This window comes from Trematomus bernacchii, unplaced genomic scaffold (assembly GCF_902827165.1).
Source record: "Trematomus bernacchii unplaced genomic scaffold, fTreBer1.1, whole genome shotgun sequence".
NCBI classification, from domain to species: Eukaryota; Metazoa; Chordata; class Actinopteri; order Perciformes; family Nototheniidae; genus Trematomus; species Trematomus bernacchii.
Window position 1 is genome coordinate 16,956,242 of NW_022987689.1, and position 264,073 is coordinate 17,220,314.

At 40.8% G+C, this 264,073-nt stretch overlaps 15 protein-coding genes and 2 long non-coding RNA genes across 30 annotated transcripts; 11 read left to right on the forward strand and 6 right to left on the reverse strand.

The window, feature by feature from the left end:
• The first annotated feature begins 2,596 nt into the window (after positions 1–2,596).
• cldn18 (claudin 18) lies at positions 2,597–8,665 on the forward strand. Its single transcript, XM_034138207.1, has 5 exons — positions 2,597–2,816; positions 6,433–6,597; positions 7,768–7,921; positions 8,005–8,118; positions 8,225–8,665. Exons 1-5 carry the CDS (start codon positions 2,597–2,599, stop codon positions 8,310–8,312), a joined length of 741 nt encoding a protein of 246 aa, XP_033994098.1. The 3' UTR covers positions 8,313–8,665.
• Positions 8,666–9,830: 1,165 nt separating this feature from the next.
• selenof (selenoprotein F) lies at positions 9,831–18,224 on the reverse strand. Its single transcript, XM_034137887.1, has 5 exons — positions 18,124–18,224; positions 14,439–14,606; positions 12,163–12,226; positions 11,279–11,328; positions 9,831–11,087 (listed from the first exon to the last, which is right to left on the reverse strand). The coding sequence occupies exons 1-5, from the start codon at positions 18,169–18,171 to the stop codon at positions 10,956–10,958; spliced, it is 462 nt and encodes a 153-aa protein (XP_033993778.1). The 5' UTR covers positions 18,172–18,224; the 3' UTR covers positions 9,831–10,955.
• A 472-nt stretch (positions 18,225–18,696) lies between these two features.
• On the forward strand, positions 18,697–58,114 carry hs2st1a (heparan sulfate 2-O-sulfotransferase 1a). The gene is made up of 8 exons (XM_034138164.1): positions 18,697–18,970; positions 19,083–19,257; positions 48,824–49,077; positions 51,310–51,395; positions 52,993–53,131; positions 53,257–53,354; positions 56,048–56,205; positions 57,448–58,114. The coding sequence occupies exons 2-8, from the start codon at positions 19,134–19,136 to the stop codon at positions 57,669–57,671; spliced, it is 1,083 nt and encodes a 360-aa protein (XP_033994055.1). The 5' UTR covers positions 18,697–18,970; positions 19,083–19,133; the 3' UTR covers positions 57,672–58,114.
• Positions 58,115–61,933: 3,819 nt separating this feature from the next.
• pkn2 (protein kinase N2) lies at positions 61,934–101,798 on the forward strand. The gene is made up of 23 exons (XM_034138278.1): positions 61,934–62,237; positions 72,526–72,690; positions 72,991–73,126; positions 80,879–81,030; positions 86,211–86,340; positions 86,454–86,599; positions 86,863–87,076; positions 87,816–88,001; positions 91,171–91,280; positions 91,386–91,529; positions 91,772–91,847; positions 92,120–92,276; positions 93,691–93,817; positions 94,444–94,580; positions 95,045–95,120; positions 95,437–95,528; positions 95,616–95,792; positions 96,814–96,876; positions 96,955–97,031; positions 98,114–98,256; positions 99,008–99,115; positions 99,248–99,328; positions 100,036–101,798. Exons 1-23 carry the CDS (start codon positions 62,217–62,219, stop codon positions 100,237–100,239), a joined length of 2,922 nt encoding a protein of 973 aa, XP_033994169.1. The 5' UTR covers positions 61,934–62,216; the 3' UTR covers positions 100,240–101,798.
• Positions 101,799–101,932: 134 nt separating this feature from the next.
• On the reverse strand, positions 101,933–111,461 carry gtf2b (general transcription factor IIB). The gene is made up of 7 exons (XM_034138279.1): positions 111,402–111,461; positions 109,878–109,990; positions 107,608–107,741; positions 105,234–105,380; positions 104,014–104,143; positions 103,024–103,305; positions 101,933–102,449 (listed from the first exon to the last, which is right to left on the reverse strand). The coding sequence occupies exons 1-7, from the start codon at positions 111,416–111,418 to the stop codon at positions 102,316–102,318; spliced, it is 957 nt and encodes a 318-aa protein (XP_033994170.1). The 5' UTR covers positions 111,419–111,461; the 3' UTR covers positions 101,933–102,315.
• Positions 111,462–119,489: 8,028 nt separating this feature from the next.
• On the forward strand, positions 119,490–129,240 carry lrrc8da (leucine rich repeat containing 8 VRAC subunit Da). The gene is made up of 2 exons (XM_034138280.1): positions 119,490–119,821; positions 126,309–129,240. Coding segments are annotated over exons 1-2 (2,529 nt in total). The 5' UTR covers positions 119,490–119,820; the 3' UTR covers positions 128,837–129,240.
• A 1,965-nt stretch (positions 129,241–131,205) lies between these two features.
• Positions 131,206–141,216, forward strand: LOC117488698. Of its 2 annotated transcripts, none has more exons than XM_034137736.1 (11): positions 131,206–132,254; positions 132,648–132,760; positions 133,527–133,572; positions 134,186–134,672; positions 135,178–135,250; positions 135,446–135,521; positions 137,251–137,404; positions 137,512–137,572; positions 137,678–137,808; positions 138,461–138,550; positions 140,859–141,216. In XM_034137736.1, exons 1-11 carry the CDS (start codon positions 132,157–132,159, stop codon positions 140,877–140,879), a joined length of 1,350 nt encoding a protein of 449 aa, XP_033993627.1. In that variant the 5' UTR covers positions 131,206–132,156; the 3' UTR covers positions 140,880–141,216. The 2 variants fall into 2 exon arrangements, with proteins under 2 accessions (XP_033993627.1, XP_033993626.1); XM_034137735.1 differs by having other exon boundaries at positions 131,207–132,254; positions 133,482–133,572.
• znf644a (zinc finger protein 644a) lies at positions 141,074–153,327 on the reverse strand. 2 transcript variants are annotated; one of them, XM_034137733.1, is made up of 6 exons: positions 153,216–153,327; positions 148,062–150,570; positions 146,989–147,564; positions 146,175–146,300; positions 143,540–143,642; positions 141,074–142,226 (listed from the first exon to the last, which is right to left on the reverse strand). In XM_034137733.1, exons 2-6 carry the CDS (start codon positions 150,565–150,567, stop codon positions 142,031–142,033), a joined length of 3,507 nt encoding a protein of 1,168 aa, XP_033993624.1. In that variant the 5' UTR covers positions 150,568–150,570; positions 153,216–153,327; the 3' UTR covers positions 141,074–142,030. The 2 variants fall into 2 exon arrangements, with proteins under 2 accessions (XP_033993624.1, XP_033993625.1); XM_034137734.1 differs by having other exon boundaries at positions 153,277–153,313.
• Positions 153,328–154,800: 1,473 nt separating this feature from the next.
• On the forward strand, positions 154,801–155,692 carry LOC117488437. Its single transcript, XR_004556531.1, has 3 exons — positions 154,801–154,878; positions 154,965–155,080; positions 155,564–155,692. It is a non-coding gene; the product is annotated as an uncharacterized LOC117488437 (long non-coding RNA).
• Positions 155,693–156,700: 1,008 nt separating this feature from the next.
• Positions 156,701–178,667, forward strand: hfm1 (helicase for meiosis 1). Its single transcript, XM_034137316.1, has 36 exons — positions 156,701–157,008; positions 158,263–158,304; positions 158,423–158,493; positions 158,580–158,712; positions 159,938–160,089; positions 160,194–160,271; positions 161,716–161,871; positions 163,444–163,644; positions 163,754–163,842; positions 163,951–163,994; positions 164,495–164,596; positions 166,915–167,060; positions 167,350–167,444; positions 168,565–168,698; positions 168,791–168,838; positions 169,047–169,127; positions 169,902–169,993; positions 170,162–170,268; positions 170,360–170,407; positions 170,896–170,993; positions 171,077–171,211; positions 171,296–171,381; positions 172,044–172,127; positions 172,299–172,456; positions 172,627–172,730; positions 173,285–173,458; positions 174,114–174,179; positions 174,270–174,394; positions 174,757–174,839; positions 175,018–175,130; positions 175,216–175,278; positions 176,630–176,923; positions 177,129–177,204; positions 177,381–177,396; positions 178,121–178,254; positions 178,369–178,667. Exons 1-36 carry the CDS (start codon positions 156,789–156,791, stop codon positions 178,421–178,423), a joined length of 3,903 nt encoding a protein of 1,300 aa, XP_033993207.1. The 5' UTR covers positions 156,701–156,788; the 3' UTR covers positions 178,424–178,667.
• A 1,613-nt stretch (positions 178,668–180,280) lies between these two features.
• On the forward strand, positions 180,281–188,524 carry cdc7 (cell division cycle 7 homolog (S. cerevisiae)). Of its 2 annotated transcripts, none has more exons than XM_034137324.1 (12): positions 180,281–180,631; positions 181,462–181,552; positions 182,140–182,226; positions 182,336–182,471; positions 183,530–183,623; positions 183,769–183,911; positions 184,857–185,196; positions 185,367–185,474; positions 185,642–185,817; positions 186,010–186,092; positions 186,828–186,977; positions 187,508–187,920. In XM_034137324.1, the coding sequence occupies exons 2-12, from the start codon at positions 181,462–181,464 to the stop codon at positions 187,918–187,920; spliced, it is 1,821 nt and encodes a 606-aa protein (XP_033993215.1). In that variant the 5' UTR covers positions 180,281–180,631. The 2 variants fall into 2 exon arrangements, with proteins under 2 accessions (XP_033993215.1, XP_033993213.1); XM_034137322.1 differs by having other exon boundaries at positions 180,283–180,631; positions 185,630–185,817; positions 187,508–188,524.
• Positions 188,525–189,098: 574 nt separating this feature from the next.
• glmna (glomulin, FKBP associated protein a) lies at positions 189,099–206,033 on the reverse strand. Of its 10 annotated transcripts, XM_034137318.1 has the most exons (19): positions 205,951–206,033; positions 205,539–205,636; positions 204,802–204,927; positions 204,597–204,710; positions 204,287–204,395; positions 202,185–202,473; positions 202,013–202,112; positions 200,822–201,003; positions 194,573–194,626; positions 193,419–193,449; positions 193,091–193,180; positions 192,967–193,008; positions 191,703–191,776; positions 191,537–191,621; positions 191,302–191,411; positions 190,522–190,585; positions 190,272–190,407; positions 189,527–189,597; positions 189,099–189,444 (listed from the first exon to the last, which is right to left on the reverse strand). In XM_034137318.1, exons 2-19 carry the CDS (start codon positions 205,575–205,577, stop codon positions 189,355–189,357), a joined length of 1,806 nt encoding a protein of 601 aa, XP_033993209.1. In that variant the 5' UTR covers positions 205,578–205,636; positions 205,951–206,033; the 3' UTR covers positions 189,099–189,354. The 10 variants fall into 10 exon arrangements, 3 of the variants coding, with proteins under 3 accessions (XP_033993209.1, XP_033993210.1, XP_033993208.1); XR_004556528.1 differs by lacking the exons at positions 189,099–189,444; positions 189,527–189,597; positions 190,272–190,407; ... (7 more) ...; positions 205,539–205,636; positions 205,951–206,033 and adding an exon at positions 197,776–199,808 and having other exon boundaries at positions 191,337–191,411; XR_004556526.1 differs by lacking the exons at positions 189,099–189,444; positions 189,527–189,597; positions 190,272–190,407; ... (9 more) ...; positions 205,539–205,636; positions 205,951–206,033 and adding exons at positions 194,906–197,366; positions 197,567–197,764 and having other exon boundaries at positions 191,730–191,776.
• LOC117488436 lies at positions 203,512–204,783 on the forward strand. The gene is made up of 3 exons (XR_004556530.1): positions 203,512–203,554; positions 204,297–204,393; positions 204,660–204,783. It is a non-coding gene; the product is annotated as an uncharacterized LOC117488436 (long non-coding RNA).
• Positions 206,020–222,622, forward strand: rpap2 (RNA polymerase II associated protein 2). Of its 2 annotated transcripts, none has more exons than XM_034137320.1 (12): positions 206,020–206,154; positions 206,790–206,835; positions 207,056–207,170; positions 210,077–210,175; positions 210,265–210,330; positions 210,424–210,512; positions 210,603–210,638; positions 211,015–212,038; positions 213,308–213,417; positions 213,933–214,013; positions 216,060–216,128; positions 221,786–222,622. In XM_034137320.1, the coding sequence occupies exons 1-12, from the start codon at positions 206,100–206,102 to the stop codon at positions 221,928–221,930; spliced, it is 1,935 nt and encodes a 644-aa protein (XP_033993211.1). In that variant the 5' UTR covers positions 206,020–206,099; the 3' UTR covers positions 221,931–222,622. The 2 variants fall into 2 exon arrangements, with proteins under 2 accessions (XP_033993211.1, XP_033993212.1); XM_034137321.1 differs by having other exon boundaries at positions 213,311–213,417.
• Positions 222,623–224,377: 1,755 nt separating this feature from the next.
• gfi1aa (growth factor independent 1A transcription repressor a) lies at positions 224,378–227,022 on the reverse strand. The gene is made up of 6 exons (XM_034137999.1): positions 226,802–227,022; positions 226,446–226,649; positions 225,548–225,936; positions 225,191–225,328; positions 224,843–225,008; positions 224,378–224,722 (listed from the first exon to the last, which is right to left on the reverse strand). The coding sequence occupies exons 1-6, from the start codon at positions 226,911–226,913 to the stop codon at positions 224,544–224,546; spliced, it is 1,188 nt and encodes a 395-aa protein (XP_033993890.1). The 5' UTR covers positions 226,914–227,022; the 3' UTR covers positions 224,378–224,543.
• Positions 227,023–236,274: 9,252 nt separating this feature from the next.
• Positions 236,275–241,484, forward strand: rpl5a (ribosomal protein L5a). The gene is made up of 8 exons (XM_034138000.1): positions 236,275–236,481; positions 236,834–236,903; positions 237,022–237,137; positions 237,220–237,354; positions 238,393–238,595; positions 239,234–239,411; positions 240,262–240,350; positions 241,323–241,484. The coding sequence occupies exons 1-8, from the start codon at positions 236,479–236,481 to the stop codon at positions 241,423–241,425; spliced, it is 897 nt and encodes a 298-aa protein (XP_033993891.1). The 5' UTR covers positions 236,275–236,478; the 3' UTR covers positions 241,426–241,484.
• A 1,480-nt stretch (positions 241,485–242,964) lies between these two features.
• dipk1aa (divergent protein kinase domain 1Aa) lies at positions 242,965–258,129 on the reverse strand. The gene is made up of 6 exons (XM_034138106.1): positions 257,632–258,129; positions 247,221–247,355; positions 246,842–246,949; positions 246,579–246,755; positions 246,366–246,497; positions 242,965–245,664 (listed from the first exon to the last, which is right to left on the reverse strand). Exons 1-6 carry the CDS (start codon positions 257,683–257,685, stop codon positions 244,981–244,983), a joined length of 1,290 nt encoding a protein of 429 aa, XP_033993997.1. The 5' UTR covers positions 257,686–258,129; the 3' UTR covers positions 242,965–244,980.
• Between the last annotated feature and the right edge of the window lie 5,944 nt (positions 258,130–264,073).

Consider the following 264,073-nt stretch of genomic DNA (forward strand, 5'->3'; position numbering starts at 1 on the left):
ATATGTTATTTTGTTACTCTTTTGAGAAATGCAACTTCAAAATAAAATTCACAGGCACACTTTCTATATAACTGATAACAAATCCACACTGCAGTCACTTCAATTAAAAGCTGATGAGAATGTATTGTTCTTTTTACCCAGGCATAAAAAACACTTCACTTCTAAATAATAATAATAATAATAATGAGACATTTAACTTGGAGGCACCTGTGAAAACAGCAACATATTATTATTCATAGGCTACATTAATTCATTTGGACAGTAACACTTGTTTGTACTTCGTCTGTATTTAGTTTTTCTTTTGAAAATAATAAATGGTAACAAAAAACATAAATGGATTTGGTTTTTACTTTTTCAGAAGTGTAAAGAATGTCTTAGCATTTTATATTAGCAGATGCATCAGATGCTGTTCAATGAACCAAATGTAGGGAAGTGAAATACTTTCATTGACATTTCCGTTTGTATTTTGGAGGATTCACATTGCTTTTTTGTTAGAAGTTCTACTGATTATCAATGTGTTATTTCTTTTATAAGATGTCATGTTTTGTCACATCAGTTGTGATAATAGGTTTGTTTTCATGTTCTGACCATGCAGCTCTTACTTCAACAGGCTGATTGATAACAACACGAAAGTCAAAATGATTTAAATATAATGCAAAAAAACAGAAGTCCATGGAGTCGACAAACATAACAAGGTTACATTTAGTCCCATCATGCTGTATGAGTTTCGTTGTGTGTTTGAGAGAGCGAGCTCTTGATAAGAGAAGAATAGAAACTTCTCTCCTCCCCGTGTTGTTGACAGAGTGATAAGGAGAGAAGTTGAATCATGGAAATCGTATGAGCTGCTGTTTGTTTTCTAAATGAATAAGAAGGAAGTCACAACACTGAAAGCACTGAGCTCAGTCTCTGTATGACCACTCATAATCCTCAGACTGTATCTGAAGAATTATCAAACTAAGGACCTGACCACGGATACATCAGTATGTTTGGGTCATCATTTCGATATTAAATATTACACAACAGTCCTTGTATGGGCATGTATTCGGATGTTGTATTCAATGGTTCTTATAGGATGAAATGTCACAAGTGACCTTGAGCAAAACACCAAAATCTTTACTAATTCACAGGCAGGATGCAGCTGAAGTACGTTAGAGTGAAAAAGGTTTACTTTACTGCTCTCTCTTTTCGTTTTAAAGACACACCCGAGACCTCAAATCATCTTCGTAATATCTATCAAACTATAGATCCTACACATCCACTGGACCTGGATTCTAAAAGTACAATATACACTTCTCGCTAGAAATCTAATCAAAAAGCATTTTAATGGCCAAACTATTCTACAATTTAGGATTTTCCAGAGAGGGTTATTTGTGAATATACGACCCTCCGCTAAACTTTAAAACGTGACTATAGGTCGTAATAAGCTGCTGAACAATCGACCTATTTGGAGGAGGACAGGCTGGTATTATCAGAAGTAGTTTTCATCATGCAGATGATCATCACTGTCGGAGTATTTGCATTATTGTATCATTATTACTGACGTTTCATGTAAGAGCCGCTTTTATGTGACTTTTTTAAAACTTTTGGTAGTTTTACTTGTTATAATGTGTTATATTTGATACATTCATTATGTTTTCCATGTAAAATCTTAATTTGAAAAGGAACTAAAGCTGGTAATGAGACATCCCAAAATAAAGAATTCATATGTTTCCTACATGTATAGGTGTCAATGAGTAAGTGCACATTTTATTCTCCATGGGGATACGGTACAAAAAAATTTTTATTTTAAAGTTATGGAAAAAAACAATATACAAATTATAATAAAATAAATAAGATCTACAAAATAATTCTTACAACAAGCTCTGTGAATTATCTTGAGTAATGATTTCTGGAAAGAGACACTGCTGTTGAGTTTTTCACATGTATTTTTTCCTACATTTGCCCCCCACAAGCCGGGTGCCATCCAGTTTCATTATAATGGAGCGAAGGCAGACATCATCTCTATGGTCAATATGTCTAACACTCTATAACACACACCTAAACAAAACAGATTGTCAAATATGTCTGCAAGTGAGAGTAAAAACATTTCATTTTGATTTGTGATTGAACTCTTTATTTAAATTAATGTAATGAAGTAAAAAGTACAATATTCCCCTGTAAAATGTTCTAAAATACTCAAATGTTTACTTAAATACAGAACTTGAGTTAATGTACGCACTCAGCTCTGCCTCATGCATGATATTGTTGTTTGTGAGTGTGTTGTCATGGTTGTTCCCTCTCTCTCAGTGTTGGCGGTTGACCTGTGATTCAGTTTCCTGTGTTTAAATTCAAACAGTAAGTTCTCATTTGGGTGCCAGGTGCTCCTATCACCACTGTGTCCACACCTCAGCACAGGGCCCAACCCATACTGCTGCATCACCCACTGAAACCCAGCCACCTCCACCCAGCACCACACTCTGCCCTCTCCATTCTCCGCCTGCACACCGCCGGCACCTCACGTTTACATTTGCAGCTCAAGTTTAAATCTTGATCTATTTAATCTGGGCTCAAAGCATCCTGCCAGTTTATTCCCTAACTTCTAAAGGAGGAGACAACGATGGCGCCTTCAGTTCTGCAGAATGGGGGGTTTATTCTGGGTTTGGTTGGAGCAGCAGCCCTCATCGCAGCGACCGCCATGAACAACTGGAGCGTGAAGGACAGGCAGGGGGACGTGGTGACGTCCGTCTACACCTACAAGGGTCTGTGGAAGGACTGTGAGACGACGTCCGCTGGGTTAACTGAGTGCCGTCCGCTCTACGGCCTGCTGGGATTCTCAGGTAGGAAGACTCTCAATTTTATATTTAATATGCAGAGATTCTCCAGGAAGTAACTGTTTGAATTAAAACTAGTTCAGTTCATTGCTTTTCTATTAATTAAACAAATGTGACAAAAAAAAGTCTCCTTTATCTGTCTTTTGAGGTAAATTAAAGCAGTTCCATTTCAACCTTTATAAAGGCTGCTGTGGCTCAGGGGGGAATTGGGTGTCTGCCAATCAGAGGGCCAGTGGTTTGATCCCCAGTCCATGCAGTCAACTTGCTGAAGTGCCTTTGAGCAAGATACTTAACCACCAAATTGCTCCCGTGTACGGCATTTCTACGGTTTTAAAGTGTATGTAAGTTGGTTTAGATAAAAGGGTCAGATAAATGACATGTAATGAAGTGAAGATGCTGATTGGAGGACCCGGGATCAAATCTGGCCTGGGACCATTTGCCGCATGTCACTCCCTCTGCCTCCCCCTTTCAACTCTCACTATAATAAGGGGTTCAAAAAAAGATGCAGAGCTTCCCTGATTCAAACTCCAATGCGTAACTCAGATAAAGGAAGTTGTTCCCAAACAGTCAAGAACTGGGATAATAGGGAAGTTCTCTGAATACGTTCAAGATCCTTAATATTAGAGGAAAAAAAAGGGAAAAAAAAGGCATTAGTTTTTGGATACCCCTATCGAACAAGTGTTTTTTTAGTCCTTTCACATGCCAAGTTTTCAAAAGGGCGTTACTAGTTTTGGACCCAAACAGTCAAGAGCTGGCGTAACAAGGAAGTTCCCTCACTACTTTCAAGATTGTAATATAAGAGGATCAAACCCCGTAAAAAGGCTTTTGTTTGTGGATATCCCTACCCGAGGTAGAACAAAGCACAACCATGTTTTTTGCAATGTAATATATGTCGTTTTTCAAAGGGCGTTATTAGTTTTTATCAAAGGGTTATTTGAGTCTGGTTCAGTTACAGAGTTTCCATGATGACACGTGTGAGCAACATAAAAGGCCATCTCTTCTCTCGTTGGGTCCACAGTGGGAAATTAGCCATTTTCTTCCCACCGACTAAATGGTTCACATTTTACAGACACATCTCAGGCCTGATATTAGTTTCTGGATAATGCCAATATTTTTCTGGTTTGTATTACTTCCTCTCTGTTTGTGCTAGAAGTGATCGAGTCAGTAGTGGAAGAAGTATTTATTAAAGTAAAAGTACTAATACCACACTATAAAAAATACTCTAAAAGTACGATAAAACACAATGAGGATCCTAGGATTCCAAAATTATTAGTTTTCCTCCACGGGCCAAACGGCTAGTAATTGATCAAATGTTACAGTCTCCCCAGCAGTGCTTTCTCCTAGGGTCAACGTTAATGCAAATCTATCAGCTACTCTTACTCTGTTGGATTTGAAACATGCAGAACTATTTTCTCTAAATAGGAGGTACAAGAAAGAAAAGAAGCACGATTTGGTGTCTCATATAAAAAAATATCCAAACATGAACATTGAAGCAAATGTCATGGTAAAGAAAATATATTGTCCCATCAACATCATCCTTAAAGGTCCCATGTTTTGGCCATTTCTACTAATCATAATTCCATTGTTGAGGTCTACTAGAATAGATTTACATTGTTCAATGTTCCAAACTCACATTGGTTTCTCATACAGCATCTCTGTATAGTATGTGTATTCACTCTCTGTCCTAAACGGCTTGTTGGAGCTCCTGCCCCCCCCCCTCCCTATGAGCCCAGTGTGCTCTGATTGGTCAGCTCGCCCACTCTGTTCTGATGAGTCTACCACCGTTACAGCTGAACATCAGAGTTTATGTTTTACAATGGCGTTTGTTAGCAACCAGAAAATGACACCAGTAATGACAAACAGATGAGAATGCTGCGTGGGGGGCGGACTCGTGAGCTCCGTAATGTCCCGCCAACATGGCACTTAGTCTATATCCAGCATCCAGGGAAACACAGCGGGAAATCCACCTCACACTGTCCGCTCCGGGGCGGACTCCTGAGCTGCTCGGGAGTCCACCCTGGCAGAGGGTGTGCCTATTGTTCTATAGCTGTGTGCCAATTGGTCCAGACTTAGTGACGTCAATAGGCCCCGGAAGAAAAAAATTGAAAAAGAAAAATCTCCAACGAGGCGTTCTGGGGCAGCATAGACAGGTCTTTTCTGTGTTAGAGTTTTACTCCCTACAGGGTGTACTTTGAGGGTTTGTGACTTTGCAGACCGTTTAGATGCAGAAAAAGCTACATAACACACAAGGGGACGGGTAATAACCAGAAAAGCTTATGATGGGACCTTTAAGGCTAGATTGTTAGGGGTAGAACAAGGAATGGAATGGTTTTCTAAAACTGATGAGCAGTTTTTTTCAGTTCAAGGAAGAAAATAATAGTCATTTTTCTTGCTAAGATGCTAAAAATATTAAAGGTGGGGTAGGTAAGTTTGAAAAACCGGCTCGAGATACACTTTTTGTTATATTCCATGGAATGCTCTTAACATCCCGATAGCAATGAATATCTTAAGTGCTTTGACAATAAATACATAAAAAATGTCATCTGTGGAAGCCGTAATACTGTAAAAAGCACGACCAATCATTTTAGCCGGCCCGGCTAAAATAACTGGATGGCCTACCTGCCTGTCAGCCTTCCATCTGTGCACAAACTTATCTCGTGCCCTCATTGGTCATGTGCGCGTTCGTGTGTGTTGGAGGAGGGGCTCTGTAAGGAAGTGGCAGATTTTCTCCGGCTGTGTATTTTCAAATTCTACGCACTCGAGCTGGTTTCTCAGAAATTACCTACCCCACCTTTAATCAAATTATTCTGAAAAGGGAAGCTGAAAGTAAAAGCCATCTCCTTATAGCTATTTCAAATGTAAAGGTCCCCTATTATACTATTTTTCAACAATATATTATAGGTCTCAGATATACAAAAAAAAGTGCCATATACCCCTCTGTTTCAAAAGTGCTGAATCTTTAAATGCTAATGAGCTGAGAAGTGATCGGTTTATAAAAAAACACAATGGTGCTCTAGGAGGATATTCAGGTGATAAGGTGGGGGGGGGGGGGGGGGTGTTACCTTGGTTGGTGATTGGCTAATGGTTACACAACCCAGAAAAACATTGTGACATCACAAAGTGGCCAAAATCTGTTCAGCTGATTTTCAGACCGGTTTTTATATAAATGGATCAGGACAAAAAGAGAGAATCTTTGTGCCGGAAACGTTCTGAATTCTTCACACAGCGGGGACACATTTTTTTTAAACTGGTGATATGTTAAAACACTTTTCTTCATTGTCCTCAAACTGTTGTTCCGGCATCCAGCCCGCTCCTATCAGTGTTTGCATTAGCACCGGTGCATTCTGGTCACTACAATGAGAGCCAGGCCGAGTCAACACAGTTATCAGAAACAGACCAAACAGCAAGCACTGTGGGAGAGGGCAGAATAAATACATCTGTCACCAACACAGACTACCAATGATTATGATTTACGTCTTACAATATGAGGTTTTAAATCCAAGGTCTAATTGTCAGCTGCATTTCTTTGTCTCTTTGTGATGCAGAATATTATGCAGTGTGGAGCTTTTGGTTGGAGTAAGAAGTATTAGACTTAACATGATATCTATTTCCTGTCCAATAGGAACCTTCCAGGCGGTGCGGGCCCTGATGATAGTGGGGGTGGTGCTGGGGGTCCTGGGGGCCGTGATATCAATGTTCTCTCTCACCTGCCTCTCGATGACCAGCATGGCCGACACCACCAAGGCCAAGATGAGCCTCACCGCCGGCATCATGTTCATCATCGGCGGTATGGCTACAAATAAAACAATATCAGAATGTTCCTTTAAAGTGTGTTTCTCAGAGGAATACTTCACCCGTAAATACATGATTTGTCTATCAGTTACTCACCCAGTGTTGCCTTTAGTTCTTGAAGACATTTTCTTGCATTTCTCCATGGTGAACGAAGAATCAAAATACAATTTAAAAAACCATAACGGGTTCTTGTGTTTAGAAGTCAATCAATCAATCAAAGTTTATTTATATAGCCCAATATCACACATTTTACATTTGTCTCAGTGGACTTTACAGTGTGTACAGAATATCAATACGACACCCTCTGTCCTTGGACCCTCACATCGGACAAGGAAACACTTCCAAAGAAAACCCCCAGGTAAAGGGGAAAATGGAAGAAACCTTGAGGAGAGCAACAGAGGAGGGGTCCCTCTCCCAGGACGGACAGACGTGCAATAGATGCTGTGTGTAAATTAAAAAGATAATACATTTGCAACATAGGTCGTCCAAAAGCTTGAAAATGTATGTGTCTAAAAATAAGAAGTTGAATCCAGGAGGATGTCAACAATCCTGTGGGAGCCATCAGAGAGGTAGTGAGGTGAGTCAGGCAGGACCACAGGGACAGGTTCGGCTAGGACTCAGGATCCACGACTCAGGATCCGCGACTCAGGATCCGCGACTCAGGATCCGCGACTCAGGATCCGCGACTCAGGATCCGCGACTCAGGATCCACGACTCAGGATCCACGACTCAGGATTCACGACTCACTCAAGTGTCACTTAACAGCACCAAAGGGCTCCAGAAGTTCTGAACCAAATGATCATGTCTTGCCGTGATACCGGGTTGCATGTAGTATATATATTTCCTTGTCCATCTTCTTTTTAATAAAAGAGCTGAGAACACTTTGTTTTAGTGTTAAAAAAACACTGTACTTGAGTATTTTTAAATGTGGTATTAGTGCTTTTATTTGTCTAAATACTTCATTAAGAGCGGTGGAGTATAATCCAAGACTGATTTATCCACTCATAGGCTCAATACTATAATAAATAATAGTAAGTGGTGAGCACATTGTGTATAAGTGAGGCTTTGAATTGGTCATTAGAGAGGGGAAGTCTTCCTTTAAGCCGACACATTAACAGTTTCTATGAAGTAAATGACTTCCTGTCCCTCCATGCTCTTCTCTCAGGTGTGTGTGGCATCGCAGGAGCCTCCATCTACGCCAATCAGATCGTGGCCAGCTTCAGGCTCTCCACCAACCACAACTACGGAGGCAACATGGAAGGAGGGATGGGTGGAGGGATGGGGGGAGGGATGGGGGGAGGAATGGGAGGGATTCCCAGGTATGATGATTATATTGCTTGTTTTTTCATATTATCCATATTATTCCCGTGCTAGACTAAGTTCATGTTGTTTGTCTCCACAGATACACATTTGGCCCCGCGCTGTTTATAGGCTGGATCGGAGGGGGCGTCCTGGTTATTGGGGGCATCCTGAAGTCCGTGGCCTTCAAGGGAATGGTGAAAGATGAAAAACCACAGTGAGTCCCCCACAGATTGATCATCTACAGGTGCCTTTTGAATACATTTGGTTTGAGTGTGTGCTTTTGCTTGGACAAACAACAACAATGTTCTCTTGTTCCTCAGTTACCCGGGGGTAGCTTACAAACCTCAGCCCCGCACCAAAAGCGATCTGCCGGATCACCATTCAGAGGGAGCCAAGAATTATGTGTAACTTCTACCCTTCAAGCACCAACATGTTATGTTTGCTGTTAGCTGTTTACATGCAGCATTGTTGTGGGATTTTATTTTTCTAGATGCCTTTTATGTGCATGAAAATATGTCTTGATTAGAGTCAATATGTCTTGTGTTGTAACAGCAGTTCAAAAGCCATCCCGCCAGTTCAAATTAAAATAATAAAACCATGAAAAAAAGGTATTTTTTAGGTGCTGGATACAAAACTCTATAGCAACAAGAAGTCTGCACACTCTTTGAAAAGCTTCCAGCTAATTTAATTGTGAAGATCTTTTGTAAGATTTTCACATCTTAAAAGTCATTTTCACAAGAATGTCTCCATGGTTTCTATATTTTTACAAATGCTGAATGTAATTGAAGACTTTTTTTACTTGAGTGTTGTTAAATCATTTGATTTGTATAATAATAAAAGACTAATTTGTGAATGATGTGGTTTGAATGATTGTATCCTATAAATGAAGTTCATTTACCTGATTATGAACTTGTAATTGATGTTTTATTTATTCAAGACCTATGTTCAATAAGAGTAACAGATCTAAAGACAGCATGCAGTTATTGATGATCAAAAAGCACTGTTCCTGTCAACATGCAGGAGCTACACTGCTGCCCTTTGCTTTACAGACTGCTAACTGTATACAAAATAACAGCAGAAGCTACAGATGGTAAATTGATGTACAATCTTTTTTAATAGATCAAGTATTTTCACTCTGAATCATATGTTTTTTTGGTTCCTCTCGATTTCAGAGAATAACCGATCAAGAAATGCAGGGCCAAGTACAAGCTTCTCATTTTAAAAAGGGAAACACATTTTACTCCCAAATATGTACCCCAGTCAATATGTATACAAATATGTTCATGTAGAATTTAACTTGTTAATATATATATATATATATATATATATACACTTATATCACGACATGCTTATAAGGGTTAAATCATTAGTTTGACCAACCCTCACAGGGTGTCCAGCTGTCCCAGCTGAGCTGCAGTACTGTGTCAGACCACTAGATGACAGCAGATTCATGTGTTTGATTTTAACTCAGATTGTGAGATCAACTGCACTGGATAGAAAACATGTGTTAACATATTTTTATTTTTCCATTTAGGGATGTCAAGATATAAGATTTATTCACGGATTGTGATTTTTTTTTAAAACCATCAAAATAAGTAGATTGCGGTGAACTTTCATTATTGGAATCATCCTAAATATACTTCCATAAAACTCAAAATCATGGTAGAGAAGTTCAAAATAGAGGCTGATGAATTATCATGCAAGATATAACGGGGGCTTTATGATAACCTGATGTTTTTCACTGAAAAGGACTTCAAAAATATCAAAATGTTTGTCACTCATCTTAAATAATGGCATATCTAAGTGCCATTGGAAGACTTTTAAGCATATTTTGATGATCATAAGGGAAGGACGATCAAATATTAAATGTTCATATAATTTCATGCTTGATTTCCACTATACAAAAAAAAGAATCTTTAGACAGAGATCCATCGGAGACTTTGTTTATTGTTGCATATTTAAACCTCACTCGCTCCAAAACAAGCATCAATATATGAGTCCAGTTTCTCTCCAGAGCAGAAGATGCTGAACACAACAAACATCAGAGCTCACATCCCAACACTGGTTTACTGTGAGCCCGTCACCAACGGGTGCTGCAGCAGAACATCTGCCACGGAGAGCAACTAGGATCAAATCGGACTACAAATCCCATCAGTCACAACGTTGAACCTTGTAAAAAAATAATCATACAAGAATATCAGACAGAAAGGGGGGGGGTGTAAACTCCCACAGACAGACAACTAAACACTAATATGCATTAGGTTTTTTTACTCTCTTTGATCCATGATCTATCTGTAATCTTCATTATTATTTGAGTGTGCCGCCCATCTGGGCTCTGTGATGAAGTCTTTCCTCACTGTCGCATAAGTTATTTGGTAGAATCCAGACATGAAATTCAGGATTTTCATACAAAAACAAAACAGTCATATAGTGATTTAACAACAAGCCAGAAGGGCAAGTTGTGTACAAATTGGTAAATAATTCAAGGGTCGGTTCACCCAAAGTATTAACATTAAAAAAAAATCTCAGTAGCCCATTGCAGTCTCTAGCCATGCAGATAGTTTTGGTTTCATGTGCTTTGAGATTTACGTCACAACCTAATATGTGAAAATGCAAGAGTGTCTTTGTTTGGGATACTCAAAATATGTTTTATATTTAATGTATGGAAGAGTCAGAATTCTGAGAAAAGTCAGATGGATTTTTTGCCCTTTTTAGAATTCTGACCGACTTTTGTTCAGAAATAAAAAATAAAAATACACATTTGGCCCTTGTCCTCTTCCATATAATTGGGATCACTCTTCAGAAGAAAACAGTTCAAATTAGAATGTTTGACAGTGTGTTCGGGGCTCTATCCACAATGACAAGGATCATTGTTGATGAATATTTGAAATGTAATTTCCAGTGCTGTGAACACTACAAACTGCATTTACCTGAGGCAGAGACTTAAATCTCAGGCACATAAAACTGAATATCTGCATGGCTACACACCACTGGAGGTATTTTCATTTGGGTGAATCGACCCTTTAGGTAAAGACTCAAAACTAAACGGTTCTATATCTGTTCTAATTTCTCACTGAGGAACTCCTCCACGCTGTCTGTGTTCCACTTGAGGATGCTGAGCTCTTCAGCCATGTTCCCGTTGTCGTCCAAAAGCTTTAGCACAGGATCCGAGCCTCTGACGTACTGCATTGTGGGAAACAAAAGGAGGACCGGTGTTAGGTTTGTACTAATGGAAAACATTCTTAGAAATAGGATATGATGGACATAATCGGATTTTCTCTTTGAAATTGCATTTTCTTTCCACTCAAATGAAGCGTAATGTGTGTTGTTGTGAGATTATGACATCATGCTGGTACACAATCCATCAGGCTTACCTTGATCTGAAGACCCTTGAACATCTTGGGCTTGTCACTCCTGACAAAAGCTGAGGAGATGAGAACAGAGAGACATGTGTCAGTCAATTAGCCTCTTCATTCTAGAACTGAGGTTTGTGATTAGCGACAACTGCTAACCCTCCTGGGAATGTGCCGTTAACAGCGGCAGAGACAGTTGAGAACACAGAAGGCTACAGCTGACGCAAACAAACGGCAGCCATATGGCACAGACTCCAGACAGACAACGTCGCCACCCCCCCCCCCCCCCCCACCACACTGAGGGGAGCGTCAGGGACTCCATCTATGAAACCTGACACCGCATTAACCAAACGTTACACCAAGCGGGGAGGTCTACTCCCAACACACAGGATCTCAAAACTTCAAAAGCCTGTTTGAAAACCGGACTGTCACAAACAGGATAGAACGGAATATACACAAGGGCAGATGGTGCGTTTAGGACCTCGGATGTTCCTTTTTCCACTATTGGAAAGATGCTTGAGTTGTTTTGTGTAGCCATGCAGATATGTTCGCGGAGCCAAATCCCTGGTGGTGGTCCTAATTGAATGCTTCAGAAGGTTACTATTAACAGAGTGAACTAAGAAGGAAGTACCTCAGTGGCTGCCATGATAAGAGCTGTTCAAAATGATAGAAAAGAGCCTCAGGGTTTCATTTGTTATCAGCTTTAGCTCAGGATACACTGGATAAATACTTTACTAAAGGAAAGGAGATAATAATTGATTGCAGACGCACCATTTGACGTTCTTTCGGGAGGTTAAGGCAAAAGTGGCCAGAAAATAGACACAAGATCAGATTTCTTTGACAATTCAGCTACTCATTGCCTCCTGGAATGGGAAATATCTAAAATGTCCTAGCGGAAGACTTACCTTGGACTTGGGGGAACCTCCCCAATTTTCATCCACACACCTCCAGGATGGCCCCAGGGTAGAGCTGTGTGCAGAAAGACACAACGTTAGACACACACACACACACACACACACACGGTGGCAGGTCGCCTGGCAGAGTAAATTTGATTCATAAAAAGGTGTCCAGGAGGCTCCTCGGGGGTCATTAAACTGTGAGGCTGTGCATATGGAGCAGGGCTGATGGATGGCCATTTGTGCAGCCTCACTTGTAATCAAAGCTCCAGCACCAATACACAATAAGTTAGAGGAAATTGGAATGTCACAGCAGTTTTCCAAGAGCATGGTCTGCTGGCCGTCTCAGGGAGGAGGGTGGTAAATGGCCTGGTTGGCCGGTCCACGCGGCAAATTAAATTACGCATGCAAAGCTCAGATCCTTCCTCTGTCTTTCTGTAAACAATCCAGCAGTGGTGAGATTTAATTTCCGTGCTTTTCATTTTAGCACGCATGGCAGATCTGAGACAAGTCACGACTGTGTTGAGAGCAGGAAACTGGGGGACAAATAATGGACCGCCGCTCTAACTGGGCCCTGTGGGAGGGTTTCAGGAAGGCTTTCCTATCTTAGAGAACGCTGAATTGTGACCCCCAGGGATGCTGAGGGGCTGCTATATGCCAGGTGCTCTGCAGAGAAGCTCACATTTGAAAAACTAGTAACTGAAATGCCATCCATGCTCAGTGAATCTCACTAATCGACAAGGCTGCGAGATACGCCATTTCTCAGAGGGTTTAATGACACGGCACTGATGTCTATTGCCAGACTGAAAGAATTCTTAAGGTGCATAATTGTTGCCGTCTGAGGATAAAATGTGCTTAGTGACACCGTCGTTTCTGCCGGTAACCCTTGGAGACGGCCGACTGCTCTTCTAAGTGACATTTTCCCCTCAAATGCTGAGGAGGAAGGGGAGTAATCTTTGGTGAAGTGTCTGTCTGAAACAGAGTTATCGTCAGGAGGTGTAATGAAGTGCGTGCTACACTTTCCCTAGGTGCTGTTGCTAGGATACCGCACACGCTCCTGGGGGCTTTGCTTAATCAAAGAAGAGTTACATTGTTTTTCCACCATCACTTGACTCCGTGTTTATCCGTCAGAGCCCAGCAGGTAGTCCTTTTTGAATTCGCTGTAATCATGAGCGTGCAGTAAAACCCCTCACCGGTTACTCTGAGGTTTTTACTGCTACACTTGATATTTCAACCCCAGTGGGGGTGTGAAGCTGGGGTGAAGGAGCTCTGACTCAGAGAAAAGGATTGAGACAGACAGAGTGTTTGTGTGGCAGCTCAGATCTGATGCACAGCGGCAAACAGTGTCAACAGACGCAGCGGCAGGAGGCCAACAACAGGTTGTTTTTAGTAGCAGTTCAAAGGCTGGGGGTTGGGATCCTGTCAAGAAATGTGTCACATTTTGACACAGGGGTCATGCCAATGTTACTACTGTTCACCGAGGAGACTGTGAAGCTCAGTAAATGACTCGAGACCAGGGCTGTCACAATCTCAGATTTTCACCAAATTCATGATGACATTATTGCCATTTTCATCCATAACAACATTTAAGAATAATAATGCTTCAAGTCCACATGTTGTCTGTTATACTGCAACTCAATTAAAATATATGAATCTGAGGAGGTGGAAACAGTGTATTTGACCATAACTGTACAAAAGTTGACAAGAAACCATTTGTGTGATAGTTTAAGAGGTGCTGGATTACTCTGCAATATTATCATATAATGGGTTTCTTTTTATTCAGATAATGTTTGCCTTTAAAAAGGGGCCCTATTCTGCTCATTTTCAGATTTATATTATTATGTAGTGTCTCTACTGGGACATGTCTCCCTGCTTTAATGTTCAAAAAGCTCTTTATTCTTCTCATACTGGCTGTGCTGCAGCACCTCTTTCCACCCTCTGTCTGAAACCAGAGCCCAGTCTGCTCTGATTGGTTAGCTTGACGACATCTCATATTTTATATTTAAATATCACGGTTAGCGCTAATACCGGTAAACTCAACACCCCAACTAGCAGAGAGTATACAGACCAGCTGAGGACATCAAAATGAAAAAACAACATGCTGACTGCAGTGGGACTCGAACTTGCTATCCTCTGATTCGAAGATCAGCGCCTTAATCCACTGCGCCACACGCCTTCCCACTGAAACTCCTTTTTTTTTTAACAAGGTCTTTGTAACGCGCTCCTCGCTGTGACTAAATCTAGCCAGCTAATTACTCCCCCCGGAGCGCTGTTCCCCCCTTTACCTTGCGCGCTTCCATCTGGGCCTCCTGCTGGCAGCACTGCCGGCAGTCGGGCTGGAGCGTGGTGAGGCTGAACTCCCCGAGCAGATCACAGGAGCTGCACAGCAGGTTGCTGGAGAACCCCAGCTCCCTGCACGCCTCAGACGACAGGTCAGCTCCGTAGGCCGACAGCTGGGGACAGGAAGGAGAGGATGAGCGTCACACAGAGAGGACAAAATACAAGGCCAAGTTTTAATAAGTACTTAATTTTTATAAGCAGATGTGAGAGGATTAAAAAAAGGGAGAGCTGCAGGCCAAAAACAGCTGTTTCCCTTTTAAAGAAATTGAGCGTTTTGACAAATATTCACTTTCTTGAACATACAGTACGTGTATAAATAATCTCTCAGTGGAAAGCGTTTGGTCACTTATGGCGCGTTTCCACTACAGCGCGGAGCACGGTTTAAGAGGGCTGTGACGTCAGCGGCCCGTCTTTGGTTGCGTTTCCACTTGGCCTAGTACCGGCCGGCGGGTCCTAATTCACAGTTTTTCTGGCCTCATAAAATCGCGGGTCTAGGGCCAGAGACAACGAGGCTGAGTCGGGCTGAGTATGCTAAACTAGAAAGAGCTTCGCTGGCAAGGGGGCTACAACTACAACAAGATGGACATATTTGACCGTGATTTAATTGTAATACACGTTTCAAAATGATGCCGAAGTAACAACATACTGATACCGGTTAGTAAAAACCATGAATTAATGCTTTGTCAAGTCTGCAGACAGACGGCAGGCGAAAAACCTTTTAAAATGCGTGTGTTCTAAATGGAGATTGGCTAAGCTAACGCAGTATATGCTCCGACCGTCCACACTCACAACAACGGCCTATACAGACATAAATAAAGCAGCGACTGTATTCGCCATGACACAGGCAGTCTGTGGTTTGTACTTGTTTAACTTTTGTCTAGTTTCTGAACATATATGAGGAGCTGTGAGCTGTGAGTGCTAACAGCTAACGGCTGTGTTGTTTTTCTGGGGTTCTCATTGAAGATGACGTCACGGCTCCGCCTACACTGCGTTACTATAGATACTACCCCAGTTCCTAAACTGTAATGGGAATGCGCCATAAAGTGAGCCAGTCCTAACGAGGCCGTGTAGTGGAAATGCGCCATTAGCGACACCTTTGTAGTGGGACTATTTATCCAGTGCACGAGAACGAGTTACTTTGCAGTGATCAAATCAATCAATCAAAGTTTATTTATACAGCCCAATATCACACATTTTACAATTGTCTCAGTGGACTTTACAGTCTGTACAGAATATGACACCCTCTGTCCTTGGACCCTTACATCGGAAAAGGAAAAACTTCCAAGGAAACCCCCCAGTTCATGGGGGAAAACATTGAAGATTGATCTTATAGTTACATCAGATGTTCCTAAAAGAATATTGATTGTTATTTAGCCTTTACTTATTGCACAGTAAGGAGATTGATGGAACTCTTCTTATATGCATAGTAATGAATATTATTATATTTTATTTCTGCTTATTACTACACCCTGAACCTTTAGTGATAACGCTTTGCAGCTAAATGCTGAGAGAGCTTTCTGGTAAGAATGTAGGTAAACGGGTTATTTCCGTTGATGTGTTCATCCTCTTTTGTGTAACAACAATCTAAACGGTTGTAACTAATATCCCTGTGCGTATTGAATAACAGAGGACTCAACTTATGTTGTGTTAGTCGGTATTTCCTTGAAAGGCATGTGTGGCGGCTCAATCCCCAGTTGCGTTTGAGTCGCCGAGAGGCTAAACTTGGCTATAAACTGTGACGCGTTTTCGAAGAGAAAGTCCATAGTGAAGCAAGATAGTTTTTGGGATATTTAAATCAAATCAAATCAAGGTTTATTTATAAAGCACATTTAAAAGCGATTTTTGGTCGGGCCAAAGTGCTGTACATGTAATAACTACAATCACATAAAAACACATTTCTATAATCACAATAAAAGACAATAAATTACAACAGATATTTTTTTTAAAAACACAGGGAAAAGTCAGGAGTCGTGCTCCGCTCTGACTAAAAGGCCAGGGAGAAGAAGTGTGTCTTAAGAGTAGATTTAAAAACCCCTAGGGTCTGGGTCGACCTCACATGGAGGGGCAGAGTGTTCCAGAGCCTCGGGCCAGCTGCTGCGAAGGCTCGGTGCCCTCGGGTTTTGAGCCTGGTCTTGGGCACTATCAGCAACAGCTGGTCAGCAGACCTTAAAGCTCTGGCTGGGGTGTAGCGCTGGAGGAGTTCAGCTATATAGGCCAGAGCCAGCCCATTTAGTGCTTTAAAAACAAATAAAAGGAGTTGAAAATCAATTCGGAACCGAATTGGAAGCCAGTGCAGTGAGGCCAGAATTGGGGTGATCTGGTCACGCTTTGTGTGGCCAGTGAGTAGACCTGCAGCTGCGTTTTGGACTAGCTGCAGGCGTTTAATTGACGCCTGGTCCATACCGACGTACAGAGCGTTGCAGTAGTCCAACCTCGAGGTAACAAAGGCATTAATAACCCTTTCCAGGTCCTCAAACGATACAAATTTAATAAACAAAATCATAACATAGTAACTATGGACAAAACGGTCAACAGAAAAAATGACAGCACAAGCTCACCCTCTGTCATCCGCACTCGACATGAAACAGGTGACTTAAATAGACAAACCACACCCATGTGACAATTACCGGAAGAGCTCAACAAACAAATAAAAGTGACGTAAACAAATAATAATAATACAAATAATGAACTTGGGCTAAGTAGCATTATGGCACCTACAGCATGCTAATTAAGACTACCAAGCAGCTGTTACATGATCCGTTTTCACTTTCAAGATGCTGGAAACCAGTTTCCTTTCAGGTTTGATTACCTGATATTTAAAAAAAATCCCCTTTTTAATAATGCTAACTTTATTTGTATAGCATCTTGCACATTTAAAACGAAGGTCAAGTATGAGAAAGTACCACCTTTTTTTGGTGGGCAGCTTTTGCCTCCTACATTTTAAGGGGAGGATCAATTAATGGATTGCCATAATCTTCCATAAAATAAGATCACAGAATAGCCTGTGATACTGTCCTTTTTTGGCATATTCCTATTTTTCCCACTTTTTAGTCGGAAACTAATAAATGCCAACTCACAAACAGACTTGTTTATGTATTCTGTGTAGTTTGAGGTTATGTTTAACAGGGTTTTTAATACATTAGGCTATATTTGCTGGGAAATAGTCCAACGTGATATTTATTTCGCATGAATAGATTTCTCTTTACAGTTCTGCAAAGCTTAAACTGGGAATCATATTGATGTTATAACTACTTGTATTAGGGACTAATTTTACTAAGCAGGGAGCAGATTCTGACCAGCATACGTACATTTAGAACACCGGAAGTGTGGTTTACAGCTGCCTTTCTCTTGTAAAAACCCACGTATCGTTACAGCAGCCGGGTAATACATGTATGGTTGATTAAAGTAAGTTAAAATAACAGTAAGCTGATAAATATGGAGACTAATGATGCTTAATTATCAGAATGAGATTTTGAGGATAGCCACGTCATTATGAAGCTCCGGGCTCAGCAGGATGCGCGGCTCACAAACTGAACATTACGTTACACAGTTGTCAGCTTTGATTACAAATTATATAACTACTTTCTTAAAGCGGCGACAACTGCACATGTTAAATGTTAATACACTAACCGTTTGTAAAAGCGACATAAGCCACAGGAGATACACCTCTCCCGACATTTTCGAGCCTTTTACTGCTTTGTTAGCATAAAGGAAAAGCTACACTAAGGACCCCTTCATTTACCGAAGGGCTGCCCATCGCGCCTGATAAACATGAGTCAAAGTGCATTACAAAAAAATACTAACATATACAAATCATTTAAACCAGAGCCAATAGACAATACAATGTACAATAAAAAGACAATAGATGCTTTAACAATACAATATAATACAACTACATAGAACAATAAGAATTACAAAAGTAATACGAAATATAACAATAAGAGGAATGTCTTCAATTACACCCAGAATTAAATGAAAACCTTTAGATTTTCCGTAAGAAGTATTATACGATCCTGCAAGTTTAATATTTTAAGAAATTGAATAATTTAAAAGAATATCAGGCATATTCTAAGGCCAACTCAGTATTTCTTCTTCGGCTGTGTTGTTCTCATGGGTAAAAAATAACTGCGACATCTGCTGTCCGCGTGCAGGTCAGTATGTGAAAACCGTCCAATCCGGTTTAAACGAGCGGAGACTGTCAGCCAATAGGAAGCCTCGGCTCTTTGGTGGACTGTTTACACACCCAATGGCCTGAGCGGTAGTGGTCTGGCCGCGGTGCGGTGGTGGACACACACTCCACGGGACGGGACAGCGCTACATGGGGAACTCAGGCGACAGCGGCTGGTACCACAGTGACACCCCGGAGATATCAATCCGCGATTTGGAGATATCTCTAGGGCGCTAGCCTACGACGCTCCGCTATTGGGAACCGACTTAATGAAATAAACAAGCCGAGCATGAACACATCGCATTTGAGGTAACGAGAGGATTTGAACACTGGGAGATATCCACAGTAGCAGGGAGAGAGGGCCATGCTCACACACTCAGCCGCTTTGTAATCACCGTCGTCGTTGTTTGTGTGTTTACAGTATCTCCTTCTCTGAGCAATGGACTGACCAATTCCCTCTCTGGATGATTTGATGGGGCTGCTCAGAGTCATGATGCCGCCCAAGTTGCAGCTCATCGCGTTGCTGGCGTTCGCAGTGGCCATGTTCTTCCTAGAAAACCAGATTCAGAAGCTGGAGGAGTCCCGCGGGAAGCTCGGTAAGTTCAAGGGGCTGCAGCCTCAATCCCATCCCGTCACAACACTCCAGCATCACCGCAGGCTGGGTGTGAGGTCTCCCTCTTGGGTCACTGTGTGTATACTGTGTGTATGAGCATCACCATTGTGCATTTGGGTCAGTGTGCTGAGAGAGCAGTTTGGACAATGGTACACAGTCATGACATGTTTAATGATCTAGGAGCTGTCCTGTTGAACTTTGCATGGTCATTTAGTAGAAATGGAATGCTACACATACTAGACTCGAGTATCTCTCATCCTTATGTGTAATGCAGTGTGAGATTGAGTGGGTGCTGCTACCTTCTGCCTGTTGCCCTGTGACAGTGTGTTTCGCATTCTTTTAATCTGACGATTTTTTTCTGGATGTGACCAATGGTTTGGTTTCTGCAATGTCAGAAAAACAGAAATTGCCACACAGCCCGAGATGAGGTCTTTGTATATCTTCTGTACAAGCAGCAGTCCAAAACCCGACATTATTTAAGTAAAAATATGTAAATACAATGAAAAGCAGCACATCCTGATAATTAAAAAAGCTTGAACTGGATGATCTTGATTATTTCTGTTTTAAAATAACCCCTTTTCAAATAAGTTGTACATCATTTCCTGTCATTGACATAAATTGATCAATCCAACAACCAACCAACAGTTCAGTTGAAAGTATAAGACATGCACAATTGAAGCTGGTGGTTCTGGGAATAAAATAAACCTCTTTCTGCTCAGAGTAAGTTTTAGTGATGAATACATTGCATGGGGACGCTACCCTGCTGCAAATCCTCTCCTGTCCCTTTACCAAACTCTCTCCTGTGATTAAAACGTGATTGTCACTGTGTTCAAATCTCATTGTGAGCTCCCATCAGGGGCTCCCTCCCAATAAAGATCTGGGACATTGCAGGATTTACTCTCTGGTGCCTCCACTGTGGGGATTTTCTAAGCAACAGCAGAGCGGTGCAGACAATCTGAAGCGAGCAGCCAGCGATCCTCAGGGGGTCAAACACCAATTCCTGTATCTTATGATGAGCTGGAGCCTGGCATGAAAAGAGGCAGCTAACAGGCTATTTTCACGGCAGACATTTTGCAGGAAGAGCTTAGGTATAATCAATAACATAAAAAAAAAATAGCTGCAGTGATTCCATGTAGGTGAGGCAAACCAAGGCCTTGAGTTGTGCGTGCTGCTTGCTCATTCAGATGGCTTACAGGGACACTTAATGGAACAGAGAAATCGTTAATTTTACTAGCAGCACCTGTGCCAGGACCATGTCTGCTGTGAAAGAACACCTATTACATTTTAACTGTTGTGTATTTTAAATTCCCTGCACACATTCAGGTGTCATTCTGAATAATTAGACTCAGCCACGATCATGAATTTAGGTTGATTAACTGGCACACAAATAATTGCAATTTATAAGGTTTTTCTTCTTTTTTTAAATAATTTGATACTACAATACCTACTGTTGTGTTTGCACATTCAACCTTAAAGGTGGGGTAGGTAAGTTTGAGAAACCGAAAAAAAAATCCCCTTTTTAATAATGCTAACTTTATTTGTATAGCATCTTGCACATTTAAAACGAAGGTCAAGTATGAGAAAGTACCACCTTTTTTTGGTGGGCCGCTTTTGCCTCCTACATTTTAAGGGGAGGATCAATTAATGGATTGCCATAATCTTCCATAAAATAAGATCACAGAATAGCCTTAAAGGTGGGGTAGGTAAGTTTGAGAAACCGGCTCGAGATACACTTTTTGTTATATTCCATGGAATGCTCTTAACATCCCGATAGCAATGAATATCTTAAGTGCTTTGACAAAAAATCCATAAAGAAATGTCATCTGTGGAAGCCGTAGTACTGTAAAAAGTACGACCAATCATTTTAGCCGGCCCGGCTAAAATAACTGGATGGCCTACCTGCCTGTCAGCCTTCCATCTGTGCACAAACTTATCTCGTGCCCTCATTGGTCATGTGCGCGTTCGTGTGTGTTGGAGGAGGGGCTCTGTAAGGAAGTGGCAGATTTTCTCCGGTTGTGTATTTTCAAATTCTAGCGATCTCGAGCCGGTTTCTCCAAAATGACCTACCCCACCTTTAATCCATATCATTTCATTGGCTACTCATCAACATGATGCCATCAATGACAAAATAGTGTTAATCTTCCAAATAGTTTGCTATGTAACAATGCTTGATTTCTTGCTTTTCTGCACACAACTGTTGAGTAGGGCCAATATGCCAAAAAAAGTGGTCTAAAAATATGAATTAACTTTGTTTGGATCTTGGAGAACTGGATTTATTTAGACAAATTATAACTGTACATTAACTTCTGCTGAGACTCTCGGCTATAAATCAATGGCACCTCTTTGTCATAATCTTGCTTTGTTACCAACAAATATGATCTCCAATGAGCTGAAACTGAAAAACCTCTCCAGCAGATTTATTTATTGTTTTTTTTCCTGATAAAGAGTGCTGCAGGGACGACATATAGTAGGCCGAGCTAGAGGCCAATAGGCGCTTTCACACCGGAGTACTTTTCCCAAAAATAGTTCCGATAGTTCCTGGGATTTTGCGTTCACACCAAAAAGTTCTGGAACTAGAACTTTTTTTCGGGAACCTTTTCACCCCTTTTCAGTCCCTGCTAGAGAGGTGGTACTTTCCTGGGGAGGAAAAGGTTCCAATTTATGATTGGTTGGGCGAATTGCAAACACAACTAAGTAAACAAAAAGATGAAAAGCAGTCACTACATTGTGCACATTTGGGACATTAAGGTACACCACTTATTACTGCTAGAGCAGCTGGTGGTAAGGACCTCAGACAACTTCAATTTAAAACAGGCTATAGGGACAAGTGCCATCAGTTTGAGGCTTGATTGAATAACATTAATTAAAAAATAAATCATACTATCAAAATACTACAACGAATGAAAATAATCTTGAGATAATTGAAACTGTGGTTTAAATAAGTTCTAATAGGCTATTGTTGTTTTTAGATTTAGAAACGAAAACATTTTTTAAATGTATTTCTGGCGTTGCTAATTACGACCTTACTACCCGCGAACGTTGCAAGCAAGCTAAATAAAGAAAACCTATAGAACACACTACATGAAAGGGAAAACCCCAAAAAGCATAACAGGGCCTCTTTAAACATGAATTAAATTGCCAGAAATTAAAAAGCTATCATTCACAATTCATTCCTCTGAGCTTCTCAAATTTGCCATTGCTGCTTTTCTTAGTTTCCCATGTTTGCTTTACTGCGGCTAACAGGTAGGTGAGTAGACGGACATTTCAGATGAGTCAAAGATGATGCTATGATGGGAAGTTTCCATTCCAGACAGCAAATAAAACAGTTAACCATCATCTTAATTGTATAAAGTATCCCAGCTGAATTTCCACATGTTGGAACAATCAGGAGTCCGGAGGGTAATGATGGCTATATTGGTCTGTGGCATGGTCTACTGCTGTTGTAAAGGGCTATACTTTACACGCTGGGAAAACACACACACTCTCCTGATGGTGAAAGAGAACCTGAGAGGCCTTTCCCCTCAAGGCCCACCACCACGAGAATCTGTTGACTTGGCACAAAGCGCTGATGGATGACTGGTCCGAGCAGACGTCTGTATACTGGAGCTCTGAATTATGTGCTGCATAGCCAAATAGTTGTGACTGAGGCTTTCACTGGCAGGATGCTGTCAGCATGCCAGAGCCGGTCACATTACCAGGTACGCCTGCTGGATGTCCATATGTGCAACAATTAAAGCCAGCGTCACAATCACAACAAGGACAGGTGTTGTCCAAACCCAAATCGCATCTCCATGAGTGATTTTTACGTGATTAAAAAACGAAAGAAGCTCTACATGCGCCATCCTGCATCCACATGATCACAATTGCCTCTGTGTGGGTGGGAATGACCAGTACGTTCTCCTCACAGCGTGGGTTCCTAGTATTACCTGACTCAGGTTGAATCATTCCCCCCATTAGAAACCTCCCGTAGGGCCGACAAGCTGTGATTTGCTTCCAAGCTAATCTTCGCCCCAAGTTTCCATGAGAAGTCTCCTGCATTACAATCATGCCGGGATGCAGTTTGGTTTCCTGCTGCGGACTTAATTCCTTTTTTTTAGCAGTCTTTCTCTCCTGCTGCACACCGGTTATTGGGTCAACAGTAACGCAGACTGATTTTGCAGGGATGGATTGGGCATAAATAACAACGTTTCTTTAGTAAAGAGCCTCAAATGAGGATTCAGGGTCCCTTTCTCCAAAGGGCAATCCAGGCAATTTTAGACGCTCACCTTGAAGAGTTGTACACTATTATTTTGAAGGCTGAGACTAACATTATTGCCTTTCCTGCCTAATGATACGTACATTTTAACTGTTGATTATATCTTCTCAACAGAGAGCGACACATTGATAAGTCTATACTTTTTAAAGGCCCTATAAGCAGATGCTTTTTTGGAAGGAATTGTCACTAAAAGTATGTAACGGTCTTGTTGATTAATCTCTACTTGCCAAAAGAAAACATGTATCTTTGGCAGGTAAAATGTCAATCAAATTTGATTAGAGAATAAATTGAACCGATCAGTAGAATCAATAATGACTGGTGGGTATCAATGAATTCACATAAAATCCTTTCAAAAATCAATTGTTTTTGGAGTGAAAAGCTCAAATCTAACTCACAGCTGTGGAGACCTCATATATGTTCAGATTAAGCAAAAGGAAAATGCTAAATACCAGTATTCATATTTTGATACCAACGTCGTACCTTTCGCTAGGTGTTCCTAACAACATTTTTTTAATGATTCCTGTTTTCTGCCTCAGGACATTTTCATTACACAGTTGATTGCATTATTATTTGTGTAACATCTGTCCTTGCTACATGCGGTTTATAGATTCAAGCCATGCTGAATTTATTTCCTCAGGGGAATTATTCCTAAACACAAAGAAAACCCTTCTTTTCATGTACGAATCCCAGCTGCTAAGCAACTTTTTACCCTTTATTATGCTTTAAAAAGCAGTCAATAACCAAACTTGTAGCCATTTGTGGCAGGTTAATTCTAGGAGACATCTATGGTATGTTGAGTGCTGCGTAAATAGAATCGTAGCAGATAAAACTGTCACCTTATTGCCCTTGTAACTGTAGCAAACAACCTCTTCACCTCTGGCCTGCAGGCCGTGTGAGGGTGTCAACCAGCAGGACAGATATTGAGAGACTGTGTTTCCCCTCTGGATCATCGCCTTTTATCTGCTGGCCGTTATTCAGCCTGATTAAAGGAATTCAATTTCCATCTGTTGCGTGGTGATATTCAGTTCCAGACACAAGCAGCTCTGTGATGTGCTCTTAGGGAGAAGAAGGATGCTGTTGAATGCAGAAGAGAGAAGGAGATACATGCGCTCGTTGTCAAAGTGACGCAAGACTTTTAAGCATTCATTTGTCACTGAGGCTTGTCGCCCCGGGGCCTGGGTATGAATTTGACTTTGATTGTCATGCCAGGCACTCTGAGCCTCGAGCCCACCCTCGCACTCCGCAGCCGAGGGACCGGGAGATCTGGTCAGGAATTTGATCTTGAAAGGACGTCGGACCTCACACTGCTCGGATTGGGTGGCTGTATACCTTCGCGCTCCCAAGCTGCACATCATTCTTCCTGTCACGAAAAGACCTTGAGCTGAAGTTGTGTTTTAAGATTTTTCTTTTATTGATGATGCAAGCGTCTACCTGACTTTTGCTCTCCTACGCACTTGTCAAATGTGTGTCAACAGGTTTCCCTGACTCGCTCAAAGGGCTGCAACACCAAACGGTTGCGTTCTTTTTGGAGCTAATTGGCGACACACCGGTACCACTCAACCTGACTGAGCCCTGGGACTTTTCTTCAACCTTGTTTGCAAACTTTAACTCCTTAATCCCCTTGAATAATGCACCGGTGAAGATGGCCGCATTGTCTTTTGGCTCCTCTCCAACTTTGCCCTTTTTCGTATTTTTTCAGTGTTTATTTACTTTTTGCCATCTGCTTTTAACATGGTTCACAACATGCAAGCCGACCGCACCAACTCTGCTATACAATATAGCAGAGAGGAACTTCTTCACATCCGAAACCTTGTGGACAATAGCCCACCGACAGACAATGGAGATCCGCCATGGCTACCTGTTGCTGTCCTACCTGAGAGACGCAAGAAGAAGACCAAGCGAGGGTCCCGCGCCGGGCTGCTGGTCAGACTGAGAAAACGAGGAAACCGACCCCCTCTTCCGAGTATTCTTCTGGCTAATGTTCAATCGATTGAAAATAAGCTAGATGAACTCAGAAATCGGATTTCCTTTCAACGGGACATTAAGAACTGTAACGTGTTCATTCTCACCGAGACTTGGCTAAACCCCGGCCGCTATCCCGGACTCCGCCATTGTTCCTGACGGATTCACTATTTTCCGCCAGGTCATCTGCTACATTGGGAAATGCATCGATGACGTGGTACCGAAGGTTTCTGTACAAACATTCCAGAATCAAAAGCCCTGGATAAACGGCAAGGTGCGTGGCAAGTTGAAAGCGCACACTATCGCGCACAGAGCTGGAGATTTGGAGGAGCTCAGGAAATCTAGGTATGAACTCCGGAGAGCAATCAGCAGCGCAAAGAGACAATACAAAGACAAGGTGGAATCTGACTTCAAAGGCTGTAACACCCGGAACATGTGGACGGGACTAAGGACAATGACTGACTACAAAGGAGCAGCGGGGGGTGCTGCGGGAGTGTCTGCGTGCGCATCTCTCCCAGATGAGCTGAACAGTTTTTTTGCACGATTTGAGAGCAGCCAGGCTGTGGAGGTACGGAAGGATCAGGAGCCCTGCCCTTTTGTTTTAAACAGGGCAGATGTGTGCAAATCCTTTAAAAGGGTTACCCCACACAAGGCTCCTGGACCTGATGGCCTCCCTGGCCGTGTTCTAAGGGTGTGTGCAGTTCATCTGGCAGAGGTGTTCACAGACATCTTCAACAGGTCCCTGCTGCAGTCTGTAGTCCCCACATGTTTCAAACACTCCACCATCGTTCCTGGACCCAAAAAGACAAAAATCACCAGCCTCAACGACTACCGCCCAGTAGCACTCACTTCCATCATAATGAAGTGCTTTGAGCGGTTAGTCAAAACCTTCATCACCTCCTCCCTCCCTGACTCTCTGGACCCCCTGCAGTTTGCCTACAGAGCAAACAGGTCCACAGACGACGCCATAGCCCTCACCATCCACACTGCCCTCTCACACCTAGACCAGAGGAACACATATGTGAGAATGCTGTTCATTGATTAAAGTTCAGCCTTCAATACCATTGTGCCCTCCAAGCTGGTCATCAAGCTCAGAGACCTCGGGCTCAACAGCGCCCTCTGTGACTGGATCCTGAACTTCCTGACGGGCAGACCCCAAGCAGTGCGGGTGGGAAACATGTACGTCTTTTATACATGAATATGTGTCCCCGGTGTGTCAGGGAACTCACCAAGTGTCAGAAAACACAACCCTCTCTCTTTTCCTCCATACCCAAATCTCTAAAAACGGGGCTGCAACGGATCTGATACAGACTGATACAGATTTGAAATATCTCTGACGTCAGAAACAAGGAGCTCCGCCTATATGGGCAACTCTCCACCTATCAGGGGAATGAGAGGTTGCCGTGGCATGGTAACAGCATGGTAACATGACGCTCGTGCCTCGCCCCCCTCCTTTGCAGGGCGGCGTGGTCAGCTGCAGCTCATTTGCCACAGAATCAGCCCTTGCAAAAACAGGGCTGGAATACAGCAAATAGAGCGAAATGAAGCATGGCTAAAATGCATGATCTGTTTGGTATTTTGAAAAAAAAACTTCACCGACATGTTTTATATAGGTATGGCCCTACAATATATTATTCAAATATAGCATGATAGGTCCACTTTAAACATTATTTATCTATTACCTAATATATCATATTTCAATGACTTGTATATAGACTCTTATTGCACTATTTCAGTATTTCACTTTTTTAAACTATTCTTCTTGTATTTACTATTTACTATTTACTTGCACTATATTTTTCTGTTTATCTGTGTTTTGTGTTGCACTGTTGGAGAAGCCTGTGACACCAAGATTTTCATCTACATAACTACACTGTAGCTATGTTCGTTGAACCTTGAACCTTAAATGACCAACATTCTTCTTCTTTAACTATGTTTATGTATTCACCATATACACCCAAGGCAAATTCCCTGTATGTGTTAACCCACTGGGCAATAAACCTGTTTCTGATTCTGATTCTTGTTATCCTGTATGTGGACATGGTACTCAGATTCCCTTTGACCTCTGCCTTTGACCCACATCGCTGTTTTTAGCTTCCCTGCGGGGTTTAAAGGGTGCATGAGTCATTTGCTTTCATTCTGCACGTTGGCATCTGTTCCCATAAGCAGCCGGTAGCGTCTATCGCCTGGACCTGTCTGCTCAGTCACTCTATGAAACATGCCATTTGAGCGGCTAATGGAGGGCAGCCCACAGCGGAGATAGGCGTAGGTGTCGGGAATGGATGTGTTGTGGGAGGAAGGGAGGCTGAGTGCTAATGGTCAAACTGGGCTTCTGCTGTATTGTTAGAAGCAGGCTTTGATTAGGGCCGAGGATTTATGGCCCCTGAGCGCGCACTTTGTCTGAGAGGGATTGTGTTCCCTGTAAAGTGGAACGCCAGCAAACTTCACGCTGGCTCCGGTTGCTGCTGCAGCAGGATGACAGACAGGCTAATCGGGGTGTTGGACGGTCTCACACCCTGGATGTAATTGGAGGCTGTTGTACAAGAACACCCCCCACCCATCACTCCCTTCAGACGGCCATCATCTTCACCCAAGACATGCTTTCTCCTCCTTGCGGTCTTGCGTCCGTCTTCATTTCTTCCCGTGTCACTGTTGGGCTGTGGTGTCAGACCACTCGACTCTGAGAAATGGCTTTCAAATAGCAAGTGTCACCAAAACACTGCAGGCCAGATTCTATTGAGTGAAGACGCGGGTACAAGTGGAGCTCTGACTGACGGCTGAAGAGTTATATATGAGCTGGAGTGATGAATGAGACGTGTGTCAGCAAACGGTCCTGCAGAGATAAAGGAGTGAACAATGGGCCTCATTTACCAAATGCTCTCTGAAGAAAAAATATATTCCTTAAACAATATCAAATCGTTTTCATGAAGATAGTGACATCTTTCACCAATGTTTTCTTATTAATGACCTAGGTAAGAACAGAATTGACCCACACTAGAGAACACTTGTGCACATGTGAGTGCTGATATGTTCAGCTCCACTACACTTACACATGTAGTATAAACAAGTAATACGTTTTCATTCTTTCTTTTATTGTGTTTTATATAATATACTTAAAGGTAGGGTAGGTAAGTTTGAGAAACCGGCTCGAGATCGCTAGAATTTGAAAATACACAACCGGAGAAAATCTGCCACTTCCTTATAGAGCCCCTCCTCCAACACACATGAACGCGCACATGACCAATGAGGGCACGAGATAAGTTTGTGCACAGATGGAAGGCTGACAGGCAGGTAGGCCATCCAGTTATTTTAGCCGGGCCGGCTAAAATGATTGGTCGTGCTTTTTACAGTATTACGGCTTCCACAGATGAAATGTTTTTATGGATTTTTTGTCAAAGCACTTAAGATATTCATTGCTATCGGGATGTTAAGAGCATTCCATGGAATATAACAAAAAGTGTATCTCGAGCCGGTTTCTCAAACTTACCTACCCTACCTTTAAGAGAAGAATGTCAAAACTAAGCTAAAATGTCATCTGTGGAAGCCGTAGTACTGTAATGGCGCATTTCCACTACACAGCCTCGCTCGGTATGGCTAGGCCTCGTTATGCCTTGTTAGGACGGGCTCACTTTATGCTGCGCTTCCATTACAGTTTAGGAACTGGGGTAGTATCTATAGTAACGCAGTGTAGGCGTGACGTCATCTTCAATGAGCACCCCAGAAAAACAACATCAGCCGTTAGCTGTTAGCACTCAAGCTCACAGCTCCTCATATCTGTTCAGAAACTAGACAAAAGCACAGACTGCCTGTGTCATGGCGAGTACAGTCGCTGGTTTATTTATGTCTGTATAGGCCGTTGTTGTGAGTGTGGACGGTCGGAGCATATATTGCGTTAGCTTAGCCGATCTCCATTTAGACAACGCGCATTTTAAAAGGTTTTTCGCCTGCCGTCTGTCTGCAGACTTGTCAAAGCATTAATTCATGGTTTTTACTAACCGGTATCAGTATGTTGTTCGGCATCATTTTGAAACGTGTATTACAATTAAATCACGGTCAAATATGTTCATCTTGTTGTAGTTGTAGCCCCCTTGCCAACAAATCCCCCTCTAGTTTAGCAAACTCAGCCCGACTCAGCCCTGTTTGTTGGTCCCGATAGAACCACGATTTTGTCGGGCCAGAAAAAAGGTGAAAAAGTAGCCCCGGGCCGGAACTAGGCATAGTGGAAACGCAACCAAAAAACGGGCCCGGCACGACACGGCACGCTTAAACCGCGCTCCGCGCCATGGTGGAAATGCGCCATAAAAAGCACGACCAATCATTTTAGCCGGCCTGGCTAAAATAACTGGATGGCCTACCTGCCTGTCAGCCTTCCATCTGTGCACAAACTTATCTCATGCCCTCATTGGTCATGTGCGTGTTCGTGTGTGTTGGAGGAGGGGCTCTGTAAGGAAGTGGCAGATTTTTTTCCGGCTGTGTATTTTCAAATTCTAGCGCATCCCAGCAAATTCGAGCTGGTTTCTCCAAAATTACCTACCCCACCTTTAATTTTTCTAGACGTTTTAATTACATTTCTGTGTGCACAAAGCCCTGTCGTCTCATATCCTTTCATGTGGAATGGTTATAAATCTATGAGAACAAAGTTATTCAGCTTAAAAACACAACAATTCTTGAACGCCTTGAACCTTGGGTAGACTTTTCTTTTCTTAGGACGTTTCCCAATAAACTAAATTAAGATAACCCTTATAAATACATGTATATACATTTCTAAACAAGATGTTGGTGAATGAGGCTCATTGTTCCCAAGTGCTTTGCTGATGTGACTTTTCCTTCCATGTGACGTCAGGAATAATCTGTTTTTCATTCTCCACACTCCATTGTAAGGGCAATAAAAACTACAAAATCAAATTAGACTCTCTGGGGCTCACACCTGGCCGTGCCTGGTTCAAGCCTGGTTTGACAGATAATGGGAGCCTGTGGGTAAAAACATGTGACGGCAGGTGTCTGTTTTCCTCTCTTCTTCCCTGTAGAGTGAGAAGATTTCTGTTTCTCTCCGACATTATTCAGCTCCTCTTTTGACAAGGGCAAAAACAGCAAGGAGCTAATAAACCTCTTGCATGATAATAACTTATTATGACATTACTCTCATCCAGCTCTTTCTGGATCAATAGTTGTAAACAGCTTCCTTTATGATATTCAAATCCCTCTTGTGTTTTACTAACCCCATCGGATGAGCACCTGGAAGGAGAATAACCGCTGCTGGCTTCAGAAATAAGGTGCTATCAAAGGAGGAGGGAGGGAGAAATAAAAGAGATGATTTAATTTTCATTGCGACACAGAAATATTTAAAGCCCCAGCTTAGGAAAATCAAAAGCCGCTCAATAAAAAGGAGGATTGAAGAAAACAAGCCTGCAGCATTTTTACAACCAGTTTCATCAGAGCACAGGGATAAAGGAGGAAAGAAAAGTATTCAAGACGTGCCCTTCTTCTTCCTCATCACCTGGCTCAACTTTCGTCTTCACCATGAACCCGAGTCTTCATCGTGTCTTCACCATGAGCCTGAGTCTTCATCATGAGCCTGAGTCTTCATCATGAGCCTGAGTCTTCATCATGAGCCTGAGTTTTCATCATGTCTTCATCATGAGCCTGAGTCTTCATCGTGAGCCTGAGTCTTCATCATGAGCCTGTGTCTTCACCATGAGCCTGATTCTTCATCGTGTCTTCACCATGAGCCTGAGTCTTCACCATGAGCCTGAGTCTTCACCATGAGCCTGATTCTTCATCATGTCTTCACCATGAGCCTGAGTCTTCATCATGTCTTCATCATGAGCCTGAGTCTTCATCATGTCTTCACCATGAGCCTGAGTCTTCATCATGTCTTCATCATGAGCCTGAGTCTTCATCATGTCTTCATCATGAGCCTGAGTCTTCATCATGTCTTCATCATGAGCCTGAGTCTTCATCATGTCTTCATCATGAGCCTGAGTCTTCACCATGAGCCTGATTCTTCATCGTGTCTTCACCATGAGCCTGAGTCTTCATCGTGTCTTCACCATGAGCCTGATTCTTCATCGTGTCTTCACCATGAGCCTGAGTCTTCATCGTGTCTTCACCATGAGCCTGATTCTTCATCGTGTCTTCACCATGTGGCTCCAAGGACTTTGATTGCACATTTTCAACTTATGCTCATATAAATATCTATTTAATATGGTTCAACTGTCACAAAAACCTAAATCCCTTCTGGGATTAATAAAGTACTTTTGATTGGATTTTCCTGTAACACCAGGCATCCCTAGGGACTAACAGTTAATCTGGTGCTACTAGACTGTTCCCCTGTGTCCTTGACAGACTTCTCCACCTCTTTCCTCTCAGTGTCTTCCTCCTTTTCTGTATCCTTTTGTCTCTTTTGCATGTGCCTCCTCCCTGTGTTGCTGAATGGTGTGAGCAGCATCGCCAAATGGCCCCAAATTCAACTTGAAGTTCATTAGACGGAATACAAATAGGTACACGGCAAACAGTTCTGTGTGTGTGTGCGCGCAGGACCTTATTAATGAAAAATCGGATGCTGAATATTCATCTCGCACACTCAGACCGTCCCCCGCCGACTGAGGATCAGTAGATTTATGTGTCTGCATCTCTTTCTCTGTGGTTTTCACATTTTTCTTCAAACACTTTCATTAATGCTACACAGAAAGAATGATTGATTAACAGTTTTCTTTATTTGACCAGTGTCTGTATCTATCCTGCTCTGCCTCTCACTAATACTAATGGCGCACCAATCCAATACACTGGATTAGTACAGCTGCACATTCTGACCTTATTAAACAGATTGGGTAACAGTCAGACATGATTTATTGAACAATAAACACTGGCTCTTTCTCACGGTTGCTATAAACTCATATAAACCCTTCTAAAGGAACATAATTAAAATGTGCACAAGCATCAAATTGTTTAATGTCTTTCCTCATTAGGGTTGAAACGAACAATTATTTTCTTCATTGATTAGTCCGCCATTTACTTTTGAGATGAATACATCAATTTGGCCCATTACATGTTGGAAAATAGTGAAACAGCCTTCAGCCGTTTAAAAGAGGCAATTTTTGCTTGTTTTTAAAAAATTGACGTTGATTGAGTGCTATATTTACACAGTTTTATTAACCTTATGAAACTGGTCGCTATGTAAGCATGACTGTAATATGGTTTAATGTAGTGTTATAGCCACCAGACATATTTTAAACACACAACTTTAATTGATTTTGTAGCATCTTATTAGACCAATAAAAACATAGAGATAACAACCTCTTTAACCAAAACCTACTCCCTACATTACCCACAATGCACCTAGGGCTACAACGGTTTGTTGGGGGATTCCATGTGTTATGTCTCCAGATGCTAGCCTCAAGAAGAACTGAGATGATAACAACATTTTGGTAATCTTAGTATTTTTTTTAACTCCACAAGCCAAGATTTGATATGCAATTACGTTTTTGATAAGTACAGGGGGCCGGAATGTTGAAGCCATTTTGCATTTCTATCTTATTGATATTTATAATGAAATATTATGAATGTCTTGTATATAATGTTTTATTATTTATATTAGGGGTCGACCGATTATCGGCCTGGCCGATTATCGAGGCCGATATTCCGCATTTTACAGATTATCGGTATCGGCCTTTTTTTTAATCAAATTGCCGATACAACTTTGGCTCTGATGCGGCCGTTTCTCTGGCTGCAGTCACCACTGTTCACGAGCAATGTCCCGCCCACAGCGCTATCTGATAGGCTATTACTGAAGTGTCAATCAACACTGAAGATTTTCCGGGCTGCAGCCAGCCAGAGAGGCAGGACCTTCTCAGATTACAGGCAGGTGCGAAGAACGCAGACACAGACAGAGGCAAGCAGCAGCAGTGAGCGGTGTTTCGAAGGTAAATCAGTTGAAAGCCGAAGTTCAATAAACATCCCAATCCCCTATCTTATGATCCAATTCTATCAGTTTCCCAGTTACAAAGGGACCGGGCGGGGGGGGTGGGTAGCGTCTCGCAGCGGAGAAACTGTGACGCGCTGGGACGACTGGGACTGTGACGGCTGCTAGTGGAGCCTCGCAGCAACTCTGCTTTCTGCACCACAATCTGGTGCTGCTGAATTGGGACTACTAAATGAGTGAGACTCAAATATCAGAAGTTCAGAACAAGTTTTTGTAGTTTTTGTTTTATTTTTACTTCATTTACTTTACTCAGGGTCACAGAGAGGAAACCAGTTTTAAGATGTTGAAAAGTTCATTAAACATAAAAAGGCATTTCAAAGAAGTTGTGTTATTCTACATTTTGACACCAAGATTTTCTGATTTTACTGCAAATGTATATCGGTTCCAAATATCGGTTATCGGTCTCCTTGATTACTAATAATCGGTATCGGTATCGGCCTTGAAAAAGCTATATCGGTCGATCCCTAATTTATATGTATTATTATAGTTTTATCAGTTCTAGCTTTTTCTGCTTTTGGAACTCTACTAATATCGATGGTCTTTTTCAAAGAGTACATTGTGCAAATTGGCATGGCAGGATTTAGAGACTATTCATAATTTACTACTGTTAACAGACATTAACCGGTGACAAATAAGTGAAGTTCCTCTTTTATTAGTCCTTCAAGCGTGGCGTAGAAAAAGACAACATATCAAACATCATTTTAGAGCCTTTGCATCTTTAAAGCAGCAGATTAGGGCTTATCATTTTACAGAGTTTAGGGGAAGGGGTTATATTCCAAGATCGAGTACCAACAATTTACGAGAAAAAAACGAAATAATCTGAGATTATTAAATCATGATCTAGTGATGATTTAAAAAAAGTTTTCTCATAAATTGGTTTTAATATCTAAGAATTGTTTTTCTTTAAAAGATATTTAATTATAATCTCAGAGAATATTCCTACTTTTGTTCCATGATATTGAACATTTTCCCTACCCTGGCTCTGTTAAAATAAATGTTTTAACCTAATAATCTAGCTTCTAATTATGGGGGCTGGATGGTAACCTAAAAGAGATTTAAGTGAGTAAATCAGGAAGACAGAAATATGAAAAAGTGAGGGGAATTGTTTGACCACCACAAGACAAGTGATGTGGATTCACTTCCTCATGTGACCGTATGCACCAAGGAACGATCCAAATCCACCCCCCCTCAGAATCCACAGAGAGAGTTGGGGCTGCTCTTCCTGCCACAGCGATCCTCTGGTGGCAAACACAGTACAGCATCCTCTCTGGATGCATGGCCTGCAGATACTAAATATAATGAGATGACAGAATGGAATCAGCGAAGCGGGAGATGAAAGACATGAGCAGATAAGAGATGAAGTGATAACAGTGGTGTCGTCGCAGAGATGTTCCGTATAACTAACGCTGTTCTTCTCACTCTGCAGCACGTTTCAGTGTGGGACACATCCTCTGCGGCGTTCACCTGTCCCTCCCACTCATCATTAAAACTATGAATAGCTGTCGTCTGCTCCGTCTTAATAGAGTGTGGAGTTCTCCCCGGACTCCCATACATGCATTATTAATTATCTGTTGAAGGGCCGAGAGGGAACATCGCAAATCTGGGTTGAAGCTTGCAACCAGATCCGCGCTGTTATGCAAACATTGTTTTTTGTTATATTAGGACATGGGGGTTCTGAGCAGAACTGAGAGATATTTCCGCATTAATTTATATATGCATACTCTTATTTTGAGCAAGTTTCTCACGGATTTGACTGCAGCGTTTATGAGGCTGTGAACATTTAGCGGTGATCCTGTCGGGATGGCATTTGATGACTCTGCTCTTGACATGAGTTACCCAGATATTTCTCCTCCCTTTGATGCGCAAATGCCACCAAAAATGTTGGCTAATCCCAAATGCTTAGTCATTGACAATCTGTGCCAAGATGAGATCTGTTCCAATCAATCTCCCCCCTCCCCTCCACCACCTATCAGATGCGCCATTACTTAACAAGGCAGGGGAATGATGGGATCTGCCATCTGTGTAAATTGCTCCATAATCTCTTCTGACTGGCCGTTTGTGATGAAGCAGACAGAACATGGCCTCTTTACTCTTTCTGTTTTCCCAGACATTATTGGCTCACCTGTCAGACAGCACTATGGGCTTCGATCGCCCGAGAGACATATCAGGGGAGAAAGTGGCAGGCTGAACCATGACGCTTATCATCTCCATCTATTTGGGATTGTTGTTGTTAGTGTCGGGACATGGCTTGCATTCAGATAGGAATTATAAATAGGCCACATGTGGCTGGAGATTATTTAGTGTTCCTTCGGGTTTAATCAAACAGCTTCTTTGTCATCTGTAGTTCATGAGCTCAATAGAGCATATAAACAGCTGCAAAGCTTTTACAGGTGTTTCACAAAACACCTTTACTTTTCACCTTAAGTATGCCACTTAAAGTGCACCTATCATGCTATTTTTAGGCAATAGCATAGGTCTCAGATATATATAAAAAACATGTCTATGAAGTGTTTTGCTCAAAATACCAAACCGATCACCCATTCTAGCCATGCCTCATATCCCTCTATTTCACTTCCTGTTTCAAAAGTGCTGATTTTGGGTATAAAGCTTTTTTTTTAAAAAGGAGGGGGCTGAGCTCATGCGGGACCCGGCAGCTACTGTCAAAACTAAATACTGCCGTGATGAAACGCCATATCATGGATTATCAAGGATTCTTTCTGAAACAGTATGGAGCTCAAAGGCTTTCTCTCTTGCCGGTTATACCACAAGGTGAGTTCCTTTTTATTTCCTGCTTCTTCACACACATGCTCTCCAGTACAGGTTAGCTCTGAGTGTTAGCGATGCTAATGTAAACACCGACCATATTACGTCCCAAAACAGTCGGGCATTGTTTCTGATAGCAATTTTCTGATAGTGCCGTGGGTCCACATTTCAGATATTACGTCATATCGGACGCAAATCTGGATCAGCTCCGTGGTACCCCCGTTTTTAGAGATTTGGGTACGGAGGAAAAGAGAGAGGGTTTTATTTTCTGACGCTGCGTGAGTTCCCTGACACACCGGGGACACATATTTATGTATGAAAGACATCAAAAAGTGCATTTTGCATGATAGGTCCCCTTTAAGACTTTATTTTACCTTTGCTTAGGGCCTAACGTAAATGTGTTGCACAAATCCCAAATGTTAAGGCATTAAGTGCATTTAGAAAGATTTTACAGGGGTGGCTGTCTCACAAAGTTTGCCTTTAGATGGTAAAAAAAATAAAATGGCAGAAGACAATAAAACGAAACTGGTCAGAGGAGAAAAGATTATACGTTTGGTATTTGATTTCTTTTTTGCAAACTAACAGTATATTCATGGGTTAAATGTTCATGTATTTTCTGTTAATAAATGTATCTTCGTATTCAAAGAGCGGTTGAATCCTGATTAATGCCTTCTCTCACCTTGGACACTTTTCGGCAAGTGCACTGCTATCTCATCCTACTCCTGTAAAACCGCAGGGCAATCATTAATATCTAGTGGCTTTAAGAACGTAGGCTGCATAAAATAGCATGATCCAAATCTCAGAGTAAAATCAATTGCTTGTTATAATTAAATGTATCTATTGGCACGTCCTCTTGTCGCAATATGTTTTCTTTGTCGCCCTAAATTCGGGCCATGTCATGCTTCAGAAGATTCAGAGGTGCATAATGTTATCTTTTTCCTTTGGTTGCTTTATTGCAACAGTTTAAATAACTTCAAGGGATTCCTTAAGTATAAGACCAAGACACAGACAAATACCTTAAATATGAGAAGACCTAAGGTTGATATATACAAAGGATATTAGTTTAAGGAAAGCTTGACTCTGTGTAAAACTTAAACTTGAGGCGTTTCGTGCGACAGACCACTTCTAGCCCCCAAAAAACAAGTCATTTCTAAAGTTTCGACATCCTCAATGACACTCAATGGAGTACTTATGGTCCCAAGACCCATACCCCAAACCACTTAACCACTAAACTGTCGGCACAGTGTTATCTGTCAGCACAGACAAGGCAAGGTTTTGTCTCTTCTCTATATATGAGGAATGCTTTGTCGGTATTCTCTGACAAAAACACTCTTGTTTTTAACGTGCTACTTTGTCAGGGAGGGGGGAGAAAAACCCCTTTCCAGGCTTTTTTCAGATTTTTTTTCACACGGATTGTTTTCAATAAGTTGAACTCTAAGGGCCAGACAGCAGCAGCATCTCTCAGGAAGACGCAGGTGGAAAATCCGGCTCATAACCTTAACAGCGCGCTACCCGCACCCCCACCACCAGCCCCCATCCCGTATTTTCCTCACCTTTCCTGCTCTAACTACCGTGAAAGTCATCTCCAGCCTGTTTTTATAGAGCCTCGCGAAGCAGCCGTGCCAAGTCCAGGGCAGGAAATATCACGTCACTGTGAAACGTGTTATTTACGAGAATCTGCAATGTAGCCAGACCCTTTATTTCACTAGCTCACCTCACTGGGTGCATCTGTTCATTTGAATTTCAACAGTGTACCCTTTCTGTGGCTTATATAATGCAGTCTGACTTTAATAAATTGTTCAGCGCCATTTCTGGCATTCCCATCAGACTCTCATCTTTTTATGATAAATCTAGAGGACAGACAAATAAGAACTCACAGTATCTTCCTGTAGAGAAAACATGACTGTGTTACTGTGCTTTACTGTTTGTGAGCAATAGTGATTTATTCAGTGACTGTCATTGTTGGATTACTAACGGGATCACCACAGGCCTCAAAAGTCCCAGTTTCACTTGATTCTTACCTATGAATCAATATATTTGTGTAAAAAAAATGAAAAGGTGCCATCTTGTTTCGTCCATCCAACATACCAGTAACAATAAAATCGAGAAAAGCGACAAATCCATAAATATGAGAAGCTGGATCAAGCAAATGGGACATTTTTGTTGGATTAAATAAAAGAGAGTCGGCAATTGACATTCATGTACCGTAACATAATGCTTGACACTGCTGCTGGAACAAAAACATTTCCCAATTATGGGATAAATGAAGTATATACTGTATCTATCTATCCTATAAGTTGTAGGTACAGTCTGCTGGGTGCACAGTATTTAAAGGGCCCATGTCATGGCCATTTCCACTGATCATAATTCCATTGTTGAGGTCTACTAGAATAGATTTATATTGTGCATTTTTCCAAACTCACATTGGTTTCTCATACAGCATCTCTGTAAACTACGTGTATTCACTGAATTTCACTCTCTGCCTTTAACGGCTCGTTGTAGCTCCAAAAGCTCCAGCCCCCACCCTCCCTGTGAGCACAGTGTGCTCTGATTGGTCGGGACGTTGTGAATCACGCTGAGCTCCGTGGAGGTGTTGTTTCCTTGTTTAGGATACACAGCCAAACACAGCCAAACTCATCCTGAGCACACACAAACTCACATCCGAAGTAAAAACAATAAGTGTGGCTTGATATTGAGTAAGAAAAAGGTTGATAAACGCTGTGAGAATGGGTCTGCAGAGAGAATTTCGCCGCGATCCCAACTGTCTGTTATCAGCCTGCAGCCAGGGAGGAGAAATCAGCACAGCAGAGCTGCCTGCCCATTAGAGTGTGTGTGTGAGGAAGTCCGTGGATTGGTCAATTTGGACTAATCAGCGGGGGCTTAACGTAACGACTCCGCGGATTGGTCCATTTCGTTCCGGGTACGGCATGATATCCGAAATGGAAGAATCAAATGGACAATGACGTATCTCCAACGAGGCGTTTTGGGGAGGTATTTTCTGTGTTAGAGTTTTACTCGCTACAGGGTGTACTTTGAGGGTTTTGACTCTGCACACCGTTTACATGCATAAAAACCTTCATAACACACAAGGGGACGGGTAATAACCGGAAAAGCATGACATGGGCCCTTTAATGTGAACTTGGAGGCAAAAGGATGCATTGCAATGGTACAGCTTACTTGGCGGTTTACACGGCCCACTGCTACATTTTTCTTTTACTTTCCACAAGTAGCTGGGATGCAAGACACGGGAGCTGGAGTGTTTTTTTGTTCGCAAACTGTAACTGTACTGTACATTTACGTCAACCAGACGACTGCTACTGGTAACCATCATTGGAAGTGGGACGTAAGCAGACATGAGCAGTCCCATTTGTCTCCGTCAGATGGCAAACCTTCGTTCACCAGACTAACTGAGAGGTGAAATGTACTTAACCAAAAAAGCTTTTCATGTGATCAATGTAAAGAAATCAAACGTGTTTGAATATATTGTTTCATTGATTTTATTTCCATAGCCAACGTAGCAAGTACCGTAGTTAAACAGGGGAGCTCCAAGACTGGGAGCCTTGATCAATAAATGTATATACAGCTTCAAAACACATATGCATCAGGAAATGTGTGTAATAAAGAAACGTTTTCTTTGCAGATTTCACTTTACGTAAGGCAACAAAAATATAGTTGGAGTGTAAAAAACGTGTCTCCAGACACCCTTGAACATAAGATGGAAAACAAGGATTATATTCACACAATAGTTAATATGTTAATTAAATGTCAGCCTTATTCACAGGGGGGGGTCGATGGGATCCCAACAGCAAACTTTGACCCTGGGCCCCCTAAATTGGTTTATCCGGCCATGCCCTGGCTGTTAGAGAAAGAAATTAGATTAGGTGGCCACATTTTCGTCAGTCCCAGTTTTCCTCAGACATACTCCTTGTCCCCCCCCCGTCTCTCCTTCTTTCTTCTCTCCCCCCCACCCTCGCCACCTCTCGTGTCTTCCCCAGCTGTACTGTGCAGGAACAGCAGAGTGAATGAGACCTTTCATTGAGTGTCAATGTCATACTTGTGTGTCAAAGCCTGTGGGAAAAATGCCTCGGCTTCCGCAATTAACCCGTTTAAAAAATAATCCTAGCTAAACAATTGCACATTACTTCAAATATATTTTCCAAAACAAATCCATTAAATACTCCATTTGGACTAAAAGCATTGGTGTGTAGTTTGGAGAAAGTGTTATGTTTCAGTGTGCGTGGTTTTGCATGTTCCTGCTCACATACTGAGCTTGTTTGAAAGCTCCAAAGGCGTTTTTGAATGTACCGTGCACCTTCACAATCACTTAATGAAAGCGCTCGTTTATCCGTCTCCTCTTTCAGGCCTCTGCAGCTGCCGGTGGCGTTGAAAAAGCTGCACACCAGATTACATTCCCCCTCACAGCGTGTTTCATATTGCTTCTCATCAATTAAATAACAACAGCATAGCAGGTTCTACTCTGTTAAATCAGGCCTGAGTCATCCCATTGGCCTGACTTTATTCCACTCCAGTCAACACATTTTAAAGGGGCCCTATAATGCAAATTTTCAAGTTCATATTTGTACTTAGTGTCTCTACTCTGACATGTTTCCATGCTTTAATGTTCAAAAAGCTCTTTATTTTTCTCATACTGCCTGTGCTGCAGCACCTCTTTTCACCCTCTGTCTGAAACCAGAGCCCAGTCTACTCTGATTGGTTAGCTGGCCGGCTCTGTTGTGATTGGTCAACCTCTTAGAGATGTCCCGCCCCATAGCCTATAACGTACATGTGTTGGAGCGCTAGCCAATAGATGCGTGATTCTTATGTAGTGATTTCACTATGTCGAAACTTTGGAGGGAACACAGGGCTTTTAGCTTTTGCACCATTTACATGCACAACAACCTATATAACACACTACAGGAAAGGGAAAACCCCAAAAAGCATATTAGGGCCCCTTTAAGACTCAATTGGAGTAGTTAGAAATTCGGACGCATACGGTTTATCAAATGTTCCTGAGTGCTGCAATGATGACATAACTGTCCCCCCAAACTTGGTTCTGCCAAACAGCAGCATGCATCCAAAACTCTATAGAGGCACCAGCAGCAGCAGACTAACTCCATTTTTATACAGCAGAAAACCTAGATCTCCTCCTTGTCATCCTTCATTGATTTTGCAATCCAGCGCCATCCGAGCAGAACCATACAAGCCGTGCAGCTCAGTCTGCCGCTGATAGCCAATCTCTATTACCCACCTATCCCAAGGCTTCGTTTGGAAGGGCTAACCCTCTCAGCAGGAGCACACGGAGGCAGAGAGCTCCGACTGGCGGATCGGAGCGATGATGGATTTATGTGCCTCTTGGAGAAAGGATCATCTTCTCTCCCTCACTTTTATTATCCCATCAGATCTGACGTGACGGCAATAATACATGACTGCCTGTCACATTTTTGCAGATCTGCCGGCGAATATGAATGATGATTTCAAATGCACGCGTCTAATCAGCCGCGAAATTGCTTCAGTAAATATGTTCTACTACCGGCGCTCTGTCTTCTTCCTGTCTCTCACTTTGAATGAAACTCCAAGTAATAGGCTTGTAGTTGTCACAATGTTTAAGACCCGTGTTGGCTTCACGGTTCCTAATTAGCTTTTAATGCACGGAGACGGGCTTGAGGACGGAAATGTGAAATGAGAGGAGGCCTGCTGTGTGGCCATAGTAATTCAGGCCTTTGTTCTCTAATTAAATGACCTCAGAAGGGAGCGCTAAGCTTAAGTTTGTGTGTGTGGCGCCCTCTGATATGAAGGTCTGTGCCAAGTGCATTCAGTCTCGCAATGAATAGGGCGTCTTCTACAAAGCCTAAGAAGCCCTCTCGGTGCCCGCTTCGCCTCCTTGTTGCTTGTTGGAAAATGTCCACAAAACACCATGTCTTTAACAAGTGGCCCCTTCGCATAGCTCAGGACGTTGTAGTTGGGGACACGGTAGCCCCTGGTTTTTTCTCACTCTGCCCCACCTCCTCTGAACATATCTGACACTGCCAGCCTTCCCTGCAAACTCTTTTCGATTCACAAAGGCTTACATTTTTGTCTCTATGCCACAGGAAAGTAAAATGAACTTTCTCCTGTAGATGGCACCATTTAAAAAAAAAAGTCAAATCACTCAATTAAACAATATCTCATTTACCTCTAATGATATCTAGCCATGTAACTAACTTTTGTCCAACTTGTCCATCCTGTTTATGAGTTATCTGGCCAATGCTCACCAGGATTTAGGAACGAGTCCTAAAACCCGGAAATGAGTTAGTATTTTCTTACTTTAGGTTTCCTCATCTTGAAGTCAATGCTTTTTTGCATGTGTTTTTGGTTAGAAGCCTAAAATAAGGTCTGTGATTAACACATTCTTAAGGGATTTTCACGTTTTGTTCTACAACATAAAATACATCCCCATGTGTCATAAAAAATGGTGGTTAACTAACAAGTGACTTAATGAACCAGGAAACGTCATCACGCCGAGTATGCTTTTAGGTACGTGGTGGTAACGCGCAGTCATGTGACCTCGATGTAGTTCATTTATGGCCTAGCATTAACTTTTTATTTCTGCCGATTGCGTTTACTCTTCAAAAACCATAAAGTAGTGTTAATATGTGGAGATTTTCCTTCTGAACAAGACGTGTTAAGTTTCATAAATGTGTTTTTGCAACAACACTTATTTTCTACAAATAACAAAATCCAATCAGGAAATCGAATTGCTTATTGTCGAAGGAGCCTTTGTGATGCTAACTTCCGGGTCGGCATACAAAAATACGTCATCACTGCACCACTCGATCTCGATATTTACTACACATCTGAAAAGTTTTGTGAGTGCATCCTACACAGTTGCAAAATCTGTCCACAGAAATATTAACTCCTGACAAAGTACTCAAAACCTATTGGCTAGTGGAGCAAAGTAGAGATCTTTAGGAGCACATTTCCCCATGCTGACATGCACATACTTGAGCTGAAAACAATAGCGGACACACACTGTCGCAGCTGGAAACAGTATATTTAAAATTCTCCAGTGAGATCTCTTCTCAGAAACAATGTCCTATTACTTCCTGATAAACTGCAGAGCTCGCTGACAGCTGAGTGTTTCTTTAATGGAAAGTAGTTCCAGTGAAACGGTTGACAGCGATGTCTGTGGATTATCCAGAGTAACAGGGACACTGTCTGGAAAAACACATTACTGGGGAATATTCTTTTTTTTTAAGTGTTGCTCACAGCAGGAGAAAAACCTGCAGAAAGTAAGCTCTGTGGAAAACAAAGGATTATGACACAAGTTTTGTTCAGCAAGAAATCTATTCGCAAACAATCACTATTTCAGGTAAAGGATAATGTGCCAAGGTGATGCCTTTATGTTGATGCAAGATCCCTTCGCTTTGTGTCAGGATCATTTTTCACTAATGACCGCCTTGCTGCACATTATCCCGGCTACCTACTAAATAAACCAATAAACCAACGACTTGATTGACAATATTGATACAAAAAAATGATTTAATTGATTTATAAATGATCGTATTGCTTCCGCTAAGAAAAAAATAGTCCTTCCACTGCATACCAACCTCCTTCCTTCTCTTGGACTCTTTACATGGGACAGTTTAGCCTTCATGAATCCAAAGAGTCGTGCTCTCCACAAATATAAAAATGAATATCCAAAAAGTATTCCATGGTGTTTTCTGACGGAGAAAATGAATGTTTGTTGTCCACAGCTGATGTCAAATGTATCAGACTTCTTTCTGCAGATTGATATGACTGCACAAAGTCACTTGATCATCCTTAGCAACGATCTGTTCTCCTTAGCAGCAGCCTGTTGGCGAGAATTAACAACCTCTGAAATGTCCAAATTGACCAATCAGAATGAGTATTCAACTAAGTTGTTTAATAAGGAACCACATTATGTCACCAATGTGATTGAAACTTCTGGAGCAATGGAGACGAAACTCAGAGAGACACAGGGAGAGCTGGAGCTTGGTTTCAAACACTGATGGTTTATTATGAAGTTAAGGCCGGAGAATTGACCAGACATGATGACATAGCGGTTGCCAAACCAATTCTGAAGATCTCTACCCCAGACCCATGTATTTAGCTAGTTCTGAGATAATAATCAACATTGTGCATAACAAGATAAAACAGGCAAAGCACTATACCACCTCTATCAGCTGACGCCAACAGGCAAGAATAAGGACACACAGGGTTCTTACGGTCATTAAAAACCTGGAAAAGTCATGGAAATTCAAAATGCTAATTCCAGGCCCTGGAAAAGTTATGGAAAACAATATTTTTCCCAAGGTTTTGGAAAAGTCATGGAAATGTAACTAAAGTTGCATCAAATATAATTTATATTTTAGCTAATCGCCAAAATAGTAATACTATAATGATAATAAATACTGTATCGTATAGTAATGAAACGTAAAATGGCATTTAACTGATGAGGTATTTTGATGGTGAGAGATTTTAGTTGCTTTAGCGTGTAGAAGCTAGTAAGCCAACTATTTGATTTGTTTTAGATAGGCACAACATGTTTCAGACCTTATTTTCCTGTTCCATGTTAAAATAAACCATTTTCAGTGGTACTGCTGAGAAAGAGTAATTTCTTTGGTCATGGAAAATTAGGTAAAGGTCATGGAAAAGTAATTGAAAATCATTGGTGAAAAAGTGTATGAACCCTGGACACAAAACACTGAGAGCACAGCAGCCAAGGTCGCAGGCCTGAGCTCACTGAGGGCAGTACAAAATGATAAACTGGACCAAGGTGTCGAATAATCGATTAATATTCGCCAGGGCTGTCCGATTTTCGATTTTGATCATGGTCAGTTTCTGGCATCCCTAGTATTGACCACAGGACTTATTTCGGGCATCTAAGCAAGACGAGATGAGGGAACCTGTTAAAAAATGCTGACCTACCTCTTTGGTTTATGATTGTTATGACTATAGTACAGAAAGAAACAATTAGAGCTATTATTTTCACTCGTAGTAAAAAGATAATTGTGAAAATATATTTGTAGGGTCTGTAAAGCAGACAGCTGGTAGTACGCAACAGACTAAAGGTACCTAATGTTCCTGACATGCATTATCGCAGGTTGAACTCCGGCTCTTTCGAATGCCACTGTCCTTCTTTGTCCCCCTCCACTGTACACCCATCATAAAAATAATCCTAAAAAGACATCTGAGCCTAGGCGATAAAGTTCCAGCATAGCAACTGTTATTGCTGTTGTTGTTGGCTGCTGCATGCTTCAGGAGGAGGCGTGCATGAATGTCTCCATTACAGTTGTTCTGCATGCTGACAGCCTTCAGCCGTCACAGCCACCTGGCACGTCTCCACGCCCACGAGCACTAGTGGGCGGAAGCGGCATGTCTCCGACCGTAACCAGACCCAGCTCGACGAGCGGGACATTAACAGCTGCTCAGCAGGGTGTAAGAGAGGGGGCAGCGGGAGCATTTCTGTGTGTGTTGAGAGCACATGCCCACGTGTGTCCAGCTCAGACGAAGGACAGGTTGTCGGATTCACAGTTGACATCTTAATTGGCCACCGGTGCCAGATGCCAGCTTCTTAAGCTGACCAGTCCAGTGTCTCAGCAGAAGCCAGACTCCAGCAAGGGCTCCAGCGAGGGATCCCACGGGTATTAGGTGCTCCAGCCTCCCTTCCTCTCTCACACACACACACTCACATACACACACCCTTTTTCTTCTCCCTCCATCCTCTCTGAGTCATTGTCAACACCAGTCACTCTGAGGCGAATTCAGACGTAGAAAAGCCTGTGGGTAACAAAGGCCTGGGCGTCTTTGTGCGGGATCTATTCAAAACCAGGTCTGGCTTTTCTGCCATTTCATCCATGTTTGGATTGAGATCCCTCCGCCCCCCTCATTTATAGTGTATTGTTGTCCTGTTAATGTCCTGTTAATGTCCAGTCAGCGATCAAATAACTGTAGCCTTACCGTCTAACTACCAACCCATGACCCTCACCTCCTCACCCTTTCACTCTCGTAACATGACGCTTTTCCCAGAAGAGGAAACAAGGTTGGATACATCTATTCAAGTGAAGCACAGGAACATGTACTTGGCCACATGATGGTACACTTATTGATTTTTTTGTTTGGCCCTGAAGATGTCAGAGTTTAAAAGGTAAAGTCACTTATTTGAAGAGGACATATTATACTCATTTCCAGGTTCATATTTGTATTTAGTTCCTCTAGAGTCTACTGGGACATGTCTCCATGCTTTAATATTCAAAAAGCTCTTTATTTTTCTCATCCTGCCTGTGCTGCAGCACCTCTTTTCACCCTCTGTCTGAAACCAGAGCCCAGACTGCTCTGATTGGTTAGCTGGCCGGCTCTGTTGTGATTGGTCAACCACTTAGAGATGACCCACTCCCTGGTACTCTTTTACTTGATTCAAAGTAGCAATACAACAGTGTAAAAATACCCTGTTACGTAAAAGTCCTGCATTCAAAGTATTACTAAAGTAACAATGTTTGATTAGCATGAAAATACACTTAAAGTACCAAAAGTACTTTTTATTTAGTAGGGCCAATTTCAGAATCGTATATATTTAAAATATATTAAATGATTGTATTACATTTATTAATGCATGCAATGTGTACATAACTTTTTATGTTTGCAGCTGGGTAGTTTAATATATAATACAGTTTAATTAAATCATTTATTAGTTGGTTTGTATTTTGTATTAATAAATGAAATCTGCAAAATCAGTAGTAACTAATGCAGTAAAAAAATTAAGCAGAGTTAAAAGTGCAACATTTTCCCACATAATGAAATGAAGTCAAAGTATATAAATGAACATAATGTGAAAAAACGTTTTACTTAAGTACGGTACTTGCGGAAATGTACTTGCTTACATTCCCCCACTGCTAAGGACCACCATTTTCTAAGCCCGCCTTCATTTGGATCTCAACTACACATTTGTGAAGATTCATTACTGCATGGACCATACATGTCAGAAACATCTTTACCCGGTGACATCCCGTCTGCGATCAAATAACTGTAGCCTTACGATCTAGCTACCGACCTCTGACCCTCGCCTCTTCACCCTTGACCCTGGTTACAGGACACCTTTCTCAGAAGAGAAACCAGGCTGGATATGTCAATTAGAGTCCGTCTAAAACACAGAGGCATGTACTCGGCCATATGAGGGTACATTTATTTGATCTAAAAAGGGAGCGCACAGACACTTCAGTCTGCGGTTAAATGAGGAGAGTGAGAGGGAAGGTAGGAGACTGATATTAAAGTGGAATCTGATTTAGCTAAGAGAGGTGGTATTGCAGCGTGAAATAGGCTGCTAACAAAATGATTAACTGATATTCCTGTATGACATTATTCTTAAACCTTGGTGTGAAGAAGGAAAGGGTTTTTTATGTTTGAATCAAATGGAAATCTCAGTTTAGTCTCTCACAACGCACTGCTACTTCTGACAAGGACGGAACAGTGTCTTTGTCAGGTTTCATTTAACCTGGAGATGTAGCAGAGATGTCAAATGGGAAACAGCTGAGTGCCATCAAAGCATATACTGTAGTAGTTTTGCGGTGTGTCAAATGTTGACCAGTATTTAAACATGGTGGTTGGAGGTGTTGGTGTTTTTGCTCCTGGTATTTTTCTTTCTTTCTGCCCATTTACACTTAAGACTGTTTACAAGTATGTCATTCTTTCTAGTCCTTTTAATAGCAGCTCCAGCACAGGGTTATTTGTGTCAACTAAAAGTAAATTATAATTTTGGTAAACAAAAACTCATAAAACTAAACTAAACTGAAACCTTATTGCCTGGTAAAAAAAAACGAATAATATACATTACATAAACGTACTCAAAACATACATTTATTACTTTTTGGGTTTTGCTACGATGTCTCACTACCGAAAAAAGTAGACGGCAAAGAATTTCTGTATACATTTGTGAAATTAAAACACAGAAACTTGACATTGGAGATGGCGTTATGTTGGAATTTCTTCACACAGATGCTAAATGAACATTTCTACACAGTTCTCCAACCATGTCTTTTGTATGTTAATGTAGCTGAATAGGTCCAAGTAAATATATCCTACCCGAAGAAACTACTCCGATTGAATATGTAAATCTAAACCTTTCCCAAATCCAAAAAAAAATTAAAACTAGCAAAAGCGCTAAAGTGAGATGTGTGATTGTTGTCTTGAAAAATCTAATACAAATATTTCTGAGGAACAAACTAGCAAAAACTAACTTAAACTAAACTAAAATCAAAAAGTCAGAATTAATAAAAATATCTAAACTGCTATAACCTTGCTCCAGATATCATATTTTATTTATTTAACATTTAAATCGTATATTGCTCCTGGTTTTTATTTGCACGATTGTGTCCCTGGCACTATTTTCTGTCTTTTTGCCATTTATGTTGCATTGTTGGAGGAGCTTGGGACTTCAGATTTCCTTAGCAACAACTAGCTCTTGTACATTTGACCAGAAAACCTTTGAATCTGGTATTAGGAAAATCTCTGAAGGACATTTGTGATGATTCCTTCTATCCTGAAGCATTAAAGCAAAACTCACCTGTATCCATCCTCCTCTCTCCCCTCCAGAACGAGCCATTGCCAGACACGAGGTGCGTGAGATCGAGCAGCGGCACACGCAGGACGGCGTGCGGGAGCGGGACTCTGCGGCCTCTTCGCCGTCGGAGGGCGAAGACGACCTCGTCATCATTTACAACCGCGTGCCCAAGACGGCCAGCACATCCTTCACCAACATCGCCTACGACCTGTGTGGGAAGAACCACTACCACGTCCTGCACATCAACACCACCAAGAACAACCCCGTCATGTCCATACAGGACCAGGTCAGAGACACGCCCCGCTGTAGGGAGGTCCTCAACTAACAACATTCTTACTCCACGAACAGTGGACAGATCTTTGTAATTTACGCTGGGGACATTACCTTACCTCTTGTTAAAACATTTCTGAAAAATAGCGTGCACAAAGAAATGAAATAAATGAGACACAGGTCATTTGCACAAAAGATCATGTCAAACCTCAATAACAGTTTGTCCGTAGACACTGTGTATGTATTCCTGGGGATCCAATTGGTGCAACTTGGTCATGTAACCGGTTAAGATGAGTAAACTTTGATTACAAACTAGGAAAGCAAACATCGTTCCCTCTTTTCAGTGCATTACTAGATTATTAAGCGTGGGGCCGCAAATATTATTTTTCTTTTGTCTGAAAAAAGTGTCTCCACCACACAAAACAAAGTGAAGCCCATGCAAATGTCTCGTTTACCAGAAATGAGCTCATTAATGTCTTTGAAATTAGTCATTCAGGAAGAACAAAAAGCATATAATCGACAAATCAACTCAAGAACTCTTATTTTACTAAGACCAAAACAACCATCGACTAAAAAGGAGCAGCTCTAGCAACAGGTTTCTTTAACATACTTTTTTATTATTTAAATTGATGTTGAGGTTTGCATTACAACGAATGTGGTCCAAGGGCCGGTTTGGAGTGCTTTATTGTGAACCACTTTTTAGTGTTCCCACTGCAGCAGCGCTGGCTCTTGACACAGTAAATGAAGACTAGAAGACTTGATTAGAAGACTTCTGTTTCAGAAGCAGTAGTGCCAAGATTGCAAAATGGCTAGACACACATCAAAACGTGGGGGAAAACATGAACCAGGCATACGTCTAACACAGGTGTGGGGAACCTTTTTCCTTTCAAGGGCCATTTCAATTTTTACAACATCCTCCGAGGGCCGTACAAATGATTGACCTCTGCTTAAAAATACTAAAATCACAGCCCATTCATTTTGCCTTTCTTTCATGCTGTGCAAAGAAAAAGCAACCTCTTAATCCAGATATCTTACCATGACTCGCGCATGCATTCACGTGCACGGTTGTGGCATGACCACCAAAACAGAAAGATATGGACACAAGATGTGTGCAGATTTTTTTTTTTTAAAGTTGAAGTTAAAGCATCAATCTGGTGCACTTTGAGAGCAACATTAGGAGATCTATGGATACATCTCTCAACACCCATATGAAACAGAACTGTAAGCAGATTTTATTTTTCTTTATGGATATTTTACAAATCACTCTCCTTTCAAACTGTATTCTTGTTTATTAAAAACAACTTTATTTTACTGTCATATAGTATTTTATACCTGTTTACTTTATTCTCTTGTTTTTTTATAACTATAATGATCATATAAAGATGTGCCTTTACCTCACTGGTTGTAGAAAAAGCTTCTTATATTCGTTAGCATAGCTAGCTAACCAGATGCTAATAACAACAAAGTTATTGACTGTATGATCAGTATGACAGATGAACAGATCGCCAATCGGCTTAAAACTAAAGACACAGCCACGCAAAAACTGCGGCATGTGTACGGCTCCTTATGGGTACTGCAGTTTGTGGAAGTGCCGGTCGGAGCGGCGTTCTGGTGCTCTCCGGCAGAACTACACCCCTGGCAGACGAGACATATACCACGTGATGACACGTTAGGCTCGTGTTGTGTTCAAGGACCCTTACCCGTGGCCAGGAAAAACAGGCACTCGCTTGTTTAATTTTTTTGCGGTCTAGATTTCTTAAATGTTTTTCTTTTTTGCGTGTGTTTATAAATTACCTCGAGGGCTGTACCAAATGGTCTCGCGGGCCATACCATTTGGTTCCCCACCCCTGGTCTAACATAACTTATTATTCCCCATACTTTGAATAACAACCAGTTTGCTGAATAATTGATCTGCCATACCTGTGCCTCGTTATTGTTCCATGACTTGGAATTTGATATATTGTTGGCTTTAAATCTTTTAATTGATAAGTCAGACTAGTTTTAGTGGCTAGGCAAACTTCATCCATGTAAGACAAGAGATACTTCACATTTTACAATCCATTATCTATGTTGTCAAAGGTGACGTCATGACTTGGCTCCTCCCACCTCTGGTCAGTGGAAAAGCAAACTGGTTCTTTAGTGGTTTGCAAGTTGGACCACCTGCGAACCAAACTAGCTGCAGCACAGAATTAGAACGGAACTCAAAATATATTTTATCCACTGCAATGACAATTTGTATTTGTTCCAGATGCGGTTTGTAAAGAATGTGACTGAGTGGAGAGAAATGAAGCCGGCCTTCTACCACGGACACGTCTCCTTCCTGGACTTCACAAAGTAAATACTTTATCTTGCAATATAACAACAACAGTTAAAAACAGTTAATCAACCCTGCTGTGGTTTTGTGTAGGGTCTCCCCCTTGTGGTCATTCACGTCTTTGCCCGTCTTTTATGGCTTTTTTTGTTCGTAAGGAATTTGAATTTATAAATCAGTCTACGATTGACAAAAAAAACTAAAATTACAACCAAGAAAAAAGGAAATGTAATCTGTTGACGGCATAACAGAGCTGAAAGAATGCGAGGATTAGAATACAACTGGTGCTCTTTTACCTGAAACCCATTCTACTTTGGGTTGATAAACTAAATTCATCTTTTCCAACATCTATTAAATATGTATGTCTTAAGTCTCCTAAAAAATATTAATTTCTCCATTAAGAAAAGGTTACGCCTCACATAAAACCAGTCTGCTAATGTCCTTGACTCCACCATTTTTGGAAATGACTTTTACTGGAGACCAGCGTTTTTCAAAAAAAAATGCTTTGATGCTTCCTACCCAGGTACTAGAACTGTACATGAGTGACTCGCCCCATGTTAGCTTGAATTCTGGGGGGGAATGTTGTCTTTTGCGTTCCCTTTACATACAACAAAGAATCAAAAAATCTTCATGAATGAAAGTAAATGGAAGCCATCTTTAACATCAAAACATCGTTTACAACCTCTCACACAACCCATGCAGTATGAACCACGTCTAATTTATTCGTATGTCATAAGCTAACTAGTTCCAATAACAAATGTATTTTGACTAAAACGGCACTATTTAAAACACTTAATAAAAGAGTCTCACACTGGCGCAGATGGCTACCCGTCTGGACGATTCCAAAGTGTACTCAGTAATGAGCCCATCACTTGATAAATGACACTTGGATAATAGTTCACAAGTTTGATACACTGCTGCTGTTAAATCCAACCCAATGTTACTTTAATTTATCAAATACGTCTCAGCTTTTTGACCCTTAACTCAGTGTGCGGGTACGCGAGAAAGGGTTTTACTTTTAAAGGGGCCCTATTGTGCCTTTTGGGGTTTTGCCTCTCCTGTAGTGTGTTATATTGTTTTGTTTGCATGTAAACGGTCGGAAAAGGCTAAAATCCCAAAACTCTGGTTTCAGACAGAGGGTGAAAAGAGGTGCTGCAGCACAGGCAGTATGAGAAAAATAAAGAGCTTTTTGAAGCATGGAAACATGTCACAGTTGAGGCACAAAATACAAATATGAACCTGAAAATGAAAACAATAGGGCCCCTTTAAGAATTTACCATAACACAGGGTGAGCAATGTACATAATCATTTCAACTTGTTCTATCTGATAGTTTCTGAATAGTGGCTAACCACAAAACATTCCCGGAGAACATGGGATTGATTTTTCTCTGTCTCACAGCCTCTCTAGCATGCTTCAGTTGGGCTAATTCACACTTTCACAGTGTCGTGTATAAATATCTGAATGTACAGTAGCACTGATCCTCCGACTTCAGCATGTTTTTTAAAAAAAAAATGGTGTTGAACTCTTTTAAATCTGCAAACTCTGGATCTTTATAAGTTAGCTTTATAGTTGGATCAGTCCTGTTGCATGTGTGTAATCCCTAATGTAAATGATTTCAGGTTTGGAGTGAAGAGGAAGCCCATCTACATAAACGTGATCCGGGACCCCATAGAGAGGCTGGTGTCGTATTACTACTTCCTGCGTTTTGGGGATGACTACAGGCCCGGCTTGAGGCGCAGGAAACAAGGAGACAAGAAGGTAAACATCCATCCATACTCTTATTGTTTTGTTTCAAAAGATTTACAACTTTCAATCGTTAATACTGACCAATTAAAATATCACGTTTTAATTTTTTGCGTGTTTTCTCTTGGTTTGTGCTTCAGACATTTGATGAATGTGTGTCAGCCGGCGGCTCAGACTGTGCCCCTGAGAAGCTCTGGCTGCAGATTCCCTTTTTCTGTGGTCACTACTCTGAATGCTGGTGAGTGTTCAAACATCAGTCTGAGTATAGTCTTGTTTTTAAAATGACAGAAATCATGCTTTTTTCTGATTGCAAGCAAGCTAAACCTTATTTCTATAGCACATTTCTAACCAGGTTTAAGCATCGTGTGCTGAACAACCTGTGAGAAACCACGTTAGTTGAGTCCAAAACATTTAATAAAATAAAAACAGTTGTAATATAATATACGGCATGTGAGTTAAACCAATAAAAGAAGCATGTGTCAAATAAAATAACAGTTTTATGTTCGATCAAATCCGATGATTCATGTTTCTACTTTTCTTCTCACTAGTGCACATCCATGGCTGAAAATAGTCCCTAACATAGCATTCTGTAAAAATGAAACTTTATTCTTGGTGTTTTGAAATTCCCTAAGTTTGAAGGACTGGCCAAGGAGTCATGTGCCACAGATAAGCCTGTAGACACCAGGGGTGTTTTTCTTTACTTGCACAACAATATAAATGTTCTTACTGTTGTTATTGTCATAATGCTTTCACACAGAACAAATAATACGCTAAGACAATGGTCATTTGAGTGAGTGGTAAAATGCTGACTAATACCCGGGTTTAGGGACTCATTCCTGCACCACTTCATAATACAACTTACAGTAGCTTAGGATATACAACAATTGACCTTTACTTACTTAGTTTTACCTAGAATTGAAAAGTCAAAATTTGCATCGCTGCCGGTTAAAATGGTTTTGATGAGAAATATTTGCAGGCAATGGTCACCTGAGGCAGATCAGATGCTGTATTAGTTTTCTTTCATTATGCAGCACATTAAACCTCATCGTCCTTCTCTATCACTTCTGCTCCCCTCATCCTCTCAAGGTCTCTGTAGCACTCTTAGCCTCCATCCTTCTCTCTCCATGATGATCTGTATCAATTTCGCTCTGCCCTCACTGATCCCTCTTAGCCTCTCTCATCTGTCCTTCACTCTGCCCTCTTACTTTTTACCATCCACACTCTTGACGCAGAGTACCAACTGAAGGTCTTAGGATTGACTTCAGTCTGGTGCACTAACCTACGGTGGCCGACCCGTGCAAACGCGCTACAACAACGCAAAATATACTGCACTTTCATAAACGATGCAAATCTAAAAACACAAATGTGCCAAAAACAAGCAAATGAAGAAACATCTTCACCAACTTTTAGAAAAAAATTCCAGAGCACTTGTTGCCTTTCGGGATTAGAAACTTGGCTAACTCGTGTTTTGTCAGTATATTTGATATGACTAGGTTCGCTACGTTAGCTAGCTTATGCCAATAAAAGTTTTTTTTTATTGGCATATTTTTAGGTAAGTATCCAGTGACAGTGATTGTTGGCCAACTTTGTAATGCCTGAACTTCACCAAGCGTTTCGGTCCCAGCTGTGTGCGTCACTTTGAAGTTTCCCCGTTTGCGTTGTGTTTTGAGCGTCTTGCAGTGTTTTGTATTTGCAGCTTTTGGTTTGTGCAGCTTAGTAACCGCTGCACATGATTCATCAAGTTGGTGAATGTTTCTAAATGCTGCGCATGTGTTATCAAGTGGGTGAAGATGTTTCTTCATTTGCGTTTTGGCACATTTGTGTTTTTATATATGCATCGTTTCTGAAGGTGGAGCACGGTTTCTTTAATGGAAGTGTTTTGGGCAATTGTAGCGTTTGCACCTGCCGGCCCCCGTTAAAGGCAGCAGAAAGCACCTTGGAAACATGCAATAAACACTAAAGATCAAAATGTCCTGTAATGCTGTGTTTAACTAGGCTCTGCCAAACAGTCACTTTATAGGTTTAAACAATGGACTTCCTTCCCTATCATTTCATTTCCTGACCAGGACAACACCTGCCGCAGATTCATTTATTTTCCACTCCTTCCTGTCTTTCTCCTCTGTCTTCTGCTCCTCTCACTTCATTATTTTTCCTCTCACTGTTTTTTCTTTCAGTTCACTAGGGCTGCACTGAATATTTGGAAACGTTGAAGCTTTATTCATAACTTTGACGATCAAATTCTTAATCAACATTCAAAATGGTTTTCAGTTCTTTTATTTTGCATCTCTATTTATTTTACACCAAGGCAAATTCCTTGTGTGTGTAAACCTACTTGGCAATAAACCTGATTCTGATAGTGTTTTAAGCTGGTATTTCTGCATAGGATATGACTACATTCATATTACAAATATTATACTGTTTGTAGAATAAGATTCAGTGCTGACTAAGATTTGTGTATGTAACCCTAACCCAAATGTAAATACAAATAAAAATACACTGCAAAATAATTCTTCAACCCATATATTTTTGCCGTTTAGCCTTTCAAAAACAACATTTTCACTGCAGTCCAAAAAGCTGTTTGCTCTCCTGCTTCCCGGACAAAAGGAACGACACACTGATTCATATTTTTGAAAGACATTTGATTTTAATCAAAAAGAAAAGGCTAACCCGTTTATTATGATATATCATTATCTTAAAATGATGGAATTTAAGAAATGTATTCTAAGCTGTTGATGTCACAAAATATCACAGACATTCAAAGCTTCATTTGAAATCCTCAATAGAAGCTTTGAATGTGAAAAAAAAGCATTCACTTTTTCCTCCCACGCTCTCTCTGTCCTTTACAAACCTTGTAATCATTTCAGCAGAATTGCCATTATTTCAGCAGAATACAAAGCATCTAACCACATACAAACAACATGATGTGTTCAGGAACGTGGGCAGCCAGTGGGCTCTGGAGCAGGCCAAGTACAACCTGGTGAACGAGTACCTGCTGGTGGGAGTCACAGAGGAGCTGGAGGACTTTGTGATGATGCTGGAGGCTGCGCTGCCACGCTTCTTCAAAGGAGCCACGGAGCTCTACAAAACAGGTGCCATGTCTGATAAAGACCTAAAAACATTCGCTATCATATAAGCATGTTTTTGTTTCCCTCCCCCAATATTATAATACTCTTAAGAGCTTACTCACATTGCAGTCCTAAAGTGTGCTGTGGTTGCATTTGTGCAGTCTGAATTGGCCCTCTGAGAATTGAATCGTGATCAATATGCACTCATGCCTCTTGCTGATGTAGTTACAGATTAGTTAGAGCGAGTGCAGCCAGAATGAATAATGGAGAGCACAGAGGAATTAATGTGACGGTGATATAGATGTGCTATGAAGTATGATGTTCGTCTTTTTTAGAAGCAGATACACTAAAGTACTCAAGTTAATCAGGGATTTATTATTGTATTCGTTGAAAGTCTAAATCTCTTGTTATGAAGTCATGACTTACATTTTGCAGAGTTAAAGGGGCCCTAGTGTAGGAGAGAAAGGAACACAGGGATTTTAGCCTTTGCAGACCATTTACATGCACTAAAACCTATAGAACACACTACAGGAAAGGGAAACCCCAAAAAGCAAGAAAGAGCCCCATTAAAGATGGGCCTTAAAAAATATATAGAACAGATTGGACAGGTTTGAAAGATCTGCCCTTGGATTGAGTTATTTTGTAACTTCACCTGCACTGAGCCATGCGTTTGAATTTAAGTGTAAATGCAAGATATAACTTGTCACTCAAAGTATCCTGTACCAGTTTTTTACCCCATTATCCAATCCTTGAATTTTGCATGTTTCAGCCCAATTTTAATATGAGCAGTTATGAGCAAAAACACGATGCTATGTCAGACTCCGGTTTTCTGTGGGTTAACAATGACACTCCTTGGTTGTAGATACTTTTGACACCTGTAAATAGAGCCAATGATTTTTTGAAACCTTTTTCAAAATCCTTTATTTGTCCTTGATCGGGGAACTCTACAGCTCTACAGCAGCAAAAGTACAGTGAGTTGAAAGGCAAAAGAAAAAAGAGTAGACTTGCGTATCAAATACAAAGATAAGCACACGTATAAGTACTACACGGTAAAAAATAAGTAGCAGAATTCAGAAAAAGTAAGGTAACATATAAAAGTACTGACTGAGGCCGGTAACACTAACACATTGTAAATACATTGTAAAAGTAACAAAGTGTTTTTTGCACATGAGCAGTGAAAGGGAAAAACTACTACAAAATAAAAGTAATGCTGAATGACTTGCACCTGCACCACTTTAATCCTCCTCTCCTCTGTAATCCTCACAGGGAAGAAATCCCACCTGAGGAAGACGAGCGAGAAGAAGCCGCCCACGAAGGAGTCCATCGCCAAGCTGCAGCAGTCGGCCATCTGGAAGATGGAGAACGATTTCTACGAATTTGCACTGGAGCAGTTCCAGTTTGTCCGGGCACATGCTGTCAGGGAAAAGGACGGGGAGCTCTACCTGCTGGCACAGAACTTCTTCTACGAGAAGATCTACCCCAAAAACTGAAGAGTAGACGGACACATGGCAGATGTGCGGCCTGAGATGAAAAAGGACACATAAAGACTACGTGTGGCTGTCTGTAGAACATTCTATTGACAGCTCTGACACGTCTGTGCCAGCCAACTGGACTCGTGTTTCATCAGCAGGTTTGTTTTCCCAGCAGCCTCCACTCCCCCTCATGTCAAAGGTGGTTTGACGCGTCCGGGGACGGCCTGTCCAGCTCCGAAACATTTTCATCGGCTCTGTAATGTTTGGTTGTGTTTGGTTGTGTTTTAACTCTTTGCTAAGGTTGTCTTTTGTATGTAAAGACGGTGACATTATCCATGCCTCACCACTACTACTAACTTAAAGAGATTTGAAGTGTACGACTACTGTGCTGTATTATTGGACTTGAATGAGAACGTTTGAGGTTTTTATGAAATAAAAATCCTGTGACCATGGACTATTTACTGGGACACATACGTATGTTTTATACTGTACTTGATGCTGGGTGTAAATGTTCAGAGGCCTTTCCTCCGTAATGAAGAATATTATCGAGTGTATAAAAACACCTAGGTGAAGATGCTGCTGCTGTAAATACTTACTACTTTTCTCAGTCCTATTCATCTACTGACAGTTTTTCCATGATATGAAATCAAAACTGTTAACCATATTAAAATTACAGTTTGTACATTTCTTTCAAATTCTAAATTTAAGACTGCATTTTCTTTTGTCATTTTCATTGTAGAACCAGTTAAACATCTGCATCCACTTTGGCTGCAACTACTTTCATTATTTTTTAATCTGCTGATTATTTTCATAATTTATCAATTCAATGTTTGTTCTATACAATTTCAAAACATAGTGAAGAATTTCCATCCCATTTTTTGTAAGTCCAAAGTGATGTCTCTAAATGTTTTGTTGGTCTTAAAGCCAAAGATATTCACATATGAAGCTGACCACAGCATTTTTGCATGAAAAATTACTTTCGGGATTCATTTTAATTATGACGATAGATGCCCATAATTCTTCTGCCAGTAGATTTAGCAATCAGTCGACTGGTGTGTTGTGATTGCTCCATTAGTGTCCATCTGTATGTTAGTCTGACTCTTTAATATGCTGACATTTTGGGAAATGTGTTTTTTTGTTTTGTTATAAAATGTGGAAGGCTACAGGCTTTATGCTAAGCTAACCCTGCTACAGCATCAATACTCTCATCTTACTCTTAAAGTTGGGGTATGTAATTTTGGAGAAACCAGCTCGAGTGCGCTAGAATTTGAAAATACATAACCGGAAAAAATCTGCCACTTCCTTACAGAGCCCCTCCTCCAACACACACAAACGCGCACATGACCAATGAGGGCACGAGATAAGTTTGTGCACAGATGGAAGGCTGACAGGCAGGTAGGCCATCCAGTTATTTTAGCCGGGCCGGCTAAAATGATTGGTCGTGCTTTTTACAGTACTACGGCTTCCACAGATGACATTTTTTATGTATTTATTGTCAAAGCATTTCATATATTCATTGCTATCGGGATGTTAAGAGCATTCCATGGAATATAACAAAAAGTGTTTCTGAAATAAATTCATAAATAGATGCAAGTTTCCACATATAATATGGTGGAACGGTTGGTACTTTATTTATTTATTTCTTCCCTGAAGTTTGGATTTATTGCTGTTTTAGTGAAAAAGATTAGGGCCACATGTGAAAAAAACCACATGGCTGTTTTCATTTAATTGCCATCCTAACAATATATACTAACACTGCCAGAGATGCAGGTGTGTTTTTTTAATTAAATATTTATAATTTTCACAGCAGTAGAGGTAAAGACAAATAAAGCTGCTGTGTAAATGGAAGCTGGATTGTTTCAGCGCTGGTATCCTGCAGAGGGAGATAAAGAGCTGCGCCGGCTTCCAGCTGTGTGTGTGTGTTCTTCACCATTTTCATTAGTCTTTTTAATTTCTGATATGGTGATTAAAATAAGTTAAATGTGGAGTCATACTTAATTACATTTCACAGAAGGATGCCAACCTGAGTGTATACATCCCACATGATTTTATTATGGAAGTCACTACAGAGTACTTTTTTCAGTACTTTGGAGCCTCAGTTAGAGTGTAGTAGCTGTCCAGAAGGACTCAACACTAACCAAAATCAGAGATTCACGCTGCTGTATGAAAAATGTGTATTGTACCTTTTAATTTTTTCCCCCACAACTTTCTTAATTGAAACTTATAAGTCAATCAAGGAACAACAGTTTGGTAATATATTAAAAAGCTTATTTCTGGACATGTAATTATGAATACATATATTTAGTAAAAAACTAATAATACAAATTGTTTAAAATAAATAAAGATATGAACAGAATTGAAATAAATGACTGTAAGGTCATGACTAGTTGGCTTTTACAGCCTCATTGTATATTATAATTCAAATGTTTAAATGTTTGCGACAGTGATGTCGTTTTTTATAGGCCAACGTTAGCTTTTTACTTCTTGCGATTGCAATTACACTTCAAATATTATAAAAATATTAATAGTATGTGGATTATCCTCCTGAAAAAAACATGTAAGTATCATAAACGTGTGTTTGCCACAGATTATATTTTTTTGCAATATTCCAAAATCCATTGGCTTTTCGTCAAGGGAGCCATTGCAATCCTAGTTTACGGGATCGGGCTACACAAATACGGCCTCGCTAAATCTTAATGTCACAGGATTTAGTGTAAAACGGGACGCCTCCTAGTGCATTAGGATTCCTCTTATTCTTACAACCTCGTGGGATAATACGTCCCTGCCCAATAAAACTCAGTAATCATCTCGTTCATCGCAGCAATAATCATTAGGTTTATTACAGGTCATAACACTCCCACAGATCAATATAATGTTCATTCAACTAACAGCCGGTGAAATACAGAATACACTGTATTCTGTATTTGTATTCTGTATACACACATCTGCCTTCATGTGTCTTTCTGATGAAGGCAGACATTAACCAACCATATAGAGCAGCATTACACCGTCCACATCATATCTGTTTTTTACCCCCACACCACTGCAACCATTAACTCTAGGTTGTGTATACTGCTGCTGGTCCATATTGATCCAATCATGAAAGACAAAAGCATCATGACCTCTGGGGAGTGTCACTGTGTGGGGATTTTAACAGGAGAACATCGTTCATAAGTCTGCCCAACAAGGCCTCTGCCATTTTTATGATGTGGACAATGCTGAGTTTATGAGTGAGGAACCTCACCAATAAATATTTGAGACATGAGCCCAGAGAGAGCCCAGTCTCTGAGACGTATGGCTTGTGATGACTGTGTCCCTGAAGGTTATGTAATGCAGCAGTAAGTCTTCTCACTGGGCTGTGACATGTCTGACCCAGCCCCACTGAGGAGGCTTCAGTGTTTGTCCTGTGGTTTCTTCACAGCAGCTCCTTCTCATCTATCTGGCTCAGCAACTCAAAGTAAACTGTGACTACTTAAGTGTTTAATAAAGCTGCTGTGGTTTGCATTGCACCTCTGGATGTCAGCAATTTGTGACAGCATCTGCATTATCCTTTGGATTTAAATAGTATTTGTTGATCAATATTAAATAGATGACTGTCTGAAGTTCTTTATGGAATTAAAGGAGTGCCATCAAAAGAAAACATCTTTAAAACAATAATACAAAAAATTGGAAATATAAAGAAAAAACAAATATGAATAAAATAATAAAAATCAATAAAATAATAAAATAACAACATGTTGGAATATAGAAATAAAAAGCCACATGGTTTTTCCCGATTACTTTAGTTTAGTTTTTATAAGGATAAGGAAAAAGAAAGGAATTAAATTAAATAATAACCCTAACCCTGAAAAACAATAATACATTTCATAAATATAGAATAAAAAAACTATTCAAAAGAAAATTAATTAATTATGTATCACTTATGATTGAGCACTTTTTTTTTATACATGTATCATCACTTTTCTACTCTATTTTTATTAAATTAAGGGATGTAAATACTTATTCTCCTTTCACCTCTAATGAAATGCACAAAACTAAGAACTTATTTTACATCTGCAATGCGTTTGTGCGTTTTTTTATTAATTTTGTTTACATTTCAACTCCAAAATGAATCATTCTGAGTTTCTGACCAAGTATCCCTGTTTTTCCATGTGTGTGTTTACCCCGGGATGAGTCTGTGAGCATGAGGTAAGGCCAGCCTGTAAGCAGTGTGGATCACGTGTGTAGCTGTCCGGGCTGGAGCAGCAGCGGCGGCACTGCAGCTCCTCTGGGCGGACTCTCCTCTCTAACCACCGCCTCTTTCTCCAACTGCACTGGGACAGATTTATGCCTCAGCTTTTTTTATTTATGAACACCAGTCCACCCTCCGCCTTCAGGACGGTGTGACCGCGTCAATGAAGTGTGAAGACGACATGGGAAGGACCGTGTACCCGAGATGACCGAGGATTTGGTCCGAATAATCTTTTTGTCGCCAGAGAGGGAAACTTAAAACAAGGCTTGTTTTTGGACTTCCACCTCCCCTCCTCTCTCCCCGTAGGATTTGATTCAAAGGCGAAAACCAAGATGGCCGCCGACTCCGTGCAGGTAGGAAAAGTTGACAACTGTTGCGAAAAGTGCGCAAACTTGCTCCAGAGGTTAGACTAAAAGCTAGATAACTGTTTTGTGTATCTAAAGTTGAGTCGCTGTGGGGCGGGAAAGTTGTGTTAAAGTGTAGGTCCTGTGCTAGCCCCTAAAGGGGTGTCTGGGAATTATCCATGGATTGAGGCCTGGGAAACAATTATCCCAAGTTACTTTTCCTGAAATATTAAAAGTTGTTAAACCGGTGCTTTTGTGCGGAAGCAGCTGTGTTAATTAACGCTATGGCAATTGTTGTAAACAGTGTTAATGTTGCTGTAGCGATGAGTTAAATAATGGTTGTCGGACGTTTACTAACAGCTATGTAGCCTGACGTTAGGTTAACCTGCGTTACTTTTAAGTTAAAACAGTTTCCTCCGTGTATTAGCAAAGTGTTAGGACCACCGGTAACGATATATTTTCAATTTTTAATAAGATGCAGCGTAGTACAGTTAAAATGTTCCAGCTTTTCTAAAGACAAAGTCTTCACTGTTTTCTTGAAGTAAAGTTTTTTCAAACACGTTACAGACTATGCATTTACTAATAAGCTTAGGCTACAGTGTAAAATAAGTCTGAACATCTCTATTTTAAAATGTTAATTTATTAAAACGGCATATTAGAATAACAGTCATGCCTCATATTCTATGACTCACTGTTTAATGTGGTTTCACTTGAGTGACGTCAGATTTGAAATAAGTCTTTCTGACACAAACATAGTCCAAAGCAACTGACATGACAACTCCTCCACAACTTGAGCTTGTCAAGTTTGGACTGCTGTCAAGCATTAGCTTTAGCAACAACCTCTAGTTACTGAATGCATATCAAAGCTAGAACCAGGCTCACACACTATTATTCATATTTGCAGGGAGTATTGGAGGGAAAGTAGTTGCAGTAGTTACAGCAGATATCTAACACAGCAAGCTAACACTTTAAAGAAGTATTAGTTTAAATCTATCTTATTATTTGTATTCTCTAGTAGTAATTACCTGTTGCCATATCAGTGAAGCCTTTACTAGGCCAGATTAATCATAAGGCTTATCATTCTAACTGGGTGTTTGCTCTAATCAAACTACTTCTTAGTAATAACCTGCCCGGAAAGCTTAAAACGACATTTGGCACATAAGCTAACTCGTTTTTACATTGAGGTAGAAGCTCAAATGTTGTTTAATGTGCACTTTCCCTACTAAATAAATACATACATGCTTTATTGGTGATATACATAGGTAAAACACCCTGATTGACAATATGTTCTGCTCTGGGTTGATGCAATTTAATTAATCACAGTAGACCATATAAAACTGAGTCTGATAACGGTAAGCTAATGGCAAAACAGATGTAGGCTAGTCCAGTGGTTCACAAACTTTAACACAAATGTAACCACTGACCCCACTTGATTTATATTACAGAAAGTGTATGATACCTGTGACCTTTTATAGTATAAACTCTATCATTGTGCTACGTTTTGATGGCGCTAAAGAGAAAATAAGTTATTCCCCTTTTTGATGGGGCCCACAAAACCACTGGGCTAAACCGCCTGTTTCATTACAGGGAAGGACATAAATGGAGAAAAGTGACTTTTATTTGGGATCTTATCACATTATTGATAAGGCTTAAAATAAAACAATGAGGGCTGGCTGATGATGGTTGGCAAAACTCTTAACACATGCTTTGATTTAGAGTTGATAAACGATGATGCATAATTATTTCTAACAATCATTAGTAACCTTCCAACAACAGTATACATTTTATACATATGTTTTATATCCCTTTAGGTGCAAACCACCTTTCTCAGCTGCCTCAGTGTTTGCACTTTTCGGATTATGTATGTTGCCAATGACGTAGGATGCATAACAATAACAGAAGCCCCTATGTTGTATTCCTAAACCAGGTACACTGTAGTGCATTCATTTTATATTAGGCGATTACGACCACGTGTAAGTCAGGCTTTCTAAAAGATATATCTATGTTTAGCAGAGGTGGACCGAGCTGGCTAAACTTTAAAATATATCACCACGGTGGTTTATATGGAGTGGAACCAGATCTACTCGGCAGAGCAACAGGTGCTTCAGCGCATTTGATCGCTTGTTCTCCTTTGTGACATTGAAGCGTGGACACACAATAAATCTACTTGCTGTCCAGCTCCGAAATTACCAATAACATGGACCAGAAGTGCAAGACATTACCTACAGTTTATCTTGACATGGGATATGTGTCAGGATTGTGTGAAGGCTGCATTTGTAGGATTTGCGTTTATTAGCCTGTGTTGCTTTTTCTGATTGCACCAGGCTGTTGCCAGTGCTCTGCAGCCAGCTGTGGGGTAAGCCTGCCGGGTGTCAGGTTGTAGGTCGAGATAGGCCTCATGGAGAAAATGGCAATGGCTTGGCTTTTTAAAGCGCAAGTCTGGATAGTGGCTTCAAATTTTCCATTGTCCTATTGTCTGAATGAAAGCTCTTGTTGTTGGACTTGGAGCTTTCAGGCTTAAGGAGCAAGTTAACCTGCTTACACTTGAGGCTCAGACCTAATATTTGCTTTTACCTCACAGTTTCCTTTCATGTCTCGGGCACTAAAAGAGCTCTTTAACAAGTTCAACATGTGTGGCTAACAGTTGCCCTACCTTTTGTACAGACAGTTTTTTTTAATTCAGTTTCTAAGTATAGCTTTACATTTTGTTTTTATTTTGTGTGGATTAACAGTCCATATTCTATCGTTCTAAAAAAAAATCAAACACATTTCATTATCCTAATATTGATCATAACATTACATTACATTACATGTCATTTGTTAGACGCTTTTATCCAAAGCGACTAACATACATTCAGTACTGTGGACAATCCCCACAGGAGCAATTTGGGGTGAAGTGTCTTGCCCAGGGACACAACGACATGCTGACTGCAGTGGGACTCGAACTTGCCACCCCCTGATTCGAAGTCCAGCACACTATCCACTGAGCCTCAAACATGTAGCTAAAATATTTAGTCTCTTCATCTGTTGTGAGCAAGCTTTGAACATTTCACAGAGCCGCTAGCAGAGCCACACTGACAGGAACAAGCGCCCTCCATCCATCACAAACTGTATGCATTGTGCTATGAGTGGAAAACATTTGCTTACAATTCCTGCTTCACTCGTCTTTGAACCTAATAAGTCTTGAGTTTGCATCATTTCCTTGACAAGGCAAGCGTTTGAGCAGCGAGAAATGATAAGGGACTTACAGGTAAAATAACTACTTGAGGAAGTATTGCAGTTAGAGAAACAAGAGGTGAAACCAATTGTGAAAATTAGCTTCTGCTGGGATATGGTTTCTTCTTTTTGATCTCGTATTAAAACGCAGACCTTGTGGGTGTACTAGCTGATTTATTTCCATCTTATCTGATTGACCTTTCATGGGTTTCCTTGCATTGTTGCGCAGTAAAATAGGCCCTTTAGGGTGTCCTCATGTTGTCCTCATACAGCGCTGGGCAAATAGGGCTACAGTGCAAACAAGTACTTGCAGAGCATAATTTGAAGTAGAGAGCTGCTTTTCCCTACACACACACACACACATTATTCTTCCACGTCCAGGAGTTGTGACCTCCATTTTACCTATGAGTCATCCAGGAGCCTCAGGACCGGAATATGTGCAAACTATAGTTTCCTCTGAAGTGAGCACCTATAGATGAAGGTGGGTGATTTCACATGAGAGTATGACTCTGTCCATGGAAATCCCTTATTTTTTTACTTTTTTTAACCAATCCCCACCTTAAATCTATCAGTCAGATGTAGGATTTACTCCAGGTAACTGTTGTCATCCTGACGCAGATTGTCTTTATAATTCTTGATGAGAGTTAAAAGATTATGACCTAAGTGATAGCAACATAAAATGAAACTTGGCCTCTGCTCTAGATGAAGTGAATGTAATCTATTTTTGAGATAGATCTGCCACAAAAAGTTGATTAATCGATTAGCCAATTGTACAGCTGGGCAATATATCATTATATATATCAATATTGTGATATGAGACTAGACATTATCCTTTGGGTGATCTGGCATTACTGTCGTCTTTTCATGGTTTTAAAGGCTGCATTTCAGTAAAGTGATGTTATTTGTTGGATTAAGAATCAGAAATCTTTTGTTTGTCCCACATCAGGGGGAATTTTACACTGTTAAATTAAAGAGACAGTGCAGATAAAAGGCAAAAATAAAATGAGTAGACATACATATTTAATAAAGAGGCAAGCACAAGTTAATAAAATAATAAATCAAATAAGTACACATTTGTGAGAAACAGCCGCATCATAATAAAAAAGTAAATAATAAAGTAAATATATAAAAGTAGCCAAGTAGCAGCCAGTTATAACATTAAAACATTGTGTATATTGCACAAAGCAGTGTTATCTTGTAGACATTATATCCAAATTACTTATTATACTATTAAAATATCTCATTGTGTAAATATTTTATAAAAGCACCACTAGTCAACCCTACAATATCATTGCTGTTAGGGATGCTCCGATCGCCAATTTTGGGGGCGATCGCCGGAATCAGTATCGGCCGATACCGATCGAGTGGGCGGGGCCTATGGGGATCTTCCATTTAAAGTGATGTTTAAAACTCAGTTAATGGGGCTCATTCACTGGCGCTTCCACAAACAACAACCAACATAATTATTACATTCAAATGAATTACATTATTCAAGTTTACATTAACTTTGGATAATAACACGGGAGAAATGAGCGGAAGCGCTCTCTTTTCCTCTCTCCCCCTCTCTCTCTCTCCTGACAGCCTGTCAGTATCGTGTCATGCAGCTCACTGATCCAGTAATGAGTGACCCGACAGTAGGGGTGTTGAAAATAATCGTTTCTACGATGCATTGCGATGCGGACGTGGACGATTCGGTATCGATGCAGTGACGGAAGATAATGGATTATAGCGTAGTAACGTTGCTTCCTGATTTTCCGGCCGCGGCTTTACTATAACGTTTTTTTTTCTGTGACTTTAATATCAAATCGGTCGGTGACGCAGAGATCAGGGAACAGACGTGACAGCGGCACAGCAACACCAAACACGGAGCAGTCTGCTTTATCCACCAACACAAGAACACCAGTCCAGAACCAACAGCAGAAGGACCCGCTCTGAATCACTCCGTGTCGTGATGTTAGCATAGCAACCAAAGCTAAACTGACTACTTGCTAAGCCGTTTTCTACAGGCACATTTTACCGGCGTATTTTTCATTATGATTCTACTTGTGATAGTCGGACATGACAACCTGTGCAGCCCATGTATTGATTCCATCCGATAGCTGCTATAATAAAAAACAAAACGTCTGCCTGCTCTCCACAATGATCAATAACAGCGAACGGATGGTCAAAGTAAGGTACAAATAAACAGAATCACACGAAGCCTGGTTAGTGTTGCCTGACTTTATAAAGTGTTTTTTTTTTTATAAGTGTGTGGTTGCCTTCTAGTCACTTTGCCCAGCGCTACTGCTTGTAGGCAGGCATGACGAGACTCTTCAGTCGACCCATGTTCAGGGGAGGTGGGTTTAGTTTCCTGCACGCCTCGACGTAAGTGAGACGTAAGCGACGCCGCGTCATAGCTCCGAAGCTCTTGCTTCTAGACCGACAATTTTTTGGAGCTGGAAGTGAACCGCATTCCCGAGCTATGAGGCGGCGCCGCTGCGGTGTGAACAGGAAAAAGCGCCGGTGTGAAAGGGGCATCAGTGTCCTTTTTTTTAACAGAAGACCGTTGCTAGAAGCTGCAGCTAGACTGCAGAAGCATTAGTTTTTTGTTTTTGAGGATGGAACAACTTCACACACAGATATAGGGAGGCTAGACCTATACAATTAATTAATTTTGGTTTATAAATTAATGTCAAGACATTTATGTTATTGATTTCTGAAGCACTTTCTAAATAATAAAAAGAGAGTTCTTATGTATTTACTGCATGTATTCATTGATGAAAAATAAGCCATGTGCAGTAATAGAGAAAATTGAGGATGCAACGCATTGGTATGAATCGTGATGCATCGGGATATCGAATTGAATCGAATCGTTGACAGGATAATCGTAATCGAATCGAATCGTGAGACCAGTGAAGATGCACAGCCCTACCCGACAGTGAAGAATAAATATATTTATAACTAGTTTAGCTTGTTCCAGAGGTAGATAAAATAGCTAAGTGTATTAGGTCTAACGCTTCGTGTGTGTTCTGCTCCGCTCACCGGTCCGTCACAGCGGGCAGAGATGCAGGATTTCTGCTTCACACACGTTGCATACCGCTATTTTATTGTCATTTTTGGACACCTTAAAATACTGCCAGACTGGTGAAGCCATTTTGGCGAGCTTGTTTTTCCGCGCACAGAGAAAAGTGTCATGTATTTTACGTCCTAATTTTACGTCATGCGATCGGCTCTCGCGATCGGCATTTTTAGAGAGCACCGATCGATCGGCAGCCGATCGGCGATATCAATAACCAGGTATTTAGGCAAAAAATATTGTGATGTATGACACCATATCGCACAGCCCTTGTCGATAGAAGAAACATAATAACCCATTATTTGAAACATCACTTAATTGTTAAAGTTATGTTTCGTACAAGAATGATAAAAAATGATGTATCTCGAATAGGGACATTTCATGCATTTCTCAGTTTGATATCATATTGACGTAAATATATCTTTGGACTTGGACTGACCAATAAAGACAATTAAATACATCACCTTGGAATTAGAATAATTGTGATGGCCTTTTTTCAATATTTTCGGATATTTACTGATTAAAACAAATTAAACATTGTGGATCATTTTGGTGGGAAAAAGCCAACGTTAGGCTATAAACAAACTACATCATGTCACCACCGCTAAGCTAAAGGTAGCTAATGTTTGGTAGTCTCATTTAGTCACTTGTTAGCAACCGCTGTTTTTATATTGAGTAAAAGCTTCAGACATTTACGAGTGGGGTATTAACTGACGTATTTAATGTTGTTGAACAAAATTTGAAAATGCTGACTCATTTGTGTTTAGGACACTTTCCTGTACCACTATATAGATTAAAGGCACCATGAGACTACATCATCCACCCTTGAACACCAGTCCTTACAGTTTATGAACCTTCCTACAGTTGTGGGGGGTGTTCTTTCACAGCTCCACTCCTTCACCACACAAGTTGCTTCCATGGGGGAGGCCACAATGGACAGCCAGTGTTGTGTTTTTAACTTGGGTTAATTTTAGACGTCTCCCTGGAGTGAGATTAGGTCTCATTCTGGGCTGCTCTGACCTCACAGAGTTAGGAGCTAAGAGGGATTTGGCTGCCGCTGCTCAGACGGTTTATCTTGCCTGTTGATGTCGACGGTCTGTGTGAGAAAGGGAGAGCACAATGGGAGAGCTGTAGAAAATTGGATACCAGCGGAGTGAATGAGTGCCGCTTTGCACTGAGCCTCTGCCAGCTATCGTATAGAGTGACATTTATGGCGTAGGATATTATTTCTCCTAAGAGAACTTCAGTGGACTTCATATAATGATAGTTAGTGCTGGTCAGCAGAGCATGGGAGGACGGGTTGGTTCAATTGATCTAGAGATGGACTTGGTTGAAAGCGATGATGTTCAGGTAAGGCAAAAGATGAGCTAATACTTTGTTCTTTCCCGTTTTCATCGTCTCTGCAGGGAGTTGTACTTTTAACAGTAGCCCGATAAATTGAAGGTAATTGCATTGAGCCTTAATGTTATTGCGTGTTAGGTTTGACTGCTTTCTTTAATAAGGAATGCAACTTATTGTGGTAGCCACATTTTTCAGGATTTGTTCTCTTGTTTTATTAATGGTGTAGGTTATTGTACTACACACTTAAACTGCAGGGCGGCTTTAGAGGCTTGCAACAAGTTCACCTTCATATTTTGTGTGTTGAGCTGGTAATGTTATCTGGAGTAACATTTGATTTGAGTGATAGCACTTTACACTGGAGACTTTTCCATAAGGTCATACTAATAGATATTAAATAACAACGCATATTCAAATCTGATTGAGCAATTATCCTTTCTATTTTTCTTTGTTATAGCCTGTTGGAGCTATGATGATTGATAGGTTGAATTGTTGTGGTTGTATAGTTTGTAATTTAACGTAATAGGAAGTAGATTGATGAGCTGTGTAATGACCTGGAATAAAGTGATTAACCACGGTCCGCTCAGATAATCCCTGATGTGTTCTATGATCAACAAGTTGAACGTAACTAGCGCACCACTGTATTCACCATGGACTCTAAAGCTGAAGCTATTCAGGAAATGACTGCTAATCCCTATTTGGTTAAGGTGAATGGTTTAAAGATGCAAGTAAATGTTGACTGACGGCAGCAGTGAAAATACTGCGATACAGGTTAACTGAAGTTCAAAACACACCACGACGCCGGGCTTACCTTTACAATACTCCGGCTGATAGTGTTGTGTCTCTACAGCTCTGAGTTGGTCAGAAGATAAAAGCCTCATCCCAATACCCCTCCTTGACTCCTCTCTTCCCCTCCTCCGGGACTTGACCCGGAAATCGATCAAGACACGCCATGTTGAAGGACGTCCCAATAGCTGAAATGCACACGGAGGAGTCGAGGAGGGGTGAGGGAGGAGACGAAAGGGAGGAGACGAAAGGGAGGATACACGAGAGCAGACTACGCGGAAGTGTTTTCACTACTCGCGTATAAAAGCCCCGCCCCCACCTTCACAGCTGGTCGATTTCAAGAGAGGAAAACGGAGAACTGGAAGAATGAGTGGAAAAGCGTCACATAAATGTCTAAGTGCTCACAGCTCCGTGGGAATTATTATGTGCAATTCATTTCTTAAGGTTATAGGCCTACTAACAATTTAAGTCATGTTCAATGATCTTGAACGTCACTAAAACATAGCTATTAAGAAAGCTATTTCATGAATGGCTAGATCTTGATAAATAAAAATAATTTGTATTGTTTTGTGTTAAGATATTCAGGAGTTACATTATTTAAAATGCACAGTCCTGAATGTGTGTTTGTGGTAAATGTGGGGATCTACAGGACACACATTTTCAGAGTAAAGGCTTTCACATTACTATAATTATATTTGTATTTAAATGTAGGCTACATTTTACACCAAAACGGAACACAAAAGCAGGACCAACCATCATACATTGAATTCCTTGACTAACAACAGAAAGATTCATCATTTAAATAAATATTTAACAACAAATGGGCCGGTTCTAAAGGTTATTCAGTTAAGCCCGATGAGAGGGGATACAGCTGTGCACATGTCATCATTAACAGACGTCGTTTAAAAGTGACGTTTGAGTGAACGAGGACATCCCAATTAATACCTGAGGACTCCTCTGTCCTCGCGTCTCCTCCTCGCATCTTACGGAGGCGGAGCTAAGACGCAAGGAAGGGACGCGAGTGAGGGAAAGGAGGAGTCGAGGAGGGGCATTAAGATGAGGCTAAAGAGTGGTGCACTGGTGACCTAATGTTCTTGGCCAACCCAGAAGTTATGATCACCAGGGTGCCCTCAACAAAAAGCAATGGGATTTTACCATTTGATTTTGGAAAATGTCAGTAAAATAAGCTCTGTTGCCAACACATACGTTTATGGAACTTCTTTTGTTCAGCGGGATCATTTCCACATATTAACACCACTCTTGTAATTCTTGAAGCGTAAATGCAATCTCCAGAAGTAGAAAGCTGATGCTACTTCATGATCACATGTCTTCAACAAGGCTGCAAAAAAAGGCAATCTTTTGAGAACTGTAACTACTAGCGTAAGCTTATATAGAAAAAGCGTAAAACATTTTTCCCACATTCTCCCTTGTCTTTATTGTAGAAAGCAACATTATATTAAGAACATTTTCCTTTTGTTTTTTTTAACTCTGGCCATTTGTAAAAGTTGTAAATGGAATCTAATTCTTGCTCACGCCAAGGATCAGATCACACATGCTTAAAAATGTTTTTGATTAGTATGATAAACTCAGTGACTACTGGAAAATAACTTTGTCTAGACCTCCCCCAGCTTTTATCGCTTTCTTACTGTTGTCATGACAAAACGGAAATGCATTAGTTTTTTAGGGCAATAGCTTCAGCTGTTTGGAGACATTGTAAGAGGGTGCCGCTTTGTCTTTAGTGTTGAAAGTCCATTTTTCTAATACTAGTCTACTTTTTGACTTTGACTGACCGTTGTATGTCCTCTTCTCCTTTTCCTCCTTTCTCCCGTTTACCCGTTCCTTTTCCTGCTGACCTCTAAATTACTTACTAAATCTCCTCTTCTTCTCTTTCTCCACCTTCAGGGGGATTCCAGGGGCCAGCTGGTGGCGGAGCGTCTAGGTCTGGGACACAACCTGGACCTGTCCGACACCATGGTTCAGCAGAAGCTGGACGAGATAAAGGAGCAGATTCGCCGCGAGATCCGCAAAGAGCTGAAGATCAAAGAAGGAGCCGAGAACCTGCGCAAGGTAACCTCTCTGAATATGGAACAACTTCTGAATACAGTGTAGCAGCATCTTGTTTTCTTTACTTTAAATATTATTTTGCAGTTTTAAAGTAAAGAAAAAGCCTTCTACTTTCAAGAGTGCATGTTACTGTTATTGAAACACAAACGGTCATTCAAAACACCAACTGGTTCATTAGCTAAACACCAGTTTTGTTCATAATAAAAATAGATGATTTCAAATGAGTGACGTGTCTCTTTGGGAATCTTTGCTGTAGATAAATTGTCCGATTTTCTCAAGCCTCCTGCTCTCTCCTCTCCTCAGGTCACCACAGACAAGAAGAGCCTGGCTTATGTCGACAACATGCTGAAGAAATCCAACAAGAAGGTAGAGGAGCTTCACCAGGAGCTGCAGGAGCTCAACGCCCACATCGTGGTCAAAGACCCCGAGGAACTGCTAGGTAACAGCAACAATGCAAAGAAGCGGATCCACAGAGGATTTAGTAAACATTAACCAGGAAGTAAAGGCCAATGCTCTACTATACTCGGCCTTCCTACAAATAAAGCATTGTTTTACAGAGCTGCAGCAATTACACAACTAATCATTTAGTTGATCAAAGGAAAATATCAAATGTTTTGATATTTTCCTTTGATCAACTAAATTATTAGACTAATTGTTTTGATAATCGCTTAATCTTCAAAGAATACATTTATTCAGGGACCTAGTAATTTTCCTTCAAAAAACAACATAACATTGTCAGTCTCTCAGACGTCCTGCTTTTCTCTAAGTTTTATATCAATCTGGATTTTTTGGGGGGGTTTTGGAATGACAAAACATTACATTCAAACATATGACCTTGGACTCTATGAAACTTTGATGTACACTTTCGAATTTCTTTCTTAAATATTTTGGGTCTGTTCGTTTGTCCAATCTCACACTCTACAATGACAGCGCTGTTTTTTAAAGAAACACAGCGTTCAATTTCTACATGAATTTACGAGTGTAAATACATGAAAGAAAAACGTAACTATAGATATTTATAATACAAACATGCGGTGCCACTTACTTATTAGTGTGAATGACTATGTTAGAGTTGATTATAATGAGACATGATTAACTGCAACAATAAGATGTTATAATTAAGCAATAGCTCACGACAGGCCGTGGTATATGGCCATTATATCACAGTTAAGGGGCGTGGTTCGGCCCGACGCGAAGCGGAGGGTCGACAACCCCCTTAGCTGTGATATAATGAGCATATATCACGGCCTGAAGTGAGCTATTGCTTTTATAAAACGGTTACCAAGTGTGGCAATATGAATGAAAAATACACACTCTAATTTAAATAGTTGTTATTATTAAATAATGATGTTCAAAATGAAATAGTCCCTCCGTTGCCTTCTGCACAAAACATAGTGCGAGGTGGTTGCTATGCAACAACACTAACAACAGCTAGCGAACATATTAGACAGAGAGCGTTGATCCATTATTTGGCTATTTATTTACATTAATTTGTATGTTGCCGTTTATTGTGCACCCACTGAAAAACTGTCCAGCATCAGTAGCATGGCTTACGTGGTTACTTGTATGGAGATAGGCACTGCTCAATCCACTCCTCCATAGTAAGACCCCCCCCCCCCCCCCGGAGGTCGAAGTTAATCTTAAATGTTTTTGCGGACCTTTTTGATTACAGATTTGAAAACATCGTTGCTTGCTTTAAAAGTAGCACAATTAATTATGTCAAACCTTGGAAAGTATCTAAATATCCCTGCCCTAATGCCAAAGGAACTGCACACTGAATATGTTTTGCAGTTTGATGTCTATGTCTGGACCGCTGTGTAAAAAGGAGGGTTTCTGCCCCGTTACTTCTCCGCTGTTTTCTTGTCCCAGTTTGAAAAGCAAACTGCAGGCAGTTTGCTTTTCAGCGCAACTGTATACAGTTTTTCTCAGACGCGGAGGGATACTGACTTGTTGTAAAAAGTAACTACAATTCTACCCGTGGTATACGCTCAGTATACCACGGCTAAGAACCAATCAGATTGCTTGATTTGACTTGTCCGTTTTATAATAAGTAGTCTAAAGCTATCGTTAAGATTTAGAGATATTGTAAGCTATAGCTCAGAGTGACTATTTATGAACACAGCCTTCATTTACCAAACAATTACAGTATAAGATGAATCTAGGAAATAATTGTCAGATCATAAGATTTAAAAAACAGTAGTTAGTTGCAGTTCTAGTTGTGCGGTTTTACATAAACTCCATATTCCTTGTATTTAAGCATTTAATTTCGGGGTAGGGTATATAGAGAACCGCAGTGACGCGTCCTAAAACCCGGAAGTAAACTTCTTCCGGTTCCTTCGACAAAAATGCAATGCAATTTCTCCATAGGATTTTGGAAAACATGTCTACCCTACTTTTATAATTTTCTAATCATAAATCTGATCGATAGATTTATGATTAGAAAATTATAAAAGTAGGGTAGACATGTGGAGATTATCCGGCTAAACAAAACGTGATCAGTCTCTTAAATGTGTGTCAACCACAGACCTTATTTCGAGCTATTTTCCAAAATCCTATGGAGAAATTGCATTGCATTTTTGTCGAAGGAACCGGAAGAAGTTTACTTCCGGGTTTTAGCACTGCGGTTCTCTATAATGGTCAGATGTAAGCTAATTTACTTGTTTCTTTTCTTACTTCCTTTTTTTTGATATTTTTGTTTTTTGTTGATATTTTCAAGCAAAAGGTTTGGGTTAATGTCATTGTTATTCCAGTTGTCCTTGGTTAGAGGGTTTTTACATCATAATTTATTTGCGATACTTTTGTAAAGAGATTAATTGTGACTCGTATATTTATCTGCCCAGGTGTAATGTCACAAAGTAGCAACCTCTCTTCCAAATATTATCATCATCTCTTTATCACACCCCCAAATATACTGGTACTCACAAATGCAGAACATCACTTTTGCCAGTGCTGTGTGGTGTCAACATGTATATGAACACACTGAGTGTTTGGAGGTGACTCACTCTCCAGAGGCTGACATTGTTGCATTCCACATTCCACCGACGGTTCCAATGAGCCGCCGATTGTTCCCCTCCGAGGCCGTTGAAAGCCTGCTCCTGTGCGTTTGTCCTCAACAATGGAATTTGGAGAGAGTTACCCACGGCATAATGTCGTTTTGTTACAGTAGTTGCCTTATGTGGCATTTGTTGGTGGTGAATTCAGGAAGAGAAGGAATGGTATTTGTCTCCCTGTTACCATCACATCCCCCCGGTTCAGTTGACATTAGGAAGTATGAGATGGGGGAGGGATGGGAGGTCATCTTGGTAAATGGTTATCTTAATTGGGAACAAATTTTGCCTGACTCTCAATCAGATGAACGAGGGCTTTCTTTTAAGTGACGCGACGCCAGAAGAATGTCGCTGGCTATCGCAAAATGATGGAGAGGGGCTGAGGGCAGCCCAGTGCTACGGTCACAAGACAACTTTTAGACAGCATTTAGCTCTCCAATCCCCAAGAGACGGCACTTGTTTCCTGAATTAGTAAGAAGTTGCTCTGCGAGAAGCCAGAATGTGTTTTTGTTCCAGGAGAGAAGTCGAGAGGGGCTCTGGTTATTCTCTGCAGCTCTGCTCAGGCCAGAAATGGGCCGAGTCGCTCTCAGGTGCTGTCGCTCTGTCGCTGAGCCACCAGTCAGGTCCCTCTTTCACATGTCATCCATTCATAAAGAGACAAGCCCCAAATAAAGTTTACTCTCTGAATCATATCCCTCATCATATCATGTGTCAAGTAGGAAAGCACTAATGTTCCAGGTTCTGCTTTTGTTGTTATTGTTAAGAGAGCATTGTTAGTAGGTGTGTGAATCACGGTGTCCTTGTTTGATTTGATTGCGATTCTTTACTATTACTATTTGGTTCAAAACTGCTTCCTGATTCAAAACTATTCCCAATTCAAAATGAATTCTGGATTCATTACAATAGGGGTGCTAATTTCACGATCTGCTTCAGTCAGCTGTGCACTAATAATCGCAGTGTGACACATTATAGGTGTACTAAAACGGGTTTTGAAAAAGTGATATCAACTGATGGCAATGATGCAAATCTAAGACAAAAGGTAACATTTATTCATTAATAAAAGTTTTTAGTATTTATTAATTCCAAGTGGCTTCAAGATTGACAAGTTGCATTACATGCTAGACCGCGCTAGACATGCCTACGAGAGCAATTTTGGGGTCAAGTATCTTGCTCTAGAAAAACTTCAAGATGACTGCAAAGATAGATTGTACTTAAAATAGAAGACTGTAATGGTGATCAAGGGCCTGTGTCCACATGACACATGATTCCATCAGTAGCAACCTCTAGACCAGTGGTTCCCAAACTTTTTGTGCCCAAGGCACACCAAAGGACAAGTAAAAATCTCAAGGCACACCTATTGTGCGAAATAGCCCTTATAACACGTGTTATCACTCGTATCATGTAAAATATCTGTAAATGTGCATAATTATTTACTAATGCCAAATAAAAGGTGACGAAGACAACTATATTACTCATGAAATATTTATTAACGAAATATTTCAGAAATTAATTTGAAACTTTATCAAATTAGGCTTCATCAAAGCACAGGGATGAAACGTATACCAATATAATCTGTGGACTCTCAGGGCTCGACATTATAAATGGCCCGCTGGCCCAGAAGCATTATTTAGACACCGCGGCCAGCATAACGTACTTTCAACTCGCCCCGTGAGCGGGAGCGTACTCCTTCACTACAGACTGTCTCTATCTATCTCTCTCTATCTATAACTATCTATCAATATATCTATCCATCTATCTCTCTCTCTCAATCTATCTCTCAATCTATAAGGAACCGCAGTAGACAAAAGGCGTTGCTATAGCAACACGTCATGTTTATATGAAAAGGGGTGGGGTCAATATGACCCGCTGGGCAGAAATAGGTATAAATGGCAATTTTTTGGGCGATTTCTTCAATCTGACTTCATATTGACAATTTTTAACAACATAGGGTGCTACATAACAAACTTTCAGGAAAAGTCACGGACTGGAAGACTTTAATATTTTATTGAAAAAAGTTACACAGTTCTAGTGTTGTCCTTCAGCCTTCAATGGGTCACGGTCTTATAATTCCCACCTGCAACTGCGTTAACAGCGAAATATGGGGTTCTGTGAGGATTTTTTTTTTTAAAGAATTGTTTTTAGGTATAGAGTTTGCCTCTGTATTATGAAATGAGTGCATACAAAGTACTGATATAGTAAATTAAAAAATAATTATTTTTGTGTAGTTGTATATTGCAATAATAACGTATGGTTGTCACAAAATCCCACGGCACACCCGGACTTGCAATAAAACAAAACTACAAAATATACAAGAATAGAAAGAAAAATAAAATAAAATAAAATATACATGTCGAAATAGAAAATATACATGCAGATATTATATATAGATATATATATCATTATATAATATATATAGATATATTATATATATATATTATATATATATTATAATTCATATATAATGATATATAGATATATATATATATATACTATATATAGTAAATATATAGATTATATAATTTTCTATTTCGACATGTATATTTTATATTTATATTTTATATTTTTTATATTTTATTTTATTTTTATTTTATATATATATATATATATATATATATATATATATGGAGTATAAATATTGAACAGATGAGAACCTCCCTTGAATCGATTCCTCCCCCACCCTGAACTGTAAGCATGTTTCTGGTTGTGATCAGAGCCAGATGGGTTAATCTGAGGGAGGGTTCCCCTTGTCAGCGCTCCAGCAGTGACATCAGCCTCGCTGCTATTCAGTAGCTTGGTGTCTTGTCCTGCAGCCAAGCGTGGGCCGAACCAAGCTGAGGAAGAGGGGGAGGAGTAGGGGCCGGGGTCCTTGAATTCTTGGCTCGATGTGACCTTGACCAAACCGCACCCCCCACGCAGAGAGGAAAGCCCTGAACGAAGACTGCATGACACGCAGAACTCTCACACGTGTGTTTCTCTGTGTCTTTTGCACAAGCAACTCCCTCACAATACTGCCTTGGTGTACAAACTCTTATTATGCAATTTGATGGAAGATCTGTTTTGCCCCAGGCCCCTTAGAAACTCCCACGTTGCTCCACAGGCTTCTCTACACATTTGTGGTTTGGATGGGACTCTACATGGGCTCTCTCGCTCTCTGTGTGTATGGTGTGTGGACGATTGCAGGCTAAAATCCCACCCTCCTCCCGCACAGAAACCTCAGAGGTGATGCTCCCTCAGCTTATTTAGGGTGATAAGATGAATCATGTAGACTTTCAGTTTAAAGAGTCACATGCTTCCTTTTTTTATCCCTCAGGTGTTCAAAGGACTTTTAGACACTGTTTTGTATCACTGCTGGTAGTTGTTATCTGTGTTTGGCAGCACCTTCCGGTATGAAGGATTTCCCTCACTGCTGTTACTTGAGGTAATCAGGCTCACCTTGATGAACTCCTTTTTGTTTTTGTCATGTGACCGTCACGTAACTTTAAAAATCTTAAAGACCACAAATGAGTCAAAGCTCCTTCCAGTTTTATACGCACTGGGCTATTATTTTAGCAGACATTGTTTGTTTTTCAGATGTGGCAACTCTTTGTACACTTGGCCCTTTCCATAGAAGTACTTTATGGCTGCGTTTCACTTCAGTTAAATGGAATCCTTGCGTCCCTCACTTGCGTCGTATCCCTGCGTTTAGTCCCTCCCACCAGGGAAGCATGGAGAGACGCAAGGAAACCACGAGAAGCAGGGAAATGAGTTTTAAGAGCAATGGGACGTCGTTTCCTCCAGAGCGTCACGTGAAGCGACGTCCGTTTGTGATGACGCCGCACAGCTGATCGTCTGACAGCAGCCAGATCAGTGCATGCGCTGCATCGTCCAATCGGTGAGCGATACACAGTAAGGGGGCGGGGCGAGTGTATGAGGATTTCACCGGAGGATGGTCTGGTAGTTCCTCGATTATCGCTCCTCCGTTATCGCTCCTCGATCCTCGGTCCTCCGGCACAAATAAGGCCACTGGGACGCTACTCAAGATGGCGCAGACAAATCAACTTCCGGTGATACCGAGACAGAGGAGCGAGGAAATTAAAAATATGAGAAGTGAAACGCACCCTATGACACCGTGAAACTGAACTTGCAAGTCAAGTCAGGAGAAGTCAGGCCGGTTTTTTTGCCCCCCTCACTTGAGTGTGAGAATGTGTTGCTCCGCGCTGCAGGGATCCGCCTGGGGAGGGGATTTCTCTGCACATTTTCGAGTCCAGACACGACCAAAAAAACACTAAACAGTGAGCTCATCGGCCAGAAGTGTGGTCCGGCTCCCTGGATAGATAGAGGACACTTGGTTTCACTTTGTGTATCTGCATGCTGTTTGAGAGAAGAAACTCAAAAGCTTGAATAGATATTGACCCAGTAGCAGTGTGTTGTCTCAGCTATTTTTAGGGTCTGGATAAAAAGCCATGTAAAAATCTAATGTTTATAAGTGTTTACCCCAAATATGCAGTTATGTCACTGCAGTATTGGTAGTTGTCTGCAAGTTCACACTTGCTTTTCTATTATCTTAGTTTTTTACAGTTGCTCAAGAAAAGAGAATGCCGCAGGGTTTCCCTCTGCGGTTAAAGTTAAAACAGACTGCAGGAGAGAGCCAATAACATGACAGAACATTAATTTGAATCGGCAGAGATTGCCTTTGTGTTTTATATCAAAGCCGAATATTAATGTGCTCTGTCTTCACCTTGGATTTGTTGTAATCATGTTCTTTTAAAAGACACGTCAGGTCCAATTCTGACTCTTGCCATTTATTGATCCAAAGCTCTGCTTTATGTTGGACTCCTGATGCAAAGCTTAGTCTGTTTAGTGTCAAGAGTGAGTCAATTGGAGTCTAGTGTTAACACACCTCATCAAATGATAAACAGCAGACCTTTCAGGATCAATTATTTGACTCCTAAAGTTTCTATTTGACGTGTTTTTGTAAACAAAGTCGATGATGCAGGGCTGTTTGGGTAACTTCAAAATGTCTGGCAGCCAAAAATAGCACATGAATACTGAGTAACTATTTACAGTCTGTGTTTATTTGTGACAAACTCCAGTAGCACATACAGAGATGGTTGTTTTCAAAAGGCCATAAGGTTATAACTTTTGTTTTTTCTGTGTTTACCCAGATTGCCCTCTGACCCCAGATACCCCTAACAGCGAGGCGAGGATGTGCAGCAGCAGCCGCCTGGCCGCCCTGAAAAGACAGAATGACATTGAGCTCAAGGTCAAACAGGGAGCTGAGAACATGATCCATATGTACTCCAACGGGCCCTCTAAGGTAAGAGTCATGCGGAGCGGGGGGAGGGTTCACCTGACATTCAGGTTCCAGCTGGTTCATGTCAGGCTGCCAAAAGCACACGCATCAGTTGAACTGTATGTTTTACATCATTTTCTGCCACTCTTAATTACACGACAACAAAAGACAGAATTTGGTGGTTTTGCGAAGTAGCATGGAATCGTAGGATGTTGTGATTTCAGGTATCTTCCCAAGCTTAAGACTCATCGGGGCTTCGTTTATGAGGTTTCCAGCTCGGTAGAAATCTTTGCTCAGCTTATTTCCTTTGACCTAAAACCACTAAGGAGTCAAAGCCATCAGGATGTAATGTATAGTTACAAAATGACCAAGATCAAAAAAAATGATGGTAAAAATATATGTGAAGTAAAAAAAAAATCCAAACCATCAAATCTGTTTCCTCAAACACCATAGTTAATGAATAGGTACAGATTATTAATCAACTGTGTGTGGGAGAGAAACTACAAAAAGTCCATGAAATATAATATTCACAAGTTTGGACGTGAATCTGTCACTTCCTGGTGTGTAAAGTCCTTAAATGCTTGTGTTTCTTGTCCTTTTCGACATCATTGAAGCGACTATGGTCCCGGATCTCAGCGTTAACTTACAATGTTATCCCAACCGAAACTAAGAAAATAAGACTAAAGTGATAATATACTATAATAATATTCTAAATGAGCTCTTGGCAGTTCAAGAGGAGAAGCCAAACCCATCATAACACTTGATAGCACCATAAGCCTTGATTTTAGTCACCGTCATCAGGCTGCAGAGTGTTTTCACATTCATAATCACCTATGCTGAATATTTATTTCAGTCTTTTTTAAATGTGCACCTTGGTCATTATCACATAAAAAAACTGTAGTCTGCAGGTGGCAGAACGATGCATGTGGGGTTTGCTTTTACAGCTTCTCTGTAGGGGAGCAGGAAACGTGAGAAGGCGCTGACACACACTGTGTGTCATATGCACCGCTGTTTGTTCACAAAGCTCTCTGTGGCTACTCTAATGCCCAGTGAGGAAAACTACCCTTTAGTTGGGAAGTGTGTGTGTGTGTGTGTGTGTGTGTGTGTTACGAGAACTGATAACAACAGCTGGAGCACTGGGAGCCGCTCCTCTTGGCTCCTGGTCCAGCTGTAGTAATTGAAGCCACTCTGTAGTAGACTCTTTAGCATAGTGTCAGGTTTCAGCAGGGAGTCTGGACTCTGCCAGTGATGTAATCCTGCTCGGCATCGTTTGTTTCTGGGACTGTCGGGGGTTATTTAATGGAACATGGATTGACAAGATTTCTTTGCTTGAGAATCCTTAAAATGAATACTTTGACAGTTTAGAAGATGGGCTTGTTTTCTTTCTTTGAGTGAGATGAGAAGATTGATACCACTCGTACAGGTTATGTGAAGCTAAAACTAGCAGCTGTTTGGCTTAGCGTAGCATAAAGATAGAAACAGACGGGTAAACCATGTTTTTGAAATGTGTTGAAAGATGGTCACCATTAATACAGATAACACCAGAACTCCAGTCACATCTTTATTTCCTTTTCTGATATTTATTTTATTTATTTAACTTTATATTGTCATTGTTGTTGTTTTTTATGTTGTATTTTTATTACAATTCTTTTTTTTTAATACACTGTTGTTTATTTGGTTAATATGTACCGTTATGTACAGTTGATGTATAATCAATGAATAGATGTTAAAAGATTTGTAGCACTTGAGTGAACGTATCCAAGGTAAATTCTCTAAGTATCTCCTACTGTCATTTGTATTATGTCTTTAAAAGACTAAAATAAGTTTTTAAAAAAACTGAGAAACAACTTGCATGGCTCCGTCCAAATGTAACAAAATCTGCATCATGCTCTCAAAAATGGCATAAAGGAAATTCGTGCTAATATTTTACGCCATCAAAATAATGAGAACACTTTTGCAAAGATTTCTTGATCAATACAACATTTAGAGAACTATGGGACGTCTAACTGAATGTCATTTATTTAGAATTTAACCAGACATGACTCGTTGAACTTTACTCAATAACACAAAGTTCATTGACCTACTGTTCAAGTGAGTACAGTGTCGAAAAGAGAGAGCCCTATTGAGTAGTAAACAGTAAACGGGTCTGTAAAATGCTACATGATCCCCTCTGTCTGACCGGGGGGGGGGGGGGGTCTCTTTCAAAACACTGACCTCTCCCGGTCACATAGACAGTCTGACAGTTGGAAATAGTCCTGTTGTGATGTCAGAGAGGAAATGCCTGCTGGACAGAGGTGTTTCCTGCGAGCGGCGCCATCAACAACCAGGATTTAAACTTCAGTGGAACTCTGGGTGGAGTTTGCTTACTCCACTCTGTGTTTGCATGTGTTTGTGTGAGCGTGTGTGTATTGGCACATGTGAGAGGGTCAGCAATTATGATACACAATGAGATCCCGCTTTCTTTTTTGATGAATAAGATTTTCCATGTGGTCACCCGTTCTTTGGCTCCAATTAAGGGCATGAAACAGCCTCCTGGGCTGTTTGTGCTCACAGCAAAACACCAGTGATGATGGATGATGTAGAAGTTGGTAACTACTTTTGTTGGTTACATTGTCCCAGTAAAAACATTTTTATTGTCATGTTAAAATCAAATTATCTCACTGATTTGATAATATGATAGCATAATAATACACCCATTCAAAGGGCAATCCCTGTCTAACTTCTAACCTAAATCAGCCATTGGAATCTGGATGGGAGTCATATCTTTAGTAAAACACAACCGAATAAATAAAATGGACTTTTAGGCTCCCTTTAAAAAAAAAAAGACAGTACATTGCTAATCCAGTTTCTTGTTTACAAAAAGTGCAAATTAGCAACATATTAGCTATGCGATAGTAACAAACAACACTGAGCTCTCGTTAACCTAAAATGTTACTACACCAGAGCTGTGGATAATAATGTTAACATAACATATCATACGATAAGTTGACAACTTATATTTATCGAGGCCTTGTCCTTAAACCAGGGGTATTCAACTCAAATTCAACGAGGTCCAGTTAGAGAAAATCTCCCCATGCAAAGGTCCGGAACATCAACATGTCTAACTTGCTTTATGAATTAGTGTGATATATATTGAAGTAGCCTGTAGCTTTATCAACATCTGCATTTAATCAACAACTGACTGCCAATCAAATAAAGAAAGTACAATTCATAAACAACAATATTTATTGTCAATTATTGAACTATACTGATATAGAGTAAAATACTGTGGATATGTGTGTGTAATGTTCCTCTCGGGCTGCATTTAAAAATAAAATAGAGAAAATAAATAAAATAGCTTTTGAAAATGTGTGCATCTTAAAGGTAGGGTAGGTAAGTTTGAGAAAACGGCTCGAGATCGCTAGAATTTGAAAATACACAACCGGAAAAAATCTGCCACTTCCTTACAGAGCCCCTCCTCCAACACACACGAACGCGCACATGACCAATGAGGGCACGAGATAAGTTTGTGCACAGATGGAAGGCTGACAGGCAGGTAGGCCATCCAGTTATTTTAGCCGGCCCGGCTCAGATGATTGGTCGTGCTTTTTACAGTATTACGGCTTCCACAGATGACATTTTTTTATGGATTTTTTTGTCAAAGCATTTAAGATATTCATTGCTATCGGGATGTTAAGAGCATTCCATGGAATATAACAAAAAGTGTTTCTGAAATAAATTACATACCCCACCTTTAACAGTTTCAGCCGATTATAGAACAATATCAGTCTTTACACATCATAACAATTGAACAGTCTTAAAGTTTCTCTTTCTTTCCCTCTTATATTGCAGTCCTTCACTCACTTTCTTTTGTTCAGTGCGAGAATTGAGCTGGAGCTTGTCCTGCCAGGAGTTTAAATCTGGGCTGAAATGGTGTCAGGGCCATTCTCATACACACATGCAGGTGCTCATTGGTTAGCCTGGAACCATATTAAGTTTTAATAATAACTGTTTGGAGCCAGAAAGTGGCAGGGTCAGTTCTTCCAAATTGCTCTTTCAGGGCCACGTCTGCTTGGAGATCAACCAGTTGCATCTGGAGAGGCCCAGCATTTGCCCACTTGAAGTGCTGTGTCTCCGCTTCTCTCACTGTATCGCTAACTACTCTCTTCTCTTTACTCGTGTTCCTCTCCGCTTCTCTCACTGTCTCCCACTCTCTCGTCTCTTCTTCTGTGTTTCTCTCCCTGTATCGCTCTCTCGTCTCTTCTTCTGTGTTTCTCTCCCTGTATCGCTCTCTCGTCTCTTCTTCTGTGTTTCTCTCCCTGTATCGCTCTCTCGTCTCTTCTTCTGTGTTTCTCTCCCTGTATCGCTCACTCGTCTCTTCTTCTGTGTTTCTCTCCCTGTATCGCTCACTCGTCTCTTCTTCTGTGTTTCTCTCCCTGTATCGCTCACTCGTCTCTTCTTCTGTGTTTCTCTCCCTGTATCGCTCTCTCGTCTCTTCTTCTGTGTTTCTCTCCCTGTATCGCTCTCTCGTCTCTTCTTCTGTGTTTCTCTCCCTGTATCGCTCTCTCGTCTCTTCTTCTGTGTTTCTCTCCCTGTATCGCTCACTCGTCTCTTCTTCTGTGTTTCTCTCCCTGTATCGCTCACTCGTCTCTTTCGCCCCCTGTCGGCAGCGGTTAAAATAGAATCGCCCCGTCAAAATTGAAATCCCCTATTCATGTATTGATTAACGGTCCAGGTCCGTATAGGTCGGTGTCTGGGTCCGGACCCGGACCGCCTGTTACTGAACTATGCCGTATACCGTCCAATAAGTAGATAGCGTTAAGGTGAGGTTTGGAAATGTAAAAGTGAACAGGGTCATTTCTAAATATCTTCCAAAGAAGATGATAACTGAAAATGAACACGGTCATGTTCATATTTAAATTATAGATTATAACAAAACAATTATGCAAGTCATATCCATATATCGCACAAGAATCCAATAATCTAAAAATGATAGAGGTCATGTCCACATATCGTAAAAAGGTCAGGTCAACTCACCATAAGATTAAGCTGATAATGTAAAACATTAAGGGGGCACGGTTAGTAAATCTTACGATAAGTTGATAACATAATTCCTGTGACAGGCCTAATTTAAACATTAATGTGTACTAATGTTTGTCTATAAATCACCATTTTTTTTTTTACAACAACAGACAGTGATGTTTCATTTTCTAATTTGTTCGAAGGACCGTAAGTTGCTAGCGATGGCGCAGCAGATGCTTCAGGACAGCAAGACGAAGATCGAGTTCATCAGGATGCAGATCCTCAAGTCCAGCCAGGCCAGCGAGATGAGCTTCGAGAACAACGATGTGATGGGTGAGCCTTCAGTTGTACTCTGTGTTACATTTTTAAACTTTTAATGCGAAAAACCCCAAAGTCCTATGAACAATTCCGTCTAACAGAATCCTGTCATTTATTTTCTGTTCCAGACAAGCCCATCATCAGCCCGCTGGACCTCCGGGTGGAGGAGCTGTGTCACCACGCCAAGATCGAGTCGGCTGTAGCAGAGGGGGCCAAGAACGTCATGAAACTGCTGGGCACAGGGAAAGTCACAGAAAAGAGAGCGCATTCAGAGGTAGCTGTTTGTGTTTGCATGTGTTTGCATGTGTGTGAGTCTATTTGCATGCCAAATTCACTGCTTCTGGAACATTGTGTTGATGTAAAACGAGCAGAAAGAAGATTTTCATCACTTTGTGCAGTTTCATTGGCTTTAAATAAAACAATTTCCTGCACTGCTGCTGTGCTCTATTAAAGTAAAATGGACCGTGTAATTGATGTTTCTGTCTCTCTTTATCCTTTTATACTTATTTCCTTCATTTACTTCCGTCTCCTCTTCAGGCCCAGGCTCGTTTTAATGAGTCCAGTCAAAAGCTGGACCTCCTGCGATACTCCTTGGAGCAACGCCTCATGGAGCTGCCTAAAAACCACCCTCGCAGCAGCAGCATCATGGAGGAGCTGTCCCTGCTGTCCTCTCCTGTCCTCAGTCCCAGATCCAGCATCATCTCCACACAGAACCAGTACAGCACTGTGACCAAGCCCGCAGCACTCACAGGTACAACACACCCGGTGATGATTAATAACAGCATGTGATTATGTGAGTTAGTGTCCCATCATCACCCTGTTCTTCTAAAAAATGTAAACTGACAGCTTTTCACATTTTCTCCACCTAGTGGTTCCTATGGTATTATTGTTGGTTGTTTGATCGATCTACTTATCTGGACTGAGTAAAACACCCATATTAATAAATGGGCATCTTTTGCTACTTACTGATCTAGCTTAATAGAAAGGACTTGTAGTAAGCACAGTGATGCAGTGCTACGCCTTTTGTCTGGGACGTTTATATAGTCATCAAAATAGGGTTCCGTCATTCACTGAGAAACCATCAAGCGTTTTGATGGATCCGGTAAAGTTGGTTGGACAAAGTCAGATAAGACTTAAGTTCATCTCTGATGTCGTAAGCTTTTTTACGCAAATCGTATGTGCTATTTATTCTGATACAAGGCCTGGATACTACGTTGGGTTAACATTTCTTAATCTCCATGTTCACGTAGATTTACCTAGACCCAGATATTATTACAAAGTGACATTTTCCTAGTTAAGATTAACACGGATGTTTCTCATTAATGCCTTTTTCTTTGTTTGTTGTCGTTATTGTTACGTAGAGTAATAACCTACACATAAAACATTTCAGAATTTAAATGCTTAGACCATCTAGAATGTGCAAAATGGGACCATCTTGTAAAAAGAGATTGTGTGATGCATGTATCTGTATTGTCCCTTCTCTCCTGCAGGCACGTTAGACGTCAGGCTCATGGGCTGTCAGGACCTTCTGGAAAATGTCCCGGGCCGTTCCAAAGCAGCTTCTGTCCCTCTGCCGGGCTGGAGCCCCAGCGAGACACGCTCCTCCTTCATCAGCCGAGCAAACCGCAACCGCAGCGTGAGCTCCCGGAACCTAACGAAGAGCGAGGAGCTCTCCAGTGAGTAGACCTGACCGTACACTGTCTGGAAATAAGTAAATATTGATACAGAGATGGAGAAGTAGATCTGCGATTACATCGAGCGTCATAATAAACGAATCACAGCTGGACCATAATGGACCTGAAGAAGGAGGAAGGACCTTGTCTGGAATACCAACTGCATTGCAGCCACAATCAGTACATTGTAAACATTGTCCAGGGTTCGTACGGTCATTAAAAACCTGGAAAAGTCATGGAAATTCAAAATGCAAATTCCAGGCCCTGGAAAAGTTATGGAAAACAATATTTTTCCCAAAGTTTTGGAAAAGTCATGGAAATGTAACTAAAGATGCGTCAAATATAATTTACATTTGATCTAATCGCCAAAATAATCTGCAGTCGCGAGCTGTTATGTGCCATCATAACGCGCATGGTGTTATTTTTTAATATATGAAGTGCGAGCTGTGTGCTCGAGTCTTCCTGCCTCTCGGGCCAGCTGAACTCTGCTGCTCCGGGATGAGGGTCTAGCTTCAGCAGCTACATTACCTACGGTGCGTTCGTTAACAGTAACTGTGCGGAGTCACTGTGGCACAGACTGGACCGCTGGTGAACAGCTGTTAGAACGGTTCAGGTGTTCAGAGCAGAGCTCCCTGTCGGAGCGGCAGAGCGTGATGTGCACTGAAACGTTTTTCTGTCGCAATATTATTTAAGGAATCGTTGAGCTAGCTAACTAGCATACATTGTCAGTATCTGCTAACGTTAGCTTTAGCCTTCGTTTTCAAATAGTTTTTTTCATAGGCTATAAACAGAGGTCGTATAAGTATTGATATTGTACTAGAGTAGAAGTACACAGATCTTGTACTTGAGTAAAAGTAGAAGGACCAGGGTGTAGGAATATTCTGTTACAAGTAAAAGTCCTGTAATCAAATTGTTACCCAAGTAAAAGTACAAAAGTATTCTCATCAAAATATAGTGAAAGTAGCGACAGCAAAAGTAGTCATTGTGCAGATTGGTCCATTTCAGAATAATATATATGATATGTTTTATAATGATTGATCATGAAAGTGTTCTCAAAGCTGGTAAAGGTGCAGCTAGTTTGAATGACTTTGTACACTGCAGGGTAGCTTGTGAATTTACTCCAGGTGGAACTAAAGTCTGATTTAACACTTGATTATATTTCACATCATTCATCCAGATCTGTGAAGTAACTAAAGGTATTAAATACCATTTACCTCTGAACTGTAGAGGAGTAGAAGTACAAAGTAGCAAAACATTGAAATACTTAAGTAAAGTACAAGTATCTCAAAATTGTACCCAAGTATAGTACTTGAGTTTATGAACTTAGTTACTTTACACCACTGGCTATAAAGATAGAAAGACAGCCTTGCACAGAGGCATGACAATACATTTTCAAAATGCTCAACAGTGCTGCCAAAATTATAAACTGACTGCTACACAATTAAAATAAATGCTTTTATATATTTCTATTAGATGTGACTCTTTGGCGTTTCTGTTATTATTAACTGCTTTAGTTGTTCTGACTGCTAAAATCCTCTGTTATTCCTCATTTTAAAGCCGATATTCCGAGGGGTGGGGGGGTCGGGGGGGCTCGGATCCTTGTCACCTTTTTCATACCTGATGAGTTTGCATCCCTGACTACAGTTGCTTTAGCGTGTAGAAGCTGGTAAGTCAACTATTTTATTTGTTTTAGATAGGCACAACATGTTTCAGATGCAGACCTTATTTTCCTGTTCCATGTTAAAATAAACCATTTTCAGTGGTACCGCTGAGAAAGAGTCATTTGTTTTGGTCATGGAAAATTAGGTAAAGGTCATGGAGAAGTCATGGAAAAGTCATTGAAAATCATTGGTGAAAAAGTGTATGAACCCTGAATGTTACATCAGTACTGGAATTTCCATTGGAAAAACTGTTGATGCACAGTCTATAAAGAGGCACATCAATAAGGCATGTTGATGTATAGTCAAATCAATAAAAGGGATTGCAGTGGTGTATGTTCACTAAGGAGTTATGTTCTATAAACGGATTACCCTCCATTTCTATTTTTTTATTTGAAATGTGCACAAAAAAATACAAAACATTTTAATTGAACGAAATGACCATTTGCCTTTTATCAAGCCAGTACTGGCTGGCGGTTGCTTTGTAACTTTATCACTAACATAGCCTACTGTATTCTTTAGATATTAATTATATTTCACAAATGGATAAACATTTTCGAAGATTCCCACCGATGTGCTTTCACAAGCTTGCAAAGTTTTCAGTTGTGGTTCTACAACATAAAATATGCCAGTAAATACCCCACTAGTAGAAGCTTTTCCGTTAAGATAAAAATCAGTGAGATTACTAAACCTCCTCCTCAGACATGGTGACTTTTGCTTAGCTGTGGGGACATGAAGTTTATGACGGCATTATGTAAGCCAGGGGTCGGCAACCTTTTTGATATGAAGTGCCATTTAAAAAAAAAAAAAAAAAAAAAGTTATCAGCGTGCCGACGATCGTGAAGTAGCAACGGGGGGGGGGGAAGGAGTTAGACGCTCGTGAACTGTCAACAGGAGGGCGGGGGGAGCCTTGCTGCGGGGAAGCAGTGTGTGGACCTGTCAGCGCAACTTACATGATGCCGAATTTAACAAACAAATTTAAATAATTGGTTTAAACGGCATAATAATAAGGACGATCGTCCGTTCTGTGATTCTCCAGAACACACAGATGGCCAGTCCGCACACAGCCACGCAAAATCTGCGGCATTTGTACAGCTCCTTATGGGTACTGCAATTTGTGAAGTGCTTTCCTCCGTGGTGAAACGATCAGCCCTGCACCACGGAGGAAAGCGGCAGAAAGTCACCTGGAGTTAAACAGAGCGGGGCTGCGCTGCGTGCATGGCTTCCTTCTGCGCTGCGTGCATGGCTTCCTTCTGCAGGTAACGGGGAGACGCGCTCTGGCGGCGGTCTCGTTCAGGATCCGAAAATCAAATTTAAATATTTTGCCCACTTATTCCACTTATTCCTAGTGTGCCACTGGTTACGGTGCCGCGTGGCAGGGGTTGCCGACCCCTGATGTAAGCTTTTACTCCTGGATTGCATCTATACTTCAACTATTTTAAAAGTGGTTTAAATATATGGAGATTATCCTGCTGAACTAAACGTGGAAGAATCATAAGTGTGTGTGTCCTCAGATGAGATCAGCGCAGTGCTGAAGCTGGACAACACGGTAGTCGGCCAGACGAGCTGGAAGTCAGTCAGTAACCAGGCCTGGGACCAGAAGTTTACATTGGAGCTGGACCGGGTAACACGCACACACACACTCCCCTAACCTACATCTGTCTTGTTGTCTCAGTGTGGTGTTTGAACACAGTCAGTGTGTTTCACATGTTGCTTGTGTGTCCTGCAGTCTCGTGAGCTGGAGATCTCGGTGTACTGGAGGGACTGGCGCTCGCTCTGCGCCGTCAAGTTCCTGAGACTCGAGGACTTCCTGGACAACCAGCGTCACGGGATGTGTCTGTACCTGGAGCCACAGGGGATGCTGTTTGCTGAGGTACACACACACACACACACACACACACACACACACACACACACACACACACCGTTAGTTACAATTGACAGGTCACATTGAGACAGCTCCTGGTAACCATAATGGACAGGACTGTAAAATTATAAAAATCTAAAGAAATGTCTGTTGATATATATTTGATTACTTCTTTTATGTTACATGTTTGAAAGTGTGTCATAGCAGCTGTTTTCTGTTGCGTCTAAATATTAATTTCTCTTTTTCAGGTTACATTTTTCAATCCTGTCATCGAGAGACGACCAAAGCTACAAAGACAAAAGAAAATTTTCTCGAAACAGCAAGGTGAGTCAACATTTCTTCACTCTATTGTGATTCTCAGACGCGCATTACAGACATGTACATTTGTTAACTGAGGCTTGGATGGTATATCTAATCATTTTGTGGATCTTGGATTCACTAAAAACAGTATTCATATTTCCTAAATGTCCCCAAATATGTTGCTAGCTCGAAAAAGAAAAATGACTTTGTGTACCTTGTTTTTTCCTTTGACTCTTTCTCCTTTTCAAACGTCTTAACTTCTTTGCTCTTTGTCCCGTTGGCCTCTGTAACATCAGGTATAACCTTCCTGCGGGCCCCTCAGATGAACATCAACATCGCCACCTGGGGCCGCCTGGTGAGGAGAGCCATACCCACCGTCAGCACCAACTCCTTCAGCCCGCAGGCGGTTGAGACCGGGACCGGCAGCGTGCCGGGCTCCCCCACACCCTGCAGGTACTCACACCAGAGGTTGCGCTAGACTTTTTCGCTGTCCGTGACAGGATCGTAACATTTCCGTCAAAATTCAGTATTACCCGTCGGCCTTTACACAACTCTGACGAGGGGGGGGAGAGAGCACGCTCGTGAACTGTCAACGGGGGGGGGGGGGGGGGGGGGCTGTGAACTGTTAGGGCCGTGTTATGCATGCTCACTGCACCTCGCGGGAGCGCGCACAGCGTAAAGCAGAAACTCGCAGACATTTCAATGATTTGTACGGCAAAGATAGGTTTGGATACGGTATCATTTCCTTTTTGGCGGGCATGCATAACACGGCATAACGCCGGAGCCTCGCCGCGGGGAAACTTTGGCGCTGTTCCGAGTTTGTTCTAATCCGTCAAAATGACGGACTGCTTTCAATATTCGGTTAACGCGACCTCTGACTCACACACACCCTGCAGGTACTCACACACACATATATAAACAAGGTTATTCTAAAGTAATTAACTCATAAAACGATAGTTACGTATGTAACTACGGTTCTATTTCATCCTTACTGACCGCCAGAGGCGGTGCTTAGCACTGGATGACTTATATCAAGTCACGAGGAAGTCTGAGTACTTAACCTATAGGGATGGCCTAGGTGGACTCTGCAGGAGGACCACACCCAGCGGGTGAGGGGCGGCAACATTCACTCTGTAATATCTGGCGAATGTGCTCAGAGATGCCCATGTGGCCGTGGCACATATGTCCTCCAGGGGCACACCTCTCAAGGTCGCCCATGACATGGAGACACTCCTGGTAGAGTGGCACTTTACTCTGGGTGGCAAGGGACGGTCATTCGCCTTGTATGCCTGGGCAATGACGTCCACGATCCAGTGGGACAAGTGCTGCTTGAGAGCGCACAGCCCCTTCTAGGACCACCGTAACACACAAAGAGCTGCTCAGACTGACGCATGCCTGCGGTAGTCTGGAAATAAGCTCTAAGGGCCCGCACCGGGCATAAGAGTCTTGACCTCTCTTCCCCCTCTCCTGATGGGGGGTCAAACCGTGCCAGCTGGATAGGCCGATTTAAAATGAGAGCGTGCCAGCACCTTAGGGAGGAACGCTGTCGGCCATAAGGTGACACCTGAGCCATCTGAGTTCCACCTCAGACACGGGCTGTTCACGGACAAGGCCTGAAGCTCGCTTACACGCTTTGCTGAGGTGATGGCAAGAAGGAAAGCAGTAAGAAGTGCAGCGAGAAGATGAAAAAGGACTGAACTCGTTGACAACACCGGAACTTATGCCTTCCGGGGTCATACGTGACTTTGTTGATATAAATATTCGACCTGCACATGCGCGAGACAGAAGATATCCAGTGCTAAGCACCGCCTCTGGCGGTCAGTAAGGATGAAATAGAACTAAATCTTGTACCTCTGCCTTCTCACAGTGACCCGCTGGTGACCAAGCTGGACTTTGACAAAGAGCCCACCCCAGGAACCAAACACTACCCCGCACCTGACGACCTTCGAGAACCTCTGGTGCAGGACAAGATGCCCGACAAGGAGGAAGTGCAGGTACAGTGATGAGTGACTGCTATCACTGTTGACTGATCATTCATAAACATCGTTTTACCCCTGTCTTATGATAAAACGCTGTCAGCTACATGGTTATAATAAATACAAGCTTTCATTAAGACGTTTCCAATGTATTGACTCAAGATGACCTCACTGAGTCAATAAAGGGGAAAGATCCCATGTATGCATTTCACAACTAAAACCTAAAGTTGGTGGCAGCTGGCTGAAGGGTATCGCCTCAAAGTTTCCAACTTGCTGTTGGCTTTAGTGTGTGTACAAAATACATGTTTTTATTTAAAGGTAAAAATGCCAAAGATAGCAAGTTCTACTCGCCTTTCTTTTTAAGTGTTACATCTGGAATCTGATCTCAAGCAAACAATTGATCTGTCGTTTGTTCACATAAACTTATATGTTCAAATATTGTTTTGTTTTTATATATTAAAGAATATTCGTTGACAGTATGTTACGATTTATAGAGCATATTTGTGAACTGAATTGAGACACAACAGATAAATAACACCTTAAAGCCCTCTCCCCCATCTTTTCTTTTTACCAACACCTCAATGACTTCCTTATTTAACAACAATCCACTATTTCACCTCCTGCTTGGTGCTCCCTCTCTGCAGGACGCCCTGGCCTCCTTTGACTTCCTGAACAAGAGGAACAGCATGGCTCTGAAGCCGGAGCTGGACAGGGTGGTGGAGCAGGTGATGCAGCACCCGGAGCTGGAGCTCATCGCCCTGCAGAAGGACACAGAGATAAGGTATTGTGTTCACACTTTCATGCTGTTCAGACTCTCACGTGTTCAGTGCTGCTGAAACACCGCCCCCTGGCTATCAATCTGCAGTTTCTGAGTCAAACTGTCATGTGCAATACAATAATACTTTATTGTTTGATTGAGTCTGAAATTGTTCTTGCATCACAGCAGCTCGATTAGCATCATCAACATGGACACATTAAGACAAGATACAAGAAAGAGACATTTAACAGGACATTATAATCATTGAAGAGGATATTTTGAAGACCCTTTAATGTACATTTGATCTGGGATTAACTCTATATTTAATTTGAGGATTGACTAGTGCACAAAGGAATGATTCAGTCTAACCTGATTAAATGGCGGGACCCTGTATCTGCATGTGGTTTCATATTCAAACCCCCAGCTTTATGCAGGCCTCTACATGTATTTCACAATGGATCTGAATGTAAACACTGGTCTGTTTCCAGGGAAGAAGAGCAGTTCCACTTCAGTCTCCAAGACTTCAAATGTGTGGCAGTCCTTGGACGTGGTCACTTTGGAAAGGTACGTTAAGTAGTCAAAAGGTATACTACAGATCTTTGAAAAGTCAAATAAAACATTTCATTATTTGAATCAAAAGTAATAGATCAGTATATTAATTAAATATATTTCTAAAGTTTTTTTATCAACAATTCAAATATTTTTATATATATATATGAAGTTGGCTCCCAAATATTACAGTGAGAAGCATCAAATTCTAACTTTTGAGAAACTGGAACTTGGAAAAGATGGCATTTTTCCTCAAAATATGACTTGCACAAAGCAGGCACAAGCTGAAATATATTTCCCCTAAAGCTTGTCTGCTCTGCCCCCCCCTCAGGTGTTGTTAGCAGAATATAAGAGCACAGGAGAGATGTTCGCCATCAAAGCTCTGAAGAAAGGAGACATTGTGGCGCGAGATGAGGTGGACAGGTAAATATTTACAGTTCCTGCTCAGACTGGATGTGTAAGAAGATGTAAAAATGGAGCTGCTGTAACTCTGTCTCTCTCTCTCTTCAGTCTCATGTGTGAGAAGAGGATCTTTGAGGCGGTGAACAGCGTGCGCCACCCCTTCCTCGTCAACCTGTTTGCGTGTTTCCAGACGCAGGAGCACGTGTGTTTCGTCATGGAGTACGCAGCTGGGGGGGACCTGATGATGCACATCCACGCTGATGTGTTCTCCGAGCCCAGGGCCATGTGAGTGACCCAATGTCTGTTGGAGAACTGTTGTGAGGGTCTTTGGATGTCATGGTTCTCTCAGTAGCCTGGGTTTGTGTCTGGTTTCTGATTGTCTCATCCTTCTTGGGATATGGCCTCATTTTTATATTGTAAAGTTCTATTTTTGCTTTCATTTTTTAGCACGGAGATCATTTGCGGGAAAATATCAATACGAATTTTGACAAAATATGTATAAAATGAATTTCCTCTGTGTGTAACACTTGTATTCCTCTATTCCCAGGATTATTATATATTAATGAGGAATTTGCTTTGTGTTGTGGGGGATAATATCATCTTTTATGGCTATTATAAAATGATAATGATATGGCTAACATGATAGCAAACAGATAACACATCCAGCCGATATAAAGGAACATTAGCATTTCAATCTAGGTCTAGCTCTCTGATTAATCAACCGCTCAGAGATGTCCCGCCCCTTAGCCTATCACGTAATAATGCATTTTATTTATGTAGGCGCCTTTCAAAACTATTAGTCGCCTAACGTACAAAGTGTTGGAGCGCTAACCAATTTAAGCACGAGTGTAATGCAGTGATGTCACTGTTACTAAAGTAAACAAAGGAGTGCAATGGAGGTGTTTCAGGCAGGGGGGGGGAGTTTGTGGGAGAGAAACTCCCTCTGGAGGGAACACAGGGATGTTAGCCTTTGCAGACCCTTTACATGCACTACAACCTATAGAACACACTACAGGAGAGGGAAGATTAAAAAAAAGCATAGGGCCTCTTTAAGCTTCAATTCAATAAATAAAGCAAATTCTAAAATCTAGAAAAAATGTGTAACTGGGGAGCTACTAAAATAAAGAACATTGTAAAAACAATGTATGGACTGTTCAAAATACAATAAAAGGAAATGACAACACAAACATTTAAAGACACTTTTGAAAAAATAAACCACAAATTTGAATTATAACTGACTGTTTTCTTCGTATTCAGAAAGGCTATTGTGACCTAATCCTGATGTTGCTGTTGTATCCTCCTGCAGATTCTACGCAGCCTGTGTGGTGTTGGGGTTACAGTTTCTTCACGACCATAAGATAGTGTACAGGTGAGACTTTGAGAGTCATTCAACTCACACACATCTGACTGCAGCATGACGGCTTTAATAACACTTCTTTGTTTCCAGAGATCTGAAGCTGGACAACCTGCTGCTGGACACGGAGGGCTACGTAAAGATCGCTGACTTTGGTCTTTGTAAAGAAGGTACAATGGAAACATTCAAAACATTAAACAATAAAACTGCAATACAGTCACCAGACCATAAATGCTCTCATTTTTAATCGGTATTTGTTTTTATTTTTGAGTTTTCAAATTGACTCTTCATTTCATTTTTTCAGAAAGCATTTGTTTTTATAAATGTAGTTTGATTTAAAGTTAAGGCCATGTATAATGTTTCTTAAGTGTGAAGCTACTTGTATAGAAAACGCATGTTTGGAGAACTGTGCAGAAATGGCTATAACATTAAATCTTTGAATTTTGGAATCAGCGTTCCTCTTTGGCTTCTAGAAAATGACTTCAACTAGTTAGGGTGGAGTTGAGTAACATTTGATCTGCTAGAATCTGCTAGAATATCTAATATAATTGTACAAGTCTAGACTACATGTGATAAACAAACAGGGATTCATTTTGAGCATAGCTCCATCTCATGGACTGTCATGTGAACTGAAATGAATTGAAGTTCATTTTTGGTGATTTTATTAGTTTTTAAACCAGACAATATGTTTCACTATATCAGAGGTCGCATTAACCGAATATCTTCCGTCTGACGGATTTTTTTTAGCAATGCCGGAAAAATCTGAAAGCAGTCCGTCATTTTGACGGATTAGAACAAACTCGGAACAGCGCCAAAGTTTCCCCGCTGCGAGGCTCCGGTGTTATGCCGTGTTATGCATGCCCTCCAAAAGGAAATGATATTGTTTCCAAACCTATCTTTGCCGAACAAATCAAGGAAATGTCTGTGAGTTTTGGCTTTACGCTGTGCGAGGTGCAGTGGGCATGCATAACACGGCGCTGACAGTTCACGGGCGTGCTCTTCTTGGGTAATACTGGATTTTGACGGAAATGTTACGATCCTGTCCGTCAAAATGACAGGCAGCGAAAAAGTCTAGCGCAACCTCTGCACTATATATATATTTTTGTATGTCTTTTCGGTTGACTACTGAATACTAACGTTAGGAATAATATAGCTTCCAAATGAGTTTAAAACGACCTATTCCTGACCTCAGTTATTGATTGATTTAGAGAGAAGGTGATGGTTTTATTGATCCTCCTCTGTGTTCCTGCAGGAATGGGCTTCAAGGACCGCACCAGCACGTTCTGCGGGACGCCGGAGTTCTTGGCCCCGGAGGTTCTGACTGAGACGTCGTACACCCGCGCCGTGGACTGGTGGGGGCTCGGAGTGCTCATCTTTGAGATGCTGGTCGGGGAGGTGAGGGCTTCCTCAATGTTCGCAGGATTAATGATTACATTGCATGATTGCACCTTCACTAGCGCTTAGTCCTTTAACATTGTTGTATACCATTATGTCAAGTGATTAATGCTGCTTATTCTAGTTTATTTATATAGTACATTTCATACGACCTGCATTTGAAATAATTAGTTAAAATCATACCTGACAAAAGGGGTTATTATTACACTTACTTTTATAATTTTCATTAAGAAGAGAATAATATTACTGATTCTTGAACACAAACTTAACTTAAAGCCAAATAAAGTGTTTTTATCAAAAAGGCTGTTATAGCAGACCTAAGTTAGTTCATGTTGTAGATTATTCCAGAGAGAAGGATCCTAATACCTTAAAACAACATCATCTGATTTAGAATAAACCAAGGGTACGGTAACGCATCCTACACACGGTTCCGTCGCGTGCTCCACGGAGACGCTTCCCATTCACTTTGAATGGGGTGACGTCACGCTTTGCCGAACTGCATTGTGGTTCCGTTGCTTCACTTTGCCTCCGTTGCTCGCGGTGAAAGTTGGGAAAAGTTCAACTTTTCAAGCGCAGACGGAAGCGCTAGCCAATCAAATCATATGCCAGTACACGGAACCGTGTGTACGGGCCGTAAGGAGCCCTTTACTTGATGCTCAGTGGGATCCGTCAGCTGTGTTTTCAGTGAGCGTTAGTGACCAATAATCTGCAGTTGTCATGTTTTCATCTTTTTAATCTGGGCACTTTTCAGTCGCCGTTCCCCGGTGACGATGAGGAGGAGGTGTTCGACAGCATCGTCAACGATGAAGTCCGCTACCCACGGTTCCTCTCCACTGAGGCCATCTCCATCATGAGGAGGGTGTGTACGGAGAAATGTGATGACATTTAAAACTGAACTATCAGGAAAATGCTTGCATTTCCCGCCTGACAAACCCTCACTATGTAGATACGTTTATTGTTGACTGTATTTCCTGTTTGTCCCTGTGCTCAGCTCTTGAGAAGAAGTCCAGAGCGACGGCTGGGAGCCGGGGAGAGGGACGCAGAGGAGGTTAAGAAACATCTATTCTTCAGGGTAAGCATCGAAAACACCATTTAATTTACGCTTTGGCACAAACTGGACTGTAGGTCAATTTGTGCCGCTGTTAGAACGTGCCATCAGAGCAGAGCACAAAGTGCAGGGAATGTGTTGAAGTTGCTTTGTACACTCTGATAAGCAGGAGGCACTACATCTTTCTATATCACATATTGATAGTAGAGCTGTCGTTGTTAGGACATTAACAATCCGGTTAATCTAGAAACCTTAACCTTAAAAAATGTCATGCAAATTCATCACATTATCAAGTTGCTCCCGAATTCCAGCGCCAATGTCTATTATAAATTGCATGTAGAAAGTGGCACGAGACGTGAAGTGCACTGATTTAGCAGAAGCTCATTTCTTGCAAAGTCGCACAACAGTGGGAAATAGAGGACAGGAGGGACATGAAGTGCTCGCAGTATGATAGCAGCAGAGAGACTATGCTCTGTGTAGCGCATACTGTCCGTGACAGCAGATTTGTGGATGCTTGAGTGTCGGAAATCATGTTCTAATAAAGTAAAAAACCCTCCGATTTCTCTCACCAGTTTGTCATGCTTCTTTTTATTACAACATCACACATGTATTTGTTTTATCCCCTTTTAAAAATACAAGTAAAGGCTAGTATTTTAAACCTATGAGTAATCATGATTAATCACAATTGAACTGGACAAACCCCCTAATGTTTCTCTCTGTCTTTCTGTCAGAACATGGATTGGAACGGGCTGTTAGCGAAGAAGGTGAAGCCCCCGTTCGTGCCGACCATCCAGGGCACCAACGACGTCAGCAACTTCGACGACGAGTTTACCTCGGAGGCCCCCATCCTGACCCCGCCCCGGGAGCCCCGGCCGCTCAACTCGGACGAGCAGAACATGTTCTCTGACTTTGATTACATCGCCGACTGGTGTTAGCTCCACCGGACCCCATAAACCACAAACACTGTGAACACACCAACGCAGCGAGGACTGTAGCTCACATCATCTTTAAAAAAGTGTTCCTCGTCCAAAACGTCGAGGAGGAGCTGCGAGCTTTCGGGCAAGAACTCTGTGCCATTGAGAAGAAGCTCCACATGTTTTTTAATCCACATGAAGAACTTTTTTTTTATTAAGAAAACAAGAGAAACTCTGTTGTCGGAGAGTGAAGGAGGAGGGATGCTTCGTCCTCCTGCGCATGTCTTCGTGTCCATTGTCTGACCACTGAGAATGTTTTTCATATGAACTCCGAGGAGACGGCATCACAATCATGTTATCCAGTGTCGCTGTCGTCAGTTATTTTGGATCTGTACAGATTATATTCAGTCATATATATTTTATGGTCGTGTTATGTTCCTCTTCTTTACTTGCAAAGCCCTCACCATCATTTAAGTACGTTTTATTTCAAAAGTTCACATTTCTGCCGGCTGTTCAGTGGATTTAAAGTGCTCAAAGCATTCTCACTGAGCTACACACATCCTGACTACTACTGCTGCTTCCTCACTTGAAATCAAAGGAACAGTCTTTACACTACATTTCCTTTTTGTCCTGGAACCGGTCTCTGTCCAAAATCAGTTCTCTTGTTTGTTTAGATTCCTTTTCTGCAAAACCCACATAACAAATTCTATTCAGTTAAAAACAGCAGTGTAACGTGCTACTTCATACTAATAACCAACACTTGGTTTTATTTGTTAAATTCAAATGAATAAAAAAAATTAGGACTTTAGAAGAAGCGTTTGTTGAGAAGAGCTTATGCTAAAGATTATTCTGTCTGTTTCTGCTGCCTCCTAGTGGCTCAATAGACATCCAACTAATATTCATTCATATTTTCTTCTGGCGAGAGTTTAGTTGTATTTCAATCTTTTTTTATTTAATTTTTCCTGAATGAACAGCTGGTTGTAAAGATCCTGACAGCATTTTCTTGTTACCTCAGTCAAAGTGAAAGCACTAAAGTGAGTCGCTCAGTTAAAAGCTAACAAAACCAAATGCGTCCTGTCCCTCTTGAAGCAGAAGACAAACTCCTCATGGGTAAAGAAAACCTCTGATGATGAACCCAACGACAGATGAAGCGAAGACAATGGTGGAGTTGTTTTTCTGGGAACTTTATAAACTGTTTCTGTGGACATGCCATTGAAATGCTCCCACAGTGGAACCAGCTGGTGACTTGTTGCATGTTCCATATAAGCAGAGGCCTGTTGATATGAATCAATACAGGGGAGGGCAGGTATATTATATATACATACTGTATGTACACAATTAAGCTGAGAGCACTAATTTTATCAATAGTTTTTAATTATCTACGTTTCTTAATGAAAATAGATTGTACAAAGTTTTTTTGTATTCTTCGCTTGTGCATGTTGCCAGAACAGATGAAAAAGGTTATGGATGGTACACCAATACTCATGTCACAACTGCTCACCCTGGTGTATAAAAAGAGGAAGTTGTTTCTGCAGTCGTTGCCCATCATGATGCACAAATTAAACATTTGTAATAGTGGATTTCTTGTTTTGTACCTCTGATATTGAAAGCAACCTGTCTTTTTTCTGTGGAAACTCATTTTGAAAGTGCCCCTGAAGAGGATGTAGAATTTTCCATTCCCTCTATAATTGACCGGAGTAGAAAAGAACCACAATTTCATGTAAACAAACGTTTAATGAGCTGATTTCCATGCTTTGATGAAAATCTTGTATTTATTTTTTAAATTACTTAGAACAATTCTAACTAACAAAATAGAACCAGGTCATTTTTCTACAAAAAACAAAGTTTTATGTTTACAATATGAAACCAGCCTAAAATTGCAATCAAATACATGTTCTCACTTGGACATATATACATGATACAGTCTGCAAGCATTTGTTTTTAAGCACTGGAATGTGTCCGTTTTATTCCTGTGAGGGCGCCTCGGCAAAGGCAAGAAGTCTTCCAAATCCAACACAAATACGATTCTAAAGAAAGAATACAATCCTGTAAGTACAGCAGAGAAATATCGTGGCTGTGTGGGGGGGCACGCAGGCTTCACAGTTGGGGCAGCTTGTCGACGGGTGTGTCGAATTTGAAGTCTGTAGGGAAGAGTTCTGCGGCGCGGGGGTAGATGAGGCGGTATGACTGTCGGATCGTAACGTCTGCAACGCCGGCAATATCCCCGATTTCTGTGGAAGCATCATAGTTTAGATTCATTCAGATATAAACTGCTAGAGGCATCACATCCAGACCAGCATGAGGAAGCTTTACAGACATGTATATGAGACCATTAGGGCGTACTGCTGACTCAGCATAACCCATTTTAATAGATTGAACCACAGGTGTTAAATGAACAACTCTACCTCAAGTGATGCATTTCCCTTAACTACTTCCACCTTTGTGAGAATTCACTTCACTTATTTTAAGTGGGCAATATTTTATTGCAGTATGTACTCAACTACATTTATCTAGTGGCTTTAAAGAGGCCCTTTAATGCTTTTTGGGTGTTCCCTCTCCTGTAGTGTGTTCTATAGGTTTTAGTGCATGTAAATGGTCTGCAAAGGCAAAAATCCCTGTGTTCCCTTCATCTACCTTCTCCCCCCCTCATGCCTGATCCAAATAGTGTTCTGTAGTTTCAGGACTGGGTGCAAAAGCGTTGGCCTACAAGGACCTATTCTACCAGTATAAGTGAATATTTAAGTGTAATTTATTTAAATCAATACAACCTGTGTCCCTGAACAGTGTGATCACAGCGGCCCTCACCTTTCTGGGTCTTCTTCTCGGCGGAGGCCTGGGAGGCCATGTAGATGGCTGCTGCAGCCACAGAGATGGGGCTCCTGCCGGGCACCAAGTCCAGCTCCACCGCCTTCCTGGCGATGTAGGTGGCCGCCATTTGCACCTGTTTGGGCAGGCCCAGGTTGGAGCAGAAGCGGGACATGAAGTCTCCAGTGGTGATCAGGTCCACGCTGGTCTCCAGCGCCTTCAGGATCAGCTTGAAGCATCTGCCGATCTCCTTCTTGGAGATCCGGGAGACGGCGCAGATCTCTGAAGGGGCGGAGGAGAGAATAGGGGGAAGAAAATCCATTTAGGAAAGAGCGACAAGGTTTTTTTCTGCCAGTATGGATTAGTACTTACCTCTTAAGGCCAATACTACAACATAACACACTTTCTTATCTGTAGTTTATGCACTATTAAGGGTAAAAAAAGGCTGCAGATGTAATGTGCAAGAAATAATCATTTGATTTATAACATTTATTTTCCCTCTAAACCTTTAAGAAAACTGTTATAAATTGAAATAGTTTGGCTGTAAGTTACAGAGTGTTGGAGATATAAGCTGTATGCATGTCTGCTATCTCTCCATAACAGATCTAGACATCACACCTGTGGTTTCCTCAGATCAGCCACAGACCGTGGTGAGAGCAGCTTCATGTGGGAACTATTCACTTTCTACCATATCAGTGCGCAGGAGGAATCAAATCAAGTTTTATTTATACAGCACATTTTTAAACGATTTTTGGTCGAGCCAAAGTGCTGTACATATAATAAAATACCCTACAGCAAATACAACAGCAGTTTGTTCAGAATATCAGTATGAGAAAAACGACACCCTCTGTCCTTAGACCCTCACATCGTACAAGGAAGCTGGCATTTAGTCATGAAGAAGAGGCTTCTGACAATGTGTATGTAAACATGAATGGCCTCCTCTGAGCAGCTCTACGCTTGGTTCTTACGAGAGAGTAAACCTGTCCTGACCTTTGAACGTCCTCGGTACTCCTTCCTGTCTGCAGGCGATGTAGAGGCAGGCGGAGGCGATGGCATCGTTGGCTCGGCCCTTCAGGCTCTTCTGTTCATAGACCTGCTTGAACAGGTTGTTGGTTCTGTCCTGCAGGGCAAACACATCATTTACATTAGTTGCATGTTCTTAATCAAAAGCTACATCTTTATTAGAGCTCTACTTTGAAGCTGATTGGCAGAAACCTGAGAGTTCCAAACCACATAGCAATAAAACAATATATACCAGGTTAAACAAACTTGTATGAAGCGGGTTTTGATAAAAAAATATAACAATTAAAAGCTGTTATTGTTTTGCATAAGCATAAACCTTTACACAAATATCATTACAATCTGCCTTGATGCACATAACTTTGGAAAGGAAATTCTCCTTTAATATGAACTGTCCAGCTAGGTTTCAGAAAGCTCAAAATCACCATTATTACTAAATGTTACAAGAGCAAAAGAAATCATCTAAAATGCCGGGAGAGTTTCTGACTGACGTTATGTGCTGAGACGATGTCTACATGTACATCAAGTGGAGGGAGGCTCATGACGGCCTGGGTGTGCAGTCTCCCTCTCTTCAGGCCAACAAAAAGGGCGTCACCAAATCCGTTGGCTGAATTTATATTTAAGAGGGGAACTGTGACATTCAGATCGAGTGAAACAGGAAATGACAACAAGCTCGAAAAAACAAAGACTGCCACAAAGTTTGTTGATCTTCAAACTCAAAAGAAAGTGTTTCTGAAAAGCTAATGATGACCATTCCATGTCAAATCAATAGAACACTATCTTATCCTGATGTTTAACCATTACAAAATGAGTCATGATGACCAAGTACAAATAAGGCTAACCTTTGCCTCTGCTAGTTACATGTCCACTATATCTCAGTTTTGTATTTCAATGGAATTCATTTGATTTCATCATTCAGGAGACATCAAGGGATACTCAACCCACTCGTTCAAACTTCTGCACTTTAGTTTCCATTTCCAAATAATGACATGGTTACATAATAAGCATATATATAGTCCAGTTTCATTTCTATTGTTCTCTTGCCCACACGTGCGTGGTTTTCCTTTCTCTTTGCCGTCTCTCGTGTGTTTAGTGTGACATGGCTCCTTAAAGTGGAGCAGCTTTTTGCATTCGACTGGTTAACCACACCTGCTTCAGCACATTAGAGAGTCAGTTAGTTTGGAACTTACTATGATGTTCCTTGGCAGGTTGATGCGGTCGGCCATGGTGGTGATCTCTTTGAAGGCGTTGAGCATGGCCCGGTCCGAGCTGCTCATGGTCCGCCGGTTCTGGTACTTGGAGTTACCGAACTCATCGAAACTAGCGGAGCCGGTTCCCTGTGGGGGAACAGTGGATGTTCATCAGTAAAACTCACAATTTGTAGTCTTATTTCAAGAGGGACCATAATAGCTTTGAGGAAGTGGTTGTACTCTGTTGCCGCGGACGATGACTGATAATGACACCGAAGGTTCTGCATCACTGTGGCCAACACTCACGAAAGAATCTGAGAACATGTCGACTGATTTTCAAAAGCTTTGAGAGAGAGCTGGCTCAGGCCTGCCTACAGCAGCCCCTGGCTGTGCTGCTATAGGCTTAGGGTGGCTTTGTTGTCATAGGCCTATAGTGTTTTGGTTTTTTCAAACTGACACTTGACACTAAAATTAGAGCATTGTTGTTTGAAGAAACGCTCCATTTCTACATGAACTAACAAATGAGCATTTTCCTATAGGTATATTGTAAATCATGTGGCTCCTCTTACATATCAGTAATTATCATAATGTAAGAGATGAGACATGATAGCTTGTGGACTCTACCAATATAAATTGGAATGAGAATGCTAAAGCTAACTTTAGGATTTAAAGAAAATGTAAGGTTTTCTTTGAATGATATAGCAAAAAAGTAGCTTTCACACATTCACAGTGCCGCTCTGAATGGTACGTTCCAACAGCGCTCAATATTTACAAATGGTCCAGTTTGTGAATGATTCGGAGTGACTATTTACAAACGCTCCCCGTTTGGGGACTTTCACCCTTTAGAATCTGGAGCCTAATGCCTGGAGTTCTCTCTCACCTGGCAGTATGCCCGTGCAAAGGTAATGCCTGGATCATTAATCATTGCCATGGTTCTGCCTGATGCCCATGTTTTTACCGTTTGGCCACCCCTGGAAGGTTTTTGACATCTTCCTTGATGAGTCATTTGTATATACATTTTAGTGGCGAGCCGTCAGGGCCCTCTCTGAAGGCGAAGATATTCTAAAAAATAATATTTGAAAACATTGAAAAAAAACAATTTTTATTTAAAAAAACATATATTTTTCATTAGTTTTACCAAAATAACTTGATTTAATTGTATTTAAAATAACATTTCCAAATAAATAAATCTTTCGAATCTGCCTGTTCAGTTTCTGTTTGAATGTGAAGGGTTTAAGAAGCTCCTTTAGCCCTCTCTGCGAGTTACTGTGAAGACGGGAGCTGATTGGTGGTCCTGCTATGAATTCAGAGGACGAGAGAGTAATGTCAAATGACAGTACAATTGACCAATCATATCTTCCCTCTAAATGGGTGGGCTTTATTTTCGCGGACTTTATGACAAGTTCCGCCTGCTGTGAAGTTTATGTAAGTGTATAGAGTGGTGCAGTGACGAGTCCTAAAACCCGGAAGTAAGCTGCGCTCCAGTTCCCTCGACAGAAAAGCAAATGGGATTTCTCCATAGGGTTTTGGAAAATAGCTGGAAATAAGGTCTGTGGAAAACGAACCTGTTTTGTTCAGCCGGATAATCTCCACATGTCTACCCTACTTTTATTATTTTCTAATCATAATCGATAGATTTACGATCGATAGATTTATGATTAGCATAAGTTCGTTCATGATGGCTCATGTCAGTGATAGTGATGACATCGTAGGGAGGCGTGTGGTGCAGTGGGTTGTGCGTTGGTGTTCGGATCAGGGGAGCACAGGTTCAAACCCCACTGCAGTCAGCATGTCGTTGTGTCCCTGGTCATTTTCATCATTGAGTTACAATGATAAACTCAGCTGATCAGCTGCATGACCCGCCATCAAGTGCTTCATCCAGAAGGACAGGAGGATGGACTTTGTGTTTCAGTGATATGATCATCAAAGGTAGGCCCAAGTCATTTTCAATGTGGGCCGCCGTGCCGACTTAACTCATTTGTAATTGTTACTTGGCTGTGGGTGCCCTGTCATGATAGGTGTTTAGATAAATGGTGTTGTTTTGTGTGGTAGTGTCATTGATGCGTTTTGCACCCCGGGCCGTTGTTTTGATATTCCGCTGAAGTATATGCTGTGATTCTCATTATCATTTGTGTCACATGGATTGTGATGTCTTCATTTGATCAAGTTCATGAATCCATAAACACTACACCTGTTGCCCGTCTGTCTAAGGACAGAGGGTGTTGTATAACGCCCCCTGAGACATACGTTTCATTTGATCAGGCTATATAAAAACATGTATTTGATCTGGTCAAAAAATTCCAGTTGCTTAAAATCGCCTGATGATTTGAACTGCCAGCACCAACATCTTGAAAAAGGAAGGACTCTTCCTCACCTTGCTGATCATGGTGGTGAGGTCTCCCCCGTTGAGCAGGGGGTTCTGAGCATCTCCCACTCTGGAGGGATCTTTGAGAGCTTTCTCATTGGAGAAGGTTCTCCACTCTGAGCCGACGTCGATTACACGGTCACCTGAGGAGAGACGATTCGAGCAATTTAAAGCTATGAAAATACATAAGGAATTAAAGCACAGATGAACCATTTCATATTATTTAAATGTAGAAGTAATAATGTTTCTCATGGGGGCCACAATGCTGTTTTCATCTTTGAAATTGATGCATGGTTTTTGACTCGAGCACCAACACAAGAAAGCAAGAAACATTGTGCTTTTCCTCCTGGGGCCCAACGGCATGTTCCCTTTGGATTGATACATGCCATGTTTCTGTTAGGTCAGCTTTTTGTTGACGGCTGCAGCTGATGCTCCAAAACAGATTTCATGTTCTTCCTTCATTGATGGAAACAAAGAAACGTAATGCAACAACAAACACTGAGGAGCCCTTTTCAGAAACAACGCTCTGTAGTTTTGGTAGATTTTGTTAAAGGCCTTGTGAATACAGAATACACACAAATAAAAGAGTTAGTCCGCACAATAGAATGCATTCACTGCGTCCTTCTGTGTGGCTGCGTTACATCCCTCTGGAGTCATTAACAGAAGATGGTGCAATATTCAGCATTATTCCCTCATGTCATTCTCTAGAGACTCAAGTACTGTCTTAGCCCTTCCGTACGGACTCTAATCAGAGCATCACATGCAAATAAACATTATTCTGAATCTAGCTTGAACATCTTACACATCATCCCTTGCCCTTTTTCTTTCTCATGTTCTCATCAATGTATGTTTTGAGACAGAAATACATAATAAAAGATGTACAAAGGATCCAAGGTGTGACAAAGGCCTGGCATATTGCTATTTATCAAGCCTGCTATTAGCACTGCAGGATTACATTTGTGATATGTTAATCCTGTTAGCTTTTTATGTTATGTACAAGTCTTTCTAACGTCTCGAGGCAAAGCAACAGTCATCTCCGGAGGGGAACCGAGGGCTTGCATCAGAGAGCGGCTGGTGTGTCCCCCATGACCCCCACCCCCCCTGTCATGGGGCTCGTTAGAGGAGGGCTGTTCCCTATAGATTTCTCTTACAGCCTGCATCACATGTTCAAAGGCTATATATTGTAGTACTATGTGCAAATGTATATCGTTTTTCATTTTCTAACGCGTTACGTTTATTCATTTTTTATTGCATTCTTAAAAAACTTATTTTTTCATTTACATTTTTGTATTCTCCTTTTATTTATTTTTTATTTCATTCTAAAAATGGAGCAAAAGTCATCCTGTGATAAATAAAGATTCTAACTCTGATTGCTGCTTATATCTGTGCCTGTATGCACCTCCACAACACATGACGGATTGATTCAAACCCTTTGTTAAAACGTTTCACTGATGCTTATTTATTTGAACATGGATAACAATGTATAGTTGTTGACCTTGTTTTCCATGTCAGCAGCTGTTGTGCATTTAAATCCTTCATTTAATAAAGCTACTGCTGACTACACGCGCAAGAAATAACATCTAATTAGGGTGACTTGGTAGGGACGCTAGAGGACACAAACGGAGGACTTTCCTTCACTTATTCATTCCTATTTAGGCTCTAGGCTCTGGAACACTCTGCCCCTCCATGTGAGGTCGGCCCAGACCCTAGGGGTTTTTAAATCTACACTAAAAACACACTTCTTCTCTCTGGCCTTCTAGTTAGAGCGGAGCACGACTCCTGATTTTTCCTTGTGTTTTATTTTTTATATATATCTGTTGTAATTTATTGTCTTTTATTGTGATTGTAGTAATGTGTTTTTATTACATGTACAGCACTTTGGCTCGACCAAAAATCGCTTTTAAATGTGCTTTATAAATAAAACTTGATTTGATTTATTTTGTTCTGCACAACTGTTGACAAGGTCCATAAGAGAAATAGATTTATTATGGCTAGCTTTTCCACATTTTAGTTGCAAGCTCTGGACATTTCTGTCCTTATAGAGCCTGTAAACTCAGCTGATGCAGGACTATTGTAAATGCATTGGCATCCAAACTAAACTCAAGTACAGGAACTGAGAAACCTTTGTGTGATTATCACAAAGATAATAGTTTCATTTAGAGAAGTAAATTCAAAGAAAGAAGCACAGTAATCCAAATGGAAAGGAAGGATGTGTTCCAACACCAAAAAACACTTTGATTCATAAGAAAAGTGCACATGTCCGTGGTGTAAATACTGACCTACTACAAGGCCACATTCGGGGCAGATCATGTCCCCTGCTCTGTAGTCCTCCACCAGGATGGCATCAGGGTGGTTGGGACACTGAACTCTGGGAAGGGCGAGGGCATCTCCGCTACAAAAGGCAGAACAACAACGGTTAAGTGATCAAACAGCAAGACACTACAAAGATGGGGAAAGGGAGGACATTGAAGAGGAACAAACAAAGGTTAGGGTTTAAACAGACAGAGTTCATGCTGAGGTCAGGACGCAAAACACACATTCATGCTAAAGTCTTCAAAGTTTGGTGACATAATGCAAATCCAAACTGCACATGTTATTTTCCACTTTTAAATACATATTTGACATAGTATAAATGTATTATTTCACCCTCTTTTGTCTGGCAGACATTAAAGAAAACAATATAATCAGTTAGTATGAATACATGATTAATAGTGCCAAAGTACAAAGTCAACATCAAACAACCTAAGGGCAAACAAATAATAGCAGCACAGAAGCATCAGCTTATTGGGAATTATTAAATTACTTTATTACATTATATAGTTTATTTGTATTTATTGTATGAAATGTTAAAACGTAAAAAATGCACATACGTTTTCTAGTGCGGCATAATAATGAAACATGGCTAAATATGTTCATATAGAGAACATTCTTCACATTAAAAAAGTATAAAAATAATATGTTTTATTATTGTTGCCCAAGTAGTTGAGGATTAATGACCCACCCATTTATTTATCGGTGGATTCAGATATAATCGAAACATAACGTGTACATGTTGATTCCTGGACTACATCCAACAAACAAAACGTCACGATGATGTGGCGATAGAAAAACACATTTTCAATGAGCGTCAAATCAGAGTATATCATTACTATCCTGCATTTACTCTTTACAATGTACACATGTGAGACACACGTTTCCCCGACAATGATTGTAACAAACCACTAGAAGGGAGTTAAAAGAAGTCAACACTTATAATGACTTAACGTGTATGTGACAAACTAAGGCAAGAGCTGAAATAGATGCCGACTAATGTTGCGTAAAAGCTGAATGTAGACAAAGTGTACAGGACAAAGGCATATGTGTTTACAGTTTGCCGGCAGTGACCGCTAGTGTCTATAATAATGCGAGTTCAGTACCTTTTAGTTTTAGCCTGAAACTACACAATCTCTTTCTGTTGTTGACGGCAAAGATAGCGAAAATATCTCTACGATAATAAGTGACGTTAAGGTTTAAATTATTAAAGCCATTATTCGCAATAACGGTGAGAGAAGGGCATAGCGATGAGAAACGGAGACACAGAAAGTGACTTCTGGCTACATCTACCCAGCTAGCTAGCTAATAAAGGTTAGCCGTTACCTAGCACAACACATCGTACAAACAACGGTACGAATAAGGACGTCATGTTTTTGGAATAGCACTAGCGTCTCCCATCATGTCTAAGTTGATACCCTTTACAAAGTACATTGTTGGAGTCACACACTAAGAATGGTGAGTTGTTCTATTTGGTAAAAGTTGCTACGCACCGGCTTGTCGACGCCATGTCACTCCTGAATGCTTGTCTGTGTCAAACAATTGAATGCGCCACCTTTATTTATAGCTTTTTTTGATCACGTGTCCGTTAGAGTACGGGGAGCCATTAGGCTCAAACTAGTCGAACTAACCTCCTGATTGTATAACAGTGTTTTGTTGACAAGAAGAGTGTCAAATACTTTTAAACACAACAATTGAAATATCTATGATTATACAATCACGTTTAACATTTGGTAATATTAAAATGTATTTTTACGGATTAATGTTAATAACTTTTCTAAGACATTTCCCGGAAATCAGGATACCTCTCAAAGGTGACATTTTAATGAGATAGTACAATGCCAATGCACGCAATACCAGTGACGTGATTATTGAATTACACCAATATGATTAAACCACAATATACGATCCATCGGTAAAGCTTTATTGAGTAAGTCTCTATTTTCCTGAGAAGGAACTCTGATATGTAATGCTAATTAAAGGAAGACATTTGAATTTCCTATAAAAAAAAAACAATTCCAACCCAATTACAATGTTATTCATTTTTGATTTAATATTTGAGACTTGATATATTAAATATTTTTGAATTCATCAAATCTCCCAATATTATTTTTAAATGAAGACATATTTGGAAAAAAATGTCAAGCTGACAGCTGCTGACTGAAGCTTTCTGAGTTATGCTGGCAATTGATTGGAATTAAATAATAGGAGGTGAACCAACTGTACCCTTTTTCATTATCCATATAAACTTTTCTTTGATCGTCTGTGTTAATGATGTAGAACATAAAATATATAATGATATGGACATGCCAAACAAAGCAATAATTACCAATCAAACCAGCAAAGGTATAAAGTAACAGAGACAAATGCAAACCCATTATTAGATAAGCAATAAAAACAACATAATTTCTTTCAATTTCTTATAACCAAGTTATATCAATGGGCAATTAAAATATCTGTAATGCAACAATAAATCCCACACTGTACATCACAAGTGATCCTAAGTTGTCTACTGATGAGTCACAATGCTGCTGTGATTTTGCTGTTGACAGTGGCAGCCTGTGTCTCTGTACCAATCTGTGACTGCTCTCTGCATCATACTTCCAAGTCTGTGAAGGAACCACACAGTGCCACAAAGACTCACTTGATCTTAGATGTTTTGGTAACAGAATGACCAATCTACATCTGTCTATACATTAATTAAATAATTTCAGTCATATAAACATGAATTACCTAATACTTTATGGTATGTGTGGAAACATTTAGGCTATACTCTTGTTTCTCTTTACCTATTTTTTTACAAATCTTCTTTGAATACTGGAATAAACTATCAACTGTTGTTATGCATATCATTACCTCATCAGTATCAGGGAAGAATGCCAGTGTGCGTCAGGACAACAGCAGGTGGAGCCAGATAAATAAGAGTGTGTCAGGCTCTGCAGTGACACTGGATGATGGTTACAGTGATTCGTTTTCATGCTTAACTCATTTATCATGATCTCTTTCAGGGGGGAAACATATAAGGATTCTTACATTTGAGATCATATTTATTTGAATAGTAAAATTAAAATGATCCTAGCCCAGAGTATAGACACATTTTGCTGCATATAGGCATCATCTTGGCAGTTAAAACCACCGTTTTAATACAACATGGGCTAAATAACAGTGACTTTTTCAGATTCCTTCAGGTACGCCACCACATAAACAGTTCTACGTATGATAGAGAATCAGAAGGCGTTCGAAAACAACCTACTGAACGTTTTTATTGGTGTATATGGTACAGATTCAGGGCTCAAAGTGATTTCAAGAATATATAAGGGACTCCAGGAGATTGAAAAAGCAAGTACCATATACATAAAACCAAAATGGGAAAGGGAAACTAACAGTTGTATTCCAGAGGAAATCCGGACCAACTATTGTGAATTCCAATGGAGAATATCAAGCTCCTCCTCATGGAGAGCGTTCGCCTGGAAGAGTCTCACTAGATTTATTATCACGTCCGCCCAGCAGTCTCACCGGCATGTTGGTTCTTCCAGCTGCTAGAGGAATTGTGGCTCCCAGGAAGCAAACCATTACCACGTGCTCTGGGAATAGTAAACACTTTTGGGCATAAGGTTTATAAAGAAATTGTCAACATATTTGGAACAAACATTTATTTTAATTGGGACGAACTCCTCTTTGGTTTCCTGCACTCAACATCCACAAATATTAAAACAAAATACTTATTTGGGATGTTGAGTGTAGCTGCCAGGAAAGCCATCACAAAGAAATGGCTCAAACTAAACAGCCCATCTATAGATGATTGGTACGATATAGTTTATGAAATCTTTGTATTGGAAAGAATAACTTTCTCTATGAGGCTCCAGGAACTTACATTTGAGGACATTTGGGAGAAATGGAAAGTGTATATTACCCCGATACGCCCTTCTTTTGTCTAACTTCTTGAATCTTTTATTTAAGGATCTATACTGTCAATGTTTTATATTGAAAAGAAAACACCCCATGTTCTTGTGTGCTTATTGTTGTTGTTTTGTCAAGAAAAAGAAAAAAGACGGACCACTCTGTAAAACGATTTAACTACATATGTATATGCACACTGAAGTTGAAATGTGATCCAAAAAATAAATAAAAAAATGTAAAAAATAAATAAATAAAACCACCGTCTTGCAAGTTTACACAGCTCGTACTGATGTGGACCTTTGAGTACAAAATGAGCAGTGATTGAATGTAATTAAATACATTACAGCAGTGTACTTACGCATAGATCTAATAAGAGTGCATTGACGTAGACACGTTGTGCCTCTTCACCTATACATCTCAGTTCTTACTCTTTTTCCTTACTGATGGTATGTCATTTGGTTGTGTGTGTAGACGGTGGAAGCAGGGAGAGGCATACACGTGCCTTGATCCCTGCCGAGTCGACGCACAACTGTTGATTGGTGTCAGTGCCAGAAACACTTTTTAGGAGCAATGCGCTCATGGTATAGATGTGGAGCATACATCTTAGTTCCTACTCTTTTCCCTCACCCTATCCTAAGGGAGTGCATGTACGTAGACATGTTGTGCCTCTCCACCTCTGTTCCTTACTTCTTACTTGCTACCCCTTTCCCTCAATCTATCCTAAGCAGTGGCGAGCCGTCAGGGCCCTCTAGGCCCTCTCTGAGGGCCTAAGATATTCTACAAAATAATATTTAAAAACATTAAAAATATATATATTTTTAGTTATATTTTTCATTAGTTTTACCAAAAGAACTTGATTTAATTGTATTTAAAATAACATTTCCAAAGAAATAAATCCTTCGAATCTGCCTATTCAGTTTCTGTTTGAATGTGAAGGGTTAAATGAAAGAAGCTCCTTTAGCCGTCTCTGCGAGTTACTGTGAAGATCTATCTACACAAAGCTGAAAACAGGCTTTTATTTTGGTGAAACTCGTGACAAATCAACTCTTTAGACATACATGGTTCTCACAGCAATGCAATAAAGATAACAACATATGAGGACCTTATTTAATATGATGCATTGCTGTCGATTAAACTGCCTAACAGTAAATAAAAGAGTTGAAATATGTACAACCATGAACATCTACAGTATATCAATCAACATACACATGAATGCGGAAGTATTTTTGATCCAGAATCATCATATACAGTAACACACTGACAGGGAACATTTGACTGCAATGAATGCTTTTACTTGAATACTTGAGGAACAACAGTGCAGATACTTTTATTCAAGTAAAGTTTGTAATGCAGGACTTTGAATTGAAGTAGAGTATTTTTTTCAGAGTACAAGTATTTCTGCTGCAGTAGTATCTTTATACTGATTAAGAAACAATGTTTAAGAAAATATGTGCACCACAAGCTATTATTTTTTTGTCTCTTTTTCACTCCAATGTTGCAACTGATTCTCGTCTGAAAAGTGTCCCTGAAAAGTATTCATTTTTCACATATCTTTAATGCACGTTTTCTGAAACTGATGATGTGGAACCTTTCCTGGACTGACTGTGACTGTGGAAAATAAAAGTTGCATATGTAGTTACAAGTCACAGCATGACAGACATATCAAAGGCAATCCAAACCAAATGAGGGCACGAAGAGGCCTGCTATCCAGGCAGAAGAGAAGTAGCACATGTTCTCAGTCTCTGTATTTGTCTTTGTCTTAAACACACATAAACACACACTCTGTACTCAGCAGCTGTTTATTGGTTTTCCAACAGCAACATCATATCACACTACATCATCGCTCTTCATTGCTCTTACTGTATTTCAAGTAACAACAATGGATCCACATGCAGGAACAGCCTGTGTGCAGGTCTGGAGTTTGTGTGTAATTTGACCCATACACACCAACACACATACACACAAACTCAGTGTTTATTTTGCTTTTGACCAAAGAAACAGGTTTGTTTGGGTTTGTTGACAGTTAGTGGCTGGTATGAATTTGAATTTTACTGTGTATTTTTTGCTACATCACAAGTGTATATCCGGTGTGCATTTAAACCACCAGCTAATGTTTGTGAATGTGACACTACCCTCTGTACTCTTTACAAATCAGAGAGGGAGGTCCACACTGAATTATTTATATCTCAATGGGCCAATTCTTAACGCACTGAGCTGGTTGCCAGGGGCGTCTGGGGTCCCCAGCTGTTGGCCCTGTCTCCCCACAGACAGGAAACCCCATACTGTCCGACCACTGCTCCTAGACTGCCAGTCAGTGTGACAACAAACCAAAGCATTACATCTTTATACCGCTTCCCTTCCCCCCTCACCACACCGACCACATGTCCTGCCACAGTCAGGTAAACTAGGTTAGGAAACAGATTCAGTGTCGATAACAATTGTTATTATGGTTGCTACCTTTTTTTTGCACCACTTGATCCTGTAACAACACTGTTGTCAAATAACACCTTGCAATATAAATGTTTTACTATTTACTGGTTCATTAATTTTATATGTTTCAACTACTTCTATAATGATGCCGATTATTTCTTCTTAATTGTATTTGTTTGATTTTATTTTATTAATATGTGCATGCCTCTTTATTTAAGGGTGCTATATTCTGCTCATGTTCAGGTTTATATTAGTATTTAGTGTCTCTGCTGTGACATGTCTCCATGCTTTAATGTTCAAAAAGCTTGGAGGCCATTGAATAAATTAAAGGTGGGGTAGGTAAGTTTGAGAAACCGGCTCGAGATACACTTTTTGTTATATTCCATGGAATGCTCTTAACATCCCGATAGCAATGAATATCTTAAGTGCTTTGACAAAAAATCCATAAAAAAATGTCATCTGTGGAAGCCGTAGTACTGTAAAAAGTACGACCAATCATCTGAGCAGGCCCGGCTAAAAATAACTGGATGGCCTACCTGCCTGTCAGCCTTCCATCTGTGCACAAACTTATCTCGTGCCCTCATTGGTCATGTGCGCGTTCGTGTGTGTTGGAGGAGGGGCTCTGTAAGGAAGTGGCAGATTTTTCCCGGTTGTGTATTTTCAAATTCTAGCAATCTCGAGCCGGTTTCTCCAAAATTACCTACCCCACCTTTAATATCAGCATTTATCATAGGCAAGGCAAGGCAAGGCAAGGCAAGGCAAGGCAAGGCAAGGCAAGGCAAGGCAAGGCAAGGCAAGGCAAGGCAAGGCAAGGCAAGGCAAGGCAAGGCAAGGCAAGGCAACACAAGGCAATTCAAAGTGCTTTACAAAAATGGAAGACATTAAGAAAATGGCATTTAAAATCAGTCATATCAAAACTATTGAACTTCTGATACTGTAAAAACCTAATAAAGAAGAGGGGTTTAAGCAAATGACAGAGAATTCATAATTTAAGTCAATGATATTTAACCTGCATGAACCTAAACAAAGATTTGCTTGCCTGGAATCAGTTTTTGTCTTTTATAAAAAGAGTTAACATGACATGGAGCCAGAGAAAGTATTGGCCCTTTTTAGGTACATCTCATATTTTAATAATAAAGGCTAAAGATATCCTTTTCAATGACTTAATATATATAGGCAAGCCAAATGGGCTCTTCATTTCTTATCTATTTTCTCCTGCTTTGGCTGCACCGGACACTTTGTTTTGTTTCAAGGTTTGATATGTTGCTCACTGATGGCTCCTTCAAGGCCTGGCGCTGTGCTGATGGACTTTTGAATCATTAATGTTATGAACGCTGCTTTCTTGTTTAGTCTTTGCTGTTTTATTGATTGCGTATGCACTTTTGTCTATTGTAAATTTCCTCAAATAATCAATTAGATGTTTGGTCGATAACATCTCAGAAAATGGTGGAAAACGTCTTGCAAAATATGAATATTTCTCAAAAGTATTCTCTTTCCTGGCATAAAGGAATAAAGAAACCAGACAATAATCACATTTAAAAAGCTGGAATTCAGATATATGTTTTTAATTTACTCTTTAGTGTTTTATCGTCAAAATACTTGCCGGCTAATTTAAAAGTCGATTTATTTTGTAACTCCAAAAAGAAACCTGACAAATATTGGTTTTGCAACAAGTTAGGAAAGGTTTCACTGTAACTGTCTGAAAATGAGTTAAGTGTGTTTACATCCACTACTTTCTTATTGACTTTGTCCACCCTGCCTTTGTTTGGGATTCATTAGGGAAGCCACTATGAACTCAGCTATACAAACTGCCTCACTCAAGTCTGAACAAACATTATTGCGAAAACATCTCCATAGAACAGAACACAGACAATGATCAGTGTAATCATTCTGCATGTGGTCACACACCACCACCACCACATCTGATCTTTTAACCCTGGCAGACTATCGCACAAAACGCCCCACTGCCTGCTCTTCTTTCTTTCCTTCTTTCTTTTTTTTCTCTTCCTCTCAAAGTACAGGAGTAGCGTGAGCGAGAACAGTGTGCCAGCAGCCAGCAGCCCAGGACCGGTTGAAACCTGTATAGGGTTGCAACTGAGGAGACATTTCCTCCACCCTGTGCATCATCAACCAAATCCAGAAAGAGCTGGATATGATGCATGACTTCAGCACTCAACTGCTGAGTTTATCAATACCCATAATATAGATAGAAAGATGGATAGATATATATATACATACATATATAGATAAACAGTGTTGCCCTATGGTAATAACATGGTATATGGTAATTACTGTTTCGTGTAACTGTAACAAAATAAGACATCCTGTCCAACACGTGGCACGTGCACAAAAGGCACATGTCAGAAGTCTTATAATTAGTCAGCTAAGTTCTTTCAACACCACGATGCATTTGTGGTGTCTGCTGCTGCTACTCTGAAACAAAGAGGGGGAAGCAGATGCTGCGTTCAATTCCCGCTGGAAAGTCGGTAAATAAAGGAGCTCGGCTTTCAGTTGGGAGGCCGTGGAGAGTATGCTCTTGAGGTTTTTGGTCGGTCGTGCTTTTCATTTGTTTCACTTGCTTGATACCTGCTTTAGTTATATTATAAAAGGCATTTTAATAGTGACACTTTGTACAAAAGTAAATATAACCCCATTGAACCCGACCCAATATGTAAGCATGATTGAGTTACATTATAGCTTAGTGCCTTATGCAAACCTTGGGGGAAAGCATTTGCGTGTTCACACCTATTTGTGTTTGCTTCTTGTTTTTTAGAGGGGGGTCTAATTTCTGCTAAGTAATGAAAGGATAGTGGCTATATTTACCACTTCATAAACAAATGTAAATCCACAAATAATTGCTCGTACATAGGGTTGGGGAAAATAATAACGTTAAGATATTTCCTTCGTCAGAGATGTGCGAACGTTAATATAAACGTAGAAATACAAGGTAGAAATTATTTGCATCATTATAAAAGTAAGTGAAACATTAATTAATGCAATAGCAGCCAAATAACACCAGTAAATATATTGCCAGGTGTTATCATAAACCGGTCTTTGTTACAGTATTTATAAAAAAAACGTAGCAACTAGTAATAACAATCGTTATCCGTTATTTTTATATTATTTTCAGGCCAGCCGTGGGCTGTTTAACCTTCTCCCACACGCCCTGAACGCAGCACAGATAAGCTCCAGGGCGGTGTCTTCGGGAAGTTGCCGGAATGTCATCCTCCAATGAGAGGCTCGCATAACACCCACATCAGCGGTCTGAGCGGCTCCATGTTGGATCTGCCTGCTCTTAGAAATACATTGGTGCTCTGTCAATCCGTCTGTCTGCGCGTATTGTCTGACACACGGCCGGGCAGCCGGCTCTGCTCCCGGGCTCAGGTAGGAGGGATGTAGCCGACAGACCGCGCTGTCACCACCAAATATTCCTCGGAGCTTTTTGTTCCATAAAACCGGCGTCATTCCCGCACTTGTGAGCGGGGCTGAGAAACCAGGTTAGAGGCGCACCTGAACAACGGAGCGAAAAGTGGCATGCAGGCGGTGGAAGAAATAATTGGATTGAGATAACGCCTCGCAGGCAGTAAGTGTATTTTCCGTTACCGTATGTTTTAATTGTTTACTTTTAACTGTAATATTCAATAACCTGATTGATATTCCGAGCAGATAACGCTTTCCAGATAAGAAACTGGTTACCTGAGTGTTTTACGGCGGCGGCACATGCTGATTCTCAATTTAACATGTTTCAACAAGTCACATGACCCAGTACCCAACTGATAATAACTGCGCACTCACGTGAAGGGAAAAGTCAAGCGGTTCATCATTCTGGGACAGACATGTCTTATTTCCTCTTTTGGTTGAATAGTCTTCACTTAACACAAAAAAATGCATAGTCTACAGCCTGTCTTTCAGCAACCTGTTTCCTGTCTGTCTGGAATCTAACCCCCAGAACTGGTTTCAACTTAGTTTACCCTAAACTCAACATTTGTCGTATGTAATTACACTTAACACGCACTACACTGGCTGCCATCACGTGGTGAGGTCAGTTGTATGTAGTTTATCTGCACAGGGCAGCAGGGACATGGCACTGCTGCCAGGGTGCCATGTGGTAAGGGGCCCCTCCCTGTCCTGGGGGGGGCCACCACACTAAGCTTTGTTCTTTTTTCACATAGCAGCCTGTTAAGATGTGTTACCTCTGCTAAGTGTGATGAGTTGGGGGAGGGTTGATGATTATAAAGCACTGGAGCTCAACTTTGTCACCCTTGCGGTACACAAACACCACCTGCACTGCCGCAAGATAAATCATTAAGCATGTCAAATATTATTCAGCCATCTGTCATTTAATTATTCACCCTCATAACATGTCAAAAAGAACATCCACCCCTACTTTGAAACTCTCAATAATAATAGCATTCACTCAAAATAAAAACATGAAGTGATGACACGCTATCATGAATCTTATTTTGCAGTGAAGCAACATCAGAGTGTAACAGATACAAAAAAATGGTTTGTTCTTACCTATCCCAAGAAACAAAAATAGTCTATAAATAGATAAATAAATGAAGCAAAATATTACCTGTTAGAAGTTTATAACATATATCTTGTTTCAGCATATAAAATGGTGGTGCAAAAAGACCAAAAATATCTGAGGTTATTTAGAAGCCCTGTTGCCATCCCATAGTTTGTCCAGCAGAAAACAGATGACTTGCATGTTCCTGAAAACAAAAGGTAACTTAACCTGTTTAGCCCTGAGCCTGTTTTTCAGAGGCCTGTACTACGAAGCTGGTTCAACATAACCTGGATATGTTTGAGTTAGTCGGTTGGCCTAATCCAAAACGTACGCGCTCTCGCTAAGCGGTCCTACGACGTGGGTTATCAAGTGGATTGCTCAAGCCAGCCGTGTCCTATCTAGTTAGATGCGTGTTCACATGAAAGGGGTGGTATTTGGAGCATTCGACCAATAACAAAAATGGACAAGCGTACTGACAGCGCAGCGCGTCATACTTCCTGAATGAAAAGTCAACTATAATATTAGACAAATATGAAGGCTTTCTTAACGCTAATGTTATAATAGTCAGATTGCTCTGAAGATGGGAGGTGATATTCTATTAATTTTCACGTTCACACAGTCGGTGATTTTTGCCGGCCGTCTTTCCTGCAACGGCAGTTTTTCTGTATTTCCTTTCTCCTGTAATATGACTTGATCGCTTTAAACTCCGCACACTGAGCTCTGATTGGTCAGCAGGCGGTGCTTTCACTGAGTTGATCTCTTAGCCTGCAACCTAACCTGCTCCGGACCAGGTTAGCCGCTCAGCATAAGTTACCATGGAGATCTAGCCCGCTAAAAAGAGAACCAGCGTCGTAGGACCGGAAACCCCGAGTTTCCCCTGAAGTCAGCCGGCTAAGCGAAAATCCGGCTTCGTAGTACAGGCCTCAGGTCTCAGGCTCAAAAATGACATTCCCAGAACAAATGACCATATCTTCACTTCTAAAAGGGGTAAATTAATAATCTTTTTTCTCAAAGCAAGGTTACATCTGTGAGTTGGATGTAGAAGTGTCGGAATCAATATAGATGTCTTTATTTTAAAGTAAATTCAGATTGAACATATTAAAAAAATGTAAATTTTAGTGTCCGTCCAAAAAAAAAAAATTACTTGTGGTGAAAACTACCCTTGAATGATGGGATAGTAGACTAAAAGCTTTAGGAATCCAAACTATAACATATAATAAGTACCCTGTATCAAGATTGATGCAAAACAAGTGAAGTTTGACCTTTTTAGAAAAATAAACTCACTTCTGGGGTCATTTGAGTGCATTTTCCATATCTCTGGCCTCCCTCGTTCGATTTTGATGATTGACATCTCTTTTTAACCGTTAGAGCCAATATAATCGAGGGGAAGTTCCTAAAATCCATCTAAACATTACCCATTGGTGAATGAGTGATGCACAGCCAGAATGCTCCGGAACCGGAAGCTGCGATACACTCTGGTGGCTACCATTAGCAGCTAATATAAAATCTCCGATTTTTACATAAAAATGTAATTATGGATTATCAATACTTTTTTCAAAGTGACACAGACACATTGGATTAACCATTGGATTAACCTTCAGCCACGTTTTTATCGTTTTAATGCCATTGGACACGACTTTTGATCAGAATAACAGCTAAAGTGAGACAATCTCCCGTGTTTGCTCCGTAATGTTACGTGTTGTGATGTCTGTGTTTGCTTCCCCTGTCGCGAGTTCTTATCGCTCAGTGATGATACTAATACCTATATAATCTGTGGAATCTCAGTTTTAATCTGATATCTTGTATGTGCAGTTACGATAAGTAATAAGGGTATTTTTACCTTGAGTTCTGTGCTAAGTGCGTTAGCATTTTTCCGCTCAGGGGTCATTTAGACGCTTCTTATGAGACTTGTGTTTTGTTTTGGTAAAAATGGTTCATATTGTCAACTAGCTGAGTTTCTTCCCGTTAATCTGGTATGACACATTAATAGGTTTTTAAATATTAAGAAGCCCTGAAAAGAAAACCTGAAGCCCCCTCTACCGGGGGCTCTCGGGCTTAACAGGCTTATGGCGCATTTCCACTACACGGCCTCGCTCTGTATGGCTATGACTGACTCACTTCATGGCGCATTTCCATTACAGTTTAGGAACTGGGGTAGTATCTATAGTAACGCAGTGTAGGCGTGACGTCATCTTCAATGAGAACCCCAGAAAAACAACACAGCCGTTAGCTGTTAGCACTCAAGCTCACAGCTCCTCATATCTGTTCAGAAACTAGACAAAAGTTAAACAAGTACAAACCACAGACTGTCTGTGTCATGGTGAATACAGTCGCTGCTTTATTTATGTCTGTATAGGCCGTTGTTGTGAGTGTGGACGGTCGGAGCATATATTGCGTTAGCTTAGCCAATCTCCATTTAGAAAACACGCATTTTAAAAGGTTTTTCGCCTGCCGTCTGTCTGCAGACTTGTCAAAGCATTAATTCATGGTTTTTACTAACCGGTATCAGTATGTTGTTACTTCGGCATCCTTTTGAAACGTGTATTACAATTAAATCACGGTCAAATATGTTCATCTTGTTGTAGTTGTAGCCCCCTTGCCAGCGATTCTCTCTCTAGTTTAGCATACTCAGCCCGACTCAGCCTGGTTGTTCCTGGCCCTAGAACCACGATTTTATGGGGCCAGAAAAACTGTGAATTAGGACCCGCTAGCCGGTACTAGGCCAAGTGGAAACACAACAAAAAACGGGCCGCTGACGTCACAGCTCTCTTAAACGGTGCTCCGCGCTGCAGTGGAAACGCGTCATTAGTATAACATAGTAGTAATACCCAAAACTGGGAAATCTTGGTCTTGATATGGATAGCCTGAGACATAGGTTATTGCATTTTTTTTGGCTTATTATGCCAATATAAGCAGATATTTGTTACATAATTAGGTTACATTTGTTATCTGGATCTAAGAAATGTGGTGAACATTTTTTACAAAAAAGTTCTCAATGCTATATAAATGAAAATCAATGAGATGGTGACCCAAATAGTCTCTAAATAAAAATAAGAAGTATCAGAAGTAAGTATCTCTGGATATAGTAATTTCTTACATTTAGGCTGATACGAAATATCCATAATAAATTTAGGTCAGCTGATTATGATTAATTTTTAAATGGTCTTCTTAAATTATTCATACATATAAGGTGTAATTTATGTGCATTACATTTTAATGAGCCTACATGTGACATAGGGAAGGAAGCCGGATCTGAGTGGTTTGTTGAATCACATGTGGTCTGACCAAGGCAGCCCATAACAAACAGACTTTCCTTCTTTGTCTGTTGGTAGGCACTTCAATTAACATAAAGGGAAATGCACTATGTATACGCACATGCACTGAAGAAGAGAATCTTTCATGATATATGTCCCATCTCTGAAATACAATTGCTTTCATGTGCAAGAAAGCCCTACCTTTTTAAAAAGCCCTATTCTGTTTTTTTCTAAACCTCTCTAAAAAGGTCAAATCTCACTTGTTTTGCATCAATCTTGATACAGGGTACTTCCTAAAGCTTTTAGTCTACTATCCCATCATTCAAGGGTGGTTTTCACTACAAGTAATGTTTTATTTTTGGACGGACACAATCATTTACATTTTTTTAATATGTTCAATCTGAATTTAATTTAAAATAAAAAAAATCTATATTGATTCTGAATTCTCTACATCCAACTCACAGGTGTATCATTGCTTTGAGAAAAAAGATTATTAATTTTCCCCTTTTAGAAGTGAAGATATAGTCATTTGTTCTGGGAATGTCATTTTCGAGCCTGAGGCCTGAAAAACAGGCTCGGGCTTAACAGGTTAAATAACTACAGCTGAATTATGACCTGTTAACTTGTCAAAAAAAAGCCTGGTCCCTTGGCATCCCTGGTGTCAACAACTGGGCGTCACCCTCAAACTGAAATGCATATTATGTTATGGCAAATTCTATCATTCGTTTATCATTTTATTCTTTTTGGGGATTTCTAATCTAAAATTCATGATAAAGTGCAAACCATCATTGTAGTAAAAGTAAGATGAATTTTGACCAAACAGACAAAGTATCTTCTAGATTAAAAAAAATCGAACATTAATACATAATAAGGTAAAATCAAATATATATTTCCTTTGTAGAAATTCTCCAAATCCAGCTTTCTTACTTGCAATGATAACCTGCTTTTGGTAATGCAGTTCAATGTGCCTTAGTATGCAGTATCAAATATATTAATATTGTTGAACTTTTGTGATGTTAATTACAGGTCCAAAAACAACAAATGATCAAGATGGACAGATAATCATTTATTTATTTATTGCTTAACACAATTATTTCATTGTGGATTTAGGGGATTAGAGGTAGGAAACAGATAAAAGAATAACCAAATGAAAGCCTCCTCCACTAAATGAGAAAAAGGCAATTCACTAAATGAAACACACATGTGCAAAACATCTTATTGAGTCAGAACAGTTGGTGGACATCACATAACTGTCTTCTCTATTTCCTCTCTATTCCAGTAACAGCCTGCTGTAGTAATCTGCTTAAACATCATTAACACATAACTGAATGAAAGTAGACTGCAAAGTGAGAGTTGGCACTCACAGATAAAAGGCTGGAGTTTACAGTGATACTATCGTCACATCCACAGTGTTTGTATCATAGAAACTCATGTCGAACGTTATTTCTATTTTCATTTTCATTTCCGTAAAGCTTACTCAATGGGACTGGGTATCATTTTAAAGATAGTTATTGACCATTTCAGATATTGGTCATCTAAACGGAGGGATAAGGGCAGCCACTAGCGATTATTTTAATTTTATAATCTTTTGTTGATACATTTTTCTTGATTAATCATGGCTCTATAAAATGTCTGAAAACTGTGACAAGTTAAGGTTTATAGGTGGTGTTTTAAGATATCATATTTGATCTGACCCACTTCCAAAGCCAAAGGCATTTGGATAACAATCATAGAAAAACATAGAAAAGCGGTGAACTTGGAAATAGAGCATTTATTGAAATGTTTTGCTTAACAATTACAATTACTAGGGATGCTCCGATCAGGGTTTTTGGGGCCGATCACCGGAATCAGAATCGGCCGATACCGATCGCCGATCCGATCATAGGGTGGGTGGGGGCTATGGGGATCTTCCATATAAAGTGATGTTTAAAACTCAGTTAATGGGGCTCATTTTTATATTGCTTCAGTTTATAATCGTAACTTTGGATAATAACACGGGAGAAATGAGCGGAAGCGCTCTCTTTTCCTCTCTCCCCCTCCCTCCCTCTCTCTCCTGACAGCCTGTCAGTATCTCATGCTGCTCACTGTTCCAGTAATGAGTGACCCGACAGTGAAGAATAAATATATTTATAACTAGTTTAGCTTGTTCCAGAGGTAGATAAAATAGCTAAGTGTGTTAGGTCTAACTCTTAGTGAGTGTTTTGCTCCGCTCACATGCTGAAACTATATATTGTCCAACCCTTGTACTAACTGTTAATGCTAAAACAACTAGAATGGATGAACTGACTCTCCTCTGTTTGTTGCAGTGATGTTCACGCTCACTGAGGTTGCATCCCTGAATGACATCCAGCCGACGTACCGCATCCTGAAGCCATGGTGGGACGTCTTCATGGACTACCTGGGGCTGGTCATGCTCATGCTGGCCATATTCGCCATGACCATGCAGATCACCAAGGACCAGGTGGCTTGCCTTCCTTGTCTCGAGGAACCGGACGAGGCTTCGGGGGCGAAGCCTAATTCGTTCACGCAGCAGAGTGCACAGAATGGGGCTTCAGCAGCAGCCCCCGTATCAACATCCCTACCCCTAGTCACTAAGGCCATGCCGGACGAAATGGCCCATGAGATCCACGTCACACACCAATACAATCAACCTGAACCGACAGGGGTCAGGACCAACCTGGACTACCAACAATATATCTTCATCAACCAAATATGTTACCATGTTGCCTTGCCCTGGTATTCCAAGTACTTTCCTTACCTCACCCTCATCCACACCATTGTTCTCATGGTCAGTAGCAACTTCTGGTTCAAATACCCCAAAACCAGCTCAAAGATTGAGCACTTTGTTTCAATTCTAGGTAGATGTTTTGAGTCTCCCTGGACTACGAAGGCTTTGTCTGAGACAGCTTGTGAGGACTCTGAGGAGAACAAACAGCGGTTGACAGGCACCTCCATGGCCCAGAAACATGTATCTTTAGAGGGGAAGGACGAAAGCACAAATGTGAACTCCTCCACACCCATGATTGGGGTGAAGTTCTCTGCAGATAAGCCCATCGCAGAGGTCCCGAGCTGTATGACAATCCTGGACAAAAAAGACGGAGAGCAGGCCAAAGCCCTGTTCGAGAAAGTACGAAAATTTCGAGCTCATGTGGAGGACAGTGACTTTATCTACAAGCTTTACGTAGCGCAGACTATCGTCAAAACGGTCAAGTTTATTTTGATATTATCCTACACTTCTACCTTTTTGGCTAAAATACATTTTAAGCACGATTGTGAACCCGATATTAAGCAGCTAACTGGATACCGAAAGTTCTTCTGTACTCACAACATGGCTTTCATGCTGAACAAGCTGCTCATTAGCTACATGGCTTTAATCTTGATCTACGGGATGGCTTGCTTGTACTCTCTCTTCTGGGTGTTTCGAAGACCGCTCAAAGAGTACTCATTCGAGAAGGTCCGTGAAGAGAGCAGCTTTAGTGACATTCCTGACGTCAAAAATGACTTTGCATTCCTCTTACACATGGTTGACCAGTATGACCAACTCTACTCCAAACGCTTTGGGGTCTTCTTGTCCGAGGTCAGTGAAAACAAGCTGAGGGAGATCAGCCTTAATCACGAGTGGACCGTTGAAAAACTGAGGCAGCTTGTGATCCGTAACGCAATGGACCAGCAGGAGCTGCACCTTTTCATGCTCTCTGGTCTTCCCAATGCGGTGTTTGACCTAACGGACCTGGAAGTGCTGAAACTGGAGCTCATTCCTGATGTGAGATTCTCTGCGAAGGTCTCCCAAATGAGCAGTCTACTGGAGCTGCATCTCCTGCACTGTCCGGCCAAAGTAGAGCAAAACGGCTTTGCTTTCCTCCGGGATCATCTCCGCTGCCTTCACGTCAAGTTCACTGATGTTGCAGAGATCCCGGGGTGGGTGTACTTGCTGAGGAGTTTGAGGGAGCTCAACCTCATCGGCAACTTGAGCTCTGAAAATAACAAAATGATCGGGCTAGAGTCCATGCGAGATTTGAGGCATTTAAAGACATTATGCTTGAAGAGCAACCTCACAAAAATGCCCACAAACATAACAGAGCTTTCACCACATCTGATTAAGCTAGTGGTGCACAATGATGGTACTAAACTTGTGGTACTGAATAGTCTGAAAAAGATGACAAATCTAATTGAACTGGAGCTGCACACGTGCGAACTCGAGAGGATTCCCCACGCTATTTTCAGCTTGACCAACCTGCAGGAGCTCGACCTTAAATCGAACAACATCCGAACCATAGAAGAGATCATCAGCTTCCAGCACCTCAAGAGGCTGACGTGCCTCAAACTGTGGCACAACAAAATCATCACCATCCCTTCCTCCATCGCCCAAGTCAAGTCTCTGGAGTCTCTCCACCTGTCCCACAATAAACTGGAGACCCTGCCCCCGGCCCTGTTCACGCTCCCTAAGCTGCGGCACTTGGATGTGGGCCACAACTCCATCACAGTGCTCCCTCCGGACGTGGGCCTCCTCCACAATCTCCAGCACTTAGCCATCAACTCCAACAAGCTGGAGGTGCTGCCCAAGCCTCTGTTCAGATGCACCAAGCTCAAGGCGCTGTGTTTGGGGAACAACGCGCTCACCGTGCTGCCGGAGACGGTGGGTCAGCTGGTGCAGCTCAATCAGCTGGAGCTGAGAGGAAACTGCCTGGACAGACTGCCTGTGCAGCTGGGAAACTGCCGCCTGCTGCGTAAAAGCGGCCTTGTGGTGGAGGACCATCTCTTTGAAGCACTGCCTGTGGAAGTGAAGGAGAACATCAGCAGAGAGAACAACGTGTCGTTTACCAGTGGCTTATAGCACACAAAGCATGACAAGCTTGCATAATGGATGTACGAGTAAATTCTTAATGTGTGTTCACACCGGACGCGAAGCAAATCTTTTGTGCGTCGTGATTACATGTTAAATCAGTGAGCACACTTGCAAAAGCATTAATTAGGTTTTTACTAACCAATATCAGTATATTGTTATTACTGCGTCATTTTGATACGTCTATTTAAATTAAATCAAGGCAAAATATGTTAATTTCGTTGTTGTTGGTAACTACATGAAGATAAGCCCCGCCTCCTCGCCAGTGGTATAGTTTGAGTAACGCTAGTAAACACAAATGATGCTGCGGTCAAACTCGCAAGAGTAACGTGATGCGGTTCTTCGCTTGGCGTCCGGTGTGAATGCATATATATATATATATATATACATCGTGATATATATATATATATATATATATATATGTATATGTATATGTATATGTATATGTATATGTATATGTATATGTATATGTATATATGTATATATATGTATATGTATATATATATATATATATATATATATATATATAAATAAATAAATAAATAAAATGGTACAGAATGCTTTTCTTGTTGCTGAGTATGTAATTCAGCAACTTTTATGGCATTAAGCTTTTTTTTTCATAGCTTTTGAGTAATAAAACATTTTGCTTCTGTATGTTATACTCTATAGACCAAAACTGTTCACTCCAATGACACAGTATGTAGATTTATCATTATTGTTTTAGGTACTCAGGTATAATTGTAACCATGGGGAACAATCTTTTTTGCCTTAACTGCTGCTACTTTTTTTTTTTTAACAGTGAGGGCTTTCACAAACAAAAAGGCCAAAAATGAATATTTCATGTTTTCTTGTCAGTTTTTCATACAAAGACACTTCAATGTAAGGGGACACAATGAAACACTTTTTTCTTAGTAGTTGTTTGAAATCATGTAACCTTTATTTTCCTCCATGTCTTGTAGCCAACCGATCGAGTTTAGAGTTGTGAAACTCAGGTGGAGACTAAGCACCAGAATTGACCCTTTACCTTACTTGTGTAGAGATTGTATACTAAAGGCTTATAGTAATTCATTTGCACATTGAAAACTTAATGATTTAAAGATCGGTGAATGTCCTTTCTGATAACATGTCCCAAGACCAACGTGAGCTGATAAAGGGAACTCTGTTGACTGTCTTATTTTTTTAATCATACTTTGAAATTTGAAATGTGTAATAAAAACTGCACACAGGTAAAACTGATTATTTAACAGATTCTTGTAATGACGTTAAACAATTTCTGCCTTTTAATGTATTTCTGCGTACACCTATATATATATATATATATATATATACAGTATTTATTCTTCAGAGCTGCTGTACCACCTTTGAGATCCTGCTCAAAGTTCACACCTTTATGGCACAATAAAACAAGATTTTAGAATGATGTCTAATTATTATTCAGCTACTTGGTGCACTCTGCTCAGCACCATAGCTGAAAGGGAAGTGAATAAATCAAGTGAGTTAATCTGAAAAATTCCTTTTGACTCATAGCAAGAAATACAGGAGGTGGAACTAATAACATTAACAAGCCTCTGTCTCAGGCATTATTGCAAAGCAGCAATTAATCATCTTATTAGTAACACTTCTGTTTGATGGTAGTTCCTTTATTTCCTGTCAACAAAATAAGACATTTTGCTCATTTCCTCTTTTGGCTTTGTTGGCTAAATTCGGCCGCTGATCGTTTTTTAAACTGCCCAAAATGAGAAAAAAATTATATATATATATATAGAAAAGGGCCCGAAATTCTCTTGGCACTTCAACCAATATTTTACTGATAGTTACATCTTAATATTAGATGTACACATTTACATACCCATATTAATTGTCATCTTTGGAGAGGGCACTAGATCAGAAACCAATATATGGCCATTTCTGCCAAGTCTGCACTTAAGCTGTGCACTATATTACAGTTTAAAAGTATATACATAATTTAAAGATACAGAATACTTTTTGTAATATGAAGGCACAGCAATTACATGTAAAACTTTAAACTGTTAAGTGTTGCAAAGTTATTTTGATAGAAAATGAATTAATTTGGCGGGGTTCCTGGTCTATAAAACTGATTTTCTTGCAATGTAACTGGTTGAAATTACAGTTTTTACTATAGTTTGGACCAAGACTCCTTATATTTTTTCTGTATGGACCATGATCAAAAAGTTTGCCCTCCCTGCTTTAGGGGCTCCATACAAAGGCCCCTAAGCCAACATTCACAGAGAATAGAATGTTCCCAACCATACAATGAACATTAAGGTTTAGAAATGTGAGCATATCAGTCCACGTGATGCGTTTCCAGGTCACTGATAGTAGCGGTAGGGTAGGCTTAACCCACATAATCCATAATCTGTTTCACCTGGTGTCTAATGTTAACATGATAAAGATAGATAATTCATGTGTTCATCCATCCATATGATCCTACAGAAGATATGTCAAATTAAGACTCCCTCCTGCCCATACATGGGTCGGCTTTTACTGGAGACCTGATGATCTTCTGCAAACCTGTAACATTAGTTAGTGAGTGAGTCGTGGTGAGGAGGAAACAATAACTTGACTGTTTCTGTTGTGATCTTGTCATTTGTTTTACAGGTTTCAACATAGGGTTTTTTCTTTTTATAGTAACTTTAAACACTTAACCATATGAGCTTGTATGATGTCAGCATAAGATCTGTAATGGCTTTCAACATTTTGTCAGTTTTAGCAAAACTATGATTTATGCTAAAGCCCCTAAGTCTGTGGTAATTTAGTTCACAACAAATGCATATAGCAATATACAGAATGCAAGACAGATAATTATTAATGTTTTACTGAAGTAGTACTTATTTACAAGCATTTATTTTTTATTGGACACACTTAATCTGGGTCCTTATTCAGGAACAAGGAAAGCCTCAGAATTAGGATTTACTACGTGTCAACTGGTTTAATGCTTCTTATTTAAAATATATCGTTTGCTAAGCTTTATTACCTAAAGTTGAAATCCTTTCTTCTGGAGGAACCACTATGTCTATAATTTCCTTAACTTCATTAGGCCTATGCAGCCAATAACTTTATTATAACAGTTTTAGTGACTACAAAACATAATGAACATGAACAAATCCATTTGGAGGTCTATATGATTCCCCTCTTAATGGTATTTGGAAAACAATTGTAATGTACAGAAGAATCTCCTCTTGCAGTATGCTGCCATCTGTCGGCAGGTGAATGTTTACCTGCTGTTTGTAGGTGAACTAGCTTCACTTCTCACTCATTCTAATTCATTTACTTTCCCACAAAACAACCACATGATGAACCGACAGAGTAAAACTCCACCAAACCTTTCAGCTAAAGGTGCTAAAGCAGCAGCTCCAGCCTTCAAACAGCAGCCGCAGCAGCCTGGAAGGTAACTTTAGCCCAGTGCTTCACTACACTAAACGTTAGCTTAGCAACGCTAATATATCTGAGAAAGTGTTCCGGTTAACAATGGCGTGCAATGTTGCTGGTTTGAATAGTTGGGAAACTGAGGTTGCATGCAATTATTATTAACCGCTACTTCGTATATTTTTTAGCAATAAACTGATATGTGTGTAGCTATGTGGCTAAAGCTAACAACACAACATGCTAAGCCAGTTTAGTTTGCTAGCCTAACTTGTTGAAGTTAGCACAGATAAAACACCATTCTGCATTTACCTTGCAAAATGCAGGTTTTGTGACGTATTATTTTACTGTTTTATTTACTTAGTCTTTAGTTTTGTGCTAATTGTTCACGTTGTCATCTGTTTTCTGTGATAAATAGAATACCCCAGGAGTTCAAAGAAGCTATGCTTCACATCCCAGTGAAGCCAGCAGTCAACTCACAGCCGACATTTGCTACGGCTGCTAACGCAAAACCAGCAAAGAAACGTCCAGGTAACTTCAATGAACACACTTAGAAACAGGCACACAAGACGAGTTTAATTACTTGGAGTTTACATAAAAACGAACTATTTAGTATATCATGCTGCTGTATTTTGTTTACTGATATAACCATTCACTGATTTGATTCCTTACTTTATGATTATTTTTGCAGACAGTAAATCATCAAGTGAATGTTTATTTTTATTTTTTTAAATATATGTTTTGAATGTTATCACAGGGCATGAGGGACATTGGAGAGTGACATGCAACAAAGTTTCCCACTTGCACTTTAATCCCTAGGCCACTACATTGCCCCAGTCTGTATTTTATCTTTAGTCAGAGTGATTGTATTTGAGAGATAATACAGTGCAGCGCTTTAAAAAACACTCTGCACGTATACTGCTAAAGCATGTCATAATTTTGGTTCTAAAAAGATATCAAGGGAAACCAGTCAGCTGTAGGAAAAGCTATTTCTGGGTTCCTTTTTCCATTTTCATATTTGGGGATTACTGTGTTCTTTTGTACCTGTTATAAACAAACAACTTCACAATACTTTATTCACATTTTTATTTTAACAAATATGTACCCTCTAACAAATATTGTGCTTCCTGCGATTGGAATATTACACTACTCTAGATGGCAATTATGATAACATGTTGCTTAATTGTGCAGGCCTAACCCAGTCTGTCAAAAATAAATGATGATCATTGTTATTCATATTTATATCATACAGCGCACACCTCTGTTGATAAATGGAAGTCTTCGTTTCAACCATTAGGAGATGAAAATGACTCTATGGACGAAAGCAATGAAGGTTCACGAAGGTAAGCAGCCAGTGATTTCTACTGTAAACTGACAAAGTGTCAGGTAGAAAGTGATGTTTCCTGTAGCCACAATCCAGGACATCAAACATGTCAACCTTTGACTTTTTCTTGTTGTGACTTAATTGTTGAAACGTGGAACAGTTTCACTTAATGCGCACAACCTCCTATTCGTTTTTTCTCATTCTAGAAAAAGTAATTTTATTTAATTGTTTTCCCCCAACAGCACATAACGTTTTTTTAACACATTCATAGTGTATGTAAACATTAAGTGGTTAATAGTATCATGTCCTTACAGAAGATATAGTGCTGCAACTGACCATTATTTATATTATTCATTAATCGGTCCATTACTTTCTAGAATAAATGTTTGGTTTTAAATGTCAGTAAATATATGTCTATCTCAGTTTCTCAAAGTCCAGGGTGATGTCTTCAAATGTGTTGTTTTGTCATTCCAAAACCCAAAGGTTTTCACAAAGCAATGTATGCTGGAAACAGCATACATTTAAGGATTCATCACTTTCGATAACTATCCAACCATAGCAAATCTAATATGATCTAGCTAATAGTAAATTGCATTCAACAAACACACTAACCCTTCTTTGTTCTCCCCCAGGGCTGAGATTTATGATCCTTACGATCCCGTCTCGTCAGACTCTGAGCACGAGATGCTACAAGCCCAAAACCGTAACCAGTCACCCCCGGATCAGGACAACCAACTGGAACATCAGCATTTGTCTCCAGGTCAAGACTGCCAGAAAAAACGCCGCTTTGCCTCAACCTTCATTGAGTCAGTGGGCATCGACATGCAGGACTTGAGCCCTGAAACTGGACCCAGCGAGGGTCGAGATCTCAGTCCAGATCATAGACCACCAGATCATAGACTACCTGACCATAGACTGCCTGAACGACAGGCTTATAGCCCCAGCACTGAATCACATGACATTTCAGGTTATGACTCCATGAGAAGACATCTGGACCACAGAGTGGACAGCCCTGACCGGTTCATTCACGACTCCTCCACCCAACACTTTCCTCCATCCTATGGAGAACAGCGGACCAACGGGGAGGAGACGATCACAGTCCCAGAATACATGAGAGAGGTATCAATAATAAAACTCAACAACCTGCAATGTTTGTTTTCTGAAGGTTGATATTTGTGCAGTTTGTGTTCTGTGGCTTTAGGCCCATCTACTTTTGTCACGCAATAAACATTGTCCCAGTAATAATTGCAAGAAATTATATAATTGTCAGTGTTTTATGGCACTAATGTAATGATTATATAATTACCCATTCAAGAGCAATTCACTTTTTATTATTATTATCATTTATTTATACACTGGAATTGGAATGTGACAGAAAATATTCTAAATAAATAAACAAAGTGCATTGTAACAACTTACTTGCTATAAATGATATACAACAATATCACTGCTTTTATAATTTGGCTTAAACTGAAGATGTTCCAACATTGTAGTTGTGGACAATAAATCATTATTGTGTCGGGTCCAGTTGTAGACTTAAACAGCATACATGATCTGTTTGATGTGCTTTTCTATTATTTTGCATGATACTGGTACCCATAACAGCTCATTCTCTCCTGTGTAGATGACCAAAGTTAGATTATCCCCCCCCAGGCTACAGAGGGACTATCCACTTCCGTTGGAATCCAGGGGAACAGGTACATTTGTCATATGACCCACCATTTTAAGTAAATGTAGGAGAAGTCAATACAGGCGAACCACTAATTAAATTGCATGAATCAGCTTATGGAGTGTTTTGTTTGGAAACCTATTTGAATAAGAAAAACAGTACTTCATTATCGTGTTGTGTACATGTATTTCCTCTGTAACTTCATAATTATTCTGTTTCTAAGGTTCTACTGGATTGGACCCCGTTCCACCTTCATCTGATGTGCCAAGAATCAGGAAGTTGAGAATGATAATGGACACGTAAGAACTAAGGATACTGATGCACGATTGTTTAAATATGCTACACGTAGAGTATTTACATCACACTCACTGGCAACAGCAGCAACAAGAAATCACATGGTTATATATTTTTCAATTTGTTTTATATTGTCATCTGCCATAGTTTGGCTAAAATAGTGCACAAATGTCAACCAACGTCAAAATATGGCAGTGCAGCGTCAGCTTTTGCTGTATTAGGAGTAACATAAGAGGAGGAAATGCACACAACTTCATTCCTACACTGATAGGCTAGTTGTTTGTGGCTGTCATCAGCTAAAGTTAGGGCTGGGCAATATATAAAAATATACACAACTACATATATACACGACTTTCTCTAGGTATGATGTTTTAAATGAATAGCGCAAACATCTAGTACAAATTGTCTTTTTCCCATGGCTGTCTCTCCCTCTCAGAGGCCCAATCCCAAACCGCCCCCTACACCCTACCCCTACACACTACCCCTCCGTTTGCGAGTTCACGCGGAGGGTCCGCCACATTAAGTGCTGTTCCAAACCAACAAGTGTGGAGCGGTGTGGAGGGGGAGTGGGCTATCAAGCCCTCAAACAGCGAGTCTGCAGCGGTGCTGACTGGAGACCGGTCTCTACCTGACCGGTTTCAACGCTGTGTGTGTCCGTCAGGAAACACGCTGTTTACAAGTAGTTCCAGCAAACATCCACTGATAAATTGCGACGTTAACAACCTCATGATAACCTCATATTTGTTTAACTTAGGATCATATACCTGTGTTTAGTCTAGAAAAAGGTAAATGTGTGCATTTTATTATAAAGTTGTGTATATTTACAGATTGTTGCAAAAACTAAGAAGCTTATAAAAATCAGGTTTAAAACTAAAAGAGCTTTACAAAAAAGCAACACAATTAAAGATGTTTGGAGTTTTATTTTAGTTCTTAATTTAAATTTTTGGTCTAAGAGATGCTGATTTGAAACCGTTGTTACATAAAGTTACGGCATTTCCTGTTTCTGCCGGAGAGAGGGGAGTTTGTCCCAAAGCTTGCCGCTGTATTTACTCCCTCCATCTGACAGGAGGGAGCCTCATGTGTCACTCCACGGAGTTCACTCCGTCACGGAGGGGGAGTGTGTAGGGGTAGGGTGTAGGGCGTGGTTTGGGATTGGGCCATAGACACACAAAAAACACTCATCATAGCCTAAAAGTATGATGGTATTTTTTAGGTCATTTATCCAAGCCCTAGCTAAAAATTCAATGTAATTGCCCAAAAAGCTCCTTGAATAGCTAAGTGTATTGTATCTAAAAATGTGTCACATTTGTTATAGGGTATAAACACTGGGTAAATGACCAAGTTGACAGAATATTACCATTGTGCACACTTTTAATTCCAATTGCTTTAAAACTTTGTGACTTTTTGCTTTGGTACTTTGAATGTTAGCCACTGTAGTTGCAAAGCTTTATCCTAAACTGCCACTGAGCATGACTTATTATGATGCGAGAGCTGCGTTGAACTGATTTACGACTGACAGTTCTGTAGGGACAATCTCTTTGATTGTTTTGGAAACAGCTTTAAAACCTGATATGGAGGTTTTAACATGTGACTTAAATGTTAGAATGTTTTGGTTGTTAGTCTGGTATACATGGTTGTCACTTTAAGCTTGTATAAGATTATATACATGTTTATTTTGTGCTGTTAAAGGTCTGTTTTTTAGCAATACTAAATGCCATTATATTGTTCTTTTAGTATCCCCTGTGACATCTCCTGTGACCTTTGTGACGTTGAGTTTATCAATGGCTTGGAGCTGGAGGATCACTTGGAGAGCAAGAGTCATTGGGACATCCTGGAGTACATCCAGCAGCACAATAACTATGAGGATGTGACTATAGCCTTCATACAGGTAAATAATACATAGTATGGCTAAATACATCCTATTGCCTCTACCAAATGTTGGTGCATATCATTATTTTGTCTTCTTGGTGATGGAAGGTTTTTTTATGTCTGTAGGAAGTCATGCTGCATAAAAGCCATCAGTGCACCCGAACCATAGAGAGTAGTGCACTGCAAGGTAAATCTCTTCCAAACAACTTCGAACGACACACGATCTCTTATCAAAGTATTTTCTATTCCAGACAATTCAAGTCTAAATACAATCCGTTCTTTGTTTTGTCAGCTCTGCAGGAAAACGACCACATGACAAAGATTGAAATGTTCCACTGTGCAGCTTGCAGCGTCTTCCTATCCACAGCTGCTTCCTCAGTGCACGCTCACATCACCTCTCAGGAGCACCTCGTCAACACCAAGGTAGCACTGCTGTACGGTAGCACTGCTGTACGGTAGCACTGCTGTACGGTAGCACTGCTGTACAGTAGCACTGCTGTACAGTAGCACTGCTGTGTAGCACTGCTGTACGGTAGCACTGCTGTACGGTAGCACTGCTGTACAGTAGCACTGCACATCTCTTATAATTTTCTAATCATAAATCTATCGATTAGATTTATGATTAGAAAATTATAAAAGTAGGGTAGACATGTGGAGATTATCCGGCTGAACAAAACGTGATCCGTCTCTTAAATGTGTGTCAACCGCAGACCTTATTTCGAGCTATTTTCCAAAATCCTATGGAGAAATTGCAATGCATTTTTGTCGAAGGAACCGGAAGAAGTTTACTTCCAGGTTTTAGGACGCGTCACTGCAGTTCTCTATAGGCAGTGTATTTTAGGCATCATCAGGAAAGAATTTAAACTTTGGAGAATATTTATTCTGGCATACCATGGGACATGATACAACTAGGACTACACTATGCTCGAAAGTTATTATGGGCTTTTTAGCCAATGATGCTAACGATAAACTGCCTACCCCAGCTTTGACAATTAGTTTTGTCTTAAATCTCTTTTTCTTTAGTCAAGTTTAAGTGATGATTATAATTCTGATCGGATTTCTTTTTTTACTGAAGGATTTTCAGGTGGAGCGGGGACTTTCCTGCCTTGACAAAGCAGAATCCATTATGAAGAAGCTGAAACATCAGTTTGAACACTTCCTGGAGGTATTTTGCAAGAAACAACATTTCAAAACTATTCAAACTCAGCCAATGGCATCATGGAGAAATGTGTGAAACAATCTTAGCTAGCTATCATGCTAACAATATCGCTATGTTTAACATCATTTGAGATTTTCAATGTGGTATTATGTTGGCACAAGCAATATATTCATATTGACCAAGTCAGTAATCTGCTATTGAGTCCAAAAGAAACCGGTTATCAACTGGCTCTGTTTACTAATGCAAATAACAAGCTATTCTAAAGAGAGGTTTACAGCCTGTGGTCAGTCAGATGCTATATTACCTGATCAGATGATCTATTTTATACCAGCCATGTAAAAGATGCATTGCAACAAAAGAACACTTTTCGTTGTAAAATGATACCATAATAACTTGGTTCTGAAAAAAATGTAAGTTATTATGTAGCTGATCCTTGTGTGGGTAAAGGTACATCTGAGGCCTGGACTGTACGGATTTTCGCTTAGCCGGCTAACTTCAGGGAAAACTCTGGGTTTCCGGTCCTACGACGCTGGTTCTCTTTTTAGCGGGCTAGATCGCCATGGTAACTTATGCTAAACGGCTAGCCTGGTCCGGAGCAGGTTAGGTTCCAGGATAAGAGATCAACTCAGTGAAAGCACCGCCTGCTGACCAATCAGAGCTCAGTGTGCGGAGTTTAAAGCGATCAAGTCATATTACAGGATAAAGGAAATACAGTTTAGACTGCCGTTGCAGGAAAGACGGCCGGCAAATATCAACTGACTGTGAACGTGAAAATTAATAGAATATCCCCTCCTATCTTCAGAGCAATCTGACTATTATAACATTAGCGTTAAGAAAGCTTACTTAAATATCTGCCACAACATAAGTAACCGGATCAGAGTAACATTAAGTACAGTCCGCGGCACTGTGAGTGCAGACGTTGATGTGTCCCATTATCATTCATATCACATCATAATGTATCATATATTTCCTTATCTGGTTAATGTACGCATTCAAACACTTTTTCTTTTACCAGCTGTATTCATCTTGCAGGTGCAACTATGTGGCTTTTATCCTGGATAAAGTGTTTAAAGGTGGGGTAGGTAATTTTGGAGAAACCAGCTTGAGTGCGCTAGAATTTGAAAATACACAGCTGGAACAAATCTGCCACTTCCTTACAGAGCCCCTCCTCCAACACACACGAACGCGCACATGACCAATGAGGGCACGAGATAAGTTTGTGCACAGATGGAAGGCTGACAGGCAGGTAGGCCATCCAGTTATTTTAGCCGGGCCGGCTAAAATGATTGGTCGTGCTTTTTACAGTATTACGGCTTCCACAGATGACATTTTTTTATGGATTTTTTGTCAAAGCACTTAAGATATTCATTGCTATCGGGATGTTAAGAGCATTCCATGGAATATAACAAAAAGTGTATCTCGAGCCGGTTTCTCAAACTTACCTACCCTACCTTTAAGTCATGGATGTTTGAAGTTTAACGTCTTCATATTTGTCTAATTATAGTTGACTTTTCATTCACAAAGTATGACGCGCTGCGCTGTGCTGTGCTGTCAGTACGCTTGTCCATGTTTGTGATTGGTCGAATGCTCCAAATACCACCCCTTTCATGTGAATGCGCACCTAACCAGATAGGGCAAAGCTGGCTTGAGTTAACGAGTTGATAACCAGCGTCGTAGGACAGTTTAGCAAGAGCGCGTTTGTTTTGGATTAGGTAAGCCGGGTAACTCAAACATATCCAGGTTAGGTTGAACCGGCTTCGTAGTACAGGCCTCAGGTGTTAGAGCTATTGTTTCTTTAAATATACAACCTACTGTAGAAAGTAAAAATAGTAGCACATTACAACAGGTTAAAAAAACACTGTGCATGTAAGATAAGGTGAGATTGCGCTTCTTTTTTTATTTATGTCGATATGGCATTAAAATATATAAGGGACAGTAAACCAAATCTTTCGTGTTATAGTGTGTTATAATGTAAGATGTGTAAAACATGTTTTACACATCTTACATTATAACACCAATAAATAGTACCAACTAAGGCTACTAATAAAGCTGCTGATACCAATATCTTAAATGGGATTTTTTAAGTATCCTTTGCTCCTCCTTACTGGTGCAAGAAGTACATACATATTTTTGTTATCTAAAAGTAGCAATACAAAATTGTAAAAAGTACCAGTAAAAGTCTTGAATTCAAAATCTAACAAGTACCAAAAGTAAAAGTACTTGTTACGCTTAATGCCCCATTTCCGGATCACACATTTTTTTTTATGAAATTGTGTCGACAACAGCTCGTAAAGTTGCCATTTTTTTTTCCCAGGGTGGCAGCCCATTTGAATGATGCGAACCAATGGAAGTCTCCAAAAGACAGCTGATGAAGAACCCTGGAGTTAAACCACCATCACCACCCGTAAATGAAGCATTTGAGTGGTATATTGCAGTCATTCAGGATTTGTCTGAATAAAGAGTCTCATCTTGTATCAAGGTTTGTTCACACCATATGGATTTGCTTGTCCCTTTGTCACACATTGTCTGTCACATTTGGTTATTGTTATCTACATCTAATGTGCATCACCATTTGAGCCTTTCAAGAGGACAAAGTGTGTAGTATTATTCATTTACAGATTTAATGTTTCTTTATATTTTATGTGAAGAAAAATAAATATTGAAAAAGACAACTTGTTTCTTGTTTTCTTTTATTTAGAACAACACAAATGTTTTAAGCATTGTATCTGAGTGATATAGTACATTTAAAATTAAATTATTTTCAAAACAGTATATTCAAACATTAAATATAGGTGACATGTATGAAGGGCGTCGTCAGCACCGGCTGTGCTTGAAGTCTTTTTTTTTCTTAACCACCTTCAGTTTTAATTTTGTATTTGTAATAAAAACAATGCAGTTAACTGAAATACTATTTTTTTTAAAACCACTTTCTATGCATTACAAGTTTGTAGACATTTTCTTTTTGTTCTTGTAGAGTAGCTCATCTTTCCACTCGGGATTCGTGGAAATGTGAGCTTTCAGATGCCGTCATTTTCAGTGGGAATATTCATCTCACTCACTCTGTGGCCTGGAAACAGAGACTGTGGGCTTGGACATGTTGCAATACAACAAACATGATTTTAAGCATCTTTTAAAGAGTGACATTGATACAGAAGAGAGGTGCTCCCAAATTTGGACAAAAACGGAAACCATGAAAAATCTGAGGTAAAGGTTGTCTTGGATTCCACACTACATTACTGCATAAAACAAAATAGTGTGTCCGTTTGGAAGTGTATTTCCAAAAAATGAACCATGTAAAAACAACAAAAGGTAACAATATCCAAATAATAAAAAAAAAATCTTCTGTCCAAACATGTACAATATCTCTCCATCATTGACCAATGATTTACTTTTAGCCAGTATTTCGACTAAAAGAGAAAAGAAAAGTGAAAACATCCAATGTACATACACATAGTCTAGTGAAATCTAAAAAGGTCCCCGTTGGCTTCATGAGGCGGCGTGTGTGGCTGTCAGAGAGCTGTCTTGGTCAGTCTTGAAAGTTGAGGGGTCCCTGGGCAGCGAGGTGACCTCCACCATGCCCAGCCCAGTGTGAGGGACACTAGTGTTCATAATGTGTCTCTGTAAGTGTTTAATCCAGTCCTCCTGCACCGACAAGGGACCCTGGAAGACGAGGTCACAGAACCTGCATAGATCAAACATTGATAAAAAGATCATTAGATATTACACAGCTTAGATGAACACTGAATTCTGATTGGTCCTTCTGGAAATTCTGCGGTCAAATCTTTCTCGATAGTAGACCGCTGATAAGGATCGCAGAATGTTGCTAGGAATAGCAGACTGCTCTGTTCAAGGGACCATGTGCCACAGAAAGATGTCCAGACAATTTTACGCCGGTAAACACATTAGTTTCCTGTTTTTGAATATTTCTTTTTATATTTGTTTTTTATCCATATTGGCTAAACTGTCACCAGTCCAAAAAGAAGAAAAAAGGAACAATAAAAATGGGACTTTGATAGTTACAGAAAACCTCGACCAGTACTGCCGTTATTTCAAGTTGCATTGCTGTCACCACAGTTCCAGCCGTTGCTTCACAGAAGAATTACTATTTTTTCTTAGCTGAAGCAATACAATAATCTAATACGATTACACACACATACATTCTTCACAATAATTGTTTTAGAACTCAAGGTCTCCCATTATACTATTTTTAGGCATATATTATGAGTCTCAGATATATAAAAATATATAAAAAACATGTCTATGATGTGTTTTGCTCAAAATACCAAACAGATCATGCATTTTAGACATCCCTCATATCCCTCTGTTTCAGCCCTGTTAGAGAACTGCTGATTCGAGGAGGGAGAGCTAATGCCTGCTCAGAATTCTACAGAGATACAGCTAAATGCTCCCGTGATTAAACACCATCATGTTCCAAACCACATCAAGGATTATTTCTGAAACGGTATGGAGCTCAAATGCTTTTGTTCTTGCGGGTTTACCACAAGGTGAGTTCATTTTTTTATTTCCTGCTTTTTTACACATACTGGCCGTTTCTCAATGTCCAGTATAGCTGCTGCAGAGCCACTATTTCAAGTATACTACGTCATCGAGTGGCGCCGAATGCTGGGCATTTAACATGCATTCAAACAGTCCTTCTGCGCCACTCTATGACGTAGTATACTTGAAATAGTGGCTCTGCAGCAGGCTTACTCCACATTGAGAAATGGCCACAGTCTCCAGTACAGGTTAGCTCTGAGTGTTAGCGATGCTTGCTAATGTAAACAAAGACCATATTACGTCACACAAATGTATGTATAAAAGACATCAAAAAGTGCATTTTGCATGATAGGTCCCCTTTAAAGAAAATGGCTGGCAACAGAAGCAAACAGACCACAAACATATTTTGACAGCGCAACCCACTGTTGGATTGCAAACATGACGATGTACGCTATTAAAACATAATATCCAATATTATAAACTATATACAAAAATTACCTGCAGGTGAGTCTGTACATTTCCTCTGGAGTTTGTGGTAAGGGCAGTAGCTTCTTCTTTGAGCCAGGCCTTGAGCGGTACCTCCTTGCTTTACAGTCAAATGCTGGGAGACAGAACAAACTTTATTAATTATCAGCACTAGCCTTGCAAATTCAACACCCAGATTGGATGTGTGGACATCATTAGCTCTATCTTTATTCATCATTAATATTCTGGCTCTGTGTCTCAACAGTATTGGCCAATCCAGTGTCGCTAGGACCAAAAGCCTAACATATAAGTGTAATTATCTGTGCCTGCAGGAAAAGTAGGCCCTGAAGGCTTTCTGCCTCAAAAAGGTTGTTCCTCCAATGCAGACCTGGGCATCGTACGGCCCCCGGGCCACATACGGCCCTTTGGTTGACTCTGACCGGCCCGTGTAAGGCTAATTGGAAATTACAAAATAAACATATTTTCTAACTTTACCTCATGCATGGACTAAAGCTGCATTGCTTTTATTTTGAAGTTGTTTTTTATTCACGTGCATAATGACGCAATACGTATATCAAGACGTGCACATTATTGGATCCTTGTCACAAGACGACTTTAGCCCTCAAAAAAATGTCCGCTAAAAAAAGAAAGGTAGATGCTGAATGCAGGGTTTTCAAACAAAAATTGGACTGCTAAGTATTTATTTACTGAAGTCGGAGGTAAAACCGTGTGTTTAGTTTGCGGGGAGCAGATCGCCGTGTTTAAGGAGTACAATGTGAGTCGACATTACGAGACGAAACACGCGGAGAAATATAAAAACTTGACTGACGCTGAAAGGGCGCGGACATCGGAAGCTTTGCTAGCTAAGCTGCAAAAGCAGCAAGGCTTTTTTACCAAGCTTCACACATCCAGTGATGCAGCAACCATGACCAGCTTTGTGATATCCCACAAAATTGCTAAAAACAGTAAGCCGTTCTCGGAGGGGGAGTTTGTCAAAGAGTGCTTGGTGGACTCTGCAGCACTAATATGCCCTGAAAAAAAAGCCGCATTTGAGCAAGTCCCGCTGTCCAGGCGAACCGTGACTAGAAGGATCGAGGACATTGCGGGGAATCTGGAGCTTCAGCTGCAACGTGAAGTGGCAAGTTACGACTTTTTCTCCTTGGCTTTGGACGAGAGCTGTGATGTCCGCGACACAGCCCAGTTACTCGTATTCGTCCGCGGGATAACACCGGACTTCAAGATTACGGAGGAGCTGGCAGCAATGCGGTCGATGAAAGGGACGACGACAGGGAGCGATCTGTTCACGGAGGTAAACGAGTGCATGGACACGCATACATATGTGAACAAACATTTTCAATTATGAAGTTTACGAAATCCAGGTATAGATCCTCTCTCACTGATGATCATCTGTCAGCTGTGCTTCGCATCTCCACCTCAGACATTCAACCTGACTTTGATGCACTCGTTAAAGCCCAGCAGAGACTAGATTTCTCTCACTGAACAAGAAAAGAGAACTTAAAAACACCAAATGAGGTGGTTAGACTACAAATGTTGGCATGTAAAGGCACCAACTAGCAGTGAACTGGGACACTTTCTTTGGAAGCCTTTTTCTCAAAATCACAGTTCAGTGATGTTTAGTGACAGTTCAATATGATGTATCTTGCTTAATATTTGGAGTACAAAGACAATATTGTGATGTCTTTAGAATGCTAAGAACTTCTTTCCAACAGTAAATGAAACTCAAAATGTGTTTGAGTGAATGTGACTGAAAATGTTCACTAATATGAGTCACAAATGGTGAAAAACGTTCATTTTGTTTACCATTGTTTTGGGAAATTTGATTTAATAAATGACATTTTTTTGTAAGGCAACCTCACTTTTTCATTGCTTAACTATAACATATACTCTTACCAGCTTGTCAAAACAATGCTATTTACTGCTTTTTATAAAGAAATACAATTAATATTATGCAGAATTGAGTTCAGCCTTTTGGCCCGGCCCTCCACAATATTTTCAGTTTCTCATGTGGCCCCATGGAAAAAATAATTGCCCACCCCTGCTCCAATGGATGCACCCATGAAGCTCCACAATTAAAATCGTTGCAATATTTTACTTGCTGATGCCATTCTGGATCTTTATCTTGGAGAGGACACACATAACCACCGGTACACTCATTACAACTATGATGTGGTCCTCACAATCTCTTGTGGTATCCGGCACTACAGACAGTTTTGGCTTCATCTGCTGAGAGTTTGAGTTATCTGTCTGAGATGTCAACTGACATAACAATACAGTGAAGGTGAATAGCTTTCATTTGTCAGGTTACATTGAACACATTTCTGCCAGTGGATCCTTGCTCTTTCACTGATTGACATTTGGTGTTACAGTAAAAAGAAGACTGCTAGCTAGACAATATGGTTAGAAACACTGAATGTTTTGACATTTTAGAAAATAGTTTTAAGAGGAAGGATTAGGTTTAAATGATAGAAATGATGTGCTTTGCTGAGAAAAAGTTAATGTTAGCATAACTGTTTGTTTAAGTAAAATCTCAACAAGTTATCATTAAAAAAGTTGATCTAATGTAGCATTCTACGATCTCAAATAACTTGTGCTCTAAAAATGGCTGTTCATTATGTCTTCAACTTAATCTGTTGCTGATGGCACTTACCGGTTCCGTCAAGTACGGCATTCCTTTTTCGTTTTGCATATGCCCGCAGGTGATTAGACAAGCTAACACCACTGTGGAAAGTTGCATTGCAATGGACACACATCTTCCTATTGAATTCACCTTTCTCTGTAAAAAGACAAAAAATACAAAGACAAACAAATAAGTTGAAGTATAACATGGTCATGCTGATTTGTTAGTGGTATTGAATTGTAGGATTTAATAACAAAAGGTCCTTCCATTTCTTTTTGTGGCAAGGTTATGAATCTAAATCCAATCATGTAAGGTTCATAAAATGTATAAAAGCTGTCCTATCCTATTGTTAAAAACCCTGCATGCATAATTACTGCTATTAAAGTTTTGATACAGAAATAATGAGATTATTTTGCATTATTATATGCAAAATGCTCCTCAGTTTTGGCCACAAAATCAGAAGGATTTTTGGCAATGTCATTTTAAGCCTTTTTGCTGATGACACCACACTTTAACAACGCTTTCAATCTGATGTTTGTTTCTCATATATTTGCATTAAACAACTGCAAACTTCATTTGAAATGGGTCAATTTGCATTTGGTTTGCCTCTAACAAGCCATCAAAAGCTAAGACAGGATTTTTTTTCCAATAGCTTATTTCTCTTAAATGTACAAGTGAGGTTATACTTTTAATTAATTGAAATTAATTGATATTATCATATCAGAGATATTGATCATGAATATATAAATAGGATTACAGGATTATAGACAATTCTAAATTAATCAAAAGACATCAATGCCCCAGTATATAACCTACTGGTTAGTAATTTAAGGAAGTTACTAACCGCATATTGAATTTGGCAGTGAAGATGCAACTCTTGATCCTGGACAGTGCTCACTGTTTGAAGAAAGTAACATGTTTCTTGCCATCTGAAGGGACCCCTTTATTTTGCCGTCCTCCTGACACTTCCTCTTCTTCAGAATTCCTATCAAAGCAGTTGTGCCGGAGAGTGAATTTTTAACATCCAACTTAGTCTCTGGTTGCCCTTGTTCCGATCCTATTCCCGCCAAAGAAAACGGGGACATCAACGGTGTGGAATCAGTGCAAACGCCGGGGCATCCAATGGGCGGTGGCGTGAAACGGTCAAAACTGGAAAGCTTTGGGGAAGCACCGTATTGGAAATGGTTCCTTTTCTTTCCCACAATTTGGAGGGCCCGCTGGAACTCCTTCTTGTCCCGCATCAACTCGCGGAGTAAACATAACGGGGATTTGTTCTTTGTTGCAAAGCTTTTACCAAGCTTTTTGAGGTGGCCTCTTATGTGGTTGGACTGACCAGTCCTGTTATCAAATGAGTCCCCACATAAAGGACAGGAGTGAATGCTCTTCACAGTCTCAGATTCAGACTCCTGTTGCTGTAACGCTGAAAAAAGATAAAAGAAAAATCAGAAACATAAACATTTTGCAATAAAATTACAAAAAGAAACAGTTTCCAACGTAAAATAGAAAACCAAAGTTTAAACCTAGTTTAAAACTGAGGTTTTACTTTGGTTGGCCAGTGTATTGATTCTATCAGTTGCGAGAACTGAAATCTTGGACGTGCCAAGGTGGCTTAAAGGTTTTCCAATGGGGGAACACAACCAGGCTGATAAAAAACAGTTTTTTTCCAGAATAGGTCAAACCAAAGAAGACTGCCAAATAATGTCTCTAATAATCTTTAATTTCAATGAAAAACCAAAGTGTGCACGACTATGCTTACAACGATGCATACTACTCTGTAAGGTTGTTCCACGAATTCGCAAGATTGACCTAAGTAATAATCGTACTAGTGTTATATAATAACAAATAGCACCAATGGCCAAAGTCCCAAACATATAAGCAAAGTTTAAATAGAAGAACATGCAATAAGTGCATAGTTACCTTTTTTCAGTCTCTGGTATGCTGACATCTTCCGTCGAATTCTTGGCCTCCTGTCGTGAGTAACTACTTGCTCAGGAGGAACCACATGGCGTGCATTGTAGCTCAGTCCAACCCTATGAAGATGCCCTCGGACATGATTGGACAATCCAACGCCCGACTCAAAGATTGCAGGACAGTATGGACAGTTCTTCCGTTCCGAATCCAACTCTGACAAATCCTCTGTGAAGTCTTCACACAGAGGTATTTGGTTGGAGTCTATGGTTTCTTGAAATACTTCTGTTTCAATGCATTCTTCTTTGATTTCAGGGTCAGTCTGCTCTTGCTCTTCAGTTTTTATTTTTTCAAACAGCCTTTTAGACGCCTGCAGAGCACCCCTCATTGACATTCTTCTGCTATAGGTATAAATTATGTTTTGCTTTTCTTTCTTTATACCACTGTCAAAAAAGTCAGTATCGGCATCTGAATCGGTAAAGTGGAAAATGTCTTTTTTGTCATAGTCTGACAGTTCTTCTTCTTCTTCTTCTTCTTCTTCTTCTTCTTCTTCTTCTTCTTCTTCTTCTTCTTCTTCTTGGTTTATATTCTGTGGAGTTGGCAGAGTTTTTGGTAAGATGAAGCATGAGTCTTGGTCAGAGGTGTTGCGATATGGGGTGGACATCTTCCTTTTAGACGGTGACTTTCTGAGTGTTGACTGATCTCTTTCTGCTGAACTATGACCATTTGGGGATAAAGCTGCATCTTCAACTTTGACTGTCAAGGATCCAGGCAATTGATCAGAGACATCTTTGTCACATTTGGAATCCAGAACCGATGTGCTGCGATTATTGCTTTCCCTCTTCGGTTCTGCAATCTTTTTTCCATTTCTTTGTCGGGACAGGAGAACATTAATGGATTTGTCGAGCTTTGATTCCGTTAGTTGAGACTTGAGACCTCTCTTGATCTTGCTATTTTGGAATAAGTCGGAAATATCATTGGACTCAGTCGGTGAACAAGCTCTTTTAGACGAGATCTGTTTTTTTATAGAGATTTTAGATGTAAACTCTGCATCTTCTACAGGAGATTTACTATTAGGTGTGTGCTCCTCCGTCAATTTTTGTGCATTTTCTTCTCTTAAATGTTCTGCTTCGTATTCCTCAAAGGTTTGTTGATGACGTCGCAGAAGGTGATTCCTAAAAACATTTTTGCTAAAAGCTCTATAAGAACAAATGTTACAGGAGTAGATTTCAGAGTCTTCGTTCTGGATCTGATTTCTTACAGTAATAACAGTATGCTGCATAATGTTATGTCTCCTAAGATCAGTCTCACTCATAGTCCTGAAGCTACATTTGTCACATCTAAACTTTCTCTTGTCCTTCTCGTGTGTTTTGGCATGTTGAACAAACTTGTTTGGGCAGTTTGTACCAAATGGGCACTGAGGGCAGAAAAGATTCTTTTTATCCTCTTTCTTCTTATCATTCATGCGTTTGATCTCCTTAGCGAGTCTTGCCGTTTTCTCCTTGTGCTTGGACATGTGCTCAATAAGCAAACCACTTTGTTTGAAGGACAGTCCACATTCTCGGCATATAAAAAGCTTTGGCGAAATATTCGGCGCGTCAACGTGAGACTTCATGTGACAATGTAAATGATGTTCTTTCTTGAATACAAGCTTACATTTTGAGCACGGGTAGCATAATGGCTTTTCCTCAGAATGAGAATTTATGGTAAGTCTTCCCTTCAATGGTAAAAGCCCATGACCTATACTGTTCTCATTGGAATTTCTGGCAGGTGGATTGTAAAGAATCTCCTTGATGGCCTTGACTGTTCCATTAGGATACTTTGTAACTTTACCTGATGGAGATGACTCTGACTGGGGAAGGTTCCTTGACTTTCTGAATTTTCTGAATGGAATGGAATCTACGTGGTCTTCAGCATCAGACAATTCCTCAGGTGACTTGTGGCTCAGATTGGGGTAAAGGTCCTCTGAGGGATCCACCATGACAACCATGTCCATTTTCCGTCTCCTTGTCTTTTGGCTGTTGGAAGGAGGGTCTTCATCTTTATGCTCCTCACCAGGGGAATCCCCATGGTTCTCCCACAGAAACTGCATGAACTCTTTGTGAGGGTCCCAATGAAGGTCACTGGCATTACTAAAATCATCCAATGAGTTCTCCGGAGAGTCTTCATCAAAACCCCAAATTCCTGCAGTGTCAATTTCCTGCACTGTTTGTAATGGGGTGATGCTCTTTGTCTCCTCCTTCTCTATAGAGATGCTGTTGAGTTCATGGGCTTCTGTAGCCTGGTGTGAAGGTGGTCCATTTCCCAGGCCAACCGGAGACAGCATATCTGTGTTCGACAAAACATCTAGGACGCTGTTTTGTTTCGAAGAAGGCTTGCCGAAAGAATTGGTGCACGATGCGGATTCTTGGGCCATTCTCACTGGTTCTTGCAAGAGTGTGAGGGCGTTGATTTCAAGATCTGCATCTTTGTCGTCTTCATCAACACCGGTCCGACATGACATTTCAGCTGCCATGACCTGAAAAAATAAAAGTAAAGCCTTCTTAGATATTCCTTAACCAAAAGTAACTACAAAATCCAGTTATCACTGTAGCTTCTCAAAGGTTACATAAAAACCTTTACCACCTTTGGTGGCTTCTCTGTCCCTGCACAATAACAAATAACTGATCTTAGTAGGGTTGTTGCCTTTTAATCTTTTGTCCGTATTCTGAAGTTAAAAATGTTCCTCTGTAATGTCCTTGGGAGATTTTGACTTGATAGCTTCAACCTATTAAAATGTGTGGTGAGGTATTGTGCATTTGTATGAATGTATGGTGTTAGTGGGCATTGAGAACAAAAAAACACAGACAGCTCTGTGTAAAACCAGCCTTTTGGGGGGTATGAGTAGTTTAGTACCGGTAAACAATAAAATACAAGGAAGTCCAGTTCGAAAAAAATATTAATGCGTTTAATGGCTTATCAAATGCCAAAAGCCTGTAAATAGTTTGTAGTACTCACAGAGAAGATTTTACAACTCTTGACATTTTAGAAACCATGTTGTATATTTCATAGGGATTTGGAGTCAACAGTAAGGGTTCGTGCTAGCAAGAAATCAAATAGAAATGTGGGCTTGCACCCTGCATTGGTAGAGGGACAGGCTCCATTCAAACTAATAAAAATGCTCTAGTTAATGCGAACATGAAACGACGATAGGCGCGTTTTGTTCACTGGAAAGTGAATGTGTTCACAGTAAGTCTCGAAAATAAACTAAAGCTAAGCTTAACTAATCTAGCAATGCTGGGCTGCTGCGTGAAAATGTGGTATATAGTTCTGGTAATTTTTTGGGCCTAAATAGATGACCAATTTAAAATGTGTTTTACACCAGCCCAGCTCTACACAGTTTAATAGTACAAAAAAAAATGTGTATATTTATTCAAACAGTTTTTGTCATCATTACTATCTGACAAAGAATGCAAACATTACGTGAAAAAGGGATGTTAATTATTTCTGGAATAAGGTATATTTTTCATAATAAAGCATTAACCGATCACGTTGTACCAAATTGACATAACCAATGGTTTTCCCGGGGGGAAATCAAATTCATGAGCATTTAGCTTAAAGTTAAGAGCTTGAGCTAAGCTGTTGAAAACTTTTATTGAACCATTGACGCAACGTTTGCTAATTTGTTTTAATGTAAACGATTAAAAGGAGAACATTTAGCAATTTCTTGTTGTTTATTTGTCCCTCCCTGGTGTGTAAAAGCCTTTAACCTTGATCATTATGAACCTGAAATATTAAAATGTATTTTTACATTTATTTTGTAATTAAACAAAAGTGCCCAATTAAAAAGGGTTTGCTTTGGTCATTGTTTCACCACATCGCATGGGCTAACGTTAACAAATAGCAGTCGTCATGTAGTTTATATTGCACTTTAGCGCAAGCAGACACTCACTGGAGAGGAAGTAATCCGGATTTAGTATAAGGGAAAAACAAATAGTCTATAGATTGTTGGAGTAATTTTTTTTCTCGAGTGTAATGAGCATCGCAGCCACTAGAAACTGCTAGAATGGCAACAAAAAGTTGTTGTTTGTGTTTAAGTTTAAAAACGAAAATGGGGAAGAAATGGTTAGATAGGGAGAGACGATTAGTTTCATTTTTATTTTATTTTGCAACTATTTAAAAATAGTAATCCCAGCTAGCTGTTTTTTGTGTAGCCTATTGTGATAGTAAACCTTAGATTAAAGAAATTGTAAGGTTTTTTTTCACTGTTCACATTTTAGCATCCATTACATTACATGTCACATGTCATCCAAGAGATAAAGCAGATAATGGCAGATTTGTCAAAATGTAACAGTCATAAACTGTAGCTCTTAATACAATCGTAAATCAGTGATGGTTAAGATGTTTAATCATCTAGCTAAGATTATAATAAGACATTTAAAACTTTTAGAATGCTGAGGTGAACAACAGTGAGATTTATGTTTCAAGTTCAATATTGAAATGCTTTATAAAGCTGCAATAGGTCGTTTTTGAATTGATTAGAATGAGTCTGTTTGATGTAAAAAGTAAACCATTCAGTTATTTACATTGTCATCAGAGTTAGATTATTTACTCAACCAGCAATCATTGACTACAATATAAATATATCTAATTAAAATATACTTGACACTTGCTCTGATGATTAATCGTTGCCATTTATAATGCTACAAGGTCGCGGTAGTGAGAGGTCTTGCATTTGAAGGGCAATAAAAGTGTCATACCAAGTGAATGCTCCTGTGTGAGATTTGTTTCTAACATATAAACAGCAGCACTGAAAATGCAAAGAGATGGACCTCGGAAATGGCTTATAATAAGCGGTTGTGGATATTGTACAGAGCTAAAACTTTCAACACAGTAGTTCAGTTATATGCCAACCTACAATAGTTGGAGTATGTTTCCAATGCTATCTTAATACAGGGCTAATTGTATCATTTATACCAAGTCCCATAAGGGTATCGTTGCATTTATTTGACGTTTATATCACGCTGTGTTGTTGGATGCTGCTTGTGGGAGCTGCAGACCATTCCATTAAGGCTGTTCCACACCAAAACCTATTCTTCAAGCTAAACTATAGCTATTGACAACCGTTTCACGCTATTTACGCAACAGACATTAATAACATGATGAAAAACAAACAAACGTTACCTCCGAGCGGTGCAGATGCAGACAGGGCGCAATTTAAACGATGCATTGAATAATTTCTTACTTTCGTCTTCCATCTATTTCACAGTCGCCATTTTCCGTGGTGGTCTGGTGTGGGACAGATCATTTCTTTTGTAAGGGTAACCATACATACAGTTGTCTCCACAGTAACAAAACAAATACATGCTTCACATATTGCGTTAGTAGTGGAACTATTTTATAAAATAGCAATGGTAAGAAAGTTATGCAAGTTATGGTCTTGTATATTTTCGTCACGTAATGTTACGAGTCGGCGCCATGTCCCCCCGAAAGATTTGTAATGGTTCAGTCCAGATAGGAGGAATAAAAAACCTGAGTTAATGACCATCTCCTTTGAGTATCAGATTTTTTTGTAGGTGACGGCGGTGTAATCGTCGTTGTAATTGATAAAATGAATTGAAATCTCAGTTATTAATCGTTTTTTGTTTTTTTTAAAGAACATATTTTTGTTTTGCTATGTGAACTTGTCCTTCACACACAGACAATACTTGTTTGCCAACACAGGAGAGATGGTACACTATCCCCCAATGGTTGTATTTTTCTCACCGGTCTTTGTTGCTTTCGCGGCCGGTTAAGTTATTCACAGTGACGTGTGTTTTAAACAGAAAATACACCTTCAACATAGAAAAAAATTCATTTCAAAGTAGCATTTGTTCTAGTTGGGCAACTCATATTTTAATGAGAACAATAAGCTACAGCTGATATTTTTAATTTTAAAAAACAGCATTGTTTATATTAATATGCTACTTAATATTGTTGTTATTGAACGCAACATGGTATTCGGCGCTGTCTAAAATGTCAAATGTGGCTAGTGAGGTCAATGTTTAACAACTGATTTGTAATGTCCCTGGAATACATTTAAACATTGACACAGGTAAGTTCACTGCTAGAAAATAGTACAGATAACGTTCATATAGGTAATTAGTTAAACTGTTAGGCAAGTATGCAGTTAACTGATAGCCTTTGTTTAAATGTCTTCATATTTTAATATTGCTAGCTGGTTGTTCAGTAGCTAAGGCCTTAGCTTAAGCTAACAAAGCCAAAGTTGTTTCACTCTTTTAGCCTGAAAATGTAGTTACTTAGTATTTTTACTGAGATACTAACTACATTAGTCATAATGGAATGTACATTGTTCATATGTCTTGGTTCAGCAGGTGGTCTTCTTATATAGCATTCAGGTATGTCAGATGTTAGTGGAGTAGAAGTACAAAGTAACATAAAATGGAAGTACCTCAAAATTGTAGTACAGTAAAAAAGTACAGTATTTGAGTAAATGTACTTAGTTACTTACCACCACGGTATTTGTAATTAGCTATACTAAATGATTAAGTTCACATTAGATCAGCAGTAAGATTGCTTACAGTATTTCTATGAAAGCCATACATTTATTAATACTCTTTTGTGTGTCGAAACATATCATGTATAAACTCATTTGGAAAATTAATTTAAATATTATAAGAGCGCTTTGTTGTGTTATTTACCATTTACCCATAGTGATTGATTGGCATTGCCCAGCTTTGCGTTCAAATGTGTGCATGCCTCTGGGACCTGATGAGATGTTGGACTCCGATGACTGCACCTTGTCCCTGGACAATCTGTTTTTTGAGAAACCCATTGTCCACAAAGTGTGAGTACAAATAGATGCCCCATTTTATCAGCATCTTTCCTCTCACAGCTGAAGCATTTCTCTTCTTTCTGGATTGTATTTGACAGAAAGCCACTGCACCAGGAGGTCAGCCCATGGCACCTGGAAATGCCTCCGTCTCTTTCTCAGGTCCCAGCCACTCAGGATATGCAGAAGGAGGCAGAGTCTCTCTCTTCTCTATACAGTATGTTGTGCTCTGGATTAGAGTGAATTCCTTTTCACTTGACTTGAGTAAACTGCGCAGTATCTGGTCTACTAAATTTAACTGTGTGACTCACTGACACAAAAGCTTAAAAAGGCTTGATAGCTTTCCCAATTTTCCATGGTTTGCATAAACAAACCGGGTTCTGGGTCTTATGATATATTCTCATAATCGTATGTGTAACTGAGCTACAAAACAGAGCTAGCCAGCTAACCAATCAGAGCAGACTGGGCTCTAGTTTCAGACAGAGGGTGAAAAGAGGTGCTGCAGCACAGGCAGTATGAGAAAAATAAAGCTTTCTGAGCATTAAAGCATGGAAACATGTCACAGTAGAGACACAAATTACAAATATGAACCTGAAAAATGAGCATAATACATCCTCATTAAAGATGTCACCAAATGATATCTACCTCCTACTTTGTAACAGTATATAACTATGTTTTCCTTCTTTAAAATGACTCACAGGTTTCCCACAAATACCCAAGCCTTCTTTTAAAGGATCAGCTGGCTTCAAGGCTTTACCAGCAAAAATCAACAGTCCATACAATTATAACATTGATGAGAAAGAGAATGATCAAACTCAGGATGGCAGAAATATCAGCAGCAGAAGTGATGGCCTTTGGGGAGGTGAAGGCTTCTGGGATTATTCTCAGGATGTCTGCCATAGCGCCAGAAGTGGGGATGAAACCCCGCAGGAGCCTGGTCGTGCAGCCATAAGCAGGAGGTGTTTGTCTCTTGATGGCAGCAAAAGCCCACCTCTACGGAGAAGGCAAGTGTCAGTTATTTTTCAAGACTATATTGTTTATGGACAGTCTCCCTTTTTGTACACATTTTGAAAGATGTGATGAAATCTGCACCTGGAGGCAGTATAGGGTTATTATTCGAAAGTGTTTAACTGCCAATTATTTATATATGGCCTTGAGGCTGTAAGAAAGCAGGCCAAAAAGGATTTTGCGTCTTGGAGGCGGATGCAAAACATACATTTAATAAATGCTTAAATTAGCATGATTTCATATAATTAACTTTAATGAAATATACTTTAGGGAGAATCAAGTTGTTTTGCCAGATACGTTTAAACATACAAGGAATTTGCTTTTGTGTATGATGGTGTAAACATAATCAACATAAGAAAATAAGTTGTAAGAGAAGGTCAAAAATATAACGATTATAAAAAGAAAAATATTTTAGCATTAAAAAAGAATAAAGACAAGACTTTACAACAAATGTAAATATTAAAAAATATATATTAAAACATGTAGTACAATGAATAACTGACAATATATGACACACTGAAAAATAGTTCTAAACATTTTTAATAAAAGCAATGCATCCATTTGAGCTTTTTCTGAAGTGGGGACACTTTGAATCCCTTAAATGGTTGAAACCCATGATATACTTAGTGAAAATGAATCTAAAGTACATCATGAAGAGATTCGCTTTTTCAAATCAGTGGACAATTCTTAAAGATAATCAAAATATGCTAAATTGTCCCCCATATCCTCCAACGCAGCCTCAAAACTGGCAGTGCTCTCATTCTTCCTCCCTCTATCAATTCTTCATTCCCTCCCAAAACAGCTTGTTCAAAGTCCAGGTGTGGAACGGCGGAGGTGACTCGTCAAACAAAGATGACCTCAGAAACAGCGGCAGCCAGACAGCATCCAGACCTCAAACTTTTCTCAGGCCGGTTACCATGACGACAGCGCCTCTTCCTCCTCTTCATATGCCAGGGGCGACAGTTAGGCAGGCGGCTCCTCCTTTCTCCCCAAACACCCACTTCCCTCCCCCTCCTCTGGTTTTCTCTGCAGTGAGCGGCCGCCCCCCGCAGCAGGCGGCACATGCTGAGGCGCAGGACAAGGGCACAAAGAGAGCCTTCGTTCCTCCCATGACGCCTCAGCCGCTTCACATACAAGGTGCAAACGCTGCGCCAACACAGTCAAAGACACTGTGTCCCTTACTGGTTCACCAAAAATCACGTGTACAGCTTCTGTAAAGTGCTGCAGCTAATGAGCATGCCCAGGTCGAGCCGCGGCAGCAGCTGCCACATTGTGTTTGTGTGTGATGAGGTGAAATGAGGTGAACTCCCCTCAGTGACCGCTCCATTGTAATGCAACATACTAGGCACTAGGTGGTGGGTTGAAAAACAGTAGAAGCTGTACAGAGTAACAGTAGTGCCTTTGTAAACACATACACTATGCAGCGTGTTTCCTTTTATTTTCAGTAATATCATATTATTTATCTATGTACCATAGACACATTTTCAGTGGTGTAAAGTAACTAAGTACATGTACTCAAGTACAGTACTTAAGTAACATTTTGAGGTACGTACTTGTACTTAACTGGAGTATTTCAATGTTTTGATACTTTGTACTTCTACCCCACTACAATTCAAAGGTAAATCATGTACTTTCACTCCACTAAATGTATTTAATACCTTTAGTTACTTCACAGATCTGGATGAATGATGTGAAATATAATCAAGTGTTAAATCAGACTTTAGTTCCACCTGGAGTAAATTCACAAGCTACCCTGCAGTATACAAAGTATTTCAAACTAGCTGCACCTTTACCAGCTTTGAGAACACTTTAATGCATCGATAATTATAATCAAAACATATCATATATATTATTCTGAAATGGACCAATCTGCATAACGAGTACTTTTACTTTTGGTTCTTTGAGTATATTTTGATGCCAATACTTTTGTACATTTACTTGAGTAACGTTTTGATTACAGGGCTTATAGTATTCCTGGTAGTTCTACTTTTACTTAATTACAGTACAAGATCTGAGTACTTCTTCCACCTCTGGACATTTTGACTGCAGGGGATGGGGATTAAACCTCTGACCCTCTGATTGGTAGATGCCCATTTCCCCCCTGAGCCACAGCAGCCCCATATTTGCATAAAAACACAGGAATAGTCGACGTAAAAATATATTAAATGAACTACTAAGATAAGTAAGAAAACACTAATTACTAAACAATTTCTGTCATTAAAAAGTACAAAAAAGATTTCTGCAGTTTTACTCAACATTCACCAGAAAAAAAAAAACTATCCATTTCAAACCCTGCAAAAATGTTAACATTTCCTATTTCCATCTTGGTGGAATTAGCTAAATCTGTGAGATTTGACTGAAAATTAAAGTGTGGAATGTTTTGTATTTTAGGGTCCTCTGGGTCTGGAGTTTTGAGACCAGTTTCTGAAATCCGTATCCTTTTTGTGGTTGGCAAAACAATATCAAATTGTTCAACTGTACTTGAATGCTTCTCCAATTTTGCAAGAAATGTGGTTTGAATCTCTCAATTTCCTGAACCATGCTAACACAGCAGCAAAGTTCAGATCCGTCTTCAAAGAGTTCCCCTTTTTCAACTACGTTCAGTCCAAAGCATTAGATGATGTAAGCATTATTTGAAAACCTCTATAAACACTAATCTGAGGATTATGAATAACATAACATGTATTTCTTGTTTGCTGTGTTCACAGGTTCTTTACACGGGTAACAACTTTGTGGCATGTGCCCCTACTGGATCTGGTAAAACGGTTCTGTTTGAGCTGGCCATCATCCGTCTGTTAATGGAGACCTCAGAGCCCTGGAATAACGTCAAAGCTGTCTATAGTGAGGATAATATTGTGTAAACCCATTAAATACATCATCAAAGCTCAAGTCAGAGTAGATTTGGCCTAGAGTAAGGATTTATTGTCACAACATTTTTTGTTTCCAGCCTTAGCATTGGAAGAAACAATTCCGACTAAGAAAGTTTAGAAGAATTCCTGAAAAAGTGTTATATTTTCCTAACTCCAAAGAATATAGAACTTGGTATATGTATATGTTTGTCTTACTTTATAACTGATTGAAAATATAAAACACAGATTTACTTTCCTATTCTATATAAACGTTGCCAATATGAACAAAGCATCTGTGTCAAATTCTAGCATGTGGAAGAAATCCTATACTATGAAATACAGCCTTAAAGGTCCCATGTCATGGCCATTTCTACTGATCATAATTCCATTGTTGAGGTCTACTAGAATAGATTTATATTGTTCAATGTTCCAAACTCACATTGGTTTCTCATACAGCATCTCTGTATAGTATGTGTATTCACTCTCTGTCCTAAACGGCTTGTTGGAGCCCCTGCCCCCCCCCTCCCTGTGAGCCCAGTGGCCGTCTGCGAGACAGCGAGACACAGCGAAACCCAGCCCGAACACACACACACACCCGCAGCCTGGCTGGGAGTTTGTGTGTGTGCTCACACACCGACTCACAGCCTCGCCGCGTCCCGCCGTCTCAGGGAGGAGAAATTGGCGGAGCTGCAGCTGAGAAAAGATTGAGTGTGTGTGTGGGAGGAAGTCCGCGGATTGGTCAATTTGGACCAATCCACGGACTTAACCTAACGGCTCCACGGATTGGTCCATTTGAACCAATGGGTCCATTTGGGTATGGGCACATCACTGTACCCAGGAAGAAAAAGATAAATCCCCAACGAGGCGTTCTGGGGCAGCATAGACAGGTCTTTTCTGTGTTACAGTTTTACTCGCTACAGGGTGTACTTTGAGGGTTTGGGACTTTGCAGACCGTTCACATGCATAAAAAGCTTCATAACACACAAGGGGACGGGTAATAACCGGAAAAGCATGACATGGGACCTTTAACAAAGTTAGTGAAGATCAACAGTGTTTCAACACACACTCCTGATTAAATCATTCACTGGGGTTTTGAAAATGTTTCTTCTGACTTGCTTTACTTTGAGTGTTTTGATTTTGGATTCAGTTATAGATGTATGTGTTTCTGAGGAGCAGAGAAGTGTTTTGTAATAACACTCCCTGTTTGTTCTTGTCAGTGGCCCCCATCAAAGCGCTGTGCAGTCAGTGCTTTGAGAGCTGGAAGAAGAAGTTTGGGCCTCTGGGGCTGAACTGTAAGGAGCTGACGGGCGACACGGAGATCGATGACTTCTTCGAGATCCAGGACTCCCACATCATCCTGACCACGCCTGTGTGTGACACTACACTGCGTCCTCATTTAACAAATGCAACAATAAAATGTGATAAGAACTTACTTTTGAGTATTTCATGTTCTATTTCACTTTATTTTGACAGGAAAAGTGGGACAGCATGACCAGAAAATGGAAGGACAACTGCCTGCTGCAGCTGGTCAGGCTCTTCCTTATCGATGAGGTCAGATACTTTGTTTGCAGAGCCTGCAGCATCCAATAATGTTATACAGGGTTCCTTTAAAAGTCTTAAAAGGCTTTGAATTCATAAATGTATCATAAGGCATTAACTGCTATTGGAATAATATCAATATTTCTAGAGTAAGATAATCCTTAATTAGTTCGCCTGCTGTGTTACAGCAACAAAGGGTCCAGTGCAACAAGAGGCATAAATAAATAACAAATAATATAAAAAATGAAAATTTGAAAGTAGATATTTCAATTGCCATTATTATATAGTAATACTATAATGAAAAGCTTAGACATGGTCAGTCAAATCTTAAAATAATTGTTAATATCTATGTTTTAAATCTTCTTACTAATCTCTGTAGGAACCCTGTAATAACTTTTCCAAAAATGCAATAACACCTGAACATGTTAATACATTTAAACCTAACCTGATCAAAAAATCTCATTAAATTTCCTGAATGATATTGGAACAACGTTTTTACCAATCATTTAATATCTAATTTTGTTCTCATAGATAATGTACCTTCAGATGGCTCTATTTTCAAAACTAATGATGTTATTAATGTTTTAGAAATGTGACTGTACCGTTCTTAACACAAACTGATGCTAGCTTTGCCTTATTAGAACAGGGGCATAAAAGGTGCCCAAAATGTTACTTTAAGAAGAAAAATCCCTTATGGCAATTTAATAAAAGCAAATGTTCTTCTTATGTCCAACCTTAGATCATTTCTAGTCTAACGGACCATCCTTTAACAACGAGCAATCAGCATGGCTATGGGCGGGTTCATTTTCTATTTCCAGGGATTTGACTTTTATCTCTGCCTGATAACAACGCATCTGTTGTGAATTCCAAATTCTACGTAAAGCCTCAAGCTTACATTTCTAAACATGAACATTCCAGTGTACATTTTCAGATGTAGAAGCACACTTTGTTATATACATTATCCTTCAAAATGATGACATCAGTTCTGAAAAAAGACCCACCTGACAGGTATCACAATTTTTCAGGATTACATTTTGGTCACATCATGACATTATTGGGTTTTATTAGGTTTGTGATCAGGTTAAGTGTCACTTTTATTTAGATTTCCAGGATATGATTACATCAGGCACTTATTTCCTGCACAGAGGTGGATGCTCACTGTGCACCAGAAGATTTACTGTCTACAGTGTGTTTTAGTGTGTGATGCCACATAATTACCCTCTGCCCTCAGCACTTAATTTCACTTGAGGCTAGTCATTAAAATGATAGTACATCATGTCCTGGGACTGTGTATTATGAGAATGCATAGGACCTGAAATACACCTTCTGATGTTAATAATGGAATACAGTGCTAAAGGATAGCTTTATTTGATTTGACCCACATACCGACATCTCTGTGTGGAGCCTTTAAGGGGTCTTCCTAAGCCACCTGTGTAACGGCACGTTATTCCTCCAGGTGCATGTGGTGAAGGATGAGACCCGCGGTGCCACGCTGGAGGTAGTGGTGAGCAGGATGAAGGCGGTGCATGCCTACAGAACAGCACAGAATCCAGAGACAGGCCTTTCCATGAGGTTTGTGGCGGTATCAGCCACCATCCCCAACGTCTCGGATGTAAGTGGCTGAGAAATGTATTTATGGCAAAATAATTCAGCAGGCAGCTTTCACAGCAAATCTCTCATAATGACCAGGGTGTGATAGTAACCAGGATGCCAGGTTTCAATTAGCACGTCTTTTTTAGAAATAGGCAACCAATTCTTTACCTTTGCCTTTTAAAGGAGAGGTGTCATGGCCATTTCCACTGATCATAATTCCATTGTTGAGGTCTACTAGAATAGATTTATATTGTGCATTTTTCCAAACTCACATTGGTTTCTCAAACAGCATCTCTGTAAACTACATGTATTCACTGAATTTCACTCTCTGCCTTTAACGGCTCGTTGTAGCTCCAATAGCTCCAGCCCCCACCCTCCCTGTGAGCACAGTGTGCTCTGATTGGTCGGGACGTTGTGAATCGCGCTGAGCTCCGTGGAGGTGTTGTTTCCTTGTTTAGGATACATAGCGAAACACAGCCAAACTCATCCTGAGCACACACAAAGACACAGCCGAAGTAAAAACAATAAGTGTGGCTTGATATTGAGTAAGAAAAAGGTTGATAAACGCTGTGAGAATGGGTCTGCAGAGAGAATTTCGCCGCAATCCCAACTGTCTGTTATCAGCCTGCAGCCAGGGAGGAGAAATCAGCTGAGCTGCCTGCTCCCTGCACACAGATGTGTGTGTGAGGAAGTCCGTGGATTGGTCAATTTGGACCAATCAGCGGGGGCTTAACGTAACGGCTCCGCGGACGTAACGTAACGGCTCCACGGATTGGTCCATTTCTTTCCGGGTACGGCTTGACATCATGCCGTCCCGGAAGAATCAAATGGACAATGACGTATCTCCAACGAGGCGTTTTGGGGAGGTATTTTCTGTGTTAGAGTTTTACTCGCTACAGGGTGTACTTTGAGGGTTTTGACTCTGCACACCGTTTACATGCATAAAAACCTTCATAACACACAAGGGGACGGGTAATAACCGGAAAAGCATGACACCTCTCCTTTAACATATAAAAAAAACAAATATATTAAAATATATTTTGCATTGCTGATCTTAAATATTGCTCTTACAATCAGGACCAGACAACTTGGCATGTGCGTTCGTGTGTCAACATCACAAAGGAATGTGCAAATTGATTCAACTGACAAAGAACCAGATAAACCCAAAAATTAAAAACCAAAATGATATCTTGAAGTTTTGGGAGGCAAAGTTTCCTGACATCTTTGACATGACGTTTTTTTGGGTTACCGTAATGAAGGTTTAATTATTTGATGTCACTTTTTTATTATTAAAATGACATATAAATGCAAAGTATCTTGATATATAAATTGACTAGAAATGGCAACAATATTTTCAGTTTTGTCAACCAAGTGTTGATGCCATGCACTCGAGCTGGTTTCTCCAAAATTACCTACCCCACCTTTAAGCAAGAATAAAAGAAAGTAGCAACTCAAAACGAAGTATCAACAGTTAAGAAAGGCACATCTCTGAAGTGCTGTACTTGAATTGATGGAAACAATTCTGTGTCTTTACTGTATTCCTATTGTAAATCAGCTGCTCTGCTCATTGGCTCTAATGTTGTGTTGATAGATCGCAGACTGGCTGTCTGATGAGAGCGGTCCGGCCACATATCTGGAAATGGACGAGAGCCACCGTCCAGTGAAGCTGAGGAAGGTGGTGCTGGGATTCCCCTCCAGTCCCAACCAATCAGAGTTCAAGTTCGACCTGTCGCTCAACTACAAGATGGCCAACATCATACAGACGTACTCTGACCAGAAGCCCACACTCGTGGTGGGGAAATCAAGCCAAATATTGTTTTTATTGGATAATATTCTAATGTTATTATTGAAGATGGTGTCATTATATTTCTTCATAATCTAATAATGATGGTATTCTGTAGTTTTGCTCTACAAGGAAAGGAGTCCAGCAGGCAGCTGCAGTTCTGGCCAAGGATGCTCGGTTTATTATGAGCATTGAGCACAAGCAAAGGTACGTTTCTGACTTATCTATAACATGTTTTCATCTATTCATCAAACATTTGAGTTCAGTTTAATATAAAGCTTTAGCTGAACTTGCTTTTACTTTGTATCTGTTAAGGCTGATGAAGTATGCAAACTCTATTCTGGATTCAAAACTAAGAGGTGAGTGCTCTTTTGGAACCAGGGGTGTTTCTCAATGTCGAGTACGCTTGCTTGGTAGCACATGTCTTCCGAGTCACTTGCTTCAGAAGCGAGGCAAGAATACTTCCTGGCATTCGGAAAACAAAGAGTGGAACAGGCTAGCAAGTGTGCAGGTGTGCGTCATATGAGAGGCCCCGCCTTACATCTTCTGCCACAGATTTGGGGAAATTGGTCCGTGCGCAAAGCATTGTGGGGATTTTAAGACCGCGGAGTCTACACATGTGCAGCCTCGAAATTTCTCGCTACGAAGTACGCCGGGCTCGGTAGATTTCCAAGTATGCTGGACATTGGAACAGTCCTTCGGCGGCACTCGATGACGTAGTATGCTTGAAATAGTGGCTCTGGAGCAGCCTTCCTCGACATTGAGAAACAACCCGGGTCAAGAGCCAGTATATCAGAACATGATTGTGGCCTTCATTTGAACTGTTTAACATTATTCTGAGGTTATGTCTGTACTCCAGATCTGGTGATGTTTGGAGTGGGATACCACCATGCAGGAGTTGACCTGTGTGATAGGAAGTTGATAGAAGAGGCCTTCACTGTGTCAGACCTGCCTGTCCTCTGTGAGTCCTTTTATCTTGTGCTGTATATAGATGTGTGACTATATAAGTGTGCAGCACGATTATGTCACAATCTGTCTGTTTTATTTTGAAAAGTGTCCAGCCCCTGTGTTATGTCTGTTTTCACTTCCTGTCTCTGTGTTTTCCCTCCTGTTTGATTACCTGATTCTGTTCACCTGGTGCCTCTGTGTGTTGCCTTCCCTCCCCAGCTGTGTCTTGTCCTTGTGATTAGTCTTGCATGAATTGAAGTTCTGGGTTGCGGTCGAATAGTCCATTTAGCTTAGGAACCTTCCTAACGGAGTGAAATGACCCGGAAGTCCCTCAGTGGCAGCCATGATAAGTGCCGTTCGAATTCTCTAAATGAAAGGAAAGGAGGTTTCAAACTTCCTTTATAACCTCCTTTAGCTTAGGAACCACTGGACCTCCCTAACCGAAAGGAGAGGAGAAAATGCTGCCCCACAATGCCTTGCGGCCGCGGCATTTGCCGTCAGACAACAGTCGGCCGTTCACGGAAACAACCGATTATGAACGAGAAATGATATCATGAAAGTTACGGTGCTTATTAAGCATTTTAAAACGTATGTGGTAAGTTGCCAAAGTGCTTTGTTTTGAACGTTCATCAGTATTATAATCAAAAAGAGAAATATGAACGTTAGTTTTTACTGAAATGATCAAATAAAGTCAACATTTCACAGTCTTTACTGAGCTGTGTGGGGTTTGTTCAACTTTTAAAAGATGTTTGAATGGTGATATACACAGTGATAGATGTTAAGGACTAACGTTTATAATAAATACATTTGTATTGATTTTAAGATCTTTTCATACAATCATACGTATTGGGATCATTTGTATTAATGTGGACCGGAGGGACAGGGTGACGAGCATAAGTTTCACTTTCCTTTTTTATTTCAATTCCAACTTTGGTCATGAGGAATATGTTTCTCTGTTGTCCCCGTTCATAAAGCATAAAACAACAGCATCAGAGCGCGGTGCAGAGTCTCTAGATGAGTTTACAGTAGTCCCTCGTTCTTCTTAAACATCCCTGTTGTAGTCCGCTGTATAGAAAACTGTAGTTTCCATAGTTTCCCCACAGCAGCAGCAGACGCACATTTATGACCTCCGCTGGCGCATCATAAACACGTCGGATAGTGAAAGTGCAGTCGGATTCTCTAAAGTACCGCAGTCTCTTCTCCTAAGTCCTTTTGAATTCTCCTATCCACTATCCCTTAACCCCGTGACGTTTCACTCAGAGGTCAAGGAATAGACGATTGGGTTAGAACTTAGGAGCTGATTTTTTGGACTATTCGACCGCAACCCAGGTTTTCTGTTTGTTGTTGTCGGATCCTTGATATTTGATGTTAATGAGAGTTCTGTTTCGTTTTTTTTCTTCTCCTTGCTTTGCCTTGCCCAGTTCTGTTTATTCCTGGACAACTGGCTATAAAGGACTTTCCTTTTCAAGTTCTTTTGGTGTCCTGCACTTGGGTCCTCCCTGCTCTTCTCTCCAGCATGACAGTTTACTTTCTGTTACGCTGCATACATAAACAGGAAAGACAAGTGCCACGGGTTACAACATCTGAATGGACTTCACCCATATCATGTTTATACTTTGCATGGCATTAGTCCAAGCTTTGTTACTATAGGTTTGTGTCAAAAATGCCTGTTCAATTGCAGAGAATACAACTTAAAATGATCTATACTGGTAGGTTTGTATGCCAATAACAAACCATTATGTTGTTCTACCCATATTGACTGATATGCACCAGTTGTGGGAATCTAAGTACAAATAAGTAAGAGTTTAAAACCTTTATTCTATGTTATTCTCTTTAATTCAGACTTACAATAAAGATTCAAAAAAAGTATTTCCATTGATTAATAAAGAATGCTCCCTTTCCTCTAGTGTGTTCTATAGGTTTTCGTGCATGTAAATGGTGTGGTAAGGCAACAATCCCTGTGTTCTCTCCAGAGGGAGTTTCTCTCCCACACACTCTCCCCCCTGCCTGAAACTCCTTCATTGGACTCCTTTGTTTATTTCCGTAACATAATGACATCACTGGACATCTCTAAGCGGTTGACCAATCACAACAGAGCCGGCCAGCTAACCAATCAGAGCAGACTGGGCTCTCGTATATGCTTTGGCAGTGATCATTTTTTAAAGTCGATAACCACTAATAATAATCATATGCCAACTATATCAAAAATATAGCATAATATTTCACATAACAGTGCTAACAATCAGGAACTTTAGTACAGTTTGACATCATCAAATTCATTGTATTTTCATGAGCACTGAATGTATGCTATTTTCTTTTATAATACACCAGTTACCACCAGGACTCTGGCCATGGGCGTGAACCTGCCTGCTCATCTGGTGGTCATCAAGTCGACCATGCAGTATGTGTCCGGCTCCTGTGAGGAGTACAGCGAGGCTGACATGCTGCAGATGATAGGCCGAGCAGGAAGACCACAAGTAATGGCAGAATAACAATGGAATAATGCATTATTTTTGCTTATCTCCCTTAGCATGAGGAAATAAGGTCTGGTGCACCACAACAAAACAAAGTGTAGATATGTGCCTTTGTTTCACTGGCACTGTACAGTTTTTATATATTTCTCTACATTTACATTTTAAAACTGTACCTTTGGTGGTATCTGAAGCCGCTGTAACTGTCTAAACACATTAAATTGATTCATAAAGATAGCAACAGCTTGAGTATGAGGCACAAACTAAATACCAACTTCTGTCTTTCATCCTGTAGTTTGACACAACAGCGACTGCAGTGATTATGACCAAGATGCAAACCAGAGACAAATACATCAATCGTTTGAATGGAGCGGAAATCATTGAGAGCAGGTATTACAGCTCACTTGACATTCTTCCTTTTTCCTCTCAGCCTGAGCAGGGTTGGGTAGGACTGGCATTACATCAGACTATAATAACATAAGTACCTATAATCAACACTGGTAATAAGGTAATTAAGGAGATTTAGTCAAGGATTTCTTGGTTACATTTTTGATTATTAAAGTTAATTAAAATAGCAAAACCCCTATGTGGGCTATGATTAAAAAAACAGCTGCAAAAAATATGTACAATGACCCACATGGGGTAAAATACATACAGTATATCTGAAGTGCTGTTTTTGTAGGACTCTTGAGTTACCAATTGCAAATGATGAATATGCACAATTTGACATGTATTTGTGAGTAAAACTCTAACACAGAAAAGACCTGTCTATGCTGCCCCAGAACGCCTCGTTGGGGATTTCTCTTTTTCCATTGTTTACTTCTTGGGTATAGTGACGTATTTCGGGTATAGTGACGTAACGTCCGCGGAGCCGTTACGTTTGGACCAATCCGCGGACTTCCTCACACACACACTCGGCGGGACGTTGCGATGCTCGCTGCTGCGAGGAGCGGGACACTGTGAGCTGGCTCACTGGTGTGGGGTCGGCGAGACAGCGAGACACCGCGGAACTCAGCCTGAGCACACACACAAACTCCCAGCCAGGCTGCGGGTGTGTGTGTTTCGGGCTGGGTTTCGCTGTGTCTCGCTGTCTCGCAGACGGCCACTGAGCTCACAGGGAGGGGGGGGGGGGCAGCTCCAACAAGCCGTTTAGGACAGATAGTGAATACACATACTATACAGAGATGCTGTATGAGAAACCAATGTGAGTTTGGAAAATGGCACAATATAAATGTATTCTAGTAGACCTCAACAATGGAATTATGATCAGTAGAAATGGCCATGACATGGGACGTTTAAGAGATGTTTCAAGAGAAAAAAGAATATAAATACTTTACAAATATGTGTGAGCGTCTAAAATGTTCAATGTTTTAGATTCATTTTTTTCTCCATTAGATTATGTTATTTATTTCCAACGCTGCCATTTCATTTGTACTTCAGCAATGAATGCATTTCAAAGTAAGATGACCCGACCCTGCACATGAGGTAACAGTACACCCTCCTCCCCCAGCTTACACACCCACCTGGTGGAGCACCTGAATGCTGAAATTGTTCTCCAAACCATCAGCGATGTCAACATGGCTCTGGACTGGATCCGCTCCACCCTCCTCTACATCAGAGCCCTCAAGAACCCCACACACTACGGTAGGAGCTCAAAACACACAACCCTATCAAAATGAATGTTCTGCTTCTTTGTCATAACTGTATTTAAAAAACTGATTTGACTCTAATTTCAGGTTTTTCCGCCGACTTGGACAGATATGGGATTGAGGCAAAATTGCAAGGTGAGCCACCATTTTTTGTATTCCCTATTTCCCATCAGTAAGGTAGCATTCTGTTATCAGAATAATACTGTAATAAACAATTTCAACCACTATTGAAGCCAGCTATCATCCAAGCTGTTCTTCTGTCTGTAATCTGACTTTTTGGGTCAATTGTCCACATTACTTAAACTACTGTAGTTCAGGGTGGTTGCTGTGTCCCCTCTCATAGAGCTTTGTCTGAAGAACCTCAACTCTCTGTCCTCCATCGATCTGATCCACATGGATGAGGATATCAACATCAAACCAACAGGTAGAGAGGAAATGAGTTTGAATGGTTGGCAAAATGCCCAATGTGCGCCTACTGAGTTCCTTCTTCATTTTAACTTGTGTTCAAAGTGAGGATTACATTTACAGTCTTCTTTTTCACTGGGCTTTAAAAGTAGGAGTTGGGAAATACATAAATAATGAATGTAAGGGTAGAGCTTCTCAAGACTATGAATCAATTCACAACTTACAAAGATTTATTTTTTTAAAGATTAGTTTTTACATAAAAGTCTATTTATTGCAACTGATGTTTAGGAACCTGTGATGCAAGTTATTCATCACACTCAACTGCACTGTAGTTGTGTATATGACATTTGACCTTTTTGATTGACAGTAATCATGCACACCATGTCGTAGTTGTATCAAGCATTATTGTGTGATTTGATGATAAATCATACAAAAGACCAATTTGACAGTGTTATTATTTGTACAATACATGTTATATTTGATACATCTGAGAAACAAAAAGGCAGCTAGCCTAAGCTTACCGATTTTATTTATGTAACAGGCAGAATTCTTTTTTTTTGTACAACTTGGAACTTGCTTTTCATCAAGGCACTGACAAAGTTTTTAGTCATTTGTGACATTTTACAATATTGCAATCAGTTGATAAAACCGACAGATATAAAAACTCAATAATCCAGATTCATACACCATTTACCGCTTTCACGCCTTTATTTGCCACAACACTTTGAACAGCAAACTGGCAGATGTTAGAAAGTGAAAAGTGTTAAGTAGTCCTGTCTTGTGTTCCCCATAGAGAGCGGCAGGTTGATGGCTCGGTTCTGTGTCGCCTTTGAAACCATGAAACAGTTCAGCCAAGTGTCTGGCACGGAGAGCCTGTCCGACCTGGTACGTTCCGGAGAACACTGCACAGCAATGCTTTTGATTCAAATGCACATATAGTAACTTTCTCTATTGTTAGGCTGGCTTCTTGCAAAAGGAAATTATTTTCATTATTATAATGGTAAGACAAGGCAAAGAAAATAGTGTTCAGATCAAACATGGCTGTGTGTGCAGATTGAGATGGTGTCCAAGAGCAGAGAGTTCAGCGACATTCAGCTGAGAATGAATGAGAAGAGGCTCCTGAACACTCTGAACAGAGACAAGAACAGGATCACCATCAGGTCACACACTGATACGGATGACAATAGCATAAATCATTACCCCTATTTTGAAATGTATACTCATGAATAACATTTATCTGCATTTGTCCAGGTTTCCAATCGAAGGAAAGATCAGATCCAGTGAGATGAAAGTGAACTGGTAGGTTTATTCATGCAATGTTTGAATAATAGGTAATACTGGTTTATGGTTTTTATTGCAGAATATATTTTTAGAAATTGCTAATCAACTGTCCATTATACGTATTTTGTGTTTAGTGCCTTGTCTGTGGAGTTTCTGAGTATAAATGATATTACTGTGAAAGTAAATAAATACAATTAAATTAAATAGCAATGACATTTCATAAAAATTGCAATGAATTCAAGTACCAAAGAAAATTCATAATAGTTAAATTGGGAAAACTAGGAAATATGTATAAACAGTAAACCACAAAAAATGATGATTATATTTATTGAGCTGAATATCGTGACAAATTGAACATCAGCCCTATTTTCAGTTATCTGTCATGTCCGCTGTATTGAAAGCTAATGGAATGGAATTGGTTAATGCATTTTATTGCAGAATATATATTATGAAATGCCTTTGGACTGTCTGCTATATATATGTTGTGTTCCTCGTCTTGTCTGTAGCTTGATTCAGGCTCAGTTGGGCTCCATTTCAATCCAAGAGTTTGGGCTTACACAGGACACAGTGAGGATCTTCAAGAATGGGATGCGCATCAGCAAATGTACGTTGCTAAAATCAGGGATAACAAACAAACAATGTACACAGTATTTGTCTAAACTCTGATTGTATTTTGATGCTGAACAGGCCTGACAGAGTTTCTGAGTCACCGATCCAAGACAGGTTTCTCTGCTGTGCTCCACTCCCTGATGCTGGCGAAGTGCTTCAGAGCTAAACTGTGGGAAAACTCGCCCTACGTCTCCAAACAGCTGGAGAAGATAGGTGCATCCACATAACATATTATAAGATCACATGCATTTTCAAACCAAATCTTAACATTTGATAATAATTCACTGTGTTTTCCAGGCCAGACACTGTCAACTGCCATGGTGAACGCTGGACTCACCACTTTCAGCAAAATAGAGCAAAGCAACCCCAGAGAGCTGGAGCTGGTCAGTGTCCCTCCCACTGCCTTTATCTTTTTCCATCCCTAGTCGTTCCTCTGTGAGGGTAGTGATGTTTGGCTCCTAGGGTTGTACTATAGTTCAATGTATCATTCCTAATGTTGAGAAATGAACAATGCACCTTCTGTTCCCTTCTCCCTGTCCTAGTCTCAGTCCTCAGTGCAAAAGTCAAAATCATTTCCAAAATTCTAAAATGTTTTTATCTAACAAAATATTTTTGCTTTAATGTATATTTGTTGATGTCTAGGATACATGTTCTGTACAGTTAAACAACCGTTTTCTCTGTGTCAGAAGGTGACATGCACCTGTATTAATGGACATTTGAGGCTTCATTCAAAAAAACTCCATTAAACATTTTGCATAGAAAAACAAACATCTGATACAGACCATGTGGTACCGTCCAAGCCACAGGATTGGGTCCCATGATTGAACACTGGGTTATTTCCAGTTAGTTTCAGTGCACATGAAGACGGGACAGCTTTCGGACATCACCTTTAACAATTGTTTGAGCTGGATCAGTGACAATTACTTCAACTGTGATCCTGATATGTCTCCATATATGTTAATCATGTGTATCATTTTAAATTCTCAAATAATTATTCTATAAAGTATTTGGTTGTGATTTCTAACTTTATCTATATTGTATTTAGATCGTCAATAGACATCCACCATTTGGCAACCAAATCAAAGAGTCTGTTATGAATCTCCCAACGTACGAAGTGACTTTGGACCAGGTAAAGCACAATGCAGGGTTTTATATTAAAGGGACACATATGTTATATTACATCATGTAATTGAGTTTTTGACCATTTGTTGGTGACACTTGAGCTTATCCTATTAAAAGTGACGTTACATTGCTCTGATTATTCTTAACATTATATTTTAAAGTTGTTGCTTTTTTGCAGCTTCCAAGGTATAGCTGTGCTACGGCGGAGATCGTGGTGAAGGTGAACCTAAAAAACCAAGCACAGCTGCTGTCTAGGAACAAGGCTCCAGACCAGAACTATGTCTCTCTGATTATTGGAAACTCTGACAACACGGTGGTCTTCCTACAGAAACTCACGTGAGGAAATAAAACCGTTTTCTTGTCTTTGTTTTCTTTCACATACCCTCTCTTTCTCTACAACTCTATCACTATTTTAGAACCCAGACCTTTCACCATTAAGTGCAAAAAGACAGGAACTAGTTTGGAATTTATTATGGATTTTCAGCAGGCATCATCTTTTTTTTCAGGGACTTGGTACTGCTGAAGTCTGGTAGTTGGACGAAGAAGATTGAAGTGGGGAAGGCCTCAACAGGAGACGGGATCAGCGTCAATCTCATCAGCTCACAATACGGTAAACCAGTGAAATATTTTTGAATTTTACATATAATTTATTAAGCACAATTAAGCATTGTGTTGAATATTACAAAAGGCATTTTTAGCTATACAGTGTTATTTTTCCCTCCTCAAAACAAGTTCACCCCCCAACTCTGTAGAAATAAAATAATGGTAATGTAGTAAAAAAAACACAGAGCAGTTAAAGTTCATACATAAAATATAATTAAATGAAATAGCAATAACATTTGGTAAAAACGAGTTATCAAGTACTGCTGTAAATAATATTAAGAAAAACTAAAGAAAATAGGGGGGGGGAAACGAAATGGGAAATATGTTAAAATAGTCAATTACAAAACATGATGGAAAATAATCAGTTTTATATTAAGCTGAATGGATTAAAGTAGGGGGTCTATTTTCAGGGAGTCGTTGTTTCAGATGTTTTGAAAGCAAATCAAAATCCAACTGTATATGTTGTTGTTGCACACCCTGGCCCGGGTACAAACTCTTTAACTGGACTGCCAGTGCAAGGATGCAGTCACTGAGCATTTTGGCCTTTTTTCTGTCCTGCAGTGGGCCTGGACATCCAACAGAAGTTTAACGTCTACTTTTCTGGAGCCAGGAAGTTTGAAAGTGATAATCCACACAACTCTCTGCATGACCCGAGTGGACAGAGAGCGCACGCTGCACCAAATCCTCTGTCTGCAAAACCGGCTGCAACTCAATCTGTTTCTGCTACGGACCAAGGCACTACACTTTGTTACTGATCATTTGGTTAATGCTGAAGTATGAAACTGTGTGTATGGATATATATTATGTCAAAGGCAAGCAGAGGTGGGAGAAGTACTCAGATCTTGTACTTGAGTAAAAGTAGAAGTACCAGAGAGTAGGAATACTCAGTTACAAGTGAAAGTCCTGCACTCAAAATGTTACTAAAGTAAAAGTACAAAAGTATTAGCATCAAAATATAGTTAAAGTAGCAAAAGTAAAAGTAGTCATTGTGCAGATTGTGCATTATTTCAGAATAATATATATGATATGTTTTATAATGATTGATCAGTAAAGTGTTCTCAAAGCTGGTAGAGGTGCAGCTAGTTTGAATGACTTTGTATACTGCAGGGTAGCTTGTGAATTTACTCCAGGTGGAACTAAAGTCTGATTTAACACTTGATTATATTTCACATCATTCATCCAGATCTGTAAAGTAACTAAAGGTATTAAATACATGTAGTGGAGGAAAAGTACACCATTTACCTCTGAATAATAGTGGAATAGAAGTACAAAATAGCATACAATGGAAATACTCAAGTAAAGTACAAGTACCTCAAGTACAGTACTTGTACTTAGTTACTTCAAACCTCTGAAGGCAAGTTGATATTTGTGATGACGTTTTTCTCTTCAGATTCAGGCAATAAAAGACAGTGCAACCACTTCTGCAGGAATAAGGATCTCTGTGGCCACGAATGCTGTGAGTACAATCTTTTGTGTTTCACTGTGTGCGTATTTTATTGTATTGACTGGCTGTCATGATCATTGAGGTCTTCTCTCCACCCTCAAGGTAAAGTAGGTGTCACTGTGGCCCGGAAGAGGTTATCCGATCCAGAATCCAGTTTCTCCTCCTATCTGCAAGACCTGAGGTGCAGGAGTGACACACTCGGGCAGACTCCTGTCAAACGGCTCAGGGTGAGGGAGGAAACCAGTAGGACTTTATGGAGTCTGTCCAAGCCTGAATCATATGCTCTTTGAAATAATAACCATCACACATCTGTAACATTTCTTAATATAATGGTGGCAGTTGACTATACATTTGAATCCTTTTTAATAAGATAGCTTAACTTTGACAAACAATACATTTCTCTTCTTATCTGCTCATAAGTTAATCTAAAAAGTGTTTTATTACTGATCTTTATACATCTTGTGTTTTCTATACTGACTTTTTTATAATTTCTTTAAAATACATGCTGCTATGTGGAGTGCATTGGAGTGGAAGAAAGGTCTTGTGTTTAAACGCAATGATGATAAAACATCTTATTTTGTTTCCTCAGATGAAAATGGGCGAGCAGTCTGTGTGTGCCAACATGCAGGAGTTTGCTTACCAACCCAGAGAGAGGCTACCTACTGCTTCCTGGTATTCACAGTCACACTGACGTCTAACACCCTGATTCATAAGTGCTCATACCAGAACAAGTCTATTAACAGCTGCAAATGAGATTCTGAAAAAGTGTGACAATAAAATAAGTTTCATTTCAATGACATCTGAAGAACCGATGCTAAATGATATCCATGACCTGTTTTATGTGATGAAGGTACGAAGGAAGTCAGTATGAAGCTTCAGTTAGACCTCACACTGAGACGGTGGATCTGACGGGGGAAGACTTCACTCAGCTACCAGACAGAGTTCCACTGGACCACATTGATGGTGGGAAACATGACTTGAACAACTCAGTATTGCATTTGCATTTTGCTCACCCCTTTATCTTTAATTGTATGTCTCTGTCCCTCAGATTACGATGACTATGTGGAGGAGGCTGTCCCGACACCTGCTGTGTCCCACACTTACCACCATGGTATTGTTAAACAGCTTAACTCATCACGAGACAGAAACTGGTGGTTTAGCATGATTTAACAGATTTTTACAAAACTCAAAAAATGTACACACAGCCAGTTTCACCCGTTGTCCTGAGCTCATTAAACCCCTTTGGAACTCACTTTAACAGCGTGGTACAGTGCATTTGTACGTTTTATAAGGATACGGTTAAAGGTGGGGTAGGTAAGTTTGAGAAACCAGCTCGAGATCGCTAGAATTAGAAAATACACAACCGGAGAAAATCTGCCACTTCCTTACAGAGCCCCTCCTCCAACACACACGAACGCGCACATGACCAATGAGGGCACGAGATAAGTTTGTGCACAGATGGAAGGCTGACAGGCAGGTAGGCCATCCAGTTATTTTAGCCGGGCCGGCTAAAATGATTGGTCGTGCTTTTTACAGTATTACGGCTTCCACAGATGATATTTCTTTATGGATTTTTTGTCAAAGCACTTAAGATATTCATTGCTATCGGGATGTTAAGAGCATTCCATGGAATATAACAAAAAGTGTATCTCGAGCCGGTTTCTCAAACTTACCTACCCCACCTTTAACATGCTTTATGAAAATCTGTTTTCTTTGTCCACTTTTAGATGGAGCATCCATAAAAGCACCAACAAAGAGAGTGTTTCAGTTGTCCCTTAAAATATCAAACAATATCTTATTTACTTCGACGTCTTTGTTGTAAAAGTATATTACTGTAAAGAGGAAGTCAAACTTAGCAAGATAGGACTAAACATAATTCACAATAGACCAAATCTTTAGTCAGTGAAATTTGTAGACACACATTTTTTTGGACAGAACTTTTGTACTGGATATCACAGAAGCATAGTAAGAGCAGAAGGTGAATAAAGAAACATTTACTTGGTAGGGACCAAATTGGAATGTTTGTTTCTACACAGTTTGTTTGTGTTAATTCAGCAATCACGGAAAAAAGTTGGTCTTTCTATATTATTTGGCCAAGGTTATCGTCTATGCCTTTGGAGCACTTGCTTGCTGCGAATGGGAGGCTGTGGCTCAGTGGATAGTGTGCTGGACTTCGAATCAGGGGATAGCAAGTTCGAGTCCCACTGCAGTCAGCATGTCGTTGTGTCCCTGAGACTCTTCACCCCAAATTGCTCCTGTGGGGATTGTCCACAGTACCGAATGTATGTAAGTCGCTTTGGATAAAAGCGTCTAACAAATGACATGTAATGTAAAAACATGCGATACCACCAATTATGGTCTTCAAAAGGGGGATACTATTTTTTTATTGAATAAAACAAAACCTAAAGTGCAGAAGCATTTCACGGTGTATTCATCCTTTTTATTTATTTATCCGTGTTTAGGTTCCTCAACGTGGAGCAACACAGGAAACAGTGTTGGAGTGAAGCACAAACCTCTACAAAACCAGACCAATAAAAGCTCAACTTACAGCAACAGGTCCTCTGCTGTGCCAAACCTGAGCGCTCACCACAACAACGCTTCATCCTCACACATCCCCACTGTCTGCTTCGACCTGGGAGATGAATGGGACGACTGGGGAGACTTTGATGATGAGAACTTGGTGAATGCCAGCGAGATGTCCTATCAAACCAATACTGTACCTGCAGTCCAGCAGTCTGTTAACTACAGTGTGACAGGTAGAGTAACATTTATTTCAGAAGATAAATGATAGAAGTCATTTGTGTTGTTTTAAACTTTTCATACATCGAGTCAAGACTTCATTGTTAAACACACAGTCACGTTTTTATCATCTGAGCATACCTTACTTCAGGTATGATCATGAGGGATTATGACTCAACTGTTGTAATGATTTTGATAAGAATCCAGATGTTTCATGTGTAGGCTTTGCTGCAGCATCTGCATCAGCACTCCTCAATCGCTCACAAGTCAAACCCCGGATCACCAGAACACCACTGAGGTAAGGGCAGACAAATGTCCACAAATGATCTCCAATTAAGGTGTGGCTGTAACACAAGAAAAACAAATAATGTGTGAAATATGTCAAATATCATCCCAGAAAATAACACAATCATTCATTTTGGTTTTATATTGTAGCTAAGGTAGTAAAATATTTGTCATATTTTTGTCTTTTAGGTCAATTTCACCAACTGTAAGTCCTGGATTCAGACATCCACGATCCTCATTGGTCACAGTCAAACCACAAAACAGACTCACACTCGCCTGGGATATAAAGGTGAAGGTGTGTGTGTGTGTGTGTGTGTGTGTGTGTGTGTGTGTGTGTGTGTGTGTGTGTGTGTGTGTGTGTGTGTGTGTGTGTGTGTGTGTGTGTGTGTGTGTGTGTGTGTGTGTGTGTGTGTGTGTGTGTGTGTGTGTGTGTGTGTGTGTGTGTGTGTGTGTGTGTGTGTGTGTGTGTGTGTGTGTGTGTGTGTGGTGTGTGTGTGTGTGTGTGTGTGTGTGTGTGTGTGTGTGTGTGTGTGTGTGTGTGTGTGTGTGTGTGTGTGTGTGTGTGTGTGTGTGTGTGTGTGTGTGTGTGTGTGTGTGTGTGTGTGTGTGTACATGTGTGTACATGGATAATATTATTTTACATACAGACCTGTTTCTAATTTGTTTAACCGAAAACCCTACTGTGGTCATAAGAGACACAATGGAGCCTTATTAACATCTTGAACATGTCTACTGTTATTGTGTCTGCATGGCTACATTTAGATGTCAACAACAAATATGGCAAAAAGCAAAATTCGTTATCAAGGTTGCTGTTTTGCTGATGGGATTTTGGGACTACCAAATCGGTACTTACTCCTAGGTTAAGATAAATCAAATGAACTTCAAAACGCTGGCCCTTATGGCACATGCCTGTCTTCCTCCGTTTGCAGAGACCAATCATATTCCAAGAAGGGATGACAGTGACGACCCCAGAAATTCTCCCAAACGTGGCCCCTACTACCAGAGGGTTTGATTTCTTCTCACACAGCCTCCCATCCAACAGCAGCTCATCTGTCAGCAGAAGGTAGAGGAAACTATTATAACAAGGCTTTTTTGACTTATTACAGTGTTCTTTTTTTTCTCCATTAAAGCATTTTGACTAAAGTACACATTTTTCACCCTCTTTTTTTATATTTAGCACAAACTGCAAAGAAGAGGAAGCTTTCCTGGGGATATTTGATGGTTTATTTTAGAAGTTTTGTATGTAAAACTGTTATATGAATATGTTGTTAACATAATATGTTTTCTTTATGTTTGTGTTCGCTAACATGAGATTTGCATGAAGAGTTGTTGACTGTTCTATAGGCTATTAAACATTATAATAGTTAAAGTGCATTGTATGTTCATATTGTAAATGAAACACATTTTTTCTAATGTCTTATTGTTACTTATGTTATTTATTTATGTATTAAAATAAAGTATGTGTTGACTGGAGGACTCATTGCATTATTTGGGGTATTTCAACATTTACTACATCCACAGATCATTTGGAGATGGCTATACAATTACCTTTATTTATTTAATCAAGCTATTATTACATGTCAATTTAGAACTATCAGGATGACACTATTTACTATTTACCAGAGGTGGGACCAAGTCATTGTTTTGCAAGTCCGAGTCAAGTCTCAAGTCTTTGCGCTCAAGTCTCAAGTCTTTGCGCTCAAGTCTCAAGTCTTTGCGCTCAAGTCCGAGTCAAGTCTCAAGTCAGGATGGGCAAGTTCAAGTCAAGTCCAAGTCCTAAACTTTGACAAAACGAGTCTTAAACAAGTCCTTATGTGCTTTTCAACAAATGTAATGACATCGATCAACAGAATAATACTTAATAATCAAACTGCTCTTTATTAGTCACATTAATCATTTAATAATCCATTTTCTCTCTGCTGGTAAAGTAATGTGTTTTCTTCTATTGTAAGAGGGATCAGTAAGGTTAGGCTACCGTGACGGTTTGATTCAGAAGGAGTTCAATGCATAAGAGCGCTGATGTTGAGGTGACCAGAATGTTTATTTCCACTGTGTACATGTTATAAGGGACCCACAATCTATCTTTATGCAAGGGATAATGTGCAGCGAGCCGGTCTCTATGGGGAAAAGAACACCTGAATCTAGATCCCTCTGCAGGTGGTAGCCTACTTTAACTATATTTTTATGCTAATACTTTTCTACTTTTACTTGAGTAACATTTTGAATGCAGGACTTTTTATTGTAACCGAGTATTCCTACACTCTGGTACTTTTACTCAAGTACAAGATCTGAACTTCTCCCACCTCTGACAATAAATCCTGAGTGGTTACCAAAACAAAACCCTGCTCTGAAGGTTATTTTCATTTGACAAATCCTGCACTCAGCTTTGCTTTCTCCAATATCATTGAAATGCAGCCAGAAGCTGCTTCTTTTTTCGGTTTTCGCTCATTTCTTGACTTTTTCCGACGCGCTTGGAAACTCATAACCAGTGTATCAAAGCCAAAGTCCTGGTTAATGGATGTGTGGACATCTAGACTGAATTAATGCACTATTTAGGACTGTGGACAATAATATGGACTGTGTCGGAGTTAAATATTTAAATTTAAATCCGTCTCCCCGTCTCCCCGTCGCTCTGTGTAGCTGGCCTGTACCACTACACTTGCTGTCTTTGGAGCGTCTGCCCCCCACCCTTCTTTCACATAATGGTATGATCCTAGTGTGTCCTCGCATATGATTGGCCGCATGGTGGCTCAGCAAAATAAAGTCCCGCCCCTGCCTGCAAGGATTCTCAGCAAGAGTCGCAGCGGCTGAAGGTTCTGCTTTCCCCGACGGGAGTCTGCTCTTCTGAACGGCAGCTCGCGATCGGCGTGTTGGAGACCTCTGAATTAAATTATCAAGTCACCTCAAGTCAGAAGGCTCAAGTCCAAGTCAAGTCCCGAGTCATTAGTGTTCAAGTCCAAGTCGAGTCGCAAGTGTTTTGTGATTTTGTCAAGTCGAGTCCAAAGTCATCAAATTGGTGACTCGAGTCTGAATCGAGTCCAAGTCATGTGACTCTCGAGTCCACACCTCTGCTATTTACTGCCTTAAATGTCCTAAAGTTTGTATTAAGAATATAACATCGGTGGTTACAAGGCTAAAATGACATGGCGTGCACACTGTTGTACAGTAGGGGGCGGTATGCAGCAGTCTGCCACTAAACCGAGAGAAGAAGAAGAATGTGCCGATGCTGCGCGAGATGTGACGTCACTTTTAGCGGGGAGTTTGTTGTTCGCGGAAAGCTTCAGAGCCTGAAAGTCTACTAACTATTATATTCATCCGCCGACAGATAATTATATGTTATTTATAGGTTTTTGCCTATGAAACATACGCCTATCACCGTATGGTGTGTTCAGGCAATGTTCATATGAAGAAAGAGTTGTACTGAACGACAAACTAACGCGGTGAGTTTCTTTTTGTCTAACTCAAGAGGCTGTGGTTAGCTATAGCTTGACAGACTGTAGCTAACAATAGCTGCTAGATTTGTTGTAAAGACGAACACAAACGGAGCTAAGCTTAACATTAGCTGTGCATGTTCTGACCACCTGCCAATAACAGGATAGTTTGCCAATAACTTTAGCAAGGAAATACAGTTCTCCATACACTGTCCAACTTAACATGACTTCCATAAGTTAATATGACATATTGTAACGTAAATATTGGTGGAAGAAGCACTCATACCTTTTATTTGAGTAAAAGTAGCAATACCATAATATAATAATATTATATGTAAAAGCCTGCATTTAAAGTTTTACATAAGTAGCAGTATAAAAGTATTGGCATCAACAACAAAACAATTACAAAATATAATGTACATGCAGATCAGAACGACCCATTTTGGCATTATATATTATTTGACGCATTAATGACGCACTTATTAATGTATCACTTTAATGTTGCAGCTGGTAAAAGTGGGGCTTTTTAAATATGTATATATACACTGTTGAGTAGCTTGTGAATTTTACCAATGGATCAATAAAGTATTATCTTAATCTATAATAATAATTACTATTACAGGAAAGTACCTCAAACTTGTACTTAAGTACAGTAGTACTAGTTAATGTATTTACCTTTCCACCCCTAATTTAGATATGTCTATGTCCTAACGGTATGTGATCAACTATATTAACATATCAATAAAGTATTGAATCTCCTTACTCTAAATCCTTTCTTATTCAAATGTTTCAGTTAGCAGCCCTTTGAAGTGTTTCCTCTATGACTTTCTTTGTCTCAGATGGAGTTGTCTCCTGTCTGCTCTGACAGCATCAGCACAGAGGGATGTGTTATTAAACATGATGGAGGGCGGAGGAGAAGCAAAGTCGCAAGTAAGTTGCTTCATGACTTGAAAACAAACACTTTTATTTTACTTTAATTTTTGTTTACAAATAATGCTTAAAGGTGGGGTATCTAATTTTGGAGAAACCAGCTCAAGATCGCTAGAATTTGAAAATACGCAGCCGAAAAAAATCTGCCTCTTCCTTCAGACTTCCTTCCTCCAACACACACGAACGCGCACATGACCAATGAGGGCACGAGATAAGTTTGTGCACAGATGGAAGGCTGACAGGCAGGTAGGCCATCCAGTTACTTTAGCCGGGCCGGCTAAAATGATTGGTCGTGCTTTTTACAGTACTACGGCTTCCACAGATGACATTTTTTTATGTATTTTTTGTCAACGCATTTAATATATTCATTGCTATCAGGATTTTAAGAGCATTCCATGGAATATAACAAAAAGTGTTTCTGAAATAAATTACATACCCCACCTTTTAAGAATATAATAAAATAATGTTCTGTAATGTCTTATATTCCATCCTGTAACACATTATTTGAGTGAGTATGTTAAAATGGTATTGGATTCAAAAATCTTGTTCGTTTATGAGTGCGTATTTCTTTTCATGTTTTCTTCCAGGAGATGTGGACATCGAAATTGAGAATCTTTACAAAGCTATCCCCCAGCTGGCCAAGGTTTTCCGCATCACTGACAAAATCGGAGAAGGTACATACATTTGAAACTTTTTTGAAGGTTAATAAAGTAGGCACTCGTACACATCATTGCATTGTTGAAGCAGAAGAGTGTGTTCATGAGATGTGTGTCTGTATACCAGGTACATTCAGCTCTGTGTTTCTGGGTGAGGCCCAGATGCATGATGGGAGGAGAGCGATGTTTGCCTTGAAGCACCTCATCCCAACCAGCCACCCTACACGCATCGCTGCTGAGCTTCAGTGTCTCACTGTCGCTGGGTGAGTCCAACACTGTTGTGTTGAAAATGACTTTACATCTCCAGACTTTCAAAACGCTTGTTTAATAACTGAAAAGCTCATTCTTATGAGTTGTCTATTAAAATGAGTGTTTAGACTTTAGCTGCACGATCTGGAAAGAATAATGATCAATAATCACATCATTATTCTCATTATCATGAAAACATTTAAGTAAATGATCATGGTGGGATGATCTGTACCAATATAGATGGATAGATGATGGATATATACTTTACACACAAATTGTGAAATTGTTTTGTCACCGAAGCAATTATAACAGTCATGAGTTAAAAATATATATATTTTAAATATAATAAAATGCATAAAAATACAATAAAAGCATTGACAGCAAATATATACATTTCCACAGTAGAAAATACATATATCAAAAGAGCATTATATCAAAAAATGCAAAGGATTAATTATACAAAATGTATAACATTCCTCTATAATAGACCAATCAACTACAACCACAGTAACATATAGACATAGGGTACTACATACGTTACAAATTGTGCAAAGTGGCTGTTTTATTTTAATTTTTAATTTGATTTAAGTGTGGATATCTTTGTATATCACAGTACTTTTTTAAAGAGGTATTCTTACACATATTTATCACCTTTTTTATAAATGTTTAGTTCTTTTTACTTTTACAATATTACATAATTACTATAGACATCATATACTGTTACTAACAGCCTAGTTTGAAATGAGTTCATTGTGCAGTAATTCCTTTAGATCTGCTAGGTAAATGTTGCTCATTGTTTGTATGTTATGTTGCCCTTGGAAACGCATGGTATGTACTGCAGTTAGAGACTTGAGACACAGTATCTAGTCAGATGCTCAATTAAACCACTCTTGTATCATTTTGTTTCATCTCTTTCCTTTAAGGTTTTTTGTTATGCTTTAGCAAATTGATGTGTGGGCTAGCTCGTTTGCAAATGCATCATTTGAATATATGAAGGTGCATTTATGTTAAATCTGTGTTTTTATTGTTATTATATACAAATATTTAAATCGTTTTTTTTCTCACTTTGCAGAGGCAAAGAGAGTGTGATAGGGGCAACATATTGTTTCAGGAAGGAGGACCATGTAGTGATTGTCATGCCTTATATGGAGCATCAAGCTATCGTGGTTTGTACTTTTTTTTTTATTTTAACATGTGGCTACAGCCTTTCAGTTGTAACTGTTATTAAACACGATAACCCCTTGATTCTTGTTCCTATGTTTGCTGAAATGTCCTATAAAAGTTCTGATCCTATCTCCATGTATTCATCAGGACATCATTGGCTCGTTGACTTTTGAAGAGGTCCGTCTGTACATCTATCACCTGATGAAGGCTCTGAGACACGTCCACCAGTTTGGAATCATCCACAGAGACATTAAACCAAACAACTTCCTGTACAACAGGAAGAGCAAAACGTGAGTACTCGCATCTCTCTGTAAGGAATACATGACTACGTCTGATGGTGTTTCATTTCTTCTTCTTTTTTTGTATAGGTTAGTGCCAATGATTTTGTGAGCAATTATGTAACAACGTTATACTCTCTAGTAGTTCAATGACTACTTTTATATAGAAAAAGAGCATTTGTATATTAATTTCTTCGCCTGTGTGACCTTGAGTTCATAAAGAAAAGTCTTTTTTTCTTACGTCCTCCACTAAGAACAAAGAATTAGAAAAGTCCTTGATAGGAGTCACATTTACAACATTAAAACTACATCGAAACAGTATTTATCTGGACTCGCAGCAGCAAGTAGCTTGCAAGAGTGAGACTTTTTTATAATATGTTTGGAAAGACGCAAGTGTGATGGAATTGGAATATCATTTTTTCGAGCAATAATACTGGAAAGCAGAAAAAAAGCTCCTGGAAGCTGGAACCGATGTCCTACTGAAGTTACTCCGCCATCAGTTCCCCCACACTCTCCTCAGGTCTGCATGTAGAACTCATTATCAGACTGGCCACTACCAGAATGTGCCTCTAGTCAAACATGTCAAGAATCCAAAAAACAGAGGTGCCACCTAAAGATTAAGATGGATGCCACAGCTGCTCCTATCTACCTGATGTGTCCTAAGACCTACTTTAATGATTCCTAATATGAAAAAGAGGCATTCTGATATCAAAATGACTTAATAGGGCCAAATGATGCCCTCTCCTGTAGTGTGCTCTATAGGTTTTAGTGCATGTAAATGGTCTGCAAAGGCTAAAATCCCTGTGTCCCCTCCAGAGGGAGTTTTTCTCAAATATGGACCTGAACATTTGCAGAATATGTCCTCTTTAAAAGTGAGCATAGAAGTGCAGAATCTGCCATGTAACTGATGACCAAATGAGAACATAACATCAAGTCCTTGTTTTAAAATGTGTGTAGGTATGCGCTGGTGGACTTCGGCCTGGCTCAGGGAACAGCGGACACACAGATCGAGCTCCTGAAGGTGGTGAGGCAGAGGACAGCACTAAAAGGTGGAGGGTCCATGGGGAAACAAGACACCACACAGAGGAGCAAAGCACCACCTAGGCCCCCTCCCAAAACCACCACCACTACCACAGCCACCACCTCACTACCTCCACGGCCGTCAACAACCTTACCTCATTCCTCCTCCTCTTCCTCCACCACCTCCTCCTCAGCCACTCGGAAAGCTCTGGTTAAAAAAGCACGTTGTGTCTCCACCACTGTCCCCACCTCCGCCTCTCGTACCAACCACACAAAGGTGTCTGCACTAATGTTTTTCTGTCTGTTTTTTTGGGTACACTCGCCTGAATTTGGGTTAGGAATTTCCTGTATAGATTTTTAATAAAAATGTGTTTGTCTATGCGTCTATTTGTTTCCTTCCAATGTTTTGCCTTTAACTCAATTATGTCACCCCCTTTTTTTCTTTAGGATCTGTCCGGTCTGCGCAAACAGCCTCGGCCGGTGTTTGGAGAGAGGAACCTGAACAGCTGCACTCCAGCTGCAGCCACCACCAAACCAGCTGCCATTAAAGCAGAGGTGAGCACAGTGGAAAGTAGCCTTTTAGTATAGGACATGTATTCTCTGTTTATTGTATCTGAACAGAGTCCTTTTCATTTGGTTTGAATGAAGACCCTCTTAAAGGATATCATCAGTGTTTATTTCTTACTCACTGTATTTTCCTCCTCATAAAGTCTCTCATTCAGCTGGTAAAGTCCAGTAAAACAGAGGACCCGGCCAACAGAAGGTACTCTGCGGCCGGCCGGGGCCCGCTGCCTGTCAGGACCCAGAGCGGCGGTCAGAAGCCTCAGAGGGCCGTCCAGCAGGGCCTCACCTGCAGCTGCTACCAGAGCGACCGCGTCTGCAACATCTGCATGTCCAGGTAACAGCCAACAGAGAGAGGAGATTTCTTTTCTAGAAACAAATCATTAAGAGCCACTTTCACTCACCATTCAGAAAAGTGTTCCTTAAATACATTTGAACCTAGAGATTTGAAAGACAACACATTGTCAACCAATGTCTTTGGTGTGTTCCTCCTTTAAACCCCCTGCCCCATGTTGTTCTTTCAATAAAGGAAACCTCAGGTGGCTCCCAGAGCTGGCACTCCGGGCTTCAGAGCGCCAGAAGTCCTCACAAAGTGTCCCAACCAGGGAACAGGTTGGTACTTTACAGCACGGCTTCTTAAGGATCAGATAGAACGCTTGCTGCAGGTTGAAATGTGAGGCACGCTAAACTGCCTTTTTGTTGAGCGCTAATGTTAGCTTAACACAAACCATGAAGTCTAGGCTACCTGATAGTTAATACTTAAGTAAGACTCCTTTGCTGCTCCTTTCTGTTCAAATCATGGAAACCACAGTTAGAAAAGTCCAATAGCTCCGGTTATCCAGCAACAAACACCATAGAAGACCCGCCTTTCAATGAATATGATTGGATGAGGGAAAAATGGCGCTTTCTTTCTTTTTTGACCAACTTTTATAAATGTGTCAAGCCATCTTCATACAAACATTCAGATATCAATTATAAGAACCATACCACCTCTTGCCGTTTGGCCAACATTATAGATATTCTTTGTTTGCAATGTTACAAGTTCAATTCACCTACATTTTAACTTAACTTTTCACACACTAAGTTTGCAATGAGTCCTCTCCAAATCATCTTTCAATGAATCATGGTGTTCATATATCAATAATCTTTGGACAAGAAGGATAAAACCTGGTTAGCAACGGTGCTTTTTCCGACCTGAGGCCAAAATGCAAGGGCTCAGTAACACAAAAGCAGCATGCAAACTGTTTCTCTCTCATTGCTAACAATGAGGTGGCCTCACAGGAGGCGCTGCATCTGATTGGCCACTTCCCTCTGTAGTTGTCACTAATGTTGCCCTCTGCCCTGCAGCTATAGACGTGTGGTCAGCTGGTGTGATCCTGCTCTCGCTGCTCAGCGGACGCTACCCGTTCTTTAAAGCCAGCGACGACCTGATCGCCCTCACTCAGATCATGACCATACGAGGCTCCAGAGAAACCATCCAGGCAGCCAAGGCTTTTGGTTTGTATTCTTATTCTCACCTGATCCCTTTGCTTTCCTAATCATTCCCCTGAAGTGCACCACAGAGCAACACAGGAAGTCAATAGACTGCAGCTGAACCCAAACTATACAACTTTCAACTGTGCAAATTCATATTCATATCTTATGAATACTAATATAACACTGTTAATATTGTAATAAACATGTTATATATTGTAGTATAATGTGCACATTTTAACCACATTTTATATAAATATTTGTATTCTATTTTTGACTGTATCTTTTATTGGGCATTTACTTTATTCTATATTTTAATTGGCCACTCTTACTTGATACATTTTTATAAATATTTGTATTCAATTCTTCTTTTTTTGGTCATTCTAAAATGGAGCAACTGTCCCGAAATCTTATTTATGAGACAAATAAAGTCTTCTGATAATATACCTTTCTTTAAAAATAATACAGTCATTTCAGAAAAACAGTTCATCACCAAGGAGTGAGTGAATACAACGTCACTGTATAATCAACCTGTTTTGTTTCACTTGTTGCAGGTAAGGCGGTGGCGTGCAGCAGGGAGCTCCCTCGGCAGGACCTCAGGACGCTGTGTGAGACCCTCAGAGGGCGGAGGCCATCCCCAGATGAAGTCACACCCCTCCCCGAAGCTAACAGAGACTCCACCTCCACCCGTCTTCACAACATCCAAGATGCTACGCCCACACATCGTCCTGCTGAACAGCACAAAGACGGAGCAGGAGAGAAGCCTTCGTCTCTCCCTTCTGCTCTCCCTAACCAGCAGGAACTCAGGAACTCAGAAACAGACTGTAAGGTGGAGCTGGATGAGCGGGGCTGGGACAGAGTTCCTGACAAGGCCTACCACCTGCTGGACCGGCTTCTGGACCTGAACCCTGGAACCAGGATCACGGCAGCTCAGGCCCTGCAGCACCCCCTCTTCAAAGACCTGTGAAAGACTTCCTGCTCTTTGGTTCAGGTTCCATGAACCAGATGATGCCAAGACAATAGTTATGCTTATAAAGCAGCACCTTTTTATATTAAATTATTCTGCAGAAAAGTGTACATCTTTGGAGAAACTACCTGACCAAGCTGATACATTTTAAACATCAAAGATGGAGTTCTCCAAATGTTTCAACCCCTAAATGCTTCATAGATTTTAATATAGCACCCTTTCAGGCAGGCTACTTATTAAAAGGCCTGCAGTCCATGGCAGCTACTTAAAAGGGCTTTAAGCGTGCACCGTATAACCCAAATATAGTGCACGTGACAAGACAGGAGGAGGGTTGACTTGAGGCATTATATTGATCTCATTATTGGCTTTTACAGTTTTACAATTGAAGGACCCCGATACCCTCTGTACTTTTTTACTTGGAAGACCAAAAAAGAACAATACGAAACTTAAGGAGTCTTATTAAGGTAGTTTGAGGTGGTGTCACTTAAATAGTTGTTTGTGTAAACTTAGCAAGAGGGAATTCTGTATGTTGTTTACTATTGTCACTACATTACAGCAATATGAGATGACTGTTTGCAATGTAATAAATGGCTTTTAATTTAAAGGTGCATATAAGTTCCATCTGTATTTTATGAATTGAAGTATAAATATTGCTGTATAAAAATGTCATTTATAACGCTGTAAGTGTATTGCTGCCTCACTCTAATTAGATTTTCTGATAAAGGGAAAGTCAAGGCAATTGGCTGCCATTTACAGTATGTAACGTATTTTGAGCATACTGAGTGTACTGAAAGTTCAAATAATCATAGCAGTTACTCACAGTTCATCAGACTTGTCACAGTTTTCAGGTTGTCCTTTCCTGAAGTAATATCACAAGAAGTCCTGCTAGAGGGAACTTCTTGAAATTTGGCACAAATGTCAGCTAGGGTCCATTTCTTTCCGCTTGAACATAATTCCTAAACTAAGACAATATCTCACAAATGTCCAGAACACGCACCGAACTGCAACTCTAATATAACCGTTAATTTTGGTCAACTAATAGCGTTCTTTACAAACTTAACTGACATTGTATGTGCAATTTGTCTGGATGCACATTTCAGATATGCAGCATTAACCAACCACAACTGAATTGTTCTTTGCCACAGAATAAACCACACTTCATAACAGAAACAGTCCACCTTGTTTAACTCGTGTGTACAAGAGTTTGAACATTTATTACAGAAGCAATACAAATGTTCCATCATTTGAATCTTTGTATAAACACAATGCAACTTTTAAAGCACCTGCTGAAATACCAAAAGAAAAAGACATACTCGAAAATAATGTTTTACAGACTTATGTTGCTTTTCTTAAACAGAATACATCAACAGAACATTGAAGGCTTTGTGTTGGCTCGTCCCTGAGACGATGAGGAACAGAACTCGTTGGCTCGGCTTAAAGATTTTCCTTCACCTCGGTGAGCTCCTCTATCCGCACCAACACACTCTCGATCATGTCGAAGGTGTGCAGGGCCGAGTGCAGAGCCTGGGGGAACACATTCAAATTCAATCAGTACATTTCTATCAGCACAGTATGAAAACAATCAAGATTTGTATGAATCACTGACCTGGATCTGAGACTCTGAGGTCATGTTGGGCAGCTTCTCTTTGCCAACGGACACAGAAAGCATGGACTCCGCTGCGGAGACATAAACATGTATATTAAATACTTTATAACATTTTCACAGGCTTCTGTATAAAAAGGTGTTATTCTGCAAAAGCTTTTGATTGGATGATAAATGTGAAACTGAATTAGTCGTGCAGTAATGACGGATTTTTGACGGAAGTTAGCATCGCAAGGGCTCCCTCAAAAAAGCTAATGGGACTTTCCAAAGGATTTCTGAATACAGCAGGAAATAAGCTCTGTGGCAACCACATGTTTGTGATACTGAGATGTTCAGCAGCTTCATCTTCACATATTTACACCAGTTTAGGATTTTTGAAGCGTAATTGCCAGAAGTAAAAGGCTAACGTTAGGCTATAAGCTAACTACATCACCACCGCTAAGCTAAAGGCTAATGTTTGGCTTGTTGGGGTTTAGCAGTTTACTTAGCTACTTTTTAGCAACAGCTGTTCTTAAGACACGTAAAAGCTTCAGACATTCACCAGCGGGGTATTTACTGATCCATTGTCAAAAAGTTTAGGTTATAAAGTTAAATCTCTTCAGTTTGTGTTAACCACAGAACTCATTTTACGCATCTACCCACAAACTGTTTTTGAGACGAAGGAACCATAAGTGCTAAAATGTAACTAATTTCTCTTTTTAGGACTCATTCCTGCACCTCTCTAAAGACATAAGTGTGTTGGTCTGACCTTTGACCTTGCCCCTCTTGGTCGCCAGGGTGTCGTGGAGCTCCCTCTCGTAGTGAGCTCTCGACATGTTTACTCCAACACGCAGCGGCTTCAGGAACGTATCTTCTATCTTATACAGCTCCGTCCAGATCCCCGTCTGCAAGAGCAGCAGCGGAAACATACGATGAGTTTAATTCACTGATGCACCATGGGAATCAGAAACAAGAATGGAAAATCATCCGACTAGCATTCACTCAGGTACAACCCTCACCTGGTTCTCTGTCACTTTGTCTCTGATGACGAGGTAACGCAGCAGGTTCAGAGACTCCATGATTCTGTTTAAAACAACACACAATCAGGTTCACCCACTCACTTTTGTATGAACATAATCATGTAATAATGACAGGGTAGCACTACAACAGCATATAAAGGTCAAGGAAGGGTCCAAGTATTGGCCTGCATCAAGCAAAGAAAACAACTAAGGAGATTGCTGAAACTAATAACATCGGGTTAAGAACTCTCCAACGCATTATTAAAACCTTGAAGGATAGTGGTGAACCATCATCTTCGAGAAGAGAGGCGGATTAAGTGATGTGTTGTAAATTCACAACCCCTCCCCACTGCTGGCTACATAAAAAACTGTTCACCTATAGATGGCCCTGATACAGTGTTACATGTGACAGTTCAGAGAGTCATTTGTTATCCTATACTTCAATTAGTGTCACTCTAAACTAAACTTTCATATTTTATTCATTTGACAATGGGGACAAAAGTACATTTGAGTCCATGTAAAACTGATGTACTCATGCCTGGAAGCACACTAATGCTTGATAGAATAAATAATTGTTAACATTGGCTTTATCTATAAAAACATACTTTACTGATTAATAAAGCAATACACAATAACCTCAAATCATACAGTCAGGAGAAAAAAGCTCACTGACTATTTTCTTAATTGTGTAGTTGCTATGAACTCTCGCCCTAATGCATGCTGGGAAATGTTCCAATGAGTTGGGGCATATAAAATGGATGCAGTGTTGAGTGTGCTGACCTGTCCAGGTACTGCAGCAGGTCGGTCTCCGGCCCGTCGGGCAGAACCAGAACCTTCCTCAGCAGAGGCAGCAGCTGCACCCCCTCAAACCACGAGTTACTGTTCCCCGGCTGAGGAGGGAGGGAGGAAGGGAGGAAGGAAGGAAGGAAGGAAGGAAGGAAGGAAGGATGCTTTGTATAAGACATTTTGAACTACAGTACACAACCATCATTTAGCTCTTAGTTCAGCATCAGACCTGCAGCGCAGCGTCGATCTGATTCTTGATGTTTTTGATGACGTAGCCTTCCACTCCTGAGTGACTGCTGGTTTTCAGCATGTACCTGAAACACAGGTAGAGTTAGAGTCAGTCTGCTGGAGGGTGGGACAGGAGGAGATATTTATGGAAGACAAGTGGAACTTACTGGAAAAAGTTGTACTTGGCTTCAGTGTTGAGCTTATCGATGCTCAGCTGCAGCACCTTCAGACCTCTGGTTCTCTGTGGACACAGAAGGAAATATTAAAAGAATATCTATTATAGAAAAATCCTCTAGAGAATAATAGATACAAATGAAGTGGGACCTAATTTAAAAGCTAAGCCATCGCTAAAGGGACATTTCAAATCAAATCAATGTGTCTTAGATTGTCTTAGTGTGAGTTGCAGAGTGTTAGACTTATCACCGTAGAGTTGCCTTACCCCCCCTCAAAGAAGAAACTCAGCATGTGGCGCTCAGAGCACCCAAAAGATTTTTTGAAAAACGTAATAGCAATGTCTCTTTTCAGAAATGTTGACCCAGTTACTGAAGATAATCTACAGAGCTTGTTGAGAACAGTTTCATACTGTATGACTTTGTAGATGAAAGCATGCCACACCCCCAGAGGCTCTCCTGAGCTCACTGGAGCTAGCTGATGTACAGTCAGCAGAGGGGAACACCATGTACATTAACCTTTATCGCTAAATAAATATTTTAAAAGAAAGCATGCGAGATGGGGGATGACTCTCCGAGTGCCCTTCTAGTTACATGTGAAATAGCATTTTGATTCAAATTCACATGGAAAAGGCACATTTCACGTGTGAATTATAAACAATGGGCGAAAGGGTTTACAAAAGTTTACACCTCATCCCGGTGCAGATGCATGCTACCGTCTTCCTGGTGGTAAGGTCAACAAGAAGGTCGTTCCCTAAATGAAACCGCCCAAATCAAAGTCTGTGGATTATCTTAAGTATCCGGGTCATCATTTCTAAAAGTGCCATACAATCTCGATAGATGAAAAACATTACAGTTAGGAGGAGAAATATATGTTTTTGATTTTAGGGTGAACTGTCCCTTGAAGTCCATTATCTATCTAGAATCAGAATCAAGCTTATTGCCAGGTACGTTTACACATACAAGGAATTTGATGTGGTGTCTGGTGGTGCAAACATAAACAATCTAAGAGAATAAGTTGCAATAGTAGGTAAAAAATATAGGTCATAAAATAAGTATTTTTAAGAAACTATTTAGCATTAAAAAATAACAAAGTTTTTACACCAAATTTAAATATACAAAGAACCTTAAAAGCTTAACAACTAAAACACATAGGACAATGAATATATGGCAAACTACAGTATATTATATTGAATTATATATATTACACCTAATGTAGCCTTTGCACACAATTGCTAAATCTGCTAATGCGAAGACTTACCAAATCATGCCTCGTACATAACGTCATCACCTTCACCAAGTTCTGGAAACAAACGGGGAAATCAATCAGTGAGCATCATAACGCTGTGAGGGTCCCAGCAGAGCAACAGCTGATCATGAATCACCTGAGGGACGGTGAGGAAGCTTCTGATCTCCAGCAGGTCTGCAGGCAGGCTGCCGTCCTCCACCCGCACCAGGCTCTTCTCATACAGCTCCTGAGATGGAGATCACACAGCATTTAGGTTGGACTGTGGAAGCTTAGTAATAAGAATGGATATCTTAAGATCCAGTTCTCTAGAACAGCTGGACGAGTATCAGAACATTTTCATCCTTTTTTCTCTTGAAGCTACAAATCACCTGGGTTATATTTGAACAGTAACCACAATACAAATCTTGAGCATGTTGCAAAAAACAAACAAATAATCTTTAAATGTATGTTTCAGTTGAACTCACCAGTCCTTTCTGAATCCTGGACTCCTCAGTTCTGTCAATAAAACAAGTTATGAGGGGATCAGCTCGTAAACACAGCACACACCAAACATTAACCTGAAGAAGTTTGCATTTCTGCAATAGAATAGTGGTTATGCTGTGGAAGCACCCTAATTATTTGATCATGACTTTGTTTTTGATCAATCTCCTTCACATGGCTTTGTTTGGCTTGATGTACATTTTTGACAAAGTACATCCTCATTTATGATACGTTGTTTTATGAAAGCCAACTATCATGCACACTGCCAGCTAGTGATGTGTCGGTCGCAAACGAGCCGGCTCAAAGAGCCGGCTCTTTTAAGTGAACGACGGGAGCCGGCTCGCGCCCGCGAACGAGCCGTTTTTTTGTTTTTGTTATTTGTTGTTAAGTAATACAAGACAGAATGATATGATGATCTCCGCGCTACAGCTGCTCCGTGCATGCATGCAGTGACATGTAATATCCAAGGATTAGAGACGGTTGGATGCTGCTGTACTGAGCATTGCAATACATTTATTTTCACTATGTTATTTATTTATGATTATCCTTGGGCTCAGCAAAGATTTGATGTCAGCTGTTGCTGTCTTTTCTTCTATAGTTAATACTGAAATAGAGCCCTGCTGTTTTGTTAGGGCTTTTTCTTTAAATATAATTTTAAAATGTCGATACAGTAGCCCCTTTTTTTAAATGTCTATGCTTAAGTTTTTATAGGTGTTGCTATCTGCTTTGTGTAGCGTGGTTCTACAAGCAAGTCAGTGCATTCATTGGGTGGTATCAGAGAGATACAAGGGTCTGTAAATGCAATGAAAACAATTGGCCACAGCAAATAATTGATATTAAACATGTCATTTTTACTTTTGAATGCTTCAGTACAAAGGATGTATTGAATAATTTAAGTGATATGTGTACACATATAAATCATTAGTCAAAACAGGGCTACATTTGATTGAATTATAAAAGGTATAATATGTGGTAAACTGAAGAGCTGTTTGGGAGCCGAAAGAGCCGGCTCTTCTTGGTGAGCCGAGCCAAATGATCCGGCTCACCAAGAAGAGCCGGAATTCCCATCACTACTGCCAGCGGTGCAGTAGAACTGAGCTAATGCTAATGAAATGATATTGTGTCTGTGTGTACTCACCTGGACAACAGCAGGCAGACGTGCTCCATGTTACACCGGAGAGCAAACACAGGACTGTGAACACAGAGGGTCAGGAGGGTTAACAATGCATCTTCATTCAGGATATTATTTTAAAAGGGTTCTGTTATTTTAACCTGGACCCTATTTTCTTATGTCGTGGTATTTAAGAGGTGTAACAGGACAGGGCAGATAAAGAGAAAAGTGGTAGTGCAGCAATCACGACAGAGGCAGTGTTCAAATCCAAAAAGAGGCTTTATTGCTAACAAACTCAAAAATACCTTTAACTAAACAAACGCTAACGTAGCCGGGCCGCTAACCGACTTACCAGCTTACAAAAATGTTTCCTCACGCTGGGAGCCTCCTGCTCCCTCCATGTGCCACACACAACTGAGCAACTCTGTGTGCTTTGTCTCCCTTGAGGGAGTGATTAGCACCAGGTGTGAGGTCTCCACACCTGGTCCCAATACTGCTAATTGGCAGCGGGTGGAGCCACCTATTGGGAATGTAGGTGCCTCCCACTACTCTGCCTCTCAGTCCCTTACACACCCCCCCCTTCAGTTCTGGCCTAGGAGAGGTGACCATGGTCCACAGGGCATCTCTACGGGACAGGGCATCTGCATTCCCATGCTTGGCTCCGGCTCTGTGGATGATAGAGAAGTTAAACTCCTGTAGTGAGACAAACCACCTTCCTACTTTAGCGTTTGTGTCTTTTTTATTTGCCATCCAGATCAGTGGGGCATGATCAGTTACCAGAGTGAAGTGACGTCCCAAGAGGTAATACCGGAGGCGCTCAAGCGCCCATTTTATTGCTAGGCCTTCTTTCTCCACAGTAGCATACACTTGTTCCCTTGTGTTCAGCTTCCGGCTGATGTACATGACGGGGTGTTCCTCACCGTGAACCTCCTGGGATAGTACTGCTCCTATGCCCACCTCTGACGCATCCGTCTGCACAATCATCCCCCGGCTGAAGTCTGGGGTCACCAACACCGGCCGTGCGCAGAGAGCCCTCTTAAGTTCCTCAAAGGCGTGTTCAGCCTCTCCTGTCCACTTGACCATTAGCGGCTGTGAGTCTCTGGTCAGGTCTGTAAGGGGAGAGGCTACTGTGGAGAAGTTTGGGATGAAACGGCAATAATAGGACGTCAGACCCAAGAATGTTTTCACCCGTTTCTTTGTTGACGGCCGTGGCCAGTCCTGGATCGCCTGAACCTTCCTTTCTTGTGGTCTAACGTTGCCCCGCCCAATGGTGAAGCCCAGGTATTCGGCTTCCTCTAGTCCAAGCTTGCATTTTCTTGGATTAGCTGTCAAGCCCGCCCTGCGGAGAGATTCCAGCACTGCTGCAAGCCTTATGAGATGGCTATCCCATGAGTCACTGTGGATAACAACGTCATCCAAATAGGCAGCTGCATACTCACGATGTGGCCTCAGAACCTTGTCCATCAGTCTCTGGAACGTGGCTGGTGCTCCATGAAGCCCGAAGGGAAGCACAGTGTACTGGTACAGCCCTGTGGGGGTGGCGAAGGCCGTCTTCTCTCTTGAGGCAGCTTCAAGTAGGACCTGCCAATACCCTTTCGTCAAGTCCAGAGTGCTGATATACCTGGCTTCCCCAAGCCGATCAATTAGCTCATCTATCCTGGGCATAGGATACGCATCAAACTTGGAGATTTCATTCAATTTTCTGAAATCATTACAAAACCTGTTGGTTTTGTCTGGCTTAGGAACCAGAACGACAGGGCTGGTCCACTCACTGTGAGGTTCTTCAATCACCCCCATAGCCAGCATTTTCTGCACTTCTTGCTCAATGGCCGCCCGTCTTGCCTCCGGCACCCGGTAGGGTCGCATCTTTACCTTTTGGCCCGGCTCTGTGTGGATTTGATGTTCCACCATCGTTGTGCGTCCAGGTCGTAGTGAGAACACATCCAAACTCTGCTGAACCAGTTCCTTGGTTTGCTGTAACTGAGCTTTGGATAGCCCTGGACCGTATTCAACTTCGGCCACCTCATGGTCTGGAGAAGGGGATACAAATAGGGAACAAGAACACAGCAGTGCCTCTCGGGCATACCATTTCTTTAACAGGTTAACATGGTATATTTGGGATGGTTTGCGACGGCCAGGTTGGCGTACCTTGTAGTTGACTGGTCCCACCTTCTCTGTCACTTCATAGGGACCTTGCCACGATGCCAGGAATCTGTGTTCTGTGGTGGGGACCAGGAGAAGCACTTTATCCCCGGGCAGGAACTCACGTGGTTGGGCACCTCTGTTATACACTTTCCTCTGGGCTTCTTGGGCTTGAGCCATGTGCTCTCTGACCATGGGCCAAACATCTTTCATATGCGTCTGCATCGTCTCTACATGCTCAATCAGGCTCCGATGGGGGCTTGGTTGCTCCTCCCAGGCTTCCTTCGCGATGTCGAGAAGTCCTCTGGGCTGTCGGCCATACAGCAGCTCGAAGGGGGAGAAACCGGTTGAAGCCTGTGGAACTTCCCTGATTGAAAACAGGACATAGGGCAGAAGCTGGTCCCAGTTACGACCATCCTTGTCAACAACCTTCTTTAACATGGATTTCAACGTCTTGTTAAAGCGTTCTACCAATCCGTCTGTCTGCGGATGGTAGACAGATGTACGAAGCTGCTTTACCTTGAAGAGCCTGCAGAGATCCTTCATTATCTTGGACATGAAGGGAGTGCCTTGGTCTGTTAGCATCTCTTTAGGAATCCCAACTCGACTGAACAGGTGAAGCAGCTCCCGTGCAATCACTCTCGTTGTCATGTTCCTCAAGGGAATGGCCTCCGGGTACCTGGTTGCATAGTCAAGGATCACAAGAATATACTGATGTCCCCTGGCAGACTTCACCAGCGGCCCCACTAAGTCCATGGCAATGCGAGAAAACGGTACATCGATTATCGGTAGAGGTATTAGGGGACTTTTAAAGTGTGGCTTGGGACTCATCTTTTGACATTCAACACAGGTGCGACAATAATCCTCTATAGCCCTTACCACCCCTGGCCAGTGGAACCGGCTCCCAATCCGCTGCCTTGTCTTCTCAACCCCTAGGTGGGCCCCTAGGACATGGCTGTGAGCCAGATGCAACACTGTGGACACATATTGTTTTGGGACAACCAACAAGTCTCTTCGCTGACCTTCAACCTCTTTAGCATAGTATAACAGATTATTTTTTATTAGGAAATGAGGACATGTAAGCTCACCCACTCCTGGAACTGGTTTTCCCTCTATTTCCGTAACATTGCTGCGTGCATGCAACAGATTGGGGTCTTCCATCTGGGCGGTCCCGAACTGGCCCTTCAAACTTGGAAGCAATGAGACTTCCCCCTCCTCATGACCTGTGCTTAGGTCTCCAGGGAAAGCAACAAAAGGGTTATCATTTGCCTCGTCTGCACTGGAAGATTGGTTGCCTCTCTGCTCCTCCGGCACAGCACACACAACGTTGGGGAACTGCTGAGGAGAAGTACCCTGGGTGGCAGTTTGTCCTCCCTCTCGTTTTCCTTTGGCACGCTTGTGCTTTTTGGGACTCACCTCCTTCTGGTGCCGCAGGCGCTTGTATAGTGGGCAGTCTCGCCCCACCAAGACTGGGACTGGTAGGGAAGGAACCACCCCCACTTTCATCTCACAGCTGCCTTTAACTGTGGTAAGGTGGATGAGGCAAGTGGGGTATAATTTAGTGTCCCCATGGACACAGGAGACGGGCACAGTCTCTTCAGATGGCAAATGGTCGAGGAGGTGGGGTTGAATGAGGGTTACCACACTTCCTGAGTCCACTAGCGCCTCTGCATCTTTTCCATTTACTTTGACTGGTATCATTTGAGCCAGGGAGCTTTCCTGTACCCAGCAAGAGTCAAGAAGGTGGCAGGGCCTTGCACCAGATGAGTTGGCGGTCGGCATTAGCTCATCCTTCCCTGGGCAGTCCCGGGCAATATGGCCTGTCTCCCCACACTGGTAGCAACGCGGTTGGCCCTCTGGCAGGTAGGACTGTCGTCGCCTTACCTCTTCTGGTTCCCATCGCGGTTCTCGTGCCCGTCTAGTCCGTGATGCTTCCCCACTGACTTTCCGGCCCCACTCGGTGTCTGGTCGTGTGGACTTAAGCAGGTCCGCTGTGACCACGTGGCTCTCCACTACGTTAACCAACTCATCCAGACCGGCTGGATTCTGCTGGCTTGTCATTTTCTTGATCTCATAGGGCAGAGACCGAATATATTTGTCCATCATTATCCTCTCTAAAACACTTAACTTTTCGGGGTTGCATGTCAGCCAGGCTCTGGTTACCCGGCCTAGGTCATACATCTGGGCCCTGGCTGACAACTCTGGCTTGTATTTCCATTCATGGAACCGCTGGGCTCTTGCTGCTAAGCTGTAGCCATACCTCGCCAGGATTTCCTTCTTCAAGACGACGTAATCCTTTGCTTGGTCCGGAGGGAGGTCGAAGTAAGCTTGCTGTGCCGGGCCCAGGAGGAACGGTCCAACCAGATCAGCCCAGGAGTCCCTTGGCCAGCCCTCTCTTTCAGCTGTGCGCTCAAAGGCCGTTAAGTAGGCCTCTATCTCATCACTCTCTGTCATTTTGGGGATGAATCGACCTGGGTTAGGCTGCATGGTTGCTTCCCTCTGGACAGGAGAGGCTGCTGTAAGGCATTTTTGGACCTCCATGTGGAGAAGTGCATTCTGTTTCTGCTGCTCCTGTATCATCTGCCGTTGCAGAGTCTGCTGCTCAGTAGAAATACGCACCAACTCCTTTAGTACATCCTCCATCTTGAAAACGTAAAAAAAAAAATTGTTCTGACTGCAACACCACCAATAGAGTCTTTATGCCCGCATTCTCCACCAGTGTAACAGGACAGGGCAGATAAAGAGAAAAGTGGTAGTGCAGCAATCACGACAGAGGCAGTGTTCAAATCCAAAAAGAGGCTTTATTGCTAACAAACTCAAAAATACCTTTAACTAAACAAAGGCTAACGTAGCCGGGCCGCTAACCGACTTACCAGCTTACAAAAATGTTTCCTCACGCTGGGAGCCTCCTGCTCCCTCCATGTGCCACACACAACTGAGCAACTCTGTGTGCTTTGTCTCCCTTGAGGGAGTGATTAGCACCAGGTGTGAGGTCTCCACACCTGGTCCCAATACTGCTAATTGGCAGCGGGTGGAGCCACCTATTGGGAATGTAGGTGCCTCCCACTACTCTGCCTCTCAGTCCCTTACAGAGGCTTTGCTGAGTTAGGTCCAGTATAGAGTGAAAGCCATGTGATGGCTCAGGAGAACATGTGCACCGTCAATTTAATCATTTCTTTAACAATATAAGTTTCACACAAGTTACACTGTCATTGTTTCATGTCACTTGTGGGCCAATGACAACTGTGGAATATGAGTGAGAGTTAAAGAGGGGGATATATCCAGTCTCTGATAGTGTTACGTTATTATGAGAGTGCTCTCATACTTCTTTGAATCTGAAATTGTATATATTTATATAAATATATATATAAATATAAATGTGTGTGTGTGTATGTGTCCGCATCTGTAGCCTGTTATTGTCTCATTATACCGCACTGTGAATAAAGTAAATATATAAGTGTTCATGAACACATCTGTCCATCAGACAGAGGGCTGCTGTGCCTCCTGTCATCATTAATGGACGTCTCTTTAAAATGACCGCTCAGAGGAGAGGAGTTCTCATTTCTCTAACCGCCTGCTGCTTCCCCTCCTCTTTCCTCGGCTCCCCTCCTCGACTCCTCCGCTCGCATCTCCTGTGGGCGGGACTAAGACACGAGGATAGGAGTCGAGGAGGGGAATGAGTGAAATGAGAAAGGGCCTAGGTGTTGTCAGAGTTTGTTGTTGAAGCGTAGCTGAGTTTTATCCAAAAGATTTGTCCTGGCTAAATATTGATCCGATTCTGACAATGTGGTTGCAACGCAAGATTTCAGAACGAGCGAGACTTGGTTAGAAACAGACTGCATCAAGTTGAAAGCTAAAGCAAACGTTTTATTTCTCACAAATACAGATATTCTGTATATAATCTGTCTATCTGAGCCTGTCAGAGGCAAGGACCTATTTAAATAACTGTTGTCACCATAAGACACTTGGACATAAAAAACTGAAGGGAAATGGGGTCCAGGTTGAAAGTCCCCCTTATATTAGGTGTTTAAGCTGTACAAAGGACCGTCAGTACTGTCCAGTGTTCATATCTACCCACTCCTACAGTGCCTCAGAGCCCTGACCTCTATGGCAGCAGATATTGCTCTCTGGTACCTGAAGACACTGGGGAAAGCGTCAGCCGCCAGGTGATGGACGAACAGCAGGTGGGCCAGGCAGGCCAGAGACTCTTTGGGGTACCGCACCTCCTCCTCCAGGAAGCCCGGGACCTGCCTCCTCCTCAGCAGGGGCTGGAACACCAGGCTGGGGAGGGACTCGCCCACAGCACTCAGGCTGCTCTGTAACACACACACACACACACACACACACACACACACACACACACACACACACACACACACACACACACACACACACACACACACACACAACACACACACACCACACACACAACACACACCACACACACACACACACACACACACACACACACACCACACACACACACACACACACACACACACCACACACACACACACACACACATCACACACACACACACACACACACACACACACACACACACAACATCACACACACACACACACACACACACCACACACTACACACACACACACACACACACACACACACACACACACACACACACACACACACACACACACACACACACACAACACACACACACACACACACCACAACAAACCATCTGGCAGTGTCGACCAACCAAATGTGAGTGCTGTATCTACTGATCAGCATGTCGCTGTGTCATTGGGCAGGACACCTCACCCCAAACTGCTGCTGTGGGTATTGTCCACAGTCTTGATGTATTACATGTCTAATATATGTAATATGTGATGTAAGGCGCTTTGAGCACTTGTAAAAGTGCTCAAATAAATGCCATGAATTATTAGAATTATTAGTATATATATATTTCAAATGGATGGTTGTTTACAAATGAGTTTTTTTGGTTGATGTTTGGATCCTCCCTATAACCAAAAATAAACCGCTGTAGACAAAGAGGAGCTTGTCTGCTAAATAAAAATAAATAAAACATATGCTATAAAATAAACCTCCAATCCAACAAAGTAAATAATAAGGTAGAACATACATTTAAAAATCATATAAATCTAGAACATTTAAAATATCAATATTGTATTAGTGCAGACAGATTCTAAAGTAAATGAGTGTGGAGTAAAAACATCTCTTTCATTGCCGTATTGCTGTAGAAACTCCCCCGATCAGCAGGACCCATCCCAACCTTTATACTCCAGTCACTGCTCAGCATGCGCTTTTCACACAATATTAGTGATTTCATTTCCGTACCAAAATGTCTGTGGCGAAGTCCCTGAGGGGGGACTCTGGCAGAGTGTCGGGGTCTTTGAGCTGCGCCTCCAGCAGAGTGTGACTCAGCGTCTTCATACAGCTGCAGACAGGAAGACAGAGTTCAGCATGCTGCAGAGATTTAATAAGCAATCATCTAAAACTTCCCACTCACAACTTCAGCAGTTCTGTCCTCAGCTCGTCCTCCTTGTCCCGGCCCAGCTCCCACCCCACCCTGTCTGTTCTCTGGATGTTCCCCTCTCTGTTCTGGAGGTTCTGCCTGGCCTCCTGGACAAAGGGCTTGACGAAGTCTGTGATATCATTGCAGCAGCGACACAGGGAGAACACGTCGTCCTCCTCCTGCTCCTTGGTGTGAGGCAGAGGCAGTTTGGCCAGCTGGTCCAGCACAGAGCACAGAGTCATGCCCAGAGACGAGGCCTTCCGGCTGCCCAGGCACAGCAGCACTGAGAGGGAGACACGGAGGAGAGGTGATGCATCTGAGTCCACATGTGGAGCAAGTACATTCAGAACATAGTTCTAGTAAATCTGCAACAGAAAGTGGACTAATGCATCCTGGGAAGATGAAACGCCAAATATTTGGATTATTTATTACAACACATTTTTCATGCAAAAATTGCAGTAAATGCTTTAACCTGTTAAGCCTGTTTTCCAGGTCTCAGGCTCGAAAATGACATTCTGCTTCCTATCAGGCCACTCATTGGGCAAATAGAAAGGCTAGATCTTCATGGCAACACACAGCATGTAGCAATTAAACATGACCTGTTAAGCCCCAAGCCTGTTTTCCAGGTCTCAGGCTCGAAAATGACATTCCCAGAACAAATGACTATATCTTCACTTCTAAAAGGGGTAAATTAATCATCTTTTTTCTCAAAGCAAGGTATCTGTGAGTTGGATGTAGAAAAGTCAGAATCAATATAGATTTTTTTATTTTAAAGTAAATTCAGATTGAACATAGTAAAAAAACGTAAATTATAGTGTCCGTCCAAAAATAAAACATTACTTATAGTGAAAACCACCCTTGAATGATGGGATGGTAGACTAAAAGCTTTAGGAATCCAAACTATAACATATAATAAGTACCCTGTATCAAGATTGATGCAAAACAAGTGAAATTTGACCTTTTTAGAGGTTTAGAAAAAACCCCACTTCTGGGGTCATTTGGGTGGATTTTCCATATCTCTGGAACCCATCGGTCGATTTTGATGATTGACATCTCTTTTTAACCGTCAGAGTGGGGAAGTTCCTAAATCCACCTACACGTTACCAAATAAGGAGTGAGAGTGATGCGTAGCCAGAATACCCAAAACAGGAAGCTGTCATACACTCTGGTTGCTATCATAGCAGCTAATATGAAAACTCAGTTTTTGACATAAAAATTGAATGATGGATTATCAGTAATCATTTCAAAGTGACACAGACACATTGGATTAACCTTCAGCCGCGTTTTTCTCGTTTTAATGCCATTGAACCTTTATATATACAGTCTATGCATTGAACACAACTTTTGATCAGAAACAGCAACAGGTAAGACATTTCTCCCGTTTTTGCTCCATAAAGTTCTGTGTTGTGATGTCTGTGTTTGCTTCCCATGTCGCGAGTTCTGGTCGCTCAGTGATGATACTAATACCTCTAGAATCTGTGGAATCTCAGCTTGCTAGCTAATATATTGTTTGTGCAGATCCGATAAGTAATAAAGTATTTATATACCTAGAGTTCTGTGCTAAGTGCGATAGCATTTTTTCGCTCAGGGCTAATTTAGACGCTTCTTGTGAGACTTTTGTTTTGTTTCGGTAAAAATGGTTCGTATCGTCAGTTAGCTGAGTTTCTTCCCGTTAAGTGAGTATGACACATTCATAGTTTATTAAATGTTAAGAAGCCCTGAGACACAGTTTTGTGAAATAAAAGCTTAACAGAATATTTCATGCTTCTCTCCGCTCTGTATCACAATAAAGTGAATATCTTTGGATTTTGACAACATGTACTTGGAGTTTTAAAAACCGGGTTTTTATATATTTGATAAATATATGTAATAAATTCCTCTTTTATTATCATAGACATACATAAAAAATATATATAAAAATATATATATCATTTAAATTTGACTCTCCTTTTTTTCACTGGCAACTAACAAAGTAGTCCACAGTTTTGCTCGCCGGTTCCCATGTCCCCACAGAATGAGCTTTTCGGCCCCATAAGTAATACATAACCCATAATTAATCATCTTCAGCAGCAGCCCTGACAGTACAGATGTGTTACCTCTTTGCAGAGGCTTCAGCAGCAGGTGGAGGCTCTCTGCTATGGCCACGGGGTCGTCCTGCTCCAGCTGCTCCAGCAGGCCAATCAGAAGCTCTTTGGGTCTGCAGGTCTGAAAACAAAACAAACACTAGTCCATAGTGCAATTTTGATATAAATTCAATTATTTCTGCAGCCCTCTGTAACATTGTTTTAAAAGTGCTATATCAATGAAAATCGTACCTACTAGTACGCATCTACACTTTGCTAGTTTGGATAGTGGATCTTATCAAATTATAACTTGTGTTTTATCCTATATATTTTATGAACAGACCTGTAGCAGGTGGTTGAAAATGGCTAGGCATTGAGAGAGCTTCTCGCTGTCTTTGTTCATCAGAACCTGGATCAGAGGAGGCAGCAGGTTCCAGCCCATACACCTCACTATCTCCTGCAGAGAGGGGGACAAGAGGAGTGTTAATGCAGTGTGCAACACACACGTGAACAAGTCTAAGTGCTGGAACAGGGCTCAGCTTCAGTACCTGGTTCTTCTCATCCAGGACAATGCTGAGGACCTGGGCGCTGTCTCCCTCCTCGATGCAGGTCCTTCCAGAAATGGTGAATACGTCATGGTCCTCTGAGGTGTAGCTGTCATCAGGGAGGGCTTGCTGTATTAAAGGAAGACAGGTGAAGGATTAAAAAACAAACATGTAAAGAGTTTTATTGTAGGACATGATAATAAATTCATTTTATATGTTCAAAATGCTTGTTTCCAACTGCTCAATGGGACAATTTCCTGCTTTTATTTGATTGTAGAGTGAATACATTTGAGGTAGGATGGGCAGTACAGCACTAATATATCAATATTGTGCCATAGGACGAGATATCATCTTAGATTTCTGATATTGTCATATTGCATCATTTCTTACCTGGTTTTTAAAAATACATTATAGTAGAGATGTCATTTTCTGAACTTACTAGACTGTATGTTTATTTGCCTTTACCAACCCATTACATCCACATAAGTAAGTAAGTAAAACTTTATTTATATAGCACCCTTCTCAACACGAATGTACAAAGTGCTTTACAGTACATAACTCATTATAATTCATCAAAAATGTCATAGTGTATTTTTTGAAAGCACCACAGTCCACTCTACAATATAGATATTGAAGTTATCCATAGTCCATGCAAAATATGTAAATATTTCGTTGGAGAACCCAGACATGAATAGTTGTAAAGTGTGTATGCATGTCAGAAGGTGGGTGTGGTGACTCACACATCTCTGGACCACATCACTGAGCTGCTCCAGAGCCATCCTCTCTGTCTTCAGGTTATCTTCACACAGAAACTCCTCCAACACAAACAGGATGCTTCCTGTCAAAAATAATGCACAACATAGAATAATCAAGTAGAAATCTCTCCTAATCTAAGTGCATACTCCCACAGCTGCATGTGCAAACATTTTGATTGTGATTTGTTAAAGTCAGATAAACAACGTGCCTGCTGTAAACATAGAAGTCTAAAAGAGAATGAATGCTACTGAATACATCTGAATTAGCCTAGCCTTTAGGCATTACAACGTGTTATTGTGCTAGCCTAGCTATACAAACACAGTTAAAACACCACTCCCTGTTTCCGAATATAAAAGTGAAAAACGGAACAAAATGAACAGAAATGTAGAACCCCACCTTAGCACACTACATGTCCAAACAGCCCGGTGACAATACCAAGCTAACGCTACCGGATTAAAGCGCGAACGGCTGAATTGTCCGTTAGGCTTGCCGTAGAAGGAACTACGTCATATGTCAGAGTTCAAGCTGTAGCAAACAAGAACAACATGGAGACGGAGGAGAGGAGAAGGAGCGAAGGCTCTGCTAAAACTACTAAAAATGGTAGGTTTTCACTAATAATATGTTCTTACTTATCCATATCAGGCTTTCCGAATATGTGTGTATCCTGGCATGTGTCAGAAAGAGTTAAAATATGTATACATGTGTAGTTCTCAATGACTGGAACACAGTAGGAACAAGTTCAACAGGCCTTTAGTGTTTTCATCAGTGGTGGAAAGTAACTGAATGCATTTACTCAAGCACTGTACTTAAGTACACAATTAGGGTACGGGTATTTTCTATCCGTGCCACTTCTACTGCACTATCATTCAAAGGGAAATATTTTGATTTGACTTCACTACATTTATTTTGCAGCTTAAGTTACTAATCTGATGTTTACATATAAAAAACAATAATATACATAAAAAGTATATTTAAAAATAAAAGAGTCAATGCAAATTGTTTTAGTATTTATTTATGTAAACACTTTTTAAAGTTCTAGTCTAAAGCGTGAAAATGTGCTGCAGTTCATTTTCCTGATCATACTTATATACTTTGACTTAAGTTCTGATCTCAATTGAGTACTCTTACTTGTAATGGAGTGTGTTTACAGTGTATTATTAGTACTTCTACCTAAGTAGAGGATCTGAACACTTTTTCAATCTCTGATTTGAATAATGTAATCGTGTTGCTGGCAGGGCGGAAAGGCGTCAAAACAATGGCTGCTGAAGAAGAAGCAAGAAGGTGAGAAATAACATATTTTCATTTGAAGTCCCTGTTTGGAGGATGCCAGATAGAGTTGAACTTATTGTTCCTAGAGAGTGTACCTTCTCAGACACTTATCTTTAAGACTGTACTTTGATTGTTTTCCCTACCTCCACTAACCTCTTTTACAGCCAAAATGTTAGTGAAACATGTCTTTAGTAAAAGCACTTCCTCTAACGTGTGAACTGTCCTCTGTCAGGAGAGAGTTGGTGAAGGACAAGTTAAGGCAACAGTATGATCTGGAGAAGAGAGCCCTGAAGATAGTAGAGCGTCTCCTGGAGGACAACGTGGCGGAAGACTTCCTAGTTGACTGTGTAAGTATCAACTGAGTTCACTTTTGTACTAAATCAACAGAAACTCCAGCACACAGCTCACCCCTTAATATTCTAGCGTTAGTGAGACATCTACCGGACATTGCCCAAGCTTTGAACAGTATTCCCTGCCATGTCATGTGATGTTTCTTCCTGACATCACCCTGCTCCTATGACTCTTAGACCCCATTTACACGGGAACGTTTGCATTTACGCACCGTATGCGTTTTCAAAAAAGTCTTCAGTTCACACGCATTCGATTCATTTAACGTGTCTGTTCACACGAGACCGCTGGAAATGCTGGAAACGCTGTAGTACATATGCCGGGCCTGTAAATAGCGCTGCTGCCGCCACAAAATACACCAAAAGCAGCGAAGAAGACCCCGGAGCATGGTTGCCATGGTTGCCCTTCTGTTTATTCTCCAAGGTGGACGGCGTGTGCTCCTGCTGTAAATCTCTCCGGTAGTCCACCAGCAGATGAAAAACACCCACCTCTCCGCCTCTTCCAGGGACGAGGGAACCATGCCGCAGAGTTTCCGTTAACATTTTTTTTCGCCGGTCAACATGTCCGTTAAAGTTTAAATCTTCCGGACAAAATTAGAAAAGTGCCGGTCAGAGGTCTTCTTTGTTATTTATTGAGCTTTAAAACAAATTGATAACGACTATATAATAATATAAGAATAATAAACGGAGCCTCTCTTTTCCTCCCCCTCTTCTGACAGCCCAGCAGCTGATCTCTGAGCAGGAGACGTGGGGAGAGGGAGGCGGGGCTATTTCATCGTTATCAGAAAATGATCGTATAGAGGCGTACACACAGAGCCGTTTGGCCTCCCAGAGCGTTCCGTTTGCAGATCTAATCAACCTTGGGACCCGTTAACGTTTGCGGGGTCCGTTCCTATCGTTTTGTTACGGCCTCGTGTAAACGAAAGGGCTATACGCAAGAGAAACTATGCGGATACAACCCGTATCGTCCTCGTGTAAACGGGGTCTTGTATCACTGCACATCCACTTGAATGTTGATCTTTTCATTTTCTTTTGACATGGATTTCCATCCGGATGAAATGGGCCTTTTCCTTTGTTGATTATGACATTTCTTCTGTCAAAAAATATGGGTCTGTCAACATTTTAAAATATGAACTATGTTGATATCATTAAAAGTGAGGCTTAAACAATTGTGACATTAAAGATAATAGTGCATTGATATAACATTTTAAATGTAATCTCCTCTCAGCTTTGAGGTTTTCTTCCGATAGTGAAGTAGTTAATTTTTTTTCTGATTAAATGCTATCTTTTAGCCAAAGCCTTTATTATGATACATTACATTACATTACATTACATTACATGTCACTTGTTAGACGCTTTTATCCAAAGCGACTTACATACTCAATACTGTGGGCAATCCCCACAGGAGCAATTTGGGGTGAAGTGTCTCAGGGACACAACGACATGCTGACTGCAGTGGGGTTTGAACCTGTGACCCCCTGATCCCAACACCAACGCACAACCCACTGCACCACACGCCTCCCACCATGATACATATGATACATGACTTGCAGCATATAGTTAGGGTTCTGATTTGGTACATGGTTCAAGCTCTACCAGGTTAACTACTGGGAAACTGTCATAAGAGATTACACATGTGGGATTTATTTTGAATGTGTAGTAAGTTATCAACATTAGGAGAAATCTGGCTAAAGACACATATGAGCTATTAATGTCAAGGGGTTTTATAAATTGAAGTGAAATTCAAATAAACATAGTATTGTTGTGTATAAGGGCTGACAACCAAAAGATGAATTGACTTGGATGGACTCAGCAGGGATAACATTCAGATTTGAAATGAATACAGAATGTCTGAGACCCATACTGCTATATCATTCATTATATTTTTGAATTATCACCTGGTGCCTGAATTGTTTTATTTATTTACATAAATAAAGACATTTCAACCATCAATCTGGTGAATGTTAATGCTCTAAAAATGTCCAAACCCATCACTTCATGCTAAAAGGAAACCTAGGCCCTCGGTTAAGACTGATTTTGTATTTGTTTTATGTATTATATTTTGTTAGTCTACTGTTTATGTCATTTTCACTGTCAAATACTGATGAGAGGCGCTTTCACACCGCAGTACTTTTCCCACTTTAGTTCCGAAATGTTGCGTTCACACCAAAAAAATCCGGAACAAAAATGAGTTAATGAGAACCTTTTTACCCCCTTTTCCGTCCCTGCTAGAGAGCAGGGACTTTCGTGGGAGAAAAAGGTTCCTATTTCTGATTGGCTGGGCGGAATGCAAACCACGCCCCGTAAAACTCCCAAAAAGTTTTGTGAAGCCGCCATTTTATTATCCTCGCATTAGCATTATTAGCATTAGCATTAGCCCAGCGCACAAACGCAGAGAGACTAACTTATGGCAACACAAAAGAAAACATGGGAGAGGTGGAGAGGTGGAGATGAGGAGGTGTCGGCGTTCTGGCGATTTACTCGGAAGGCTTCAGTAGAAGCTGATGCGACTCCCAGCAGCTTCTACTGAAGCCAGTCCCCAACTCCGGGGACTCCGGGTGGCAGTATACGCCGTGAAGTGGTTTGTGGCCTGCCAGTAAACCCAAAGCAGAAGAAGAAGAAGTGACGTCAGCGGCTTCATTTGCCTAATCCTCCCCCAGGGACTTATTCCTGTGTGAACGCGATCAGTACTTAGTTCATGAGAACTAAAGAGTTCTCATGGACTAAGTTCTGATGAACCTTTGTGGGAAAAGTACTGCGGTGTGAAAGCGCCTCTTGTTTTGCTCTCTCAGTGACAGGCATTCATTACAAATCAATATGTCTGAAGTGGTGAAAGCAGTGGATTTTCTCTTTTTTGTATTGTTTTAAATAGTCATATTTGTTTTTATTGTCTCCTTTCTTCACAGGCAAAGTTCATAACTCCTACTAATTACAAAGATGTTGTAGAGGAGAGGTTCATCGCTAAAATGTGTGCTTATCCAATATGTTCGATTAAACTGGGCAAGGTAAGAGCCTTTCACATCAGTCTTTACAATCCCACGAGCATTAAACGTCATTGTGTCTCGTCTTCCAAACTGACTCTGCTCATTTATAGATCCCAACTCAAAGGTATCAAATATCGACAAAGACCAATAAGGTGTACGACATCACAGAGCGCAAGGTAAGGGCTGCTTCATGGATTCAATATTTAAACATTTCTTTTGAAAGGAACTGTTAAGAAAATGTTCTTTTTGCATCCCTCTCTTGTGATCAGTGTTATTGCAGTAACTTCTGCTACAAAGCCTCCAAAGAGTTTGAGCTACAGATATCCACTTCACCTCTGTGGCTCAGGCCGCATGAGACGTAAGTGTACTCTTCTTATTAATGGATGATTCATTATAATAATAACCTTGTACATACTAAAACATCATTACTGTTTTTCATCACTGACAGTCCTCCAGAAATTCAATTGATGAAGAAAGGAGATGGGTATGTATTTTATTAAATATACTATAGAAACAACTTATATTACATATTTCTTAAGGTGTATAATCCCACATCTTTCAAACAATGTTTAGACCTAAACAATTCTGTCATTTTATTACTATTAATATATTATATTAAGTATTTGATTTGATTTAAGCTGAGCAAATGTTTGCAGCAGCCAAACAATGTCAGGAAAACCCATATTGACAAAAAATGCAATATTATGCATTTTTTGTTTTTACATGAAAATATTTGAAAAATAAACATATCTCAATAGTTTAGAGCAGATTCGACTAACTAATAGACACATTTTACGTTTTGTTTCATTTTCTAAATGTAATATAAGTCTAATAATTCATTCTTACCCATGTCTGTCCAGCGGGAGATCTGGTGAGGAGGTGAGGCTGAAGGTAGAGCGTCTGACAGAGGAAGACATCGAAAATGCTGCTCCCCCCGAGGAGCCCCTCAGCTCTGAGCAGGGTCCTGCAGATGGCCTCCCCCACAGTGAGAGCAGCGACACCGAACAGGAGCAGGACTTTGTCTCCAGCGTGGTGTCCCATAGGCTGGGACCCAGGGTGCACTGGGGCGACCTGCCTAAACGCACAGATGAAGACCAGGAAGAAGATCAAGAGAAGGAGAGGAGAAAGAAACAGGAGGGGAAAATAAAACAGGAATCACGAACAGAAGTTGAAACTGATGGTAAAAAACAGCCGTCATCTTTACACACAGACAGACCTAATGTAGAGCAGGCACCAGAGGAAGTAGCCAGTGTGGAAGAGGCTATAGCTAAGCTGAATTTATACAACTTATCTGAGACTCACGCTGCTCCTCCACCTGTTCACTCAACAACAAAAGCACAACACACAAATCTTTTTGCTTCTCTACCTTGTGAAGACTCAAACAGCTCAACAGAAGGCAAACACCTCCCTTTTTCCACCCTGATCAACAGTAATCAGGATGATACAGCATCGAGCATCCAGCCAGGCCTCAACATCACCCAGGTGGGGATGAGCAAGAGAGGTGCTGCCGGGCTTCGAGACCTCTTTAAAAACCACGCTGCTGCCCAACCCGACTCCATCAGGCTCAACCTGCTGGAGAGCCTGAGGAGAACGCTGAAGGAGTGGGGCACCGAGGAGACGCTGAGGTTCCTGTACGGCGCTGACCACTCGCACAGCTCAACTTTCCATGGTGTAAAAGAAGTAGAAGAGGATAAAGAGGAGGAGCTGGACGAAGACGACCTTGAGGATGAGGATGATGATGGGGGGCAGGAGAGACCGTCTGCTGCCGCTCCAGACTACCAGGCGCTGAGGCAGGAGACCCAGCAGGCGGAGATCAGAGTCAGGGAGTTCTATAAAGGCAGCCGGACTCTACCTGAGAAGAAGGAGGAGCAGCAAGGAAACGAGGTGAGGGAAGGAGAGAGGAGGGGTGTTAATGAAGGGCGTTGTTGTGAGAGTCAGTGGCCACATGAAGGCACTGTATGAAACATCTTTGATACTGAAATCACTATGTAACACTTGCGCTTCTATTGGCTAGAGCAGGGCTTCCCTAACTTTTCAGCCCGCGACCCCCAAAATAACTGTGCCAGAGACTGGCGACCCCCCGCCACGTGAATTGTCAACGGGGGGAGACATTCTACAGATGGCCAGTCCGCCCCTGAAAAATGTCTATGCACACGTTATTATTAATAATAGTACAAATATCAGTGTTTCCCCTACATCGACATACAAACCCCACAGATCCTCAACTCCGGTGTGTCTCACTCTAAGGCGAGACACGGCAGGCAAAAACATCGTTTTTCATATTTTGTGCTATTTTGATTCCATAACATGTTTTCTTTCAGGCTTTTGGTAGGAAAATGTACAAAATACACATTTAAAAAAACTTTCACAGAGAAGATGACAACAATTGTCACTTGCACGAAGCAATGTTAGACAAAAAACAAATGATCCCAAACACGAAATACCTTCACGGAGTGCGTCGAGGCGCAAGCTGTCATCCAAAGAACAGGAGGGTTTAGGTAGCGCCACACAGCCATCTTTAAAGGTCGTTTCCTCAAAATGAGTTTATACTCTCATTCTGAGTGAGAAATGTTCACTTCAGTAGCACTTACTTACATACACCAAACCTTCCAGTTATATTCCTATCAATATTCTGAAGGTTTTTACAGAAGGGTTTGTTCATATATCATTCATAGCCTGAATTATATAACATTTTATACCTAAAAACATGGCGAAAATTGATATTTTAGGGCTGTTGACAGTATTTTCTGATTTATGGAGTGATAAAAAGAGATATCCAAAATCCATTCTGTAAAAACTTTAGATTCTAATTTGACTACAAAATGAAACAAGAATTTCGAACCTGACTTTATCCAATGTTCAGAATTGTGTTCCTGAAAGTATTAAAATATGCACATATTTAATGAGATTATTAAATAATTAATTTGGAAACCCCTGGGCTAGAGAAGCGAAATTCCAGTAATCTAATCTACTAGTGATAAATGCATGGATAACAGTTTTCAGACTTTTGGGGGTTGGAAATGGTCTGATTTTTTGTAATGTGCCTTAGAGGATGAAATCATTATCAATCCACTGATTTGACATGTCTATCTAAGCTGATGCCAGTAATCAGGTTTGTTATGAACTGATTCTTGCTTCCTGCCACTCTCTCAGCAGGGGGTGGACGAGGACGAGGACAAAAGGTATCCCACTCTGCCGCTCGTCGACTCTCAGGCTCAGCACCTCATCCAGAAACGGATCGCAGTGGAGAAGCTCAGCAGCTGGTGTGTGTTTATAGGATTTTCTGAATCTTTTTAAGCTCTGTGCATTACACTTGTGTGTTTGCTGCAAAGGAGGGATTGGGATTGGTTAGTCTGTTTTTTGTCGGTCAGCAGTATAACCTAAAAAACGACAGCCTGATTTGAATTAAACTTGGTAAAGGGTTTTAGTATGGCCAGGGGAACCCATTAAATAATAAGTGGATCCGGATCACAGGTCGAATCACTTTCAATTTTGTTATACAGTGATATTCATATGGTCTTCAAATAATATAAATAATATGTTACTGACTGGGAAAAATATATGAATAAGAAATGATCAGGACCAGCTATCCGCAGTTGTTTAACGCTCACTTTTTAGCATCCATGTTGTTTCTACATAACGACTTAAAGCTCATTAGTTATCAAGTTGCTGGACTGTGGAAGTTTCATTCACTTTTACAGGACTGTGTATTAGTTTTATAGATATGATGCAGAGTTTCTGTCTTGTGCCTCATCTTTGTGTCTGTGCTGTGTTGCAGCCTCAGAAACCTCGTTGGTTCTCTGCAGCTCACCATGAGTGACGTCTCCAACGACCTCAACAACCTGGTCAAGACCTTCAGGTCAGTGCCGCACACGGATACACCGAGCACCCAGGATCATCGTCACAAATATGTATTTTTAACATCTCGAAAAAGGCATAAATATATTCACATTAAGGAACAGTACAACAATCTGCATGCATCACAATGAATAAATACCACTTGCTTTATTCATGAAATTGATATGTACCCAAACTTTATAGAGGCCCCATTTGTAAAGTAGGCCTACACACCACATAATCAGATGATATACTTCATTTGATATGTGATTCATCTTAATTGAGACTGTATTTATGATCCAAGTATTGCAACATTTGGCTTAATATAAATACAAACATTTCTGTGTTATTCCCTTTTTGGTGTAAAGCCAGAGAAAACTCATTTGTATGCAAGTGTTATCTGTAAGCCTTTGAAACAGTCTGCTAGCAGAAAACAAAGATGGCAACCAATCTCCCTGAGAGCACTGTCATATTCCTAGAGAAACCTCAGCTTATTGGAGTTTGTTTAAATCCCTCAACATTGTTGAGAACTGTGAAAAGGAGCTGTGGTGCCCCCTACAGGTAGCATGGAAAATAACAGAAGGCCCTCTTATAGAATTGTTTGAAGCACAGCTGTAGTTAGTTACATACATTATTTATCAATGTTTATATATAACTTGATTGTTACAGAGGCGTAATGTATGATACTAAATACAGCTGTGCTTTCCCTTACAATGAAAAATCATAATGTCTACTTTAAAAAATAACATGTCCCGCTTCAGGATTTATTGACAAGGCATTTTGGAGAGTGCATTTCTATCATATGAAATAGATGTATCGGCTTGCCGTACTATTGTCCTGTGTTATCATAACAATTTAAGCTCTGTCAAGAAGCTACAAAAAAACCACACTGGCCTGATCTACTTGATATAGTACCAGATGGATGCGGAAGCATTTAGAAAACACACACTCTGTGTTAAATGTCGTTAAATACACTTCAAACAGTATTGATATGTTCTATACCACTTCAGGCTTCTTGAGCTCAGGTGAAATATGGTTAGACCTAAGCTGGAATAACATGAATTCACCACATTTCATCAATCAAAACTACTTATTTTTTATTATCCACAGCTTTCATTTGGAATTGTCACTGCAGGTAAAGCAAATGTGGTTAATAACAAAGCTTAGGACCAAAGTCTTTCTTTCCTGCCCTTTGTTATTATTTGGGTTTTATTCTAAACCTTATAGCATTTATATATGGCATTGGTTATATAAATGATGTTAGGGCTGCACAATAAATCCATTTTTCCACTCGATAATGTATTTACTGTAAAATATTTGTATAAATGTTTTCGGTTCAGATCAATGTTCCATTTCTTCAACTATAAAAAATGGCAAATCTTTTCCTTTCCTTTGACTTAATTGAACAAGTAATCTGTTGTTTTTACACATGGAAAGCAACAGATGGGCGCTTAACTACACATACACTTTCATATATATGTATATATTTCAAGTAATATAGGTATATTCAACATTATTGCATATTTCCCTTATATCAAGCAGCCTCAATAGAAATGGCATTTATATTTTCCTTGCCCAGTATTAGTCAGTATGGCGGTTCATTAAAACTCTCCCCAGAATTGAACACTTCCTGCCATAGAAGCACTCTGCGTTCCTATTGGCTGTTCAGCATGTTTTCAACAAGCTATTAAATCACTGTGCAGAGAGTGAACCTCCAGAGTCCTGCTTCCAGGAATTCTCCTTTCTGCTGCCGGAGGCCCCGCTGACAAGAGGCTAACCCAGAGGAAATACACAGCGCTGTCACACACACACATACACACACACACACATCACAGCTCTATTACAGGCAGTGTGTGTGGCGCTGCTGCAGCCTGGTGCACATTTTGTTTCCCTGTTCTACTTATCGTCCCAATCGGGTGATTTTTGACGCCTGCCTAGAAAGGTTGCCAGAGTTATGTGTGTGTTAACACAGATCCTGAGGTTAGATATGTGTAACATATACACAAGTGACCTTACGGGGCATAAATCTCTATGTTTGACCACTGTTTGTTTTGTCTTAACACCGCAGGTTCACCAACAAAAACATCATCCACAAAACTCCAGAGTGGACCCTCATAGCCGTCATACTTCTCCATCTGTAAGTTGTGTGTGTGTGTGTGTGTGTGTGTGTGTGTGTGTGTGTGTGTGTGTGTGTGTGTGTGTGTGTGTGTGTGTGTGTGTGTGTGTGTGTGTGTGTGTGTGTGTGTGTGTGTGTGTGTGTGTGTGGTGTGGTGTGTGTGTGTTGTGTGTGTGTGTGGTGTGTGTGTGTGTGTGTGTGTGTGTGTGTGTGTGTGTGTTGTGTGTGTGTGTGTGTGTGTGTGTGTGTGGTGTGTGTGTGTGTGTGTGTGTGTGTGTGTGTGTGTGTGTGTGTGTGTGTGTGTGTGTGTGTGTGTGTGTGTGTGTGTGTGTGTGTGTGTGTGTGTGTGTGTGTGTGTGTGTGTGTGTGTGTGTGTGTGTGTGTGTGTGTGTGTGTGTGTGTGTGTGTGTGTGTGTGTGTGTGTGTGTGTGTGTGTGTGTGTGTGTGTGTGTGTGTGTGTGTGTGTGTGTGTGTGTGTGATATTGAGTTTGTTTCAATAATAACAACAGAGTCTGGTGAGGTGTTGAAGGAGTGTTGGTTAATGGAATTAAAGTTCCTTCAGTGTTCATCGCTCAGGAGGTTTTTATTGGGAGCATGATTTTCAAAGAAGTCTCCTCCTCTCAAAACAAACAGCCCAGATGATCTGAAAGCAGTAAAGCAGATCATCTTCAAAATCATTATAATAGTCATTTTAAGATTGAAATGTTACCTTTAACATATTGATGCTCAAATCAAAGCTTCTAATCTTCATTCAAAGAAGGAAACTGTCCCAACTGTGACTGTGATTCTCTTCCAGCCTCAGAGCTTCATGGGGCTTTTGTCGAGACACTTTATGGTGTGGAATTATTTTTGCCTGTGCCATATGGTCATTGTGATTGCGCATGTGTGTCAATGTGTGAATGTGTGTGTGTTGCTGGCAGTTCATGGACAGTTCCGTGCTGCTCCCGCCTGAGTACACACAGACGCCTCATGGCCTTATCTCCACCTGATTGCCCCCCCTCCAGATCCGTGATCCAGGAGAGAAAGCACACACACACAGAGAAGCAGCCCTTTAAACACACACACACACACACACACACACACACACAGCTCAGTTCGTATACGTCCTTGCTTTTTAAATTGCTCTGCCTGGGAAAATGTTCACCTGAGACCCAGCTGACTCTGATTTATGACTCCATCACTGGCCCTGGGTCAGTTTGCAATTAAACAAGACACTCATATTCTAAGTGTTGTTTATTTTTGGCCACATTAGCCTTTATTGCAGAGTGACAGTTTTAAAAGGGGAGACATGTGTAAAGGGTCCCAGGCCGGATCTGAACCTGGGTCCTCCGCACAGGGACTGAGCCCCAGTACATGGGCTATACATCTATAACTTCTAATCTAGGTCCGGCAGTGGCTCAGTCAGTAGGGGCTTGGACTGTGAGCCGTAGGGTCACCGGTTCAAGTCCCCGAGCAGACCTAAATATGGAGTGTGGACTGCTACTTGGAGAGGTCCCAGTTCACCTCCTGCCCTGCCGTGGTGCCCTTGAGCAAGGCACCGGACACCCCCCTCACCCCTCACTCCCATTCCCACTCCCCTGCTCAGATGGGTTAAAAGCAGAGGCCACATGTCACTGTGTGTGCTGTGTGCTCTGCATGTGTGATCATTAAAGAGGGTTTCGTCCCTCCCAATTCTAGTTCTTCTTCTAATACATGTATGGGAGCCTCATGACTGCCAACTTTAAATAGGACGTATTTAGTTTTCTGGTTAGGACAAAATAGATTTAGCATAGGCTGGTAATGGGTAAACTATGAAGGTTTCTCATTTCTCTATTTCCCCTCCTCGACTCCTATCCTCGTGTCTTAGTCCCGCCCACAGGAGATGCGAGCGGAGGTGTCGAGGAGGGGAACCGAGGAGAGAGGAGGGGAAGCAGCAGGCGGTTAGAGAAATGAGAACTCCTCTCCTCTGAGCGGTCATTTTAAAGAGACGTCTGTTAGTGATGACAGGAGGCACAGCAGCCCTCTGTCTGATGGACAGATGTGTTCATGACCACTTATATATTTACTTTTAATTCATTCACAGTGCGGTATAATGAGACAATAACAGGCTACAGATGCGGACACATACACACACACACATATATTTATATAAATATATACAATTTCAGAATCAAACTAGTATGAGAGCACTCTCATAATAACGTAACACTATCAGAGACTGGATATATCCCCCTCCCCACCCTCTCTCTGGTCGCTACAATGGGGAAATTAAATTACGGGCCAAAAGTTGTATTTACAAGTATTAAAAGTAAGCATAGGACACCAAACCAACTGAGACCTGTCTGTCTGCAGCATCTACACACACACACACACACACACACACACTGTACAACACGCACCTACACACTGTACCCTACACACTGTACCACACACACCTACACACTAGCCTACCACACACACACACACCTACAGCTCCTAAAGCATAATCAGGCTACAGCCGTTGTGTATTTTATTATGTGAAGCACTAAATGGTTTTAGAAAAATATTGACTCTTTGTTTGTAGATATCTACTAAACTAAAGCATACCAATAAAGAGAGTAATGTAGGCCTGTTTGTAGATATCTACTAAACTAAAGCATACCAATAAAGAGAGTAATGTAGGCCTGTTTGTAGATATCTACTAAACTAAAGCATACCAATAAAGAGAGTAATGTAGGCCTGTTATACTGAGTGATATATATTTTACACACTGCTCTGCTTTCTGCACGGACCTCACAGCTGTTCTCACTGGAAACATCGCGTCGCGATGAAAGCAGTTACTAAAATAATATCCAGGGGATGCATGCAGAGCTGTCATTGGCTGAGATCAGTCCGGCCGTGCGTCACGACTCTTTGAAACATCTCTGTTGCCGGAAATACATCCGCGGAGGAGCCGTGGAGGATCCATCAGTGTATCCTATCCTCGGTTATAGCTCCTCCAGAGAGCCTCCTCGATGCTCGATCCTCGGTCCTCGATGTGCATTTAGAGAAATTAGATGTCCTTCAACATGGCGCACTGAAATCCATTTCTGGGTCACTACCGGAGGACCGAGGAGTCGAGGAGGGGAAATTAGAGAAATTAGAAACCTTCTATGTAACACTCGCACTTCTATTGGCTAGCACTCAAGCACATTGTACGTGATAGGCTAAGGGGCGGGACATCTCTGAGCGGTTGACCAATCACAACAGAGCCGGCCAGCTAACCAATCAGAGCAGACTGGGCTCTGGTTTCAGACAGAGGGTGAAAAGAGGTGCTGCAGCACAGGCAGTATGAGAAGAATAAAGAGCTTTTTGAACATTAAAGCATGGAGACATGTCAGAGTAGAGACACTACATACTGATATACACCTGAACATCAGCAGGAGAGGACTCTTTAAAGTAGAGACACTACATACTGATATACACCTGAACATCAGCAGGAGAGGACTCTTTAAAGTAGAGACACTACATACTGATATACACCTGAACATCAGCAGGAGAGGACTCTTTAAAGTAGAGACACTACATACTGATATACACCTGAACATCAGCAGGAGAGGACTCTTTAAAGTAGAGACACTACATACTGATATACACCTGAACATCAGCAGGAGAGGACTCTTTAAAGTAGAGACACTACATACTGATAAACACCTGAACATCAGCAGGAGAGGACTCTTTAAAGTAGAGACACTATATACTGATATACACCTGAACATCAGCAGGAGAGGACTCTTTAAAGTAGAGACACTACATACTGATATACACCTGAACATCAGCAGGAGAGGACTCTTTAAAGTAGAGACACTACATACTGATATACACCTGAACAACAGCAGGAGAGGACTCTTTAAAGTAGAGACACTACATACTGATATACACCTGAACATCAGCAGGAGAGGACTCTTTAAAGTAGAGACACTACACACTGATATACACCTGAACATCAGCAGGAGAGGACTCTTTAAAGTAGAGACACTACATACTGATATACACCTGAACAACAGCAGGAGAGGACTCTTTAAAGTAGTGACACTACATACTGATATACACCTGAACATCAGCAGGAGAGGACTCTTTAAAGTAGAGACACTACATACTGATATACACCTGAACATCAGCAGGAGAGGACTCTTTAAAGTAGAGACACTACATACTGATATACACCTGAACAACAGCAGGAGAGGACTCTTTAAAGTAGAGACACTACATACTGATATACACCTGAACATCAGCAGGAGAGGACTCTTTAAAGTAGAGACACTACATACTGATAAACACCTGAACATCAGCAGGAGAGGACTCTTTAAAGTAGAGACACTACATACTGATATACACCTGAACAACAGCAGGATACATAGACACTTGTCTGATCTATGTACCACTTAATAACCTAAACTCATTACATCTGTGACGAGCCACATGATGACTTACTACCGTCACAAATCTTAGTTATTTTATCAATTTTTAATAATCGTCCCTTTTTGGAAACATTTACTCTCTTTGTCACATGTCCCGCTGGTTCTCTATGATTCAAGCTTCTCCATCCTTCCATTCCTCCATCATGAATAATTTGGTGCCGCTCCATCTATCTGCTGCACGGCAGCTGTGGAGCTGGTCTGGCCTCTATTGTTGAGGCCGGCTGAATAATGGATGCCCCCCCTGCAACACTAGACCCCGGGCTGAACCCGAGATCAGGCAGCCTCCACACAGGTAGACAGGAAAGGAGAGAGAAGGGGGGGGGGGTTTAGAGAGGTGACGGAGATTAGGTGGAAGGGTGCTAGCTGGATTTAGAGCTGGAGGTAAACACAAGAGGTTTCTGTGCTGATTTATTATCGTGGCACTTTTTCTGCAGGAATGATTACACTGATCAGATGCTAATGAGGTTACTTCAAATCAGAAATACTTTATTTATCCCGTGGGAATGTAGGTACACCTACAGTAGCCAAAATGAATCATACTGTGACCATTTTATTAAAGATGTAATATGTATATGTTTTGCATTATATAGAGTAAAAAGGACTAAAACTATAAATGCTATTGACACACCCTGTTTTTTTCCAAACTTTGAGAAAGCTGTAATTTTATTCAAAGTAATGCACATTTCCTGTGCTTACCTGAAGTCAGATCCCTTTTTAAGCATACATCAGCGGCATAAATTGGCTTTTCTAGAAGTTTCATTTAACAATACAATTTGTTTTTAGTATTATTTAAATATTCTGGCTGCAGTTCCACACTACCAGGTCACTGTGACATATCCACTTGTTTCTGAACATTCTCTTTTCATCATGGCTGTGAGGAATCATGACACAGCTTACTGCAAACAGATGATCTGAAACCTGGTTCCTCATGTTCCATTTTAAAGGTGGAACCTGAGAAACCAGGTTACTAATGTAAACACCATGGTAAACACTGACACATGTAAGCAGTGCAGAGTTTTACCTTTATTGAGTGAAAAACTAGAACCCACCTCAACCTCTGTTTTTATAAGATGTGATCTGAGATATCCGTATGACTCCGTAACCAGATTCATTTTTCGGACAACGTTAGCCACTTTTAGCACTTGACATAGATTTCACTATTGGAGTGTGTCCTAAAGAATGTTATTCTTATTATTAATGTTCCTTTTTGTTGCAGAAAACTGATAACATGAGTGTTTTGTGTATCGTGTTGTGTTGCAGGTTGTCGGGGGTGTCTCGGGTGGTGCAGGAGGCCCTGCTGACGGACGCATCAGAGGTGTACCTGAACACACTGATGGAGGAGCTCGGTCTGCAGAGGCAGGACCTGCTGGACCTAGTGCAGCTGTTTAAAGCCCCCGCACACTGACACACACACACACACACACACACCAGACATGGAAGTATTAATAATAAATACAGACTCAGGATCACCGACTGAATTATATAATTGTGGGTACCCTGCATTTACTATCATGTTTGTTTCCATAAAATAAAACCTGAGAATAATGACTTTTGTTACAAAAGCATATTATTTTACCATATCTACTTACTTCTGATCTAGGCTACAGCAACCAGCAGCGTTACAAGTATATTTACTTGAGTACTGTACTTAAGTACAGATGTGAGGTTCATTCTTGTCATGACATTTTATTCTTCCACTCCACTATAATTCAGAGGGAAATATTCTGCTTTACCGCAGTACAATCATCTGACAGTTCAAGTTACTTTATAAATGAAGGTTTCTGCTCACAAAACAAACGGAGCTGGAGGAATGTGATTTATTTTTATAAATCTAATTATTTAAAAACAAGACAGCACTGCAATAAGACATTATTATATTGCCACATGGATTTTTTCAGCAAGACTCGAGCGTGTATTCTGGTGACTTTCTAGTTTTCCTTTTTCTCATAACACCACCTTCAGGACCCATTCTTTAAGGTCTGATCTTCGATTGAGCTCCTGTCATTTTCATCATCATATCAGTATTCTGTGTCTCTCCTGTGACATGTCTCCATGCTTTAATGTTCAAAAAGCTCTTTATTTTTCTCATACTGCCTGTGCTGCAGCACCTCTTTCCACCCTCTGTCTGAAACCAGAGCCCAGTCTGCTCTGATTGGTTAGCTGGCCGACTCTGTTGTGATTGGTCCACCACTTAAAGATGTCCCGCCCCTTAGCCTATCACATACAATGTGTTGGAGCACTAGCCAATAGAAGCGTTGGCTAGCGTTAGAAGTGTTACATAGTGATGTCACTATGTTACAGAAGTAAACAAAGGGGTCCAATGGAGGCGTTTCAGGCTGGGGGGGGGGGGGGAGTGTGGGAGATAAACACTGGGATTTAGCATTTTCAGACCATTTACATGCACTAAAACCTATAGAACACACTAGGGAAACCCCAAAAAGCTAAATAGGGCCTCTTTAATTTTTAGAAACTAAACTACCCATCTGTAGATACAAGTAAATGACAATGAATCACTGGACCGAAAATAAATAGTTTCGTGGTTGCTGCTTCTCACATTTAAATGTGCTTTTTTTGTTTTCATTTTTGTTTCGGTGAAATCTGATCATTTTTGACAGCATTCACTTTTATTTCTTATTTTTTACAACCCAAACAATCAATAGAAGAGAAGAATTTGCAAATAAACGTATAATTTAAAAAAGCATTAGGAAGTAGTTTAAAATGATAGGAAGTAGTTTAAAAGGTGCTATTTGCTAGCAGTACCATCCTGCTTTTTATATTGATATATTTTTATTAACCAAAAAATATAATAGAAAAGGTCATCGGGGCCTTTAGTGCATTTTAGTTTCAGTACATGTTTATGATCACTTGCATACCTATACTAGGATAAAGGATCTGATTACCCCCCCACTGCTGCTCTGCAGGCTGTTTTACTGTTGATTCTGTGCCGCAGCATTACCGTACAGCATGTCTACAATCTGTGGTGCAATGTGTGCAAATCACATCCTTGAAGTTTTAGAGCTCTGGATGTTTAACCTCTGCAGAGCCAAATAAATCACACCCAGCTTTCCCCCTGAAAACACCATATGGACATTCTGCTTATTGAGCCTGTGCTGTAATAAAAGTTTCTCAGACTTCCTTCACGTGGAGCTTTATGACACTGTAATGACATTTGTTATATGGGTATGTTAACAATGTGTGTCTGAAGATATTTGGTTTGGAGCAGGTGCGCAGGCAGCAAAACGTTTTTCTATTCGACAGAGGAGATATAACTTTGTGCTGTCATGTGGACGTGATTGATGGCCTGCTTAGATTAACACAGCTTCTCGTTTTTTACAACGTTCCTACAATGGATCGGGGAAAGGAGGATTCAAACCATTATTTAAAGATGTTATTGTCAAAACCTTAAAAATATCTACATGATGTACACTGAAGAAGTTGAAACATTGTCTTAATTTAAATGTTTTATGTCAACAGATTACACATAACTGTATTAGGTTAGTTGAAAATAATATTAAGTTTAAATAAAGAATATTAGGTTCAACTTAATAGCATTGCTTTCAACTAACCTAATCATGTGTAATCTGTTGACATAATAAATGTAAGTCAACGTTTCATTTTTTTCAGTGTGGGATATTGTCTTATAATTTGAAAACATAAATGTAGAAAGGCTTGTCGATTCCTATTTTAAAATAAAACTGAGCTCGAAAAATGTATGATTAATTCCTGGCATATCGGTTAAATAAAATGTCATCATTTCTTTGTTGAAACTATTAACAAAAAGAGCATTCTCCTCTTGAAACAATTTGTACAGCCTAAAATGTTGTAAATTTGAATTCAAATGTAAAAGCTCACTTGATAAATACACGTTTATTTCCATGAAATCAACAAGAATATCTCAGGCTAAATAATGAACTACATTCAACATTATACAGGCCAATGCAACAAACAATAGAATAACAATAAAACAAGACCATATAAATAGTCAGAGTTCAGTAAGTGCTGAAGCATGGCAGCCTGCTCATTTGAGTCCGTGCTGCGTCTCCTTGTGCCTCCGCAGGTCCACCTTCCTCTGGAAACCCTTCCCGCACAGGTCGCAGCCGAACGGCTTGAAGCCGGTGTGCTTCCTGCTGTGCGTGATGAGGTTGGAGCTCTGACTGAAGGCCTTCCCGCACACCTGACACTTGTGCGGCTTCTCACCTGCAGCACAAACGAGATCACACAATTAGAAATTGTCCACAAAGAGGCATTTTACGCGTTTTCGCACGAAGAGGCATTTAACACTTTTTTTTGCATTTATTTTGTTCTTGCGGTGTTTACCTGTGTGGATGAATGTGTGTTTCTTCATGTCTGACTTTTGGTGGAACCTCTTCCCGCAGTACTGGCACGGATAAGGCCGCGTGTCAGAGTGGATGAGCAGGTGCGTGGACAGCGTGGAGGAGCGCTTGAAGCTTTTCCCGCAGATTTTACAGCTGAAGCTCCTCTCCTGTAAAAAAAACATGCAACATGTCATTGTAGAAGGCTTTAAATACATAATATTTAAATGCAGAAAAACAGTAAAAACCGCAAATGTGTGCGGTTGTGTTTGAAATTACGCAATCTGGGCCCTTTACGCACGGGGTGTGGGCCTTAAAGTTATAGCAGCTTTATTTCCAGTGAGAGGCCTACCTGAGAGTGAACCGCCCTGTGCTGATCCAGGCTCACTGCGTGTCCGAAGGTTTTCCCGCAGATCCCGCACTCAAACGGCCGCGTGCCGCTGTGTGACCGCCGCACGTGCACCTCTAAACCGTGGGGCGTGGAGAACGACTTTGGAAGAATAAGGTGATTTTTACTTCGACATTAAACTTAAAAACTGCCGAATGTATTCTGATCACACACTTGTTATGTGTGGAATGACATCTTTATTACATTTTAATATACATCTGGCACAATGATAACCAATAAAACACGACTAAAATAATTTTTAACATATCAACAATCTCAATAAATATTAAAATAATATGACTGATGTGGTTTCGGGCCTACCTTGCAGCATTTCATGCATTTAAAGGATCCACTGGAATCGATGTTAGAGCAGACAAAATCATTTTCAGACTTGATTTCCGCGACGCGAGGTTTCTGCTTTACATCCACACACAGCTCGTCCCCGTCCCGCATCCTGCACATCTGGTGGGCCGTTGAAGAAAAGTCCTGATAGCATTTGGACACCGGGCCCCGCTGTGCGTAAAGAGGCTCTGCGCCGCTGTCCTCTGCACCGTAGAGGCCACCCGGTGAGTGAAGCTCTCTATGGCGATGATATGGCCCCTGGACCAGATGCCTCAGCTCCGAGCCCGAGTACGCCGTCCAGGAGTAAGGAAAGACAGGGGAGTCGAAGGGGTTCCCGTCCTCAGCTGGAGTGCAGCATTTATCTGAATCTGGAGAATAATTTGGATGTAATGTGAGTGGACAATCTTATTGATTTGAGATTATGTGAAGCTCAAGCAGTGTCTTAGTATTGGATCATTTTCAAATGCATTTGGCCTCATTGGAAATGGCTATAGGGGACATGCGTATTAGTAACTTCAGACAACAACAACAATGAAACCCTCAGGTCTCCGCGTCAAAATAACGTTGCACATTATCAACAACACTTTTGTGAGCAAAGAGTCTAAGGATGACTGAAATATTTAACAATGTATTTATAAGTTATGATTTATCAAATGTTTTTATCTTGGTTCTCCTTTATGATCATCCAAAATTACCAGGATATACAGTTAACGGTGCTGAACATTTTCAACCCACTCATAACGCGGATATGGATTCATGACAACAAAAATGTCATTGTATGTAAACTATCTTGTCTAAAAGCAATGCCACCCTCACAAGTCAAATAGGACAAACGCAACTCTAACAAACAAATCTGAAAGACACCATATGTACATACCTGGTGAGGAGGACGGGGACGGGGGACGCCAGTAATCACAGTCGGAGGATCGGTCACACACACTGCCTCCGCAGCTCAGCGGGGAGCTGGAGGACAGCGACCCCGGGGACAGCAGCCTGGCCCCGGCGGGCAGCCTGTCTGCGCCGCCGCTCACATCCTCCTGCGGCTCCAAGCTCGACTCAAACTCCGCCTGAGATTTGGTTTCTAGTGACAACAGAGGAGAGCAATGAAACTTAATAAAGGTTTGAAAATGAAATGAATGCTATATTGATGAGAAAAACATATACATTCCACGGATCGCTCTTTCTGGCGTTATTCAATCATTTCTGTGCGTAATTACGCACAAGTGAACGTACCTGCGCACACGTGTGCCAGAATCGTATCCAGCCTGTTGTAGTCATCATCCAGGTACCGAGGCTGGTGGTAGCTGTGGGCCCGTTTACTCTTCACCAGGAAAGACCTCGGCATGTTTACTCTCCTTCAGTGTTTGGTGTGCTGCGGCTCTGAAAATCCTCCACTTCACTTCACCCTCTCCACGCTGCTCTGACTTTATCTCTGGACAGATTGCAACACTATTGGTTGACAGGCGAGACTGCGTTGGGATTTTTGGCCAGCTATTACGCATGCGCAGAGAGACTGTATCGTTTACCAGGTGTCGCAGGGCAGGTGGCCAAAAGCGCGACCACCGCCCCCCGAAGGGTCCCTGTAGAGATGGGAACCAAGAGGACTTGTTGTAAGTCTTTATTCTAAGCTGACGAAGGCTGAATCGTAAAAGGAACTTTATAGAGATGTTTTAGACTAAAACCAAACCTGGTTAATGTAAAGGGGAATAGTGTGATTCAATTAAAGGATAATCATTTAATGTATTATTATTATATTATTATTACAATGTAGTGTTTGTAAAAGGGAAAACCTATTTTTTTTAAACGACATTTCTTTACACGCAGAAATATGTTTTTCTAGCCTAATACAAATTGTCCGATTGGTGTCCACAGTTGTAGAAAGTTATTTTCTAAAACTCAAGAAATTATTGTTTTTGAATTCAGTCACATATTTATATAGGCTAGCATTTTGACGGTAAATCTTTTTCAGCGACCCAAAAACAGCAAACAAACCAACGTACAATAACTAAGTATCAAATAAGCAAAAAGATAAATAAAAAACCCAATAATAATACAATAATTAATAACTCCACCGTTTCTTCAAATTGGTTTTCCTGCATGGAAAAAGTGATTTTTTTTTCCATTGTAAATATTGCGTGTATTATGTCAGTTGAAATTCATTTTATTTGAAATCGAGATTAAATGTGCTCGTTGGAATGTATTTTAAAAGCCGACTTGACAATAAAACTTGGTAATTGTCTCATCAAGCCAGACCATTGCAACACGTGCCGGTAACTATATCATTTGAGTGTTTTAGACCTTTAAACCTGTGGATCTGTGCGGGTAGAGAGGCTGTGATGGATAATGGCCTGTTTGTTTGGCTGCTTGTAAAGTGATCCTGTTAAAGAGACGCGCGCGGGCGCTCCGCACACCAGCCTGCTGCTGGGGAGCCGGGTGTCCCTTTCAGACACACTGCTTCAGCCTGATTGTTTTACATCATTAAAACCCCCTCCCCTATACTCAGGCGCAATTAGGCTGTCCACTGAAAGAAATTCAGGACTGGATACTTTAGTGTCAAGTGGAATATTGAGAACAAGATAATCTGAATCAACATAGAGTTTTCCAATCTGTCACAAATCATAGCGAAGATTTGGGCTGTGTTCAAGGTCAAAGCAAAGCGACAGGCTATCGATTTTTCTCCGATGTGGGAACAGGGTTTGTTTGGTGCAGCTGCAACAAGTGGCAGAGCTGCAAGCAGATAGCCGAGCCATAACGCTGAACACATGTCCCATATGTCTCCCAGCTCTGAGGACACACACTGCCCGGAACTCTGTCCACACACAGGCTGACTGTCTAAATATCCGCACAGGCTGCAGAGACACGCCACATAAAACTCACTGAGAGACACACACACACACACACACACACACACACACACACACACACACACACACACACACACACACACACGCACTTTCCCCTCCTCCCCCCTCCCTCAGACATTAATTTTCATGTTATTCAGCCATGACATTCAAACACTGATTCATGTTTTTGATAAAGGAGCCCACTGGTTCTAAAAATAAATCACTTGATGCTTTTAAAACTTTTTTCTTTCATTATTACAAGCTAGATTTTTCAATATGACTCTCCATGTAAATAAAAATGATGGATTTATTTTTCTGATAACTCACTCACACAATCATGCCAGCACTTAACTTTCATGAGAAAGCTTTATGAAATGTTTCACTGGCCGAAAACGGTACAAAATAAAAGCGAAATCACTCCATAAAGTTTGACATTACTGGGATTTTGAAGAATAATTCTTAGGTTTAATTAGCAGATAGCCATTTTTGTCACCACATCAGTTTTTCTCTGTATTAAGATCATTTTAGACTTGAGCGAGATAAATCTTAAAGCTAAAGTCAAATTATCTCTACAATAGATGCCACATTTTATCCTAGAACATCACATCTTAAGAGACACACAAACATAATTAGATTCAAGATTCAAGGCTTTATTGCAATATGAAAAACTTAAGTCCAAGGCTCCTCCAACAATGCAACATAAATATATATAGAATATAAAACCAATTGAACCAATACAAATAGTGAAATAAGTAACAATAGAAATAGAATTGTGCAATATTAAATAAATGCTTTTCATTTTAAATATTATAACAGGTTACAAATCCAGCTGCTGATTGACAGCATTCTGATTCAATTCAATCATAAGCAGTGAGTTAGAGAAGGACAGTGTTTTTGACAGGTTTAAACTCAGAGTTACACACTGACTCAGAACAGGAAACCCAACGCAGAGTCGAGAAGACGCTATCAGTGTTGCCACAGCCTCTTGTGTCTGTATCCCCCCCCCCCCCCCACCTCTTCCCCCGCAGGCCTTGATTCTCGCTCTTTCAGTTTTACAGCAAGTATGTGATTGAAATAGAAGCCCAATCGCAGTGATCACAGACAGAGGAAAGAAGGAGGGGGGGTTCTTGTGTTTTTGCTTTGCTTTTCGCAGCAGCTCTTGAGTACCTTGTCAAAGTAGCGGATCACCACCGGGGTGTTAAATAAAGACTTTCTGTGCTGTTGAGCCATTAAAGTTATTTTGTCAAGCTCAACTTTGGGCCCCTCTCTGCACCCGCACGAGGATAGAGAGAGACTGTGGGGACTCCTCGTAGTTTTTAATATACCCGAGGCCGCAGCATTTATACCGCATGTGTGTGAATGTTGACAAGAGGAGCAGAGTTCACCCAGCCTGTCAAAAGAAAACGCTGTCTTGATTTTGACCCTAATTTGTTTAAAAGGTGCACAGTTAAGATGTGAATTTAAAACACGTAAAAAATCAACATTAGGAACAGAATTTGTTTTGACATAATGTTGAAACTGTCTTGGTATTGTCTTTTAGAGATAGCTTCTGAAATTAGCATGCTAAGCTGTTAGCCCTGGCCTGTCTGATAATACCACTTCACTTGTACCCTGCCAGTCTGCCCTCAGTTCAACAAAAGATGAAGAAGTAGAGAAGAAGTAGGGCCCGTGGATGCGAAAACAAAAATGTGACTCGCTCACATGCCTTTTTTTTCCCGCCGTTGGGAGGCTGTTCACCAGAAGTAGGACCTTCAGTTAGCCGTTAGCTCGAATGCAGCAAGAGCAAACCCAGCACCGGGGGCCTGATTCAGGGGGACCGTTTGGACTCACTGTCAGATGAGTCAACTTTCTAATGTTAGCTCCAGTGCCCTTTATCATTTTCTTATTTATAAGATAGAACATTCGTACATTTTAAAGACACTCCCACTGAACGGGCTAAGTGTCCTGGAGCTGCCAAGTGCCGCAAGTGTTGCAGGTCAACATTACTCCTATGACATTAGTTAACACAAATTGCTATATGTGACAGTAAGGGATAATGAAACAGGTGCAAAAGTAAAGAAAGTGGCTCACTGGCTTCTGTTGCAGAACAGACAAAAGTTAGCTAACAGTTGCTAACATTAGCCTTCCTAAAGTACTGGTCATAAAAGACCATAACACTGTAGCAGGAAAAGTTATTGGTGTGTTTTAGTATCATTTACGATTGTTATTTCGTCTAACTTAATTTTTGAACATGGACCCAAACAACATAATGGAGTACTTAAGGGAGAAAAGCAACACAGGAAGTGTATGTTTGGAAGACATAACATGTCTGAGTTGAGTTTTATAAAACTGTTGCACAGATTGATTATATTTGTACTTGTACTCTTTTTGGTTGCATAATTGTGTTATTTCTTCTTTTTAAATTGACAAAGTCTCACTTCAAGTCAGATTGCTGACAAGTGAAACTTTAACAGATTTGGTTTTCATATGGACGAAAATAGAAACAAGTGTGTAAAGATTCATCCTGCGACGTTTGTGCAGTTTATACTCCAGGATATTCAGACTGAAGAGCAATAATATATCAAACCAGTGATCATTTTTGTCTCATAGTATTCTACATGCAATGTATTCATGCCATGATAGCTTATTGTGGCTAAACTGACTTTCCCAGGCTCTGAGTGTGAGCGTTAACCTCTGAACCTCCCCTCTGCTGTGGCGTCTCAATGAAAACCACATCATGCTATCTCATCCCCTCACAGGTTCCTCTGGCTCCAGAACCCTAACCACAGTGTGACAACCCCCGCCCCTCCCTCTGTTTTCTTATAAACCATCTCCGTCCCTTTCCCTCCAGCTACAATCTGATTTTAGTCCTTTTACCTTAGGTTCAACTGCAGGCAGCCCCCCTCTGCTGTCGGTGGCCGTCTGAATCTCATCGAGCTCTGCGCCCCAACTGCAGCCACCAGATAGGGACAGAGTGTGAACACAATGAATGATTTACTGGACGCTGCTGACCGCAAGACAGTTCTTGTTTCACACAGTAGCTCCACAAACGTCTTGTTTACCTCGCCTACACTCACTTTAAATCTTTAGGTCCAACAGAAGTCTTGTGTTCATTGATTTTGTTGTGTCAATTTACCTGAATTATTCAGATTTAACACTTACATCCTAAAACCTCAGCAAGGCTAGGCAACAACAAAACCTTGAGAGTGGCAAACCCCGGAGAAACCCTCATGTTGCACTGAACGGATGCTTGGATTTGTGCTGTAGACACTCCACAAATCACCTCCCTCATCCATCACTGCGATCAGCAGCTTCTGGTTGTAAATGTATTTCCTAAATACTGAGCATTTCATCAGGGGACGTTGGTGTGTGGATGTGAAGAAACCTGTTCCGTGCTTCCTGGTCATTGTGTCTCTGTGCACGACTGGAGGGTGATGCGGCTGTTTGAAAGGTCAAAGTTCAACAGGCACAGTGAAGCCTGAATAAGCCTGCAGTTCATGTGTGAGTTTGCATTGAGGTGTTGTTTATGTTCTTAATAACTGTGTAGCGTTGACACTTTCAACTCGAGATATGTAATATTGGCTTTCAGATAGAAATATTTCCTCCACTGTTCCTGAATTTCTTAAAAAGGCAAGCTACTTTGAGTTGATGCTGTCGCTTTTGGCGGTTTGTGAAAAATGGCAAGGCTTTCACACACAAACTTCATCTGTTCCCCATCTCTGCTGTTCCTGGAATATTCTGTCTGGTGTTAAAGTTAGCAGAACTCAGTTTCAGCAGAACTGATTTGTATTTTGCTCAAAATGACTTCTCTGTGTGTTCCACTATATGCCATACAGGCAGTGGTGTGATAACTAAGTATATTAACTTAATTATGTACAAATTTGTATTTTAATTAAGTATTTCCATTTCATGCTACTTAAAGGGGCCCTATTCTGCCCATTTTCAGGTTCATATTTGTATTTTGTGACTCTACCCTGACATGTCTCCATGCTTTAATGTTCAAAAAGGTCTTTATTTGTCTCATACTGCCTGTGCTGCAGAACCTCTCGAGAGCCCAGTCTGCTCTGATTGGTTAGCTCAAGGTTACTTGCTACCTTTTTTTAATGAATAAAAAAGATGATATGTGTACATGATACGATGCTGTTCTGTCCTACTAATATAGCCTTCTTCAATTGGCTCAACATTGGCAAACCTAAAAACAGAATCAACAATACTTCAATAACCCCACAGGGAAACTGGTTTTCGTGACATTTTAGAAGTCAATAAAATAAAATATATTATATAAACATACAAAGGTGCACATTTGCAATAAAAGATCTATTACATTACATTACATGTTATTTGTTAGACGCTTTTATCCAAAGCGACTTACATACATACATTCAGTAGGCCTATTGTGGACAATCCCCACAGGAGCAATTTGAGGTGAAGTGTCTTGCCCAGGGATTCGAAGTCCAGCACTCTATCCACTTAGCCACAACCGCCATTTATAAACATAAATGATAGTTATAATTCATGTCCATTAAAGTTAAAGTTAAATGCTCTTACAGGTATTTATAAGGGATAAAAACAGAATAACATAATATAATAGTTTGAAGAGACACATTTTTCATTATGGGTATTTTTACTATAATTTAAGTACATTTCGCTTACTTATCTGTTCTTACACTTGGGTAACATTTTCAGTTCCGGACTTTTACACATAACTTAAAGTATTGTAGCACATGCAAACGAAGTGGCAGGTCAATGAGGTACATGCATGTTGCAGGTGTAATCACACTCATGTGCCAACGGCAATTCTGACTTCTACAATGTCTTTGCATACACATGAGAAATAAAAGCATTCAGAAGTGAGAAAAAGAGGCAGGGGAGTGTGTTGCCTGTCAACAAAGCGCCGTGTTCTTATCTGACTGTGGCGTGCCTGTTAACACATTTTTGATGTGTGACTTTCTGCAAGTCATTTCTAGTCCAACCTCAAAGCCGACTTCTTTCGATTATATTTTGTGACTTTTAGGAGAAAAACATGTATTAGCAGCTGATAAGAAAATCTGTGGTAGATCTCCTTGTCAATATCACATGTTAACGAGAGGCAGTGAGCGGCATATCAAAATGTAGCATGGGAAAGTCAAGCTCAAAATAAACTCAGGGAATGACCATTTTAAGTGTTAATATGTGCTAACAGTGTTACCCCCTCCACCCACCACACCCTCCTCCCCCAGTGGGAACCTTCATCACCGCGGAGCGCGGCTGCATGACTGGACAGTTGCTTCTCATTATTGTGAAATCAGTTCTGCAGAAACAGAGCTTGATCGGCTGCAACAAACCTGTCCACATAGTGACTTTGACTTTTCTTATCTAACACTGAGAACATCTGCGCCGAGAGTGACTGTGAGGGATATTATCTATCTCTGCTCTAACGGAAAAGCAGAAGACCCTGGTTCCTTTTTTTAAGAAGGCTAGTTGTTGATTGAGCTCACAGATAGACACTGAGCTGGTTTGGTTTTTGACACTTCAACTGGTAAATGATTTTTCCCCATACAACAAAATGTGTCAAATGTAAAGTTGACCATTTAATAAAACAGACTTAAGTAACGTAAAACTAAATGTGTCAATGAAACGTATAGTCTACTGTTGAGTTTGTTCTGCAAACTTCTGACTATATCCCTGTCATTCTGAAGATCTGTGGTGGTAAATAATAGGGTAATTATGATTCAATTGTTCTTCTTATACACTTATTAACTTTATAACTGAGAATAGGAGGACAATATTAATATCACTATTATTCCTGTAGTAGTAAGGCTCTCATGTTTGTATGGTTGGTTGGCTAAACATGAGTGTAGTGCTGTCAGTTAGCTTAGCTAAGTCCCTGCAACAAGCCACGGAATTGTTTAGCACTTACAAGCTTTAAAACACCAACTTATTTCTTTACACTTAGGTTTTTGTAAAAATAAACAAACTATAACTAATATGTTAATTTAGACTAAATTATTTAGCTTTAGAAGGGATTTAGGGGAGCTGTATCCATCCTCAGCTAAGCTAAGCTTGTCCTAGCTGTGACCTTGTTTCAAGCTGAGTTGTTTCAATCTTCTCATCTAACTCTTAAATTAGTTAATTTTATTAAAACGTTGCTCTAAGTGATCACTCTTATTCATCCACCGCTGTTTAAATTGAAATAACACCAGCTATGTATTGATGTATTGACATATACTAAGCTTTTTTTTTAGCACAGATGAACTAGGCAAAAACATCCAGAATATATTCTTGTCCATGTCGGTGAGACCTGTGGGGTCATGTTGAGCCCTTTGTTTGACACCATCATCATGACGCCCACTGCACTTATTAACCACAGCGTAGAATGTGTGGATAAGCAGAAAAAACATCCTGGTATTTGGAAATAGATGGATCCACAGTGTGAGTGAAGCGTGTGCCTTTTAATATGTTTTTGACTCATGTCACTGACTCACTGCTGCTGAAGGTTATCTCAGATGAGATGTGCCGTTGTGTGTAAGTCATACTGGTATATCACGGCAGTCTTCCAGGTTGTGCTATAATGTGTGACATGTTGAAAATAGCGTATTGGCAGTGTCAGTTTCATCTGAAAGTGATTACAAGAAGAAGATGATAACAAGGTATGTGGACTAATGGATTAGGATTTCTGTAAAGAGACATTGCGGTTGATTTTCTTCTTTCCTGTACTATACTGAATCAGTTTCACAAATTAGGGATCATTGTAGGCCTACCCACAAGCAGGGTTTAGAATAGGAGCTTGACTACATTTAACATTCTACATTTTTAATACCCATACAAGGTTTCAAAGTGAACTGCACAAAGATTTTTAACTGCATGATCTTTAACATTAAAACATAATGTTAAGCAAAGGAACAAATGAGTCCAGAACTTTTTTGGGAGTGAAGTCAGTATCAGAATTCCTTCATCAGTCATGCAGCGGGGAAATGTACAGACTAACAGTCAGACTAAATCTGTCTAAAATGTGGTTCAGTGCTCAAATATAGTGAGCTTTCTCTGTGTTTAGTTCTTGTCCATTCTGCAAGTACTTTAAGTTGCAATTATTGTATATAATGTGTTATATAACTATTTTATTATCATTATAATTATTGAACAGAAAATACATAATAACAAGCATGTATTAATAGAGCTTTAAGTAGCAGAAACCCATAAACAATAACAGCAAATTGGACATTATTTGTATTTCCTCATGAAAATGTCATTAAGTAACACAAGAATGTGCCTTATATTGTGTTATAAGTGATAACCTTCCTTCCCTGAAGCTAAATCACTGCTGCACAGTCGTAATGTATTTATTATCCAGTGTCAATATATTTCTGTAGTAGGCTATATTTCTATACATGTCTGTTGCCTAGTGAAATTGTATATGGTAGTGTATTCAAATGTATCTCGTATTTTCATATTATTTAAAATCTCTAGTGATATACTGTATGTCTTTTCTTTTGTTAATTTGTTTGTATTTGCTGTTAAAGGTAGGGTAGGTAAATTTGAGAAACCGGGGTTGCGGTCGAATAGTCCAAAAATCAGCTCCTAAATTCTAACCCTATCGTCTATTCCTTGACCTCTGAGTGAAACGTCACGGGGTTAAGGGATAGTGGATAGGAGAATTCAAAAGGATTTAGGAGAAGAGACTGCGGTACTTTAGAGAATCCGACTGCACTTTCACTATCCGACGTGTTTATGATGCGCCAGCGGAGGTCATAAATGTGCGCCTGCTGCTGTGGGGAAACTATGGAAACTACAGTTTTCTATACAGCGGACTACAACATGGATGTTTAATAAGAACGACGGACTACTGTAAACTCATCTAGAGACTCTGCACCGTGCTCTGATGCTGTTGCTTTATGCTTTATGAACGGGGACAACAGAGAAACATATTCCTCATGACCTTAACATCTATCATGCGCTGTGTCGCATGCGTGGTGTCCTCCGGGGCACCAGAGGGTGCTCGTGCTCACAGACCGGACGTCGAAGAGTAGAGACTAGAGAGCCAAGGCAACCTTCCGCCAGTTGTAGAGGCACATCTGAGTCCAGGAGGAAGAGGCGCAAAATCCGCTCAAAATGGTGAGTAAAATACATCAATATTTATCCAGTGCACACAGTCTGGGTGTTTAGATATATGTCTGATGGTAGAAAAGTGTTTCCAGTGGTTTGAGCGGCAGATGTTCGTGGATGTTTGCGGCTGTTCGGTCGTACATGGCCGGCGAGCTTCTGAGCTCCAGCGTGGCACCTCCATGCCTGACGAAACCTCAGCTGACCTATATTCCACAACACGCTTTTTATAAATACATTAATTTGTTTTATATGAAATTGTCAACAGAGTGAAGCTCAAAACAACGGGCATTACTTGTGTTACTTTGGCATGTTATTTTCCCCGCTTATAGCTAGCATGCTAACATATTGACTCTCCACCAAGGGTTTCGTCAAAGTGGTGAAGAACAAGTCATACTTCAGGAGATATCAGGTCAAATTCAGGAGAAGGAGAGGTAAGGCTTTTCTCTTTACTCCAGCGTCACAGGCCTGGTTGTATTTTTGCACCACAAAACTTTTTAAAATGTATTAAAATTGTGCCTCGGTAACCATTGTTTCTTGCTATCTCTACAGAGGGAAAAACGGACTTCTTCGCCCGGAAGCGCCTGGTTGTGCAGGACAAGAACAAGTACAACACACCAAAGTACCGAATCATCGTCAGGTTCTCCAACAGGGACATCTGCTGCCAGGTCAGTTAATGTGAGACTGAGTGAACCCCACGTGGTCACTTATTGATGACCCCCTGACTCAACACTTTGTCTCTCTTTTCAGATTGCTTATGCAAAGGTCGAAGGAGACCATATTGTGTGTGCTGCTTACTCTCACGAGCTGCCCAAATATGGCATCTGTGTAGGCCTCACCAACTATGCTGCGGCCTACTGCACGGGCCTGCTGCTGGCTCGCCGGGTAAGAGCACATACACACAGGAAGTTGCAGGTGTCGGCACATGTTTTAGATTTGTTTGCTGGTTCTCTGCTTCTTGATGATGTTACAAATCTCACTGAGCAAAATGTAGTTGGTCCTTCATATGCACTAGCTGATGTTTACTGTCCTTTCAAGACGGGGCTGAGAGAAGCAAGACGAACCATCATGCACAACGTCTAATCTCGATCTAGACATCGTATATTAACACTTGTCTCTTTGTTTCTGTCTGATTTATTGCATCAAAATCAGTAAGAGTGTGATCATTGAGTGTTTTCTTCTGTAAACAGATCTGTATTCTAACTAGGGATGCTCCGATCGATATCGGCCGATATTCACTCTCTGCCGATTGATCGGTGCTTGCTATAAAGGCCGATCGTGAGAGCCGATCGCACGATGTAAAATACATGACACTTTTCTCTGTGCGCGGCAAAACAAGCTCGCCAAAATGGCTTCACCGGTCTGGCAGTATTTTAAGGTGTCCGAAAATGACAATAAAATAGCGGTGCAACGTGTGTGAAGCAGAAATCCTGCAGCTCCACCCGCTGTGACGGACGGTGAGCGGAGCAGAACACTCACTAAGAGTTAGACCTAACACACTTAGCCATTTTATCTACCTCGGGAACAAGCTAAACTAGTTATAAATATATTTATTCTTCACTGTCGGGTCACTCATTACTGGATCAGTGAGCTACATGAGATACTGACAGGCTGTCAGGAGGGGGAGAGAGGAAAAGAGCGCTTCCGCTCATTTCTCCCGTGTTATTATCCAAAGTTAATGTAAACTTGAATAATGTACTTCATTTGAATGTAATAATTATGTTGGTTTTTTGTGGAAGCGCCAGTGAATGAGCTCCATTAACTGAGTTTTAAACATCACTTTAAATGGAAGATCCCCATAGGCCCCGCCCACTCGATCGGTTCGTTATCGGCCGATACTGATTCCGGCGAACGGCCCCAAAATTGGTGATCGGAGCATCCCTAATTCTAACATCCTCTTTTGTATTTTCCTGCTTTCCCTAGCTGCTGAACAAATTTGGCATGGACCAGGTGTACGAGGGCCAGGTGGAGGTAACGGGAGACGAGTTCAACGTAGAGAGCATTGACGGAAAGCCGGGTGCCTTCACATGTTACCTGGATGCAGGCCTCGCCAGAACCACCACAGGAAACAAGGTGTTCGGAGCACTGAAGGGGGGAGTCGACGGAGGGCTGGCCATTCCTCACAGGTCAGTACTTTATGGGAAATTACAAAAGCAACCTCCTATAAGCATTTTATTGTAGGTTATTTTTTCCCTTTTTGCTACTTCAGCTCTTAACTAGATGTACCCCTTTTTTAAGCAAGTCTTGAAGGTGCGCAAAGAGCATCAAATAAAGATCTGCAGCAACCACTATGAAGCGCGCCCAAATGATTGTAGTGATAGGAGATAATGAATAGACTTTTAAGGGCCAAAATATTTGTTCGATATTATATGAAATGAAAATATTTGTTCGATATTATTCCATTAATAAAACTTGCTTATCAAATAAACATCACTTCTAATTTCCACTGTGGTTGGTGACAGGTCCAGTTGGTGGCTATTGGTTCTTCTCTGCTTCTTGATGATGTTACAAATCTCACTGAGCAAAATGTAGTTGGTCCTTCATATGCACGAGCTGATGTTTACTGTCCTTTCAAGACGGGGCTGAGAGAAGCGAGACGAACCACAGCCAACATCTGTCTGTCATCAATTGGCAGAGGGTGTTAGAAGAATAAACAATATAACAAGAGACCTGAAGAAGAACATACCAAATGGAAAGTGTAAATGTTGAATAGTCCTACTCTTTCACTAAAAATAACGTGATCTCTGCTCTCCCTTGTTTCCAGTCTAAAGCGTTTCCCCGGTTACGACACGGAGACCAAAGAGTTTGACGCAGAGGTGCATCGGAGACACATCATGGGCATGAACGTGGCCGACTACATGTCTTACCTGATGGAGGAGGACGAAGACGCCTACAAGAAACAATTCTCTCGCTTCATCAAGAGCGGAGTCACGCCAGACACAGTAAGATGGAGGCTCGCTACACACAATATAGACGACACATAACATAGCTACACAGGCAAGCACAATGATTATTCCTAAAAGGAAATTCTCTTACTTTATGTGAAGGCACTTTATATATGAAATCGCCCAAAAATATGACAATACCATATATGTAATTTAAAAAAAACGGATTTAAATATAGTTTGAATAAGGACGTTTTATACAACTTGGTACCTCATTTTGGCCATATTCTTTACCCACAATACCATCCCTAAAAATAACAACCTTAGTAAAAAAGGTGAGTAAATATGGGAATGTGATTGGTTCAAAGGTAGCCTACTTGTAGCCATGTTTTTTGTTTATGCATAAACAGGAACAATTGTAATATTAATTGACACACAGTTTGCTCAATAAGAAATTAACAAAAAAATGCCCAATTACATTATTTGTCCACCAGAGAACAGTCAAGGGTTTACTTTAAAACTAAAATATGGAGTTAAAGGGAGCCATACTGAAAATGTTTCGGATTTCAGTATCTCAAGATCATAGCAACAGTTAAGGTGACCGCTGTAGACCCACACTACACACTCTGAATGTGCTCAACACGTCTCTTTGCACAATTGCATCAGCTGTAGCATGGCTACATACATATTTTCAGTGATTTGACTTCTGTTTGCTGGTTCTCTGCTTCTTGATGATGTTACAAATCTCACTGAGCAAAATGTAGTTGGTCCTTCATATGCACTAGCTGATGTTTACTGTCCTTTCAAGACGGGGCTGAGAGAAGCGAGACGAACCATCATGCACAAAGTCTAATTTCGATCTAGAAATCGTATATTAACACTCGTCTCCTTGTTTCTGTTCTTTTCAGGTCAAAGAAATGTACGAAAAAGCGCACGCCGGCATCAGAGCAAACCCCGTCTTCGAAAAGAAACCCCTAAAAGACGTCAAGAAGAAGAGGTGGGTTCTTATTTCCATCTGTTACTTGCTATTTTCGTCTTTAATGATGCTGTTACACAGGAGACAAATTAGAAGGTGCATTTCCTCTGTCTTTGAGCTAGATCCACCATACAACCTTTAAAGAACCTGTCCCATTACTGCTACCCTCAGAAAAACCCTGTCTAAGTATTGCCTTTCTTAGGCTTCCCGCAGGGTCTTAAAATCTTACATTTGATAATCAGAATTTAAGGCCTTAAACAGTCTTAAATATGATCAAAAAAATTAAATATGATTTAGAAGGTCTTAAAAATGATCGGATTTGAAAGGTACTTCTGTGTTGGGAATGTGTTTTGGGGGAAATGTCCGGGCTGCAAAGTAACCAGTACGGCAATAGCCTTTCAGTTCCCCCCAACAATTTGTATTGAAATAAATCAACATGGAACCAGTAATCACTAACTTTGTTACCCCTGGCCCCTTATCGGAGAACACCCAGCTAGTAACCTAGCAACCGAGCTTCAGCTAGCGGCAGTCAGAAACTCCGGTATCTTCTAATCTACTTACAAATAAATATGGGGATGTGTAAGTTCAACCGTATTTGGTTGAAAAACATCGAATTTAGTGCTTGGTTGAAACCAGTGGAGGGGAATGCGTACACACAGACACACATACACACTTTGTGTCTAACACAGTTCTTTGTACGGTTATGCTCTTATGTTCAGTCATCGTTCTTATGTTAAACATGAATACATTTACTTTGTAAGTAATTATGGGACGTATCTCTTCTTTCATAGCAATTTTCCTTCATACTTTCTTGCCGTGAAATAGGTCCTAAATTCTATTCAAAGTGGTCTTAAAAAGTCTTACATTTGAGTTGTTGAAAGCTCCAGGAACCCTGCTTTCTGTGCTGGGGAGCGCCCAGTGCTGAACGGACAAACACTTCTCTCTGCTGAGCTGAATGTTAATGGGGCTCTTGTTGTGTTTTGTTTCCGGCAGGTGGAATCGCGCCAAGTTATCTCTGGCACAGAGGAAGGACCGCGTCGCCCAGAAAAAGGCCAGCTTCTTACGAGCGCAAGAGCAAGAAGAAGGGGACGGTTAGGAGCCCCGCTGAAAAAACTCCACACAAATCACAGACAAATACATTTATTGCAAACTCAAGTTCTTGTCTTTGGCAATTATTTTTTCAATGAGTCATGTGTGTGTTGAGTGGTTGTTTGTACTTTTTAATAGGGCTTTCTTTGCCCTTGACTGTTTAAACTACACCCATGAATAATATATATAATATATTTACAGTAATTATCTTGAATCTATTCATGGGACTCACCCAAAGGTTCTTCAACTTCCAATTCAAGGACTATACAGGCTCCAATTCAAGCACCAAACAGCATATGTTTAGACATGGAACAATATAAGTTAGTTACCGTTACCACATTGCATTTTCTATAAGGAGAACTATCAGGCTTTACGGAAGCTCAAAGGTGACAGTTAAAAATGGGAAGCTTGAATTGGGATTTAAGAAATGTAAATCCTTTCCATCAGAGCTTAATTGACTATATCAGACTAAAGGAGTTAAAGAGCTAGAACTTAGGTTTCTCTTGTTAAAAAATATATTGTATGGAAACCATGCTCAAAGTGTAACAACTCAGTGCAGTTTAAAGATGCCCTGAAGTACTGACAACATTTCTGTGTTGGAATTCAACCGACACTGGAATGGAGAGATTGAGATTTAAGAAACATTTGGATTGATCTCTTTTTTCCCATAGCTCTATATGGTTTAAATGCCCATAATGAACTGCTTGTAAAACAGCAATGCATTACATGTAAGGTTATGTAGAACTAGTGTATGCATTATCTTCAAATGTCTCATTCCACAGGCCTATTAATAGACTATTAAACACCTGAACTCTGTAAAGAACATTCATCTGTTTGCATCTTGCAAATAATTGATCTATATCATATTCCATTTACTTGTGTATAGACTCTTCTTGCACTATTTCTATTTTATTTGTATTTACTTGCACATCTCAAACAATTCTCTTGCACTGTTGGAGGAGCCTGTGACTTAAGTTTTGATTGCCATATCTGCACTGTAGCTAATGTGCACATGACAATGCCTTGAATCGTTATCAATTAAAGCCAGCAGATACATGTAGTTTAGTATATACAACAATTATTGCCCACAAAAAATGTGTGAAGTGAATTCTCACAAAAGTGGAAGTAGTTGAGTTGGGTACATTCGAAAGGAGACTTATTCTCATTTTCATATCAGTATGTTGTATGCTTTAATGTTTAGAAAGCTCTTTATTTTTCTCATTTGTGCTGCAGCACCTCTTTTCACCCTCTGTCTGAAACCAGAGCCCAATCTGCTCTGATTGGTTAGCTGGCCGGCTCTGTTGTGATTGGTCAACCGCTTAGACATGTCTGGCCCCTTATCACCATGTTATAGAAGTGAATAAAGGAGTCAAATGGAGGGTTTTCAGAGAGGGGGGAGTGTGTAAGAGAAACTCCCTCTGGAGGGAACACAGAGATTTGAGCCTCTGCAGGCCATTTACATGCACTAAAACCTACTGTATATAATACAGGAGAAGGAAAACCCCCCAAAAGTAGGATAGGCCTCTTGAAGTAAAAAACGGTCACAGTGAAGTGGTATGTAGTTTAATTGTGCAAATCATGCTGGTCTCTTCAATAAGTCAACTTTTTTTTTACATTTTCAAAATTCAAACAGCAGCGTTGACCACAAGCTCGACATGCTACAGGTCATGTCTGTATTTAAAGTGGTTACACAAGCCAGGATGTTGAGTCGGTCTCAGCAGCTTCACAACTTCCAGAAGGGATCATGAAAAATCCTCTTTGTACAGCATTCAGATGTGACCACACGTTGATAAAGATCTCCATCACAGGTGGCAAACATTCGTGAATGAGTCAAAAAACCCAAAAATGTGATACAGCACAATACTACAAATGCTCTTTGTAGTGAGAAATACAAGTAGATAACATTCACAAATGAAATACATTAATATTCCTTGTCATTGATTCAGCTTTGACAATGTCACTAGTGTTACAGGTGAGAAATGTACAGCAGTGAAATGCACTGACATACAGAATGTTGTCGTGGAATACTGACAGACATATCCTTCAAGTTTTCCACTTTGAATGTAATAAACGGCCTTATGCAGATGAGTGACAATTAGGAAAAGCTTCAATGCTTCTTGGCATAGACGGTCTTCTTCTCTGTACCCTGTATAAAGACATGTCCTTTGTTTCATTTTGCTACAAATCTTTTCATTTTTCCCTTAAATTGTCACTTATCTGTAGGCTACGTGTTAAAGATGAAGTCTTGTGATATTCTATATTTTAATTATTGTAAAGACAACCCCTGAAAACCAGCAGTTCACCATTCTGTACAATCTTTGTAGCCAAGTCTAAAGTGGAAGTCTTAAATAGTTGAGCAGGGTGACCTTCATTTTCGTTCCTTCATTTGAATGAACTTGGGTTTCATTTTGGTCGATGCCACACACTGTCGTGCTGCCTTCAATACTCACTAATGCACCACATTTGAATTAATCAGCAGCTTAGTCTGTACAAGAAAAACAAAATCACTTTCTTTTAACAAGCTGTTTATAAAGATGTATACTCTAAGTCGTACTCTAAGACAGCGTAGTACTAAAAAATAAACCTTTGTTTGGTCTTTTCACAGAATTTTCTGTAAAACGAAAATATGGAATATCACCAGCCTTATCTTAACCTTAGGTACACTCCCTGATTATGCTATAGTGCTCAAAAGCAACTTTAAAGGAGACATATCATGCTCATTTTCAGGCTCTTACTTGTTTTATGGGTTGTAATCGATAATCTTTTCATGCTTCAATGTTCAACAAACACATTATTTTTCTCATTCTGTCACTCAAAATAACTATTCAGTGTCTGTCCAAAACAGTCCGTTTGAGCGCCTGTCTCTTTAAGACCTCGTCTTGAAAAAGCCAAGTCTGCTTTAATTGGCTTGCGAAAAGAATATGGCGCAACTTTGCAAAGGTACTTGTAAAGCTGACTTGTTGAGTCACATGTTTTTTAATGAAGGAAACTAACTGGGTTATCTTATTTCTCAGTTTGTGCGGAGGTAGGCTTTCCTGATATGGACTGTAAGTGCAGAAGCAATAGGAAAGTGAGATGTTCATGATATGTCCCATTCAACATAACAAAGTCAAGGAGCCTATCTTATAATAGTGTCATTACACTTCCAACTGGGGCTTTGTACAACACCGTGATTTGAAATCCTTCTCAGGCCATACATACCTGCATGATTTAGTGGCAAAAACAGCAATTTTGTCTCTCAGCGCGAGACGTTTCATTTTTCCAGCAGTGCCCCCAAAAACATTCCACTGTGGTGAACAATACAATACAATATAGTGTTTTAAGTATGACTGATGGTAACATGCAAACATTCAGTCGAGTTTAGTATTTCAAAGTTCTTAGCCTTGTTTTCCAGGCCCGAACCTCTGACGCTCAGACTGATGGAGGTAGAGTCTCCATCAGTCCGACCGTTCAAGAGTGTATAGAGTAAATCAAAACTACTTCATTAAATGTGCTATTCCTAAATCACAGCATCTTTAATACTCCGTGTGAGGAACCGACTTCAGGTGACTTCCCGTCCTCGTCACGAGTCCTTGGTGTGCGAGATCTGTCTCCACAGCAGAGCCTTCAGGTTGTTGAGAATAAGGGAGTGCTCCATGTTCATTTGTCCAGCATTACTACCTTTGAGAGCCATGCAGGAGTACAACTGCCTCTCCAGCTCCTCCCTCATCCCTGAGGGCGCCCCCCGCAGGAGGTAGTCCTTCAGTGTGCCGCACGCCTTCGCCAGGTTGGGCTGAACTGGCTCCTCCTTGCATCGTTTCTCCGACAAATCACACAAGGTCTTGCAGTCCACCCCGTACACACAGTCAGCGTCCGTCTCGCACTTCAGCGCCCGCATGGTGCGCTTGAACTCGTCCTCAGACACCACCGCCCGGGCGTCAGTCAGACGGAGCTCGTGTCGGTCGGTATAACCAAAGTGCGCCGCGGCGAGATCACAGATCAGAAAGCTGCCGTAGGTGCCGTGGAAGAGGTCCTCCACCAGCTCCAGGAGGCCCATGGAGATCTTGGCTTTGCGAGGCCATGAGGGGGTGAACCACTGGTCCATGGAGCGCTGCATGCTGCTGGGGACCCAGGACACCAGGGGCCATGGGAGAGACAAACCGTACAGGGGCCCGTAGTGGACGCGCTCCGTCATGTACAGATCCCCGCAGAAGCCCAGGAGGCGAGGAGTGTGACCGCGGTCCTGCAGCAGGAGGCCCAGCAGCACCTGGAAACAAGGCAGGAATGGGTCTCACTGAAGAGCTAGAATCATTGTTTGTTTACAGATCGAGGAAAGTAAGACTAAATACTTTTTTATTGAAATTAAATGTAAGATCAAGTTCACGATAACTCATTATCTTGGATTCCACTACCTTGATTCTCATCGTGCCAACTTCAAAAACACTTTGCACTAAATACAGGTTTAAGCCATGCCTTTGAATACTGGTACATTCATTTGAATTTGCACTTTCCCATTTGCACATTCAGTCGTGTGGTGATGTTTGAAGTGAGGCAATGACCATTAATGGTAAAGGTTACGAGAGGTCATTGGGAAGCAAGTTTGCGAGTGTTTTTGCTAAATGAGAATTACAGTCTAGATACGACCCTTCCCCATTTCGCCGTAACTAGCAGACGAGGACCATCATACATAAAGCTGTGTGAGGCTTTCTGTAAATTGTGTTAAAAGAAAGAAGATACCAATTATTTGGAAGATTTTTTAAATTGCATGTCGGATAAAAAAACGAAATGCTACCTACCATATCTCAGCATGTTGACTTTTGAAAGATTTATTGCAGACTTGTTAAAACATTAATTTCAATATTTTTCAAAGATCCACCAAAACATTGACATGCTGAGAAATCGTATACAAAAACACCATATTTTGTGCCACAGATAACAGTTGCTAACTTCAGAGGCTTCTTATTCTACCTCATCCATCTGCAAGAGGGCCCACGCAGAGCGGGCTTCTGGTAGTGACACCCGTCCATCTTTGTTGCCGTCGGCGACAGTGAGGATCTGGCTGACGAGGCTGGCGAGGTTAGTCTGCTCTCCGAGCTTGGACTGGTGGAAAGAGAGGGGCGGAAACTTAGGGGGGTCGTCCCGTCACACTAGAATATTTGGTTCTATACGAAAGACCTTTACCTTGAGGTGATTAAAGACCATCTCTCTGAACTTCTCCACTGAGGTGCCTCTGGTGGGCTTGTCGAACACGGGGGTTTCTCTCCGGGGCTCCGGCTCCTCGCCCAGCTCTAAGTGCACAACCTCCCCCAGCTTACAGCGGATGATCCCATCGTGGTCCCCCCAGCTTCCTGTGTACACCTGGAGAACATTTAGCCACATAGTAAACAAGCTGAAACATCTCGAGAAGTAGAGTTACAACTTAGTTTCCTAATTTAGTTTCCTACCTGGTTATTAGCCAGCGTTGACAGACACCTGCTCAGGTAGAGAGTGTCTTTGTCACACAGGCTGCTGCATGCAGACCCATCGATTATCCCCTTCTTGTATTTATCACACTTGGAGAAAAAGAGAAAATGTTATCATCGTGCATGTCTGATAATCAGAGAGCAGGATTATTTAATTTCTCCATCTTATCAAAACACAAGATAAGGAGTATTCACAAAATGTTTTAGTTGCCACACACAGAAGCCAGATAAATGCATGGGGTTGGCCTTTAAACATCCTCGACCTCGGACTAGGTGTTCCTTGCAGTGGTAATTGCAAAATAAAAGCCCATTACAAAATCATCGATATAACAGGGTGGAAACAAACAAAGCCATTACTCACGATGGCATTCTTGCACTCGTGTCCTCTGCACAGCTCTGTGTACGCTGAGTACTGCACATAGAGCACCCAGCTGCCCACCAGCACCGCCAGCCAGGTCAGGAACAGATACTTCACCCGCACGAAGGAGATCCGAGCCTGCGGAGGGGGGGCACAAACAGAAACTAGAATTAAATAAAGAGCCTGATTTACAGTCAAGATGAGATTAGTCCAACAATGTATATAATAATGTTCAGCCTGCTGTGCAATCCTGAAAAGATCTAGTCATTTTTCAATGTGCATTGATCTATGTATCCAGACGGAGATGCACTGCATGTATTATCATGTTGGAGAAACGTAATGCCAAAAGGGATATTGCTTCAAACCGTGACCTGGAATAAGGGGAAAAAAATAGGACACTATTTATTTCTGTATTTCTAGAGTTCATTAGAATTGTTGCGGGTGAAGTCAAATTTTCAGTAAATGCAGTTGGCACTTTGATTACGTCTCAAAAATGTGACCTTGATCTTCACATGAAAAATGTGTTGTTGCAAATGCAAAACATTTATTCTCCTCTTTGATTCATTTTTTATCATGCCTTGGTCTTTGTTAAACCCGTTCGTTTTTCCTGGGGGCTACACACAAATACTCAAGCACACATAACACACTTTCCACATAAACACAACAAACATAAGGAACACAAAAACACATCACATGTCATTAACAGTTAATGACATCTTTAACATCATTAAGCACATTATGCTTTTTTGATGTGTTATATAGGTTTTTGTGCATGTAAATTGTCCTCATAGGCAAAAATCCCTTTAGGATTTCTCACCCCCCCTGCCTGAAACGCCTCCATTGGACCCCTTTGTTTTCTTCAGTAACATAGTGCCATCACTATGAAACACATTGTACGTGATACTCTAAGGGGCGGGACATCTCTAAGCAGTTGACTTATCACAACAGAGCCGGTCAGCTAACCAATCAGAGCAGACTGGTCTCTGGTTTCAGACAGAGGGTGGAAAGAGGTGCTGCAGCACAGGCAGTATGAGACAAATAAAGAGCTTTTTGAACTTTAAAGCATGGAGACATGTCCCAGTAGAGACACTAAATACAGATTTGAACCTGAAAATGAGCATAAAATGGCCCCTTTTTAGGAAAAAAACAACTAAATGTATCCCCTTTTGCCTGGGCCTTAAACTCTTCTGTAAATAATAGGTTACCACGGTGACATCATGGGGTTATCCCATAACGAGTCACTGGGTGTTTCTCAATCTCGAGTAAAGCTGCTCCAGAGCCACTATTTCAAGCATACTACGAAATAGTATGCATCGAGTGCCGCCGAAGGACTGTTCCAATGTCCAGCATACTTGGAAATCTACCGAGCCCGGCGTACTTCGTTTGGAGAAATTTCGAGGCTGCACATGTGTAGACTCCGCGGTCTTAAAATCCCCACAATGCTTTGCGCACGGACCAATTTCCCCAAATCTGTGGCGGAAAATGTAAGGCGGGGCCTCTCATATGACGCACACTTGCTCGCCTGTTCCACTCTTCGTTTTCCGAATGCCAGGAAGTATTCTTGCCTCGCTTCTGAAGCAAGACGCTCGGAAGACATGTGCTACCAAGCAAGCGTACTCGACATTGAGAAACACCCACTGGCTGGCTGATAGGTGGTCATATGCAACAATAGCACATTAAGCTGGTACATTCTTTGGAGGTGCTAATTCAGTTGCTACAGTGTCACATGCCTTTCTAGTTATGCCTCTTAATGGAATTAATGTAATTACTGCCCGTGTCTCAGGATGCACACATGATCACATGTCCCACAGTATGTCTGCAGACAGAGATGCTTCTAATTCAGTGCGGTATGTGATTTATTTTCCACAGTTATAAAGCACAGGCATGCAGTGAAAAAAACATAGACTTATTTACACTTTGGAAAAAGTGACAACAGAAATCTGAATATTTACAGAACACAATTAAAAAACAGAACAAGACATACACAGATAAGAGCTGCATTCAATGTGCATTTACTGGAATTTTATAATTGAATACCAAAAGTATTGTTTTTAAGTACTACTTTTTAGTACGAATTCCGTTGTTTGACAAATCCCAATGATAATTTGATCAGAAAGTGTCGACTGCAACGTAAGCAAGTAAAAAGAAATAGAAGAAGGAATGTTGTTGGAAGGAGCAGTGAAGAAGAATGTGGGTCAGATTTGCTGTGTCAGCCACAGTCTTAGACTTTTACTTAAAACTGAACTGCAGAGAGCTTTTCTCCGAGGACTGTAACTGCACTTGGGAGGATAAAGTCATTTGATTCTCGCTCTGATCACACGGCAGGAACAGCTTATGTTCTGTATATGTTGGCAGCCTGCTGTTCCACTCACTTCAGACCAAGCACAGTTTCCAAATCTCAACGAAATGTGGCCCAGTGACGCAGGGAACAAGTACAAGCCTTTCTTTTTGTAATCTTGGATGTGCTGTGATTACTGCGCTTGGTAAACAGCTCTGATGTGGACAGATCTGGTTTTCTGATATATGTGCAACTTCAAATCCAAATCCAAATATTAAAGTGACAGAGACATATTCAGACATTCTATGTACCGTCATCGATTATTTGACCATTGTGAAGTTCTTGTTGGTTTGAAACTTTAGGAAAAAACATATCATAGAATTTGTCCAGAACAAATTTGGAACACATACCCAGGTTTAGGGAGCAACGGATTACATATAATGGGATTACGCAAACATGATACAAAAAAAAAGGTAACTGTATTCCCCTACAGTTACATAAAAAAAGACGTAAACATATACTGTCATTATCTAAGGAGTCTACATCTAATTTCTCTGCTGTCTGCTGTTGTCTTAGATAATACAATTATGTTTTCTCTTGTATTTATTTGCATTCCATTTGATATAGGTAATCCAAAAGTAACTTAAAGTTGACCTATCATGCTATATTTGAATAATATATCGTAGGGCCATACCTATATAAAACATGTCTGTGAAGTTTTTATTTCAAAATACCAAACAGATCATGCATTTTAGCCATGCCTCATTTCACTCTATTTGCTCTTTTCCAGCCCTGTTTTTGCAAGGGCTGATTCTGTGAGAAGTCTTCTTCGCTGCTTTTGTGGCAGACTACAGCACCACTTAGAGGCCTGGCATATGTACTACAGCATCTCCAGCGCTTTCGAGCGGCAATGGCCGTGGCCCAACCCCCCATTCCCCTGATAGGTGGAGAGTTGCCCAGCGGAGCTCCCTGTTTCTGACATCAGAACAATTTCAAATCTGTATCAGCTCCGTTGCAGCCCCGTTTTTAGAGATTTGGGTATGGAGGAAAAGAGAGAGGGTTGCGTTTTCTGACACTTGGTGAGTTCCCTGACACACCGGGGACACATATTCATGTATAAAAGACGTACAAAAGTGCATTTTGCATGATAGGTCCCCTTTAACCTGTTAAGCCCGAGAGACCCCGGTACCGGGGCACTGCCGCAACATCTTGCAGGAAACAGTGTCTGAGGGCATGTTCATTTAATAAAACTATGAATGTTTTATATCCATGTAACGGGAAGAAACTCATCTAACTGATCATTTTCTTTTCTTTTTTCAAAAGAAAACCCACAATGCTAACACTGAGCCTCTGAATTAGCAACGAGCGAAAAATGCTAACATCTTACTGCACCGAAAATCACTCACAAAACCTTATTATTTATCTTTTCACCACATCCAACACATCGTTTCACATCGTGAGGTGACACAGAATCGATTGACACCGACATTATCACTGAATTATACGTATTTGCGACGTTATAAGCAAAAACGGACATCAAAACAGGTGACGCTAGGTAGCTAAAAATGCTAACATTTTTACCTTGGCTCTGTAGTCTCTCCAAAATGGTCTTCAATGGCATTAAAACGATAAAAACGCTGCTGAAGTTAATCCATAGGTTAATCCAATGTGTCTGTGTCCCTTTGAAATGATTTCTGATAATCCATAAGCATTAAAACTGCTTTTCCGTTTCCAGATGTCAAAGCTAGAGATAAGTTCACTCTGATGGAAAATTACATGCGCGAAGCCCCCACCTTTTCTCTTCACAATGAGTGTGTGTGGGGGACTCCCCCTTCGATTCTATTGGCTCTAACGGTCAGAAAGAGGTGTCAACCATCAAAATCGAGCAAGGGGGGCCAGAGATATGGAAAATCCACCCAAATGACCCCAGAAGTGGTTTCTTTTTGATAAATCTCTCTAAAAAGGTCAAATGTCACTTGTTTTGCATCAATCTTGACACAGGGTACTTATATGTTGTACTTTGGATTCCTAAAGCTTTTAGTCTACCTTACCATCATCCAAGGGTGGTTTTCACTATAAGTAAAAAAGGATTTTTGGACAGACACTATAATTTACAGTTTTTTACTATGTAAAATCTGAATTTTCTTTAAAATAAAAAACATCTATATTGTTTCTGACTTTTCTACATCCAACTCACAGGTTTATCATTACTTTGAGAAAAAAGATTATTAATTTAACCCTTTTAGAAGGGAAGATATGGTCATTTGTTCTGGGAATGTCATTTTCGAGCCTGAGACCTGAAAAACAGGCTCAGGGCTTAAAAGGTTAAAGTATTGAGGTGACATTTATTTATATTGAGAAACTTAGACTAGGTTACTGATAACATTATTTACATGTTAATAATGTAACATGTAAACAATGTAGCCACATAGTTACATTGTAACTATTTAAAATGTGAATTTTTAATTTTAAATGTCATTTAAAATTGTCATTTAAAATGACAATGTAACTGTCATTTTACACAGTTAAAATGACACAGTCATTTTAACTGAACACATTTTTTAAAGTAACCCTCACAACTCTGCACATCACCACATTGAGCTGCAGGGAGAACACAGGAGAACTAGAATCTTCCAATTCCCTTTGGTGCTTTTCATCAAACTGTCCTTCTGTTATAGCTTTAACAACAGCTTTGTGTTAGAGCCAAGCTGCTGGAGTTTAAACACCGTCTGTCCTGAAGAGATGAACAAACAGATAGTGGGCCTCCAGGGAGGGACCAGGATTATCAGGGCAGTAAAGAACAACTACACACATTAGATCTGACTCCACTGGTATGCATGGATGTGCCACATGCATGAAACGAACACACACATTCAACATGGTGGGGTAAAAGTCACATGTACATGTTGTCTGTGTGTCTCAGCATGGTTGTGCAAACCCATGATAAAGCATCCGAGTTAAAGAAGTGAAACTTGAGCAACACTTTAGTAATTTACACTGCGTCCTCTTCCATGTTACGTGATACATAGAGTTTGTCTTAACTTATGGCGCTTTTCCATTGCAGCACGTAGCGGCCCGGCACGTTTTTTTTTGCTTTTCCACTACGGGTGGTTCCGGCTCAGGGCTACTTTTTCACCTTTTTTCTGGCCCTCCAAAATCGAGGTCAACCGGGCCAATATGCTAAACTAGTGACGTAAACACTCGACTGCTGAATGGTCAGAGAGAATCGCTGGCAAGGGGGCTACATCTACAACAAAATGAACATATTTTACCGTGATTTAATTGTAATACACGTTTCAAAAATGATGCCGAAGTAACAACATACTGATACCGGTCTGCAGACAAGACGGCAGGCGATAAAACCTTTTAAAATGCGTGTTTTCTGAATGGAGATCGGCTAAGCTAACGTTGTATATGCTCCGTCCACACTCACAACAACGGCCTACAGACATAAACCAGCGACCGTATTCGCCATGACACAGACAGTCTGTGGTTTGTACTTGTTTAACTTTTGTCTAGTTTCTGAACAGATATGAGGAGCTGTGAGCTCTGAGTGCTAACAGCTAACGGTGGATGTTTTGGTTTTGTGGTTCGCATTGAAGATGACGTCACGGCAGTTTTACGCAGCGTCGCCGAATAGCCGATCATCCCGCCTAGCGCCTACACTGCGTTACTATAGTAACTACCCCAGTTACTAAACTGTAATGGAAACGCAAAGTGAGCCTGGCCTACCAAGGCCAAACCAAGCTGTCCTTAGCCGTGCTAGGTCCTGCAGTGGAAAAGAGTCATAAGATAACATTAGATAAACTGAATTGATTCCTGATTGAAGTGTCAAAATAGCAGTTTAATACTAAGTGTAGTATAAAGTGTATACAAATGGCCCAGAAGTTGAACTGAATAGGTCAAGTACATAGGCTATTATAAGGAATAGAAATGTTACAATTTAAGAAAAGTGGAATACTTTAACAACAAAACCTCTTCCCCTAAAGTAAATGAGCAGTAACACAGCTGAGGCAGCAGAGCAGATAATAACACTGATGAAAGAGGGAGCTTGTTGGTGCAGGCAGGAAGAATGTTACCATCGAGTTAAATGTGCAAAGTCCACATAGCACAAAGCCTGTGGTGCAAACTGTCGAGCTGTCAACAGGTAGGTCTAGTTACCCAGGATAAACAAGACCTTGTGACCCCCCCTGAAGCTTTGGCAACCCCCAAAGTAGGTCCTGACCCCCATGGCCGGTCCTAGACATTTTGGTGCCCTAGGCGAGATTATGATTTGGTGTCCCCCCCCCCCCTCCAAGCAATACACAATAGAATATATAAAGAATAAATGAAAAATCTCTACAAAAGACCAATACACTACAAAAACTGAAACGTATTGACATGTTGGTTATATACATAAAGAAGGTTTCAAATGTATTCATTATTGTATGAACATGTTTTAATTGAGGGGTGGACGTCACATCCTCTAGGGGGGTCTGGGGGTATACCCCCCCGGAAAGATTTTTTTTAACATTTGAAAGTAAAATGTTTCAATCTGGTGCACTTTGAGCAGAATTACTAGAGACTAGATCTAGGGGGTACAACTCTAAAACACCCATATGAAAAAGATCGGTTTACATTTTAATAACCAAATAAGTATGTGAAAATAACCAATAACCTACCATAGCCAATAACAAATACATGAAACGTATTTTATTTTTGTTGTTCATTCATATCTTATTTTACCAGTTAACATTAATTTATTCATGCATATTTTTTAATCTCTCTAGTTTTAAACGATATTTTTGGTTTACTGTCCTATAGTATGCATTGGAATGATTTCAAACCTGTTGTTATTTATCCTAATAATTATAAAGGTGTGCCTTGGAAATATTTGTTTACATAAATTGTGACCAAACCGTTTGAGACCCACTGAGCAGTGGCGGCCGGCCCATAGGGGCGCCGCCCCCCCTCTTCCCACATTAAAAAAAAATATATATATATATATATATTTAAAACATATATATTTATTTTTTATTTTTAATAAATTTTTAAAAAATATTTTTACAAGGTAAATATTATATAATTGGTATCAGTAAAATGTATAATCTACAATAAAATCTCGTTTAAAATTGTGTTACGATGTCTAAAGTTACTGATAAATCACATGTTTCCTGCCTGGCCTTGCCCGTGTATCATTACTCCCTCTCGTCTGGGCGCTATGCACAGCGCCCAGACGAGAGTGCAGCAAGTGCAGCAGAAGCCAACTGTTGCTATCTTTAAACTATGCCGCCGAAACATAATTTCAGCCAATCAGCGTCGTCAAATCTGATGGTCACAGGGCTCCTACGTGAGCGCCCGGTGCAGTCTGTGAGTTGTTTGGACTCGTATCCAAGGAGACAAAACAGGAAGCTGTCATACACTCTGGAAGCTACCATTAGCAGCTAATGAAAACTCCGTTTTTGACATAAAAATTGAATTATGGATCATCAATCATTTTTTCAAAGTGACAGACACATTGGATTAACCTATGGATTAACCTTCAGCTGCATTTTTCTTGTTTTTGATCAGAATTGTTATTCTGCAAAAAGTGAGCATATCTCCGTGTTTTGCTACCTAAAGCTACGTCGTGTGATGTCTGTATTTGCTTCCCCTGTCGCGAGTTCTGATCGCTCAGTGATGATACTTATATTTCTAGAATCTGTGGAATCTCAGCTTGTTAGCACAGTTTATGCTGTAGAAACTATGTCCAGGACAAGGTGTTTGGAAGTTTTGGAAGATTCATAGCTAACCACACTGAAGTTATGGAGGTATTGATCAGTCTTCTCATATTTTTAAGCCTCAAATTGTCCTTCCACCCCCCCCCTCTCCCCCTCTAACATCACCAGAAGTCATAATTTAGGGGGTCTTTTCTCAAAAAAAGCCCCCTAGTATTGTTCGATCACCATTTCCACAGCCCCACCTAAAATATTTTCCACCAGCCGCCACTGAGATAACTTAGACTACAGTGCACTATCTAAACCCTCCCAGAACTACCAGCGCAGCGCCCACCCAGATCTGCCGCCCTATGCCAAAGACCGGCCCTGCTGACCCCCACATTGGGAAGCACTGATAGAGAAGTCCATCTAAAAACATCCAGGACATTGTGGAACCATACTTTCCAGCATGTGCACACAGCCCTCATTGGCCAATCGGCTCGCTTCTCCCTCACTGCGAGTGGCACCCAGGTACCCTTTCAACAAAAACACCTGTAGGCTATACTGGCCCCAAAATGGTGGAAGGAGCTCCCCATTGATAACAGGACAGCTGAAAGTCTACATATTTTCAATGCAGAGTGAAAACCAATCCATTTGGCAAGTTAGCCAATACCAATTCTCACTTCTCTACTATTAATGTTTGGTTTATTTGAAACCAATGCAGTAGTAGCAGTAGCAGTAGAAGTAGAAGTAGTAGTAGTAATAGTAGCAGAAGCAGTAGCCGTAGCAGTAGTTGTAAGAGTAGTTTCATGTGACTTATCAAACCCGGACTATAAAAGAACTGTGGAAATCAAACGCCTTTTTGTCCTGCTTGAGTCAGACAAATGTTCAGAGGTTACGGGGACGCAGAGTTTAGTCCTGAAAATAAGTTGTAGGCAACACATGTAGGCGAAAATAGATAATGTTAGTATAAATAAAACATGGAACACCTGATGAAATCCGGAAAATGGAAATAAAACGGTCTGTGGTTTACTTTGCACAGTGATTCAGATAACCCTGTAGACCAGACACCATGTCCCTGAACACACTGTGATACAAACACAGGTTGGTGTGTTGCCCTTAACCAGCACGTCTAACAAACTCCCTTTAGATGTAGTATCAGCAGCAGTTTATGGAACCCTCTCTAATGTTTGGATTGTGTTGCAAGTGCTGGTTACAGTTTTTCTTCCTTGTGTACCTGACATGGAACAACGTGCAAATAATTTAAAACCTACGTCACATTATCCTTAGGGCAATATCCATCTTTTATTGCATCCTATTTCAATTCTAGTAATGTGTATTTTACGTAATTACTTTGCCTTAGAGTTTAATTTCCTCATACTTTATTAAGGTCCTTATTTGTATTTCTATTACTCAAATAGATTTTAAAGGTCTTTCCTTTCATCTATTCCAGAGTCACTTAAAATAATGTATTTGTTTTATTTATTTAACTCAATATGACAGCACTTACTGTCTTAATATTGATTTAAAAGTCAGTAGGGAACAAAAATAAACACTTTTGCTCAAATATTATATCAACACTGAATATACTTAGCCAGATGTGTCCTTGTCCTACATACTCTGCACCAAAACAGGAACCGAAAACAACCCTAAGAAAATACGCAGCAACATAAAAAAGAATAGTGATGCTTTTTATATGTATAGAAAGGACTAAAATATACCACTTCTACAAAGAGTGTGTGTGTTTGTGTGTGTCTAAGTGTGTACAGAGTAGAGTAGCCTAATTGAAACCCTGGCCGGTGTAGTTAAATATTGTCTGAAGCCAGATTCAATCAGCCCGGCCATCACCTCCTGAACTCTACTGTAGTCCATGGACTTTAGACCGGGCACAGAGTTGTGATACACAGTCTGTGCTGTATGTTGTAATGTGGCAATATGTTTACTTTTCACTAGAACAAAAGCAACCCTGTACTCATTCATAAATTAATCTCCTTACTGTACTGGAGGAGTGGCTGGCAGTAAACCACTGGAACCCAAAAGGGATTATTGCTGCTCTGGCACTATCAGAGGTGATGAAACAACTGTGAGTGGAAGTCTGGCCATCTTCTCTGTGAGGAAAATAAAATAAAGTGATGCAAACAGAAATCCTTCCCGGGCCTGGGTAGTGGTGTTGGCATGGATTAGCAGTTCCTCCTCACATGCTATTCACACCCTCAGTGGCAGGCCTGAGCTCTGCTATGCACTCACCATTCAGGTTTTGCAGGGAGACGGTCAACTTAAGCTTTAATAAGCAGACACATTCCTCAGGTATGCTCAAACAGCCAGGCATCAGGGCGGCCCAGGGAGGAGCTGCTGCCAGCTGTCAGTCTGATGAGACCCCCACATTATACACAGGATCTCAATGCAAACACCCCCCACACATAATCCGAATCAAAAATCAATGATCAAACAGTGACATTACCTGGAAGTAGAACGACTTTTTCACCCAGGCCCGTGGAAACAGACCCTTCGCCATCACAAAAATAGATCATCTCACTGCGTGGACCTGGCTGTGGGAGATCATCCACATGAGTGCGCCCTCCATATAAAAAACGCAAAGGTCGTTTTTCTACAGAAATGGCTGCATGTTCGCCTGGAGCCCCGCTACGATCCCCTGCCGGGAGCTGTGGTGCTGTCCTCCCCGTGTGACTCGCTCTGATGTTGCACTGGGTCTGCGCCTCTGCTCCTGGTGCAGCTGCTGGTTTTAAAGCCAAGCAACATAGCGTTACCTCAAGCTGGGGGGAAACGTAGGATCACGGCGCACGCGCAACTCAGTCGTCTACATAAATAACGTTTTACGAGTTTTCAGGTAGTCATCCAAACTGGCGGAATGTGTGTCTGCGTGGATTCAGCAGTGCGCTGTTTTAATAGTCATTATGTGTGAGTAATGTGTGGTTGCTCCACTGAAGCTATGACCGGGTCAAGTTCGCACATTTGAAGTAAGACCAACTTCCGTTAGGTCTTTCACAATAAAAGCCTGAATGTTCAAGGAAAGATCTACTGACCGTACAGGTAAATATCATTTATTTCTAACTCTACCGAACTTGTTCATGCTGCATCACTTTTAAATGTGTTTGGGCTATTTTTTTTACTTCTATTTGCGTCTGTAGAAATTCTAAATGACAACAAACAACGTCAATTAAAAAAAAAACGTGCAATAGGCCTTAAAGGAGAGGTGTCATGGCCATTTCCACTGATCATAATTCCATTGTTGAGGTATACTAAAATAGATTTATACCGTGCATTTTTCCAAACTCACATTGGTTTCTCATACAGCATCTCTGTAAACTACTTGTATTCACTGAATTTCACTCTCTGCCTTTAACGGCTCGTTGTAGCTCCCAAAGCTCCAGCCCCCACCCTCCCTGTGAGCACAGTGTGCTCTGATTGGTCGGGACGTTGTGAATCGCACTGAGCTCCGTGGAGGTGTTGTTTCCTTGTTTAGGATACATAGCGAAACACAGCCAAACTCATCCTGAGCACACACAAAGACACAGCCGAAGTAAAAACAATAAGTGTGGCTTGATATTGAGTAAGAAAAAGGTTGATAAACGCTGTGAGAATGGGTCTGCAGAGAGAATTTCGCCGCAATCCCAACTGTCTGTTATCAGCCTGCAGCCAGGGAGGAGAAATCAGCTGAGCTGCCTGCTCCCTGCACACAGATGTGTGTGTGAGGAAGTCCGTGGATTGGTCAATTTGGACCAATCAGCGGGGGCTTAACGTAACGGCTCCGCGGACGTAACGTAACGGCTCCACGGATTGGTCCATTTCGTTCCGGGTACGGGTTGACATCATGCCGTACCCGGAAGAATCAAATGGACAGTGACGTATCTCCAACGAGGCGTTTTGGGGAGGTATTTTCTGTGTTAGAGTTTTACTCGCTATAGGGTGTACTTTGAGGGTTTTGACTCTGCACACCATTTACATTAGAGATGGGCGAGTCCTGATTCATCCGGATCATTAACCCGGATCCTAGAAATGAGCTGGTCGTGACGAGTCTCCCCTCTCCATTAACCCGAGTCCTTTGAGTCCCACACTTGGTGTGACGTACAAATTAAAACTATAAATTGCGTCACTTGCTACTCTCTTTATAACATGTAAAATCACATTACAACGTACCCCAGTCCATCTACCTACCCTTTAGCAAGTAGGATAGCTGCCAGAAGTGATCGTTTGGCTCAGGGGAGGGGACGCGGATCAGTGAAACTTCCTGCAGACTCGTGGGGACTCAGAGGAGCCGACGGCTCCTAACCGTAATAGCATAGCAGATCCAGAGATCCATACTCGTCATGTGCACGAGCATAGCCCCTCCTCCAGCACCCGGCTCCCTGCTCTCGCGGCTATATTATGCACGAGTCAACAGCAGACTCAGAGATTCGCAAATCCTGACTCACTGTGCAAAACATAGCAGACTCGTGCGGACTCAGAGCCGTAACCGTATAGCAGCAGATCCAGAGATCCAGCAGACTCGTCATCATGCACGATTCAACAGCAGACTCTGATTCGCTAAATCGCAAAATGACCTTTTTTTTGTGATCAATATGTTTTATTAAAGCAAAAGACACCACTTTACACACATTTAACACATACAAACACCAGTATTGCAATGATTACGCAGTCCATGAGGAAATATGGGGGGCATATGATTAGATATAATTATATGTTTAATAATAATAATTGTATAATTAAGACATTTTATATATTCTAACTGTTTTGCAATTTTCTATCATTTGTCATTGTTTGTTTCTTTTTGTGTGCTATGTTCAAAATAAACGTTTTGCCAAGTAAGATCCTTATTGGAAATGCAGCTATTACACGCAGGAGACTGTTGCACAACATGACAATTTTGTTAGAAGTCTACACTGAAACTTCATTTAGAGCCGGAAACATAATGGACTTAATCAAAATCGCGGGATCCGTGAATCCAGGTCAATGATCGAGAGAGACCAGTAGCCTACGAGTTAGTCAGCGGAACTTCACAGACTCAGATTCGCAAATCCTGACTCACTGTGCAAAACACAGCAGACTCGTGCGGACTCAGAGCCGTAACCATATAGCAGCAGATCCAGAGATCCAGCAGACTCGTCGTCATGCACGAGTCAACAGCAGACTCAGATTCGCAAATCCTGACTCACTGTGCAAAACACAGCAGAGCAGACTCGTGCGGACTCAGAGCCGTAGCCATATAGCAGCAGATCCAGAGATCCAGCAGACTCGTCCTCATGCACGAGTCAACAGCAGACTCAGATTTGCCAAATCGCAAAATAACCCTTTTTTTTGTGATCAACATTTTTTATGAAAGCAAAATACACTGTGTAGCGGAGGTTAATATAACGTCAGTTTAATATGCTCGTGAAATGCAACAACTTTTCGGTTTCACCGATAGGATTTCTACGGTCTTGGTGATGCTGACTCATATGACTCAAATGACTCGTATGATCCGGATCTCTTCAATGACTGACTCAGAAGACCCTGAGTCCGTAAAAGGATCCGGATTTGCCATCTCTAGTTTACATGCATAAAAACCTTCATAACACACAAGGGGACGGGTAATAACCGGAAAAGCATGACACCTCTCCTTTAAGAAATGTTATTCATAATTATTATTAATAAAAAAGATTAGATACATTTGTTTTCTTCACCCGCATTCTCTTCTTAAAATACGTATCTTTAAAGAACGTTGACTCAAAATACGTTTTTCTTGCTCATATAAAATCCGTGTATCTACCGTCCATTTGTTTTTCTTTATTAAACAAGTAAACGGAAGAGCGTCTGAGAGGCCTTTTTGCTTTTTACCTTACTAAGGCCCAATCCCAAACCGCCCCCTACACACTACCCCTCCGTTTGCGCGTTCGCGCGGAGGGTCCGCCACATTAAGTGCTGTTCCAAACCAACGAGTGTGGAGCGGTGTGGAGGGGGAGTGGGTTATCAAGCCCTCAAACAGCGAGTCTGCAGCGGTGCTGACTGGAGACCGGTGTCACTACCCGATCTGCCCCCCTGCCCGATCCTTACTGCGCATGTGCGAGATGGTCCGCCATATTGGACAACTCCGTACGGTTGTCCAGCTGTTAGACAGCTATCATACTGAATAAATATTTACTGTGAATGTATGCAAAAATGTATGGCATATAGTGTCCTATTAGAGTTGCCGTATGTAGTTGTCCAATATGGCGGACCATCTCGCACATGCGCAGTACAGATCGGGCAGGGGGACAGATCGGGTAGTGACAACCGGGGTGTTTCTCAATCGCGAGTAAAGCTGCTTCAGAGCCACTATTTCAAGCATACTACGTCATCGAGTGCCGCCGAAGTACTGTTCCAATCTCCAGCATACTTGGAAATCTACCGAGCCCGGCGTACTCCGTTTGGAGAAATATCGAGGCTTCAGAAGCGAGGCAAGAATACTTCCTGGCATTCGGAAAACGAAGAGTGGAACACGCTAGCAAGTGTGCAGGTGTGCGTCATATGAGAGGCCCCGCCTTACATTTTCCGCCACAGATTTGGGGAAATTGGTCCATGCGCAAAGCATCGTGGGGATTTTAAGACCGCGGAGTCTACTCATGTGCAGCCTCGATATTTCTCCAAACGGAGTACGCCGGGCTCGGTAGATTTCCAAGTATGCTGGAGATTGGAACAGTACTTCGGCGGCACACGATGACGTAGTATGCTTGAAATAGTGGCTCTGCAGCAGCTTTACTCGCGATTGAGAAACACCCCTGGTCTCTACCTGACCGGAGTCACGTTGTGTGTGTCCGTCAGGAAACACGCTGTTTACAAACAGTTCCAGCAAACATCCACTGATAAACTGCGATGTTAGCAACCTCATGATAACCTCATCTTTTTTTAACTTAGGATCATATACCTGTGTTTAGTCTAGAAAAAGGTAAATGTGTGCATTTTATTATAAAGTTGTGTATATTTACAGATTGTTGCAAAAACTAAGAAGCTTATAAAAATCAGGTTTAAAACTAATAGAGCTTTACAGAAAAAGTAACACAATTAAAGATGTTTGGAGTTTTATTTGAGTTCTTATTTTAAATTGTTGGTCTAAGAGATGCTGATTTGAAACCGTTGTTACATACAGTTGTGGCATTTCCTGTTTCTGCCGGAGAGAGGGGAGGCCGTCCCAATGCGGTGCGCTGTATTTATACCCTATAGCTAGACAATTTCAAGCTCTGTTTTTGCAAGGGCTGATTCTGTGAGAACAGCACCATCTACTGGCCTGGCATATGTACTACAGCGTCTCCAGCGCTTTCGAACGGCAATGGCCGTGGCTGTCTCCTCCTGATTGGTGGAGTTGGCCCAATAGCCGTAGCGCCACTGTCCTGACGTCAGGACAGTGTTCAAATCTGGATCAGTTTTTAGAGATTTGGGTATGGAGGAAAATAGAGAGGGTTGTGTTTTCTGACACTTGGTGAGTTCCCTGGAACACCGGGGACACATATTCATGTATAAAAGATGTACAAAAGTGCATTTTGCATGATAGGTCCCCTTTAAAAGAGGTTCCATAAGAGCCAGCATGCGGGACCGGGATTCTGGGATTTGTAGTCTTTCTAGTTGCGTATTTTTCATAGTCTTATATTTCAACAGTTTTACGACAAACTGTGACTTTTTTGACCTGGAAATTATTATTTAAGATTGACAAACATCATATGTGTAATTCGTGGCACAATTCAAACGGGATCGAAAGATAATCTTTCTCTCTCCATTGACTTCAATACAAACTTTTTCCGAAATAAGGTCCCATGAGTCCCACCGGAAGGGGAGGGACTTCGCCTCTCTATGACCATTAGACCATTTAGTAAGGTAAAAAGCAAAAAGGCCTCTCAGACGCTCTTCCGTTTACTTGTTTAATAAAGAAAAACAATTGGACGGTAGATACACGGATTGAAAACAATAAGACGACGGCTCATTTGAATATTTAAACAAAGCGTGAAAGAACGAGATTAATGTTTTCTTAATGTACCTTTATTACCGGAGAAGTTTAATACAGTAACTATAATATCTATTAATTATTATTAGTTCATCTGTTACCCTATTCAGATGTAGTGTAGCCCATCTTCCGGTCTTACATCCAAAATAAAACCAAAGATGATTTTGTAACTTTCTAAAGCGTGATAAAACATGACCTGTCAACAGTTCACTGGCTACATGATGTTGTAGCACTTCTTAGTTGAACTTGTGAATTTCTAGAATAAAAATAAAATCTGCCAAAATACCTGTTGATCAATAATGCCGGCATGTTAGTTTACATTTTACCTACACCTAGTAGTGGTAAAGTAAGTAGGCTACATTTACTCAAGTACTGTACACATTTGAGGTAACCTACTTTACCCGAGTATTTTAATTTGATACAACTTTATACTTATAGCCTACTAGGCTATACATTTTGGAAGACGATTTTGTAATTTTCACTCCACTATATTTATTTTACAGATGTATTTAGTAGTTGGCTTATAAATTCAGATTTTGACACACATTGCTAATGAAACACTTTAAAATATTATTATTAGGTATAGATTAAACCAGTGGTTCTCAACTGGTCATGCCTCGGGACCCACTTTTTACTTGGTCAATACATCGCGACCCAACATTTTGAAGCATTCAAATCTATTCAACAAAAAATCGTGCTGTAATGTATACGCTTTTGAGCATACAATATTAATAAAAGTGAAGTACAGTGCATATATCCCTTATATCCCTTCACAGAACTAAAGTATGCTTTTAAAAAAGGTTTAATGAGATGATGGAATCAAAGCTGAACTATATAAAAAGGCACACATGCTGAAACCCAACCCCAGCAGGGGGGTCTGGGGGGATTCTCCCCCAGGAGATTTTTAGAAATACTAACAAACTACGCATTC

Excerpts from the sequence above, each read along its gene's own strand:
- cldn18 (XM_034138207.1), top strand. The coding sequence starts at position 2,597 with ATGGCGCCTTCAGTTCTGCAGAATGGGGGGTTTATTCTGGGTTTGGTT. Across the intron at positions 2,817-6,432 it reads CGGCCTGCTGGGATTCTCAG|GAACCTTCCAGGCGGTGCGG; the intron begins GTAGGAAGACTC and ends CCTGTCCAATAG. Across the intron at positions 7,922-8,004 it reads GGAATGGGAGGGATTCCCAG|ATACACATTTGGCCCCGCGC; the intron begins GTATGATGATTA and ends TTGTCTCCACAG.
- hs2st1a (XM_034138164.1), top strand. The coding sequence starts at position 19,134 with ATGGGGCTGCTCAGAGTCATGATGCCGCCCAAGTTGCAGCTCATCGCG. Across the intron at positions 51,396-52,992 it reads TCCTTCCTGGACTTCACAAA|GTTTGGAGTGAAGAGGAAGC; the intron begins GTAAATACTTTA and ends AAATGATTTCAG. Across the intron at positions 53,132-53,256 it reads GGAAACAAGGAGACAAGAAG|ACATTTGATGAATGTGTGTC; the intron begins GTAAACATCCAT and ends TTTGTGCTTCAG.
- pkn2 (XM_034138278.1), top strand. The coding sequence starts at position 62,217 with ATGGCCGCCGACTCCGTGCAG. Across the intron at positions 81,031-86,210 it reads ACTCCAACGGGCCCTCTAAG|GACCGTAAGTTGCTAGCGAT; the intron begins GTAAGAGTCATG and ends ATTTGTTCGAAG. Across the intron at positions 95,121-95,436 it reads GACGTGGTCACTTTGGAAAG|GTGTTGTTAGCAGAATATAA; the intron begins GTACGTTAAGTA and ends CCCCCCCCTCAG.
- gtf2b (XM_034138279.1), bottom strand. Across the intron at positions 107,742-109,877 it reads CGAATGTGGCCTTGTAGTAG|GTGACCGTGTAATCGACGTC; the intron begins GTCAGTATTTAC and ends GTCTCTCCTCAG. Across the intron at positions 102,450-103,023 it reads CGAGAAGAAGACCCAGAAAG|AAATCGGGGATATTGCCGGC; the intron begins GTGAGGGCCGCT and ends ATGCTTCCACAG.
- LOC117488698 (XM_034137735.1), top strand. The coding sequence starts at position 132,157 with ATGATGAACCGACAGAGTAAAACTCCACCAAACCTTTCAGCTAAAGGT. Across the intron at positions 135,251-135,445 it reads GTTGGAATCCAGGGGAACAG|GTTCTACTGGATTGGACCCC; the intron begins GTACATTTGTCA and ends TCTGTTTCTAAG. Across the intron at positions 138,551-140,858 it reads AGTTTGAACACTTCCTGGAG|GGTGGCAGCCCATTTGAATG; the intron begins GTATTTTGCAAG and ends TTTTTTTCCCAG.
- znf644a (XM_034137733.1), bottom strand. The coding sequence starts at position 150,567 with ATGGCAGCTGAAATGTCATGTCGGACCGGTGTTGATGAAGACGACAAA. Across the intron at positions 146,301-146,988 it reads ACTGCCAAATTCAATATGCG|AGAAAGGTGAATTCAATAGG; the intron begins GTTAGTAACTTC and ends GTCTTTTTACAG. Across the intron at positions 142,227-143,539 it reads ATGTACAGACTCACCTGCAG|GTTCTGTGACCTCGTCTTCC; the intron begins GTAATTTTTGTA and ends TGATCTATGCAG.
- hfm1 (XM_034137316.1), top strand. The coding sequence starts at position 156,789 with ATGACGACAGCGCCTCTTCCTCCTCTTCATATGCCAGGGGCGACAGTT. Across the intron at positions 160,272-161,715 it reads GGCTCTTCCTTATCGATGAG|GTGCATGTGGTGAAGGATGA; the intron begins GTCAGATACTTT and ends TTATTCCTCCAG. Across the intron at positions 172,457-172,626 it reads GTCTTCCTACAGAAACTCAC|GGACTTGGTACTGCTGAAGT; the intron begins GTGAGGAAATAA and ends CTTTTTTTTCAG.
- cdc7 (XM_034137322.1), top strand. The coding sequence starts at position 181,462 with ATGGAGTTGTCTCCTGTCTGCTCTGACAGCATCAGCACAGAGGGATGT. Across the intron at positions 181,553-182,139 it reads GAGGAGAAGCAAAGTCGCAA|GAGATGTGGACATCGAAATT; the intron begins GTAAGTTGCTTC and ends GTTTTCTTCCAG. Across the intron at positions 185,475-185,629 it reads CAGCTGCCATTAAAGCAGAG|TCTCTCATTCAGCTGGTAAA; the intron begins GTGAGCACAGTG and ends CTCCTCATAAAG.
- glmna (XM_034137317.1), bottom strand. The coding sequence starts at position 197,518 with ATGAGTCCCAAGCCACACTTTAAAAGTCCCCTAATACCTCTACCGATA. Across the intron at positions 195,213-195,322 it reads TGGGACGTCACTTCACTCTG|AGCCGGAGCCAAGCATGGGA; the intron begins GTAACTGATCAT and ends TATCATCCACAG.
- rpap2 (XM_034137320.1), top strand. The coding sequence starts at position 206,100 with ATGGAGACGGAGGAGAGGAGAAGGAGCGAAGGCTCTGCTAAAACTACT. Across the intron at positions 206,836-207,055 it reads GCTGAAGAAGAAGCAAGAAG|GAGAGAGTTGGTGAAGGACA; the intron begins GTGAGAAATAAC and ends GTCCTCTGTCAG. Across the intron at positions 210,176-210,264 it reads GTTCGATTAAACTGGGCAAG|ATCCCAACTCAAAGGTATCA; the intron begins GTAAGAGCCTTT and ends GCTCATTTATAG.
- gfi1aa (XM_034137999.1), bottom strand. The coding sequence starts at position 226,913 with ATGCCGAGGTCTTTCCTGGTGAAGAGTAAACGGGCCCACAGCTACCAC. Across the intron at positions 226,650-226,801 it reads TCTGGCACACGTGTGCGCAG|AAACCAAATCTCAGGCGGAG; the intron begins GTACGTTCACTT and ends TGTTGTCACTAG. Across the intron at positions 225,937-226,445 it reads GTCCCCGTCCTCCTCACCAG|ATTCAGATAAATGCTGCACT; the intron begins GTATGTACATAT and ends ATTATTCTCCAG.
- rpl5a (XM_034138000.1), top strand. Across the intron at positions 237,355-238,392 it reads GCCTGCTGCTGGCTCGCCGG|CTGCTGAACAAATTTGGCAT; the intron begins GTAAGAGCACAT and ends TGCTTTCCCTAG. Across the intron at positions 238,596-239,233 it reads GGGCTGGCCATTCCTCACAG|TCTAAAGCGTTTCCCCGGTT; the intron begins GTCAGTACTTTA and ends CCTTGTTTCCAG.
- dipk1aa (XM_034138106.1), bottom strand. The coding sequence starts at position 257,685 with ATGGCGAAGGGTCTGTTTCCACGGGCCTGGGTGAAAAAGTCGTTCTAC. Across the intron at positions 247,356-257,631 it reads AAAAGTCGTTCTACTTCCAG|GCTCGGATCTCCTTCGTGCG; the intron begins GTAATGTCACTG and ends CCCCCTCCGCAG. Across the intron at positions 246,950-247,220 it reads ACGAGTGCAAGAATGCCATC|TGTGATAAATACAAGAAGGG; the intron begins GTGAGTAATGGC and ends TTTTTCTCCAAG.